General features: G+C 38.6%; 8 protein-coding genes across 19 annotated transcripts; 5 read left to right on the top strand and 3 right to left on the bottom strand.

Annotated features, from left to right (window-relative positions):
- The first annotated feature begins 23,979 nt into the window (after nucleotides 1-23,979).
- On the top strand, nucleotides 23,980-30,981 carry ttll9 (tubulin tyrosine ligase-like family, member 9). Its single transcript, XM_084098918.1, has 14 exons — nucleotides 23,980-24,079; nucleotides 24,248-24,297; nucleotides 25,032-25,124; nucleotides 25,202-25,313; nucleotides 25,433-25,618; nucleotides 25,698-25,766; nucleotides 26,461-26,551; nucleotides 26,858-26,898; nucleotides 29,030-29,117; nucleotides 29,230-29,288; nucleotides 29,370-29,566; nucleotides 29,677-29,790; nucleotides 29,891-30,012; nucleotides 30,780-30,981. The coding sequence occupies exons 1-14, from the start codon at nucleotides 24,065-24,067 to the stop codon at nucleotides 30,848-30,850; spliced, it is 1,308 nt and encodes a 435-aa protein (XP_083955044.1). The 5' UTR covers nucleotides 23,980-24,064; the 3' UTR covers nucleotides 30,851-30,981.
- A 140-nt stretch (nucleotides 30,982-31,121) lies between these two features.
- fam217ba (family with sequence similarity 217 member Ba) lies at nucleotides 31,122-37,721 on the bottom strand. 2 transcript variants are annotated; one of them, XR_014604128.1, is made up of 6 exons: nucleotides 37,336-37,721; nucleotides 37,006-37,198; nucleotides 36,812-36,917; nucleotides 36,657-36,721; nucleotides 33,104-34,733; nucleotides 31,122-32,205 (listed from the first exon to the last, which is right to left on the bottom strand). XR_014604128.1 is itself a non-coding variant. In XM_084098917.1 (5 exons), the coding sequence occupies exons 2-5, from the start codon at nucleotides 37,110-37,112 to the stop codon at nucleotides 33,383-33,385; spliced, it is 1,629 nt and encodes a 542-aa protein (XP_083955043.1). In that variant the 5' UTR covers nucleotides 37,113-37,198; nucleotides 37,336-37,721; the 3' UTR covers nucleotides 32,892-33,382. The 2 variants fall into 2 exon arrangements, 1 of the variants encoding a protein (XP_083955043.1); XM_084098917.1 differs by lacking the exon at nucleotides 31,122-32,205 and having other exon boundaries at nucleotides 32,892-34,733.
- A 707-nt stretch (nucleotides 37,722-38,428) lies between these two features.
- On the top strand, nucleotides 38,429-40,326 carry ppp1r3da (protein phosphatase 1, regulatory subunit 3Da). Its single transcript, XM_084099649.1, has 2 exons — nucleotides 38,429-38,598; nucleotides 38,873-40,326. The coding sequence occupies exon 2, from the start codon at nucleotides 38,928-38,930 to the stop codon at nucleotides 39,831-39,833; it is 906 nt and encodes a 301-aa protein (XP_083955775.1). The 5' UTR covers nucleotides 38,429-38,598; nucleotides 38,873-38,927; the 3' UTR covers nucleotides 39,834-40,326.
- A 3,762-nt stretch (nucleotides 40,327-44,088) lies between these two features.
- sycp2 (synaptonemal complex protein 2) lies at nucleotides 44,089-67,896 on the top strand (the record flags this gene model as incomplete). Its single annotated transcript, XM_084098645.1, has 40 exons — nucleotides 44,089-44,193; nucleotides 45,034-45,058; nucleotides 45,160-45,245; nucleotides 45,447-45,541; nucleotides 45,719-45,753; nucleotides 45,890-46,032; nucleotides 46,121-46,173; nucleotides 46,264-46,309; nucleotides 46,399-46,503; nucleotides 47,190-47,250; nucleotides 47,402-47,550; nucleotides 48,027-48,098; nucleotides 48,212-48,340; nucleotides 51,139-51,217; nucleotides 54,133-54,284; nucleotides 54,697-54,771; nucleotides 54,904-54,970; nucleotides 56,351-56,640; nucleotides 57,180-57,292; nucleotides 57,378-57,414; nucleotides 57,535-57,596; nucleotides 57,693-57,735; nucleotides 57,837-57,874; nucleotides 58,051-58,108; nucleotides 58,207-58,369; nucleotides 59,184-59,254; nucleotides 59,747-59,920; nucleotides 60,060-60,381; nucleotides 60,590-60,807; nucleotides 62,588-62,821; nucleotides 62,914-62,968; nucleotides 63,063-63,242; nucleotides 65,430-65,567; nucleotides 65,973-66,118; nucleotides 66,230-66,324; nucleotides 66,425-66,524; nucleotides 66,621-66,679; nucleotides 66,948-67,026; nucleotides 67,175-67,231; nucleotides 67,319-67,896. The coding sequence occupies 40 exons, from the start codon at nucleotides 44,089-44,091 to the stop codon at nucleotides 67,388-67,390; spliced, it is 4,281 nt and encodes a 1,426-aa protein (XP_083954771.1). The 3' UTR covers nucleotides 67,391-67,896.
- A 5,380-nt stretch (nucleotides 67,897-73,276) lies between these two features.
- phactr3a (phosphatase and actin regulator 3a) lies at nucleotides 73,277-112,052 on the bottom strand. Its single transcript, XM_084099888.1, has 12 exons — nucleotides 111,799-112,052; nucleotides 91,543-91,704; nucleotides 87,902-88,057; nucleotides 87,312-87,524; nucleotides 86,948-87,164; nucleotides 86,688-86,830; nucleotides 85,760-85,913; nucleotides 79,989-80,044; nucleotides 78,954-79,015; nucleotides 77,855-77,995; nucleotides 74,134-74,210; nucleotides 73,277-73,823 (listed from the first exon to the last, which is right to left on the bottom strand). Exons 1-12 carry the CDS (start codon nucleotides 111,902-111,904, stop codon nucleotides 73,808-73,810), a joined length of 1,503 nt encoding a protein of 500 aa, XP_083956014.1. The 5' UTR covers nucleotides 111,905-112,052; the 3' UTR covers nucleotides 73,277-73,807.
- Nucleotides 112,053-117,199: 5,147 nt separating this feature from the next.
- Nucleotides 117,200-127,551, top strand: LOC311073298 (GPI transamidase component PIG-T-like). Its single transcript, XM_084098916.1, has 12 exons — nucleotides 117,200-117,630; nucleotides 119,773-119,950; nucleotides 120,099-120,226; nucleotides 120,646-120,746; nucleotides 120,834-120,920; nucleotides 121,036-121,123; nucleotides 121,954-122,051; nucleotides 122,176-122,332; nucleotides 122,559-122,759; nucleotides 126,162-126,327; nucleotides 126,482-126,565; nucleotides 126,653-127,551. Exons 1-12 carry the CDS (start codon nucleotides 117,252-117,254, stop codon nucleotides 126,903-126,905), a joined length of 1,920 nt encoding a protein of 639 aa, XP_083955042.1. The 5' UTR covers nucleotides 117,200-117,251; the 3' UTR covers nucleotides 126,906-127,551.
- Nucleotides 127,552-128,167: 616 nt separating this feature from the next.
- LOC311073255 (uncharacterized protein) lies at nucleotides 128,168-254,270 on the bottom strand. 11 transcript variants are annotated; one of them, XM_084098813.1, is made up of 18 exons: nucleotides 254,054-254,270; nucleotides 252,792-252,941; nucleotides 249,888-250,040; nucleotides 247,590-247,742; nucleotides 246,910-247,062; nucleotides 245,956-246,108; nucleotides 239,773-239,925; nucleotides 237,502-237,654; nucleotides 236,822-236,974; nucleotides 235,864-236,016; nucleotides 231,700-231,849; nucleotides 140,174-140,323; nucleotides 139,515-139,670; nucleotides 133,913-134,065; nucleotides 132,083-132,235; nucleotides 131,057-131,206; nucleotides 129,304-129,453; nucleotides 128,168-128,727 (listed from the first exon to the last, which is right to left on the bottom strand). In XM_084098813.1, the coding sequence occupies exons 1-18, from the start codon at nucleotides 254,142-254,144 to the stop codon at nucleotides 128,723-128,725; spliced, it is 2,532 nt and encodes an 843-aa protein (XP_083954939.1). In that variant the 5' UTR covers nucleotides 254,145-254,270; the 3' UTR covers nucleotides 128,168-128,722. The 11 variants fall into 11 exon arrangements, with proteins under 11 accessions (XP_083954939.1, XP_083954940.1, XP_083954946.1 ...); XM_084098814.1 differs by having other exon boundaries at nucleotides 129,310-129,453; XM_084098810.1 differs by having other exon boundaries at nucleotides 128,588-128,722.
- Nucleotides 220,570-228,867, top strand: LOC311073715 (GPI transamidase component PIG-T-like; the record flags this gene model as incomplete). Its single annotated transcript, XM_084099655.1, has 4 exons — nucleotides 220,570-220,657; nucleotides 227,471-227,636; nucleotides 227,790-227,873; nucleotides 227,953-228,867. 4 exons carry the CDS (start codon nucleotides 220,570-220,572, stop codon nucleotides 228,203-228,205), a joined length of 591 nt encoding a protein of 196 aa, XP_083955781.1. The 3' UTR covers nucleotides 228,206-228,867.
- Nucleotides 254,271-270,062: the final 15,792 nt, after the last annotated feature.

Genomic DNA, 270,062 nt, shown 5'->3' with positions numbered 1-270,062 from the left:
AAGGGATAGGTTTAGGACAAAATTTTCGGACAGATATATTGTCATTTTGAGCATGTCTTGGCAAAATCATGGTGACCTTATCTGACCATTATCAAGTTCAGTAGGAGTAGGCTACTCTCTAACACTTGTGGTGTACCCCAGGGATCCATTTTGGGACCACTACTATTCACACTGTATATGCTACCCCTGGGATCGTATCACTGTTATGTCTGAATAATCATGCAAGATCTGCAGCAGATAAGTTTAATGCATTCTAGTTAAAGGCCCAAGTATCTTCTCTCTATGTGTGTACTGACAGAGAAGCAGGCGATCTTGTAACTGAGCTTATGTAGTGCATCAGAGCAATTGAGTTTAAATTCTATTTAAGGTATTATGATCAGACACAGGAGTATTCAAACATCAGATCAGTGCATAGTGTGTTTAAGAGTGTTTGATGAACTGTATTACTCTGTTTAATGGATGTTTTAAAATGAAATTCAAATTGAGTTGAGAAAATGCAATGACAGTTTCTCCTTAAAATAATTTTTTAATGGATTATAAACCAAAAGCAAATTTAGTAAGTCCGCAAGACACTAGTCTGTGAGCCATCTGGGAATGAAGGCTTCCAACATAATGAACTAATCAGGTCTCAATAATGTCTGCCAATTCCTTGAATCTCACCATGCCTGAGTGCTCTCCAATGTTTTTGATGCAATTTGAATTCTACATTGAAGTATTTATTTTTAATGAATTGAATCAGAACTTGGTGAGTGTCCCCCAAATGCCCACTTGATTTAGTCTCAAAATGGTGAGAAAAGTACTGTAATTTCCCAAATTCACTCAACCTGAATTCTCACAGATTCTTAGAGGCTGTAGTAAAACACATTATGGATTCCAGCGATTTGCAAACAAAAGGCATCTAGTTCTTCAAATGGACACCCAACAACTCAGAAAATGACCATATTAGTTTCAAAGCTTTTTCAATACAATAAGCCACTCTGTGGGAACGTCTTTTGAAATGGTGCTTTAAAAACACAGATTCACTGTATTCTTTTCTGATTTGGAATAAGGATTCACATGTTTCCCTCCAAGTCTGTTCTCAAATGATAAGATCTGTAGAATTATTTTTGATGAAAATATACAGTATGTTCATTGGAGATTAAAATGTTATTTTTTCCTCCAAACTAAATTATATTTTACAGTCTCTCTACTCTAAAACTTCAGCTTCTGTAAACTATTACATTTCAAATTGAGGAGGCTGCAGATTTTCATATAATAAAAATGCCTGCCCATTTTAAACACATTAAAATGAGCTTTATTTTGCCCACTAGCCATTTGTTTTCAGTAATATATATTTTTTATATCAACCATTCATCTAAAGTTTTTGTCCAAGTGGAATGTTAGTTTGCAGAAGGGGTTCTTTTATAGCCTGTTTTTATGGTTAGGTCATGAAAGTGATTAAACTGGAGATTTTCTGTAGCTGGGTCTGGGCAAAGCTTCACATGGGTGTTGTTTTACTTGGCTGTACAATCACACTGTGTTTGCTTTGTGCATATATGTTTGAATACTGATGTTACATATATTTTTGTTTCATGCCCTTAGTGGCTTTTGAGGTAGAGCTTCTTAAATACTCAAACCCCCAGGTATTGCATGCATTAATGCCCTCAGGAGTTGGGCTCCCAAAATGTTTTTCATCATAATAACTGAAAGTGCTTATGAAAACCTTGTTTGTTGTTATATAAGCACCTTTGGAAATGATATCCACAAAGGATAATAATATGTATTTGATTTATTTGAATTAATGCGCAGTCAGTCTAGGGTCAATTCAAAGTATTTCTGATTTTAAATTACTTCGCAATGATTGCAAAATTACAGCAACTGATATGAAAGCCCTTATTTCCCTCTGTCCACAAAAATGAGAGATTCTTGCGAGTAAATTGTTTCTTTTCTTTTTTTTCCCCTAAATAACTGGTGTGGAATTCCTTTTTCTCCACTGAAGCTAACCAGGGTGTTGGATGGGAAAACTTCCTGATGTTTGTGGGTTTGATTCAGGGTGAGTGATAGGCATGTCCCATGCCCAAACATGGCTTCTGCCAAGACCCTCATGAAATTCAGATAAGTAAATATGTCATTTTACATTAAAATATTAATTTATCAGTTAGGAATAGAACAAGATACAGAAAAAAAACAACACCGTTGTATAACTCTGGGTACTGAATGAATTATATTCGGATCACTTGTCATTTTGTTGTTGTGCTTCTGTTTCTTGTATTCCCTTTGAGTTTAGTCCTTGATTACTCCCTAGTTAGTTGCCATGGTTACTGATTAGTTTCACATGTGTCTCATCTACTTTCCTTTGTTACTCCTTGCCAGTTCTTGTTTGTCTTTGTGTGGTATGCAATCTCCCAAGTTTCTGTTATTTAGGGTCCATTGACACAACACTGTCTTCAACTAAAAACAGGAACATTTTTATGCGTTTTGGCTGTGCGTTTACACGACAACAGCGTTTTGGGGGCCTGAAAATTAAAACTTTTGAAAACAGGATTCAAAACCATACTGTTATTGTATTTTAACATACATTTTTTGTAACATTATTGTAACATACATTTTTGAAAAGGCGCATACTTACGAGTTCAGTCTACAGGCACATAGTGTTTCTTTACAAAGTGACATCGCCAACTACTGGCCCAGCTTGCATAATACAGCGTTTTTAGTCGCTTGCGCAGATTCGTGTGAACGTAGATCATTTTGACAACATTGCAGAAGGAAAAAAATCAGTTTAGTGTAAACGTACCCTAAATTTGCGTTTAGCCTTTATCATTTTTTTTTAATTCCCCTAAAGAAAACGCGTAAAAAATTTGGCATGAGCCCACTTAACATCACATAATAAGGGCAACTAACTGCTATTTCAACTTCTAACCTCACATTTGGAATTTCACATATTTGATCAGTTATGGCCCCTAGGTTTCAAACAAGCTCAGACAGCAACATAGTGTCGGCCCAGATGGCCCACATCTGGTACAGGTGGATTCCACACGCACCAGATGTGGGCCGGATCTGGGCCGACACTATGTTGCTGTCTGGGAGGTTTTTAGGTAACACTTTACAATAAGGTCTAATTTGTAAACATTAGACCATGCATTATATCATAAACTAACAATGATAAGATATATATTTTTATATTATTCTGCATTTATCAATCTTTGTTAATGTTAGTGAACAAAAATGTTGTTCATGTTCAAAGTGCAATGTTAACAGATACAACCTTTGATCTAAAAAATGTAGGCCGATTAGTAAATATTGAGCTTATCATTACCTTAAGATTAAAATAGTGTATATTGTAACTAATGTAGTTAACTCATGTTAACAAATTAAACCTTATTGTAAAGTGTTACTGGTTTTTCAATACTCATGAAGTTTATTTACTTAATAATTTTAAGGCAATGGGTTTCCTCACTTTTTTAAGTCAACTGAGACTTTTTACAGTGTACATACAGTATTGTCAAACTACATCAGCATATTGTAAAGAAAATGTCATTCTTGCAGAGTTTCTGTTTACTAAAACATCCCAAAACCTTTAAAAATGCCTCATAGTGCCACATTATAACTAATATGACTAAAAGGTGAATGTCACTGTGCACAGATGATTATTGCAGTATTCAGAATGCACCTATTTTGTATTTGAGGTGTTAAAAGTTAGGGTTGTTAGATATGCCACAATTTACTATAGCTATTGTAGTTTTGTAAACTTGAGGCACACCAGAAACCACATGCTTGGTTTTCAAAGGAGGCCAAACTTAATGTCTTCCAGCTCAAAAGGTAAAATAATAAATAATGGACTACATCAACATGAGCGAATTCCTCAACGGTGGGAAAGATTAGCTGCTAAAATTCCTGAAGTGGAATGGACACAAAGTGCAAATAACGTCCTATCATAGGCTATCTATACACAAAATAAGGGACTATAAAGGGACCTATACGAAGTGCGCTACTTTTAATATCATGCTGACATGAGCTGTCATGTTTCAGAGCATTAGTCGCTCCTCTGAAACTATACACGTGTGTGTGTGTGTGAGCGCGCGTGCGCTCACCGGTGGGTGGTGTCAGCACGAGCTATAAATCTAGGTAAGCAACATTTGATCATTCTGAACATTTAAAAAAAAAATCACATTTCCCTTAACACCAGAGATTTTTCAGAGATGATGAAGATGATGCTCAGAATTGCTCTCTGCACTGAAATGGACTTGTTTTGGAAGACATTTTTCATTTAGAAACTCGGATAACCGCGCCGGACAACTTTTTCACCACTAATAAGGACGCTGGGAAAATGGCAAAACTGTTTCCTGATGCTCTTTTGTTAATTTTGAGTTTGTTAAACATTTTCACCGTGGGTAAGTGCTATTCTGAACCGCTGTTCTCTGTCTGAGTTTTACATGAGTATGCCTAAATTTATAGCCTAAGCGACGTTAATTTTTTTTTTAATTTTTTTTTACGGGTTTTAGTTTTAACCTTCATATTTTTGTCCTCATCACTGGCTGTTATAGTGAGTTAGTTGGTGAATCTCAGGAAATCTGCAAAGAACCTGTCAATATCACAAGACCAATATTTAAATTTAAATAAAATGAAACCAAAGTAACCAAATTAAAGTTTATTTTATGTCTTTTTGCATTGCGATATTATTTTTATTTAAATTATGCACACTTTCTTTAAAAATTCTAACAAAAACCGTTCCTCAATAATGTAGGCTAATGCAATAATAATAATAATAGGCCTAGTAGCATACTAATATGGAAAACATGGTTACATTTTACAACAATGTTACATTTATTAACATTAGTTAAGTATATTAGTTAAAGTAAACAATGAAAAATGCTTCTAAAACATTTATTAATCGCAGTTAATGTTAATTTCAACATTTACTAATACATTATTAAAATCAAAAGTTGTACTGTAATGGACATGAACAATGAACAACTGTATTTTTATTAACTAACGGAAGAATACTGTAACAAATGTATTGCTCATTGTTAGTTGATGTTAGTTATTGCATTAACCGATGCTATTTTTTGCACCATGGTAGTATTTGTTGTTATGCTTTAAATGTATGGTTATTTAAATAACAATTTTAGGTTACACTTTATTTTAAGGTGACATAGTTACATTGTACTAACTCAAATAAGTACTAAGTAACATATATATACTACATGTTACTATAGAGTTACGGTTAGGGTTTGGTTTAGGGTTAGTTACTTTTAATTATGCATATTTAAAACTAACTAACCCTAAACCAAACCCTAACCGTAACTCACTGTACATATAGTAGCGTGCAACTACGGCAATCTAATGAGAAACGCTTAGTGAGAAAAATGGGAATTACAAAAAAGTCACAAAATGAATCATAGTCCTAAATTAGGCTAATTGTGTTATAATATAATGTGTTATAATACACACACACACACACACACATACGTGTGTGTGTGTGTGTGTGTGTGTGTGTGTGTGTGTGTGTGTGTGTCTATGTGTGTGCCATTATTGCTCTGTAACAGTAATAATGATGCAATATTGTTCAAATTAAAGGTGCATCATTGTCCCGGACAGGAGACCTGCACTCATTTCAAGACTTGTCTGATGATCCGAACAATATGTTACATCAGCAGACCGAAGCAGAGCTCATTTCAGCTTCACACACCCGCACAAGATCCAAGCGCTGCACTTGCTACTCCTTTAAGGACAGGGAATGTGTTTATTACTGTCACTTGGGCATCATCTGGATCAACACCCCACAGTGAGTACATTTACAGTATTGTCAATAAAAGCACTGACATAATACAGATGATCTTTTGCCATTGATGATTGAAATGTCTATAAGTGCCACAAAAAAGTGTATTTCACCAAATCTTATACAATATATTCATTAATATTTTGATAATCAATTGCACAATTATTTTTTACTTTAGCTCATTAGTCTATTTCAAACAAACCAATGAATGCTGTACAGTGTATGCAAACATGTGTTAGCAGCATATTAGGTTACAATGTACACACACACACACACACAAAAAAAAATCTGAACATTCTGCAGAAACACACATTCACTCCTCTGAATGTAGTATTATTGGGTAGGTCTCAACAAAATCAACACCTGGGAATAATACATTTTAATGCCTGAGATCAAGTCAAGGATTCTCAGTCATGCTGAAGAATCCATTTTGCCAGTCTTTTGCTCAGGCCTGTAGCTTGATGAATGATCAACCCAGTGATCTTTATGTTCAGGAGCACTGCTGGATATGGTTGTTCTTTCTTTTTGGACCAATCTCCAATAGAGTCAAAGAACAATGAGTATTGTAATTCAGCTTGGATTATTAAGGGGTTTGAGGATAAGAACATGCATACAGTACAACCCCTGAAATTATTTATTTCATTAAGCTGCTAAAATGTACTGTAGGTTTTACTTTTTAAAAACTATAAAAAGCCCTATTTTCTTTACTAATTATATTTACTAAATAGGTCTATATTATATTATTTTATATTATATACAATTCAACCATGACTTAAATTAATTTTAGTATTTTGATATATATTTAGTTGAACCTGTCTGACAAGACTGGAGGAGTGTCATTTACTTATTAATGTTTACACTTTGAAATATACATAGAGGTCTAAACTAAATTTCTAGTTTTCTGCAATACTTACCGCATGCGCATTTTGATGTGACTGTTTCCATGGTGACGGCTACTGTCCATGGTGCTGATGTCCATGGTGCTCAAAAATTAAAGTTTGAATAACATTACTTTTTGACAGCAAGCACAAACCAGTATATTTGATTCAAAATAAACCCTGTTTCTGTGCCTTCTTGGCTCTATAGTGGCGAGAATACCAAAATAGCTAAAAGGATTAAAAAAGGAGTCATGCACTTCACTTAATGCTCTCTATTTCATATTATTTCAGATGGCAAATACATGATTAAACCATATGGTTAATATAGATATAAATTTCATGCATTCAATGGTGTGCTAGTGCACAACACATATAACAGCTTCTAGTCAAGAATGAGTTATCGCTACAGTTTTTAGCCAAATACAAGCGGGATCGCCACAGGACGTTTAGTAGAGTGATTCAGACTAATGTTGAACTATTCAAGGCCCATCACTCACCATGAATATTGACAGGCAGTCCTTCAGGAATCTGCTCGGACCCCTGGCTCCAGACTGAAACCAAATGGTCAACATGAGAACAAACACTTTCTGATGTGAGATGAGAAGCATGCATTCAGAAAAAGAGTACTAAAGAGAGTGGCTGGAGATCAGAGAGAACCTCATATAAAGTGCATGGACGCTTTCCCAGATGAGGCTGCAGAAAGATTTTTGGCCGTTGTTCCAACTCATCATCTCCATCACTATAGGCAGTCTCTTAAGGTTTATCTCCAACAATGTGATTCCAGCTTTGTTTTGAGTGCAACAGGTTTCTCTAGTGCTTGTACAAAAATAAAAACATAGCATACAAAGTATCGGAAGGTATTTTTCTACTGTGTGACTTTCTTGCTTCAGTGAACATTAAAGAAGAAGATCGTTTTGTGGTTGTTGGTTTTTTTCACACAACGGAAGTCAGTCAAAACTTTTTGGTTACCGAAATACTTCAAAATATCATCTTTTGTGCTCTGTAGAAAGAGAGTCATACAGGTTTGAAAGGGCATGAGGGTGAGTAAATGATGACAGGACTGCATTTGGTGAACGGTCCCTTTAAAATACTGCAAAATACCCTGCAAACACTGCAGATCACTGATTGGTCAGAGAGAATCGTCACTACCAGCGCCATTGGATTTGAGACACGAGAACCAAACCCGCTAGATTTAAAGTCCCCTGTAGTCAATAATTGTATCCTTAATAACTCATATTTGATCACCCAAATTATATATTTAAAAAAATGTTCCTTGAAAAAACGATTCTTTATGCCTTAAAATAGCTTGAATGTAACTACACCCTTGCCTCATTTAGTATACACGGTTCTATGAATATGCAAATGAGCCCCGCCTCCACTCACTCACTCCAGCTCAGAGATCCAATCGTCGACGCTCACACGTTGACGTGATTGGTTACAAGGTAGTTTGTGAAGCTAGAAACCCAAGCGATTTCAAACCAAATTTCTTTGGTTCACTGCAGTTTTAAGAAGAAAATACTCAGCAATGGTGTTGACTTATGTAAATATTGGCGCAATTACAGATGCTATATCTGGACAGTGTTCATCTGTGTGTTATGCCAGGGTGGATGAACAAGCCCAATTTGTTCCATGTGCGGTGGGATTTATATTTTAATAATCTGTTTGGCGTGATTTTTTATGTTCTGTCTCGACTTTTATGGCTTTGTTCTCTGTAGCATTTATACACTATCAAAACTACATTTCATCTCGATTTACCAGCCCGCCTGTTGCCTCAATGTCATACCTCTTCAGCTTCAGTCCAACTGTGTGAGACTATTCTAAATATTTGTTGTCAATATGTGTCACTCATTTTTTATTGAAGAAAGAAAAAAGTTTTTATTTTGTGTTAAAGCAACAAAAAAAAAAAAAAAAAAAACTGAAGGGAAATTAAAGCCTGAACAGAAAGGTCATGTACACACTGGAAAGCATTAGGAACAGCAACCACATTTAAATGCGCTAAAGAATCCCCTAATTCATTCCAGAGTCACTCTTAAAGTTGTCATTGTTGGCATAGTGATTTCCTAAGCAACGTTTATTTCGATAGGCCAATAGACATTCTACTGACTATAAGTAACTTTGCAATTACATGTCAACTAACATGAACCCATAACACCTAACCCTGACCTAACTGGCTGTCTACTAATACTGTAATGAGAGTTGGTTGACATGTTGCAAAGTTACTTGTAGTAGAATGTCTAAAGTGGACCATCGAAATAAAGAGGAACCCAGCGTTTGACATCTAGTGGCAGTAGACAAGAAATATGGATAGCGACACTTTAAAACATTTTTATTGGCTATTAGCTATATTTGACCAATTATTGATCATTATTCTTTCATTTTGTCATTTCAGAACCAAATCACTGTAAAAAAAAATATGATCAATAAGTCATGAAAACGTGTTTTTTTTTTTTACATTAACTCATCAAAATAATTTAAGCAATTTCAACTTTTTAATGTCACATGAGATTCAACTCAATGTTTTTTGTCAGTTTAATATAATTTAAGTTGAAATGACTTGTACAGCCTATTTGATTATACTTAAAGGGATAATTCACCCATTAGCATTAAGCTTTGTATCAGTAGAAACCTGGTAGTATTTTCGAATGGCCGTGCTTCCCTCCCTCATGTCCCCCTGAGACGAGAGATTTCTGTATTGTGTGTCTGGAAAAAAACCTCAGATGATTTTTTTTTTTTGCGTCATCAGAGGCTTTTTTGGCCAGAGGCGAGAGACTACAGCCAGTAGGAGGAGCTCGTTCCGCATGTTTTCAACCCGCCCATAGGGGGATCTCACGATAAAATGGCGTCTTTTCAGTTTCGAGTCAACTAGTAGCCTAGTTGTATCATTTCTTCCGACACTGCCCTCTGTAACCGGTAGGCGTGGCTTGGGAGTGGCCTCGTAGAGCACTGTAAAAAGTGAACAGTTGGATCAACTTAAAAAAATTACTTCAATTGGTAACACCTAAAGAATTTAAGTTTTCTCAACTTAAATTTAAGTTTTCTCAACTTAAATTTAAGTTTTCTCAACTTAAATTATCACGTTTTACTTGATAATTTAAGTTGAGAAAACTTAATTTCTTTAGGTGTTACCAATTGAAGTAATTTTTTTAAGTTGATCCAACTGTTCACTTTTTACAGTGAGCAGCGAAGCAAGTGCATTCTGGGAGTTGTTGTCTTTCATCCACATGAGCCAAAAATACATTCTCTGGCTTTTCTCAGTCTAGAAGGCACCAACTTCTAAAATAATTTCACATTTCTACTACATAAATGACCCAATTTAAATATAATTTCATCTTTCCAGCAGTGAAATATCCCTTTAAAAATGTAACTTAGGAACTTAAGTTTTTAAGTTGAAATAGGTGGAAATTATTAATTGTGTGCAAAGAAACACTAACTGTTGTTAATGTGTAATTGTTTGATGAAAACATTTGATTATAGGAAATGAAATGATATAATATATAGTAAAATGTAAAAAAAAAAAAATAGTTTGTGTCTGTTCTGTTCTGGTGTCTGCAGGCGCACAGTACCGTATGGCATGTCAAGTTACCGCAGCCCTCAGCGATTGAGACGCTCCAGTGGGACAGTAGCGGTGGTGCTTCATCGCTGCACATGTGCTGACCACAATGATGCCCAGTGCTACAACTTCTGTGATGCAAGGTACACACAACTAATAATAACAGTAATATTGTCAAATATTAAAATAACTGTTTTATACTGCATTACATTTTAAAACGTAATTTATTTCTGTGATGCAAAGCTACATTTTCAGCATCATTACTTCAGTCTTCAGTGTCACATGATCCTTCAGAAATTATTCTAATGTGATCATTTGCTGCTCAAAAAACATTTATTATTATTGTTATCAATCTTGTGCTGTTTAAACCTTTTGTGGGAAAACGTGATACACTAATATTCTTAAGTTTGGGGTATGTAAGATTAACATAATAATAATAATACTTTTATTCTATCTAGGACACATTCAAATGATTAAAAAAGTGACAGTAACTTATGACATTCATAAAAAAAAAAGCATTCTAAACGTCTGATGTCAGACAGATAAATACAATGGCAATGACGACTCACATTTACACATCAACGATGCTTTACATAAAGTATTTCTTTTTTATCTCAGTAGAAAAAAAATTCTAATTCATAATCATTCAATTAAATAAATTGCATAAAAAAACTGAAAAATAAATAAATTGATAAATTCTCAGATTCTAAAGAAAATCATAGCTGATTCAGAATTTCTGATTCCATTATTATTCCGTGTTTGATACTTTATGGTTCTGTTTTGAATTACAAAGAACACAGAATGTACCAGACAGACGATTGCGAGGACGTAGACCTGGGTGAAACCACTGGCTTCTCGTCCCATCGCGAGCCTCTGAGATCAGGACTACTGATCAGCATCAAACCGGGCACCTAACTTGGTACAGGTTTTGGATTTTTACAGATGTGGAGCAAAACGTACCATGCATTCCTCTACGTGTTATGTTTCCTGGAACACCCTTTACTCATCTGGTCCACGGTAACAAGTGAATTCTTTAGAAAACTCTTAGCAGATTTCGGAAGCATGTCTGTGTGGCACCCGCATGTTTTTTCTTCACATTATGTCCACTTGTTTCAGTGTTTCACACTGACTTTACATCTACGTTTAATGCAAATATTCAGTGGACATCCTTTGGGAATTTGGGAGCCTTGCAGAGTATTGGAAGTAGACCTGTAACCTGACACTCTACATTATCTCCGTTTTGGGGGCATATGTTCAGAGAGCACACAGAGGGATTACTGTGTGAAGATGGAGATGAAGTGGATCTTTTTTTTTTTTTTTCGTGTTCTGAGGCTCCCTCACTTTCCCCGATAGCGGAAAATGAAACGCTTAACATTGTTATTGTGGATGAACTCAACTCTCAAGTCTCCTGAGAGAAAGATTAACTGCCACAATTTTTAACCTCTAGATAATATCCTTTACATTTTTGCTCATTTAAGCTAAATGTATCCCGTCTCCACAACAACTTATGACATTTTATATTCCTCAGATGTCTTTAAGATCAAATACTGAAAGCTGAATATTATACTAAATGGTCTAATAATCAAATACTATACCGAATACTATACTAAACTATGACCTGAGAGTTTAATTTATTTATGTTTAGGTACATAAACGCTTTATTCGCCAAATCATTTAACCCTCTGCTATTGTTCATTTAGGAGTCACACTTGTGTTGTGATGTGACCGAACATCTGAAATGCAACATGTTTTTGTTCTTTTGTATTTTGAGAGAATGTTATGTTACTAATTAATATTTATGCAATAATTATGATCATTTTATGATCATTCAACATATAGTTATTTTTAGAAATTAAAACTTCCTTTTATTAGGTTTTGGATTTGAATATGTATTTAGACATTTTCAAAGACTACTTTTTGTCAAGATTTTGATCCTTTTTGTTTGAAATGTTGTGTCAGTTTTTCCATTAATTTTACTACAGTCTCTTTTGCACTCTTGATATGTTTGAGTGTCACCCCTTCACTGCTGAATATGGTTTTTTTTCTGCATTGTGGCTGTTTTATAGATTGTACCCTCAAAATTTTTTCATATTTTTCTTTCATTTCCTATGGGGGTCACATACCAACATATTTTTTCATATTTTTCTTTCAATTTTGTGGTCACATAGCAACTGCCGCAAGAGTCACTGAGTTTCGTCCCATTCCGATAAAGTAGCGATTTAAAAAAAAATCGAAACATTTTATTTTTCAACAACAGAGGGTTAAGGATACTTGCGTTCAACACCTGTTAATGGCTTATTAGCAATAATAATTTGTATATAGTTTCACTACTTCATTTGCATTGGTAATATTTGTATTTGTTAAAGCTTTTAATTATTAAATTGTCATTTTAGACAATTATATATTATATTATATTAATGACAAGCTTGATTTATTATGAATCACTAGGGGTGTAACAATATATCGTGTGACTATATATCGCAATACAAAAATGCAGCAATATGTATCGTGGATAGTGACAATATGTATTGTGTATAGTTCACCCAAAATAAAAATTCAAGTTTACAGAGTTTTAGTGTCAGTACTACACTAAACTACTATATATAATTTTGAATACAATGTATAATAATGCAACGGGGGAATATTTGTGTAAAAAGTGGCCTACATTATTTTAAATATATCTAGTCAGTGTCAGAGTGCAAGCATATTCGTCTAAAATAATTATGTATTTTCAGCTTCAGAATCACAAATATTTTTATTCTGGTGTCACTATTGTCCTGTGCATTGGGTTACCAGGACCAAGTCCAAGCCTATTCATTTACACCCACAATGTAAAATCAAATTTAGAATTTTAATCAACAGTAATTTTTTGTTAACCTTTTATCTTATGTCTTGGAGTATCGCAATAATATCGTATCGTGATATGTATCGAATCGTGACATGAGGGTATCGTTACACCCCTATGAATCACTGAACTTTAAAACTTGCCTTTAAACAGTTCTGTATCATCCAAAGATTGTCCTTAACCACTGTTTCACTTTCCAACCAACTGCAGGATTCCTGTAACAGTAGGATTGGTATATTGGCAACTTATTGGAAAAGCAGTTGTAAAACGATGAGTAAACCATCATTTTGTGTTTTACCAATGCTTGAAACATTATTTTAAATAAACCTTTGCTTCTTTTAGCTACTTTGTTACAAAACCTGTTGTAAAAAAACATATCAATAATTTTACAGTACATTATATTTATAAACTATGGAAGCATATTTCTGCCACTGAATAAAAAATAGAAAAGGTAATTGTGACTTTTTATCTCACAATTCTGACTTGTGAGATATTATCTTGCAATTGTGAGGAAAAAATCTGAATTATAAAAAGTCGCAAATTACGTTTTTTAATTGTGAATTTATACCCCACAATTCTGACTTTTTAATCTCGCAATTCCAAGTTTATATTTCACAATTCTGAAAAAAAAAGTCCAAACTGCGAGATATAAACTCAGATCTGCGAGATTAAAAAGTCTCAATTACCTTTTTTTAATTTTTTTATTGCGTGGCAGAAACAAGCTTCCTTAATAAATTGTACTGCGATAGTGTTTGCTGAATGTATATGAAAATATTATGTAGATATAAATGTTCTAAAATACAAGCAAGATACAGTATTTTCACACGATTTCACATTATTTTTTTTAAGTTAACAGGTTGTGTATAGTATTTGATCATTCATTCTATAAAATGTATATGCCATTTTTAATTTAAAATTGTATTTATTTGCAGTCTGTTTCAGCACTGGCTTGTGCATCAGATTTCTTTTTAAATATTAACTGGTAATTTCACCTGCCCCTTTTCAGTGTTTTTTCTGTGCCAGTTTGTAAAGACTTATGTACATAGTTTAGACAATTGGGCTTTCTGATATAAAACTTTCTCAGTATGTCCAGCATGTCCCTCTGCTCCTCTTGAAACTGGGGTTTTGGTTTAGTGGAAATTATGTGCTTTGCATTATTCATACATTTCTTAAACATCTTATCAGAGACCCACAGTGTGTCAGTTATGGAGACGCACTGTATTTTACAACATGCTACCCAAACCGAAATGTTTCAACAACTGTAATTGTTAGAGATGTTAGATGAAATATACTTTTGCCTGAGAAATTGTAATTGTAGCAAAGAATGTGCTAATGGTTTTCTGTATTTCAATGACATTCCATCCATGAACAAAAACATCTGATTTTCCAAGATGTGACATCTTGCATAACATTTCATCTTTGTCTTTGAATATTACACAGTTATTTGAGGCCAGCTACGAAAGTGCTGTGGCTTTAATAAGTTAAAGGGATATTCTGGATTAAATCAAAATTCTGACAGCCTCTATGATAGGGCTGTAAAATACATTAATCACGATCATGTTTACATAATATGTGTGTGTATATTTATATATTATATATATTTATGTGTGTATACAGTATATATATGTATAAACATAGAAAATAGCAACAAAATATCTGAGTTACTTTTTCAAATAAGTAACGCAAGTTCCTATGTTTTCCCATGTATTGACTGACTGCTCTCAAGTTGATTTCTTTGATGAATATGAAGTTTAAAAGAAAACATTTTTGCATCCTTGCTGAATACAAATATGATTTTTTTTTTTTTTTAAATAAAAAATTCCAAACCTTTAAAGGTTGTGTTTAAACATTTCCTATACTTAGAAGCCTCCAGAAGAAAGCCAGTGCTATTATTTTGTAATATGTCTTGCAACTGTATATGTTTTGAAATAGATTAATCTGTAAATCTGGTCTATATCACAATAACACACCTGTTATATGGTTTAGTTTCTGAAAAACTGGATCAAAAGATATCATAACTGAGAAAACATTTCAAACCTGTAGTCTTTTGCTCAATTAACATATAATGGCTATGATAATGTTTCACTATAGGGACGATATTGTATTGATTATTTCAACAGAGCTCAATCACAGTCCTTTTTCAGGTGCCTGTACTTAACACAGTCCCAGCATGCCTCTTGTTTTCATCCATGCTCCGGTGCACAAGTGGAGCGTTTTAAAAAACAAGGGCAAGATAATTGCTTTTAGGCATAAAGGGAATTTTTGATCCTCTTGTGGCAATCTTTCACAGACAATTAAGCATGTTGTCTTGATGAGCGACAGCCTCTGCGGCAGGAGCTATCAAGTTCATTCTAGAAGCAGCTGACAGGAGCAATTTTCTCTCTCAAAAGTCTGGTCCTCAGATGCATGATGCAAGCTTTTGAATGATATATAATCTTTGTTTAATGGGACATTCTTAGACAACTAAATACAATAATGGGGAGATGTATTAGAAGGAGAGATTATAGATCCATGATCTATACACTGCTGTGTTAATGGTGTAAACAGTAAGTGTTTACTGTGAGAGTGCTGTTGACTGAGAAATTCTAGTGTGATGTGACAAATTACTGCTCATTGAACTTCAGTATGTGATGTATTTCTGTGTGAAATAGTGTGTTTATCCATACATGCTACAATGGAGCTAAGTGATTGGAGCTAGATTCATTTATGAAATATTATGAAAACAACTTTTCTTTGTAATGCTGTGTGCTGATGAATTGTTCAAAATGATCATGTTTTAAGCAGGGTTGTGCGCCATTCAGAATTGATTTGAGAATTTCTCAAAATGAATCGAGGTAGCAAACAAGATAGAAAACGGCACTTCAAATGTGAATTAAAATTTATTTCAAAATGATATGAAAGAAGCTAAATTTTAATTAGAAAAGCAAAGTTTGTCAGGGGTAAGACAGACTTTAAACATCGGCTTGAACAAAGAGATAATTATATTTTGGGTTTTTGTGCTCTGTATGATTTTTTGTGTGTTTTTGTTTTTGTCTCTTATTCTCACCAAGGCTGCATTTATTTGATCAAAAATACAGTAATATTGTAAAATTTTGTTAGAAAATGTATATAGCCTATTTAAATATATTTTAAGTTGATTTTTCAGCGTAATTACTCCAGTCTTGTGTCACATGCAGTGTTGTGGGTAACACATTAGGCTACAAGTAACGCAAGTTATGTATCAAATTACTTTTTTCAATAGCTAGTACTTTAGTAGGCTATTCCTCAAAATGAATAAAAACCGTGAAATGCAAACTCGGAACATTACCCAAACCTGCAATAATGAAATGTTACATAACACAAATATCCTTTATGTATTTAATCTAACTTTATTAGCCAATGTCTTTGCTGCTGACCTTTGATGATCCGATCCAATTTTTTAATGCTGAAGAGCATAGACGTAATAAATACATAGACGCCATATTGGCCGCTGGATCGTACGTCAACGGCGCCGCCATATTGCGGAGGGCAACTTTCTCATAACTCATGACGGGATTTGAGAAAAATGCCTGCTTCATGTGCTGCTTGGGGCTGTATTAATAATAATCACCGCACAAAAAACAAGTCTCGGGGAATTACCTTTCACAATCAAGACTGAACATTTGTTTCTGGTTGTATTTGGTCATTATAATTAGTAATAGTAGCCTAACGTTAGTTGTCAGTTAGACTAAAATAGCTAGCGATGTCGCTTGTTAACTTAGCTGTGAAAGTTGAAACATGAGTTGACATGATTTATATTATAGTTTTAGCTTATACATTATATTTTAGATTATAAAGTAAATTTCCTGAAATCTAAATATTCATCTAAAAACATTCATTTTCTTAAAACCAACTTTTATGACAAGTATTCGTTTCGGGTAGGTAGGCCTACTAGTCATTATTTAATTTACTATTTTTTATTATTGTCTATATTATTCTGCAATTGACATTGTATTTGCTGTTATTGTTATTATAACAATACCACTTGCGATTATCAATCTATAGTTATGCTGTTAAATTATTGTACTATTCACTAGTCACTATTTAACTTATTTTTTTATTGTCTATATAGGCTACTGTAATTGATATTTCATATTCTATTGCTATTATTATACATGCTTTTATCAATATATTATTATTATTATTATTATTATATTACTTATGATATTATACAATTATCCTATTCATTACTATTTTATTTGCTGTATACTGTTTATTTTATTGACTATACACTTATTTACTATTACTTATCTTATATTTACTATTTGCATTGCACTGTAGTTGTACCATATCACATGTATTATCTGTCACAATAACGAGTCCCAAGATCCAAGTGCAAGTGAAAGACAGTTTATTGAGACAGCAAGGACAGAGAAAGAATACTCAGGAAGTCAGACAAGATCCATATAAGGCTGAAGAAACTCTAACGTTAGACAGACGATGCCACAAACGTGGATACTCAGATGAAGATGCGGGAATCAAACTCAGCGTGGAATCACAGACCGGGATGCTGGTTGATGTCAACTCTAGACCGGTAATCCAACACAGTGTGGAAACTCAGATGAGAATGCAGGAATCAATCTCAGCAAGGAAACTCTGACGAGGTAACTGGCAACGAGAACAAGACATGAAAAACGAACCGACAACACAGTTCACACGCCAGCTAGATAAAGGCAGCTGACTAGCAACATCTGTGAATTCTGATGTGATCAGCTGTTGTTACTAGGCAACGCACCACATACCCAAACACACCAGACATAGGCACAAAATGAACACACGGATCCATGAATCGTGATCCATCACTTATCTTTGTTATTGCTAAAATCGGGTCAAAAACAGAAAATGCTTTTTCCACAATAAGAAACTTTATTTCATTTAATGTGAAGATTAAATTATATCTCAGTATGGGGTCTTCACAATATTCTTATCCAAGAATAAAAAGCCAAATACATGACAAGCCTGAGCTTTGACTTTATTAAATTTTTTTTTTTAATAATTATAACTATCGAGATTTTAAATAACTAGAGATGGAACTTTTTGTACACCACGTACAAACCACTGAAATCGGTTGATAAATGTAAACGTTATTTTTGTTTTTATCCAGATAAACCGCTCACCCATTTACTTGCATTTGTTTACAGCGCAGTCTTGCCCTCAGCAATATGGCGGACGCGTTGATGTATCGCAGCCATCGCAGCAACGTTCCAAAATAATTATGCTGAAGAGTATTATTCTTCTGCAATCCAGAATGGCAGCACAGCTAAATGGTTTGTTTGAGATGCGCTCTCTACTGTACAGGCGTGAAAATGCATTTATTTGTGCATTTGCACTTTTGGTGTGAAAAGGCCTTTACATTTGCCAAAAACAGAACTTTAGTTGTTGTTGTTATTAAAAAACAAACCAAGCCCCACCCAGGTGAGAAAAAGTAACACAAAAGTAACGTAACATTACTTTCCAGTAACTTAGTATTGTAACTCATTACTTTTAAAAGTAACTTTCCCCAGTACTGCATGATCCTTCAGAAATCACTCTTAATATGCTGATTTTGTGCGCAAGAAACATTCTTTATTATTATCAATTGAAAACAGTTGTTCTGCTTAATCATTTTGTATAGACCTTGATACAATTTTTTTTCATGAATAGAAAGTTCAGAAGAACAGCGTTTATTTGAAAAATAATTTTTCGTAACATTATAAATTTTACTGTCACTTTAGATCAATTGAATGTATCCTTGAGTAAAAGTGTTAATTTCTTTAAAATAAAAATCTTGCTGACCCCAAACTTTTAAAGGCACACTGTGGAAAAATTGTGTTTTTGTCAAACAGCTCCCCTAGAGTCGCTGTGGAATACTGGCACTGTCGTAAAAAAATGACATACTACAAGCAAGCGCAACAACATACAACATAGAATGCAAACAAGTTTACAAATAAGAGATTTATTTACTGGCCACTTCATGCATTTTCTCAGATCGGATTTCTGATTTATCAAAACTATTCCATTTACACCTGGTCACATAAATGTGTGTTTTTGCGAAACGGATTTAAATCCGATCTTCAATTCCTGCCCTATATGCAGATTTAATGGAGTGCACGTCACCGAAAACAACAGATATGAGCTGCATTTTATTGATCATCAGCTAAAATTTCAAAATCAAAGACCGCAATAAGAGAGAGCGGCAACAGCCCTGGTAAGATCATTTCTTTACTTTTAATGATGATGATTGTGTGTTAAGCGTCTGCGACTTACTTTCACTTTGATTTGCGATGGTTTGCACGTTGGCTTGATGAATATGCTCAGTTGCTCATCTGCGGCGATGCGTGTTCCAGTAGCGTCGTCATATCTGGCTGTAACATTACATATAGACTATAACACGCTCTCACACGTTTATTTATTTATTTTTTTAACATTTTTGGGAGGAGTACAATTTACATATGTGGTTTCAACAACCAGATGCATTTACACTTGTCCAGTTTCGTCTGGAATGCGTCTCAGACCTCCTCCTGAAGTGGTTTGAGCGATCGGATTCAAATCCGTCTTAAATGCGTTTCGGAGGACATTTACACCAGGGCTGCGTTCAGCCCCGACAAAACGTTGCACAACGTTTTTTAAACAGAAACTGTGATGCGTTGAACACACTGTTCTGATGACGCAAGAGTTGCAACTATGGCAGCTGAGAAGGCCATTCTTTGTGTTCTTTGTGAAGAATTTTCGGAGCCTGATGAAGTCGGTATAAATATGTGTTTAATACTACAAAATATGCCCGATGTTACAGTTACTGCACTTGCCGCCCAGAACAAAAGAGAACATCCCAATCGAGTGAAGGGATTTGTGGAAACTGAAATGGAAGCACACATCTTACCTAATTCAGACTAAAACACATCTATTTAGCCTCACATACTGACTTTATTTGTAGTTCATACTGTTTTAATACCCTGTATTTTCTTTCTCATTTTTAGGAAAAGCACTTAATTACCATTGTTTATTTCTATACCAAATGTCATACACTTGCAATGAAGCTAAAAATATAAACAACTACATCATTATGTTGATATCCTATATTTTTACAATAAAACTTATGACAAACATGTCTTCTTATATCCTCAGTTGTTGCGTATACCGAGCTGCATCGAACACATTTGTAAATTACTTTCCTTGAACCCATTGTGCGAGTTCACTTTAATACCGTGTGCTTTATATACATGTTGCTGCTGATTGTACTGCAGTTCTGACACACCCACCAAACAAGAGAAAACGTATCTCAAACGTTTCCAGGAAACATGACGTTCAACCCGGAAACCGTACTTGAACGTGAACTTGAACGTGCCCCTGGTCTTTTCACGATCAGATAGCTATCCGATCTGAGAAAACGCATGAAGTGGCCAAGTGTAAACAGTCCCCATGACAAAAACATAAGCACGAAAGCCGAAAACAAACGCTGGTTGTCCTCTCACGTCCAAATTTTAGGAAGTGGTGGGGGAAGTGACGTATGCCGTAAAGCAGTCGAATTTTTTAGTTCTTTTTGTGCGCGGGTTACTACCCGAACCCCGAAGTTACGTAGTGCCAGTAAAAGTGATACAGACCCCGTCAGGCTACGGCAGACGCGTCATTCAACCTATTGTAAGTCGATGTACCATCACAAGGGTCTTGGAAATATATTATGAAGGTTGAGAAGCTCCATAGTGTTCCTTTAAACGGTAGTAAACAGAGTTCAATTCAAATTCAAACTCATGAATCGAAAGTGAGCCAGTTGTTCAATTATTGAATTTGCCCAATAACCCTGTATTAAGAAAAATATCTGTTTAGAATTTTTTTGGTCAGATGTTTTCCCATTTTGGGAAACACTCTGACTTAATCCGCAGTCAAGTCATGTTTGCTTGTGATGTCTTTCTGTGCCAAATGCGTCCATTGACTGATTGCCAAATTAATCTTTTATAGGTCAACAGTGCGTTATTCAAAAAAATAAAAAAAATAATAATCAAACAATGACTAGTTTGTATACTATAATATAAAAGTTCAAGTTGTACTTTCATGCTCATAAGACCCGTTGAAAGGTTCTGCTTATCAGTTCTTTTTGATTATTAGTTGGCAAGTGTTTGGACGGCTGTCTCAAGGAGAGAGGCTGGCTCCAAACCTGAAGATGTCCATTCCAACCGCTAAGGCAGAGAGTCAAACTGCATTATGTTTGGTTAGAGGGTTTTGACCACACATACCAGAGTCTGGAGCCATGTCTTAGCATTTTGATAACACTTTAGTAATGGAAAAATCTGTCACAGCTCTTCATAGGAGCATTTAGAGGTTGAATCAATATTCCTAAGCTATAAATTGTTCCTTACCGAGCTCTTGAGGACATGCAGGTTGTTTTCCCCCACATTTTCCCTGACCAGAGCACCAGAACCACAACCTCAAACCTGGACAGGACAGCATAAGAAGTTCATCCCTACTGGGATCTTTCCCTATTTGGGGCTGAGCTGTCAGGATAAAGACTGCACGCCATATCCTGGCTGTAACGATACTGTCCCACTCAGAGGCAATTACCCTCCACGCCAACATTCCACTTAGAATCCAACCATGCTTAGAGAAGCTCTGGGCTGAGGACTCTGGACCAGCGCCACAGAACACGGAGGTTTTTCACCACACTTTGTGTTTGCTTCTCACATCTCCCAAGGAGAGATGAAGGATAAAAACGTTCTAGCCCAGGCAGTCGGCATGGCTGGATTCATAGGTAATCCTTTCTCTATGTGTAAAGGGTTCTGCTGATCCATGGATGAAGTGCATTTCATCCCCTGAGATTTACTTTGCTTTGAAGAGATGGCAGATTGGTTTTTATAGATAATTGTCCATTTGGAGAAGGAGTGTTTTGATGCCAGAATTTATGAACTGAGAGGTCGAATCACACAGCTGCGGAACATTATCATTCTACCACGGTCAACATGTCCTGTCTTGGTCAACTCACTTAACAACCACTTGCACACTCACATAAAGTCAGTGCCCACCAAAGTCAAGCGTCGTTTGACCAAAAACTCCAAAACCAAACACAAATAATGGGCCTAGGATGTTATGCAGAGGGTCAGGGCCCTCTAGGTGGCCTCAGTAAACTTCCAAGTGGCTGAAAGAAGGCTTAAAATTATTTAAAGTTAAACATTTTAATATAAGTAAGTAAGTAAGTAAAACAATATCTAACAATTAAACACAGAATAGGATTTATATTGAACATTATATTAACAAACATGAAAACATGTCTCATCGCATCCGCTAGTCAGACAAAAGTGCTAGGGCTAATGCCCGGTATGACTTTGGGCTGTCCCAGACGAAAGATGACCAATCGTGGTGATTTCTGTGGTCGTGGCTCCTAAACAGTGGTCCTACAGTGAGAGACGGCCGTTCAGTCTTGCGACCAAAGATAGCCTACGATAATTTTCTGACAGTGTCAGAAATTTAGCATGATCATCTCACAGTGTGTCTAATGGTGATTAACGCAACATTAAGCTAAAACTTAAAACTACTTACTTCAAGCTCCATTTGCAAAATTTGCCATGCCAAGTTGGCCTCTTTTCCCTAGTCTATATTCTCCTCTTTTTTCAGTGCACATTAAAACCACAACTGCCAAAGTGCGATTCATCTTGCTCTATTTGTTTATAACAAGCGCATGCTGCTAATGACGTTTTATTCAGATACTAACTTGCATTGTAGCTTACAATACAATGGTGTCATCATCGTACAGGTACATGTCGTACCAAAGTTTATTAGATCCATGTCGTACAGTGATTTGTAAAGATCTTATAGGATTGCCGAAATCACACAGTCTGCAGGCAACAGCAGTATGAATGGATGGCAACATCTATTGACTTTTAAGGTAATCAGTTAACCTGGCTAGTTCTTTATCAAACAATGGCGTTTTATTTAATCATATCCGAATGTTAAATTCAGATTAAATGAAAATAAAAAACGTTTAAATATCAATCTGCATGTGCTGTACATCGGTTAAGACCATCTTTAATAATTTATTTGATAGTGAGTAAAACAGCTTTATATTTAACGAAGCACATGAAAAATCATCTAACTGCTGCTTTTATTCTGCTCAACATGTTATTATTTGTGTCAGATATTAAGCAAAAAAATAAATAAAATATGCTGGTTGAAAAGAAAGAGTTGTCAGATTACGTTTGTTTAGACACATTTCTAAGCTTCATGCTTCTGTGCACGTGAAGATTGTGTTTCCTTGTGGATAATTTTATTAAAATGATGCTGCCCCCTAGTGTACATTCATGATGTTTACACCAAGGCGCAAACATTTCCAGCATCATAAAATGAATTTCTAACTTCATTAATTTGTCTCATTGAACTCATTTAGCCTATCTTGCTTATTCCAAAAGCAAATTCAAGATCTGTAATATTTGTGAGATTTGTATAGGGACATATCAGAGGGGTTGTTCCATTTATAATGTATGCGTCATTGGCGGCTATGCAGTCCGCCATATTGGAACGATCAAAGCCTGCAACATCATAATATATTTATTTTATATGTCTATGGTTTGCAACCGTAGTTAGACGCATAGTCGATTGCAGATAATGTATGAATATCTGCAGTCGACTTCAGCAGATGATTTTGCTAAACTAACACAATACAACAAGATGAAGGCTAACAACATTACAAGTTACAATAGTAAATGTAAAAACATGTAATATTGAGTTGATACAAATAAAAACAAAAACCAACACATTCTCACATGTAAAAGGTTAAACCATTTCTTCGGGAATTTAAATCTGTCTTTGATTTCACAACCAGAAGCTGCACAACGTTGTGGCATCATTGATGCTTATCATTGAGTAACGATAAGCAAACCGTTCCAAGATGGCGGACGCGCCGACATGTCTTGAGTGATTCCCCCTCAGAACGTCACTGCGGAATACTGCGAGGCGATTGGTCCGCGGTGGTTCCTATGACAACACATGGACTACAGTTCTAGTCTCACGCTTGCTTACGTTCCGCTGTTAAGCGATGGTTAGTTTCTGACATGTCCAAGAATAAGGTAAGCCGGTGACGTTTGAAACAAAAATATATACTGAATCACGTGAAATTGTGTGCTATACAAGAACCATTTCTGCACACTTTCTTTAAAATTAGCTCTGCATTACAAAACTGACGCTCCTCCAGCTCTAATAAGGTTTGCTGTAAAATAAAAACTTACTTTAAACAGCAGACAGCTGGACATAAAGGTGCCTACAGTTCCCAGAGGAAAAAGGAAGGGTAAGTCTGTTAGCTTTTGCTTTCTAATACAATGTCATTCATTAATTTAAGTGTCTAGATAGGCATACTTTACACTACCGCTCTACAGTTTGAGTTCAGTGCGATTTTATTTTCTTAAAGAAAATGATAGTGGCAGCAAATACATTTATAATGTTACAAAAGTTTTACATTGCAAACAAATGCCGTTCAAAGAATCCTAAAAATGTATCACGGTTTCAACAAAAATATGAATCAGCACAGAAACCAGAACTGATTTCAACATTGGCAATAATAAGAAATATTTATTGTGCATCAAATCAGCATATTAGACTGATTTCTGCACGTGACACTGAAGACTGGAGTAATGATGCTGAAAATTCAGCTTTGCATTAAAGGGATAGTTCACCCAAAAATTAAAAATTTGTCATCATTTTGGGTGACCTATCCCTGTAATAAATTACATTTTAAAACATATTCAAACAGATAACATTTATTTTAAATTGTAATAAAATTTGACAATATTACTGTATTTTGGACTAAATAAATGCAATCTTGATGAGCATAAGAGGCTTTTTTTCAAAAACATTAAAAAATTCTTACTTAGCCTAATCTTTTAGTGGAGATGCTTGTGCAAACTGCATTTAAAAAAAAAGTGTTTAATATTTTCTCTGAAGTTCAAACTGTTGTCTGTGTGTAGGTATGTACATGTGTATGAATAAAAGGTAGTTGAATAATCCATTGTGGTTCATTTTCAGGGAGGTAAGGAGTTGTATACGGTACAGATGTGGCCTGACCAACACCATTCAGGATGTCCTAAACCAGAGACCAGGCTGGGTAGAGGTGAAAGAGTAAGTGCTGAGCTTTTACTGTGTGTGTTTTCGTACAGTATCATCTTTGCATCATGCATTCATGTCTCCCCATACAGAGAAGGCGATTGGGACTTTAACTGGTGTGATGTTGGATGGCTGAGAGAAAACTTCGATCACTCGTACATGGAGGAACACGTGCGGATATGTCACTTTCGCAACCACTACGAGGTCAGTATTATGAAATTACGTTGTGTAATACATGTACTGACCTGCAGAATATTGTGTATATTACAATCGAATGAAGGTGAACAGAAAATAATCATGATTTCTTTATATTTTTTCTTTAGCTGACTCGTAAGAACCTGATGGTAAAAAACCTGAAGAGGTATAGAAAAAATTTAGAACGGGAGGCTGGGCGTTTAGAGGCAGCCAAATGTGACTTTTTCCCACGGACGTTTGAGCTGCCCAGTGAGTATCACATATTTGTGGAAGAGTTTAAGAGAAGCCCAGGGAGCACCTGGATCATGAAGCCTGTGAGTGTTTGTAGCAGTACGATACTACCAAACTGATCATCAACAGGTCATCCATTGTTACAATAACTTCCCATCACAGGTGGCACGATCACAAGGGAAAGGGATTTTTCTCTTTCGGAAACTCAAAGATATCATAGATTGGAGGAAGGTAATACAAATTTGACAGCACCGAATCTTAAAGTCGGCATGAAACGGAAGTTGAGATTGTCATTTTTTCCTTGTTGTGACGTATATCCGAGTGAAACGGCTTCTGAAATTAGAAAAAAATGTAGGGCGGGGCTTGATTTCGTCCTTCGGGAATTGATTGGATCGTTGGACGTTGGGCGTTGCAAACAAAATGGAGGCAGATTTGAATGCCAGTTTACATTCAGTTGTGGAGGATTTCTCTCCACCGGACTCCCCCACCGTTGCCCGGCGACGAGAACGAGGATGAGCAGCAAAATTTTCAGGCAGGAATCAGCCCATATTTATATGAGCCTCCCGCGAAACGAGACAAACACCGATAGCCGCACCCTCATCGGCTCTGGCCGCACCCTCATCGGCTCTGGCCGCACCCTTTCGCCATGGAACGTGACCGAAAGAGAAGAGAGGTCGTTTCGAGGGGGGAGGGAAGGGTAATGTATTTGATTAAAGATTATAAGGGTACATGAATTTTAAAAAAATAATGAAGTGCACAGATAAATCATTTATAATAAACACTACAATGTTACATATAAAAAGAAGATTTGTCAAATTTGATTTCATGCCGACTTTAAATCTTACATTTTCCCAAACATGTAAATTCTTTCATTAGTGTCATCCCAAACCTCTATGTTGTGTAACGGTGCTGCTGTTGGTTTTAGGATGGGACCCGCTCTGAAGAACAGAGAGATGAGGCTCAAGTTGAGAGCTATGTCTCTCAGCGCTACATTGAGAATCCCTACCTCATAGCTGGTACATCTAATACATTTTTAAGGCCAATTCACACTGCACCGACAGATGCAGACAGATGACACTTTTGTCGGATCAGTCTGTTACCCCTGTTGTCCTCTGTCAGAGCTTGTTTTCACCGATTGATCGTTGAATCCATGCTTATTGAGTCATGGAATGTCGTACTGTCATCTGGTGACTGTCCGCATATGTCGGCATCTGTCAGTGCAGTGTGAATTGGCCTTTTGCTTCAGTACTTTAATGTCTTTATTTGATTTATTTGAACCTTTATTATTATAATTGCTGAACGTATTTTACCTCTACCACCAGGCAGAAAATTTGACTTGAGAGTCTATGTGCTCGTAACATCAGTAAGTGAGCGTTTTTTTTATTGCAATTTTTATTTCATAAATATGCACAGTGCTAATTTTTTGTTGATAAAGTACTTTCTTCTGCTGCAGTGAGAAACATGTTTAAAAAATTCGTTATTTTTGCAATTGCACATGAAATTTAAGGGATAGTTCACCGAAAAATTTAAATTCTGTCATCATTTACTCACCCTCAAGTTGTTCCAAACCTGTATGAATTTCTTTCTTCTGTTGAACACAAAAGAAGATATTTTGAAGAATGTCTGTAACCACACAGTTGATGGACCCCATTGACTTCCATTGTATTTCTTCCCCCATACTATGGAAGTCAATGGGGCCCATTAACTGTTTGGTTAACCATATTCTTAAAAATATCTTATATTTTATGCTAAAAGAAATTCATACAGGTTTGGAACAACTTGAGGGTGAGTAAATGAAGACTATCCTTTTAAGGTGCATTCACACAATGTTGAAATTACCGCAATTATGAGATTCCGACTTGTAAAAAGCTGAGTTTCTACACCAAATTTATTTTTACACCAAATTTTTTTTTTCAGCGTACCTGATGTCCCATTAAAAATCTAGGCTATAAGTTTGCAAATGCATAATTAATGCATTATTATAACATAAATTGTTACTTATTGTATTGTGATTTTTGATTGTTATTTACTTAAATTACACAGATTCATTTTGGGCATTCCAGTGTTGCCATATAAACTACACTCACCTAAAGGATTATTAGGAACACCATACTAATACTGTGTTTGACCCCCTTTCGCCTTCAGAACTGCCTTAATTCTACGTGGCATTGATTCAACAAGGTGGTGAAAGCATTCTTTAGAAATGTTGGCCCATATTGATAGGATAGCATCTTGCAGTTGATGGAGATTTGTGGGATGCACATCCAGGGCACGAAACTCCCGTTCCACCACATCCCAAAGATGCTCTATTGGGTTGAGATCTGGTGACTGTGGGGGCCATTTTAGTACAGTGAACTCATTGTCATGTTCAAGAAACCAATTTGAAATGATTCGAGCTTTGTGACATGGTGCATTATCCTGCTGGAAGTAGCCATCAGAGGATGGGTACATGGTGGTCATAAAGGGATGGACATGGTCAGAAACAATGCTCAGGTAGGCCGTGGCATTTAAACGATGCCCAATTGGCACTAAGGGGCCTAAAGTGTGCCAAGAAAACATCCCCCACACCATTACACCACCACCACCAGCCTGCACAGTGGTAACAAGGCATGATGGATCCATGTTCTCATTCTGTTTACGCCAAATTCTGACTCTACCATCTGAATGTCTCAACAGAAATCGACACTCATCAGACCAGGCAACATTTTTCCAGTCTTCAACTGTCCAATTTTGGTGAGCTCGTGCAAATTGTAGCCTCTTTTTCCTATTTGTAGTGGAGATGAGTGGTACCCGGTGGGGTCTTCTGCTGTTGTAGCCCATCCGCCTCAAGGTTATGCGTGTTGTGGCTTCACAAATGCTTTGCTGCATACCTCGGTTGTAACGAGTGGTTATTTCAGTCAAAGTTGCTCTTCTATCAGCTTGAATCAGCCGGCCCATTCTCCTCTGACCTCTAGCATCAACAAGGCATTTTCGCCCACAGGACTGCCGCATACTGGATGTTTTTCCCTTTTCACACCATTCTTTGTAAACCGTAGAAATGGTTGTGCGTGAAAATCCCAGTAACTGAGCAGATTGTGAAATACTCAGACCGGCCCGTCTGGCACCAACAACCATGCCACGCTCAAAATTGCTTAAATCACCTTTCTTTCCCATTCTGACATTCAGTTTGGAGTTCAGGAGATTGTCTTGACCAGGACCACACCCCTAAATGCATTGAAGCAACTGCCATGTGATTGGTTGATTAGATAATTGCATTAATGAGAAATTGAACAGGTGTTCCTAATAATCCTTAAGGTGAGTGTAAATAACTATAAGGATGTGAACAGCTCCAAGTACGATGTCCTGGTTGTCATATAGTTATTACGTAATTAATTACGACATAGCTGGACTTTTTTTTGTTGTTGTTGACTTTACATCACTGTTGACACACAAATGAATGTTGCATTTTTAAAACAAGACAGGCAATATAATGAATGTAATTTTGTTTTTGGCAGTATATTCCATTGAAGGCCTGGCTGTATCGTGATGGGTTTGCTCGATTTTCCAACACCAGGTTCTCTCTCAACAGCATAGATGATCAGTGTATCCTTTGCTACATATTTCTGAACTACACTCTACTTTTATTTTACGCCCCATCATACATAAACAGACGTGGAATTCGCTTGTTTATCACCTTTAACCTTGATGTACACAGACGTTCATCTCACCAATGTTGCAGTGCAAAAAACTGCTCCTGATTATGATCCTGAGAAGGTATGTTGAAAGTACACTATTATGTTCATTAAAATATACTTTATTAAAAAGCAGTAATTGCTGACTTTTACTCTCTCCTAGGGTTGTAAGTGGCAGATGCAACAGCTGCGCTGTTATCTGACTGCTAAGCATGGTTTCGAGACAGTGCAGACTCTGTTTAAAGAAATTGACAACATATTTATTCGCAGCTTGCTTAGTGTTCAGAAGACCATCATCAATGACAAACACTGTTTTGAGTTGTACGGATATGACATACTACTGGACCAGGATTTAAAGCCGTGAGAATGCTTTATTTTGGACTTCATGTTGCTTATCAGAACTGTATGAATGTAAGAATACCTTGCATTGCTAAAAACAAAAAAAATGACAGCAGTTTGCCATCATGCAGGTGGCTGATTGAAGTGAACGCTTCACCCTCCCTCACAGCCAGCAGTCAGGAGGACTATGAGCTAAAATACAGACTGCTGGAGGACACCTTGCACATTGTAGACATGGAGGGCCGGTACGATTTGACATTTTACAAACTGACATAAAATTACATGGAAGAGAGTGGAGGATTGTCTATGTTGACATTGTTGTCCAAAACATTCTATTATGCTTAGTCTGACAGGCAAGGAGAAGAGGGTTGGCGGATTTGACCTAATGTGGAACGATGGACCTGTCTACACCGATGTCGGTCTAGAGGCCATGGGTTGTTCTTGCCTCGTGGCAAATACACACCTTGGTTAGTGTCTTTTACTGCCTAATTGGAGATCTTGGCCTATAGTGCACTCAATGAGCCTGTTTCTGTCCATAGTTGAGCTTTTTAGACACACTCTTAGGCATTTGTGAATTACATCCAGTTCAACAAGAAGTATATTCATTAACAATGCATGCATGATACTTTCTAAAAATAGGGTATCAAATAGCGCTTTAAAGTCTCCAATAAGTGGTTGGTCAAAGCATTAGTTGCACCAAAAATGAAATTCTGTCATCATTGTCTCACCTTCAGGTTGTTCCAAAACTGTATGACTGTAGTCTTCTGTGGAACATATTTTGTATATACAATGGAAGTCGATGATCACCAAAACTGTTTGGTTACCATCATATGTTCTTTTGTGTTCAGGTTTGTAATGACATGACGGGAAATAAATGCAGACATTTTTTATTTTTTTATTAACTATCCCTTTAATGTTAAAAACATTCAGGAGCTCAGGAATTCTATTAATTGAGCTTTATTTTACCAAAATCTGGTACCGTCTACAAAATATTAATGTTGTTTAAAAAGATGTCATTGGTAACAGGGTTGCAAATAACATATTACTACTACTCTTCATGCTATATGCTGTTAAACATCTACGTTTTCTCTCTTATGAACATGGGATTTGCATCTTTATTGTTTAAACAAATAATGAAACACCTACTTGTGGAAAGCATCACATCACATACAGCATTTACTATAAGTACTCCTGCAATAAGTACAAATGCTTTTTGCTCATTTTGTTTTTACAGGCTGTGTGAATGATCGCCAGAAACAGCTTCAACAGCTTCTAAAGCCTTTCCCAGGACAGAAGAGAGCATGATATGCAGATTACATCTAATCAGTGTGACAAATTATGCATGACATCCCACAAATACCTACAATGCTTATAATATTCATCTAAGGATTCAGATGAGTGTAAATATGAGCATTTAAATACCCAGAAGAGATGGCAAAGCCACTGAACATTTTCATTTATTTGCTGAAAATTACAATGTCTGTCATTGTTTACCGTTTTAATACCGAGTTTAATGAAATTTCAATGATGGTATCAATCTCTGCATTCAAATAAATACTGTAGACAGAGGCTCTGATGATGTAATGAAAATGGTTTATTTTGTATCTCTAAAAATAGCTGCATTCAACTCTACCAACAAGTCTCAGCAAAATAAAAGCACAATCTGACAATGTTGTGTATGTGTTTTTTTTTTTTTTTTGCCTGATAAGGGAACTTTACAGTACATGACATCCAAAATGAAATGGTGCTACATACAGTACATCAAGTATGGAAATGTGGTACTACGTACTGTACGGCCTCAACCTGTACCAACTTTCAAGTCATATGCATTACACATATAAAACTACAAAACCTCTACCATCATTGTTCCTTAAAAAAATAAACAAAACATGCTATATTTAGAGAACATGAAGTTCAATGTGATCACCTGAAAAGTTCTCAAGAAGTAAACAAACATAGATAACCTTGACCCTATTATCTTAATAGTTCCGTCTCCATCAACACAAACCGCACCACAAAACCACCATCATCAATCCTAACATCACAATTCAACTACATCTAACTCACTGAAAGGCTAATATCTTCCAAAACATTCAAAGATAAATAATGCATTACACAAAACATTCTTATTTAACTAAAAATTCAAACCATTATAATAAACATACATTTAATAAATAACAAGAAAAGAAGTCCTTGTAAATAGCACTTTACAAAAATACAGTCGTTACAAAACATTCATTATTCATCTCAAAAATATACATTCTTTGACCAGTAGTGCTCACTACACAAAATGCCACACACTGACATTCTTAGTCGTACCTCCCTCAAATAAGAGATATGTACTGTACATGCACACTGGATTTAACTACGTTAATTTCATTTTATAGAGGATTTGTGCGTACAGTAAGCAAAGATAACCTGCTTTTATGTACTTAAGCAGATAAAATAAATATATCTTGAAGGAATGCACATTGAAATATACTAAAATGATGAAAAGGCATGATTTCTAAAGAGAAGGATACATTTTTAAGGGTGCGGTCACATTTACTGGCCAAACGGGTTCAAGTTATCAATGACCAAGAGAAAGCTCCTTAATTTGAAAGTTATGTTGAGTGCGTGAACACAATGGCCAATCAGAGGTGTTTAAAGGATTAGTTCACCTCAAAATGGAAAATTTCCTGACAATTTACTCACCCCAATGCCATCCAAGATGTTCATGTCTTTCTTTCTTCAGTGGAAAAGAAAATTTTTTGAGGAAAACATTTCAGGCTTTTTCTCCACACAATGGAATTCAATGGCAACCAAGATGTTGAAGTCAAAATCAATGCAGTTTCAAAGGGCTTTGAAGTGCTTCAAAGGGCTCTGCACGATCACAGCTGAGGAATAGGGTCTTATCTAGGAAAACAATCGGTCATTTTCTAAAAAAAAATATAAAAATGTATATACTTTTTAACCACAATTGTTCGTCTTGTGCTGGTCTGCGACGCGCCACGCATTACGTCATCAAGTTGGAAAGGTCACGAAAAAAATAAATAATAATAATAATATATTAAAACAAAGATGTCGGACAATTTTGAAGTTGGAGGAGAAAATGAGATGGAATTTTTCGCACTTCCCTACTTTTTTGAGTGCACAGACAAATAACTTAGATAGATGACGTGAAGCGTGACCTTTCCAACGTGATGACGTAATGCGTGGCGCGTCGCAGACCAGCACTAGACGAACAATTGTGGTTAAAAAGTATATACATTTTTATTTTATTTTTAGAAAATGACCGATTGTTTCGCTAGATAAGACCCTATTCCTCAGCTGTGATTGTGCAGAGCCCTTTGAAGCATTTCAAAGCCCTTTGAAACTGCATTGATTTGGACTTCAACATCTTGGTTGCAATTGAAGTCCATTGTGTGGAGAAAAATCCTGAAATGTTTTCCTCAAAAAAATTAATTTCTTTTCCACTGAAGAAAGAAAGACATGAACATCTTGGATGGCATTGGGGTGAGTAAATTGTCAGGAAATTTTCATTTTGAGGTAAACTAATCCTTTAAGAATTCGTTCAACAGCGCTCAAAATGCTAGAGGGAAATGCCGGTATAGTCAAATTTTTTAAATTTCAGTACCGACTTGGTACCGAAGTCGGTACTTTTGACAACACTACTGTCAATAGACAATGGACCTTTTTCCTACCAAATTTTGCTAATCTGACCGCACCTTTATCCTTTCTACGTATAACTACTTTTAACTGCAGTGATATTACAATTGTTTAATTAGCTCTTCTTTACAATATGCGAAATGGAAATGTTTTTGAGGCAACTTAAAATAGGCGTGAAAGGAGCACTAACTATTTGGCGTACTGAGAATTTTTCACTTTGCCATTAGTCTTGGTAGCTGATGGCACTTTTGCATCGCAGTTGTCGGCGACCATTCTTTTAGTGCCAGATCTTAATCGTGCTTCACCTGTTCTTGGACAATCCTTAACCATTTTTTTCCCTGGACCACCACCTTCCCGCTTTATAGCGGCAGGAACTCGCCTATCAACCCCTTCACTTTTCGCTCCAGGTGAAACTTTCTGTTTCTCTGCCTCATTTGACCTCACAGTCTTTCCTTTCTTGACCAAAGAATGGGATTTGACATTCGAGTTAAGTTCATGAGATGCCCTGCGCACGTTACCCATGGCCTGCAGGTGGTTCTGCTGAGCCTTTGGTGCTTGAGGACTGACCGGGTGTTGGTTTTTCGATGTGGTGCGGTTTTCGGAGGTGGAGGCCCGGCTTTCACTGCTGCTTCTCTTTTGGGAGTTGGCTGGAGGAGCTTTGCGCTCTAAAAGGGGACTGAGGCGGGAATGGCGCTGGTAGGCATACGATGAGCAAGTGCCGTTGCAGAGTGGGTAACGGATATGGCAGTGAGGGCAAACTACGCGAGAAAGCTGGGTGGATGATGGGCTGCTCATTGAAGAAAAGAAGCCCCGCTGACCCTGCCGAAAGCTTTGCGGAGAGCTGAGGCGTGTCGGAGGAGCAGTGTGAGGCCTGGTCCGGTTGCTGTTTGCTAGGACACTGGTGGCCTGAGCTTTTGGTCGGATGATGGGCACGACGTGCTGCCCACTCTCAGCCTGAATGGTTTGTATCTGGTGCCACTCCAGCTGGAGGAGGCGCTCCAGATACTTCTCTAGCTGCCCTACGGGTTTTGGCCGGGGAGCCCTCTTACCCTCCGTGTTGAGGAAGATGGCGAGCTGCCTCAGGCTCCAGGTATTGAATGGAGGTGGCAGGAAGTCTGGGTAGCTGTAGCTGACATCATCGTCCTCCAACGACCTGGGTCCAGGGATGTGGGGATGCAGGTCCATGGAGGTGATCACCTCTGCACGGAGGTTAAGCTGAGGAGGAGTGCAGGGAGAAGGCAGCACTGGGAGCCTCTCGGAGTCAGACAGGTCACTGGCGCTGTCCGTGTCGTCCTCCTGGTGCTCCAAAAGGCGGAGTGACTCCAGATCAGGGACGTGATCCTTCAGGGTGAAATGCTGCAGCACTGGCTGAGGAGCCAAGGGAAGCGAGAGAGCACGACGGCTCTTCTCCAAGGCCACGTGGCTCAGTTCCATCTCTCTACAGCACTGAGGCTCCAGCTGAATTTTCTGCCTCTCCTGTCCACGCTCGGGACATGACAGTTTGGGACGTGAAGGCCTCATGTCTGATTCTCCCTGTGTGCTACAGAAATAGTTAAAGTGAGATATTTTATTAATTTATTAGGGCTGGGTTGACAATATTCATTTTTCTACGTCAATGAAATGAAAATGATTCTTAAATCCCAAGAATGATCTTTTAGTATGTACTGTTTTCCGATGATGCATGAATCAAATTTCATTATCTGCAGTGTGCCTCCCAAACAATAAGCTTGGTGATTTGTTATTTTTGATATTCCAATCCTATCAATTCATAAAAATAAAAATAAATACTGTTTATGTACTCAAGTGGCACGTGAACTTATCATCAGAGGTGGAGGTAACGCATTACAAGAAACATGAGTTACGTAATCAGATTACTTTTTTTCATGTAACTAGTGAAGTAATGCATTTCTTTTAAATTAACAACAAAATATCGTTTTTAGTTACTTTTTCAAAATAGTTACTCAAGTAAGTAATTCAAGTTATATTGTTTTCCCATTTATTGACTGACAGCTCTCCTGTCCGTATGTTGAGAGAAATCGGGAGTAAGTGTAAACATGATGGTTATTGATTGTAGTTCTAGACTAAATGTGAGCAGGCATTTACTCATCTCCTTTGCACAAAAAGATTCAGTATTCCACAAAATGAATAAAAACAGTCAAATGCAAACTCAGAATATTACGCAAACCTGCAATAACTATTTTAAATGATGTACTTTATGTATTTAATCTCACTGTATTTTAAACAATGTCTTTGCTGCTGACCTTCATTTGTAAAACAAACAAGCAAACCCAGGTTAGAAAAAGTAACGCGAAAAGAAACGCAAAGCATTACTTTCCATAAAAAGTAACTAAGTAACGGAATTAGTTACTTTTTTAGGGAGTAACACAATATTGTAATGCATTACCTTTAAAAGTAATTTAGCTTATCATCGCTTCCTCTTTACTGCTTGTTATAACACCAAATAAAAATGAATGAACATTAGAAAGTATGTTGAAAGAAAAGGTACAACTTTCAGTAAAATCTCTCAATGAGTGTTTCAACTGCCAAAAGACGTTAAAAACAGCTTGTAAACAATATATCACATAACTTTACGTTTACCTCAGGAAAGCCATTATTTGTTGTTAATATTGGTTATATTTCAGTAGAAACATCATTTAAAGGTGCAGTGTGTGATTTTTAGCGGCATCTAGTGGTGAGGTTACGAATTGCAACCAACAGAAGTTGCGGTGGCCGACAGGAAAAGATGTTGTCGTCTGAGACAGCAGAGTAAGCAATGAGGTTTCTTTACAAACATAAATTAAGAAATTATGTTTACTTAATTATTCAGTAAAACGATATGTTATTGCGAATATTATTGTTTCTTGTTCATCTTTGTGTCAGTGTTTTATTCACTAACTTTAGCTAGCTTCTTTGTAAGAAGAACAACAGTGACGAAACGCGCTATGTAGTAGTTTGTCCGTTTAGGGCTATAGAAGAAACATGTCGCCGCAAAATGGCTATTTCAGTGTCGCGGTGTATGTAGATAGAAAGGGCTCGTTTTGAGGCAATAAAAACATAACGGTTCATATGTAAAGGTCTTTATACAACACTGAAAACATAGTTATGTATATGATATTCCATTTCTGTCAACAGATCCTCCAAAATATTACACAATGCACCTTTAAGGGTGCGTGTTTGTAAACAACTCAGTTTTTACCAGTGTGTTGCTTATTATACCTAAAAATAAAATAGCAATTTAATTTAATAGTTTTGACTCTGTTGTTAATTTGAACCTTTAATATTATAGTAATGTACCGAACTGATTTGTGAATTCTGTGTCAATACCCAGCCCTAATATTTATCGCACAGCACTTGATCCTGATCAGTTAATCAGAGCATTCTGCAGTGAAATATCCATTTGTTTTATTTTAATACTATTCATTGTTATCTATATAATAAATTCCATATGCTAAGTAAAACTCACCCACGCAACTTGCAAGTGCTGCCAGTTGGACTCTTAGCTTTCTTTGGTTTAATGCCATTTTGGACCTGTGGAAGATCATGAAAACATATTCAGAATGCTGCAAACAGAAATAAATACGTTTGATAAATCTTAATGTTGCATAATATGTAACTTACAATTTCGGCTTTTGGCAGAGGATCCTTCTCCTGGCCTGGATGCAAGGACACTGTTTTTTTGAGAGGTTTCTTATTCTGGTTGACGTATCCTCCTCTCTTATTATTGCTGCAAATAAAGCACATATTCTTAGTGAAATATATATTTATTTATTTATTTATGTTTGATTTTAATAAATTGCTCTAATCAAACTTACCTGGCAACAATCCCAGTGTTTTCTGCATTTTTCATTCTAACCTTCTCCTTGTCTGGCACCTTCTTCAGTGTCGCAGACGCAGTTCGTTCCTGCAGGATGGGACCCATCGCATCAACACTATGAAGTGAACAGTCGCAGTTTCCAAGCTCTCAGCTGTGCCCCAAAATGTCCCATTTGTGAGCGCATACACGCACTGTGCGACAGAAGAGCATCATTGCAGATATGAAGCGAAATAACAGCGTCACAGCTTATATTTTCCAGTTTGCCAAGAATTAGATCAATCCATTAAACTGGGTCGAACAAACTAATTTTTAACAGGGCAATAATCACCTTTGCATCTTGTTTATGAAATTCTCATCATCTTTCATTGAGCGAAACGCGTTGAAATCGCCGTTACTGTGCATCACTACAGCTCGATCAGACTTGTTTACCTGCTGCTTTGTATGTTCAAGCATCGTTGTCGTCGTGATCCTACGACTGGCATGATGGGAAATGAAGTTTATAACTGAAATACGAGGAGCGGGATAATTTCACCGCTGCCTGTTACGGTTACTCATAAAACACGGCAAAAAAACAAAATACGCGTAGGTGCATGTATCAAGGGGCATGCTATTGTGGTTGTGTAAATTCGCAAGAATCACCGTTTTATTAAAATGACCAGCAGTGTTGCCAGATCAACGGTAAACATCCTGGTCTGAGAAAAAAAAAGAAAAGAAAAAAAACTACTCGCAAAAAATAATAAAAAAAGTAGCCCTGTTTATTTCTGACTGGGTCTAAATACATCAAAACCATAACTCATTTCCATTTTTTATGGAATATTGTGGTATTTATCATTCCGTCTTTAATGGACCCTTGTGATGACGTGTTTAACGTCATCAGCTTCATAAATCCTGCAAAGTTTTTCATAATTTCATTTCATTTTTTAAATTTATGTACATTTTAACACTATATTTATTATTATATTACCTTTGCTTCAAATTACAAAAAAAATAAAAAAATAAAAAAATAAAATAGTTAATGCTGCTGTGAGGGTGTTTCTAATACAGCTTTTATTTTATTTTATTTTATTACTCTTTTTTAAAGTTATGAAAAAACTATTGTGGAGTTTTTCTTTTGTTATTTGAGCAAATGAGAACACACAAATATATATTTAATGTAGTCTCTCATTCACCGCGTTTACCTAGCCTATTTATGTCTTCTAAATATACATTTGTCATTGTTTTGGAGCACACTAGCTTATAGATAACAGTAAGACTAACATATTCATACTAAAAGCCAAAAAGCTTCAATTTTGATTCATGGGGACTTAAAAAAGCCAAAAGCAGGTTATAATCGGCGGACATGGCAACCCACAGCATTTCCCGAGTACAGCTGACGCAGTTGCCACGCCCCCTGCATTTGACGTCACACCCCTACCAGCTTTGCGCAGTTTGCATGAAATGCATCATCGTATGTGAGTGAAATCACGTAGTATACTTCACCTTTGCACAAAGTTTGTGTAAAGCTCCTCCACATTATGAACGCTTGGTTTATCAAAATAGCGTCGGAGTATCTTCAGATGCGTCGTAAACCCAAACACGTCGGATTTTACTGGTGAGATAATGAAAACACGAATTTGAACTTCTTCTTTTTATGAATTTTTATACAGAGCCAAAGCAAGTCATTGACTATATACGTTTGCACTGACACTGTACCATTTTAAAAAATATTAAATGTATATTGGATAAAAGTGAGCTGAGATTAAAGCAACTATAGTAAGCAAGCCTGCATGTTTTCACAGCTGCACAGTATTATGCCAGACGTGCTTCTTTGAACTTCCTCGAATATTTAATAAGTATTTATAACCTAGAATATTTCTCATTTTCAGGTCTCTCTAAGTTATCTGTGCAAGGTGCACTGGAAGGGAACTATTTCTAATAAACATGGCCTGGTCTTTGGGATGTCGCCATAAAGACACACCCCTCGAAGAGATGAATGCTGACCTATTTTCTACCACTGTATCAGGTTGCTCAAAACAAAGTTCAACACCGATTTCCCAGGGCATGTCCCACTCAAAAACAGACAGTGGAAGGAGGCCAGTTAAAATTCGTCCACCTAGCCCGAGAACGACTCCAAGGCAAACTGTAGGCCGCAGCCTATCATGTGAACCCCCAACCAAATCCATCATCCAGAGGCGGACTCAGTCCCTTCCATCTCCATCAGAGAGAAGGAAGCTTAGTCGCAGAGCCAGCGTCCGATTTGTGGACTCCTTGGGTTTGGACCTGGAAAATGTCAAGGTTTTCAAAAGCGGCGAGGACCCATTTGTCCCAGAGCATGTTCTCTTCCGACTGTTAATGAATTCTGAGCTGACCTCGAGTAAGAGGATGGAGATATCCCTACCATATTTGAAACCCATGTTCTCTGTCCAGCCAGGCGAATGCTCAAACTTCACGGAGCGTCTGTGTTCTCAGCAAGTATGTCTAGAGCGGGTTTTGTGCTATGAGCCGGGCATTATAGGGATCGTTCAAGTTGTGAATTTGGCGTTTGAGAAGGAAGTGAGTGTTCGCTATTCCTTTACAAACTGGAAGAGTTGCTCAGAAACCAAGGCTTACTGGGTTGCAAGCAAATCTGTTTCAAATGGGCCCTGCTGTGACACGTTTCGATTTCATCTTCCCGTTCCTCCATTCATCCTTCACCCTGGGGCTGTGCTGGAGTTTGCGGTCTGTTATAAAGTAATGGGGACTCAGTTTTGGGATAACAATGGTGGGCAGAATTACAAATTAACCTGTCAGAGTTACAACCTGCCTGTGCCAAAGGAATGTGAAGACAGCATGATACACTTTATCTGAGGACACTGAAAGTTAGATGGAACTTTTTTTAGAGCACTGTTTTCACTTTTTCATTCTACTTGCAACCACCAGCATTTTCACCATGTGATATACATAGCTGAGCTTCTGGAGGTCTTGCCATAGCACTTTTCCTTTGAGAATAATATTTTGAAATATGAGATTTTTAACTAACTGGACTGTAACACTGAGAGTATTACTGTATGATGACTTTATTAATGCAATATAGATGCAAAAAGTGCCTTTACTATATATATTTTTTTACATTTCAGATTTGCATTTGTTTGTGTAAGGATTTTATTGTCACTATGTGGTACATTTTCATAGTAGCCTACTTGTGTATATTGTAAACACAGATGTTGATGGAATAAATTATAAGGATGTGTTCAGTGGAGATGGGGAATACCACTTGTTTTAAAGAAATGGTTAAAAAATATTCAGTGATTCTCTTATCACGTTGTCCTTTAACATCCAATAAAGCCATATTTAGACACAATATTGTGCTTTTAAGTGTGTTTTTTTAAATTATTATTGTAACTTCAGTTTGTTGCTGCCACCAACATTCAGTTCATAAAAACAAACTAATTTACAATAATTGACATTTGGGTCATTGACAAATAAAGCTTAAAAAAGGTGGGTTTTTTTTTAACAATCTTTTAAAAACTGATGTAATGCATATTTTTGAGTCATGAAAAATGTGTTAAACAAGTTTCAGTTGTTAACATTTCAAAATGTTCAAATTAATTTATGTGATGTTTTATTTTAGGCGATACAACCAAATGAAATAGTTGTTTGTATATACTGTAGTTGTACCACCTGACATTGAAAGTGTGCCAACCTACACACATACTTGAAATTAGCAGTTTTACCAGAATTTGAGAGAGATCTACAAACCTTTTTACTCCGCCACAAGATCAGTAGAGCTCCTCTGGATAATGCATTATCATCTTTACTGTTATTACCTTGTCAATTTATAATAAAAGAGCCATGTTTGCAGTTGTGCCACCCTGATATTTGAAAATATATAAATTGATGGACAAAAGTTTTTCAATGATCTCAACAGCTTTAAAACTACTGATATTTATTTTAAAAAAAGGTTTATAAAAAAAGGTTTCAAACCTAAAATGTGCTAAATACCATAGTATTTAGTTTATTTATTTTTTTATTATTAAGACACCATTTTAAATAGTTTAGTCGGTTCGTTTGTTCAATTCAAACTAAATAGGTTATATGGTTAGGTTTTTAAAATTAATTTACTTTAATGAAAAATCGAGAAACATCGATTCATTGAAAAGATCCGACTCTAAAGAACAACTTTTTTTTTACTTTTTTTTTTTTTACCAGCGTCTGTTTATGTGGCCGCGCGTGCTCGTCATTTTACTTTCCCGCGTTATCAAAACACAACGGCTTCATACAACCGACAAACACGAAAGATATCTTTCTTTTACAAACGATTTTGAGTGACAATTGAGCATTTTCGTCTCGAACGATCAGCGTTAACTTCACATTATTTGTTAATAGTTGTGAAAGTTCCTCCTGAAGTCCGTTGAAGCGTCAGTCATAATCTGAGGTAACGTTAACGTAACTCTGAACACTTCGCCATCAGGCTAAACTAGCTACGATTTACTCCATCAAATAATTAGACAAATATTATCGCCTACAGCAATAATCTTTACTGTTATGTGTGTTATTTTGCTGTTTTTGCCACAGTCATTCGCTGCCTATGCTGTAGATGAGTCATTAACTGACTAAAAGTCCGCTAACAACATAATTTGATTAAAATATCATCCTAAACTAAACAAAGCCAAAGCACGTAGTTTAGTGACTTTTGTAGTTAATGTAATTTCGAGAATTAGAAAGACTGACATTTAGAAGACAGATGAGTTCTCATCTTTCCTGGAATTGTATTTTCTTTGAAATGTGTGCGTCTGAGATCATATTTAATATCTTCAACATTTAAAACAGGTCATCGTCTGCGCATCATGGCACCTTTGCAGGACCATCAGGTGAGAAACAAACCCAAAAGAGCTGTTTAACGTTACTTCACGCTTTTATTTCTTGGAAAATGGATGTAACCTCTCACCTCTGTAATGCCTTTGTCTCCTGTAATTATACGTGATGATTTTTATTCATTTTTTTGCACAATACCACAAAGTTCACCTTATAATTTATTACTTAGGTGGAGAAAATGGTGGATGAGGCTTTCAAACACAATAATTTTCAGGCCCTAGAAAAATTTCTGCACAATGAAAGCAAGGAGGAAACCTCTTTGAAATGTTCCAGACAATTCATGACCAAGCTGGATAAGCTGTTCAACAGGGTAAGTTATGTGTTAAATATTTTATTTGCATTGCAATTTTTTATTTTATTTTTAAATATTGATTCTTCTGATATATTTCCACTATCATTAATATATAGACAAGAGAAATGTTAAGCAAATAAATTAAGATTTGATATACCTTTATCAGCACCGAGGTAGAGAATTAATGCACTGTACAGAGTCAGATGGCAAAAGCTTGGACAGTTTTTGATTTCACTTTCACTTTAAGGGAATAATTGATTGTGGTTTGAGACTCCTTCACCAGCATAACTCTTGTGCAATGTTTGCAAATTGCATGTGTGATATCCATGGGCTTGCCTTTGGGTGAAATATTTCAATGTGAAGTGACATTTTTCTTCATCACCAACCTAGCCCGCTAGTCTTGCAAAATGATCAAATCAAATCAAATCAAGTATATTTGTATAGCGCTTTTCACAATACAGATTGTATCAAAGCAGCTTCACAGTATTAAATTAAAATAAAATAATACAACAAGGTTTGTTTCTAGTGGAATTTATTGATTGATAAAATAAAATAAAATATCCCCCAAAATATCCCCAACTGAGCAAGCCAAAGGCAACAGTGGCAAGGAACCGAAAAAACTCCATCAAGTGACCTAATGGAGAAAAAAAACCTTGGGAGAACCCAGGCTCAGTCGGGGCCAGTTCTCCTCTGGCATTTATGAACTAGAGGCCGGATTGTAGTTTGAACTGTAAGATTAAAAATATTATATGAATGCCTGGCCGAAAAGATGCGTCTTTAATCTAGTTTTAAACTGGGAGAGCGAGTCCGAGCAACGAACAGTATCAGGAAGACTATTCCAGAGTTTCGGAGCCAAATGTGAAAATGCTCTCCCTCCTTTGGTGGATCTGGATATCCTAGGTATGACCAAAAGCCTCGAATTTATTGATCTTAAAGAGCGCGATGGATTATAGGGCGATAGAAGATCCGTTAAATAGACTGGAGCTAAGCCGTTTAGGGCTTTATAAGTCAGTAGCAATACCTTGTAATTAATACGGAACTTTATAGGTAGTGATGATAAAATCGGTGTTATATGATCATATTTACTTGATCTAGTAAGAACTCTAGCGGCTGCATTTTGGACTAACTGTAGCTTGTTTATTGAGGATGCAGGACAACCAGCTAATAAAGCATTACAGTAATCTAGTCTCGAGGTCATGAATGCATGAACTAACTTTTCTGCATCAGAAACTGATAGCATATTACGTAGCTTAGCAATGTTTCTAAGGTGGAAAAAGGCTGTTTTTGTAACATATGAAATATGATTTTCAAAAGACAGGTTACAATCGAGTATAACACCCAGGTCTTTTACTGTAGAGGATAAAGTAACAGGACATCCTACGATACCAAGGTACAAGAATGATGGAAAAAGATTCCAATTTCTCACACTAATAAAACGAAGTAAACAATTAAATAAATTATTAAATAAATAAGTAAGCCCTCGTCCCCCGTACTCACTAAAGCCTTTAAGTACACATTCTTGTACCTTGGTCTTTTTGTCAGATTTTCAAAAACTTTTTTGCTTGAAATAAAAATTTGTAATTTGATTCATACCTGATACCTGATTTGTTTCATCGCTTATAATATACCCTTTAACAAAGACTTTTTTCAGAATCCCTATGGGAAAAATACTTCCGGAACCAACGCCACTGAAAAAGTGGCCGGGCACTAATGCACTGTATTGTGTCTTCTTGCAGGAAATAGATCTTGGAAATGTGGACCATGCTTGTCTGGTTCTTACCGTTTTACACAAATATGGCGAGATGCTGGTGTTTCCAGGAGGTGGTGGAATATCTGTCATCGTCGCCCAGGGATTTGTTAAAAAGATAAGTGTATAATCAATGTTTCTGTTCTCTCTGTATGTCTATTTTGGTGAAAGAGAATAATATATTCATGGCTTAAAATGTATATGTTTACATGGTCCAGTGGTTCGAGAAGGCCAGAAAGCTGTGGGTGGAGGCAGGGTCATCAAGAAATGAGACATTGATAAAGCTGGCTGAGGACTTCTTTGATGCACTGATGGTTTGTAACGGCACATTTTTGGGATAAAAGGAAATGCATTTAAATAGTTACGTTTACATGCACCCAAATATTCTGTTAGTAATCAGATTGATGGCTTAATTGGATAGAAAAGCCTTCATGCGAACACCTCAGTCGTTCTGATTGAGCTTAATCAGATTCGAAAATACCTTGCACACATGTGCAGTGCCATAATGCACTTAAATTATTGTTTATTTAGGCTATATCTTACGAACTGGTCAGTGGAGGAGACTGAATGTTAACTAAATATTTAGTAAAAAAGCTCTTCTGACAAATGTCAGCTTTCTTTTTAGAGATGTCATTAAGGCGAATTATAATCATGGACGATATTGTCATTGTAACTTTTTTCCAGTTCTAAATGCCGCAACTGGGCGCTGCGCATGTGCTGAAATTTTGTTCAAAATGCATTTACTGTAATGCATATATAAACAAATATGTGAATCGGATTGCACCATATAGGGTTTGTACTGTATAAACAGGACTTTGAATTTGAAATCAAGTAAACATACCTACTGAAAGCAATCACAAATGTCAATTTCTCTTGCTGCAATATGACTTAGCAAATGTAATTGCTAGGAAAAGAGTACAAGAACAAAAGAGTGCAAAAGAAACACATTTAATTAAGTCTTTCACTCGCATCCCATTCGACTACATGGAGAGGGCGGGGTTTATCATCTATTTTGAAGCCAATCACCAGGGAGCAATCAGAATGTTTTGACTTCACTTATTAGGATGTGTGTGGCACAATTTGTACACACACACAGACACATATACTGTAATACATTAGTCTGATCTGTGAATTTTTTTATTTCACCTCTGTAGGTTGTTCATGAAAGTTGTAAAGAAGGTGAGTGTTTTGTTCCAGATTTTCAGTATTTTGGAGAGAAAAAAAGACAGAAACAGAGTAGGTTGTACAGTGCATTCATTTAAATCTGTGTATTTCCTCAGGTACATGTGAAGTTACAGAAGCGCTGCTTAGTCACATTGGCAAACTGGCCTCCGATGCCCAAATAAACATCATGATCCAGAAGGAGGTAAGAGATTCAATACAGCTTAGCTTCAGTCACCACTAATGAGCATGAAAGTAATCGTTTCGACCAAATGACAAAAACTCAATTCAACACCTCCAGACATGACATGTCACTTGAGCTGTGTTTACCCAGATTTTTCCAGAAATAGAAGACTGAATTACAGGAGGGAATGTATGAAGGATTATTATTTACTCTTAATGACAGGCAGCAAGGAAACTCAATGCTATTCTGGCAAAGATTCCCATGGAGCTGAAAAAGAAGAAGAAGATCTTGTCATCTCAAGATGCCTCGTGTATGATGTATGTTGGATGATGATGCATTATCACTCTCCTGTTTCTTGAAGGATTCTTGAGTACTTAACCATACATATAAAAGTTCCCATTTTGCTCCTGTGGACACATTTATTCAGGAAAGTACCTGTAGGGGTACAACTATGCTTGTATTTTAAATCTTTAGTCTGTTCTGTTTTTAATCAGAAATGACGTGGCCAGTCGAATCCTAAGAGGTGGAGGTTAGTGCAAAAATCCATTGTAGTGAATACTTGGGCAGATTAGTTTAGAAAGTGCGATTATAGAATTATAATTAAACACAAATTCAAAAGCACTCATACTATGACTGATTTTAGCTACATTTCTGCTGCTGTTTAGATTATGACCTGCAGGTGTCTTTAATGGAGGCCCTCTGCAGAATGACTTCACCAGCTCAGAGGAATGAACTAGCTGACTCCTGGTTTACCATGAATTTTGTCTCCTCTGCATTCAAGAAGATGAAGGATTCTGAGTTTGAGACTGTAAATATGGCCTGACATTAACAGATTTTTTTTTTTTTTGGTTGCATAGAATTTTGTAGTATGTTTTTTGTATGTGTCTTTGTGACAGGACTGCAGGAAGTTTCTAAATATGGTGAATGGCATGCAAGGAGATGGGAGAAGGTACTTACTTAATGTCTTTTGACAGCTTTCTCTTCACAGCTTTCTCTTTTTTACAGATTGTATAACATGTCTTGGTTTATCTTCTCACAGTGTGTACTCCTACCCTTGCCTGCAGGCATTTTTAGACAAACATGAGGTTAGTTTTCATATTTAGTATGGGACAAAGCCATTAGAAATGAGTATGGAAATACATACATGTAAATATCTGTATTATAATGTTTACAGCTTCTCATGCCAGAGGATGGGAATCTTGAAGCGTTCTGGATTGACTTTAACCTTGGAAGTCAAAGCATCTCTTTTTACTTCTGTGTGACTGATAAGGATGCCCAGGTAATGACTCTATAGTCTCTCAATCTTACATTTGACCTTGGAAAATAATTATAGTATGTAGGTGCAGTAAGCGATTTATTTCTGAGAAATTCTGTTGATAAATCAACCCAAACAAACACACCGCTCCCTACATTGCTTCGCCCCCAAATGCATGAACACGCAATGCAGGAGTGGATGTCTCTTTATTTGTGGTGCAACGGATCAGACAAAACTCAGGGTTTCAATTTTAGAATAAGAACAAATACATTAATTACATGCATAGATAAATACAATATAATAAAGTAAGCTCTAACAGTAGCCTTCAGGTACAGAAATGTTATAATTAGGCTGAATGTAAAATAACACTGTAGTGTTCACTGCATAAATTAAATATGGATTAATCTTTGTTAAAGCTGTGTTTTGTTGTTTGATTAGCATTAGTGACACAGACAGCAGCAATTATTTATAGGCTGTTGTAACTTTAAGACCTATCACTTAAGACATAACCGACTGTGTTTATGAGAATACTTTCCAAGATGTGTATTTTGTGTGTCAGTTCAAGTGCAAAGAGGTGCGAAAAAGGAATCAATTCATTGTTCGTGCACTGTCTGAAATGCGCCTCTGTGTGCTTAAATTTAATCTTTAACAGTTGTTGTTTTTTTGGAAGAATAAGTGTGTGAACATTAGATGTATCTCCCTCCTGTCAGGATGGCCAGTGGAGCACTCTGTGTATTGCTGAAAATGAGGTCCACAGTTACACAGTAGAAGGTAGTACAATCAACATTGTCTCTTTAAAAAGATCTTCTGCAAATGATCTCGAGACCCACAAAAACAATAGTTCTGGATCCATATCAATCTTTCTAAGTATTTGTTCTAAGCTGTATATGAACGACACATCTGTCTATATTTGACTTCACAGAAGAGAGCGGCAGAAAGGCTCTCCGTCTGGTTCTGACTGAGCCTGTCAACATCGACAGCTTGGAGGGCTCCAGAGTCTGCATCAAATTCAGCTCTTCTCTAGACATCCTGCGAGCCACTGAGAATGTTTATGGTCAGGCTAAAAACAGGGTGAGGGATGTGGCTGACATTACTTTAAAAGATCACTGATGGACCTGCCTGTACATGAAAGGACAACTTTTAAGATATAAATGTCAAGAATCAGATCTAATCAGAATATTTATTTTATTTAGTGTATTCAGTGCAAACCCCAATCTAACAATATCAATGAGATAATCTTCAGTTAATCTTATACACAGTGTTGTTTTTTAAAGCTTTACAGCAGAATGATTAGTCCAAAACTAAATTAATGGATTGACATGTTGATTGATTGATTAATGCATTGATTAAATTCGTGTTTTTATGTGGTTATTAGGATCGCATCATTTACTTGATAAGCCTTTGAGCAGGAGAAGCTGTACAGCCTTAACATCTGATTAAATCTGCTAAGGGGAATGGAACGCTTGTATTAAATGTGTAATGACTTCTTTAATGCAAATGTCACACAGCATATCAACATTCATGTGTCCCCTTTTGCTTTTTGTCAGATGTCTGTAAGAAAGACCTCTATTGCGAAAACACCTGTTCACATCAATCTAAGTTCACAGGAAAGTTCACAGGTGAGTAAATATTAAAAGATAATTTTAAACATCTTCTTCCTAAGGTCAGTTGTGACATTGCTTTTATCTTTTTAACAAGAATTTAACTCTGACGGTCTGTGTTAAACTAACAGGTTTTTGTTCCGGAAAGTCAAGTGTCCCCCTCTCTGCGTGTAGAGGGAAGTGTATCATCAGTGAGGCATGGCATTCCCTGCCAGTTTCTAGCACATCAAACACCAGATACAAACAATATCCCCCAACAGGTAAGACAAGATGCTCACAAAATAAACATTTGAATTGTCCATTTTAGGATGCCTGTAGAGCTTTTATTGAGCATAATGATGTTTTGTGAGAGCTTTGAATTGAATTAGTTTTCTGGATTCCATTTTAATGGTTTAATTAAATTTTAAAAGTCAATTATTTAAGAATCAATTCTATCATTTTCCCCCCCAGAAATTCTGTGTTGTGCATTAAAAATTTTCTGGCAATCAAATAAGGCATAAAACATTAAACTTTTTTTCTCAAGCAAAGTGCATAAAAATTAAAATTAAAACATGGAAGAAAAATTGTAATTAAAATTCTACTGTAAAACACAGGGCTCAACGCTAAGGATTTTTTCTACTGGCCCGGTCAGGGCAGTGGCTAAAATGGCCCCATAACAAAACATTAATAAAGTAAAAGAAAAGAAAATGGCCTATAAAAATAAGCATAGTTTTGTTTTCGTTATTTTTGATACATATAACCATAATAAATAAGGTTATGACACCAAAAGCTACTAGTTTAAACAGTAAGTAATAAAATATAAAAATTAAAAAATAATATCAAATTACAAATACAAAAACAAATACAACAGAACAAACATATAAATAAAATAAACTGTGCTTTTCAGGTTTTTCATGTAGGTTAAAACAGGAGATTTTCAGGTACAGAAATTGTAATCTAATGTATAACTATGTAACTATAGATCAACCTTTATTAAAGTTAATCAGCAAAATGCAGTTAAAGATGCATAAACAATGTTTTGAAATGTTGAAAAAGTAAACAGTAGGAATTTAAGCAATGGATCGCAATGACAGTTCAGACACTGAGGAAATTGTAGCCTAAATGTTTACTCGTATGACGGACCTCAGCCATAAAATGATGAGCCTGCTAGGTGGCCAAGAGAGCAGGGACAGGCCAGGATTAGACAAAACAACGGTCAGAGGAGACACATTGAGTTGTGGTGCGAGGAGAACAGGGCAGGTGTCTTGGTGAGAGACCAGTGTTAGCTTATAGATACAGTTTTTCCGCTACGTTCATTCTGCCGTGGTGGTCCGCCACACCAAAAATCATCCCGCCACGGCTGCAGCTTCTCAGTGAGGTCCGATATTGTGCATACTATTGTGTTATTGTTAAGCCCCACTAAAGGCATAAAAAGTAATTCGATAGCATAATGTGAGGTAAAAATGAATATTTAAGTCGTTAAGTTCAAGTTAAAAACTCATCTCTCCTCAGTCATTTTCCATTCAGCATTCAAACAGCGCGTCTCGTTCGGTTACAACAGTAACACGATGACACTCTCTCATAGATCAATGTTCCCATTATTATACTTTATTTGTAGATAAAGGTCTATGCAGGGGTTTTCCTGTATTGAATTTTTTTTGGTGGCCGCCAAAGCGAATTCTTGTCCCGCCAAAGTCTTATTTGATCGGTGAGTGATGTAGCATTGAATGACTGCTGCGCTTGACAGGGCGCATATAAGAACGAGCAGAGAGAGAGAGCCCCGGCTGAGCGCGCACACCCAGACTTCAAAAACCACGAGCGCTGTCTTGCTCCCTCGCGCATATTAATCAAAATCAATTGCCACGATAGTAAAAGGTCGGAAGACCTAAGTTTGCTTACTGTTGCCTTATCTTCTCTGAAAAGCGTTCCGCACATTCAGCTGACATAAAAAAAAACTTTCATTAAACAAAAAAAACCTATCCAGGGATTTCTGTGTTGACACAAATCTTGTGCGATGTCCTAAACTGCCGAGATAATCACACAATGCGTGCCGTAGGCTACACGTCCACTAATGACACGTCCGATTCGCGAACTAATGACTCCTTTGAACTGATTCACTTTAATGAATGATTAAAACAACTGATCTGTCCAACACTGAACTCACGAGACGTCTGAATCGGTGTATAACATCGGTAACACTTTACAATAATCTTCCATTTTTTAAACTCGTTAACTACTGTACATTAGATAACATTTACTATTAATAAACTGCACTTCTACAGCTACTACTACTACTAATAGCCTACATAATTGAAATCAAAAGTTGTATTTGTTAACGTAGTTAATGCACTGTGAAGTAACATGAACAAACAATGAACAGCTGTATTTTTATTAACTAAGATTAATAAATACAATAACAAATGAATTGCTCATGGTTAGTTCATGTCAGTTATTAGCCTAATACATTAACTAATGTTAACAAATCAAACTTTTCTTTGTTTTTTAACAACAAACCTCAGGCCAAACCTGAGTTGCAACGTCACTACATGCATTCACTATATGTATGCTGAGATTTCCGGCCCAAGAACGGATTGTAATCTTGCCGTGCCGTACCAGGCTCAAGTGGAAATATAACTCAAACCGTTCCTTACCATTCTTATAACCATTCAGCTTGACGGTGGAGAAGTGGCTTAATTAGCTTCATCAGGGGTTAATTATAGTCATGTTTGTTTATGAGCAACAACGGTTACATCACTTGCCCACTGCGGAACCGCCACCAACCGTCGATTTGATTTTTTTTTAAATATAAAATCATTTAGTTCAGTTAGAGAACAAACACTATTAAACTGAACGTGTCTGCTTAATAAATCATGAGCTGAACAAGAATCACAGATTCACACATTTGAAGTTAGAAGTTTGTATTTTTTCCCTTGAAGCTTTTAACAGCTGAAATATGGTTGCATTGACTCACCTCTGTTAATGTTGCTGTCGTTACGGCTCTGTGTGCACGTTAATGGAATCATAGTGGTCAGAGGTCTCTTGTTCTCCAGAGCTAAGAGCACAAATCTCTTTTTCTCAGATGGCAATGCCTCTACAGATGAAGGCATCCACGGAGCGTCCACAGGGAAGCTGTTCCTCCAGTTGTGTGCTTTCTATAGGTAGGTCACTAAGCAGTTTATGACTTTATCTGTAAGAAAATCTATTCCCGGCTTCTTGGATTTCCAGAGTAAAAGTGTGAGTACTCTAAGCTCTGTTTTACACCTTTTACCATGTTTAAAGGAATGCTTTCGGTTGAAAACAGGGCCTAAACTTTTTGCCACAGCTGCCGATGGCCTGTGACTTCAGAAAATTTCCCTGCGAATAAATATTTTTGACCAGCCATGAAACTGTTTTTGCCAATACAGTAATAACACCACAAATTTAGATACCTATTCCAGTTCCGATACCACAGCTAAAACTACTAGCTAACTACTAACTAATATAAAACATTACTAAAATGTCAGTAATAAAATAAAAATTAAAAATTAAATTTCAAGCAATAGCACACATACAGTGAGGAAAATAAGTATTTGAACACCCTGCTATTTTGCAAGTTCTCCCACTTGGAAATCATGGAGGGGTCTGAAATTGTCATCGTAGGTGCATGTCCACTGTGAGAGACATAATCTAAAAAAAAAATCCAGAAATCACAATATATGATTTTTTAACTATTTATTTGTATGATACAGCTGCAAATAAGTATTTGAACACCTGTCTATCAGCTAGAATTCTGACCCTCAAAGACCTGTTAGTCTGCCTTTAAAATGTCCACCTCCACTCCATTTATTATCCTAAATTAGATGCACCTGTTTGAGGTTGTTAGCTGCATAAAGACACCTGTCCACCCCATACAATCAGTAAGAATCCAACTACTAACATGGCCAAGACCAAAGAGCTGTCCAAAGACACTAGAGACAAAATTGTACACCTCCACAAGGCTGGAAAGGGCTACGGGGAAATTGCCAAGCAGCTTGGTGAAAAAAGGTCCACTGTTGGAGCAATCATTAGAAAATGGAAGAAGCTAAACATGACTGTCAATCTCCCTCGGACTGGGGCTCCATGCAAGATCTCACCTCGTGGGGTCTCAATGATCCTAAGAAAGGTGAGAAATCAGCCCAGAACTACACGGGAGGAGCTGGTCAATGACCTGAAAAGAGCTGGGACCACCGTTTCCAAGGTTACTGTTGGTAATACACTAAGACGTCATGGTTTGAAATCATGCATGGCACGGAAGGTTCCCCTGCTTAAACCAGCACATGTCAAGGCCTGTCTTAAGTTTGCCAATGACCATTTGGATGATCCAGAGGAGTCATGGGAGAAAGTCATGTGGTCAGATGAGACCAAAATAGAACTTTTTGGTCATAATTCCACTAAACGTGTTTGGAGGAAGAAGAATGATGAGTACCATCCCAAGAACACCATCCCTACTGTGAAGCATGGGGGTGGTAGCATCATGCTTTGGGGGTGTTTTTCTGCACATGGGACAGGGCGACTGCACTGTATTAAGGAGAGGATGACCGGGGCCATGTATTGCGAGATTTTGGGGAACAACCTCCTTCCCTCAGTTAGAGCATTGAAGATGGGTCGAGGCTGGGTCTTCCAACATGACAATGACCCGAAGCACACAGCCAGGATAACCAAGGAGTGGCTCTGTAAGAAGCATATCAAGGTTCTGGCGTGGCCTAGCCAGTCTCCAGACCTAAACCCAATAGAGAATCTTTGGAGGGAGCTCAAAGTCTGTGTTTCTCAGCGACAGCCCAGAAACCTGACTGATCTAGAGAAGATCTGTATGGAGTGGGCCAAAATCCCTCCTGCAGTGTGTGCAAACCTGGTGAAAAACTACAGGAAACGTTTGACCTCTGTAATTGCAAACAAAGGCTACTGTACCAAATATTAACATTGATTTTCTCAGGTGTTCAAATACTTATTTGCAGCTGTATCATACAAATAAATAGCTAAAAAATCATACATTGTGATTTCTGGATTTTTTTTTATAGATTATGTCTCTCACAGTGGACATGCACCTACGATGACAATTTCAGACCCCTCCATGATTTCTAAGTGGGAGAACTTGCAAAATAGCAGAGTGTTCAAATACTTATTTTCCTCACTGTAAATACAGTAGAACAAAAATACAAATGAAATGAACAGTGCTTTTCAGGTAAGTCTAACAGTAGTTTTCAGGTATAGACCACAAATAAAGTAATCAAATGTAAAATAACACTGCATAGTATTTACTGGATAAATTAAATATAGATTAATCCTAAATAAAGTTACAAAAGTTGTTCAGCCAAGAGCATTAAGGGATTTGTCTTTGTCCTTTGTTGTTTGATTAACGTTAAAAACACATGCAGCAGCAGGAATATTAGGCTGCTGTCATTTTAAGACCAGATGCATGGATCCAATTTCTGATACTGTACCTAATACTGATACATTGTCATGATGCATTGTCTTTCTCGACTGTTTATGCTCACTTAAGCCATAACAGATATTTGCCGAGACTGGCTTTTTTTTAACACAATTTTGTGTGAATTTGTGTTCACAACTCAATTCAGTTGTGCGCTGTTTCAGACACTGCTTTCTAGGCGTACGCTTCGGATGTTTGCGCACAGAAAACTTCCCACAATGCACACGAGTAATGAATCGAGTTCTCTTTTGAGTATTATTGCACTTGACTATTTAAATTGGCAAGGCTCAAACTTTCGTGACGATGCAGCACTGGCCCATCAACTGTCCCGAGCATCATTCACGTTTGTTCACGTTCATGTTCTCACAACATTGTATTGTTAGGATTCATAAAAATGTTACCGGCCATCTGGTGATTGACACCGTTTCATATACTCGCCATATATTACGCGCATTTTGTTAATTTTAGGCCCTGGTTGAAAACAAGTAAAGCTCTGGAGTGTTGTCGATTACCACACACAATAAAGATCATCTCTTACTGATGATGAAATTACTGTAACACATAGCCACCTTTAGATTTTTATGTAATTTTTTACGTTTTGCAACTGGCTTGGTCCCTTTTTTCTAGTGACGAAGCCAATGGTGAAACCAGCTCTTCAGATGATGAGCTCTTCAGAGAGGAAAAAGGAAATTGAGCTTAGAGACCTCATGATGTCCAAAACATCTCTTTTTTATCACTGTGAGAACAACCAGAAGAAGGCCCATGTAATTCAAGCACAGGTATAACCTTTATAGACAGTTTCAGATACTTCAAATGTTCTCCAACCCTGCTGATAAATCCAGCATTGATGGTCACCAGCATAAGGTATGTTTTGCATCCTGGGACCAGCATGGGTTGATGGCTTGCTGGTCCCCAGAGTGGGAAGCAGGAGTGCTGGTGGACCAGCTACACCAGCTCAGTTGGGCTTGAGATCCACCAGCTAGACCAGCACTATACCAGCTCTAACTAGCATAAACCAGCCTTGACAACATGAAGTTCATGCTGGTTTATGCTGGATTTTTCAGCAGGGCAGTTTATACTAATGCAGACTAACAAATGGAGAATAGAGTTTATGAAACACAGTTAAACTAACGAAGCCATATACTGTACATGTTTTGGTAATATCAGTGAATCTTGTGTGTGTCTTATTAGTCAACCCCTGCTGCCCAGAATGAGGACCAACAGAAAATCCAGAGCGTTAAGGCTAAAGGAAAAAAGTACCGCAAGGTGCTCTGAATTTTATTTGTTTGTTTTTTTAGTAATAGTACTTCATATGTTATTTTATTAATTGTTCATTTTGTGCTTTCTGTTTTTTACTCCTTTTTTTCCTCTAACCCTATAAAAACATGTTTTCTGCAGAATATTCCTGTAGACAAAGTAGTAGAGATGGTGCAAGCTGACAAAGAATGTGAAGAGAACACTTTTGGTATTTAATGAACTAAGCTTACTAAGGAAATGCCAGTGCTATTATTAACATATTTGAATGTTTTTAACCTTATTTTATTTATTTTTGTGAAAGATAACAGCATAGTCCCAGACTCCCAACCTGTGAGAAAGGGTAGCTCATTGTGAGTGTATTTCTATTGGCATTTCGGTTACAGTTTGTCAACTGTTTAACTGGGTAATAGACTAACAGTACGTTCATTCGAGAGGACTCTATCTAATGTATGTCAATCTGTTACTTATAACAATTCAGTTCACCGGGTCTCTGGAGCTTGAACTCCAGCAAAATGAGAATCTCTGTATCTGGATCACTGCTGGCATGGCAAAAAGATAGCTCTAAAAACTGCTCTGTATCAGGTGAGTGAACAGATAGAAGAGAGTGTTAAGGTGATTATTTTGTAAAGTATGTTGTATCAGCAAATACATTAAACTACATTACATGGTACTCTTGAATACTTTTTTTTTTTTTTTTTTTTTTTTTTTTTTTTTTATTGGAATATGCAAGATGTACATAAATTGGGATCACAAACAGGGAAAACAAATAAACAAACAAACAAGCAAAACAAAGCCAATACAGTCAGGAACTGACAGGTGCGTGCGTTTGTGTGTGTGCGTGCATGTGTGCATGTAAAGGTAACTGGGTGGACGTGTCACAGTACATACTTTGAAAAACAAGAGATAGAGAGAGAAAAAAAAACAAAAAAAAACGATATATATATATATTAAAATAAACATACATAAACATGTATAAGTCAGTATATGAAAACAAATAACAGATATTAATAAAACAAATATAAAGAAATCAATCAGTGGTAAGGAGTGACTACTAAAAATACTATAACGTCTACTACTACAACTACTACTTCAACTACCACAACTACTACTACAGTCTCTACTTCTACAATAACTGCTACAACTACAACCACAACTACTACTACAATCTCTACTACCACATTAACTGCAACTACTACTTCAACAACCACAACTACTACTAGTCTCTACTTCTACAGTAACTGCTACAACTACAACCACAATTATTACTACAGTACTCTTGAATACTAATTTTTTTATTATTATGACCTCTTTACTATAATTGACAGTTTGAACCACTTTCCAACATAACTGTGCTAGTTTCATGTCTCGTTATCACTAAGTGGTCTCCTTCTCGTAATAAAATATAATAATTTACAGTCATTTTTACTCCTCCATTGCTTATGTTGTCTAATGTTTTGTCTTATGAGCCAGTTCTTTTGGTCCTGAATCAGTTAAAAAGAAAACACTTGGAAACACTTTTCTTGATATGTTGTCTTTATATGAATCAGGTGGCTTTGTGTAACCTTGCATTCTGTGTAATCATCTCCAGATGGTAGTTCTCATCCCCCACCTCAGCGTCTGTCCCCGGCACAGTGTGCACCGAAAACCCTGACCCATAATCAGCTGCAAACCCAGCTCACTCAGAGATTGGAGGAAGTGCTGAAGGAGCAGCAGGGTACAGATGGCTGTGCAGCCCAGAGAGGCTCCTCACTGGAGCCCAGAACTGCAGGTCAAGAGAAAGAGAAAGTGGAGAAATCAGTGAGGTCCATGCCTGCTAGACCTACACAACAGAGAAGGAAGAGTGGCAAAGTTCAGGGCGATGCATCAGACCATGAGAATGTGAGATGCTTTTAGTTCAAATAGATGTCTTTATGTTCTAAAATTATTATTAGTGTATGCTAAGGCAAGCATTACCATTAAGCATTACTATTACTTGGAGTTGATTTGTTTTAGGCACACTGAGATGTGAAACTTGCAGCATGTGGGTGATGCAGGTTTGAATCAGGCCTTGTGGAAAAAGAAGTGCACTTAAATGCATTGAATGTGCACTTGTAGTGTAATTCAAATCTTATATATAAACGTAAATATTAACCTATTAAACGTATATATATTTTTACTTGCTACTTGCAGATTATATATATATATATATATATATATATATATATTTTAGGGGTTGCACGACTACTGATTTCTGCTTGTCGATTTCTTATCAAAACAATTCTCGAGTTACTCGACTACTCGTGGTTCATGCTACTGTAAATGAAAAGACATGAAATAGTTCTTATCAATAAATGTTTATCAATTCATAGCCTAATGCAACAAAGAAAACAGGAAGGTTTATTATATTGAACTTAGCCTTTGTTGTTGATGTTCTGAAGGTGGCACGTGCAACAGACGGTATGGTGAAGATGATTTCCAGTCATTATAAGAGAAGTGCCAAAGCAGCATCCCCTGACTCTGGCGCCCAGTTTAACATTGCATCTACAGACAGGTGACACAGACGGTCGGACCTTTCACTCACGCTTCACCTTTTCCTCTGTTCTCACGTGCAATCACAGTGTTACCTTCACTTTCAGATATCTGTTCAATAAGACTAGCCATCCATCCTCCACTGTAAGTCATTTAGAAAAGAACATATTACATATTTGTAATGCAAGTTAATAGATTCAGTTGTATAAATATGATGCTGTCTAATCAATGTACCTTTTTTCTTTCCCACTCATCATGTTACAGGAGAAAACTGCGGCCAAGAGTTCAAGTTTGCTCAAATCCAAGAGGCCAACCCAGAAGCTTGAGTACTGCATTTTACTGACTTCACTCCTTTAAAATAGGGACAGTTCGTTCGAAAATGGCTGTTATAAATAAATTAATTTATTGTTTGGTCTCTTCAGGGATATTTATGCATTTACAGAGAACACGCCAAAAATCAGTGTGGTAAGGACACCCATAGCTAAACAAAATAAATATCATTAAATATATAGTATTTAAAAATAATGATAATAATTGTCATTAGTTATTAATTTTGTCCTCTTCAGAGAAAGAAATCCTCTGATTCATCCCGAGTGGAAAGCAGGTAATTCTGTTCATTTATAATTTAAAAAAAAATAGCCCCCTCTAGTGTTCAGTAGTTATGTGGACAGTTAAATCTCTCCAAAGAAACCCTGCATATTTGTGGACATGTGACTGCTTATTATTATATTATGTATTTTATTGCATATTTACAAATTTTTTGTTCTTTTTTTCTTTTAGTGCACTAAGTAATTCTCCAGCTTTCTCCAAGTCTGCTAGGAAACCTCAGCTTCCAAAGGTTTCCCATTCCTTAAATTATTTGGGGATGACCACTTGATTTAATATATCCCTATCAAAAATCCACATTTAATACTTTTATGTTTGTTACACCCCTAGGTTGCTACGACAAATGTGAATAAAAACCTGTTCAGTGATACGGACACAGACAATATGACAGAGATTAGCTGGTTAAACTCTGCCAACAGGAAACCCAAACCCAAAGTGGCAGACTACAGCAGGCAGCCAGTTAAACCCACCTTTCCATCAGCTGACTCTGCATGTATGTTACACCCATCTCTATATTTTAGAGAAGAGATGTCTTATGCCGGGTACACACTGCATGTGTATGTGATGTAGCCCCAATTTTCCCTTGGTTACAGTTTTGTGGATATCACAGACAAATGCCCGAAATCTGTGGCAAATCGGTGCTCGTTCATGTAAGTGACTCGATCTCGTAGTGTGTATGATCAAAGATACGATCTGATAGAAGCGTCGATGCCCGTAAAGCATGCTTAAAATCTGGACCTGTCTGTGACTGAGAGTCATGCAATGTGAAATATGTCTTGACAGGAAATGACTTAGCTAATGAGAGAGAATGATACAGGGCAAGGGAAGGTTCAGGGGGAGGAGTCATAGACCTGCAACAGAACATAAACAAGCAAGGCTTCTGCAAGCAGCCATTCTCTCATTCATATATATATATATTTTTTTTTTTCGCTGCAAATCACAAGCTTCTTGCATACATCATTTTAACAAGAAGAACTCCTGTCTCGCGTGTGAATTTACGTTATTTCCTGTATCTATTCCTGTATCTATGTGTTTGCTTGTGAAATGTAGTTTGTAGACTAGACAGAGTTGTCTGCGATTCTTCCTATTGAAATGTTGTGTAATGTGTGACCCCCTGACGCTGATCCTTCCTGTAATGTGCACACAGCAGCAACTAAATGGTACCTCAGACAGTCATGTAGTGTAAGAACAGCAATCCCGGCATCTATTTAATTAAGGACTACATGCACTTTATGGATAACTACTTCCCCTCCCTCTTTTACATCCTCCTGCACCAGATAATCTCTTACACTTTCATTTTATTTCAGTTAAATCGCCATTTACACCTTTGCCTTCGCCAAAGCCAAAGCCAGTGAAAGAACAAATCAAGCCAAAGCGGGTAAGAACAAGGCCAATAATTTCACAACTGATGTCTTAAAGGAGCCATATTGTAGTTCTTTATTTTTCACTTTTGTAATATTTGCACCAAAAAAAGGGGGAAAAGTCTGTGACTCTTACTATTTTACGGATAAGATGACCTCTGTTATGATTGGTTAACCTTTCTGCATGTGAAATAAGTAAGAATGCCCTTGTCAAATTGCTACATAGGTGGTGTTTATTGGTAAATATGGGTGATTTTGTGCTCATAGATGTAATGTCATAAGCAGGACTCATTTCTGAATTAAGCATTTTTGCAGCTTAGTTTAGTCTGAATATCAGTGTGGGTCTGCTTAGAAAATTACCTTTTATTTCAGAAGAGCAGTCCTATTTTCAATTATATTTCCCTCCCTGTACATAAGTTTGTTACACTTTTATGAATGAGTAGTATTATGTGTTTTTAAACTCGTTGATTGTAATCATTCCCTTTTCTTTTGGATTGGGTGAATAACAGAAGAGGCAGAAGAAAGTGGCCGAACAGGAGGATAAACGGCAGCCAAGCATCAAAAATAAGAAAGCCACAGGACGACCTCAAAGAGCTGCAGCCTTGACCAAAACCTACAGAGAGCCATCTGACTCAGACGACCTGTCCAGCCTGTCAGAGAGCGAAAAAGCACCACCCCCTAAGGCATGTGATTTTTCTCTATTAGCAAAGTTAGTTCAAGCGGATCTTCATTAGTGTTAATGCCTTCATTGAAGACTTTTAGAGTCTAGATAGACTAATGATAACAGTCCTAATGAAATTTGTCTGGTTCTTCTCCAAATAGAAAAAGGCAGTTGTCCGACCAACAGCGTTTCAGCAGACTGTCCCAGCTCAAGCCACAGGACGAGAACAAATGAGAGAGAAAACATCTGTAGAAGTAGCCAGACGACCAAGTGAGACGAATGTGCTGAAAAAGGCAGAAAAGGCCGTTGTGAAGATTCAGCAAGATCAGAGGAATGATAAAGGCAAGAAGATGTCCAGTCCAGAGCATCTCACGGTGAAGAAGACCTCATCTGCTCAGGGGTCCGCCAGAAGACAGAAAGAATCTTGGGCTGCAAGATTGTCTTCCACATTTGCCACGCCTCCCTCCATTGAGAGGATGAGATGTAAGAATTAAAATGATTTAAATGAGTTTGTATAATTGTATGGCTATTAATCAAAATGTTAATTTGTCAACTTTACAAGTCAGGGGCATAAATCATTTAGTTAATTACCGATGCTGAATGACACTAAATTGAATAAATGGACATCCTAGTACAAAGACAACAATCTTTTGTAACCACTGTGTAACTTACATTTTATTTTTCTCTATAGCAGGCGAAAAAATAACCAACTTGAGATCCAATACTACACCTCTCCGTTCTCTGTCTATCTCTCCAATCGAAGCTGACTCTTCTCCACTAGAGCCTCTCAGTCCTCTCAAAGAAACCCAGGCCCCCTCTCGCTGTAAAACACTAGGGAAAAAAGGTGCTGTGAAACCTCCTGTTTCCACAGCCTCCAGAGGCTGTAAGAAGAATCGACCTGCTGCTCAGGTAAACAGGAAGCAACCGTAGGGCAGGTTTCCAAATCACATTCATAGATAGATCAAGTACTAATGGGCTGCATTAAAGCTCTTAAGTCTCATTTCATTGGAAGTTCTGATCATACAGTTGTCCCAAAAAGTATTTGGACCACAATAAGAAAAAAAAAAGTGCTGAATAAAAGATTTAATATTTCTTCTTGCAATTACTTTTAACTGGTTCCAAATGACAATAAATTTATAATGTTACAAAATATTTCTATATAAAAAAAATATGAAAGGTTCCATAAAAATATTAAAACTGCTTTCAACAAAATGATATACACATAGATAATGCAACATATTATATATAATTGATAATAATAAGAAAGTTTCTTGAGCAGCAAATCAGCAAATTAAAATTATTTTTTGATGGATCATGTGACACTGAAGCAGTGCTCAACACTAATCATTTTTTGTCTGCTGACCATATTGGTATTTCCTAGTATTCCCTCACATTCTATTGAATACATAGGAAATCTTCTGATTTTAATAAGAAAACATTACCTAACGAGTCAGCATCTGAAGTCTCCCTGTACATTCTTACAATGTAAATGTCCTAAACATTAAATGGTTATTTGTTTAAAGTTGGGAATTTGCCCTGCTAATTAAAAGTTAAGTTAATGTTCATTACAGTAGCGAATATCAGAACAGCTGATGGATGAGACACCTCAGCATTTATATATTTTTTTTAAATGTCAGAATGACAATGATATTCGTACAGTATCTGTAATTGATTCAACAGTGTTTTCATAACAGCATGTATTTCAAAGAAGTAAAGATAACGACTTAAACGTTGGTTAAATTAATAATCAGCTCAACAAATATACAAATAACGTATCATGCAAACGGTCATGCTAGTAAAAAGCCGTAGAATTTGAGCTGACCTGTAGCTTTATAATGATTTCCAAGAGTCTGAAGTGGATGTTGGTCATCAAAAAGACATCAGGAAATAATATTTACTCTTCACAACTTCAGAGAAATGACGCTGACTGCGTATGGAGTTAAAAACATGAAGCTTTATTTCCAAGCATTTATACTGTCACTGAGCAAGATGATGCATGGTAAAACTTTTTAATAGTATAGACTAGTGCAATTTAGTAATAGGGGATTGTGTGTATTGTAATATTTCATGTAAATTTGAATTAATTTCTGCTAATAATCCCATATATGTTCATGCTTAATATTTCCTGCATAATTATGTACATAAATCTATTTTGTGCAGCAGTGTGCTGTATGCACACCTATCTTAACGATTTCTATATCTATATCATTTCTTTAAAATGAATGCCACATAGTTTGATCATTTATAATGTAATACAATGAATCACACATCTATATATTGTCCTTGTTATTAAAGACTCTAAAATGGTTAGTACAGTAGTCAACATTTGAAGTGGATCAAAAAAATTAATCAAAGTTGTCCTAAGACAAGAACGGGTATTGTTCAAAATTCATGTATAACTTTGATGAAAGGTTTTGATCCACTTCAAATGTTGACTATTGTATGTTAATGTAATGCGGTTGTTTTCAATCCTGCTCCTGGGGACCCACCGCTTTGCATATTTTGTATGTCTCTCTTATCTGACACACTCAGCTCAGTTCATGGATCTCTCTCCTAACGAGCTGATGATCTGAATCAGGTGTGTTCAATAAGGGAGACATAGAAAAGGTGCAGAGTGGTGGGTCTCTACTAGGATCAGGATTGAAAGCCACTGATGTAATGCAAGTTCACCTCTGTCCCACTCCTGCAGGTTGAGCTGAGTCCGGTCCACTCATCACTGACTTCAACTCAGCCCCTCTTCATCAGAGAGAAATGCACCCTGTCCTCCCCAATCATCTCTCCTGACCTCCAGGAGGAGCACAGGGCTGACATGAACAGAACTAGCCCAGCATCTTTTGGAAGGAGGTCTGTCATTTCTGTGACAATGAGCCAATCTTCTCGCCTATCTGTGAGCAACATTGCCATCATGTGCACTGAGCTAGAGGTACAGGTTTAACAGCTTATTTCTAAGCACAATTACACTTTGGATAGTAGTACATTTCCGTAACACACACTTCATTCTTGTACGATTTATAGAAAACACCAGCAAGCAAGCAAGGAAGTAAGGCTGAGAGACCAGAATTTAAGTCAGGTGAATAGATTTTTAATTAAGTTGTGGTTTTATGTCATTTATTAGTATACAAATAAAAGCATCTTATGTATTCTTTGTGTCAATTGCCAATCAGGTCCGTCCTCAGCCATCCACAAGCATCTCATCCGGTGCCAGTCTGCTGATTTTTCAGAGGGAGATGAGGACAGTGAGGAGGACAAAGAGAATAAGGCACCTTCTCCCTCTCAGATAGCACTGAAAATGAAGCCCAGAAAGCTGTTCGTGCCTACTGATAAACACTGGACTCCTAGTAAGGGTAATTATCACCTTTTAAAAAGGATTATGTGTCGTCCTAACTAGGCATTATGTGACAAGATTCCAGCCTTGAGTATTTTCTTCCCTTATGAAAATACCAGCCATTCAAACCATATTTGATGTTTAACACTAGAACTACCGGAATTCCATAACTACTAGAACGACCATAGCGGTCATTCTGACCGTTCATACTTTGACGTTCATATGGCCGTACTGAACGTAATTTTCGTCATGTCATATCTATTGTACGTTAACCTTCTCTTTTCCAATGAAGCTTATAATTCCTGTCGTCATAGCCCTTAAAACAAGCACAAAAGAAAGATTCCCCCGACAGGTGCTGCCTCTATTTGAGGAACGTTTTGCGTCAAAATATTTTTTTTCACTGGACTCACCACGTGAATAGACATGCACAAAAGTTAGGAAACGTCAAAGCTTCATACTGTTTAGTACAGCCCTGTTTGTAAATAAGTTCAATAATCAATACAAAATCTAAAAATAAATGGATCTACAATGATAGGTAATAATAAACAGGACACAGAATTTTAATTCAAATGAATGTGAAAATGTATACAAACAGGCTAAGAAAAAAAATGAACATTAGCTAAACAAGAAAACGAACTGCTTTAGAACGATTAGTTTCAGTGAACAAAAAATATTAACGAACAAAATCAGGTTAACTGCCCATTTGAACGGCGCAAACACCCCGCATCATTGACGCTTACGCACATTCCACACAGATAAACTCCGCCTTTCGTGTGCAGTACACTTTGTGACATCTGGCACATGTCTCCTTGGTTTTATTTTGTTTGCAGTTCCTCCAGTTGTATGGCTTTTTATTCCATGTGGTTGGAGCGAAGTTCGCTCGCCAGTCGTGTGATGAAGTCCCTCCGCGAAACTTGCAATGTAGCGGACTTATGATATTTATAATGCGTGCGGTCAAAATGACCGTTATGGTAATTCTAGGTAGAAATAGTCAGAACTGTTGTGTGTTTTGTGATTTTAATAAAATAACAGTGTCAGAATAAAATATGCACATATTTAGGAAAAGTCAGAGTCCTACAGCCACATTTATTTTATTTTAACAAAGTTATTACACTGTAAAATTTAAAAACGGTCAAAATGACCGTCTTGGGAGTTATAGTGTTAAAGGTGCAATAGGTGATTACATCTCTAATAAGCGGTCTAAATGTATTTTTATAAATATCCGCTATGGAAGGCGTAGGGCCATTAAATGTTCATTCAATCATTGTATCCGGTCCGAATGAAATGATACCATGTATTCCCGTGTGTCAACGTGTGTTTGCATACCACTGCGAAGCCTGTTTGTGCAGACATCATACGTCATCAGCACGTTTCACGTATGCTGTGCAGACAGAGCGAGAATGGCATGCAAACAGACAAGTGGAAAGTATCTACATTTCAGTACATTTCTGTATCTGACAGTACAGTTCTATGTACCGATGACTTTGCCCTATGCAGATAATTCAGTGAGATTCGACTGTGTTAATGCTATGTCCTGAAATCGCATATGAATAAAGCTGAAATACAGTGCAATCTTTCCTTATGTCAACAGGTCAATTGACCTGTCATTTCACAATCACTTATGCATGCAAGCAATCGTTTCTGTTTCTCCGCTCATTGTACTGTAAAGTTTTCTCACTGGTGAATGACACATGTTGTAATCCAATAACGTTGTCACTGGTCGTCTCGCTTCTGGTCTGTGCGCGTTCATGTGTTTTGGAGGAGGCGTGGCTTTGAATGGCGATTTGCAGGAAGGATGGGGATCGTATGACTTCAATGTTAGCATTTCCCAGATCATCTATTGCACCTTTAATATACAGCCATGTAAAGCGAGATTTTGGACCAATGAGATTTAACTGTAGGCAGAGCTACCCAGTATGACACGGCGAGGATAGAAACTAAGCAACCCTTGTTGAAGATGGGGTTTATTGTTTTGATATATGTGATGTAGTCTCTAATACAACACACAGCACATTACTGAATATTTAGGTTTTGCCGTCAGTTTAACTGAATGTGCTTCTCATTAACTTTCCCAGACACATATATATATCCCAATCCTGACTCATCAGGCACTGTTACCGGTGATTCTGCTGGGAAAATTTCCTGATTAAGAAACTAGCCCAGATTTGTTTGATTCAGTGAATGACTTTGTGTTTCTGTGCCTCAGGCCCCAATATTAAACAGCTGGTGAAGGATCAGAGCAGCTCAGAGGAAGAGGATGAGGACATAGTTGCAGACAATGGAAGAAGAAAGAAAAGTTACCAGAGAGGCCTGAATAAAAGGGCCAATGAAACAACAATCTCAAGTAATGAGGAGAGAGAGAGAGAGAGAGAGAAAGAGCTCACCAAGGCTGCATTTATTTGATCAAAAATACAGTAAAAACGCAATATTACTAAAGTTTTTACAAATTAAAATAACTGTTTTCTATTGTAATATAGAGGAAACTGATACATTTTTCAGGATTCTTTGATGAATAGAAAGTTCAAAAGCAGCATTTATTTGAAAGACATTGTGTTACATTATAAATGTCTTTACTGTCACTTTTGATCAATTTAATGCATCCTTGCTAAATAAAAGTATACATTTCTTCAAAACAAACAAAAAAATCTCATAAATAACTGAATGGTTCAGAAGCTCAGCTGTACTGCTTTTGAATGTGCTGAAGTGTGACTAATGTGTGTGTGTGTGTGTGTGTGTGTTTTTCCTGCAGCTGAGGAAGTGGAGACACTGTCATCTTGTACGAGGTCCAGTTGCAGGCATGCCAGTGTGGAGGCAGACATTGACCTGACCCAGCCTGATCAGGAGGTGGGCTTTATCTGCCATCAGTTCAGCTCAGAGATTAAGAGTAAACTCAAGGTGGTATTCATCTCACTTTTCTCACTAAACAACCATTTGAGGATTCAAACCCGCTGCATTCAACGAGTGTTTATTCGCCTTTTCCACTAACTTCTCTTGTGTGCTTCTCAGAATCGCTGCAGGACAATGGATCTTTACACCAGACAGTCTTTAAAGACCTTACAGCAACACATGTCCTCTGTCAGTGTCCAAGTACACCAGTACAGGTCAGACATGACCCTCGACTTAAAAGAGGTCAGAGTTTCTGCCTTCTAGCAGATTTGATATTTACCTCTTCTGCTTTCTTTGTCTGTCCTCCTTATATAGTTCTCAGAGGCTGGAGAAAGTGAAACAGGTCCTGTTGGGTGAAATAGAAGACCTGGAGCAAGACGACATGGCTTTGAGGAGCATGGAGGAGGAACTGACCGTGAGTGTGCTGACTTGCCAAGTGCCTTGTAATAAGAATAAGAATAAAAATGAACTTGTATGTAAATGGCCTCTGACTTAATCAAACTATTTGTAGACTTACTGGCAAAAGCAGACCTTGGCCTTCCATACATACCAAGAGAAAGGAACCAAGAGGTGAGAATATAACAGATGAATGCCATCGATTTCCTAACTGTCATGTAAGTGTAATCACAATACCGGTTTATGACTACGCAACAATCTGTGGGTCGTTCTGGGTTGTAGCAACAAACAGGATTTCCCAGCCATTCATAGCTAAAATTGTGCAAGATTTATGTAATGCTGCTTATTTGTTCACTCTGTAGTGTTATAATGGTAAGAATCTTGTGATTTCATTAGAGCTTTGAAAAAGGGCTGCTAAAAAGACTAGATTTTGTTGTTTCAGACTACAGAAGTTAAAAAGCACGGTTCAGACTGATGCGCATGATTGTCTAGAGTATGAGGATCAAATCTTCTCTTTGGAGGTGAGGATCTGAATCTGGGGGGTCCAGAATGGTTTGATAATTGTAGTTATTGGGTTATAACAACTATATGTACAGTTCAAATCCATTTTAAGCATTGATTGTCTAGATTAAGACATTTTTTTTTTAAATGAGGTTGCTTCTGTCACAGGTGTCTTTGATGAAGAAAAACATGAAGTCAGTTCAGGAGCGTTTCTTCAAAGAAATGGTGAGAAAGAGCCCAAGGGCAGATATTTAATACTTAAATTCACATAAATTTCTTCAGGACTGAATTACATTTTTCTTGTCTTTGTAGCAAGATGAAGATTTGACAAGTGTGCGAAGAGGACTGCAGTCCTTGTTCTTCCCAGATCCATCCAGGTTCTGACCGGAGTAAAAAAAAACACCCCTTTGAAAACTATTTTATTGAAGCCATTCTTAAAATATGTTTGTATGCTTTGATGTTATTAATGTTATGTTCTTTTAAATTAATACTACTCAAAAGGTTAATTTTTTTATTTTGAATATTATACTTTATGCGATTTATTCTGGTCTCCTTGAAAAAAATGTGTTGGTTGTGTATGGTTTTGTGCGCATATTTACTTGTGATTTTTAATGTGAATAATGAATAGTTATGAAAAGTGTCTCTAAAACAAAGTAAATGATATAGGTGATGTAAGAACTAATGTATTTATTTGTAACATTCCACCTCATAAAAATCACCTTTAGATTTATGTGCGCAGAAATTAAAAAGTGGATTCTGGATTCTTAAACCATCTTAAGTCAAGATAACTTTTCTTTTTTGCATTCACTAGCAATGGACTAAATAAGCAAACCTCATAAAGCCTGTGCCACGTGCAGTTCAATTTATGGGAGAATAAATATGGTTGAAAAATAAAGCCTGAAAACTGTACTGATCTTCTTTTTTTTCATGCAGTTGAGGGCACTGTGTGACTTAAGCATTTTTTTATTTTATTTTTTATTAGTGTCCTCCATAAATGCTACAGTCAAAATATATGGGAATTAGAAATGAGGCAACTCGCACCATTTGCTTCTAGTTTCACGGCTTACATTTCTTGCAGTATCTATTTATGATATGTATGCAGAGACTTGGGACAGTAATACTTTTTTGGAACACTCACCGACCACTTTATTAGGTACACCTGTCAAGCTGCATGTCAACGCAAATATCTAATCAGCCAATCACAGGGCAACAACTCAATTAATTTAGGTGCCACTCCTGTCAGATTAGAACAGGAAATGTCTCGGTTACGTACAGTGAGGAAAATAAGTATTTGAACACCCTGCTATTTTGCAAGTTCTCCCACTTGGAAATCATGGAGGGGTCTGAAATTGTCATCGTAGGTGCATGTCCACTGTGAGAGACATAATCTAAAAAAAAAAATCCAGAAATCACAATATATGATTTTTTAACTATTTATTTGTATGATACAGCTGCAAATAAGTATTTGAACACCTGTCTATAAGCTAGAATTCTGACCCTCAAAGACCTGTTAGTCTGCCTTTAAAATGTCCACCTCCACTCCATTTATTATCCTAAATTAGATGCACCTGTTTGAGGTCGTTAGCTGCATAAAGACACCTGTCCACCCCATACAATCAGTAAGAATCCAACTACTAACATGGCCAAGACCAAAGAGCTGTCCAAAGACACTAGAGACAAAATTGTACACCTCCACAAGGCTGGAAAGGGCTACGGGGAAATTGCCAAGCAGCTTGGTGAAAAAAGGTCCACTGTTGGAGCAAACATTAGAAAATGGAAGAAGCTAAACATGACTGTCAATCTCCCTCGGACTGGGGCTCCATGCAAGATCTCACCTCGTGGGGTCTCAATGATCCTAAGAAAGGTGAGAAATCAGCCCAGAACTACACGGGAGGAGCTGGTCAATGACCTGAAAAGAGCTGGGACCACCGTTTCCAAGGTTACTGTTGGTAATACACTAAGACGTCATGGTTTGAAATCATGCATGGCACGGAAGGTTCCCCTGCTTAAACCAGTACATGTCAAGGCCCGTATTAAGTTTGCCAATGACCATTTGGATGATCCAGAGGAGTCATGGGAGAAAGTCATGTGGTCAGATGAGACCAAAATAGAACTTTTTGGTCATAATTCCACTAAACGTGTTTGGAGGAAGAAGAATGATGAGTACCATCCCAAGAACACCATCCCTACTGTGAAGCATGGGGGTGGTAGCATCATGCTTTGGGGGTGTTTTTCTGCACATGGGACAGGGCGACTGCACTGTATTAAGGAGAGGATGACCGGGGCCATGTATTGCGAGATTTTGGGGAACAACCTCCTTCCCTCAGTTAGAGCATTGAAGATGGGTCGAGGCTGGGTCTTCCAACATGACAATGACCCGAAGCACACAGCCAGGATAACCAAGGAGTGGCTCTGTAAGAAGCATATCAAGGTTCTGGCGTGGCCTAGCCAGTCTCCAGACCTAAACCCAATAGAGAATCTTTGGAGGGAGCTCAAACTCTGTGTTTCTCAGCGACAGCCCAGAAACCTGACTGATCTAGAGAAGATCTGTGTGGAGGAGTGGGCCAAAATCCCTCCTGCAGTGTGTGCAAACCTGGTGAAAAACTACAGGAAACGTTTGACCTCTGTAATTGCAAACAAAGGCTACTGTACCAAATATTAACATTGATTTTCTCAGGTGTTCAAATACTTATTTGCAGCTGTATCATACAAATAAATAGTTAAAAAATCATACATTGTGATTTCTGGATTTTCTTTTTTAGATTATGTCTCTCACAGTGGACATGCACCTACGATGACAATTTCAGACCCCTCCATGATTTCTAAGTGGGAGAACTTGCAAAATAGCAGGGTGTTCAAATACTTATTTTCCTCACTGTATGTAACCCTCGTTCCCTGAGTAGGGAACAGAGACGTAACGTCGTGACGACGAATGGGGTTTCGCTTAGAAAGCCTCTCAACTTCAAGTATACAAAACGAGCCAATGGCAAGAAAATGCCATGGGTCTGCGGAAATTGCATAGCATAACTCCACCCCACCTCGTGGGTATATAAGGAAGTACGCTGGCAACATGCAGTTACATTTTCTCGCTGAGGAGCCGAGACTGAACTCAGGCGTTCCAGCGGTACAGCAGAAGTGGCAGGGAGACGTAACGTCTGGGGGGCAAGGTGGCTTGCCAAGGGAAAGACACATGCTCAGAGAGGCTTACAGTGGAAATACACATGTGGGGGTCGCCCAAGGGGGGAACCATGCACATGGAGGGACCTAGCCAACGTGAAAGCGTTGAATAACTCTGCCGTTGACGTTAACAGTGCTGGAGGAACTCGGAAGCTCACCTGCATGTCCATTGCACATGGCACCCCAGCCCGTGGTGGAGGCATCTGTTGAGATAACAACATGCCTGGAAACTCGTTTTAAGGGCACTCCGGCCTGTAGAAAGCTAAGGTTCGTCCACGAACGGAAGCGGGGAAGACCGTGCAAACAGAAGGTTGGGAAGCTCTAGCCAAGCTCCCAAGAACTATACCAGCAGGGTCACGCGAACCACAGCCTCAATGGGGCAGCGAGGCGGACTGACCGGCACGGACGTGGGAGGCATAGCGTCCCCGGTGTGGGGGCACGGTCATTTGCCGCGTCCTGACAGAGGAGGCCAGGGAAGGACCAGAGTTCAACGGGGGCCTGCTCTGGCAGGGGTCTGGCGACAGAGGGGGACGAGAGTGGCGAGGCAGAGCGTCGCACACTGCCATCGACGGCCTTCCTCTTCCGGGGGAAGGAGTAGTCCTGCTACCAGCTCCTGAGAAGAACTGAGCCCTAACTCCAAGCTGCCTGTCTCAAGAGTGCTGCTTAGCCTGGCGTTTGGCCGGCTAAGGGGCGGAGACGGGCGGTGCCACCCTCTTGCAACCTCCTCCTGCTCGGGGCCGGTGAAGGCTCGAGGGGAGGAGACGCAGGGAGGCGGCCTCGGCGGGAAGCAGACTAAGGAAACCGCACATACGGATGACCATCGGTGTAGAAGGGCCTCAGTCTGCTTCTGGGGGGGGGTCGAAGACTTGGGCGCAATCCTCAACCACATCGCCAAAGAGCCCAGCCTGGGACATGGGGCAGCTGAGAAAAAGAGTTCTCAGACCCCCTCACATCAAGCTGGCTGAGCCCATTCCTGGACCATCACCTTGCCCAGGGATCACGCAGGAACCGATGTCGCCCGAAGAGCGAGGTCAGTACAGTGCACGGCGGATCGACCAGCCCAGACATGGGAGGCATAGCGTCCCTGCGTGCGGGCGTGGTTGAGTTTCTCTCAGACAGTTAGATGCCTCAAAGGCGACACGCAGCACGTGCCGCACCCAGGAACCAATCATCAAGCCCACAGCGCTCGGGGGGAGGGCAGCGCCACTCCAGCGGATGCTTTCAGCTGACCGGGAAAGCATGGCCGTCAGATCTGGATCTGACTCGGCTAACGCTGGCACTCCCGAGGGAGGCAATGCAGTCGAAATCCTCATTTCCAGAGGAATCAAGCCCGCCTTGTGATGCTGTGAGTGACATGACATCATCCGCAGGAGCCCCGAATGAAAACACTGGGTCCCCGAGAGGAACCAGGCACACACAGAAGCTCCACGGTTGCGATGTGGAGGGGGGCGTGGCCCAAGGAATGACTCGTCGGTTATTGTGCCACACCGTAACCCTCAGATCACCCTGGCCACCAGCCAAAGTATCCCCTCTCGAGGAAGAGATAGATTGGGGTGTGGCAGAGGGGACTCTACCCACACGGAGATCATTGAGTCTCGATCTAAACATTGCGATGGTCATGTTCCCGCAATGAAAACATGATTCATCCACGAGCGCTGTCAAGCGTGATTAAGCCCAACATGCCAAACAGCGCTCGTGACCGTTAGGCAGATGAATCACGCGCCCACATCCAGAAAACACACAGGCGAACCATCTTGAAAAAGATGTGCCACGTGCAGCTCTTTTAGAGAGAGAAAAAAGCTCAGCAGAGTGCTGAAGCGCCCAGGGAGAAGCACACACACTGTCGGCAGATCACTCCACAGATAAGCAGCAGGCAATGTGATCTCGCTGGAACGCGCCGTTGCACCAACAACACACTGGAGAGCCGCTCGTCTCGTAGAGTGAAGATAATTCAGAATGGCTTGTGGGAGTGAAGAAAACTCTTGGCTCCGAAGCGAAAACATAACTGCATGTTGCCAGCATACTTCCTTATATACCCACGAGGTGGGGCGGAGTTACGCTATGCAAATTCCGCAGACCAATGGCATTTTCTTGCCATTGGCTCATTTTATATACTCGAAGGTGAGAGGCTGAACCCCATTCGTCGTCACGACGTAACTCATAGTGACCACGAAAGGGAACTGAGGCTACAATTCACATGGGCTCACGAAAAACGGACAATAGAAGATTGGATAAATGTTGCCTGGTCTGATGAGTCTCGATTTCTGCTGCGATATTCAGACAGTAGGGTCAGAATTTGGTGTAAACAACATGAAAGCATGGATCCATCTTGGTTGTATCAACGGTTCAGACTGCTGGTGGGGTAATGGTGTGAGGGATATTTTCTTGGCACACTTTGGGCACTTTTGTACCAACTGAGCATTGTTTAAACATCACAGCCTACCTGAGAATTGTTGCTGTCCATGTCCATCACTTTATGACCACAGTGTACCATCTGATGGCTACTTCCAGCAGGGTAACACACCATGTCACAATCATCTCAAACTTGTTTCTTGAACATGAGTTCACTAAACTCAATCTCATTCCAATAGAGCAGCTTTGGGATGTGGTGGAACAGAAGATTCACATCATGAATGTACAGCCGTCAAATTTACAGTACTGTAACTGATCCAAAATCTGAGGAATGTTTCCAGCACCTTTTTGAATCTGTTCCATGTAAAATAAAAGCAGTTCAGGAACGCAAAAGGGGGTCCAACCCGGTACTAACAAAGTGTACCTTAAGTGGCCGGTGATGCATTAAACTGATCAAAAGTGACAAAGACATTTATCATTTTAAAACGGATTTCCATTTCAAATTGCTATTTTCTGAAGGATCATGTGACACTGAAGACTGTAATGGTGCTGAAAATTAAGCTTTGATCACAGGAATAAATTACTGTTTAACATATTTAAATAGAAAACAGAATAGAAAAATAGAAGTTATTTTATATTGTAAAAATATTTCACAATATTACTGTTTTACTGTATTTTTGATGAGCATAAGAGTCAATCCCAAACTTTATAATCAGACTTAAAAACAACGCAGAAGTATTTCCAAAATTGTATTTTGAAGACAAGTAGTGCTTACAAAGTTTTTTTTTTTTTTTTTTTCAAGTGATGACATGAACAACCCTGTTCAAACTGACTTTTGTACAGTAAATATGAAATTAATTTATAGCAGGCTTATTAACCCTCAAGTTTATTTTTCTTCTTTTTTTCTTCTTTTTACTTATTTTTCAAGTGAGGCTGGTTACATGTACACAAACATTTACCCAGAACTGATTCATCTTTCCTTAGCAATCATTGAAATGTAGTCCAGTTTTAAAAACATCAAACAGTCTTCTGCCGCTCCACTCCGTCAGCCTCAGGTTAAATGTCTCCGCAGATGTTCTTCAGGTTTGTCCCTGTGGCCGTCCGTGAAGGAGACGCAGCCTCCAGCACTAACCACCCCCAAACACCACTCGGCCCAGGCCGCTGGAAGAATAAGGGAATCCCATGGACGAAGCCACAGCTCTGGAAGAGGCACCTCCAGGATTTAACATGAACGCCACTTTCAGCATTTTCTTCACAGAAGAAAACCCCCTCTTAGGGCCTGTGAAATCTGAGACAAATCAACAAAGTTGCCTTTCACAAACACGACCATATGATTGGACAGGACTTGATTATAGTGTTGCATCAATCAGTTATTTTTAGTAAGATCAAACATAAGTGCTCTAATGGCCACTAATGTCATCATTATGTAGAGAGCAACCTTTTATCCAAAACCACTCATATCAAGGTGACACAGTCATCATTTCATATCTACGTGTCCCAGTCATTTTTGGACCAGGCCGTTTATCTTCGGCACTGGATTTTGTCTGTCTAAAAATAGCGTGGGCACATCTGTGAGAGGATTACACACACATACTGACCTTGTTAGATGCTTGCTTGAAGCATGGACCTCCATTTCAGTGCTTTTGAACTCGTTCAACTCTTTGCGGATGGCCGCCTGTGGAATCGCAAATAAAAGCAAAGACTTTAGTCAAAGATGGCCGCCGAGTGAAATGTTGCCTTAAAGGGACTTTGATAAAAAGCCACTTAAGTTGGGTGACCAGACGTCCCAGTTACCCCGGGACAGTCCCGTGTTTCAGTGTCCTCCAGTGACTTTTTATGAAAAAATCATGTTTTGTCCAGTATTTCTTCTTTCCTAAATTGTCTTTTCTAGGTGATCATAAAAGTGAGTAGCAGGCTTCTGTCACGTGAGAATAGCCTAATCAAAGGTAGCCAATTTCGTCATAGTAACAAAATTACCATTCAATCACAATTCGTTATTGATTAACTTGCAGTTAGTGAAGGCGGGATATTAGAGAACGTGGAGGAGATCAAGTCAGACGAGTGCCTGTCCATCCCGTATTCCACCATGAGAAATCTGATCACCCTACACTTAAAATTAAATTAATCCATAATTTATTCACCCCCAAGCCATCCTAGGTGTATATGACTTTCTTATTTCAGCCAAACACAATCTGAGTTATATAAAAAAATATATATATCCAGGCTCCTCCAAGCTTTATAATGGAAGTGAATAGTAACTTCGATTTTGAAGCCCAAAAAAGCGCATCCATCCATCATAAAAGTTAATCCATACGACTCCAGGGGGTTAATAAAGGACTTCTGAAGCGTTTTTGTAAGAAAAATATAAATATTTATAACTTTATAAACTATAATCACTGGCTTCCGGTAAAGGCTGTAAGCGAGTCTAGTACCGACGGAAGAGTGACCTCTGACCCGACGTATATCCATATTTAAAACTTCATTAGCTATAATAACTAGCTTTTGCGGCAGAAGAGTGACCCCTAACCTGACACATGACGTAATGACGAACACAGAAGCGCAGAGGATAGAGCAAAACAAAACACCAGTTACTTATTAGAAGTCTAAAGCGAGAATTTTTACAGAGAAATGTAGGAGGAGCTTGAGTTTGTGACTAAGCCCTGTTTGTTTGAACCGCGAGAGGCGTCTACTCTCACCTAAGCTTACGCTACTCCTACATCACATGTGTCAAACTCAAGGCCCGCGGGCCAATTCCGGCCCGCCACATTATTTTATATGGCCCGCGAGAGCATATGTGCTCAATGTTCCGCAAGCAACCTCCGCGTGTGTGTGTGTTTGTGTTGCGAGCTCTGCTCACGCTCACTGGAAAGGCAAAGTCCGCTAAAAAAAACGTGCCGACATGAAATTTCTCTGGACTTGTTTCTTTTTGCAATAGCACTACTGTGCTGTAACATGGTGTGTATAGCCGTGCTGGGCAACACTGGTAAAATTAAACGAATCACGATCCTCTCGTTCACTGGTCCTCTCCCTGCTCTGCTCATGCTCTGATAAAAATAGCTTTGTAGGAGGACTATACTTTATTTTGACAATTGGTCAAAAAATAAATCTGTTGAATCTGATTCTGCTGCATAGAACTGATTGAAGAATAATATATTGATATTTTATATTATTTTAATATAGGTACCAGTATTAGCCTTTTCACCATTTGTATCACTCCGCTTGTCTGTGTTTGCGCCACTTGCATCATTAAGCCAGTAGGTGGCGACAAGTGACTGTCTTTATGAGTGAACAATTGAACTTTAAACTGATTAGTGCCAAAAACATTGATTAACTCAGGAAAGAAACAAAGTTGCTGAAACCAATCTTTAATGCTAATATAAATTGCTCATTTGCCTCTGGACACAAAAAGATTGCACTGGTTTTTGATTGAAATGTAACATCTATGCAAAATAATCCTTGAAAGATTTCTCATTTAAGGCCATTCCTGTTTGGAATATGTGATTGTGTATTGTCAACAATAAGCAGAAACATTCTGCATTTCCATTTTGTAGTGTGGATCATTCATTTCAACATTTATCCTCATTCTCATTTTTAAGAATCTGTTATCTTGACAAATAATTTATGCTACTGCCCACTGACATGCTTTTAAAGCTATTGTTATTCAAATGTTTTGGCCTTTAAACACCTTAAAATGCACATATGTAGGTCCGAGAAATCCAAATTTTATCGGGGGAGCATGTCCCCGAACCCCCCTAACTACCTCACATTTGAATACGCATGACTGTGTGGTAATGTGTGCTGGTGTGGCTACAGTGCCAAGGCTGAATTTTTGAGCCAGTTTGCCCCTGCATATATACAATAACATTATTCTCTGTATCAAATCATTATTACCCAGCCCCTGATGTTTCGGGCTCATCCCCTGATGTTTTTAAAACCTAGAAACACCCCTGCAAATGCATATACAATATTTGTAACTTAAATAAGTAGTAATCAAATAAAGAGACAATATGTTAACATTTTAAAAGTCTTACAGTTACAACCGGCCCTTTGAGGGCAGCCATAATGCTGAAGTGGCCCTCAGTGAAAATGAGTTTGACACCCCTGTCCTACATCATGCATCGGGTCAGAGGTCACTCTTACGCCGGAACTAGACTCGCGTACAGCTGCTACCAGAAGCCAGTAAATATAGTTAATAAAGTTATAAATATGGATATTTTCTGTACAAAATCGCATCACTTCGCTTCAGAAGGCATTAATTTACCCACTGTAGTCTTATGGATTACTTTTATGATGGATGGATGCACTTTCTTGGGCTTCAAAAACTAAGTTACCATTCACTCCCATTATAAAGCTTGGAAAAGCCAGGATATTTAGGTGAACTAACCCTTTGAGGTGTGTTCACACTTTCGGTTCTCTTGTTTCTTTTGGTCCGGACCTAAAAGAATATGATACATTGAGTCCTGGTTCGCTAAGCGTTCACAAAATTGCTTTTTTTGTATATAGGAAACTATATATATATATAGTTTCACAAAATATACAATATATATATTTTGCGACCGAACTTGCCAAACATCCAAAGAAAGCTGTGTGCTTGGCTAAATGTGCCTTTATTTGTGTCCATATAATGGTATTTTTACCTGTTGAGAACTCATAAAGAGCTTATAAAATGTGTAAAGGAGTCAAAACAGCGGCATAAATTCCTCCATTTCACACACAAACGACAGACAAAGATCTGCTGCAAGGAGCTGTGCCGAGCTGTAATGGGCAACGTAGCTCCTATGAAGAGAAGAACTAGGTATGCCTAAGAGCATTCTGTCATTTATAGGGTTGCATATTGTGATTGCATCCTGTTTTTGGTTTGTTTAGATGTCTTTGGTCCATATCGCATACATATTTCAGTCAAACTGCACTAGAGTTTGTTAGAAAACAGACAAGGACCAACTAAAATGGTGGGTCTCGGTCCGCTTGTTTGGTGCGCACCAAGGTATGGATGACAGCGTTCACACTTGTTCAAATGAACCGCACTAACAGAGCAATCGCACCAGAGTTCGTTTTAATCAAACCAAACCTGTGTGAACACACCCTTAAATGCATCCTCAAGTAAAAAGTGCACGGATTCATGTTGACAAGCTGCTTCAGTTATGAAGTAAGAAGACTACTGACACAAATTAGATTGCCTTTTATTCGCTTAACAAAAAACCTTGAGAGAATCACTAATAATAATAATAATAAGAATTTCCCTCTGTGCTGTCTTATTGAATTTAAGACGAACTGAAGATCACTGTAAAGATCTGCTGACATCAGATGTTGGTCACGTACCTTGTCAGCAGCGGACAGTCTCGTCCAGGGTTTGTCAGCTCTCCTGTCATAATCCTGGGCTTTGGCCACCTCCACGTAATCACTGAAGCGGATGAGAATCTTTCTTTCTCTTAGTTCATCAACTGTTGGCCTCTGGTTGAGCTGTGAGAAAAAGAGTGCTGTTATTTGGGCTGCACACAAGTTATGAGATACACGCTGCAAGCAACACTTTCTGCAGGAAACAAAACAAACACAGACATTTCGACACGGAACGCACATTTCAGAGTAGAATAACTGGCTCAGTGTTTCTCAGAGAAACAAGTATTTGAACTTAGTATGCTCTGAGATTTAAGAAACATGCTGTGATATTTTATGCTTTAATATAGTCAAAAAAATACAGCACCTTTAATCAAATGTAAATAATGAGTAATTAATTGCACACTGGGGGAAAAAAGCCATAAAATGAAATTATTTCAAAATATAATTATTAGTAGTATTATTGTTGTTTTATTTTTGTTGTTGTTATCATTGCTAAATTTTAATAATAACAACAAATGTGTAATTTAAAAAAAAGCCAAAAAAATGATTCCAATATATAAGAATAAATGTTTAATTCATTCAATTTAATTCTTTAGATGTTTATATTACTCTATATATATTACGCCGTCATTTTGAGGTAAATTTATGATTTTTTTTTTACCATAAAATAATACAGGTAAGCAATATATACATACACATTTAAACGCATGCTGTTAACCATCTCAATAACAGGTCCTGCTCTCATGTCAACTCTTTTCTTTTTCTTTTCTTCTCATCATCTCTATGGTCTGAATGCTTGTATAGGAGTTCTCTCAATCTGATACACGTGATGGAACTAACTCTGAAAATTATTACACAAAATTGCTTTACCCTTTTGAAAACCACTGCTTGTCCTTGAATGGTGCATCTTTATTCAGCATTAGAAAATGTTGAATAAACATTATTTGCTGTATAATGTCTTATTACAAGTAGAAATATCAGGAGCGGAATAATTTTACAGACCAGCAGCTTCCTTACATTCAGTGACCATGAGAAAAATAGAGCATGCTGTAAGTGAAATGAAACTGAACAGAGTGTTTACCTTTCTGTTGAGTCTCTGTTTGATCTCTCTTCTTTCTTCTTGCTCCGTCTGATCGTTCCTCTCTGAAAGAGCAAAAGCGAGACTCAATGAGGGCGATCTAATCAAGTGCACAGTCACAGGGGTCGCTTCACATGCCTGCTTTAGCAAGCCTTGTTTTTCTCTGGTGCGTCTTATCTGACAGACAGATTACAGTCATCTATTTGATATAATACTCCGTAGTGATTTTGTGTGCAGAACAAAGCAATCAATCACAATCACATTACTTTATGCCGAAGTCAAAAAGCATGTCAACATTTTCACCATAACAGCCCCCAAAAACATTTAATTTAATTAACATGCTGATTAAAAAATGTCTTATCGGACTGTATTACTTTTCACTTAGCAATTTACTTAATATTTAAACTATATTTGTAATTACCATTTAAATCTGCCAAATTTTCAAATTGTTTGTCATTTTAGGAAAATGGTATGGGGTTTATAATCAAAATATGACTTTCTGTTACAAAGCAGGGCATTGATTTCATACATGTCCACTGTAGAGACACCAGGACAAACAGCATGTTTATCGGGCATTTTTGGAAGACACAACAAATAGGGAAAGAAATTATATATCAATATTCCTATGAAATAATAGATATTATTTAGAAAAAAAATGTTGCCAATGATTACACTATTACACTTCTTTTTTCATTAGATATTGCCCCAAGAACACATTAATATGCAAATTAGATACAGTCTAAAGATACATTGTATTGAATGAGACTACCCATTAATGGCCATTTTACCCACATTTTGCATAAATTAAAATGGTATATCAGTTTATTCCATTATATATTATATAACATAGTTTGGTTAAAAAAAATCCTGAAACCTAAACATTTATTGGTAAATAAATAAAAAAGTGTTATTATTAATGTGCAATATCATAAACAATATTATTAGTACTTTTCCAATCAACAATTGTTGATACATAATGCATTTATATTTATATTCACATTCCATTTTTGTTGATTATCGTGTAACGTTAATACTCACGTTTTAAAATATTTCTGCTCTCCAGCTCTTCAACGGCCGGCCGTTGACTGAGTCTCCTGCGGAAAAAGAGCAGAATGTTGTTTTGAACCATTACTGTCCCGAGCTGAAGCTGAAGCCGAAGCCGCTCAGTGAGAGATGAGGGAGGGAGATTCTGAAGGGACGCTCAAAGTCTCTCCGTCCTTTGTGTTCAGCCTGACAGTTAGTACTCCTCATCTGGATGCTCAAACACCGGGCTTTTGAGCCCTTTTGATAAATAAACACCAATTATCAAGATGCGGTGCCGACGAGACTTAAATGAGTGAGAAAGTGCAGTCTGTGTGTGTAACGGTCCGAGAGAGAAAGAACTCGTGCTCCTTGTTGTGGTTTGTGTGCGGGCGCGCGCTCTTTTGAACAGGCTGGCGCGTGCCGAGTGCCGAGCTCCACGCGCGCTCTTTGTCGTGCGCTCCGTCTCTCCACGCGCCTTTGTAGTAGTATTAGGTTAAGTGATCATTTGATAATCGATCATTCGAATGTTATATGCTGGCAAATAGCAAGTAAAAATCATAGACAAAAGCAACTAGATCATGCAGTATGTCCCCGTGTATTTCGTAATATATTAGGCTACTATATATATTATTATTATTATTATTTTAATCCAGAAATCATAGTGTGAGTTTTACTCGATCACATTTCACAATTACATAGGAGGACATTTTAAATAGTTGTACATAATTTCACTACTGGTTCGAGTTGATTTTGCCACGTGATGCGCATTAAATTCTGACATGAAAAATGACGATTTAATATTCCCGTTTCTTTATTTTCTCCTTTCTCTAAATAAAATGTTTAATTGGGTAGGATATTATTTTAATGTGTGGTCAATTTACACTTTCCCCCCTGTGTCCCCAGTCTTACAAGTTGTATTAAGTAACAAGTTATAAAAAGTAACAATGAGTTGTAAATCCGGTTTACACTTTATTTTAAGGTGTCATTGTTACAGTGTAATTATATATTTGAGTAATGTACTTACTATAGGGTTAGATTAGGATTTTGGTTTAGGGTTAGTTGCATGCAATTATGCATCATTTACTGTTAATGTACATGTAACATGTAACAAGGACACTGTAAAATAATGTCTTACCTAAATCAGTATAATATCATCAATCTTTCAAATCATATTTCTACAAGTCTGCTATACTCTTTTAAAGAAATATTTCCTTAAATTGCAAAACATTATTAAACGTAACAGAGTCGAAAATGCTGTACAACAGGACCAACTCAACTTTGTTATGATTTGTATAAGACGTAAGTGTGGAATAAAACGGCATGTTGTCTCATGGAAAACACTATTAATATAAAATACTTTTCAAGATCTGCGGCGAGATCTGATTAATAAGACATTTTACAGCATTGGACTGCATTCCAGCCATTGTAACACTGCTGTCACTCACATAAGCTGAGTAAGACGGGATTCCAGCAGATGTAGCGGCGTTAATATTTCATGAACTGAAATGGAGACCAACTCCCAAAGCTCCCTTAGAAGCTGCCTGGATATTATTGACCTGTATCACGAGTTGCCTAGCAACAGTAGCTTCCCCGTGAACACGGAAACAAAGAAATCTGCCTGTGCAACACTGGAGGCTTGTTGGTTTCCATTATACACAGGTCATTCATCAGACCGGTTTAATTAACAGATGGACGGCGATGTGCTTTATCCTAGCATATTTCCATCAGATAGGAGAGGCTGCTGTGAGTAGTACAGTAGACTACCGCCGTGTTTGGTATTCACTACAGTGAGGTGGAGATGGAGGAGGGGAACACACACTACCATCCATTATTCACCAGTCTGAGCTCTAAAAATAGCTCCAGCCGTGTCTTTCTTCGGTGGCGGAGTAAAGCAAGGCAAGCCAAAGATAGGAAGGTCATGACATGCTGCTGCGGCAAAGTGTCACTGTGCGTTTCACTCAGACTTCAGCCTGTCCTGCAGGTGCATTGACCGTCACACTTCACTCTGGCCTAGTTATACTCAGTTATGCTGACTATCACTGTCACACGTAAACATGACTTTAAAATTGACCCTATTTACTACCTTAATATAGTGTACATGTTCCTCGTCTTATGGGAACGATTGATCAGTGCATGTTAATCAAAAAATCCAATAAAAGCTTTCATCATAAAGTAATAACATGCTCCACCTCTGAAACGACTTTCCTGACCTGGCCTGACCTGATCCTTCTCATTTTTCCTCCTTCCATTCTGGCGTATGCTTTTCAAAATACAGTCAATTCCAAAATGCCTCAAAATAAAGTCATGCACTGTAGTATTTATAAAAAGAGTACTTGTTACAGAATTAAAAGAATATTCCGAAGAGCAAACTGAATGTAATGTTTTTGGGAAATTAAACATTTACACTTTATTTAAAGGTGAGTGTGACATAGTTGTACTTACTCAAATAAGTACTGAGCGATATTAACCTGTACTTACTATTGAATTACAGTTAGGATTAGTTACTTCTAATTATGCATCATTTACTGTTATTACTATAGTAAGTACATGTAGTAACGTGTAACTACGTCACCTTAAAATAAAATGTTAACCATTAAACTTGCATTAAATGCAATTAGCAAACTAATTAATTGTGGTTTTTTTGACAATTAAAGTACATCTTTATATGTAATTTCATAATTACTTCTAAAATATATTTTAATGTCAGTTCAAACTTGGGTAACCCTGTATTTTACAATAGCTACATGTAGTAATAACAGTAAATTATGCATAATTACAAGCAACTAACCCTAAACCTTTATCCTAACCCTAACCCTATAAGTACATGTAGTTCATTAATATTACTCAGTACTTAATTGTATAATTACTCTATAACAGGGACACCTTAAAATAAAGGGTTACACTTTATTTTAAGGTGTAATTGTTACTGTGTAATTATACTGAGTAATATTAAGCAACTACTTGTACTTATAGGGTTAGGGTTAGGATAAAGGTTTAGGGTTAGTTGCTTGTAATTATACATCATTTACTGTTATTACTATGGTAAGTACATGTAACATATGTAACAAGGACACTGTAAAAAAGTGTTACCAAATAAAGTGTAACCAAAACTTGTGTCATGTAGGCTATTTAAATATGGTTACACATTTATTATGACAAAGTTGCATTTTAAACAATTTAACTTTTAAATGTAATGATGATTAACATGCATGCTTTAGTAATCAGCATAGCAAAATAATTGTGCTTAAAAGAACAACAAAAGATTTAACAATCACAATCATTTCAAATTTAAAAGTAAAACTTATAATTTGACTTTGCAAAGTGCACTTTTTAAAAGTGTATTAAAACAGTCATGAAAGTGAACTCTCTAAGTACACTTATGTGGCTTTTTATTTCATTAATATATTATCTGCTAGTACAGATTTTTTTAAATATACTTTTAAGATTTGAAGTGCACATTCAATACAATTAAGTCCACTTCTTTTTCACAAGGGACATCCCCAAAATAAAATGGGTTTCAAACATCATTTCATGTTGAGCAATCAATCCAGATTCAATATCACTATACTGTATGAATTATGTGTTATGTAAAATCATCAACATAATTATTGAAATTAAACAAGAAGGCATTTTAAGATGAAGTCTTCCCACTCTAAAATGTAACAACTGACAAAGAGTACAAGACACAGTAAACCCTATGATTAGAAGATCTAAATGTCCCTTGCCATCAGGGAAAGTATCTGATAAGCAGCTAAAACGTCCAGTTTTACACATGTGGCTCCAAAATCCTCAAAAGCACAATTATTATTTTTTGGTTTATTAAGTCCCTGTGTAAAATTAATTTACTGTTTGTTAAGCATCCAGTTCTATTTTATATGTAGAAGTCATTTCATTCAGTGTAAATGTCCATCATATGCATGGATCTGTAGACTGTGTTGCTGAACCTGAAGTTAATCTAGTGTAAACACCTGCATCTGCACAGTGCCTGCTTTCCACTCACATCCTTATCTGAATCACATCTTTGTTACAAATCACTCATGGTTCTCGCATTACATAACTTAGGATGGTCTGTATGCAAAAGATGTATGCATCTTTTGCATACAGACGACAACATTGTCAAAAAGAGCCCCGTTCACACGGATCCGCGAAAACGACTTAAAACGCTGTATTCTGCTGCGAGGCCAGTAGTTGGCGATAGACTGAACTAGTAATATGCATGGCGTCACTGTTTTCACAAATTCACGTTTTTTTTTTTAATGTTTACATGGATATATTAAGAGTATCATTTTCAAAAACGTGCACTTTGAAATATGTTTTCAAAAGTTTGCGTTTTCAGGCACCCAAAACGTAGCCTGGTAATACCAAACTCTGCTACTTCGCTTTGCTTCGTAGAAAGAGTCTGGCATGGCATAATTGAAAAGCGTTTTCTTTCTCGCGGGGGGGCGCTTGTCTGAAGTTTAAAATCATTGGTTACCCGTAAGCCAATCACATAACGTTTGGTTATGGCGTGTGTTATGCGCATGCTCAGCCGCATCTAACTTCCACTGTAAACACATGTATGATGCGAAAACAAAACCATCGAGCGAAATACCGGAGTGAACATGGCTGTGAACGACTTTTGCAGATTATGTGAAGTAAATCTACGCATCCACGGTACAATCAGTGTCTACGTCACGGCTCTCAGTCCGCCCTCTGTTCGTTGATTGGCCGGCTGTTTTCAGGCCGGAGGAAAACGGAAAGCTATTACGCTGTCTCAGACTGAGTACAGAAGCGAAATGAAATTGAGCGGAAGTACGAAGTCTGACGTAGTCAGGCTAGCCAAAACGCTGTTCTTGATTAAATGAACGGCCAAAACGCATCAAAGGTTTTCCGTTTTTAGTTGAGAACGCTGCCGTGTAAATGGCCCCTGAGATTTAAAATACCATATTTAAAATGTAAAAATTCATTAAACAAAACAAAAACACAAAGCAAAGCCGCAAAAACATAAAACAAAACAAACACAAAACAAAACAAACACAAAACAAAACAAACATAGCAAAGCAAATCACAACACAAGCACAACAAAGAAATGCAAAACAAACCACAAAACAGAACATAAACAACACATCAAAGCAAAACATAACACATCAAAGCAAAACACAACACAGCAAAAAAAAAAAAAAAATCATTTTAGCAGCCTGAAGTTTCATTAATCCAGCAATGCATGCACCATATACCGAATTGAACTTCTGAACTCAAAGGCAGGTGTTCATACGTATATAATAAAATGTTATCTAATGAAAACTGTAGTGGATTTATTCTCTCAGATTAACTCCAATCCTCAACTGACTGTAATCCCAGTCTCTGCTAAATACTTTACATCAGATTACAATCATTGTACGATAACACTATACCTCTGCACAAAATCTGTTTTCATAATCTGTTCCATGAGTTCACTTGTCCATATAATCCTTAAGTGATATCTAAACAGATTTGCTGTCTTTAATGGAGAAGTTTGAGCATACAACTCAATTCAAGCGCTAAGCTTCCCCCTGGACTTAGTAATTAATGGATATAAATTAGTAGCTAAATGAATATTAGAATAAAGGTTGCCAGTGTATGCAGGTGATAACAGCAAAAAAAAAGCAAAAAAAATTTGCTTTTTAAATTTGTAAAGCAAAAAAAATGTATTAAGCAGTCTCCAAGTCCCTGAAGATGACATTCTCAAGTTTTTCCAAAAATGTCCTGAAGAGGGCAGTGTAATAGTTTATATACTTGCATATACAGTACAGACATTTGTGACTTACTTGGCAAGTTTCATTTCGATCTGTTGACGGATCTCCTGTCTCTCCTGGTCACTCCGCGTAGGAAAAATGTTCCTGTCTTCCAGCTCCTGTTTGCTGGGACGATTCCGAAGCTTCACGGCCAGCAGCTCCTTCCTCATCCTCCTTGGCAATGTGCCTGCACACATTTGCCATAGAATTCATTACTTAATGACATAACAATCTAAAGTGCTCCATATTTCCAGACAGAAATTACTCTTGCCACTTGTATTATGAAAAAACACATTGATCCAATGACTATATCATGGGAAACATTCTGCACAAATTCTACCTGATCTTCTAGTTATAATAAATCATTGCAGTATCTCATGATTATGTGCAAAGGAATTACAGCATTGCATTAAAGAGGATCTAGTACACTTCTTTACATTTTCAACAAAGTCATTCCAAAGGGAGATATTCTCTATATAAGTAAACACTGTTTCTTGAACTCCCTGAAACGCTTCGATTGTAGTCTTCAGTTTTAATCCGGGAATAAACACGTCACAATATTCCTCATATAAATAATTCCTGCACAAGGCATAAGCAAAAAAAAATAGGATGCGAGGCATGGTTGAGTTGAGTTAGTAGTGTTGAAACTCGAGGTTATGGTAAGGGGCGTGACATTTCCAAAACACGCTTGAAGCGGCTGACAAATCACAACACACTGATCCAGCCAACCAATCAGAGCACACTGCACTTTTCAGAAGGAGGGGCTTCATAGAGACATGAACTAAACAGAGCGTTACTGACAGACTGCGAAGTGAGGTGCTGCAACAATGTCAAATATGTGTGAAAATAATGTTTTTTAACATTCAATCACGAGAAACTATTCTAGTAGAGCCCAAAAACAAAACAAGGCTCAGTAAAAGGGCATAATATAGCCTCTTTAATAGTTGTGCAGTACACCCACCAGAAATGACAGACTCGTTCCAGTCGTCCATGTCGTAGATAATTCCTGAAGCGTCAGTGAAGCAGTTGTCTTGTCGAACGTTTTCCTTGTTTTCCTCTGCTTCCTTTCTGTTCTCACCATCTCCACTTGGCTCTCGCTCAATGCTAAAATAGAAAAAGGAAAGAAACACTTTAACAATAATTTTACAGAAAAATACTTAATTAAAATAATTCATTCTGAAATCAAGCAAATAAAATTAAAGATGGGTTTAACATCCTCACCTTTCCTGTCTGAGCTTTGATGCCAGTGCTCGGTGCAGTTCTTCTATTATACAGCTAGGGGGCAGCGGCGGATGTATGCTACCTATATGCGGCGACCCCACAGAATTAGTAAAATGCCCTCTTAAAACCACAGGACTGGGGCCATCAGAGACTCTAGACAGTTCTTTTTGGAGAAAAGAGTTTGAATGAGGCACTGATGCGACGACTTTACCCGGGTCTGTGGAAACAAAAAATACATTCATATATATATATATATATATATATATATATATATATATATATATATATATATATATATATATATATATATACACACCACAATATCAAATTTGATCTGATTTTCATTAGCGAAAAATGAACACACCTTCCTCCGTGCTTAGCTGAGAAACGAGATTGCCGTGACTGCTTGGAGGAGACTGCTCCTGCGGTTCGTCTTCCTCATCTTCCTCTCCGTCGTCTTCATCTTCCTCAACATCTTCATTCTCATTTTCAGAGGGAACCGCCTCCTCGTCCTCCTCCTCTTCCTCATTTGAATTTGGCTCTTCCATTGTCCCGTTGTCCTGTACAGAATCTACCACTAATAGGAAACACAAAATCATAGCTTAGACAATTAGGAATGCAATTCAAGGCTGTGGTTCATTGGTCATATTTGTGTATTGTGTATTTGTCAAGGATTCTTTTAAAGTGCGTCACTATAAATATGATGCAGTGAAGAGTGTCATAATTCGCAAAAAATGATGACGGATTCCAAAAGGGTTTCCCAGCCACTCCCCCTATCCTTCATTGGTCAGTCAAACAGATAGCCCCGCCCCAAACTCCTGCTATTGGTCGAGCAAGAGTGGTACAGTACTTCTATTTTGGACAATGAATTATATATATATATATATATATATATATATATATATATATATATATATATATATATATATAAATATACATATGAAGAGCACTCACTGGTAGGGAGATTGTCTTGCTCTGAGCTGAGGTACTCCATGCTACTGATGCTGAGAATGGGCCCCTGAGAGCCAGGCAGCCGGATCTCAGCATCGGAGATGCCCCGGATGGGAGAGCCGGGGTCTGGAGAATGAAGTCCACAGGCCAAGGCCACATCTGCACACAGAGGAACACAGCATTAGATTGTTCAACTCACAAACACTCATCAACATAAGTTATAACATACTGTACATACACATATCGCTATACTGCATATTATGCATTTGTATATTTGTATTGTCTTGTCGCTGTCATTCTGTCTGTGCTGTGGAAGCTTCTGACACCAAGACAAATTCCTCATATGTGTGAACATACTTGGCAATAAAGCTCATTCTGATTCTGATATACGTACGCACGACCAGTTTCATTCACACATGCTCACGTAGCTCCATCTGTGCCATTTTCTGGCTGACATGATATTGGTAGGTGTTCGTGACTTTAACTTTGAGACTTGGTCATCATTCGTGGATGTTCTCTATGGGGGTGATATAAAGCGTCATGGCCATTCAAACCGAGGGGCACATCCCATCAACCTCAGAGTTGGTGGGATGAGCCACTTTACAGTCTACACTCCAAAAATGGCCTTAATTGGATTGCAGTTTTAATGTAAACAAACTAATAAACTTTATGTGATGCATACAAGTCAGTCATACATAAATGAAAAATAAACGGGGTAGATTTATGTAATAGTACTAATAAACAATGTTTTAAATACACAACAACCATGTTTATATATTTATCATCAATAAATACAATTTCTTTCAATCTCATACATTTTGCTTGTTCCATTACTAGCCATATTTTAACACTTTTCACTTTTTAACTGAAAACAATGAACAAATTTATGCTGATTCCAAGCAATTTTAATACATCTTGATTAAAAATGTTGAATAATACAATAAAATGTATGTAAATTGTTAATAATAAACTATGCCATGGTTTTTTGGAGAGCAGATGTATGACTTACAAATATGCATTTGTATCAATTTTAATAGTTTACGTTAAAACTGTGAAATCTGAATGGATGGAAAATGTATATGCAAATACATACATGTACATCTTTAGGCTTCTCAAATTAAGGCCTACATATTTTTTGAGTGTCATTGTAATTTTACTTTAAATAAAATGGTCAGTCCAATAACACACTGCAAACATCTGTCAATTTCCCTCCCCCAGTGGAACAAAATATTAAAGCTACCTTATTACATACAACAAAAAACGCATGCTGATCACTTCATTTGTGATTTGGATTTGGTGGATATGAACCTGGGTCTGCATAAACGCTAAGATGTTTACTATTCGACTCTCACATCTTTTAAGGGTACTTTCATGTGGTTCCACACCTGTTTGACTTTCTTGCTTCTTTGGAACATAAGAAAATATATATTTAAAACATTTTTTTTCCAAACAATGAGAGTAAATGGGGTCTAGAAGAACAGGATTGACTTTGGATTGCACTAACTAATTTTCCTACTCATTCCCAATCTTAACTCCATCAGAAGACTAGCAATCCTCCCTCATTCCCTGCATGCATCCACTATCATTTGTTTATCACTTCCTCTGCTAAACTTGATTGGATTTTGAAAGTAGAAATTGGATGATGATTTTGTCTCATTATGTAACTAAACTGTTTCTTCAACTGTTTGCTATTAGTTCACTCATTTCCCGCTTGATTAAAATATCTCTTGCCTCTGGTACTTTTCCATTAAAACTAAAAACTGCTGCTGACACCCTAATTCTCAGGAAACTTTTTCTAGGTCCTTCTGTGTTAAATAATTACAGACCTATCACAAACCACTGCTGAACAGAGCTGTTTCCCCTCAATTAGAGTCGCAAGTTTTTTTTATAATCTATACAAGCCTTTCAAAGCAGACTAATGTCCTTTACATAGCAGAGACATCTCTCCACAGGGCCATAAATGACCTATTCCTTTCTGCTGAATCAGGGGTGTTTAATATTCAACTCCTTCTGGACCTCAAGTCTTTAGGTCTTTGGATTCTGTATCTTAGATGTTGGCATCACTGAAAATGGAAACTCTCCTCTGGTTCAGTTCTTCAATGACAAACAGCAGTTTGTTTTTCTTCTGAAACACAAATCCTCCATCAGTCCTGTTATCTGAGGTGTCCCCCAGGGGTCTGTTCTTGGTCCTCTTTCTCTCAGCCCAAGCTAAGTTAATATCTCTATAAAAATTAATAAAGTACTAGTTAGGGATGCATTGATTTTAAAATTCTGGACGATATAAGCTAATAATTATTTTCATGCTATGGTCGATATTAAAATTCAATACTTTTTTGTCTAAAAAAAAAGACAATTTAAACTAAGACATTTTAAACTCTACAAGTGAATTTAGGCAACACGGAATTATAATGTACAGTATGGAAAATTCATATTCATTTTAAGATTTGCTAAAGATTACATTCAACAGTGTTATTAAAGGACAATTCCAGTGAAAAATGAACCTAGGGGTAATTAACACATGGTTACCGAGTCGATCGTTCCCTGTGATGCGTTTTCATGAAAATCGAATGTATAGAGTTTTATCTTTAAAAACAGATTAGCTCATAGCAGTAGTATATGGGGCACAGAGTAAGTAAAAGTAAATTGCTAGTTAATACCACTAACAAGGCTCAAACTAACACGGTAACATAATGAGGGTCCTTACATACAAACCGAAGCATTGAGAACTTTGTAAGTGTACAGACAGTTTAATAAGAAGATACTTTATAAAGACAGTACATTACGCGTTTACAGACAGGCGTCATCTTGGAAAACAGTCTCGACTAATCGAGTCACGAACGCCGCGCTACGTTAGATTTCACTATGCGTAATTCCTATCGACCAGCTCACTTAGCACGGCGTTCGTGACTCGATTAGTCGAGACTGTTTTCCAAGATGGCTCCTGCATGTAAACGCGTAATGTACTGTCTTTATAAAGTATCTTCTTATTAAACTGTCTGTACACTTACAAAGTTCTCAATGCTTCGGTTTGCATGTAGGGACCCTCATTATGCTACTGTGTTAGTGTGAGGCTATTTTGAGCCTTGTTAGTGGTATTAACTAGCGATTTACTTTTACTTACTCTGTGCCCCATATACTAGTGTTATAAGCTAATCTGTTTTTAAAGATAAAACTCTTTACATTCGATTTTCATGAAAACGCATCGCAGGGAACGATCGACTCGGTAACCATGTGTTAATTACCCCTAGGTTCATTTTTCACTGGATTTGTCCTTTAAATTAGCATTATCAAAGATTAAAATCATCTTATCACTCATAACCATCCATATATTTATCGTTCACAGCCCCCTAATTTTGTTAGCTTTGTTTTCCACTTCTATCACACTATTTTGTGTCATTTTTGTCATTTGAATTGATCACTGAAAAATGTCTTGCAATATTCTTCCCATTCATAAATCTTTGTTATCAATTGCCTCAGTTGTGCATTGTAAATAAAACATTAATTTCATTACATTTTTTTACATAAAAGGTACTTTTAAATCACTTTTACAAAATATCCATCTGTATTATCAATTTCATACAATATTATGTTTTCAGTAATATAAGACAGACAAATAAAAGGGCAACAAAGCCCGGTTGTCTCACCTGTAGAGCTCTGCTTCAGCTTCTCGTTTTTCTTTTTCCTCCATTTCCACGGCCGGAAAATGCGCCCCAGTGTGGCCAGCTTGCTGTGGCGTCGGATGGGAGGGGTGTGGACTCCACTCACCAAACAGCTGGAGCGCAGCACATTCTGCTGCTCCATCACATCTGTAACACACACGGGACAGACAGGAACCATCAGCACTGAGCAGTGACATCCAAGGGTACAACTGATGATGCTGATTTTGAACATTTATAGTTATTTATATTAAGATTTAATATATATGTATATAATTACGAGTTATATAAAATGAATGAGAAGTATTCGGCACCCTTTAAAAAACGTTTTGGACACCCCTGACGAAAGTCAGATGAACTTCAAAGACCACACTGAATCAAATTTGTGGTTTTAGATGTTTTAGAAGCGCTTTAAATACTTTAGATTTAATTTAATTTTACTTTATGTTGTTTGTTGTCGCAAGACCGACTGTGGATTTCAGATTTTTACAGATTTTCGACTAATTTTAGAAGCACTTTAAATACCTTAATATTTTACAAAAATGTAATTTAATTAAAATTATTTCTATTTTATTTTGACACTACAGCTGTTTGTCATTGCAGGATTGACTCTGAATTGTTGATTTTCCTACTGATTTCCAACTCATTTTAGAAGCACTTTAAATACTTTAATATTTAAGTAAATTGTTATTTTATTTAAATTTTATTTTGCATCTGTGTTTTTTTATTTTTTTTAACTACTGTTGATTGTCGTTGCAAGACCGACTCTGGACTTCTGATTTTTTACTGATTTTCTATTTAAATACACTTTAAATACCTTAATATATATATATTTTTATTATTATTTAATTTTATTTATTTTAATTTTATTTTGACACTACTGCTGTTTGTCATTGCAGGATTGACTCTGGATTGTTGATTTCCCTACTGATTTCCAACCCATTTCAGAAGCACTTTAAATACTTTAGTGTTTAAGTAAATTTAGGAAAAAAAATATTTTAATTTTATTTTGCATCTATTCTCTAATAACGTAGGGTCATTATTTTAGTCAATTTTATTTTATTTCATTTTTTATTTACTGTCTTTCTCTTTTGGGAAAATGAACATGATAACATCATTTCCCAACACAAAAAAGAAGGTAATTACAAAGCATGTGCCTCTTAGAACTTTTCATTTATTTTTCTATAGGATTTTTCTATTTTAGTTTTGAGCTAAAGCAGATGTTAATCACATGCATATACATCAATTGTATATTTGACCGCACAAAGCCTCTACAAAACCCACATCAGCATCATATCCTTCAGCAGGCTAGACCTAATCCTTTTAAATATTCACACGCAGGAAAAGCGCCATTCATAGAGCAAATGAGTCAACGCTCTGCCAAACACTCAGTTACCGAAATAGTGTAGTGTGGGCAGGGGCAGCGAGCGGGTGCCGTCACAAACCCAGAGGCGCTGCGCCGCGCACCACATGCACGGAGGTCCTCCGAACCATTGACCATAAAAGAAAAGAACCGGGTCAATCGACTGAGCGTCACTGCTCAAGTAACCAGCGCTACACGGAATCCAGGTCAAGCCTGAAAACTGTGCGGCGAGGCGAGTCAGCAAAGCCAGGGTCAGCAAAGCCTAGCTGTTACTATGGTTACTGCTCCTCCAGATGCAGAGCAAAAGGCTGAATCCGAGCGCCGTATGAGGGGCCGCCACTGTCTTAGGAAAGGGAGGATGGGGGAAACGGAGAGAGGAGGGGGAATGGGGGTCTGTTGCTATACGGAAGCGCTTGCTGAAGACCTCAAGCAGCCAATCAGGGCCCGGCCTTTCATAACATATAATATCAAGCACACTACCCCTTTCTTCAGTGCAGGCCAGAGAGGTGCGTTACAAGGGGTTGGTGTTGCACTGGACAGTCTGTTGCTAATCGAAAACAGAATAAAAATGTAAATGTGTTCAATATTAGCTAATATTAATGGTGGGCGCAGTAACTGTTACACAATGCGTGTTATTAAGAAGCGCGGTTGTAAAAGCGAGAGACTGTTTTCAAAGGAGTATGAAAGGAAATAGAATCCAGTACATCTGACAATGATTGAATGAATATCAGCGCAGTTATTCATGAAGTAAGCGACAGAAGAGCAAAGCACAGCGTTTTGTGAACAGAGAGGCAATCAGAACATAGGCCTGCATGCTGGATGTGTGCCACGGATGCCCACGTTACCAATATCTCAAAACCCCTGCCAAACTGATATAAGACTCACGGTGACCCAATGGACATAGATCTCATGCATATAGTCTCTATTAATACAATAGTCATTATAATACAATACAGGACAAAATTACAGAACAGAAAACTCTCACTTTTATAGTAGCAATCATGATACAATACTGTAAAAAAAATTAAGGGGCATTATGGGTAGATCACTAAGCGGAGGTTGGTTATACATCAGCCTATAACAACATTAGGAAAAAAATATGATATAATTATAAAGCTTGACAGATCATTATTAACATCATTTTAAATAGTGACAGAATTGTCATGATACTATATATTCATATACATTCATATTTAAACAGGGGATTGGATGAACTAATCATTTAGTTGCTAGTTTTAATACAATAATCAATCTAACACAATTCAAGGCAACATTACCAAATAGTACACACTGACTTGTACTGTAGTAGCATTTTATTAATATTTTATGGTTGAAACACTTCTAGTTCCAGGCCCTACTGTTTGTAGATGGTAAATAAATAAATAAAATGGAGATCATGTTAAGTAATCCTGCCTGGTTTGATTTAGGCTGCTTAAGAAGTTTCAGTTTGTTTTATCAAAGGCGTTTATCTCTGTCACGGCTCATTGAAAACACTTTAAACGTGGTTTTAAAGAGGAGGGTATCTGTGCGATTAACAGACCCAGACAACAAAGAGACTGAGAGACACTACAAACCCCTTTTTAACATTGCAGATTGGCAAATACTGCTTATAGCTCTGTCAGCAAATCTGCACTCCTTTATTCTGCGGCCCCCTTCACACCTGATATTAATATGTGCGTTGAATCTGAATGATCTTGTTTGATTCTTGTTCATCAAAATGCTTCTTCATACACAATCAGATTGGGTTTTTTTTTTTATAACTTAAATTAAATTATTGTCATAAGCAATGAGAAATGAGAGACAGCGGTATATTGTGAATATAGTCATAGTGTACCATTAGATGCAGTATTGGAACTGATGTATTCACCAATCAGAAGCCAGGATCAGAAAAAATGTGCTATAATGAGCATTATATGTTATACAAATGTGACCCTGGATCACAAAACCAATCACAAGTCGCACGGGTATATTTGTGGCAATAGCCAACAATACATTGTATGAGTCAAAATAATCGATTTTCCTTTTATGCCAAAAATCATTAGGATATTAAGTACAGATCATGTTCCACAAAGATATTTTGTAAATTTCCTACCGTAAATATATAAAACATTTATTTTTGTGAGTGAATGCAGCACAATTGCGAAAATAAATGGACAACTTTAAAGCCAATTTTCTCAATGTTTTGATTTTTTTGCACCCTCAGATTCCAGATTTCAGATTTCTAAATGGTTGTATCTCGGCCAAATATTGTCCTATCCTAACAAAACATACATCAATGGAAAGCTTTCATATCTCACTTTCAAAAAATTGACCCATGTGGTTTTGTGGTCCAGGGTCACAAATGTTAGATTATATAAGTCATTGTTACCTTCAATTTGAACTGTATTTTGTTTTAAATATAGCAATATGCTGTATATCAGTGCCATTCTGGATTAAATATATATAATATAAGAGAAAAATGTTTGTGTGTGTCAGTTCCAATATATGTATACGGCTTTCTTTCTTCAGATAAACACAAATGAAGATTTTTAGGAAAATAATCCATGTAATGCCAATGAATGGTGACGCTTGGTTGACGCTCGAAAAATCACACACAACGATTCGACTCCAGTGGATGAATCGCGGCCTTCTGAAGCGAAACGATAGTGTGTGTAAGAAAAACACTAACATTTTTACCTTTTTTAACTGTAAATCATTGCTTCCTGTCTATTGTCACACAAAGCGTTTGACGTAAATGCGTTGTGAAGTTGCGCACGAGAAGTGGCTCTGTTGTTCCGTGCTACTTTTAAAACAAAGTGTTCAAAATCGCCCCCTATAGGCTACCCTCATTCACTATTCCCTACATTAGTCCATTAATACAGTCCACTTGAAGGCGTGAATGTATGAAATGAAAAAATATTAGTATTAGTAAAATAGTATTTTTCTTACACCTATCATTTCTCTTCAGAAGACACCAATTCATCCACTGAGGTCGTATCAAGCCTCATCCGAGTGGCACCCATTCACTGGCATTACTACCCCTTTTCCACCAGAATGGTTCATGTTCTGGAGCCAAATCCTGTTCTCGGCTATGAGGCAGTGCGGCACTTCTGTTTTGCGGTCCATAATACCTAATTTATGGCTGTTTTCAAATCCATACATATCGACTCGTACATTTTTCCAGCTCAGGCAAAACACTCAGGTGATGCTTTTATTTAATAAAGCTCTTTGGCATTGGGAGGTGCTTTAAGTAAACGTATGTAAATGTAATGGAGTTGCGTACAGTCTGTCCTCTGAGGCTTGTTTTGGAGATGCTGACCACATAAACAGGCAGCAGGCAAAACCCATTTGCCTGCAGCAGATAGATACTAAGAGCTTGTTATTGTAATGTCACCCTAGAGATGAAAGTGGGAGATTGAGAATATTATTCAATTCATCAATGACTGCAGTCTAAAGATGCAATCATAGCAGACGCATGAACGTGGGCCTCATTGTAAGTGGTCGGGCCAGGGGGTCCGGCAACATGAGGTGCTAGTTGTGCTGTTTAGGGCTGTCCTGAGAACAGTATATACACTAGTTTTTTTTTTTTTTATAGCCAGTATAAACCGACACAAATTTCAATAGCATAAGCAGGCCCTAATCACAGACCTGAGATAATTAAGGCAATTTGGTCTCTGATCTGTATTCAGAGACACTTTCTATCCAGGACTGCAACAGAAACACACACACTACAGTTCAAAAGTTTGGGGGCGGTAAGATTTTTTTATGTTTTTGAAAGAAGTAAATTTTCTCACTAATTTGTTTTCTGCATTTAATTGATGAAAGAGTAATATTGTGAAATATCAAAGCTGAATTTTCAGCATCATTACTCCAGTCTTGAGTGTCACATGATCCTTCAGAAATCATTATAATATGCTGATTTGCAGCTCAAGAAACATTTCTCATTATTATCAATGTTAAAAAACAGTTACTATTTTTGCTTAATATTGTCACAATTATAGCAGTGGTAAGCCATTACATGATGCAGATAATCCAAATATATAATAATAATAATAATAATTCATTACATTTATATAGCGCTTTTTTCTCAGCAATCAAAACGCTTTACATAGAAGGGGGGAATCTCCTCAATATACACAACAGAATCTTTAATATACACAGATAATACACACAGGAGATCACTAGGAGAAAACAAACGCTAACCACACTACCAACAAAGGCGAGAACCGACAAGCAAAACTGAAAACACAAGGCTATATATACAAGGGCAAACTCGCAAAATCTGCAGCACATGTGTTGTCAAACTAATGAAGATGTTTCCTTAATTTGCTGGTGTTTTTCCATAAAATTATAATCCATAAAACGATCCCATGATGGAAACTCCTAAAAGGTTCTGTATGCTGTATGAAGTGCCTGACAGAACCATTTGAGGTTCTGTTAAGAACCTTTTCTTCAGGCACATATTAGTTTATACAATCAGTATGACAATACTATCAATTTTCAGAAATTAATCATAAAAGCAGGTAGTTTAGTGTGAGAAATGAACGGTTAATGTCGTACAACGAAATAAACCCCGTAGTTCACCCCCTGGCTCAACAACTGTGCAGCCATCTGGTAGAAGACAAGTGCCCGCGGTGTAGCCTCCTTAAGATGCTAAAAGTGGAACAGACTAAATAACAAGTCTCTGATGAGGCTTAAAGGGACTTGAGACAGCTCGAAGCTTTGGCCAGTGTTACTTAGAAGAAGCAACAGTAGCTTTTGACATCGAACAGACCTCTGCTGTGCATTCTCTGACATCTAGGGCTAGAAATCGACTTAGAATACCAAGCTGTGATGATTCAGTCTCTGTGTTAAGAGACGTCAGAGCAAGGAAAAAACACTGAGCGGTAAAGAAAATCTGAACATATCAAGCAATGCATGCTGGATATGAGACCATGGACATTGTCCTCTGAGCAGGAATCAGTTGTGTGACCTTTCAGTTATTCTTTTCGGTCTGTAATATAACGCTGAAGGTGTTAAATTGGGTCAATAACTATTCCAAGAAATCTAAAAAATTCAAGGCCTTATGGACAAATGCTCAAAGATGGCAGGCAAGGGAAAAGTCACAATCTCACTTTTAAAGCCTCCAAAGTTAAAGAGATAGTTGATGCATTTGACATTGACATTTGACATTTATGCATTTGGCAGACGCTTTTATCCAAAGCGACTTGCATTGCATTTCAAGGTACACATTTACATTCTTATCAGTTCTTCAGATAGTTGAAGCAAAAATTAATATTCACTAGAAATCTATTTGTGTCTAGTACTTGTACAGTAAGGCATAATAATTAATATAAATATGTACCCATTCAATGTTCTTTTATTTATTTTTACCACAATGCTTTAGGAAGTCAATAGCAAATACATTTTCTTGGTCATGATGATTTATATGTCACAGTTATAGGTCAACTTCAGGCCACTTGTCTCAGCATGGCTTATAGCACTGAATTTTTGATGGAAGTCTTACTTGGAAACTCCATAAGCTTCATGCACCTTAGGCAGCAAACCTTCAGACAACCTCAGACAGGTTAATATTTTGAGAATTTCCATTTATATTCATAATCCATTTAAATTCATATAATGACCTTTGGCACGGACTTTCATGATCAGCTCATCAAGAAAATCTTTCATCTTTTCTCAAGGAAATAATCTTCATCTTTTCTCAAGGAAATAATCTTTCACAACTAATGTTGTAAACTATACAGGGAACCCTGTCAGCCGGTACAACTGATTTCTATACAATTGCACATAAGGTCGTTTTTATAATAACATTATTATAATTTTTTAATGTTACTGAAGTAAAAATATAATGAATATGTAATATACTGTCTATATATATATATATATATATATATATATATATATATATATATATATATATATATATATATACAGTGTATATATGTTAACTATACACTATACAGCCAACTATACAGTTTATGGATATTAAATGGCTTTTCTGAGGTAACGTGACATTGTTTACAAGCTGTATCCGTGGTTGAAACACTGATTGAGCGATTACATCAGACATATTTCAAAACGGTTTCTTTTGACATGATACATGATACAACTCACATGTTCAATTAGTTCACGTGCTCCTAGAACTGAAGTGCTACAGTGAACTGTCACTCCAAAATGGTATATATTGTTTAAATTTCGTGATTTTGAAAGCTGAGACTTTGTTTCATATCAAAAAAGCAACCTGCTCTGTCTTGTCTGTCAGCGCATTGTCCGTGTCCTCTTTGCTCAGTGATTTTTCACTGCGTGAGAAAATAGACATGAGAGCGCAAGAACAGCGTCAACTGCTTGACTCTCATGCTACATGTCATATATATGCTGAAAATGTTTGCATACGTCAAGCTAATCACAGAATGACACATTGATAACCGCATCACAGATGCGTCTTGAAGGCCACTTCTGACTGATGTGGGCGTGTAATGGTTCAGAATAGAAATATACCCTAATGTTCGCATTGGCAAATGTATATATTTGCTCTTTAAAGATCCTCATTGACTCTCTGGTGAGTCACTTGAAGTCATTTTCATCCTTCTGTCTCATCATTGTTGTTTTTTCCCACCTCCCCTGTTTCCCCTTCACTCACTCCCACTCAGTCTCTCTCTTTTTCTCTCCTTCCCCTGACTCCATCCTATATCGCCTTTAAGCGGCATTACAGTCGTGGTTTCACTTACCGTTCACTCTCTGAAATTCATTGAATCGCAAACAGCACAATAAACTCAGGTTTAGCTGAGCTACGCCATCCATCCAAGGCAGCTCCGCTCAAGCTTATGAATGAGAAATGAGCTTCTGAAATATTTTAGATGGTTCAGGTATGCAGAGTGAGGCCTGCTCTTTCCAACAGCATTGCATTCGATATTAACTACATTTCCTCTCTCAGCCGCTCAGAAGAGCCAAGATACTCAGATCTGTTGACTGTGCATTACAGCGATTAAAATTTGAACCCTTATTCACTCTAATGGCCTCCCACAGGAAAGAAAAATCTCTTTTCATCCAAAAGTTGGGGGTCAGTAAGATTCTTTAATGTTTTTGAAAGAAGTCACTTATGTTCACCAAGGCTTCATTTATTTGATACAGTAAAAGTGTGAACAAAGTAGAATCTTTGCATCATTACTCCAGTCTTCAGTGTCACATGATCCTTCAGAAATCATTATAAGATGCTCAGGAAATTTTTTCAGGATTATTTGGTCAAAAGAACAGGATTTATTTGGAATAAAAAATGTATGACATTTTAATGTTTTTACTGTCAATTTTGATCAATTTAATGCATCATTGCTGAAGAAAAGTATCTTACAGATCCCAAACTTTAGTGTCTCAATTTGAACTTAAACATTTATTAGATATACCAATTAATCTGAGCTATGCCATTCACATTAATTTTATATTTCAATATTCTTACTTTACATCAACAATTGACTCACTTGTGTGTGTTTTTTCTATAAATTTAGGACAAACATTTGAGACACAATTGCTACTTAAAATTTCCTGAGCTATGATAGTTACTTTTTTAATTTAGTCATTTTTATAGTAGCTTAATATATGTGACCCTGGACGACAAAACCAGTCACAAGTCGCACGGGTGTACTTGTGGCAGTCGATTTTTCTTTTATGTTAAAAATCATTAGGATATTAAGAAAAAGATCATGTTCCATGAAGATATTTTGTACATTACCTACTGTAAATATATAAAACATTTATTTTTGTGAGTGAATGCAGCACAATGGCGAACATAAATGGACAACTTTAAAGCAGAACTTGGTAACTTTTTTTACTTAATAAAACTATCTAGAAATCATTTTGGATGGTTAAACAACCTGTTCTGGTGATATTGGTGACTTTCCCCGCTCCCCCCAGCGTTCCCAGGCGGAAAACCAACCTTGCAACTTGGGGACTATGGGACTACCGTCCCGGTGTGGTGAAGTATCCGGTAACTCTATAGTGACGGGTCCGGGCTGAGGACCCAATTAGTATGCCAGTAGTATGCCTGATCTAAATCTGTTCTCGCGATACGTTAAGGCAGTATCAGTGCAGTAATATCAGGTAAAGCTCATAGCACGATCTTCGGATAACGTTAGCTGTATGCTATGCTACTATCTAAGCTAACTAAAAAACACACTACAACGAGAAATGTTTAATTTCACAATCTATAGCTTCGGTTAAATACTAGTATATGAAACGTATAATTTAAAATACATTAAATATATTAATGACTCGTTATAACGTAGTACAAACGTCTTTTATAATAAAGTGATTTTGTATGATTTGTAACCAGGCACTAAAGCGATTACCCATAAAACGTGCTTTGAACCAATCGGATTGCTTGGGTCCTCAGCCCGGACCCATCACTATAGAGTGACCGGATACTTCACCACACTGGCAAAATAGAAATTGGAAGTCTCGTGAGAAGCGAGAACGAGCACGAAACACGAATTGCTTTACGGCAATTCGACATAAACACACACGCATGTATGATGTATTACCAGATTACCCACCTCGGTAGACATAGCTCCACACGATACAGTTGGCTTGCTGCGATCAAAACAAACGCACATGAGCAGCGGTAGAGAGGGGGAGGAGGTGAGTTTTTCGCAAGTGAGTTTTTTACGACCGTGTTGAGAAATATACGCCCCCCCCCCCACAGCTGTAAGGGGAGCTCGTGGGGAAAACATGCGACAACAAAAGGGAAAATCAACGAAGAAGTGACTAGAGTTCTCTAGAGTTGCCGAGTTCTGCTTTAAAGGCAATTTTCTCAATGTTTCGATTTTTTTGCACCCTCAGATTCCAGATTTTCAAATAGTTGTATCTCGGCCAAATATTCCTATCCTAACAAACCATACATCAATGGAAAGCTTATTTATTCAGCTTTCAGATGATGTATACATCTTAATTTCCCAAAATGTACCCATGTGACTGGTTTTGTGGTCCAGGGTCACATAGTAATTTATATTATTATTAATATGCATGTTTATATTGCTGGGGTCTCTGCCTGGTTCCACCATCCTGGAAAAAGTTTATACCCATGAGAGGGAATCAGTGAAGCTCATTTCTGAGTGCTGCAGTAATACAACCGTATGACTGAGACGTCTCTGTTTTGTAAGAAATCAAACAGTTCTACTTTCCTCGCTTTCACTGTCACTGTCACACACACAACCTCAAAAATATTCAACTTTTTGCTTCAGATATATACACAACTAAAAAGACAGACAGACTGTCATACGCCTTATCGGCTCTGTGTTGTATCCCTGGGGAGGTCGCTGAGCTTGTTGTTGTGTTCGGTTTTCTCGCATGAGGAGAGCTGGAAGCCGCTGAACTGCGCTTGACAAGGTCAGGTCTTGTCTCCTCTTGTACACTATGCTGTGCATATACCTTAGTCTGCATTGAGGAAAGACAATCTCAAGCTGAAATGACACCTAAGGATTTTTAAAGGCAGAAGCCACTGCATGAGGGAATTATAGCAACAATGTTGTTGTTAATTATTAGCATCTTTGCGAAGGCAAGAACCACTATTACTGTTGTTCATACTTAGGGTTAGGGATTTGAAAACACCTTTAACCTAAGTATTGAACTTCAGCACATAACTGTCTCACACATTTGAGCTACTGACACCTCATTGTGTGGTTTGTTGTGGAGAGTGTGATATTACTTTTCACATACTTACATTAAAGTAAGCGTGAGACTTGGAGGCACCCAAGTCACATATAAAGGTACCAAAATATCATAAAGAGGTGGGCTTTTTAGCTGCCAGCAAGCCACAACTCAGAACACCTAGCAACAACCAGGCAACCAATGACTTAGTGACTATTGTAGTGCATGATAAAAACAACAAAATGTGAACATGGTTGTCTCATTTTTGTCAAATTTATCCAGGATTTTGTGATTTTGCAATGGCAGCATTTAACTCTTTCCCCGCCAAAAAAAAAAAAAAAAGTTGCCAGTCAGCGCCAGCATTTTTGATCATTTTTAGACATAATTTCATGGCTCCCAGAATATTTTGTTGTATGGATATCTGAGCCTGCAACAAATCAAACGAAAAAACATAGCCTCTGCTTTTAAACAACAAAATTGTATTCTAGCTTCATGCCTTCTTTTTTTATCAACACATGAATATGAGTAAAGGCCATTCACCCAGAACACGTTTTTGCTTTGAAAAACGCAAGACGCAGACAGTGGAATGGGGGGAAAAACCGCAAGGTCAAAAAGCGTGTTTTTTTAAAGTTTAATTTATTTTAACGTGAGCGCTGTTTTTTTTAGAATGCCGCGTCGTGCACGAGACTCTGCAAAAGACAAGCGCAAACACGTCCAAAAGTGCAAAAAAGCAGCCTTTTGAACAAAAAGCTGAGAAAATCGCTTTTTTGTCAAATCGGATTCAGAACAATGATCAAAACATAGATTGGTCATTTTGGTGACCTCCAAAGCTGGGTAGACATTTCATTCAGTAACGTTAGGCAGTTTTGATTTATATGCCGTTTAATGTTTGATGATTGTGTTATTTTAGATATGCATAAGCAATTCTTATATCGCTTGTTTCTGCTTCTTCTTCGGCTGTGTTTCCATCTGGAGATTCTGTACTCTTTCCTGTCACTAACACCAATTATATAAGAATCAAGATTACTGCTGGTTTTCACCACAAAAACGCTACAAATATCGCTGCAATTCTTGAGAAAAGATGCAACAAATTCAGTTATTTTAGGCCACAAAAATGAGAAGGAGAAAAAAAGGTCTTGCAAAATCCTGGTGGAAAGAAAACAAACATAACATTTATAATAACCATTAGATTTATTTCTGTGGTGATCTACAGATGCTTAGCCTGTTACTTCGCTTTGCTTCGTAGACAGAGTCTGGCATGGCATAATTGAAAAGCGTTTTCTTTCTCGCGGGGGGCGCTTGTCTGAAGTTTAAAATCATTGGTTACCCGTAAGCCAATCACATAACGTTTGGTTATGACGTGTGTTATGAGCCGGCTCAGCCGCATCGAACTTCCACTGTAAACACATGTATGATGCGAAAACAAAACCATTGAGCGAAATACCGGAGTGAACATGGCTGTGAACGACTTTTGCAGATTATGTGAAGTAAATCTACGCATCCACGGTACAATCAGTGTCTACGTCACGGCTCTCAGCCCGCCCTCTGTTCGTTGATTGGCCGGCTGTTTTGAGGCCGGAGGAAAACGGGGAAAACGGTCGCTATCTCATACTGAGTACAGAAGCGAACTGAAATTGAGCGGAAGTACGAAGTCTGACGTAGTCAGGCTAACAGATGCTGCCTATATGAAGAATTTAGTGCACTGCATGTCAAGATAGAATATCACACAATTCATACACATTTCTTGGTGGATACTGAATAAGCAACAAAAAATAAAACATAAAAAAACATACAAGCAGTTATGACCAAGATCTGGCAGCTAGGCTAATGTCTGAGCTTGTGCTTTCCTTCTACGTTTCATCTACTCTTAAAAGTTCTTACTCTTAAAAGACAACTGCTCATATCAGCGATGACAGCGGCACAAATGAAAGTAGCTTTTTTAGTGAAACACTGACACTGCCTTTCAAGCCTCTGAAACAAACACAGGAGAATTCCACCAGAACACAATCACAGTCAGTCTAAAACAATAACGTTTTATGCAAAACCTCCCAAAGAAGTAAAAGATGCAAGAAAAGAGATATCAAGGACTTTCTGGGCCAGACCTTTTCATCAGACACTGTGTTTTGCAATAAACACACCCAGGTGAAGAAGTGTTTGCACCAGCCTGCACAAGAGAAGCTGATGATGAGTCATAGCCCACCTCAGAAAGCGGCCTCATGCTCTGTACAAGGAACTGCAAAATATGGTTACATAGCTCAGTAAGAGTGAGAGACTGAGATTATAAAAGTGAGTATAGCTATTAGTCACCATGAAATCATTTTTCTATGGAATATTGCAATATTTATTATAAATGATTTATCCATGCACACCATCATTTTTTTTTTTTATTTCACGTGCCCTTGACTTTAATCAAAATAGCTTCCTTTCTCTTCTCTTCTGTGATGACGTGTTTCTAGGCGTGAGGGCGGGACAACCTGTCACTCGCATGATATCGACCAATTGCAAACCACAACCATTCAATCAATTCCCAACGGACAAAATCAAGAGAAGACGCTTCATTTAGATATACGTCCCAATAGGGAAGAAAAGATCATCACAACATCCGTTCCATATTGACTTTAAAACGATGTCCTTAAGAAGATAGTGGAATGAAATATTCAGTGCATGCTGGTTTGTGTGCTGGAGATCATCTAAGAAATTAAGACTTATATATGTAATATATAAAGTATTGAATAAAGTATTTCCCTGACGCTCTGTCTTGCACACCCCAAAATGTTCATTTTATCTCAATTAGGCTTTCACCAAAATGGTTCATTTTCATCCCATTTTCAAGGGCAAGAAGTTCACGCAAGCTGAGAAGACACTTTTAATGTGTAAATAGGTGTGAAGTGATGTGGTGCATCGTATCTAAATTTAAGACTCTTTTAATGAACTTGATGATAATCTTATGGGACAAATCAGATCTCAGTCATGATTATATATGTCTCCCTGCGCTGTCTTTCTGTTCAACCCTTGAAGCATTCTTTGACATATCAAGCAGAGTTTAAAAGGTTAACGCACCTCTGAGAGCTGTGGGCAAGAGAACCACAAGCTGAGCTAGTTGTGTAGACAAATTAGTCCTTTGATGCAAAAGTGGTCAGACCTTGAAAGTAAAATCAGGGTGTTACAATCAAACCATGAGTGATATCCATAATTCTAAGACATATGTCATGGTATGTCATTATGTGCGTCAACATAAATTCATATATATAAATAAATATATAATTAATATGATATAATATAATAATCAGCAAAGATTAAATTGATCAAAAGTGTCAGAAAAGACATTTTTAATGGTAAATATTATTTCTATTTCAAATAAATGTTGTTCTTTTTAACTTTTTATTCATCAAATAAAAACATGTATTCAGCTGTTTTCAATACTGATGATAATAAGAACGATATTATTCATCATAGTAGAACGATTTCTGAAGAATCATGTGACTGGAGTAATGATGCAGAAAATTCAGCTTTGATCACAGGATTATATTTGTAAAGAAGTAAATTATTGAATTAGTAATATATTCATAATATATATATATATATATGTACAGTATACTTTAATTTAAGTAGGTGCTTTCGCACTAGGTAGTTATAGGAACTCAGTTCTAGGAACTAGTCACCAGGGCGGTCTGCAGAGAACTAAATTTTCCCCTAGGGCCATTTTCACGGTTGCATTCGCACCACCAGTAGAAACCCTGAAGTGACGTAAACCGGTCGATAGTGACGTCATTTAACCGCGGCATTCAATAACGTCAATAGATGGAGGATGGAGGGTTCGGTGATCGGTTGAGAAGTGCCTGAACTTCAGCGTCGGTCCATCTATCGCTGTTTTCCATGTTCATGGAGTTACTTTGTGGATAATATGTAAACTGCGTGTTTACATGGTTTTAAAAATGGCAGATGCCAATGTTTTTGTATGGCATGTGTTCGGCCAATCAACGTACACTTAGTCACTGGTAGTTCCTATTGTGCTGGGTCATACTCTAACTCTACTTTGAAGTAGATGCTAATTTAGGGTGTTTCACACTTCTAGTTCGGTTTGTTTGGTATGGACTAAAAGAAAAAAACATTTAGTCCTTGTCCACTTAGCGTTCACATTGGCATTTTAACACCGAACCTTAAAATACTGAACCTAAAGGCATATGTTCAAAACCCTATTGGTTGGCTTTTCTTACGTATATTTTGAGACAGAACTTACCAAACATCCAAAACAATGCTATGTGCTGCGCTCGCTGTATGTGCGTAGCCTACATATGATGGTATTTCGACCAGATGAGAACTCGTGAAGAGCTTATAAAATGTGTAAAGGAGTCAAAACAGCGGCAGGAATCCCTCCGTCACACACAAAGATCTGCTGGTTCTGATGCCTGTACAGAACTGTGATAGGACATATCGTGACTTTGATGAGAAGTGGAAAAACAGCATCTTGTGACAAAGTGTCCCGTTTTTGGTTCGTTTACATGTCTTTGGTCCGAACCGCACCAGAGTTGTTTGGGAAGTGGACAGAGACCCATCTTTTAAGGGGTCTCGGTCTGCTTGTTTGTTGAACACTAAGGTTCGGATGGCAGTGCTCACACTTGTTCAAATGAACCGCACTAAAGCAACCGCACCAGAGTTCGTCTTAATCCAACCAAACCTGCCAAGTGTGAACACACCCTTATTCCCCCAAAAGGCGTCCCTATAACTGAAATCATTTAAGGTTCCTGCGGAGCAAACACGCCTAGGTGTGAACCTACAGAGCCTTTTTGTGAAATGGAAAGTTTCATTGGATGTTAAAGATTCTTCATGGAACCATCAATGGCAGTAAAGAAGCTTTTTTTTTTAAGAGTGTGGAATGATGAAACGCCATGACAGATTTTCTTATGAAGAAGGAAAGTGCTAAAACAGCATCATCACAAACCGAAGTGTTAACAGGCATCCGTGAGCGGTGTGAACATCTACATTGTTAAATCGTGATGCAGCAGTCTTCGTGATGTGCACATGAAAGAATGGTCACATATCGTTCAGACATTTAATTAATGAATGTTTAGCTCAGGAACAGAATGATGCATCACCCACAGTACCAACCACCGGAGCTACTCGATGAGTACCAGAAAAGCGCTAGTAAAGCATGCCAGACTCACTCGATTACTCCCTCTCTCTCTATTTCAATCTCGCTCTCTTACAGCTCGCATATCTTTCTTAGCACCATCAGTCTTCCCTGTGCTCCTGTAATACAGACATTTTAATGCAAACATAATTCATTAAATGCATTATTTTTAAGATAAACATTAAAGTGTCACTCAAAGCAACCCTTTGTCTATATAACTGCTGAGCATCTGAGCAACATTAATCTAGAAGTGCATCTCCTCTGTATTTAAAGGCCTAAAAATACCTGCACTCGACAGTGAACAGTCTCTTGTAAAAATGCACTGCTCCCACACTGGCAGAGTGGAAGTACCTGCATATGTAATGTTACATCAGATTTTTTCATCACTAAAAAGAGTACGGTTAACTTTACTCTTGGTCTTATTGATTGGTAGCACAGCCATGATGAAACAGTGGTCCATACAGAATAATCCAATAAACCTAAAGGTGACACTGTGGGGGATTCAAAGAAGTTATCTTCCTCACAATAGATTTTAAGCTCAGATTGAAAAAGATCAACTGCCATTTTCTCTTAATCTTTCCCAAGACAAAACAGGATTGATTGGTCATTGTGCATTATTTCCAGTCCAAAAAAGACACTTGACATCATGAATGCCTGACATTTCATATGTGTGTGTGTGTGTATATATATATATATAAATACATACTACATTAATACTTTTGTAATTCTTATTCTCAGTGGTGATTATCACAACAGTTTTACAGTAAAAATGTATATATAAATTTGTGATTAGCTCTATAATCTGTACACAAATTCGTAAAGGCCTCAGTCTCCTTTAAAATTCATTGGAATCGTAATCTCAGAGAGTAAGTAATAACTTTAAACGCATTAAAACGTGTTATTGTGGATGTGGCATTAGATTAACATCATGCACAGAAATGATTTACTGTAAGTCAAGTCAAGTCACCTTCATTTACATAGCGCTTTTAACAATATAGATTAGATTGTTTCAAAGCAGCTTTACAGTGATAATAGGAAATCAAAGTAACAGATTGTTGTGGCTTTACAGCAGCTCTAGAAAAAAGTTATTGTCCAGCTAAAAAGACATTAAATCATTCAACTATTAAAGACACAATCACAATCATAAAAATGATTGGTTGGTTAAACTTAAAAAGTAAGTAGCCTAATCTGGTTGCCTTAATAGTTTTAGTTCATAAAAAGGGCTGTCGCGATAACCGCAATATTGTAGTACCATGCTACTGACAAACCAATCATAGAGAACTGCAAGTAACCGCGATATGCGCGCGTTTTCTTTTTTCATAAGGCTACAGGCTACCCTTCTTGTTTTGAACTTCGTGCATGTGTATTGAAAGTTAAATAAGTTAATAATGATACAAGATGAACAAGACTGTTTATCATGGTGATTTGTACAGAGGCTTCGTGGATTTGCACTTAAGCCTAAAAAGTGAATGAGAGATCGACTGAGCGCGTGCGATTACCTGCGTCTGTCTTTGAGGTCAAGTCATATATATTCGTGAAAAGGTTGCGGTGTCCAAGGAAAGCGAAATATTTGTCGTATGACCCTTTTAAAGTTTAAGGATTTACCATGAATGGTGTCAGCGTCGGTCAGCATTCCACAGCGTGAGGAAGCCACGGGGGAAAAAAATCAGCGAGTCACACATTGAATCAATGTCATTGGTCTCTATTAAGTGGAGCATCAGCTTCAGCGTTACCCATGCGATGCATTGCTGGTCAGCTGAGCCTTGAAAAGTGGAGCTCAAAGTGAAAAATAATGAACACCTTGTTTCATTACATCTATCTTTTAATGAATCAGCATTTTTGAAAGTGTTCGTTGAATAAACCAACCCGATCTCACGGGAAAACGTACAAATTCTACGAGGTGGCTAATTCGTACGAATTCAAACGACCTCACTCGTACGAATTAGTGCGATTTTTGCAAAATCGTACATGTTTTACGAATTGCCCAATTCGTATGAATTCATACGAATGACCGAATCACCAAACGCCGCAAACAAACAGCAGCCGCCTTTTACAGTTCCTCCTGAACGAAAACAACGAGCTTATGATTTGAGACATGAGGTAGTTTAACGCCGTCTCTCGTGGGATCTTTTAAAGCTAGCTTGCTATTGCTAGCCTCTCTGAAATTACCTACCCTACCTTTAATACAAAACACGAGATTAGTTTATTCAACAGAAACTCAAAAATTATGTTTTCTGAACAACATGACAACAAATCATGGAAATATTTTTTTTCAGTGCAGTGACAGACAGCACTCGGTCAACGCACTCATTTAAACTGCTTATCAGAGTGAATGACAGAGACAGAGAAACATCATACAATTATTCCGTTCTACTAAATAATGACCCGGCAGTTGATTGTGACACATTTATTAGCCTTAGGGGCTGTTTACAACACCGTTTTCAATTAAAAACTGAAAACTTTATATGCATTTTGGCTGTTCATTTACACAACAACGTCATTTAGGTGGCCTGAAAACGCAAAGAGTTTCAAAGTGGAATTTTTTGAAAACGATACTCGTATCGTCTCAAACTACAAAGAGCGAAGTTGTGAAAGCAGTGACATCATGCACATGCGTATTACGTGTTCAGTCTACAGGCGTATAGTGTTTATTTACAAAGTGACATCACTAACTGCTGGCCTAGCATCAATAATACAGCGTTTCTACTCGTTTTCGCAGATCCTTGTGAACGGGGGTCGTTTTTACAACGTTGTCGTCTGCATGCGAAAAAAGGCAATGGAAAAACCTTTCCGTTTTACTTTTTAGTACATCATTGTCATGTAAACGTATTAGAGTGAAGAAATTGTGGCTTTTGGTGTCAATTTGAATTATAGAAGTAGCAAATTGATAGAATCATGTGATGTTATTATTATTGTTTTATTAGAAAACAAAAAAGGCATGGTTTAAAATAGGGCAGATTAAACATTGCTAATCTAGACAATTACAGTAATATGATCTGGTTAGTTAAAATTATTTGAAATAAAATCAATATTCAGGGGTTTAGGTAGAACTTACTGAATATATTGGCCTACCCTAATATAAAAAAATAAAATAGAATTTTAATCTAACCCTAATTGGGGGCTGAACACTCCCAATATCGAAATCCTAGAATTGTCCCTGCTATAGAGATAAATATATTAAATAATATATTAAATATTCAGCAGAATTAAAGCAAAAACAACAATTACTGCTTACAGTTGCATACATACATTTTTATATTATTATGTTGTACATCACAGTAATGAGAATCATAAAAAATAATGTCAATGCACAAAAACTTCGGGCTTAATTTTACTTAGTTTCTATTTCTAGTTTCTTAATATAGTACAGTCTTGTATTTCTTTCCTCTGAATTTAGGGTGTAATATGACCCAGACATTCACCCATTCAATGATGACAATGAATAGACACAAGCTATTTCAGACCACACTAAAATACTCCAAATCATAGACTCTATGGGATGTACAGCATCAAGAAACCTCACGGCTGGGACTACATCAGTTTCTTCTGGAGACACCATTGACCTGCTCTGTTGAATGCATGAATGCGCAGTCTCAGTGCGGAACCAAGGTATCAGACACTGTTGGCAATGTTGCCAAAGCAGCAAAAAAATGCATCTCATTTCATCAGGTCTTCCATAGCAAACCTGTATTAAATGCAAACAGAGATTGCACACGGAAGGATGTGCACGAGACAAAAGACAACGCGGATCCTCCCACAATGAAAAAAAAAAGGATCTAAATCTTTTTGTCTGCTCATTTTGAATTGTAGCATAAGCCACAGTTGGGTACATAATCTCTACACTGTCTGCTATGCTGTTTTGTCTCTCTTTCTCTCAACGTCTCGTTATAGCAACTATAACACAGGTCCGTGGGGAAATATTACTATGGTACCCAGATGCATTTCAACGGGATACAGACAAGAGCATCACATGCGGCGTAATTTGATTGATCTCAATCGTGCAGCAAACAACATTCAAATGAAAGTGGGGGCTATTAGCGCAGATTATGGAACCACTTTCACCTCCATCGCGCGTGGAAATGAAAAGCGCTTATTCTAATGGCATCTCCAGACAATAAATGCATCATCTTACCTGCGCTGTGCGAGAGATCAATGCCAGACTCGCTGAGGATGTTCGGGTCACTTTGAGATCTGCCTCTGTGCAGAAGACATTTGTCTATTCCGTCCGATGAAGCCATGAGGAGCTAGAAATAAAATATTGAAATCCCTTTCTGGGGCAGTCAAACCCGAAGGTGAGGCGAATGTGTCTCGGTCTAAGAGCATCCAGCAGCAGGCATGCTGTATTGGAACCCTTTACAGTCACTGTGTGTGTGTGCATGAGGGAGGGAGACCGAGTGTGTCTGTCATAAGGGCTGGGGTATTTGTGTGTGTGCACGCGCGCGCGCAGATGCCACCTTTATCCACTCCACAATGACCCACTGACAAGCGAGCATCCGTTCTGAATCACAGGATGCTAGCGCATGACGTTTTTACAGTGCTTTCATAAATGAATTCATTCATTTGGGCTTGTTATAAACAGTAGACCTTAGTAGCCTAGTGTTTCGTTCGGAACGAATCGGTGTTTTTGGACGGAACGACTCTTTTAATGTCCCCTTGAAATCAAAATTGATAGGCTAATTCTTGTTTTTGTTTTTTAAGGAACATTGCATTATTTTAAATGATTTATCCGTGCACATTATTATTATTATTTTAATGCATGTGTCTTTAACTTACCCCCCTATCATGCAGTGACATCTCTTCTCTGATGAAGAAGGCGGGACAACCTGTCACTCACAGCAAACCACGATCAAATCAATTCCCACAGGACAAAACCAAAATCCCAACCTACATTTTTTCTTGTTCGAAAAGTATCACTCGTATACATGCACTAAAAGACTACTGCAAAGTCTATTTCATGACGACTTTAAAACACACAATAGTATAAGAAAATGGTTGTGATGTGAAAGGATATCAAAGGGATAGTTCACCCAAAAATGAAAATTCTGTCAATACTCACCCTCATGTCGTTCTAAACCCGTATCTTCGGAACACAAATTAAGATCTTTTTGATAGACTTATCAAATCATTCTACGTTGTATGAACTGATTGGTTGGCCGTCACTAAGTTTACGTAGACAACTTCATATGCATATTTTTCTATACAAGGCCATGTTAGGTAAACTGCCGGCATATTTATGTAATCTTCTTAAAGGAACACTTCGACTTTTTGGGACTTTAGCTTATTCACCGTATCCCCCAGAATTAGATAAGTCCATACATACCTTTTTCATCTCCGTGTGTGCCGTAACTCTGTCTGACGCACCCACCGCTAGCCTAGCTTAGCACAAAGACTGGATGTAAATGGCTACAGCTAGCATACTAATCCCAATAAGTGACAAAATAACGCCAACATTTTCCTATTTACATGTTGTGATTTGTATAGTCACAGTGTATACAAATAACAAGGTCATATGAGACACATCCATTTTTTAAACGTTTAAATACTGGGAACTATTTTCTCAGAAGGCGAAGCACTGCTACTTGGGCGGAGTGATTAGCGCAGCACCCGAGAAGCGCCGTGGTGAGGAGCAGAGAGTTCGCTCAGAGTTGGAGTAATAGAGTCAGCAATTACTAGCTAGTAAATGCAAAGTTCACAATCATGGGTGTTCGCTGTATTGTAAAGAGCTGCGACAATAAACAGGGGAGACCAGGTAATACCATGATGTTTCATAGAATCCCAACCAAAAACGCTGACCTGATGAATCAGTGGCTACTTGCTCTGGATATAGATCCAAACACACATGTAGACATCATCAAGGACTATCGCGTTTGCTCAGAACATTTCACTTTTCATTTTTGAGAAACAGTGACCTTGTTTGTGAAATAGTAGGCTACTCCCGTTCTGATTCTCCCCTCGAACTCAGTCTGTTCGGCATCTTGTCTATCAGCTTCCAAAGTTTGTAACTCCTCGTCTGTGTATTCTGGCTCAAAACGATATGGTTCTGGATCTTGGTTTGATACCAAATAAAAATCCTCTGACAATTCCTCCAAGTCAGCCATGATCACGAATCACGTTCGCTACTAGCTTTAGTCACGTTGGTTTTGTTGACGGAACGACGCTTCTCGGGTGCTGCGCTAATCACTCCGCCCAAGTAGCAGTGCTTCGCCTTCTGAGAAAATAGTTCCCAGTTTTTAAACGTTTAAAAAATGGCTGTGTCTCATATGACCTTGTTATTTGTACACACTGTGACTATACAAATCACAACATGTAAATAGGAAAATGTTGGCGTTATTTTGTCACTTATTGGGATTAGTATGCTAGCTGTAGCCATTTACCTCCAGTCTTTGTGCTAAGCTAGGCTAGCGGTGGGTGCGTCAGACAGAGTTACGGCACGCACGGAGATGAAAAGGGTATGTATGGACTTATCTAACTCTGGGGGATACGGTGAATAAGCTAAAGTCCCCAAAAGTCGAAGTGTTCCTTTAAGAAGAATTCCAGCAGTTTTCATCTCCGTTCCTCCAGGTGGCTCTCTTACCAGGTTCCAAGGGTTTTTACTGAGCTGGGGAAGAAAGCGTTCTCTTACTTTGTGCTATGGTCTTGGAATAATTTGCAAAACTTGCTACATCTAAATGATTTAGTCCCATTAAATGAATTTAAGATCATGTTAAAATGCCATATAATTCAAAAATGTAACTGCCATATGTGACCTGTTCCTTTTTATGTGATGCTTGTTTGGTTGTTTTGACTATGTTGTATTTGTATTTAAATTGTAACTGGTGTGCCGTCTTGGCCAGGTCTCCCTCGGAAAAGAGATTCTGTCCCAAGGGACTTCCTGGTTAAATAAAGGTTAAATAAAAAAAAAAAAAATAGACAGCTTATAGACAGCTTATACGCTTAACAGATTGAATTTAGGCTTTATTCACATAAACATTCATCAACTCGCACATCAGTTGTGGTAAGCGGAAGCTCAAGCATGTTTGAGCTTAAAAACCAATGAGGTTCATTCTCGTGTTACGCAGCACGTTTGAGCTTCTGCAAGAACCAATGAGGTTCATTCTCGTGTTACGCAGCACGTTTGAGCTTCTGCAAGAACCAATGAGGTTCATTCTCGTGTTACGCAGCACGTTTGAGCTTCTGCAAGAACCAATGAGGATCATTCTCGTGTTACGCAGCACGTTTGAGCTTCTGCAAGAACCAATGAGGTTCATTCTCGTGTTACGCAGCACGTTTGAGCTTCTGCAAGAACCAATGAGGTTCATTCTCGTGTTACGCAGCACGTTTGAGCTTCTGCAAGAACCAATGAGGATCATTCTCGTGTTAAGCAGCACGTTTGAGCTTCTGCAAGAACCAATGAGGTTCATTCTCGTGTTACGCAGCACGTTTGAGCTTCTGCAAGAACCAATGAGGATCATTCTCGTGTTACGCAGCACGTTTGAGCTTCTGCAAGAACCAATGAGGTTCATTCTCGTGTTACGCAGCACGTTTGAGCTTCTGCAAGAACCAATGAGGTTCATTCTCGTGTTACGCAGCACGTTTGAGCTTCTGCAAGAACCAATGAGGATCATTCTCGTGTTAAGCAGCACGTTTGAGCTTCTGCAAGAACCAATGAGGTCCATTCTCGTGTTACGCAGCACGTTTGAGCTTCAGCAAGAACCAATGAGGTCCATTCTCATATTACTCAGCACGTTTGTGCTTCTGCAAGAACCAATGAGGATCATTTGAGCTTCTGCAAGAACCAATGAGGTCCATTCTCGTGTTACGCAGCACGTTTGAGCTTCTGCAAGAACCAATGAGGTCCATTCTCGTGTTACTCAGCACGTTTGAGCTTCTGCAAGAACCAATGAGGTCCATTCTCATGTTACTCAGCACGTTTGTGCTTCTGCAAGAACCAATGAGGTTCATTCTCGTGTTACGCAGCACGTTTGAGCTTCTGCAAGAACCAATGAGGTTCATTCTCATGCGTCATGCAGGTTCGGGTGAGCTTCTGCTTATGTTCGCCGATCAATGTTTATAGAATAAATGGAAAATTCAATCTGTCCTATGATCATATAAAGCGATATTGTCTCTTCAGAAAATTTGGACTAAATCGCTCAATGAATCAGTTTTATGATCTCTTTATAAACTTTTTGAAGTGTGAAAGTGTCTGTTGTAGCGTAGCTGAAAGCTCTCAGATTTCATCAAAAAGATCTTCATTTGTGTTTCGAAGATAAGCGAAAGTCTTACGGGTTAGAGTGAGTAATTAATGACATCATTTTTATTTTTGGGTGAACTAACCCTTTAATAATGCTGCATTCACGGCATGTCGCAATTACCATAGACTCGATATGACAAAACATTATGGAGCTGTTCACATCCTCAGACTGGGAATTATGATATGTGACACCATCAACGCCTAAATGAATCCTTGTGGTACAAGGAGCTCTCCGAAAATTCCCATCTTACAAGCTGTAATTACGAGCTCTGGAGGACGTGAACGCTTTTTACAAGTTGAAATCTTGAAATTACGGTAATTTCAATGTGGCGTGAACGCACCTTAACCCCTTCACTGAGTGTTTTGAGGCTAAGCGACATTTGGATTGGATTGGATTTTGTTCATAATCTTATTGAGTGAAACTGGACTGAATCTTATTCATGAACAAATTAAATGATCTTAGTCATTTTCTCATTTAACGGTAAGCGTGCAGTTTACGCTTAAAACTACCCTCTTATATACTGTAGGCTACCATCAATAATACCCTCTTGTGAGTCATTTAAATATAATTCTCCACGCTTACTCTTAAATTAGTAGCCTACATGTCTAAGGTTTTACTTGTCTTGTAAAAGGCGGTCTTGTAAAAGTGGCTAAATGGAACTACAGAGTCTGTCATGGGACATTGAACATCATCAGCCGAACAATGTTAACTCATCTCCTCACTAGCCTGCTTCCACATTATTATTCAGAACATCAAATAAATGATTTATAGTAACACAATATGACACTCAATTGTCACAAGGTACTGGTGCAGTAAGGGCCACTGAACGAATCTGAATGAGTATTTTAAACCAAAGGAAATCAAAGTTTCTGGATCTTGAGCATCCAAGAGCGACACCGCAGGCAGAGACGTGTAGTTACATTGAAATTAACTAATGTACTTGATGTAATCATAGCAACGTTATTCAAATAATTATTCATCATTACTTGCGATATTATTAATAGCTAGGCTATATTATTCATAACATCAGAACCCCCTGTAATATAATTAAAGTTCAACAGTAGTAGTAATTAATAAGCTTATAGTGGGTTTCTGAATAGCAATAAAGTTAATCTAGCATTTCTTCCTTCACATAAATACTGATATTTAGAATAATACTGATATTTATTTACAATTAATTATAATCTTGTGCACTGTTGCGTGGAATTGACCATAACAGAAGAATCTCTTCTCCTGTTGGTCAAATTCTAGATTCCTCTCTCCCATTGGTCAAATTTCAACATACCCTTCGCTGATTGGTCAATTCTGTCAACCACATCCAGGAAGTGTTGCCGCGAGAGAAACCGTAGCAAAAATGGCAGCGCACAGGTGCGGTTTGTCTCTAATAATCATTTTGATTGTTTCTAGTTTAGCTCACCCCAGTAGCTGTGACACGCTTGAAAAATCAGACGACAATACAGGAGAAAAACAGAGCGTATCAGACGCTCTGCGAGAAGTGAATGCCGATGAAAGCATCGCTGGAGAGAAAATTAATGAAAGGCAATGGCAGTCGACTGATGTTGAGCTGGACAGAAGCGATAGCACGAAAGACAGCGAATCTTTTAGACTAGCACCTGCGAAAGATCAGTTTGAGGAGGAGCTGGTCATCCGGCCCCTGCACTCCGGGGACATTTATGCCAGCTTCCAGTTCCGCACACTATGGGATACTGACTTCCTGCAAGAGGGACAGAAAGGTGAGTTATCATCGCTGTAGAAGAGACCCATTACCTAAAGAATTTGTCTTTGTGCATCACAAAGCATGCTAGCATATTACACACACACGGGCAAATACACACACATGGAATATATAAATACATTTTTAAAAAAGAAAAGAAAATGGATTTAGAAAAATTAAGTCAAATCTAGTTCTACATTCAAACCAGGAACAAGGAACCAGGACAAATCTTATTTTCTTGGAATAATATGGAATATTACAGTATACATGATTTATCTCTGCACATCACTAATGTTCATGTAAAATATCAAAATTGAAACTACTGCGGAAAAAAAGACACCTACATCTTGGATGCCCTTGAGGTAAGCTAAAACATACCAAAATTTTATTGCTCTTGCATCGACTTCTCTGATGACGTGTTCACTGGCAGCAGGTGTTTGACACCACAACAGATACTCAAATTACAGACTCTGAGGTGTGCTTTTTGTACAACATAAACAAAAATGAGACCTGTCAGTGTGTAATGTGACAGCATAGGAAAAAAGCAAGTCCCACCCTACATTTTTTCTTGTTCAAGAAGCCGTTTCACTCAGATGTACATCACAATAGGGAAAAAACTTCAGTTTCATGAAGACTTTAAATTAAATATCCCAAAAGCCTCTTTTTGTAGTAGTCTTTGTAGTCGATCCCCCTTCCTGATAGATCCAGTCACTGTTTCTAAACCAATCATTTGTAAGTGGAAGTGTTAGAATTGTTCAGATGCATATTGTACTGGCATGGGATAATCTTCTGATGAAAAAAAGCGTTAGAGCCACACCTACCTATTACATCATCAAGGACCAATGGTAGATTAAAGGTGTTTACCATTCAGAGCTAACTTTTCCAGAAAATTTGTTTTGTTTCATACTCTTTAAATGAATGTTGTTTTGGCTTGATTTTGTTCAAAATTTTGTCACACCAACTCGTTCTCCTTTTGTTTCAGTTGTATCTGAATCGTGATCACATATGTGACCCTGGACCACAAAACCAGTCATATGGGCCATTTTTTGAAATTGAGATTTATACACCATGTGGAAGCTGAATAAATAAGCTTTCCATTGATGTATGGTTTGTTAGGATAGGACAATATTTGGCCGAGATACAACTATTTGAAAATCCGGAATATGAGGGTGCGAGAAAATCGCCTTTAAAGTTGTCCATTTATGTTCGCGATTGTGCTGCATTCACTCACAAAAATAAATGTTTTAGATATTTACAGTAGGAAATGTACTAATTATCTTCATGGAACATGATCTTTACTTGATATCCTAATGATTTTTGGCATAAAAGAAAAATCAATAATTTTGACCCATACAATGTATTGTTGGCTATTGCCACAAATATACCCGTGCGACTTATGACTGGTTTTGTGATCCAGGGTCACATATGCGTCTTAAACTTTGAAATTTACCCAGAGGTATATTGTCCTTCAAATGCTACTTTGTACAACTGCATTCAAACGGACACAAATTTCTTTGCTCTTACTGTTACTCTTCCACATTTTGAAATAATCGTAAAGTCATCAAAACTATAAACTAGCACCAATGGAGGGATTGGAATTAAGTAGAGACCCCAAAATGTTAAACAAATCAAAATGATCTCATTAAATGTTAAAGCAACACCCACAACTCTGCACACTTGGAGCTTCTCTCCACCATTTTCATAAGGTGCATTGTGGGATGCCTTTTAAGCAACACTGCATGCACAGTGATATGAACATTAATGATGGTGTCTGTTTTATCATATCAATTCGAGCCTTTGAGTTCTCATCCTTTGGAAGTTCATGCAAAGTGGATGTGCTTTCGCAACTACAGTGTTTTAGGGTCAAAGTAGACGTTGTTCGCGGGCAGCCAATGAAGACCATAGGCTGATATTATGCAAATTTGTTTCAAACCTACGTAGGTTCGTGCAGGAAGTAAGACTGCAGTTACTGACGACTGACAATTTCAGGCCGTCCTGATCGTTATTTTAGGAGACAATAACTCAATTTATCGTGCACTTTGATCTTTGCAGATCTTTTACATTTCACATCACCCATTATATGAATATAAGGTAATATCTGAAAAAGCATAATAGGGGCTCTTTAACATTTGATTTCATGATTTGTCTTTTTTGCCTACAGTTTCTCACTACCGGCTGTTCCCCAAATCCCTCGGCCAAGTGCTGTCCAAGTTTTCGGTGCGAGAGCTGCACATCTCCTTCACGCAGGGCTTCTGGAGGACCATGCAGTGGGGGCAGCCCTTCATCCCCTCTCCACCTGGAGCAGAGCTGTGGGTCTGGTTCCATCACACAGTCAGCGAGTGAGTAGTTACATGTGCTTTAATCATTTTAAAAGAATCCCTGATTCATAAGCATATTATATTTATTCTGCAATTTGAACAGAATAGAATGTAACCCCAAAATGGATTAACAGTCCACTGTTAACACTGACTTTTGTTGAATTCCCAGTGTGGATGGAAACTGGAAGGAGCTTACCAACGTCCTCTCTGGAATCTTCTGTGCGTCTCTGAACTTCATTGACCTGACCAACACAGTACAGCCCAGTGCTTCTTTTAAACCGCTGGGTCTGGGGAATGGTACGGCCCTTTGAGTTCATTATAGAGTGAGCGTGTTCACACTGACAGCAGTTTGCAGCGATGAAGCAACTGGAGGTCATTCATTCTGACGTGCACTTGTTTGGCATGAAATCATTTTTAAATGCATGTTATTGATCTTATTATGTGGAGATCTGCCTCCATCGAATCAACAACAGGTGGACAGATCCAAGTCCCTGCCCTAATTTTTTCCCAATAATTCATTTTTACTTTGTACGTCACAGTACGGAAGAAAATATGTTACTTTGCGACTTTAATTGTTGAACTTTTAGGTTTCAGTCAATGTCACATCAGCAGGAGATTTATCTTTATTTAAATTCACCCTGAAAGCTCACACTATATTTTTAAAGCAACAAATTAACGTTTATGTACTTGATTTTGATATTTTTCTCTCTAAACAGCTACAGATCACCGTTTTCTACGATATGCCACATTACCACGTGAAATCGTGTGCACTGAGAATCTGACACCCTGGAAGAAACTTCTCCCTTGTGGTTCTAAGGTTCAGATCATCACCTGTGATTTTAATAATTGGTCATTTAAAAGAAGGCATCAAATGCATTGATTTATGCCTTTTTCTTCTCTGCAGGCAGGTCTGGCTGTTCTTATGAAGTCAGAGAAGCTGTTTCACAGCAGTTTCCACTCTCAAGCTGTTCACATCAGACCTGTCTGTCAGGTAAGGGTCTTTTCAAAGCTCTCTTTAAAAATACAGAAATTATGTTCTGGCACAGACTGTACATTGTCTGGAAAATTCCTTGCATCCTGATGACCCTCAAGACATTCTCTTTTAGGATGAACATTGCACAAATAAAGCATGGGAGCTGAGACAGACTCTCAATGTTGTGTTTGATCTCTTCACTTCAGGCCAAGGCAAAAAGGGTGAGTAATAAATTAATGTTCGATGTTAGAATAAAATCTCCTTTCCAATTTTAGTGCGGCCACTATACGTAAGCCATTCGTTGGGTGTTTAAGCAGAAGTGTGTAAAAAGACTGTCTCTCTGCCGCTTTTGAAATATTGCTCGGTATGAGAAACCTGTTTGAAAAAGACTACATGTGCACCAATAATGTGACTATTTATTTCCATTAATCAGAGTAAGGAAGGAGTTAATTGCAGTAAGATGTTTACGTCACAAGCAAAACCTTTCACTCCTGTTTACATACGATTTTCATTATTCTGATTATTCTTTAAGAAATGTGATTGTTTTTGCCGCCATTATTCACATACCTCAATGCACAGCACATACAGTAGATGTGTTACTGGCCAAACTCTTCCAGCGCACATGGATTTGTTTGTTGATTCTTTGCTAAAATGTCTCCAATTCAATGTTTTTGACCATCAATGTACTGCATTATATTCATGTTGTCAACATGAACTTGGCACTTTTGGTCATTGTGGAATAAATGCGATTTAAGTATTATATGTCTGAATATTGCGATTCAAATCGGCAGATGTCATGTTTTACAATGATTATGGTTGCAACTATTATAAACTTAATTGCATCAATTTGATTTAAGTGTTGTGTTTACATGAGTTTCACAGGTTTAATTGCAATATTGCCTAAATCTCATGAATAAAAAATAAGAGGAAATCTAAATATAAGTGTCTAGACTCTAGACTCATACATTATTTTTGCAATTACACACCTGAAGCAAATACTATGCATAGTCCGTCTGCATATTCATTACTATGCACTATCATCTTTCGACAGAGTGGTCCCTGTTTAAGATGTTTTCTCGAACACTGACAGAGGCATGTCCTCTTGCTGCTTCTAGTAAAGTCTATGTGGACATCACAGACAACCCTGAGGTGAAACAAAGACCATGAATACTTTTGATCTGCTTTGTGATGATTTGTAATTTGATCATTTTACACTGTAGTTTTCTGCTGTTTTCAGTCAGTTTGTTTGAGCGTTATGCTGTTTGTCCAACAGGGGGAGCTGTTTGAGTTGAGCCCTGCCACTCCTCTGCTCAGCCAATCTGTAGTGCTGGGGGATCGCAGGACATATTCAGTATATGACCTGACCAGAGCTGAGACGTTTGGCCAGTTACGGTCACTCAATCTCCTACTGCGCTGGAAAGGGGACAGCGGTATGAATGAGTTTAATTGATGGTGTTGTTCTTATGGACTTTATCCTGATTGCCCTATGATATACATTGTAAAACTATGATGGTTTCAGCATTATTATTGTATAAAAATATAAAAGGTAAAAATAACTGGAACTATTTACGTTATTGTTACACGGTAACAATCTAATGTACTTTGGAACATACTCATTTTTAAAAATAATTCTTTAAATCTCTGGCTGTGTTTTAGGTGATATGCTGCGTCCTCTGCTTCATGCAGAGCGGTACGTGGCTGGTTTTGGGCTGCAGACAGGGGAAATTCACACAGTCATCTATAATAACCACCCATATCGGGCTTTTCCTGTACTGCTGATGGATTCAGTGCCCTGGTATCTGCAGCTGTACATTCACACCCTGACAGTCACCAGCAAGTCCCGTGATAACAAACCCAGTGAGTTTATTCTACAATTATCTTGGATTGCAAACTTTATGTATGGTTTGTATAAATTTATTGCTAGTTTTAGGGCAGTTCTTCAATTATGGGCACTTGAATCATCTTTAAATGTACTATAATATAAATTTAGAGAGCATTTATTTATATATATATATATATATAAATAAATGCTCTCTAAATTAGAGAGCATTTATTTATATATATATATATATATATATATATATATATATATATATATATATATATATATAAATGCTCTCTAAATTTATATTATAGTACATTTAAAGATAATTATATATAATTTCACGGTATTTCTGTCTTTACTGTGTTTTTGATATATAAATGCATAGATAAAAATTTTTTTTCCAAAAACATACAGTATATTGGCATATATACTTATAAACTTATATATACTTCTTGTATTCTTACATTTATAAATGTATTGTAGTGGGGAAGTTAAAACATCTCGTGACTGTAACCCTGTTCCCTGAAAAAGCGGGAACGAGATGCTGCACTTATTAGTTAACGCATTAGCGAGTTAGCGCTATGGGAAAACATCTTTGTTTGACCGGTTGTGAAGTATGTGTGGCAAACACGGCAAGAACTTTAAATAACCTCTGACGTCAATGAAATGCTCGCTCGTGAGGTATGAATAGACGTAAAACGGGTGCGCTTTCAGGTCACTTTGTCTGAAGAGACTGCTTCTTCAGGGAACAGGATTACAGTCAAGTAACCCGAGATGTTTCCTATCAAAAGCTACTCTCAATGCTGCGCAGAGTAAGCGCTATGGGAACGAGAATACCAACGCTACCACACTGGAAGTGTCTGGACCCCTCAAGGTTGTGTAGTGAGTGCGCACAAACATAAGACATGAGCTTGGGTTGTCGCCTCAAGGGCATGTGAGCCCGTAGTAACATGAGCATCCACACTATAAAATCTGAAAAATGTGTGCGGAGAGGACCAGCCTGCCGCATCACATACTTGTTGCAAGGGGGCGCCTCTTACCAAAGGCCTGGAGGATGCAACCATAGTTCGAATTACAAAGGGACAGAAATATCAGTTTTGGGGGGGTCAGATAATTTTTCTGATATTGTGAAAAAATATAATTACAGTTACAATACAAGTCAACTCCTATTTTCACTGTAGGAACATTTTAATGTAAAGCGATTTCAGACACCCCTATTGTGGACTGTACCATTTTTAACCACCGTGGCTAGAAGCAACGGAGATAGAGAACGACTTCAACTTCTCAAGCAAGTGTCAACGCTGAATGACAAAACGCTAGTTTCATAAAGTATCATTCTTTTCAACATTCCTTATTTGTATATTCAAAAATATTTAAAATAATCTAATTTAATACAGTTATAATTTTTCAATGTAAATTATTTAATTTTATTGGTAACAGCCTAGTGTCTAATTATTTTAATTGAATATATTTATCAAATTTAAGAATTTGAAATGAAAGATGGAGCATACATTTAATAAAATTAGGGGAAAATGCCCTTTATAAAGGTACAAAAAATTATTCTGAGTGTTTTCAAACAGTGATGTAATGAAACATTGACAATTTAAGCTTGAAGAGAGTAAAGCCTATGTTTAGGCTATTAAGGAAAAGTAATTTTGCCAAAAGAAGAACTTTTATTTTAAATAAATGTTCATTTTAAATCAGCCTACTTCAGTGTGATATGTTACCATATTATCATGCTTAACACTGAGAATTTGAATAATTATAATGTGATGATCAGATGCAGATATCTAAATCAAAGAATATGGGTCGTTTGCGGGTGGATTATTTATTTGTAATAGTGGATTTGAGTGACTCAAAGTGCAGATTAATGAATTTATCTTTAAAATGTACAAAATTTTCTTCCGGGGGGGCATGCCCCCGGACCCCCCTAGAGGTACCAAGCTCCACCAACAAAAAAATGTGGGAAACACATTAGGCTATATGATGATCTACAAAAAAATACAAATTTAATTATCTTATTATTAAAATACATTATTATGATTTTACCACCTCCGCCTCATTTTGAGCCAGGGAAAACCCTGAAATAGGCAATAGGCTTCTTGTAAAGGTATTACTTTTTCTAGTAATTAGAATGGTATTTCAGTGCACTTAACTTCTAACTTTTGGGAGTTGATCAAAACAGTTCTCTTTTGGATATATAATAACAATGAGATATTCTGTAGCCTACTGATTATCAGTTTGTCGCATGTTTAGACCTTGTATGTGTGTTGCACAACACAAGTTGCACTTGGCGATCACGGTGGGGATTGATATGGTAGTGGACCATGATGGTCATAGAAGAAGGGAAGGGGCAGATCCCCCTCAATTATGGTGGGGTAATTCGCACTCTGGATGCAACCCCCCTGGTGGAATAAGCCCTGACTCCTAAAGGCAAAGCTTGACCATGCACCTCGTAGGCTAGAGCAGTGGTTCCCAAACTGGGGTATGTGAGGTGACAGAAGGGGGTACGCGTACAAAATGCTGAGGTTTGCCGTTCATTTAATTCGACCCTACCTTAAAACAATATCAAAACCGAGCATGTATTTCTAACTGGCAAAATGCTGTAAATACTTGACATCCAATCAAATGTCCTCATCTTTTGCAGTGAAAACTGCATATGACAGATTGCGGGCAGAGTTTTTCTGCCTTAGCGAATCGCGTTACATTACTGTCATTCTCGACAATGCACCTTTGTAAAAGTGAAACAAGTATAAACAAGTAAAAACTTGTTGACGGACCATGGCCAGGACTACCGGGAGCAGAGCGAAGAGGTTCTCTTCTACTTCGTAAAATCTTTCCCAAATCTGTTTGACTATCTCGGGGTGGCATTTGACTATCCCTGTGTGTCACAGCCTGACAGAAAGACTGCTCCCACATTCAAATGCCCAGGAATGTAAATCGCCCTGAGGGACAGGAGCTTGTCCTGATTCCAAAGCAGAACCTTTTTAAACAGTGCGAATGCAGTCCGCCTTGGAGATTTATGTAGGTGACTACTGAAGTGTTGTCCACCCGCACTAGGACATGGTAGCCCCTTAACTGTTGGAGGAAGTACATCAGGGTCAGAAATACAGCCATCAATTCAAGGCAATTGATGTGACAATTGAGATGATGACCTTTCCAGATTCACAACAAAGATGTTTTCCCAAAGCGCAACTCGGCGCATCGAGAGTAGCTTTTGATAGGGATCGTCTGAGTAGGGAAATGTAGTTTCAACATTCTTAAAAATGAGGAAGTAAAAAAAATTTAAAGGCACAATAATAAAGTTTAAAGCTATTAGAAACTATCATTTTTTTTCTTTTTTCTTTTTTTAAATCATCCTTAGTGGACAGAAAAGGTCTGGTTCATGCTCAGGAACATAAAGAGTTTATAGACCTTTGTTCCTTGTCCTTTAGGTTACATTCACTACCAGCCCGCTAAAGACCGCCATCGTCCTCATCTACTGGAGATGCTGATCCAGTTACCGCCTCACTCGATGACAGAGGTCACGGTACAGTTTGAAAGGGCCCTGCTCAAATGGACTGAGTACACCCCTGATCCCAACCACGGCTTCTACGTTGGGTAAGACTCTTGCTTATCAAGCATTTTGAAAGATACATTTCTTTTTGTAATTCATATATATATGCTAAAATGTCATTATTGTTGTAAGAGTTTGTTACTCATCTTGTCTGCCACTCCCTATATCTGACTGATGTTCCATAAATGTTATTTGCAGATCCTCTGTGGTCAGCGCCCTTGTGCCAAGTATGGTTGCAATGAACACCAACTTCACACAAGACCAACCGTTGTTTAGCAGTTTGTAAGTAAACTGGCCTTGGTGTTAATAGTAAACAAGTGTGCCTTATTTGTTTTGGTTCTTTGTAACATTTTCACCTCTGACTTCCAGTGTCCCAGTCAAAGAAGAATCAAGCTACTTTGTTCGAGTGTACACCGAACCCCTGCTGGTAAATCTACCCACGCCTGACTTCAGCATGCCCTACAACGTCATCTGCCTCACCTGCACGGTGGTCGCGGTGGGGTACGGCTCCTTTTACAACTTGCTGACCCGCACGTTCCAGGTGGATGAACCGAGTCCACCGCTGGCCAAACGATTGGCCAACCTCGTTCGTCGCATAAGGGGAGTGCCACTGCTGACCTAACTGCCGAGAGCAGGTCTGATGCCTGAAATGTCCATATTAGGCAGCTGAGAGAATCATGACTCTAAAACGGCATCTGCTGGAGTTTAAAGATGCTTTTCAAGGACTCGATGCCAAGTGACTGTTCTGAACTTTTGGTGAACAAATGAGCTTCCAAGACAGATGGATTAGCCACCTTTTTATGTTTTGTTTTGTGAGTCACAAACAAAGATTAGCCACTGTTTTTTTTTTGTCCAGTCACATAAGCAAAGACTTTTTTTCTGCAGTGTTTTTAGAGAACCATAGTTTGAACGTGAACGTTTCTCACAGGAACTGCATGGTTCGAGCATCTGGGATAAATATACATGGAAGAGCGTGATGTTAAGTCGTCTCAGTTTACGCCACCTCTTTGAGAGCGTAACCAAGTGTAACAGAAACAGACACTACAATCCAACTACTGAAAATTGATGTCTAAGAATGTGTCAAGTATTTTCCACTTTCTGTAATGCACTGATATTCAAATATGTGTTGTTTTGCCTTTATTTTTGTGCATTTGCCTGTGGGCTGACCACATAATGACTTCCAGACTGTGTGTTATTGAATTCAAATTCTGAAGCAGCTCTTTAACATTGGTTAACTTTCCCATAATAAATTAACTGGAAACCCATAACGTGTTGAGAACGTTTTTTGTTCATGCCATAAGGGATTTTGAGGAAGAATGCATGTGTATGTATATGGCATGGTAGTTTGTTATACACATATGCAGGTAATGTAGTTAAACAGATTTGTAGTAACTCACTGGTTCCACTGATCAAATCTAACTATCCAAGTAGTACCATCATCCGCTTAGCTATTTTTGCCTGGCTCTACAGACACAAGTATGTCAGTGTACACAGTGTCCTAACTAGGCACAATGCAAAACATTTCCAGCAGGAAGCAATTTGTCTCTCCAGAATGAATGTGAAACTGCTGTGCAACATGATACAGTCCAAGCCAGAAGAGACTGATGTTCAAAGTATGGTTATGAATTGGATTTTGGACAAGAGGGATTTGTAGCTGCCAGAGCTACACAAAATCAATAATATATAGGCCTATACGTATAGTGGTAGAAATTCCCCTAAGCACCTGACTAAATTTAACCTGGCGTCTACTTCTAGACACCTACAAATTTGTACTCTACTAGACATCTCTCCACTTGTTACACTTCTGCACTATCACTTGGGAATGAAAATAAGATCTCTAGTGTCTAGCCTGCGTCGGCAGTGATCAGACAGACTCCAAACAATGCCTTTGAATATGCTTTAATCATGGCCGGAAGGACCTCATATCAATCACAGAGAATCCCTCCGGCAAAAAGAATACAACAGTTAATATAGGATAGGTACATGACAAAGGTAACATGACTCATTACACCATCTTTCTCTAATATGATTAGTTGTACATATGTGCAATTCAGAAACACACCCGGCAAAGCAATTTTTTTTTGGATTACTTCAGCTTGTTACTTAGGTCATGGGGTTATTATATTTAGTTAGCCGTCTAGCCATGTCCATATGTTTCCGTTATTTCAACACACTAATGTGTTGGTACATTTTGTTCTCAAAAGCATACAAATGATAAGCTTGCAAGGAAAAAAATGAAGCACTGAATTGATTTAAGTAAAAGAATTCAAAAAGAAGTATGTTTTATGCAAAATCATTCTCACAACCCTTTCCGGTGGTTAAATCAGAAGTTTCACTGCATGCATGATCACAGGTGTTGAGCAGCATTTATGTCCGGCAGGGCACTGACCATCATGGGAACAGTATTCGGCACACACTGGATTCCCTGCAGTTAGGCACCTATACTGTATGGATAGAGATTCAGATTTAGTCTGGCAATTTAGTGGCATTAAAGGGATAGTTCACCCAAAAATGGAAATTCTGTCATCATTTACTCACCCTCAAGTTGTTCCAAACCTGTATGAGTTTCTTTGTTCTGCTGAACACAAAGGAAGATATTTGGAAGAATGTTTGTAATCAACAGATCTCGGTCCCCATTGACTTCCATAGTATATTTTTTTTCCTACTATGGAAGTCAATGGGGACCGAGATCTGTTGATTACAAACATTCTTCCAAATATCTTCCTTTGTGTTTAGAAGAACAAATAAACTCATACAGGTTTGGAACAACTTGAGGGTGAGTAAATGATGACAGAATTTTCATTTTTGGGTGAACTATCCCTTTAAGCATCAGATGTACAGCACAAAACACTCAAGGCATGAATAGCTAGTTTTACTTACAGAGTGAATTACGTTCTATGTATTATTCATCATCTTTATTAATTTTGTAAAGCCACCCTGTGCCTGAAACAGTGCTATAGGCTGAATTCAGGTACATTTGACAGACAATATAACATAAATAAACTAATAACTGAATATACCTGTACCTGGAGCCAAACAATGAAGTCCACATCCACTGTTGCAGCATTTCAGATTGGTGGCACAGTCACTGTCATTGGCACACGACACAAAACGTATCTGGGCACACTGTCCTGGTTTATATTTTTTGATTGGACACACTCCTGGCTTTACTGTTAGACAGACACATGACAGAGAAGCCATATCACTGAATGCTGAATTATTTTTTTCACTGTAAAAAAAGTTGTGCCTATATGTTGTTGGAATAAGTTTTACAAGAAGGAACTATTTCAGTCTTTCTACTTTAAAATGTCGTTTTATTCGTCGTGGGTTTTAGTTATTTTGCTGTTGTTGCTATAAGGACCTTTGAAATAACTGAAATTATTTGGCAAAGTGATTTAGACATGTACGTAATGCGGTCAAGACCTGCCTGGAACTACTTTAGCCCTGAAAATAATTACACACCTTAGAATCTTCGTCATCCAATCAGATTCAATCATTCAACAGCCCCGTAATATAATATAATATAATATAATATAATATAATATAATATAATATAATATAATATAATATAATTAGTGTTGTCAAAGTTAACTCGTTAACGCATGCACAGAAAGCTGCTTCAAACAGCGCTTGAATGACAAAAAAACATACAAAATTATGTCAAAATGGCCGTTTTGTAAAGTACCCTCATAAACACGGTCTTAAATGAGTTCAGTGAAGTCTTAAATGAACGTAAAGAGTTGTGATGCATCATGTGCGTCAGGTCTTAAAGTGACATCAGCCTAACAAACCTGCTGCTGTGATGCCTGAAATTAATGTTAATTAAAGAACTAAAGAGAGAAAATCTTTCACTGTTCTTGACTGAATAACTTTTGTAACTTTATTAAAGGTGGGGTATGTGATTTGCAAAACGGCCGGCAGATTTTGAAAATACACAACTCAAATGGTCCTACCTTCTTTCCTTTGACTCCACCCATTCAAAGAACATGGACATGGATGGGGGGAGGGGGGTATGGTACGACCGTTTGATTGACGCACTTACTGTCCAATGATTCTAGGTGGTCTTGGAAATGATTGGCTGGAGTTTTCCGAGTCCTGCACGTTCCACAGATGATTAAATTGCTTCATTTTCATTTCAGTGCTTCTAACTCAGTGGCTGTAAGTGGGTTAGGAATAGGATTTCAAGTGATTTTGAAAAAATGGCCAAAAAAGAGAATCACATACACCACCTTTAATGATTGATCTATTTACTATATAATTTATGTTACAATAACCTTTTGTGCAGTCTACCAGGACAAGTAAAAATTTAAACTGGTCTGACTGGGCCAATATAAAAAAATTGAGCTCTGCTATATTGAAGTAAATGTGAGATTCATTATAATGGGTTTATGTGAAGATTGTTTTAAGTTCACTTAACTTAAAAGTTGTTATAATTTTTAAAGCCTAATAAATGTTAAATTTGATAGATTTCAATTATAGATTTCAATGCTGAATGCCTATAATTAATGGCTAAAATTAATGTTTGTTTTTTTTTAAATAAAAAGATGTCATTAAACAAAAGTTTAAAATATGGCTACTGTCTTTATGTTGTTTCTACATTAATTTGGAGATTCAATGTGAAATTATTACAATATAAAAATATATAAAGATATATATATATATATATATATCGATTGACAGCGCTATATAATATTATATAATATAATATAATATAATATACTATAATATAATATAATATACTATAATGTAATGTAATGTAATGTAATGTAATACCTGTAACTGGAGCCGTACACTTATGTCCACCGCATGCAGTGCTGCAGCATTTCTCCTTTTTGGGACACTCACTGTCACCGGCACACAAATCGTCATCCTTCCTCTTACACCTTATTTCTTCATTTCTTATTGGACACACTCCTGGCTTTGCTGTTATACAGACACATGACAGAGAAGCCATATCACTGAATGTTGAATGAATTTTTTACTGTAGAAAAAAATAGGTAACACTTTATAATAACGTTCAGTTGTAAGTCATTTATAAGTGGTTAGTTAATGATGCACTAATCATTTACAAAACATTCATAAATGATTAGCAAGTGATATACTAACATTTTATGTATGTTTTGTAAATTCTGTTACAAGTCATCTACAAGTGATTAGTAAATGATTAACTAATTATTTACAAAACATGACTATGCATTCATAAATGTTTAATAAATTGTTACATTTTTTGTATGTTTTGCTCACATCAAGTGCACAGTGGTTAAAGACTCCATGTGTTTCAGAGAAGACAGCTGTCTATACCCTCACCAGTCAGCACTTACACTGCAGTTCAGTGAAGTCTTAAATGAACATAAGGAGTTGTGATGCATCATGTGCGTCAGGTCTTAAAGTGACAGCAGCCTAACAAACCTGCTGCTGTGATGTCATTAATGTTAATTAAAGAACTAAAGAGAAAGAGAAAATCTTTCACAGCTCTTGACTGAATAACTTTTGCAACTTTAATAAGGATTGATCTATTTACTATATCATTTATGTTACAATAACCTTTTGTGCAGTCTACCAGGGCAAGTAAAAATCTGAGCTGTCTTTATGTTGTTTCTACATTTATTTGGAGATTAAATGTGAAATTATTACAATATAAAAATATAATAAATATATAATATATAAAATATATAAAGTTATATATAAATATATAAAGATATATAAAAGATATATATATATATACATTTATTGATTGACAGCACTATATATTATAATATAATACAATACAATACAATATAATGTAATGTAATGTAATACCTGTAACTGGAGCCATACACTGATGTCCACCACATGTAGTTCTGCAGCATTTCTCCTTTTTGGGACACTCACTGTCATCGGCACACAACTCTTTACCCATCTGGGCACACTTTGCTAATTCAGATTTTGAGTTTGGACACACTCCTGGCTTTGCTGTTATACAGACACATGACAGAGAAACCATATCACTGAATGCTGAATGAATTTTTCACTGGGGTTTTTGGTTCTTTTGATGTTGTAGGCTGTAAGGACCTTTGAAATAACTAAAATCATTTGGCAAAGTGTTATGGACATAATGTGGTCAAGATCTGTCTGGAATTACTCTAGCCGTGCGTTTCCCTGAAAATAACTGCACACCTTAGAATCTTTGTGAACCAATCAGATTCAAGCATTCAACAGCCCCATAGTATAATAATATAATATAATATAATTAAATTAGTGTTGTCAAAGTTAACGCGTTAACGCATGCGATTAATTTTAGTCCAGTTTAAGGCATTAAAATATTTAACACAATGAATGCAGCATTTGTATTTTCTGTCATCCTTTGGTTGCGTTACATTATATGATCACGCTGGTATTCATTCAATGCTTTTTAACCATTCAAGCGCGATAAGACAAACGAGAACGCGCTGCCCATGAATGTCCTGTCTATGTGACACACAACGCACAGAAAGATGCGCACCAGAATCGAGTTCTTTCACGCTTGAACGAACAGCATCACACATTTGTGGCAAAATGTCAGTTTTTTCCAGTATCCTCATAAGAGCAATCTTTAATGAGTTAAATAAAGTCTTAAATGAACGTAAAAAAAATTGTGAGAAAATGAGACGCGTGTGAGATCTGCATCATATTCGGCAGCGGCTGATGCTGTGTGTCATTAAAGTTAATCAAAGAACAAAGGTAACAGAGAAAATTACTCTCTGCTCTCCACTAAAGAACTTTTGTAGCTTTAATAAGGATTCATCTGTTTAATTTATAATTTATGCAGTGCCGACTGTTTGATAACTTTATTCAATTTCTGTATATTTCTTACCTGTTAGAAAGGAAAATATGATATTTGTTGTTGTACTTTATTGTTCAGCCTTAGCTTATATTTATTATGGGTTTATGTGAGGATTGTTTTAAGTTCACTTAAATTAAAAGTTGTTATATATGTTAAGCCTAATTAATGTTTAAAAAGAATTATAGCTTTTGATACATTGTAATGTTGAATGGTTATAATTAATATTTAAAATTGGAGGAGACATAATCTAGAACTCAGTAGCAGAATTAGTATCAGTGATACTGGCCTTCATTCATAAAAATATGCCATTAAACAAGTATTTGAAATATAGTGTCTTTATACTGTCACCTTTTTCGCCTTTGTGGCCTTTTCACCTTTGTTGCCATTAACTTTGCTTGCTTAGTTGGGGACATTAAATGTAAAAATTTAATTTAATTTAATATTCAACAATAATATTGATCTGCCTGCATTGACACTATTATACAAGAACTAAAAATGAAACATCACTGGACTTTATTTAAGCTGGAGTGTGACAACATTTTCTTCCGGAAAATTTTTTTGTTGCATTATTTTCCTGTTATCTCTGTAAAGCTGCTTTGAAACAGTCTGTATTGTAAAAAGTGCTATATAAATAAGTGCTTTGAAATTATTACAATATGAAATATATTAAAAACTTGTTTTTAATTGCGATTAATCGTGATTAATCACAGAAAGAATGTGTGATTAATCTAGTTAATTTGTTTAATTGACAGCACTAAATATAATATAATATAATATAATATAATATAATATAATATAATATAATATAATATAATATAATATAATACCTGTAACTGGAGCCATACACTGATGTCCACCACATGCAGTTCTGCAGCATTTCTCCTTTTTGGGACACTCACTGTCATCGGCACACAACTCTTCATCCTTCTGGGCACACCTTACTAATTCAGATTTTGTGTTTGGACACACTCCTGGCTTTACTGTTATACAGACACATGACAGAGAAGCCATATCACTGAATGCTGAATGAATTTTTCACTGTAAAAAAAATATATTTTGGAAGTTGTACCTATATGTTATTGGAATATGTTTTACTAGAAAGAACTATTTCAGTATTTCTACTTTAAAATTTGATGTTTTATTCGTCATGGGTTTTGGTTCTTTTGCTGTTGTTGCTGTAAGGACTTTTAAAGGGGGGGTACAATGGTGTTTCATGTATTCAGAGTTGTTTACAGTGTTAAAGAGATGGATTCTCATGCTAAACATGGCCAAAGTTTAAAAAAATATATTTTGGACGAATAACGGAGAATTTCTGTGCCGAAAATCTTACTTCCGGGTTGGTACAAGTTTCGGCTGTTTTTTTTCGATCGTGGATCTAATGACGTAGACGAGAGTGGAACTCCTTATATGAGCATTTCTCTCGGAAAAGCGCGCCCGCGCGCACACGTCGACCAGAGGAGAGCGAGACCGCGCACATCAATGCGCTTCAACAGGAAATCATCGCCAGCGCTGCATAGGATTTGTTCAATGTCTCCAAAGTGTGTTTTTGGATGTGAGGGAAAGCTTACCGTGTTCAGCTTCTCAAAGAACCCAGCGTTAGGAACAGTGGATGCAGATTGTTTTTCCGGGGCAGCAACGGAGTGTAGCAAGTGCGGTTGTGTGTGGTCATTTCAGTGACGAATGTTTTATTAACAAGGCCCAGGTCGACGCTGGATTTGCACATCGTTTGCTATTAAAACGTGGAGCGGTCCCAGTGATAAAAGACCCCATTCATGTAAGTACAACTGGATCAGATTTCTGTCTTTTGCTGGAAATCAGCACATAAGTGAATGTTGACTCTATAGCTCCGCCCACGGCACGCCTCCAGGAGCTCGGCTTTTTCCGGAGAGAATCGGAAAGCTGTATTTTTCTTTTATAAATATGATAAAACTAAAGACTTTTTGGAGATATGAAGGATGCACTACTACTCTATATAGGTACTCAAGATTAACATGAGATTAGGTGAAACTGTGTATGTTATGTACCCTTTAAAATAACTGAAATTATTTGGTGAAATGATATGGACATGTACATAATGTGGTCAAGACCTGCCTGGAACTACTTGAAATTTGATAGATTTCAATTATACTGTAATGCTGAATGCCTATAATTAATGGCTAAAATGAATTACTTTTTTAAATAAAAAGATGCCATTAAACAAATGTTTAATATAATAATATAATTAGGGCTGTCAAAATTAACGCATGCGATTAATATTTTCAGTTCAATGCGTTAAAAATATTTAATGCAATTAACGCAGCATCCATTTTTCCCCCATCATTCTTTGGCTTGCGTTACAATATATGATCAAGCTCTTATTCAAGCAAATGCTTTTAAAACATTTCAGCACGATAAGACACAGAAGAGAACGCAGTGCGGTACTGGCAGGACTTAAAGGGATACTTCACCTCTGGAAAGATGAATGTGTATTTAAAATAGGTCATTTATGTAGAAGAAATGTGAAGACATTTTTGAATTTGGAGCTTTCTAGACTGAGAAAAGCCAGAAAATGTATTTTTGGCTTATGTGGATGAAAGACAACAACTCCCAGAATGCACTTGCTTCGCTGCCCTAGGAGGCCACTCCCAAGCCACGCCTACCGGTTAGAGAGCGCAGTTGAAAACAACAAGAAGGTTAGTGAGTCTCCGTGACGAGTTTGCCCTGGATTTCGAGATCGCCCAAAATGTCCGGGATTCGGCTTTTGCGTTCTACAGTCGCCATTCATCATGTTTACTGTGGCGAGCAGGACGAGGCTGACGGCCGCGGGAGAACGGCGCGAGGCCGGTGGCGTCATTACTGAGACGCGCCGGTCTCGCATCTCTCACGGAGGAGCGGGAATTTTCTTAGCAATGGTAAAACGCACATCAACCGATCACTTGTTTAGCGTTCATGTAAACACTACATTCAGATTCACCGATCGGAATGAATTCAGCTAGATTGAAACAAAAGGTGTGCATGTAAACAATGAATGGCGACCGCAGAACGCAAAAGCCGAATCCCGGACATTTTGAACGATCTCGCCCGCAGGACAAGTCCAGGAAAAGGAGGATGGTAACCAACCCCTACTACTCAGCTTTCTCCTACTACTCAGCTTTCTACACATTTCAAGAGCCTGATAGCTTAGCTTCCAGGCTGACACTGTGTACATTCTGTGAGTGAGATCCCACCCTCTATGGGCGGGCTGAAAACTTGCGGAACAGCTCCTTCTACTGGCTGTAGTCTTTAGCCTCTGGCCAGAAAATCCTCCGATGACGCAAAATGACGATTTTTGCGTCATCGGAGGATTTTTTCCAGACAAAAAATACATAAATCTCTCCTCTCAGGGGGATATGAGGGTGGAAAGCATGGTAATTCGAAAATACTACAGGTTTTCTACTAATACAAAGCTTAATGCTAAATCCTGAAGTATCCCTTTAAAGTGACAGCAGCCTAACAAACCTGCTGCTTAATGTCTGTCATTAACGTTAGTTAAAAGAGAGAGACAATCTTTCACTGTTCTTGACTGAATAACTTTTGTAGCTTTAATAAGGATGAATCTATATTTAATTAATAATTTATGCAGTTAAGACAGTGAAGTGTTTGATAACTTTATTCAATTTCTGTATAACCTACCTGAAAATCTTAAAGCACTGTTTAACAGTTTACATGGGTCAAAAACAATGAAAACAATAACTTTTTGTGCAGTTTAGCAGGGCAAGTAAAAAATTCAACTGTTCCCACTGGGCCAATATAAGAAATTGAGCTCTGATATATTGAAGGGCTGGTAAATGTGACATTCATTATAATGGGTTTATGTGAAGATTGTTTTAAGTTCATATAAATTAAAAGTTGTTATATTTTTAAAGCATAATAAATGTTGATAGATTTCAGTTATACTGTAATGCTGATGCCTATAATTAATGGTTAAAATTAATGTTTTTTTTTATAAAAAGATGTCATTAAACAAAAGTTTATAATATGGCTACTGTATGTTGTTTCTACACTAATTTGGAGATTAAATGTGAAATTATTACAATATAAAAATATATAAAGAGATATATATATATATATATATATATATATATATATATATATATAAAGAGATAGAGATATATATATATATATATATATAAAAGATTCTCCTTTTTGGGACACTCACTGTCATCGGCACACAACTCTTCATCCTTCACCTTACACCTTACTACTTCATAGTTTGTGTTTGGACACACTCCTGGCTTTGCTGTTATACAGACACATGACAGAGAAGCCATAGTACTGAATGCTGAATGTCTTTTTCACTGGGGTTTTTGGTTCTTTTGCTGTTGTTGCTGTAAGGACCTTTGAAATAACTGAAATCATTTGGCAAAGTGTTATGGACATAATGTGGTCAAGATCTGCCTGGAACTACTTTAGTTCTACGTCAGAACGTATAGGCTTATTATTGGCCAGCATCACACATGACCAGCGTCAGCCAATAATAAGACTAAGTTCTGACGTAGAAGCCAGAAGCACTGGGCTGTTTACACTACGTCAACAGCGTAGGAGAATGACGTGGAAGAGAAGAGATTATTGAATAATGTCGTAATGGTGGGGTTTTTACACACAAAAAGTATTCTTGTCGCTTCATAACATTAAGGTTGAAGTACTGTAGTCACATGGACTATTTTAACGATGTCTTTACTACCTTTCTGGGCCTTGAAAGTTGCAATGACATTGCAGTCTATGGAGGGACAGAAAGCTCTCAGATTTCATCAATAATATCTTCATTTGTGCTCCGAAGATGAACGAAAGTCTTACGGAGTTAAGAACAACATGAGGGTGAGTAATTACTGACAGAATAAAAAATTTTGGGGGAACTATCCCTTTAAGATGCTGTCAGCATATTCATTTCTAATGTACATGTGTGTCAGAGACATTGCTTTTTCATCGTTTAGGCTAATGAATGTTGCCACTTTTTTTGCACTTCTATATACCAAGTTTGGTCTCCAAAGTGTTATTGATTAAAGGGAGTAATTGTTATGTAAGTGTTATTGATTAAAGGGAGTAATTGTTATGTATTGAATTGTTAAAGCTGTTTGTTGAGAATGTGTTAGAGTCAAGGTATGGTCTCAAATATATTTATTTTTATTCAGATTTTATATACATTTATTAATGCGTTATTAAAATCAAAGGTTGTATTTGTTAACATTAGTTAATGCACTGTAAACTAACATGAACAATGAATAGCTGTATTTTTATTAACTAACATTAACAAAGATTAATAAATACTGTAACAAATGTATTGCTCATTGTTAGTTCATGTTAGTTAATACACTAACTAATGTTAACTAATGAACCTTATTATAAAGTGTTTTCAAAAAAATTTAAAAACCTAAAGTGACTATTTACATAAATTGTATACCCCAATGCAAACTTGTGTGGACCACCCCTGTGTCAGTTGTTAAGAAAACAAATACAATAAATTTACCTTTGAACTGTATCATTGCCTTAAATTCATTTGTCCAGTTGTAAATGTTATCTTTGTAAAATTGTGAAAATATTCTCAATGATTTATAATAGATGATTGGTAGCACTTAAGTTATTGGAGTAAAGCTTACTTGCTCTTTTTAAGGCAATCGGTTTGCATGGTTTTAACAAGTAAACTGGATTGCTTTTGAAGTAAAGTAAATTCAGTAATTCCAAGTTTGTATGCAGAAAACATCAGAGTTAACACAACTAGCATAAATGAGTACATCTAAAGTAAATTATCAAGTATACTATACAAATTAGTTTTAAGTTACTGGAACTCTCTTGTAAGTGTACACTACTAGACATGCACTTGTTAGTACTACATACTATTCCTATTTCACTTTACTCGGTTTTTTCAAGGCAATCGGTTTGCATGCTTTTTTAAAGTAAGGTTTACTGAAAATCTTAAAGCACTGTTTAACAGTTTACATGGGTCAAAAACAATGAAAACAATAACTTTTTGTGCAGTTTAGCAGGGCAAGTAAAAATGTAAACTGGTCTGACTGGGCCAATATAAAAAATTGTGCTCTGCTATATTGAAGGGCTGGTAAATGTGACATTCATTATAATGGGTTTGTGTGAAGATTGTTTTAAGTTCACTTAAATTAAAAGTTAAAATTGATAGATTTAAATTATACTGTAATGCTGAATGCCTATAATTAATGGCTAAATTTATTATTATTATTTTTTTAAAGATACCATTAAACAAAAGATTAAAATATGGCTACTGTCTTTATGTTTTTTTCTACATTAATTTGGAGATTAAATGTGAAATTATTACAATATAAAAATATATAAAGATATATAAATATATATTTATCGATTGACAGCACTATATAATATAATATAATATAATATAATATAATATAATATAATATAATATAATATAATATAATATAATACCTGCTGTAACTGGAGCCATACAGTCAAGTCCACCACACATAGTGCTGCAGCATTTCTGATTGTCGGGACACTCACTGTCACCGGCACACAACTCTTCACCCTTCATTATACACATTATTGTTCCATCGTTTGTGATTGGACACACTCCTGGCTTCGCTGTTAAACAGATACAAGACAAAAAACAAACAAAAATTATATATATAATATATATACAGACAGTAAATGTGACATTACAATGAGTTTGTGACGATATCATTTAAGTGAATTTAAAACAAAGTTAACATAATATTGATAGAAAAATGTATTGCTTTTTATTCTACTGTGATGATGAATGCCTATAATTAATAATTAATGGCTAAAATTAAGAAAAAAACATTTTCATAGAGACATCAGGATCAGTATTGGTATCAGTAATGCCTTTCATAAAATGCCATTAAACAAATATTTGAAATATCAGCCACTGTCTGTGTTGTTTCTAAATTAATAATACAAATATAAAAATATAAAAAAACTTGAATGTTAGGTGTGATTCATTGCGCTTACAGACATTTTTTCTTTTTTTGCTTGACAGCATATATTATAATATAATATATTATACCTTTAATTACAGAAAACGTGCAATTTAGTTACTTTTTTATTGACCACATATAATACCATACCTATAACTGGAGCCATACACTGAAGTCCACATCCATTGTTGCAGCATTTCTCATTGGTGGCACAGTCACTGTCATCGGCACACGACACGAAACGTATCCGGGCACACTTTGCTGCTTCATACTTTGTGTTTGGACACACTCCTGGCTTTACTGTTATACAGACACATGACAGAGAAGCCAAATCACTGAATGCTGAATGTCTTTTTCACTGGGGTTTTTGGTTATTTTGCAGTTGTAGGCTGTAAGGACCTTTGAAAAAACTGAAATCATTTGGCAAAGTGTTATGGACATAATGTGGTCAAGATCTGTCTGGAACTACTCTAGCCGTGCGTTTCCCTGAAAACGCATTCAACTGGAAGAAGGGGCCCAAAATTCTTTCTTGCATGCCCCCCTTTAAACTCTTAATGGCGCCCCCTGCCCGTAGTAGGACAGACTCCTGGCTTTGCTGTTATACAGACACATGACAGATAAGCCATATCACTGAATGCTGAATGAATTTTACACCATAGAAAAAAAGATTTTTGGAAGTTGTAGATCTGCCTGGAACTACTCTAGCCGTGCGTTTCCCTGAAAATAACTGCACACCTTAGAATCTTTGTCAACCAATCAGATTCAAGCATTCAACTGCCCCATAGTATAATAATATAATATAATATAATATAATATAATATAATTAGGACTGTCAAAATTAACGCATGCGATTAATATTTTCAGTTCAATGCGTTAAAAATATTTAATGCAATTAACGCAGCATCCATTTTTCCCCCATCATTCTTTGGCTTGCGTTACAATATATGATCAAGCTCTTATTCAAGCAAATGCTTTTCAGCACGGTAAGACACAGAAGAGAACGCAGTGCGGTACTGGCAGTACTTAAAGTGACAGCAGCCTAACAAACCTGCTGCTTAATGTCTGTCATTAACGTTAGTTAAAGAACAAAAGAGAGAAAATCTTTCACTGTTCTTGACTGAATAACTTTGTAGCTTTAATAAGGATGAATCTATATTTAATTAATCATTTATGCAGTTAAGACAGTGAAGTGTTTGATAACTTTATTCAATTTCTGTATTACCTACCTGAAAATCTTAAAGCACTGTTTAACATTTTACATGGGTCAAAAACAATGAAAACAATAACTTTTTGTGCAGTTTAGCAGGGCAAGTAAAAAATTCAACTGTTCCCACTGGGCCAATATAAGAAATTGAGCTCTGATATATTGAAGGGCTGGTAAATGTGACATTCATTATAATGGGTTTATGTGAAGATTGTTTTAAGTTCATATAAATTAAAAGTTGTTATATTTTTAAAGCATAATAAATGTTGATAGATTTCAGTTATACTGTAATGCTGATGCCTATAATTAATGGTTAAAATTAATGTTTTTTTTTTATAAAAAGATGTCATTAAACAAAAGTTTATAATATGGCTACTGTATGTTGTTTCTACACTAATTTGGAGATTAAATGTGAAATTATTACTATATATATATATATATATATATATATATATATATATATATATTTATATATATATTTATTGATTGACAGCACTATATAATATAATATAATATAATATAATATAATATAATATAATATAATACCTGTAACTGGAGCCGTACACTGATGTCCACCACATGCAGTTCTGCAGCATTTCTCCTTTTTGGGACACTCACTGTCATCGGCACACAACTCTTCACCCTTCTGGGCACACCTTACTAATTCAGATTTTGTGTTTGGACACACTCCTGGCTTTACTGTTATACAGACACATGACAGAGAAGCCATATCACTGAATGCTGAATGAATTTTTCACTGTAAAAAAATATATATTTTGGAAGTTGTACCTATATGTTATTGGAATATGTTTTACTAGAAAGAACTATTTCAGTATTTCTACTTTAAAATTTGATGTTTTATTCGTCGTGGGTTTTGGTTCTTTTGCTGTTGTTGCTGTAAGGACTTTTAAAGGGGTCATATAATGGTACATGCACTTTTACAAGTTGATTGTACTGAAATGTGTGTTGGCAGTGCCTGTACACAACCATCATAAAATGATAGAAATCCATCAAGTGTTTTTTTTTAAATCTTTTTATATGTTTCCCCTCATCTCAAATCAAGCTGTTCGAATTTTTGACGTCACAAAATCGACGCCCCTCCCACGATTGTTGATTGACAGTTAGCGTTTCATCACAGCCCCGCCCTCGCTCATGAGCAAGCTGTCAATCATAGCCCGTCATTGTTGTGATAGCTGGAGCACTGCAGAATGGCGTCTAAGCGATTGTGGTGTTCTGTTCTTGGGTGCAATAAGAAACACTGCAGTCATGTTGATGTTCCTAAAACCGAACTGCTGAAGACGCAGTGGCTGAGTTTGTTTTCGAATGGAATATTCCCCACGATCAACGTCAATGCTTTCATGTGCGTGAATCATTTCACCAGACTGCTTTACAAACGAGGGTCAGTATAAAGCTGTTTTTGCTAAGAAGCTGCTCCTGTATTGTCTGTACCAACTATTCGTGTTCCTGCTGAACCTACAGAAGAACTGAAGTGAGTGTAACGTTTTTTTAACCTTTAGGCCTATATTAATCTTTGCAAATCACTTGCTGGCACGCTTCACGATGAATGCAGCTATTTTTACACTCAGGGTACACTACGGCATGTTTTCTATGTATGATGTTCTCAATATAATTCATAATCCCACGCTATTGTGTTACAAACGGTGTACGCACAGAACAGAGGGGCGGGGTGAGCAAAGCTCATTATCATTTAAAGACACATGCACTGAAACGGCGTGCTGAAAACAGAGCTGTTTTTGACCAGGGAAAATGAGTATTTTCTTACAATTCTAATGAGAATTTTTAATTTAGACCCTAAAGAATCATATTAGCTTGTACAAAAATGGCATTATATGACCCCTTTAAAATAACTGAAATTATTTGGTGAAATGATATGAACATGTACATAATGTGGTCAAGACCTGCCTGGAACTACTTTAAATTTGATAGATTTCAATTATACTGTAATGCTGAATGCCTATAATTAATGGCTAAAATTAATGGCTTTTTTTTTATAAAAAGATGCCATTAAACAAATGTTTAAAATATTGGCTACTGTCTTTATGTTGTTTCTACATTATTTGGAGATTAAATGTGAAATTACAATATATAAAAGTACTTGAATGTCAGGTGCAATTAATTAGTTAATATTTTTTATCGATTGACCGCACAAAATATAATATAAAAATACCTGTAACTGGAGCCATACACATGTTAATTCCACATCCATTGCTGCAGCATTTCAGATCGTTGGAACAGTCACTGTCATTGGCACACGACCTGGGACGTATCTGGGCACACTTTGCTGCTTCATATTTTGTGCTTGGACACACTCCTGGCTTTACTGTTATACAGACACATGACAGAGAAGCAAATCACTGAATGCTGAATGTCTTTTTCACTGTAGAAAAAAATATTTTTGTATCTATATGTTATTGGAATACGTTTTACTAGAAAGAACGGTTTCAGTGTTTCTACTTTAAAATTTGATGTTTTATTCGTCGTGGGTTTTGGTTATTTTGCTGTTGTTGCTGTAAGGACCTTTGAAATAACTGAAATTATTTGGCGAAGTGATATGGACATGTACTAGCCTGGCAAGCCAGACCTACATCAAGATGTTAGGTCTGGAAACTCACCATAGACACACTGTAACAACTACGAGAACAAACCAAACACAATTGAAGCTTTTAGGTGATTTTGTTCATACATAATCCCACAAAGAGTCTTCACATCCCAGACTCAAATCACAAACCAGAGCCATAACTCACCCAGGCTCCAGAGAGTCTGTGACCAACGACTTTTATTGGTCAACTTTGATAGTTTTGCAAGATGGACCGGTTGAGATGTGGTACTGCTGACCCCTGCGGCTAACAGACCCCATCTTGGTCCCATGAGAGATGAACAAAACCTCTTTTCAGCAGGAACTTTCCATGACCTCCGATTGGAATGTCTAAACTTTACACACCAAAAAGACTGTACCTATCAAAATCCATAAAACTCATTCAAGAACAATTTTCAATGGACTTATAAACCTCATACATAATTCTATGTGTTTCTACAATACATGTGTCCATTTAATATGCTTTAATCCCATATAATTCATTTAATTGTTATAACTGTTAGATGTTTGAACGAGAGTGTGTTGTGTTTCATATCAATATGATTGTATGCTCATGATTCAAAAGATGGCTTGATTGAAATCTGTGTAAAATGTTCGTATTCTTATAGTAGTAATAATGTCTAAACTGTAGCCTCTGTTCTCTCTGCTAGTAAGGAGATCCCAGATAACGCATGATTTATGACTTTGCAAACAAAGCCAGTGTCTAATTGGTCCGATCTCTTCAGGAGGGGGGGACAAACTTTGAGTTTAAAAATCTTAGACAGAAAAAGCTCTCTCTGTGCTCTCGCTCTCTGGGTTCACCCTCAAGAAACGCTCTGCTATCACTCTCAAGAGAGATGGTCAGAAAAAGATGAAGATCTAACTCAGACTAGCAACCATGTAGAGCGAAAAGAGCAAAAGAACCCAAATTAAGATCAGAAGAACGGGTTCAACAGCTTTATTCAAGCCATCTTACTACTCTCGTCTAAATCTTCTTTTCTTTTCTAAGTTTTCCTTTATTTTCCGTTGTGAGTCTCGGTTTTAAGTTAAGCTTTGCTGCAAAGTTTCGTTCCACGATTCACGGCTGCAACGCATGCTTTCAACTTCAAAGACGCATCAACCATCCGCAACCGCCAGCCACCACGTGACTGGTTCTCGCCCCATCTATCCAGGCACGAGGAGACCATAACCAACGAACGAACCCCTTTGACGCTGACCAAAGGAATTCCCAAAAGGAACGCAAAAGCAAAGACGCAAGTACCTCCAGACTAAAACTGAACTGGTGTTTTGATAGATGTAATAACCTGTCTAAGAAACGATAGAAGTTAAATTAATGATTGATGGTTCGTTCAGGTCATGTCTTACAAGTGCATATAGGAATTCGGAATTTCCTTCCTCTTACCCTTAAACTCATTCTTCCCAAACTCATTCTTCTTTTTTGTACTTCTTTCTGTCTTTATTTCTTTCTTTCTTTCTGTAACTTCTTTATGAATGTGTGTGTATGCGTGTGCGTGGGTTTGTGTTAGATATTTTAGATAATTAGCTTTGTGTGTTAGTATATAATCAATAAAGTATTGTTCGTATTTTAAAGAAAGATATTGCTTGTGTGTGTGCTTATCAAATTTATTGTCTTAAACTTCGATCTAAGTTACCGATGCTGTTACCCGTGATTTTCTTAATTTATTGTTAGCTGGAGATTAATTCTTTCTTGGCCAGGAAGATATTATATTTCCTAGAGTTAATACTTGTTTATGCTTTCTGTTCATTGGATGAACTGATAAAATGATCATACTATTGATTCTGCTACAGTAAATTCTGAAAATAATTAAAGATAATTAAAATATTAATTATTGATCATAATCCGTTATGAATAATAATTAAATATTCATAATCAATTATAACCAGTTATTATTGATTATTAATATTTCATATAGAGCTAATTTGCTACAACACTCAATCCGAGGGGCGGGATAAACGGCTGTCTTTCAAATTCCCTCTGCACGCAATAGGACAGCGCTTCAACCAACCAGAGCGTTTTCCCAACAGCGGAGCTAGTTGATAGATTCAACTTTTGCCATATCTGGCTGGCAAAACGACGAACACATCTTCCTTTTTTTAAGAATGACTTAAAGCCACACCGTGTAACTTTTCAACCTTCATAATATATTTCCAAGACCCTTGTGATGGTACATCGACTTACAATAGGTTGAATGACACGTCTGCCAGAGCCTGACGGGGTCTGTATCGCTTTTACTGGCACTATGTAACTTCGGGGTTCGGGTAGTAACCAGAGCACAAAAAGAACTACAAAATTCGACTGCTTTATGGCATACGTCACTTCCCCCACCACTTCCTCAAATTCGGACGTGAGCGTTTATATACTGTCTATGGACGTGAGATGCCAACCAGCGTTTGTTTTCGGCTTTCGTGCGTATGTTTTTGTCATGGGGGCTGTTGTGTTTAGACCTGGCCACTTCATGCGTTTTCTCATGAAAAGACCAGGTTTAAATGCCCTCCGAAACGCATTCAAGACGGATTTGAATCCGATCGCTCAAACCACTTCAGGAGGAGGTCTGAGACGCACTCCAGACGAAACTGGACAAGTGTAAATGCATCTGGTTGTTGAAACCACATATGCAAATTGTACTCCTCCCAAAAATGCTAAAAAATAAATAATAAAAAATAAACGTGTGAGAGCGTGTTATAGTCTATATAGCCAGATATGACGACGCGCTGGAACACGCATCACCGCAGATGAAGCTGAGCATCAATTCATCAAGCCAACGTGCAAACTATCGCAAATCAAAGTGAAAGTAAGACGCTTATCACACAATCATCATCATTAAAAGTAAAGAAACGAAATGATCTTACCAGGGCTGTTGCCGCTCTCTCTTATTGCGGTCTTTGATTTTGAAATTTTAGCTGATGATCAATAAAATGCAGCTCATATCTGTTGCTTTCGGTGACGTGCACTCCATTAAATCTGCATATAGCGCGAGAATTGAAGATCGGATTTAAATCCGTTTCGCAAAAACACATTTATGTGACCAGGTGTAAATAGAATCGTTTTGATAAATCTGATAGCTATCCGATCTGAGAAAACGCATGAAGTGGCCAGTAAATAAATCTCTTATTTGTAAACTTGTTTGCATTCTATGTTGTTGCGCTTGCTTGTAGTATGTCATTTTTTTACATGCTGTTCATTCATCCATTGCTGATAATTAGACCAGTCCAATAATTTCCACATATGTCTAGCTAGCTTTCGATTATCAGAGCTGTTAACAGACTTGCTAACAAACACTCGTTTCTCTTACGTGTTTTTTGCATTATGTTTTATTGCCTAGCTTGCCTCACGAACTAGTTTGCCAGCTGAACTCAGGTGTTGTGAGGTGTATTTATCACGTAGTCCTGAGGGATATCAGACGACGCTGTTGACGTTGATTCCTGCGATTATCATGAGAACAGTTTTCAATATCTCACATAATTATCAGGACATAAATAAGCCTAACGTAGAGGTTGTAAATAAACAAGCACAATTTGCAAACTATTATGATAAATTGCAATAATCATGTCTTCGGAGTCTATGTGTGCCTGTTCCATGCCCTACGCAGGTACCGGTGTACAGGGTGGAGGGTGGGGGGGTGGAGGAGTATTTACGACAGTGCAAGTATTCCACAGCGACTCTAGGGGTCGCTGTTTGACAAAAACACAAATTCTCCACAGTGTGCCTTTAAGTGCCGTTCTTTGCTCTTTTCTCAAAGAAAAACTTAACTCCAAGTCCTCAGAGTCGCGGCCAAAGCCGATTCGAAAGACTGTTCTCCAGCAGCCGCCGTCATTCTTTGTTTTCAAGTGGCAGCCGTCGCAACTCTGTCGTCATCATGTTAAGCCCGCCCCGCCTACTCTATACGCGACATGATTGGCCTGACCCAATTTAGGTTTTTGCAGCTCGAAAGCATTTCTCATTCTTGGCACAGTCACTGTCATCGGCACACGACACGAAATGTATCCGGGGACACTCTTCTGCTTCATACTTTGTGCTTGGACACACTCCTGGCTTTACTGTTATACAGACACATGACAAGAGAAGCCAAATCACTGAATGCAGTCTTTTTCAGTGTAAAAAGTTAAATAGTTGTACATATATATTATTAGAATACGTTTTACAAGAAAGAGCAGTTTCAGAAGTATTTCAGTCTTTCTACTTTAAAATGTCATGTTTTATTCATCATGGTATTTGGTTATTTTGCTGTTGTTGCTGTAAGGACCTTTGAAATAACTGAAATCATTTGGCGGAGTGATATGGACATGTACTTAATGTGGTCAAGATCTGCCTGGAACTACATATAATATAATATAATATAATATAATATAATAATTCCACTAGAGAAGAGCATCATTAGGGAAGACCAGGTTATAATAGTTTGTTTAAGCATCTGTAAATCAGTGGTTTTGCAATATGAGTCAAGCTTATTTACATATTTAGCCTATCTGCTTCAAATCCATACTTCAAATCAAAGTAGTTTAGAAATCTACTTTATTCCTAAACTGTGTCAATTAATGTCAGATAAAAAAGTGTGAAACAAGAGTTGTAACCAATTTTGTATCAGTCAAAATTCATTTTAAGCATTTTAATCAACAACAACAACAAAAACTAAACTTTTTTTCTTCTTCTTTTTTTTAGGAGGATTGATCAAAATCTGATTGATGGCAAACAAATCTGGTAACGTTTTTTTTAACCATATTAATATTCTTGTTTTACTGTAAAAAAGAATATCTGTGTTTTCCTTGTACAGTGGAAAATGTAGGCTATATAAAGAGTAATATAGATATAAAAAGTAATAGATAAAACACAACTTGCGTATATAAAAATATAGGCTAGGCTATATTTAGCCTACATAGCCTACCTTTAAAGGAATTATTTAAACTGATGTACAAAGTTCATCTTTAACTGGACGTCTGTACTCTGTATGTTTGAGAATTGTAATGTGCTGAGATGCCATATTTTGTAAGGCACTTGTTTAATGCATATATTCGGGCTGCGTATGAAGTTACATGGATGTTCTCACCTCCTGTGATGTTTCGTCCTGGAGCAGCTTCTGTTGAGCTCCAGCATCCAGACAGACACAATAACACGGCGCAGTACACTCGAGCTGTCATCCTTTCGACCTGCGATCACACAATGAACTCTGCTGGAAAATCATTCTTATATCAGGACGAAAAAGTATTTGAGTTAGCGCTCAACCAATGGCGTGAGTTTGAGGTGTTGTCTATTTCGTCTCCCTGCCAGAATCTGACTCCCCTTAGCGTGCACGCGCATGACGTTCATCGACTGTGGTTTTCCACACCTGTAATTCCTGTCTGGATTAAGTGTTTGTTAGTACTCTTTATTAATACATGATTGTTTTTCCCTGCTTTGTTTTGTGATTTTGGTTCTTGTGTTACTGTTACTTTCTGTTCCCACTGTGTGTGTGTGTGTGTGTGTGTGTGTGTGTGTGTGTGTAAATTAATAAATAGCCTAATATATGAATATAAATTAATAAATAATGATTCCTTAATCAACAGCTATATCCATAGTTTACCTGCCAAAAAACCAAACAAACAAACAAAAACAAACAAACAAACAAACAAACAAACAAACATAACCTGTTTATTAGATATGGCTGGAAAAAAAAAAAACCTCCCAACACCTGTATACTTTTATGGAGATAACTAGGTGCATCAGGTCTCTTCTCTCAACTGCATATCTTTCTCTTAAGGACAACTGCAAATGGTAGCCTAGTGAGTGTTCAAAAAGGAAGAAAAAAAAAAACGAAGCAAAGTATGAAAACCTTTGTTTCTTTTACAAATTAACAACATAAATAATAACCATATACTGTATGGAGTGACACACATAAAATCATTTTTAACCCCAGCACCTGCCGAAATCATACTCCCACTCCCAATGCCAGCTTTGCAAGGTCAAACACATAAAACTAATTCTGATGGCACCTTTCTCCATGGAGGATCACTGCAGATAAGCACTCTAGCTTCAGTAGTCACATTCAAATCCAGAATCAAAACACATCTGTTTAGCTGTGCATTTACTGAATGAGCACTGTGTCCGACTGATTGCACTTTATCTGCTATATGTATCCTTTTTTTATTCTTTGAATTCTTTATTCTTTTATTTAATAATTTTTATTCTCTGCTTTTATTGTTCTTATGCATCTGTTAACAAAATATATCTGTGAATTCCGTTTCTATGTAAAGAATTTTTAATTGTGTATAAAATGTGCTATATAAATAAATTGCCTTGCCTTGTGATTTGTTCCTAAAAACATCAAGGCCTTAATGATTCCACCTGTAAAAGTGTACTTGTTGTGAGAAGCAGTGGAGTGAGTGCCTTGTTTTTCTTTGTAGGCCAAAAGGCTGTTACTTTTTCTCCTGTTTTGGTTAGTTAAGGAGATAGGGTATGTTATTGTATGTTTTGTTTCTTTTATTTTATGATTCATAAGGAAGTTAGTTTTTTTGTGGGAGAGTTAGTTTCTGTTTGTTTATTGTTTTGGCATTAGCTCACCCCTGAAGATTTTTGCTTCAAATCTTTTCTTTGTTTGTTTGTTTGATTCTTTCTTTTCAAGAGATTGTTTTGTAAAAAATTGAAGTACAATTTGTTGCTCTGAAGGCAAACAAAAGAGCAAGAAAAGACAATAAACAAGTCTAACTAAAAAGTATTGTTTTGTTTTTTATGTTGCATCCCTGACCTAGACCAGGGATCGTAACACCACAAACAAAGTGTGTGCCATTAAAACAGTGTTTCAATTTCTCATTGTTATACAGCTTTGTCACATCTGGAAAATTCACACATCTGGCTTAGAATTGCTTACTACATTCTTCACTTCAATGCACTAGGAATAATTCCCTTCAGATTTTACATTAAGGTCAAACTGATAGCTAAAATCAGTACTGAATGAATGAATGATGAATGAAGGGCATTTATATAAGGCTTTCATATGTACTGGACACCCAAAGCTCTTTACAATCATATCAGGGGATCGCTCCTCAACCCCCACCAGTGTGCAGCATCCACTTGACAAATGGCTGACAAATAGACTGTTGTATGCAGTCAAATTGCCATGAACTATAAATGAGAATAATTTCTGTAGTGACATACACTGCTCGTGAACAGCAGTTTATTGTCCCAGGAATAATCAATATATCTGTAAGGACTTTAATATTGTCAGTGGCTCAAATTAGTGCATTTGGCACCAGTTTCACCCTGTAATTTAGTAGAATTTCTAAAAGTCATTGTGAAAATCTATTCTTTACCACATCATATTGCCTGGTTTTTTACCTTTTCCCTTTAACAATTTTTCCATTTGTCATCTCAACATTAAATCACAGAACACCCTAAACAAGTTGTCTGGCAGGTTTATCATTTCGATACTAGAATTGTCAGATTGGGTGCATCATTCAGATTGCACAAATCATTCAATGCGTTTCCGAAAAGCATTGTTAGCCAACTATGGTCACAAGTTCCTTCGTTTTCATCATAGTTTAACGAGTCTGTGTTTGTCAAACCGTAGCTCTAACTAATAGACTTCACACTGAATTTACTGAACCGGTTGGTGCCAAAAGGGCGTAACTGCACTTACGCCCTTTTGGCATTGAGAAATGTATTGGGGGTAAAGCCTGTGGATAGCACATGAGTCAAAATGGCTTACAAAACATGTAAGCCAGGTAGGTCAAGCATCAGAAGAAAACCGTTTTTAACTGCTGATGATGTAATATTAAAGGATTAGTTCACTCAAAAATGATTTTGTCATTAATTACTCACCCTCATGAGTCATGTCAACCAGTAAGACCTTTCAAGGCCCAGAAAGTAGTAAAGACATTGTTAAAATATGATATGTGACTACAGTGGTTCAACCAAAAAACCTGCCTTTATTCAACAGTTTTGAACATGTCACACATGGTCTGAAACCAAAACCAAAGATGCAGAGGGAGAAACAGTTTGTTTGCAGAAAATCAAGTGGCTGCCCTACACAAAAGAGGATCCAAAAGGTGGAAAACAGGAGTACAGAGATTATCGTGGAATAGAACCTAAAAAGTTATACAGATGTCCACCTGGGATAATTGCCGTGATAAAGAAAGACTTACTTATACTGTGCACAAATGGCAGTTTCCTGCAGTCTTATGTGGACTTCTGCCGGCCTTTACAATTCAGGGCAGGCTGCTATCTCATTTACAAATCCATCTGAAACATTCTTTATGACACAGATTGTCTTTATGTTGTCATGTCCTCAATATTCAGTAACCTATTTCATATGCTCTGAGCCTATGTACTTTCAGTTGGTAATGGCATTCAATGAACTAATTTGATGTAAGGACTTTTTATGTGATATTTAATTTTATGTCAACAGATTGTCATTTCTTTTAAACTCATTAATTTAATGCTTTGTTCATATTGTCATCAGATGTTTTAATATGCGAAATAGAATGAAACATTGGTGCCAAAAAGGCACATGTAACTTAAAATAAATAAATAATAATAATTAGAATTTTTTTTAGTCATCCATGTATGTAGATATTTTTAATATAAAAGATTGAAATCAGTACATGAAATCAGATCAAACTATAGTAATTCTATTTTTGGCTCTCCAAGTTGGTGAAATGTCACTTACGCCCTTCTGGTTCTTGTTTTCAGAGTGCAATTAAATCTTTCAACAATGCCTGATAATTGTAATTGTCTTGCACACTGAAAATGCCATTGAATCTCCAAAAGTCTGCAGACTTCCTGACATGCCTGAATATTAAAGTGTGTTCCCAGATCAGAAACAATCAGGGGCATGGAATTTATTAGGGATGCTAGGGATGTGTCCCTACCAATATCCAGTGACCACTTATTTTTCCCTAGCAATAATTTTGATAAAACCTTTGAATATATTTATATATAACCCATATTGTCCAATTGTGTCTTATGGTTTTTATGTATCACTCAATGTAGCGCTCACTGTCCAGTTGTGCAGGCTCCTTTCCTTGCTTATGCAGTTCAGATGCAATGTTTTGGAAGTGAATTCAGCATGTTAGTCAAAGCCAGTCAAAAAAGCCAAATCTAAAAGCCACTGCACATCCTCAAGTTGTTTGTAGGCTAATCTGTATTTTTTGTAGATAGGAGAAACTCCTTTATCTCAGGCAGCAGCTCACGAAATCTTTCCAAAAATTTGCCACTGCTTAACCATCTGACATCTGTATGCAGCAGGAGATCCGTATGGTTGCAGTCAGCTTCCTCCAAATAAGCACGAAACAGCCGTCTCTGAAGTGAACATGTATGTATTGAGCAGACGGTTCTCATGAACACATCCATGATCTCTTGTTCAGCATTTTTGCACATAGAGCTTGTTGGTGAATTATACAATGATAATTAAGGAAGTCGGGAAAAGCATCCTCCTCCTTGCACTTGGCAATTAATCCGTTCGAACGGCCGACCATCGCAGGTGCTCGGTCAGTTGTGATTACACCAGTTTAGACAGTGATAGCTGTGTTATGTTGACAGTCCTTAAATGACTGAAAAATGTCCTCACCCCGAGTGTGTTCTTTCATAGGCAAAAGTGTTTGCATTTCCTCTCTCGCTGTCATGTCTTTAAACACCATCCTGATGAAAACGCACAATTGTGCTGTATCACTAATGTCTGTGAACTCATCTGCAGAGAGTTTATAAAATATATAATATTTTATTTGTATATGTTAAAAAGACATTATAGTTCGACAGTGTCACCAAAGAGTATAGAAGCCCAAGAGGCGAAACTCAATAGAACGCTCCATAGCAACAGCTGCCCCCATGACGTGACGGCGCGGCCGCCATTATGTACTGAAAACTGAAGGAAAACGCCGAAAAATAATGGGAGTCTCCAGTGCATTTGTGTATGAGACGTTTTTTTGTATTTTTTTCTTTTTGTGAGAGAAGAGGTATTGATTTTGCCATTGACTGGCGCTAACGATTTCAGCAGCTTTCAGTCCATAATGGCGGACGCGCCTCCGCAGCGCCATCTACAGACTGTTACCCATAAAGCCTGGAACACACCAAGCCGACGGTCGGCCGTCGGGCAGTTTCCGTGCGTCGGCCGACTAAATCTTCTCAGTGTGTTCCGCACCGTCGGCTGAAATTGGTCCTCGTCGGCTTTGTAACGGCCGATTCGACATGTTGAATCGGCGTCGGGCCGTCGGTGAAAGAGGGAACTCTGATTGGCTGTTCAGATTAGTGAAGGAGGCAGTGCACGAGAATAATACCAAAACAGCGAGCAAAGACAAAACGGTACAGACAGAAGGCTGTTCTAATGATATGTCATCTTACCTGAGTGTTCCTTGGCGCATATTTCAATATTAACACGAGAGGAGTGGAATAAAGAAAGTGTTTAGCAGGATTGATATTCAAAACGGTAAGCACACACTGCTTTATTTACGGTTTGTGTATCTGCATCCGGCAGCGTCGGTTTCCCTTTTTGAATGACGAATATAGATATTCATCTGATTTGTATATCTGCAGAAATAGACGGTTATCTCATTTACACGCAGGCGCAGAACGCGCTTTCTAGCTAACAGTCGGCTAGTTCTCTCGGTGTGTTCAAGTGCACTTTTTACCCCGACGCGAGGTGACAACACAGTCGGCTTTCATCAGCGCTAGTTCGTCGGCGTCGGCTTGGTGTGTTCCAGGCTTAACACAACAGAGTTTCGCCTCTTGGGCTTCTATACTCTTTGGTGTCACCTTGTCTGTTCCGCTTTTATTTTGAAAAGCGCCGTTCTCTTCGGATGTTTTTTATGACGCTAATCTTCCTGTTACCAGAGAATGTCCGTAGACGGGCATTACTCTCTCTTCACAATGTTGTCGTCGGAAGAACGGTAAAAACTTGTAACCACTTAAATTATTTATCGTGTTCATCCATTTGAATCTTGTAAAGAAAGAGTTTACATTGTGATTTCAGTTATTTTTGTATAGAGCTCGGGCGTAGACGTTATGGAATGATGCATTGTGGGTAACGGCGGCCATTTTAGAGGCAACGCAGAAGCGTTCGGAATAAAGTAATAGCGTAGCCGACCGGTCTCCACCGGCACCGAGAAAGAAAGAGAAAAAGTTATGGGCCGTGACAAAAAAAGTTGGCTATACCGTATACTTACAAACTTAATAATGAAGCCAAACAACGCTACTTAAAAAACAAATTAGATTATAGGCGAATCGATCCCTATGAATAAAGTCTGGAGTAGGCTAATACCAAGCCTCAGTTTCCCTGATATTTTCCTACCTGGTCTGTGGAGTGAGCGCTTACACCTCCGATCCAGAGCCGGATTTACAATTTCCTGTGCCCTCGGCAACAACATTCACACACACATTTTAATTGTTTAATAAACAAATGGGGGTTTTTTTGTCACAGTCGGCTGCAAAGATGAGGTTGACGATGCTGATTGGCGATCTTCGCTGTAAGTTAAGTGAACGCGCCAGAGAGAAATGCAAATTGCATACGGATTAACTTACATAAGCAGAGAGCTGTCTGTTTTCTTTCGTTTTGAATTGTTTGTTTAAAAGTAACGTTAGACACTTTTAGAAAAGTAGAAACTTGTCACTGGAGGCTCACTTGCAGTTCACAAATGGATGAGTGCAAGATCTGCAGATCTACAAAGTAAACGCGGAGAAAACAATCGTTCGCACCGTGAACCAAGCATCAGTGGTGACACACACACACTTGTCAGATTCTGTGAGCTACGAAGCTTGTCTATGTGGGTTTGTTACACTTCAGGAGTTATTTATTATACGTGCAATAATCCACTGTTTTCGTCCGGTTGACGACCAGCGGCGACCCAAGCCATATAGGGAAAACTAATATGATTTATGAGGCGTTTGCCCTGTCGATCATGAGACCGATTACAGCAGTTCACAATACAGCAATACTGAACCATTTTCCAAAAAATAAACTAAATTAATGACCAAATGATCAACGTTACCTACTGCCTACTATACGCTACTATACAGTACATCTACTTCCGTACCGTGATTCCCACAATGCATTGCGGCGTGACGCAACGATCCCGAGCTCTATTGCTTGTACATGTTATTTTTTAAGAGCTCCGAACTGTGATGGTGTGAGCTAGAGAGCATGGTAGCTGATGGCAGAAACTCTTTGAATTAGTGCCCTTGGAGAAGCGGAATGAGGTATGAAGGAAAATGTGTGGAGTTTGTATTATCAAAAAGAGATTTTGTTTAAGGAAAAGAGAATGTCAATACTTAATTTGTTTTTGGGTTTATTGCACATGTCATCAATATAAAAACATATTCTTTCTGTGAACAAAATATATATTGTATTTCATTTAAAGGAAGCATGTGATATTTCATTTGTCATAAAGGCTTAAAAACATTTCATTTCATATTTCATATTGGTCATCTGTTGAAATGATTTGTATTGTGTGTAAACATGATTCATATGTGAACATAATTTATGTACAAATTATTTGTGAAGCTACATAGAAGCATTTTGTATTTCTTGTTTCTTCTGTAGTTTTCACGGTGTGCATGGTGCTCGTTGAGAGGAAGAAATAAAATGACACCCGTTTGAAACTCTCTGCGTCTTGATGAATATATCCAAGGGGCCGCTACACCGTTTTCTATAGTTTACTTTCTCAGTTGCTGTGTCAAGTCTTCAGCCATCATTTCACAACGACGTGTAACTGTATTTCTCGAAAGCTGGACACTGTGGACAGCTTTGATAGTGGACACAATCTCAGATTTGTTTTTAAAATCCCGAAACAATGATTCTGCTGCCTCGACAAACGCGTCTTTCGTCATTTGTCCATCTTGGAATAATTTTTTATGTTTGACGATGGTGTGACTCGGAATATCTCCGTGGCTGCCTTTGCTTTTAGGCCTGGGCGAGTAAAAAGTGACTGTTGACCAGTTAATTGAGATTTCAGTTCTTTCACATTTGTTCTTCTAATCTTGCTTCTTGCAGGAAAAACATAGTTTTTATGAAGTGTCAGAAAATGTCTCTCAATGTTTCCTTTCTTTGGAATAGCAATTCTTGTTTGGCAGATCAGACAAATGCATTTAGAAAAGGACATGGGACACAGAAAAAAAGTCTTGGCATTTTGCTTGGTACCACATTCATTTTCAAATGGTTGTAATTTATTTTAGATCTATATTTTGCGAATGAATGTCATTTGTGTACGCTACCAATTCTGAATACTGCTAGCTTTTCATGCTTTGTTCCCCGAAGCTCTTGGAGTTGGAAAGCGCGAAGCAGGCTAGTTGTCATGGCAACTGAAAAACTAAAATCTCACCTGGTCAAAATGTATTCGTCAAGTGCAAGTCAGATAGAAGGAAGGACATTGTTATATTTATTTTTATAAAAATGTAACAAAATCATATTTTCTAATTATGTGTGATCTACAAGCATTGTCTTTGCGATCGACTGGTAGATCACAATCGACTTATTGGGCACCCCTGATCTATAGCAATGTCTGGCAGCGTCATATGCAGCACTTGCAGGCTGTCCTGAGTTCACTGAGAGGGGCTGGACTAACGGCCAACCCGAAAAAGTGTGCGGTTGGGCGTGTGTTGAAGTCGGGTATCTGGGCTTCCACTTGGGTCACGGACAGGTGCGTCCCCAAATTGATAAGACGGCAGCAGTTGCAACCTGTCTGAGACCCAAGACCAAAAAGGAAGTGAGGCTGTTCCTAGGGCTGGCGGGATATTATAGAAGGTTTGTACCTAAATACTCAGACCTGCACCAGCAGCTGACTGACCTCACTAAAAAGGAAGCACCAGATCTGGTCCAGTGGACGAAGCAGTGCCAGCAGGCTTTCATCCAGATAAAGGCAGCTCTGTGTGGCGGACCTCTTTTACATTCTCCTGACTTTTCTCTCCTCTTTTTGTTGCAGACCGACGCATCTGGAGATAGAGGGTGAGGAGTGGCCGGTGCTGTACATCAGTCATAAGCTCTCGAAGATAGAAAAAGAGTGTTTGGCAATTAGATGGGCCATTCTCACCCTCCGCTATTATCTCCTGGGACGGGAATTTACTCTCTGTTCGGACCACGCACCCCTTCAATGGCTCCACCACATGAAGGATACCAACGTGCGGATCACCCGTTGGTATCTGGCACTGACAAACACCTGATTCTTTTTATAGTAACTGGCGTGGAGAGACCGGATATAAGCCGCTGTGGAGAGAGAGAGAGAAGGACTGAGGACTTGTGCGACAAAAGAGTGTCTGTGAAACCTGGTGGAAAGAGTGGCAGAGCCCGTCTGTGAACTACTATCTGTGCTGTAGCGAGTCTACGGTGGATGCGTTGTGTGCGTGACTTTTGTTTGTTGTTATTAAGTTATACAAATAAATCGTACGAGTCCCAGTCACGCTGACCCTGTCTTCTTCCTTCCAACCTTTGAACCTTATCACATCGCCAAACATTAGGCTACATGTTTTTACTCCAATCTCATTTCATAACGTCATAATGAAGAGAAACATTTGAAATAACATATGATAATCCATATATTTTTCTCTAGTGTAGTGTACTAAAGTGTTCCTTTTTAATGATTTATTATTATAGGGTGCCTGAAATTCTGTATAAGTTAAATGTTTTATTATTGTTATTCTTATTTTATGCAGCCCTACAAGTATATGCCTACAAGGCTCAACAAACCTGGTGTTCATTATATAGGCTATATATATAATATATATATATATATTAGGGCTGTTGGAAAGAATTCCGAAATTCGAATATAATTATAATATTAAAAAAATCAATACTATTCGAATGCTGAAGTTACTATTCGAAATTGCTTTTTTATGTACATAAAAAAAAAAAAAAAAAAATGATATGCAATCTTGCCTTTCTCGCCGCCTTGGCTAACACACATGTGAAAAATTCATGCTTTTATGTTTCGTCTGATGAACAATAAAGTGTTTGAATCGTAACACAATTGTGCACGTTATCCATATACAATGAATTTTAAATCGCAATTTTAACCAGAAAAATCAAAAATTATCCCCAAAATCACACAACCCCATAGTTTCACTTGAAATCAGCATGTTCACAGTTGTTTTGTTGTTGTTTTTACTGGGATCAGGTGCTATTGATGAGTCCTGCTGACTTAAACATACATATGAGTCTCTGTACATGAACATGGTCAAGTGAAAAAGCAAACACCTTGGAAATGACAGGTATGTTGAATGACGGGTATGTTTCAGGAATGGCACAAATGTGTGTGACTGTTCAAGTCTCTGTCTTAGATCAGTGTGTTCAATAATGCTTTTTTGTCCTTTGTTATGTACCTTTGTTGTGTTGTAAATAAATCCAAACAATCAAAAAGCCATTAATTTTTAAATCTCTCCTCATTCTTTGTTCAAGTTCCCTCGCAGACCCACCTGATGGGGCCATAAGGGAAGGGTCTTTGTCTTCCCAGATGTGAAACACCTCAATATTCATGATGACTCACGCCCTCCTTGCATACAGCTTTCTTACACAAAACATGTCTTACAAATTTTAAATCAATATATTGTTTTATCTGAATGAGTGGGCAGGATGATTTTCACGTTTTGAAGCAAATATTCTAGGCTAGGAGATAAAATTTTAGATTAAAATCGTACAACGTTTTGTGAAGAAATAATCAGTATGGGTTTTATGACCTTAGTTCAGTGACAATTTTTGTTTTATTTTTTCACAAAAGACACACAAACAATTTTTTCTCAAAACTACAAACTTTTACATACATGCTGCTCACATATTATTGTAGCAGAGTTTGTGCTGAATACAGTGTAATCAAACTTAAGCCATGGAAATATTACAAGTAACAGAAATAAGCACAAATGTCAGAGCATGTCAGAACACCTCCAGGGGGGTTAGCAATTTATGTCAAAGAACATTTTGAGACAACATTGCTACTTTCAACTTCAATAGCTAAGTAGTATGAATTATTAGCCCTAAATCTTTCTGTGTCTTAAGAACCTGCAGCTCACCAGGTTGTTATAGACCTCTGTCGGCAACTAGTTGTGTTTTACATTCTGTAATGAATTCATTGGCTTTTTTTAATTATAAGGAACTTACTTGGTGATTTTCTTGTGATTTCTCTGATGCTTTGTGATAATCTTAATCTTTTTAAACATAACATAAAACGACAGTTTTATGTTAATTATTAATAAGCACCCACCCGTTAACTTAAAAAAATAGAGTTAATCCGTAAATATTAATGCCAAGATAATCTGTGGTTTTCAACCGCCTTATGTGATCTCATTCAAGAGCGGGATGCCGCATGGGCTAAGGCTAGACAAACAAATCTAAATTCTGACAGGCTGCATTTTAGGCAGCTTCAAAATAAATGCACTGTGGTGATCAGATAGGCTAAATCAGATTATTTTTTTGATAAAACTACAAAAAATTCAACAAACTTGAAGGTTTTGGAGGAATATCAAGTTCTTAACTGGTAATACAACTACCATAGACCTTCATTCCTGTATAATGAAAGATTCTATTAGCAAATATTTAATAGTTTTAATAGTAATTCTATCGCATCAAGGTCTTTATTTCAAACAAATAATTCTATAAATTCAAACTTATTCAAACAAATTTCTCGAAGCAGAACGTAATCTATGGCCAAGAGAGTGTGCTTTGGAACAAATTATTTGCTCTGACATCTGTTCTGCTTTAAAAGGTGAATAAATCACCAGGTCCGGACTATATTGCTCCATTGTTTTTAAAATTAGCAGCTGATCTTATTTCTCCCTCACTGATGTATTTGTTTAACCTTTCTTTATTAACAAACAAAATTCCATGGATCTGGAAGTCAGCATTTGTAGTTCCTCTGTCAAAAGGGGGTGATCCTTCTTTAATTATAGACCTAAACTTTGTATTCTCTCGAAACTTTAGGAAAAATTAGTAAGTGAGCAAATGACATGGTATTTAAATAGTCATAATATTTTGTCTATTAACCAATCCGGATTCCGTAAAGGGTGCAGTATGTCTACAGCCATTTTAAAAGTCTTGAACAACATATGGAGTCCTAAATAAATAAAGGTTGTTTTATAGTATTTTATAGTCTACAGAATCCAGAGTGACACGCCCGGGATGGCTTCCCGTGCCTGAAGTCTTTTGGACGGTAGTTTGGTAGGCAAAGTACTGACGACCGCTGTGTTGCGAAGAGGAAAAATGCTCTTTATAGACAGTGGGTGCGCTATCACAGTAGTAGTTTGCTTGGGTGCGTACAATGTGTGTGGAACGGGCCCAGCGTTTACAGTTTGAACAGGGTTGGCAGGTAAACGCAAGACTTCTTAGAGGTGGTCTGGCCTCGGCGGGACTTAGCCCTCTCCTCTTCTCTCCAGACAGATCTGAATGGCTTCTGCGGCTCAGGGTCCAACGTTATCTTGGGACAGGGGCCCTGGTGCTTGGGAAAAGGGTAGCGTTTTCGGAGCTCAGGCTCTGGTTTGGACTGAGGCTGAACGGGTGACAGGGCAAGCCTAAACGTGTGTGTGTGTGTGTCTGTGTACACTTCTTTGTGAGGGGCACTTATAGTGAAAGATTGTGACAACCAGCTATTTAATGTGTGCTTACTAGTTAAAAGGGCTTATAAATATGCCAAATGTTTCTATTTAACTTTAGTGTTTTGCACAGTTTTCTGTAAAGGTTATATTTAGGGGTGGGGCTTGGTCTGTTGAAGTGAGAGGCCTGTTTGATCAAGTTTGAATCTGCTTTTAGTCATCCCATTCTCAGCTGAGGCTGAAAGGAGTTTCAGTACTCTTAGGAGACTGAAAAAATGGCTCAGAACAACAATGACACAAGTGAGACTTAACAATATTGCTGTGTGCCATGTCCAGGACAAACTAGACAATATTTACGTGAAAATAAAACTTGACTATGTTATCAAACAGCTAATAATGAGTTGCTAATGTTACAAAAACCATGTTCCCATTCGCCATCTCAGTCAGGCAGCTGTCTTCTAACAATCATCAGAAATGTTTTGTACTGTACAACGTCAGTGGAGAAAGGCATATAGTTCATCATAACATTGTAATATACATCATACACCCACTATATTGCTAAATCTACCAGATTTTTCATATAAACAAAAAATATACCTAGATAACCTGGAATCTCTCGAGACTCCCCTGCTAGTTCGCTGTTAATGATATGCTAAAGAGATTTTTTTCACTGGAGTTTTAAGGAGAAAATACTCCGCAACGGTGTTGACTTAAGAATCTGCACATGGTTTGTCTTAAAGAACTTTAAAAACACCACATAGACAACAAAACAACATTAAAAACGTGATTTTCACCACAGGGGTGACATTCATTATTCTATTAATTTCCTGAATCCTCAGCTTCCGGGGATCTCCCCACTAATTTCGAAATCAAACTATACACCCTTGGAAACAATAGTGTGTGACATTTCCTTCTGGGAATGATGTCTCAATTCAGTTTTTATGCAAGGACAGCACTGCCTTTCTTGGTGGTAAAAACTTTGACCCACATTAGGAGCTTATCAACTATGATTAAAGCATACTGATAACCCTTGCATTATAGAAAGAGGCATAAAATTCCATTGCAATTCACAAAACCACCCTGAGGGTACAGGGTTTTCCCAAATGAACGGAATCGGTTGGCATATTAAGTTTTGATATCACGCATGTGTTAAATTCTGCATTTCTCTAAAAATCCTTCGCCCATATTATTTAAACATGAACATTTAAAAACGCCTAAGTGTCCGACACGCACTGTATATCTATGTGACTAGATAAGGAAGCAAGGTTTGGAGTGTATTATCCATCTGATCATTTAGATCAAATCCAAATCCACAGATTTTGCACTTTGGTTTTATCTGTGAACTGTGAGTGAGGTGATTCAACGTGCAAATGACATGCCTGAGCAGTGAAGATAGTTAGTAATGGACTAAAATTCAGTTTAGGTGGAACACTGGGGCACGCCAACTGAAATTTTAGAGATCCGCCTGAAGAATTGGCATTAGTCATGTGTACTTAGACTGGAGAGGCTAATAATGGAATTTCCACATAGAGTAACAGAGTGTTGCTAGAATAATCTAAATAGGGTGAGCCTCAATCTCTGATAATTGCAATATTATTCTAACTAAGTGTACATGGGAAACCATGGCATGTTTATATAAGCTACCACTGAAGGAAGTTAAGTTGGTCAGCTTATTGGTAAGGGTCATGACTTCTGGATAGATATAGTCTTACCTTAATTAAGTGTGTACAGATTTAAATAGAATACTTTTAGAAATAAGCAAGCATGGAGCGGCACCTTATGGTATTAGTCAATTGCCTCTGTCTAATTTACCAAGACTGATGAGTTTGAGGTTGTGAGATCTTATACGAAAGATAAACAGTGTAGAAAGTGAAATTAGAATTTAGAACGTCAAATTGTTCTTTTAGTCTTAAAAACCGGCACTATCTCTGTACTGTTTTGACCATCTTAGTTCACATGTAGACAAGATTTAATAATCTTTCCCAATAAATGTTTATAATATATCCCAATAAATTCCAAATGTTTTTCCAATTATAGTATCGTGGACCACTCGAAAGTGTCACATATCCTGCTGCTCTATAGACAATAATGCAACAATGCACAAAGTGTATATATCAAATGGTTTATTTTTAGCATTACAAAGACACACTTTGCAAAGCCAAATAGACACTCAAATAAAACTCCATAGTTATAGTTTATTCTGATCTCCCTGTTCTTAAGTTAACACAGATGTCACAAAACCAATACAAAATATTTGGTTGATATGCCTATAGCAATTGGTAACTTTTTCAATTCCTCAATAACTATTCCAGCCCCAGGCCAATTATCAAGCCAATGTCACGTTCGGGTTGAGGAAGAAGACAATGGTAAGCAAAGTACAAAAATAACAAAGGTTTATTTAGAAGATGTAACTCCAAACAAACATGAAACAGTGTGCTGTTGCACAAACAATAACCGACAATGATGAGTTAAGACCAGGAACTTAAATACACAGAGATAATGACAGGACAACAGGTGACGGTGATGAGGGCTTTGAGCTGGGTGGGACCAGCGGCGAAGAGGGCTTTGAGCTGGGCGGGACCAGCGATGAAGAGGGCTCTGAGCTGAACGGGTCCAGAGGCGAAGGCTCTGTGCTGGACGGGACCAGCGGTGAAGGCTCTGTGCTGGACGGGACCAGCGGTGAAGGCTCTGTGCTGGACGGGACCAGCGGTGAAGGCTCTAGCTCGGCGGGCATGACGCTCACAGTCTCAGAGGCGGCGGGCACGACGCATACTGCCTTGGTCTCGGCAGCTCTGACGTGAAGTGCGGGCTCGGCTGGACTGGCGTGAAGTGCAGGCTCGGCTGGACTATGGATGAGGATGTGGATATGGATGAGGCGTGGCGAAGATGGCTGGAGACGGTGGCGTTCCGGACCGGGACGCAACACTCACCAGACACCGGAACACAGTCTCTCTCCAACTCAGTCCGGTGGTGTCTGGGAGGTTGAGATGTTGATGGAGAGTGACCCCGACCCGGAACAGCACGCTGGGGGTTTCATCCTCCAAAGTGCTTTCGAGGGCGAGTTCCACAAACTTCCTGGAGAAACTTGATAAATTGTGGTTCTCCTGAGCCACAAGGATGAATTTGAGGCGTTCATCCATTACCTTGGTCGGTTATTCTGTCACGTTCGGGTTGAGGAAGAAGACAATGGTAAGCGAAGTACAAAAATAACAAAGGTTTATTCACAAGCGGTAACTCCAAACAAACATTAAACAGTGTGCTGTTGCACAAACAATAAACGACAATGATGAGTTAAGACCAGGAACTTAAATACACAGAGATAATGACAGGACAACAGGTGATGATGATGATGATGATGATGGTGATGAGGAGCAGGTGATGATGATGAGGGTGATGAGGAGCAGGTGCAGGTGATGAAGACAGAGGATTCTGGGAAGTGTAGTGAAGACAGGACGATGACAGACGGTGAATGTGACAGACGGTGAATGTGACAGCCAACAGCTATTACTACAAACATTTGTTTTGAGATTACTGACAAGAATTTCTCTTAAAAGACCAGTTTCTCATATCATTGAGACTTCTATAAAATAACCAGACCGAATCAATCTCTCAGAGCCTGAGACAAGATGATTATTTCCTTGTTTAGGTTTCCTTCTGTCTCTATTCCCACACTCACACACACCACTGTGTTTTTGAGGATCATGTTGGATCATGATCAAGATGATGAGGATCAAATATAAACTTGTTCAATTTACCCGATGCGATTACATAGATGAAGGTATATAGCCCGTAACATAAACTACTCGCACATAGACGAGAACCGACAATGATCTGAATGAGACAGGTAGTATAAATAAACAGGGAACTTTAAAAACAAACAGCTGAAAGTAATCAGTAACCAATGAGACTAACTAGGAGGTAATTAAGACTAAACTATAGCATATTAAACAAACACACAGAAAAATTGGATGCCGACTGCCATACAAAAAAAAAAAAAAGAAGAAAGAAAAACACAGGAATGAAATAAACACAAAACACAACATAACCCTGACATTTTTTCAAGCCGAGTGACCATTTTAAAGGAGAACTCCGGTCAATTTTAACATTGAGCTCATTTTTTTGTACATTTGGAGTGCTGTCAATACAGAGAACAATGACATAAATCGGTGTTGCCTACACCATGTTATCCTCTTTTTAAAATTTGCACCCTGTTGACTTCAATAGGGCAAGTCTTAAACCTGATTTTAGCCTCTTAACATCGCTCATACCTGTATTTACATCCTGTTTTCGGTCGAAGTCCATAGTAATCGATTGTCGAGCTCACGCGCATAGGTTTAGTACCTATGATCACGCGCGTGAAGTCGACAATCGATTACTATGGACTTCGACCGAAAACAGGATGTAAATACAGGTATGAGCGCTGGCTGAATAAACATAATTTTTATTAATATCTTTCACATCTACTGCAGTCAGATTGACCCGCGTTCACTCCGAAGGAATCACTCACATTGGCTGGGCACTTGTAATGACACTTGAGTTCATACTTAGACATTTTATTTGTAAAGTTGTTGAGATCTCTTCTAATCTTTAGAGGAGACAAATGTGGGAGCTCCAGTGTCTCTAGCTAAGAAGAAAAATATGAGCACAGTAAGTGATGTTGCTGAGCTATCTTCTAATCTTTAGAGGAGACAAGTCATCCAATGTTTTTAGCTAAAGAGAAAAATATGACCACAGTGTGTGATGTTCTTGAGATCTCTTCTAAACGTTAGAGGAGACAAATATGAGACTAATCTCTAGCTAAAGAGAAAAATCTGAGCACAGAGTGGGATGTTGTTGAGATCTCTTCTAAAACATTAAAATAAACTGTTGTGAGAGTGTTGGTAACGCTTTAGATTACAGCCCGGAAAATACTGCGTAATTAAGACAAATTTACAGTGTAACTTTGGGTAATTATAGTGTACCTATAAAGTACTTACATGTAAGTATAAGGGAACAATATGTAAAGTTTGGGGAATAAAGGGGTAACAACCAGGAGAATTAAAAATATATATTTATACTGTAAGTAATATAGAACTAAGTCAAGTCACATTTAATTATATAGTGCTTTTTACAATACAGATTGTTTCAAAGCAGCTTTAAAGAGATAACAGGAAAATAATGCAACAAAGTTTGTTTCCAGAAGAAAATAGCGTCACAGTCCAGCGTTCAGTGATGTTTCATTTTTGTTTTAAAAAAGTTATTAATTTAGTTCATTTATATATATATATATATATATATATATATATATATATATATATATATATATATATACACTCACCTAAAGGATTATTAGGAACACCATACTAATACTGTGTTTGACCCCCTTTCGCCTTCAGAACTGCCTTAATTCTACGTGGCATTGATTCAACAAGGTGCTAAAAGCATTCTTTAGAAATGTTGGCCCATATTGATAGGATAGCATCTTGCAGTTGATGGAGATTTGTGGGATGCACATCCAGGGCACGAAGCTCCCGTTCCACCACATCCCAAAAATGCACTATTGGGTTGAGATCTGGTGACTGTGGGGGCCATTTAAGTACAGTGAACTCATTGTCATGTTCAAGAAACCAATTTGAAATGATTCGAGCTTTGTGACATGGTGCATTATCCTGCTGGAAGTAGCCATCAGAGGATGGGTACATGGTGGTCATAAAGGGATGGACATGGTCAGAAACAATGCTCAGGTAGGCCGTGGCATTTAAACGATGCCCAAATGGCACTAAGGGGCCTAAAGTGTGCCAAGAAAACATCCCCCACACCATTACACCACCACCACCAGCCTGCACAGTGGTGGATGGATCCATGTTCTCATTCTGTTTACGCCAAATTCTGACTCTACCATCTGAATGTCTCAACAGAAATCGAGACTCATCAGACCAGGCAACATTTTTCCAGTCTTCAACTGTCCAATTTTGGTGAGCTTGTGCAAATTGTAGCCTCTTTTTCCTATTTGTAGTGGAGATGAGTGGTACCCGGTGGGGTCTTCTGCTGTTGTAGCCCATCCGCCTCAAGGTTGTGTGTGTTGTGGCTTCACAAATGCTTTGCTGCATACCTCGGTTGTAACGAGTGGTTATTTCAGTCAAAGTTGCTCTTCTATCAGCTTGAATCAGTCGGCCCATTCTCCTCTGACCTCTAGCATCAACAAGGCATTTTCGCCCACAGGACTGCCGCATATTGGATGTTTTTCCCTTTTCACACCATTCTTTGTAAACCCTAGAAATGGTTGTGCGTGAAAATCCCAGTAACTGAGCAGATTGTGAAATACTCAGACCGGCCCGTCTGGCACCAACAACCATGCCACACTCAAAATTGCTTAAATCACCTTTCTTTCCCATTCTGACATTCAGTTTGGAGTTCAGGAGATTGTCTTGACAAGGACCACACCCCTAAATGCATTGAAGCAACTGCCATGTGATTGGTTGATTAGATAATTGCATTAATGAGAAATTGAACAGGTGTTCCTAATAATCCTTTAGGTGAGTGTATATATATATCATATATATATCTATATCTATATAGCCGCTCTGGAGTAAACCGTGGTGTCATCGTCCAGCTCAGTTCAGTTCTTGTATAATCTTGTCAATGCAGGCAGATCAATATTATTGTTGAATTTTAAATTAAATGTTAAATGTAATGTCCCCAAGCCAAGCCAATGGCAACAAAGGTGGAAAAAGATGACAGTGGCAAAGAACCAAAACTCCATCAGGTGGCAGAATGGAGAAAAAAAACGTCGGGGGGCCAGTTCTCCTCTGGCCAATGAACGAACAGTGTATGATTATGATTCAGACAGCATTATAGGTCAGAAGTCAGATTGGTTTGGAACAATCAGAATATTATCCAGTTCCATCTCGGTGAAGATCGGAGTCACGCTGGCATGGGACGAGTTTGTCGAGGATCAGTGCTGATGGCTGTCGTGTTGATGAGGCCTTCACAGGGGAGAATCTAGTTGACACAATCTCTGCTGACACTTCAGGGATGAGTTGTGGTCGTGTCTAGGCGCAGGTCCTCCATCTGGTCTGGATACGGCCCGGATCCGGCTGATTACATCATGCGTTGTGGTCGTGTCTAAGAGCAGGTCCACCATCTAATCTGGATATGGCCTGGATCCAGCTGATAATAGTGAACCTCGGAATAAGCAGAAAGACTAACATTAGCGTAGATGCCATTCTTATGATGTAACGGGTACATCAGGTGTTATAGGAAGTGTTCCCGGTTCCGGCTGACCTAATTTATGCAGCCTAATAATCATTTCACTGATCTGAATAATAGGAATGTATAATTTTGTGTGTATGCCAATGTGTATGCCAGGTTAAAAAGAAGTGTTTTTAGTCTAGATTTGAACTGACAGATTGTGTCTGCTTCTTGGACAATGTTAGGAAGACTGCTCCAGAGTTTTGGTGCTAAATAGGAAAGGGATCTACCGCCAGCAGTCGATTTTGATATTCTAGGTATTATCAACTGGCCAGAGTTTTGAGATCGCAATAGACATGTAGGACTATAATGCATTAAGAGCTCGCTCAAGTACTGGGGAGCTAAACCATTTAGTACTTTGTAAGTAATCAGCAATATTTTAAAATGTATGCGATGTTGAATAGGTCAATGCAGTGTTGACAGAACCGGGCTAATATTGTCATACTTCCTGGTTCTAGTAAGAACTCTAGCTGCTGCGTTTTAGACCAGCTGTAGTTCCATAACCACCCATAAGAGCATTACAATAATCTAGCCTTAAGGTCATGAACGCATTAACTAACTGTTCCGCATTTTTCATTGAAAGCATATGTAGTAGATATATTTTTAAGATGGAAGAATGTGGTTTTACACATGCTAGAAATGTGGCTTTCAAATGAAAGATTGGTATCAAAGAGCACACCCAGGTTCCTAACCGACTATGAAGACTTGACAGAGCAGCCATCAATTGTTAGACAGTATTCTAGGTTAGTATGTGCAGAGGTTTTTGGTCCAATCATTAGAAACTCTGTTTATTCAGAATTAAGTAAGATTTGAGATCGGCCTGTAATTGACTAATTCTCTAGGATCAAGTTGCGTTTTTTTAATAAGAGGTTTAATAATAGCCAGCATAAAAGTTTTCAGTACATATCCTAGTGACAAAGATGAGTTAATGATTTTAAGAAGAGGATCTATGACCTCTGGAAGCATTTCTTTCAGTAGCTTAGTCAGTATAGGGTCTAACACACGTTGTCGATTTAGATGATTTAACGAGTTTAGACAGTTGTTCCTCTCCTATTGCAACAAATGAATGGAATTTTTCTTCAGGGAGACTACAATGCTCTCCCTGATGCGATACTGTAGTAGACGGTTGCATAGTTATAATTTTCTCTCTAATATTATCAATCTTGTAAGTAAATAAGTTCATAAAGTCATTACTGCTATGCTCTTTGGAAAGTTCAGAAGTAGAAGCTTTATTTCTTGTTAATTTAGCCACTGTGTCAAATAAATACCTAGGGTTGTGTCTGTTTTATTCTAAGAGAGTCGAAAAATAAGCAGATCTAGCAGTTTTTAAGGCTTTTCTGTACGCAATCATGTGCTCTCTCCACGAAATTCGAAAAACGTCTAGTTTTGTTTTCTTCCAGTTGCGCTCCATTTTTCTGGCTGTTCTCTTAAGGGCGTTGGACTATTTTCTTTAATCTTCGTTAAGCGCAAAGAAGCAACTGTGTCTAAAGTGCTGGAAAAGAGAGAGTAAAAAGTTTCTGTCGCAATATCGAGTTCTTCTAAGCTATCTGGGATGCTGAGGAGATGAAACTGATCAGGAATATTATTAATAAAGCAATCTTTAGTGGCAGAAGTGATAGTTCTAACATATTTGTAACACAGAGTCGGCTTTGCAACTTTGGCTAAATGGAGTATACACAAAACTAGATAATGATCTGAGATGTCATCTCTCTGCTGCAGAATTTCAACGGCATTAACATTGATTCTATGAGACAATATTAGTCTAACTCCAATAGAGTTCAGAATGTCTCTAAATGCCAATCCCAATGCATCTTTTTCGTATTTTAAATATATGTATATTAAAATCACCAACTTTAGACTTTATCTGCAGCCAGTACTAACTCTGATAAAAAATCAGCAAATTCTAACCCTAACCCTTACCTAAGTCTTTTTGGTACCTTGGTGGCCTGTATACAATAGCTAGCACAAATGTCAAGCGCAATGTATCATTTATACTAGATAGAGTTACATTAAGCACCAACACTTCAAAAGAATTATATTTGAAAATAGACTTCTCAGTAATTCTGAAGATATTACTATAGATTACAGCAGAGGAGTGGACCAACATTCCACAGGCCACAATCAACAACCTGATCAACTCTATGCAAAGAAGATGTGTTGTCTGGAATGTGTCGTACTTTGAATACTTAATTATACTTTTAAGTAAATCTCGATCAAAAGATTGAGTACAAGTACGGGCCAAATATACTTGGACTTTTCTCTCAGTATAAGTCTAGTACACTTAAGTGTAATTTTAAGTATATTTCTGAGAAGTACATAAAATATATTTTTGAGAAGTACATAAAATGTAGACTGAAAATATACTTTTCTTTTTAGTTTAAAAGAAGTATACTAATAGAACACTTGAATAAACTTCTTTTTTGAATGAATGTGTTGAAATGAATGATTGAGTGAAAGAGAGTATTGAGTAGGCTAATAATGCGTGTCAAGTAATTAAAAGTGTTGAGAAATCACCTAAGAGGCGTGTGGTGCAAGTAATTAAGAGTATTGAGAAATCATCAAAGAGGCGTGTGGCGCAAGTAATTAAGAGTTCTGAGAAATCATCCAAGAGGCGTGTGGCGCAACCCAGCTAACAGGGAACATTCCCATAACTTTCACTAACGTTATGTTAAAGTTATGTAAATGTTAGTAAAAACCTTTCCTGAAATAATGTTTCTGGAACAATCTTATAATGTTTATAATACATTCTTGTAATATTGAGAGAAAACGTTTTTAGAACAAAGTTTTTAGAACGTCCTTGTGATGTTATTTGTTCTTGACTGATTTTCTCATTATGTTGAGTGAAAACGTTCTTATAACGTTCATTGAACATCCTTGTGATGTTATTTGTACTTGACTGATGTTCTCATAATGTTGAGAGAAAACGTTCTTATAACAACGTTCATGGAACATCCTTGTGATGTTTTTTTTGTACTTGACTGGTGTTCTCATAATGTTGAGTGAAAACATTCTTATAACAACTTGGAACGTCCTTGTGATGTTATTTGTACTTGACGGAGTTGTTCTCATGATGTTGAGAGAAAAAGTTATATGAACAACATTTCCAGATAACTAAAATATGTTCTAAGAATGTTTTGCTAACATTCCCATTAAGTTATTGTTAGAATTTCTTGTATGATAGTCTCAGCATCCAGTATATATCAGAGAACAATTTCTTATGTAGGAAGGTACTGGCAACATCTGTTCTTCTTTATGTGGACCTCTATGTTTGAATCGAGGAAGGGTCTTCCATTCTCTATTCTAAAGCAGTATAAAGGCCCTTCTGGATCCAAACGTATATGTGGTGATTTAGCCAGAAACTGAGCATATATGGATTTGTTATTCAATGTATCGTATTCCTATATGATGTAAGGTATACACTATCTTATTGGTAAACTCTGTGATACTCCCCTCATATTCTTGTTATATCTTCTGAGACAAAGATGCTTATAAATTGGAGAGATACTTGTCTCCCTTACAGCTGAGTCCTTGTTCATTCAAATGTTAATTGCTAGGACTGGAATGAGGCACATGGAACCTTAATTCTAACAGTTGGGGGCTCGTTCTGGGATATCTCCAGATGGTAAAAACTAAGTTGATTCTTACTGTCTGCTGAGAAATTGATAATTCAAAATTTGTACCGCGATTTTTGCCATATTTGGTAGATGATAGATATTTTGGTAGATAATAGATGATTTGGAGCTGAGCTTCTTTTTTTTTTCTCTTAAAGCCAATTTCAGTGGGAAATCTTCAGTCCTTCTCGGCATTTGAATGAATAATACATTATTTCATTATTTTTTTCTTTACATTTTGAGAATTACTTTCTCTTTCTTTCTCTTTCTCTCTCTTTTGGCCAATATACCAAAACGTTTAATATAAAGCTGCAGACTTTTCTTTGCATTCTATTTGGCCATTCTGAAATTTGTTCATTTTGCATTAAACTAGAGAACTTTTTGTGAGTTTATCATGGGAGACATGATTAGTCAACCGTTAATAGATGAAACCCCGAAGGATTTCAAGATCAGAAATAATCTAAAAAGTAAAAAAAAAAAAAAAAGTTTTTCGCAGAACCATACTTAGATCCGTTGCCTCTTGACGGCCTGTTTAAAGATAAAGATATGCGTAAGGCAAAAGATGTGGTCTTTGGGAACTGGGGAGATCCAAATTGGAATTTTGATTCTTTCCTATAAGACTTGGAAAAAAATGTAAGTCTTATTGGGACCGCGACCCAGAAAAAGACAAGGGGAAAAATCGTTCTCCGTCTCAGACAGTGCAGCCTAATGTTACAGCATCTCTCCCTCCCCCTCGCTATGAGTGCGTTTCAACTCCTGCTGAAGTCTCAAAGCCCATACCTAGATTGTACCCAGATCTGTCGATCGTGACCGCATTGCCGCTTGTAGAAATTCCAGATAGACATAAAATTAATCCTCTCAGTGTTTCGGAGGCAATGGCAATTTTTTAAAGAGATACCAGATCCAGCGAGATCACCGCATCACTTTGTGTCTGTATTGAAATGGTTAACAGCGTACAGCCAACTGACTGGGCGAGATTACCATTTAATTTTGACTAAAACATTGCCTGCTGAAATCATAGAGGAGGAATTAATTAAAGAAGTTGACTTTTTAGACCCGGTTAACGATGCACCGCCCGCCCTTAGAGTTATGTTAAAGGATTCTGAGCCTGTTGATCTGTCAAAACCTTTATGTGGATTTAGGGTGACAGACTTTGATGATGATGATGATGATGATGATTGGATATGGGCTAGCTCAGGTAAACTCAACGTTTTTTTCAAACAACTAACTGCATTTTTATTGAAGCTGTCTTCTGCATTTCACATGCTGCTAATACCAAATAGAGAACCGGTGAAAGCCCTGTTGCAAAAAAGATTTAAACATGCATGGATTGAAGAATCGATGATTCCTGTTGATGAAAATTTTTACGCTGCTTGTGAACACGTTTTTAAATAACATGCACAATGAAACCGCACAATTGATCCATATAACTACGTCAAGCATTAGTAACATTTCAGTTGATGAATTGGGTGAGCTTTCTTCCGCTGGAGCCTTTGATGCCTCCAGAGGTAAAGTTTCTGCAATGCTTCAAGTTAATGCTGCCGTCCAAAATCACCCGCCACTGTCAGGAAGTGTATAAGACAATGTTATTATTGTGGTAAGCAGGGGCATATTGAGCGTTTGTGCAGAACGCTCTTCTGCGCTCACTTTTCTTCTTCACTTTTCACTGATTTCAATGAGTTATCCAAATGAGTCGACTGTTTGGCCATTTATTGAGTTAAATGTTGATCGTAAACCATTTGTTTTTGTAATCGACAGCGGTGCCTCAATCTCATCGCTGTCTTCTCATGTTGATGAGGGCTCTATTACAGGGTAGAAGATCAACTCTGTTTGGATAAACGGTGTCCCTGTAAGATGTGAAATGACACCAACTTTACCAGTTATTTCCAGTGATGTCCCATCGTTGTTTTAAATGCATGATTTTGCAATAATACCGGGTTCTCTATTCTGCCTTTTAGGTAGAGATTTGATGCATAAATTGGGTGTTAAACTTGCTTTTGACGTTGACTCTCTGCAACTCTCAAGTTTCCAGCAGCCAATTCCCTCACGATTGACACAGGAAATGCTCTCTTTGAGGATGTGCCCACAGCTGAGCTCAGACGGGAATGGCTGATGTCAACCCCAAGTTGTGGGCGGCCCATAAGGATGATGCAGGAATCATAGATGTCCAGCCCTATTTTGCCAGTCTGACAACAGATAGTCCTGTGTTTCAAAAGCAGTATCTACTCTCAAAGGAAAAAGAGGAGGGAATTCGACCCCTCATTGATCAATTATTGGCTCAAAGCATTCTGGTTTGCACTCATTCACCATATAACACACCAATTAAGAAATCAAATGGTTTGTAGCGACAATGCCGGACATGCGGTCACATGCTGTTCCAATTAGTAAATCCTTGTCTCCAAACACATCCTTCGTTGTCTTTTCAGACAACGGGTCTGTGCATGGTGCCGTTAAGTCTACCATGAACAGTCAAAATTGCAATCTGTTGTTCCCCAGAGGAACATTTTAGTCACAAAAGGAACCCTGTTCTGCACAAACCATTCTAAAACCCCCATGTCAGCATGGACTCCCTGTGACTTTACAACCTCATGACCCACACACACACACACACCCCCACACACACAAAACCTCCCTTGAGTACCATTTCATGTAGAAATATGGCTCTTGAGTGTATACCTTCCGATATGTATGTGTGTGATTAGCTTTGCTTTATAATAGAAGTGTGGTTTGCTAGAGTATAAGTTTGAATTCTAAATGTTCACTGAAAGAAGTTCCTCAATAGTGTCTTGTGGTAACCCTACCTCAGACCATAAAACTTTACGTTCGTAAGACATTCCAGAACACACACTCTGGACTTTGAAACAGATATTCCCCCCCACATAACAAGCCACTGAAGGTGGATATGTATTCCTATGTTTCTCAAAGTGTCGTCGTTTGCCATAACGGAAACACTGACAATTTTATGGTGTGTTTAATCAAGCTTTATTTGTGTGTAATGATGCATATGAACGTAATGTTATGTGTGTCCAATATCTACCTGTAATTCTTGATATCTGTCGGACCGTCCTGTTTTAATTCAACCAGTCCCGCACATAGTATTACCGTAAGATGTATTATTCTGTATGTATAATCTTAAGAGGAAATATTAATTATTTCGCTTAGAAGACATATGATACAAGGGGGCGTGTTTTTCTTCACACAAAGAAGACATCTTCCCGCTACAGATCAGAAGTTTTGATTCGCTCTGTCACAAAACAGGGCGTAAAACAGATGTCTGTTAAAAGGACGAGACCCCCACTTCTCTCGCTCTCTTCTTTCTTCGACCCCGCTGATTCCACTTCCTCTCTTCTCCGGTCGCTCTCATCCCGGACCTCATCCACGTGTAGCGCAGCTCCATGGCAACCAGCTGAACAGGCCTCGCCGTGGCCTCTGGGACACAAACCCCCGCGCCATGTAAAAGCCTGCTGCCTTAGAAACCAAGATTTCTGGCCTCTTCCGCACGGAAGACGAACTTTCTCGGTAATGTTACATCCAGTGAGCCTTTAAACTTCGCGGCACCTGAAGACGCAACAGAAACAGGATCGACACCACCCTCTTGTCCTGCCTCAGCCTCGCGCCGAACAGAGAACAAACGTGCAAGTGACGGTAACCTTATCTGATAAAACTGCTTTCCAGGTTGTCTCGTGAATTTAGGTTTTCTGTATGTAATTATTATTTTCCCCTTCTCTGCCTTTCTTTCTTTCTTTCTTTCTTTCATTTCATGTTATCCTGATCACGTATTTTCTTGTTTGGTTAAATGTGTGTTTGTTTTATTGTTTTGTATTTTTACGTACGTTTGTATTTGTAGCTCATATAATCTTTAGTTTTACAATTATTAAAATCCATATATCCTTTTAACTGTCTCTGTGTTTGAGAAACCACTTGTATAGGTCAATGAAACTTTCAAAGATCCTTTTATAAGCTACAAAGCTCGATATTGTAGACTACTTGAGTAGTTTTAATTAATAAACTCAGAAAGTTCGATGTCCTTGGCCAGAACATAAAACTTTCTTGAAGTGTGTGAATACCTCTTCTTAACTGTAATGATTTTACATTTGTTTCGCTGGACGAATTAAATGTTGGTCAGACCAGTTACAGAACAAGGTAATCTCGAAAATTGATAAAATAAATGTACATGCGACTTATGAATTATGACCATGAGTCATAAATATTAATATCTCAAAATTCCCCATATTCTTGAGCTAATTCATATTTACCCAAAGTCGTATTCGTTACAGGTTCTTGGTGTTTGACGCAGGACCTGACAAAAATTTGATAAATTATTTGATAAAACCACTTTCTCCTATTCTACCAGATGTACAAACTATAATTAATTATATCCCTATCCCTTGGTTCACATAAACCAAGAAAAAAAATTCTTAATACATTAAAAAAACAGATTGATTGAATAAAATGTCCCTTTAACGTTCACATTAACCAAGAAAACAACGTTCTTAATACATTAAAAAAACTGGACGTTTTCAAAGTTTAAAAAAACATTCAGAAATAACGTTTTCATAACCTAATGGGAATGTTAGATGTTAGTACATTCTAAGAACATATTTTTGTTAGCTGGGAAGTAATTAACAGTATTGAGAAATCATCCAAGAGGTGTGTATTGCAAGTAATTAAGAGTATTGAGAAATCATCCAAGAGGTGTGTGTTGCTCAAGAGGGGTTAGTTGAAGCGTGCAAAATCCTGTGGATACCACCCTCTTGTGCTGACACCAGCATTGCTGAGGAAACCGGCAGGGGCTTTGTGCTGGTGTGCGGTGACCTCTGAGCTGGTTTGGGACAGCGGCCCCACGATTTTGATGGTCTCCACTGTTCTCGAAATGGCACCAAGGGAGATGTTAGTGGACTCGTGCACGGTACAGATGTACGCAAAAGTCAGTGTCTGAAGCAGCTGTGGACACTTTTCTTTAGACCTTTGCGGCAGTGCTCTGACCATGTTGCCCAAGATTCTATCAAACCGTTCAACATGGCCATTGCCCACATAGTGAGGCTCTCTTGCCTCTGTTGACATAAAATAGGACCCTGGACAGACAAGGATCGTTCTATTGTCTGTGTCGAAGTTCATCTAATGAGAAGACTGGTAACGGGCATTGCAGGAGGCGACAGATGCTGGGTGTCTTGTGCGATCCAGGAGATTGCTCTCGATTCAACTCTTGCTTCACAGTCACTGTGACCCTCTAACACTGCAGACATTTCAGCACCGGACAGTGGACAACGACTTGGTGTTACACAAGGAGGACCTTCAGTGCTCTGGATACCAGCACTGAGCCTAGGGTTGGGAACCGAAAACCGGTTTTTATCCAGAACCGGTAGTGTTTTTTGAAAAATACCGGAACCGTGCGAAATTCCTACGTTTCGGTTCCAAAAACGGTTCTGGGCCGATTTGTGGGCGAAGTGCTGGGAGCTTATCCTTTAATAGCGACGTCTCACACTCAACTCATGAATATTAAAATAGTAATGAAAGCACTCGCGCTACTCATATACGTTTTGAGAGAGAGAGAGACGATCTCGATTCAAACACACACGATCTTATTCCTAAATGACAAAACTTCACACTGGAACATTCAAATCTGTTTGCGCTGTCGCTGAGAGAGCAGTTGTCAATGTCAATATGAAACAGCTTTACTTTCACAATCTTTTCAACAACACAGTATCGGTATTTCGGTGTTACAAATATTCAAATGATCACAGAAGTACTGAAATAAAAGTTTATAGCTCGAGTATAAACACTGATGTCTACGGTAGCAACCAAAACAGAGTAAATCACCTTTTGAAAGTCGCTTCAAATAACGAAAATTCGCTTCAGAATTTACTAAATGTATATAATGAGCGAGTACATCATGAATGCCTTTTTTCAAACCGTGTTTTTGTCTTATCCTGAATCACTACGGTAAGCCTGTAATAAGCGTTTATACTCGGACTACTTTACACCGGCCCCGCTGCGGAGTAGCACAGTGCCTGAGTGACTCACCCGCGTCATAGAAATAAACATAGAGAAGTAGCTCCGGCTACAATGTTCTTTCACAAGACGCATGCAGTTCTGTTTATTTAACTGCTAGAGCGCTGAATCATCCAGTAATGAAGTGAAGTCTTTATGAATCAATCATTCAAATCGAAATATTATGTTTCACCTGTCTGGATCTTACATGTGTGTTCAAGCATATTCTACCCCTTCTGAGAGGGTATTCTCCACTGCTGGAGATACAATAAGCTATAGGAGAGGTCCCAAATTATCCTAGAGAATGCAGAAATATTTATTTTCCTTCAGAAAAATTAATTATTTTTGCAAAAATTGCTAAATAATATTAGCCTGGCTAACGTCAGACCTCTTTCTCTTTGAGACGTGGTCTGGGAACCACATGTGCATTTTCTCGTATTTGAGGCGTGGTTTACGAATGCCCAGAGCCGTTTATTGGACGCTACAAATGTCTATCAAATGTGCCTGCACGTAGCTCATAGCCAATCGTTTCAATTATACCAGATGACGTATGCAGAGCGACAGATATTCAACGAAGAAGAAGACGATGGGTCAGAGATTTATGTGTACACCAGAGTCCTGCACGGGTCCGATTTTGTAAATCCGCACCCGCAGTGCTTAAAACCGCACCCGACCCGTTTTCCCACAGCAGCACTAATTAAAATCTACACCCGACCCGCATCCGAAATAAAATCAGTTTAGACTATCACATTATAGACACAAAAATGTTTATTGCCAGGTCATACAGAAGTTATTACACGACAATTAACACAAGGACAACTTCAGCCGAAGCTGTCAAAAGGCCGGTACATGAAGAACATGGCTAACGTTACCACAAAACTGAGTAGCCTTAACATTTTACCAGTCGAACAGACGCGACTACAACACTATATGCCACGCAATTTCATCTAGCCTAAGTTACATCTGACCATTTTGGGTTCAAACACGCCCTGCACACCACACATACTTAACAGTGTTAAATATGAAAAATACCGTTCGATAGAACTGCTTTCTTACCACAGTTTCTGCGTGCTACATTTGCGGCTATCCAACACGAAAATGTTTGCAGCAAAGCCTTTCATAATATTTTCTTCAGATAACTCCAAATTTCTCACACACACTGGACTTGATTTTTGATGACGTATTGTCGACAACTTTACAATCTCCACTAGCAATTCTTTTCTTCAACTCCTCAGCATCTATCTCGATGACTGCAAGCAGATCGCGCGCGGTTATGAAGAATTTTTAAAAATGAAAGTAGCCTAGGTAACGTTATAGATCCTGGGAGGGCGTGGCGCGTGGGCACAAATAAACTGATGTGGATTTTAAATTATTTTATCAACTTGAAATACAGGCATATTTTTGTAGATGTGTTCCTAAAAATATGCATATATTTTTACGTCTGTCATGTTGGATCCATAGATATAAACAAACTGCTTCGGTGTGTCGCATAGATGTCGTCATCGTCTTGCTGCTCCCTCCCCGTTCTGTGATTGGTTCCCTAGCTGAGGCGAAAATCTGATCCATGGTATCCAGGCTGCCTAGCAGCGTGAATAAAATCGCTGCGCTCAAGGCAGCATGGGGAAACCCAGGCTAAAATAATATGTTGAATTTGTTGACATTACCAGTCTGTTAAACTCATTTGACAAGTATAAGAAATAAACACAAAAAGGATTGTGCATTTTCCCCTTACTACTATTTTTTATTAGTTGTTTTAATAATTTGTAATGAATGGGAACCGGAACCGGAACCGGAATCGTTTGGTGGAACCGGAATCGGAACCGGAACCGGAAAATGTCTTACGATTCCCAACCCTAACTGAGCCACTTTGTCTTTCTCAAACTGCTCCACTTCCTCAAGAAATGCCCCATAAGTCTCATTCAGCAACCTCTGACTGATCCAGTTTTGGACAAAGGGTTGACGACTTAAAGCATGGGCCAATGGTGGAAGGCCCTACTGTGCTCCTCCTTCCAGTCACCAGGACTCAACTTCCTGAAAAGTATCCCAAGACTGTAGCCCAAGACTGGTTGCCCACTGAAGCTAAGCAGGGTTGAGCCTGGTCAGTGCCTGGATGGGAGACCTCCTGGGAAAACTAGGTTGCTACTGGAAGAGGTGTTAGTGAGGCCAGCAGGGGGTGCTCACCATGTGGTTTGTGTGGGACCTAACACCCCAGTATAGTGATGGAGACACAATACTGTCAAAAAGCACCGTCCTTCGGATGAGAAGTTAAACCGAGGTCCTGACTCTCTGTGGTCATAAAAAATACTGTCCTTCGAAAGAGTAGGGGTGTAACCCCAGCATCCTGGCCAAATTTGCCCATTGGCCTATGTCCATCATGACCGCCTAATCATCCCCATAATATATACTGAATGGCTCATCCGTCACATCATCCAGGTTACACATCCAGGTCCTCGACTGCCAAAACAGGAGATACATCGACTATTTTAGCATTACTATTTTAGCTGGATGGATTGATCACCTTAACCGGCACCAATCTGTCACCAGATAATGTGGCTATAACATGCCTGACAAGAACACCTTTCTGATGAGTTTGTGCCTTAGACGGCTCAACTAACATAGTACCACCCACAGAAATAGTGGAACTTGTCAGGAGTCTGCCCCACACAAGGTGCTCTTGCTGAGGCAAAAGTGTGACAGCTTGAGTGAGCTTAACAGTACCGACAACGGCTGGGATACTACCACCTTCCCATCTGTTATGACCAGACAGCATCCTCAAGAACTGCTGAATCTCTGGTTCTCCTGTAGAATTTGGCTGATTCATGACACGCAAATAACTTTGGGACTGCTTAAGTTGACTGAGAAGGCACTCTATCATGTTAGTGCCAACAATTGACTGTTTTTTTTTGCCCTGGTATGACAGTAGGCACAATAACCGAATGTCCGTACACATACATCTTTCGCTGGTGAATGCACTTGGGCTTGACCCGATCACCACCACAACAGACAAGCAAGACATCAGTATGGGGCTGAACAGGCTCCATGCATCCAACAACTTGCGCTCAGTTTCCTCATTAATAGTAGCCTACATGCCATAGAACAAGTGTCTAACAGGCCTTGGCAAGTGACTGTATTATTCACCAACACATCAGTTTCAGTGTCAGCTTTTTTCCAGCATCGCAAAGTTCTGGAACAAGATGATACTTCCACTTGACTCAACCTGACAATGGCAGCTATGGATGACCACTGGATCGTCTTCCCTGTTGAAAGGCTGACTTTTAACACTCACATTTGCCCCTCTCCCCAATGTGAGTGGTCTAGTTTCCCTGATCGTCACCAGTCTGGGCCACAGCTTGGCCAGCGACCTTGTGACACTCCCTGCATTGATGCCCAATCTCTAGGCAAGCGAGGCCTCTTTTTATCTCATATTGCTGCGTGTATTTGTCACAATCCCTGTATTGTCTTGTGTTTTGTAGGACTTTTATGTTGAAGTATATTCTTAGTTCCACATTGTTTCTATGTTCACTTCCTGTGTTTGGTTCCTGTTTTGTCTTGTACCTTGTTTGTCACCATAGTTACCCTTATTAGTTACCATGACATCAAACACCAATACCTTTTCTTTGCATTGCTCCTAACTGAGATTTTACATGGACTTTTTGCCAGTCCAGGGAAAGTTTGCTTTTGCCAGGGAAAGTAGATGGAGTTTTGAATCAGAGTAGAAGAGAAAAAAAGTCATTAATAGAAGCAAAAAAGTAGACACCCTGTTCAAAAGGGACATGTGTATGCATTAATAGCAGAATGAAAAGAAGAAAACTCCTCCCAAATACCAAAAACATTCAGAATAATTGGCTTTGCAGATTATTTTGACATCTTTCAAACTGTCACTGTTGAGATACAGTTAGAAGAAATGCAACCGTTGATAAAATAAAAGCATTGACTGCTTGATGCGTTTCTCACCCCTATAGCAAGAGCAAGTGTGAGAGTATCAGTGAGGAAAAAAAGGTTGGGGATGCCACGCACCTCTTCCTTAAAAGTGAGGCAGGGCTGCAAGAAGAGTAAGAGTGGAAAAAAGGTGGCCGCTGCTAGAGAGTGTGTGAGAGTGAAGCAGAGAGAAAGGAAGACAGAGAGAAGTTCCCAGTCACAATGTATTGCTCCTTATAGTCACCACTTAAAACCTGTCTGATAGAAGTTGTGAAAACGTGCATGTATGCTGAAAGGAGATTTCTTTGCTAAAAGAAGAAGAGTTGAAACAGAAGAGCGAAGAGTATTCGCTATAGGACATGAATAGAAAGATGCCGGCCAATACCCACTGCTGATTAGGTCGCTCATGTCAGGTGTCCAATGTGCCAGACATAATTTGCACAGCAAGTTTGGCAAGTGCAAATCATACCGACCTAAAATCAAAAAGTAGAACATTATAACACACAAAGGGACAAGAATAAATAAAAATATAAACCATAATTCATACCATTTATGCAAACCAAAATGATTGCTCTGCCAGCTGATTCTGTGACGTTTGAAGGGTCGCAAGTACATAACTGGACAGGTCTCACTGTAGGCAATAAACATACTGAAAAGAGAAGTTAAATAATTAGTGAGAAAGCATTAAAAGAACTTTAACGATCAATCAAAATAAAATTTCCGAAATTAGCTAAATTATAGTAAATATTACATGTTACATAATTATGCTACTTTTCAAAAGTTTGGGGTTGGTAAGATGTTGAAAGGAGTCTAATCTGCTTACCAAGGCTGCATTTATTTGATAAAAAATACAGTAAATCTTTGTTAAAACAAATATTGTGAAATATTATTGCAATTTAAAACAGGCGATCTGGTTTCTATTTGAATATGTTAAAATGTAATTTATTCCTGTGATCAAAGCTGAATTTTCACCATCATAATTAGGACAGCATTTACATGAAATATATATATTTGTGTAACAATGTAAAAGCCTTTACTGTCACGTTTAATCAATTTAATGCATACTTTCTGAATAAAATAAATTCATGCTAAATAAATAAAATTACTGGTTTAAAAAAAACACCCTAGGATCAACATTTTTTTATGTGTGGATAGATCCTAGAATAGATACAACACCAGTATCGATATTTCAGGATAGAAATCTGCGCATATATCATCATCATCATCATCATCATCAACAAGCAGCGGGGTTTATCTAAAGTTACTTCCCATCGACCATAACAACTTTTTATAAACGTAATATAACCTAATATGCAGTCACTGCAGCTTTCCGTGATCAACTAATTAATTAGCCAATTAATATCAATTTCCATTAAAGTTATTGACAACGGTAACGTTAACAGCACCATAGATTAAAAAGCTCCACAGTCCACACACACACAAATATAACGTTAGGCTACAGCAACGTTAGATTTTCTTAAATTACAGAACCATAATAAAAAATATGGCTTTGACCTGAACGACGCGGGAATTTTGGAGAATGCAATATATCGCTTCTCTATTTGGTCCGTGGGGAGTTGTTGGCATTGAGGAAATTATCGCCCCCTACTGATACTCAACCTTCATTCATGCGTGTCATTTTCACGCCTTGAGGAGGCAAAGCGTGACATTGACACGCATCCGCTAGTGGACCAGCGTGTGTATTACACGCTTTAGCGTGATACCGGGTTGCATGAGGAGGAGGGAGGATCTAGCTAGCCTCCGTTTTGTTTGATAATAATTCAAACAACAAGTGGTTATGCCAACTGAGATCGCTTATAGCACCTTTAACATTTCATATTGGGGGTATCCAAGAAATTTCTTATATTTAAACTTTTTTTTTTTTTTTTATGCATTAGTTACTTTCCCTGGTAATTAGTTACTTTTGTAATGATGTAATTTAGTTACTAACACACTTTTTGTGAGAAGTAACTAGTAACTATAACTAATTACTTTTTTAAAGTAACTTACTCAACACTATGGGTGGCTTTACAAAATTAAAGGAGCTGTATGTAGTTTTCAGCGGCCTCTAGCGGTGATGTTTCAGATTGCAACCAATAAGTTGACAAGCGCGTGCTCTTGCACGTACTCGAATTTATGAGCGAGCACTGTGGGTACCGGCCAGACTGAGACGCGTCACGCAACACACAGGAGAAAGCATCCCACTGGAAACTCAGGTAAACTACCACTGCAACGTTACAATAATAGGCTACTTTTATCAGCTTGATGTTGAACTAATGCTCCATGCTCGTACCATGATAATTATGGAACCCTATCAACCGTGCCGAATTTTGCCACTGCAAGCACCACTTCACATTTTCTTCAGGAAATGTACATTCTAGGTTTGTAGATAAGGTTTCTCCATGATTCAAATGCCCTGTCGATGTTGATCCGTGTTTTTTCACCCGAAGTTCATCCGATTCACGTCTGGCCTTACGAGCTTCAGCAGATTTTTTTAAATTTTATTTTTTATTGTTTTTTATCAATATGTGGAGTTTGTGTTGGAGTCTGTGTTGTGCTGGGAGCAGGTCGTTTATTAGTGTTATCAGAGTCATGTCATGTCATAAGTTGCATAAGTCATAAGTCCATGTCATAAGTTGCAGTGTCGTCGCTGTTGAGTGCAAAGTCAGTAGGCTAGACCATAGACATAATAAATACATAGACGCCCTATTGGCCGCTTTGGAACGTTGCTGCGATACGTCAACGCGTCCGCCATTTTGTGGAGGGCAAGACTGCGCTGTAATCAAATGCAAGTAAACAGGTGAGCTGCGGTTTTTCTGTATAAAAACCAAAAAAAAATTACATTTATCAACCGATTTCGGTGGTTTGTATGTGGTGTACAAAAAAGTTCCATCTGTAGTTATTTAAAATCTCGATAGTTAGACTTATAAAATATTTTTTTTTTAATAAGGAATGGCCAAAGCTCAGGCTTGTCATGTATTTGGCTTTTCATTCTTGGATAAGAATTGTGAACACCCCCATACTGAGATATAATTTAATTTTCACATTAAATTAAATAAAGTTTTCTTATTGTGGGAAAAGCATATTCTGTCATTGACCCGATTTTAGCAATAACAAAGATAACTGATGGATCCTTTATGGTAATACATTATGATATGGTACAACTAAGTTACAGTGCAATGCAAATAGTAAATATAAGATAAAGTGAGAGGTAGGCTAATAGTAAATAGTTTAGTCAATAAAATAAACAAACAGTATAGGCTACAGCAAATAAAATAGTAATGAAAAGTATAATTATATAATATCATAAGTACTAATATAATAATAATATATTGATAATAGCATATAGTTTATGTATAATACTATAATAATAGCAATAGAATATGAAATATCAATTACAGAATATAGACAATAAAAAATAATAAGTTAAATAGTTACTATGAATAGTAAAATAATTTAACAGCATAACTATAATAGATTGATAATCGCAAGTGGTATATTATTATAATAACAATAATAAATCATGTAAATTTATACATTTTAAAATATTATTACATAGGCTATATAAAATAAAATGACGCAACCCTGTCTCTTTTTGTTAAATTTCAAAAGGTATAAGGTATAAGAAGGTATAAGAAGCTATACAAGTCAAGAAATAAAGTAAACGATTCAGTCAAACATACAGCAGGCTACACCGTTAAAGTTAAATAGCCTAAATATATAAAGTTATGAAACTTCACTTTGCCCTCAGCCAAAACAATCTGCCAAGGAACAAATTATAGATTAATGAGACCAAAGATCGCCCGTTAGATAAACACAAGACGAATTATTCTCACTAGACTAAAGACATCAGATCCAGCGGCGAACATCAGAACGTCAGAAGCACTAGCCGAGGTAAGGCTGTTCTCGGCGGGGTACATGAGCGCTGAGCGCCCGGTGATCGCTGGATCTCACAACTCCGAAACCGTCAGATAACATTTTTAAAAAGGCGCTATCTTTATAAATAAACCACAGATTTGAGCTTTAAACAACTACATTGTCGACTGAAAAACTCTTAAAACTACATTTCGTGACACAATAACAGTAGTATTTTTAAATTTCGCGGCCTTTCTCCTCTGAAAATAAAAATAGTAAATGAAATGCAACCAGAAACAAATTTTCAGTTTTGCTTGTGAAAGGTAATTCCCTGAGACCTGTTTTCAATTGTGTGGCGATTTGTAAAGCCCCAAGCGGCACAAGAAATAGGCATTTTTCTCAATTCTCATTATGAGAGGTATGGGAAAGTTGCCCTCCGCAGTATGGCGGCGCCGTTGACGTACGATCCAGCGGCCAATAGGGCGTCTATGTATTTATTATGTCTATGGGCTAGACGAGGCGAGAGGCTCGGGAGCGCGCATGCAGGTGACATCACTGGATTTTGCGGTAAATCCGACCCGGCACCTTCACATAAAAATAAGAATACTTGCTTTCAGAGGTAATAGCAAAACACGCAAAGTGGATCATTTTAATGTGAGATTACAACCCTTTCACACACAGGCAATAAAAAAAGGATTTGTTTTAGTAGAAAAGCTACATACAGCACCTTTAATAAAGATGATAAATAATACTCAATGCAATTCACTCAGTAAGTAAAACTAGCTATTCATGTCCTCAGTGTTTTGTGCTGTACATCTGATGCTTAATCCCACTAAATGGCCAGACTAAATCTGAATCTCTATCCATACAGCCTAGGTGCCTAACTGAAGGGAATCCAGTGTGTGCCGAATACTGTTCCCATGATGGACAGTGCCCTGCCGGACAGAAATGCTGCTCAACACCTGTGATCATGTATGCAGTGCTGATCATATTAGAGAAATTATGTAATGAGTCATGTTACCTCTGTCATGTATTCTTTTTGCCGGTGATATTCTCTGTGATTGATATGAGATCCTCCTGGCAGTGATTAAAGCTTATTCAAAGGCATCATTTGGAGTCTGTCTGTCAGTCAGGTTAGACACTAGAGATCTTACTATTATTCCCAAGTGATAGTGCTGAAGTGGAGCACTTGAGAAGATCTTATTTATTCCTAAGTGATGGTGCTGAAGTGGAGCACTCGAGAAGATCTTATTTATTCCTAAGTGATGGTGCTGAAGTGGAACTCCAGAGACCTGTGGAGAGACGTCTAATAGAGTACAAAATTGTAGGTGTCTAGGAGACACCAGGTTAAATTAAAGGGCATCTATTATGCAAAATCCACTTTTATATTGTGTTTTGGACATAAATGTGTGTTGACAGCGTGTGAACCCAATCACTCTACAGTGATAAAAATCCACCCACTCCTTTTTGACATCATACTGCTCAGGCCCCGCCCACTGCTGCTAATTGACAGTCCTGTATTACCATAGTTTCCGCCCTCAGGGAGTTGTACACTCTCTGCCATTTTCTCAGCGCTCGAGCAGCTGTTGTGACAATTTCTCGTAAGTGTAAGAAATATAAGCTGACTACGCCACCTCTTAAGGCAGTCAGAGCCCTATACAGATCACAATACTTGATTATAGGCAACAAATATAGTTCATAAAAAAAAAATTGTTACAACACGGACCATCAAATGTTTAAACATGTCAACAATAGAATCCACAGAAGTAGGAAATGGCTCTCCTCAAGACTGAAAGAGGGTCGGGCCTGCTCTTATGGACCTCCTACCACCTTTAAGACACAGAAGAAAACCCACAGCATAGCCTTCACCGCAAATAAGAAGGAACCTTCAGAATCACCATTTCAGTGCCAACCTTCTAGTACACACCACACAGCAGTGCCACACCACCCAAATCACCTACGCTGAGGGAGGTTTAATGTCGATGCAGGCCTGGCCCTGTACAAAGTCACTGAGCACTGTAACGCACAAAAAGAGGAGAGCAGTACCACAGAAACAAAAAGCAAATGACAAACAATATTTAATATAATCACATTAATCATCAATATCAAATAAAAGAAAAACAATAAACCACAATAATAAAACATAAATATAGCCTACAAGAAACAGTGGCAGGTCAGCCCCTTTATCATGCACGTAAGTACACATCAATACAGCCCGCAATATAAAACAAATAAAAAAAACATCTGCAGCACAGTTACCCAATCTCAGCTCTCAATCCTCAAACATGATAGATAAAAAGTACTATAAAACAAGAGCACAGATATTAGCAACAAATAGATTTTCGTGTATTAATTGCATCAAACTCATAAGCGATCGGCCTCAATAAAGTGTATACTGCATTTACCGTTATTCAGCATTCCAACACGGCCGTCAGCCCATTAATGGGGGGCCGAAAAGCCACCGCAGCAATAAATGTTTGTCTGTCCCGCTTCCCGGACAGAGAATAAAAAAACCTCTTAAATAGTCAGGAAAAGATCACAAAGATGGAATTGTGCTATCAAGGCACAGTCATTCAACACAAACAAAACCACACTGCTAACAACGTGATGTTACATGCTTCAGACCTTCCCCTCTTTCATATTTCTTGATTAAGCATTGATTAATATGAATATGATGATTTTGTTCAAAAATATTAAATGATTTCAGGAAGGGGCATGCCAAAATAACAAACATAACAGGAAAACAAATTTAAATTCAGATTGGCTTGATTTCAGGCGACTGCACAATCAATGCACAGTTGCAGTCAGAAAAGCTAAAGCTGAAGCATTTCCTTTTACAAACTCAAAATGTTGCACTGAATGTTGATACCAACAATAAATGGAAACAATATAAGAGGGAGAGGAGGAAGAGAATGAGTAAGAGGTGGTGAACAAGGAGGGAGAGGATGAGGATGAGAAAGAGCAAGGTGTGGAGAATGTTGTCAAGGCTGGATCTGGCTTTAGGGTTTTTCCCTTTGCCTGCAGAGATGACATTATCTGTGATGTGGACAAAGTACTCCGGCCGGATCAAACATGAAGACATGATGCTGAAGCAGAATCAAACTCTCTCACTGACCGTGATTTTCACAACTGCACAAGTTCACAACTCTTCTGAGTGACTGTAACATGCTTTTCATTTAGAGTTTTTCACTGTGACCTGTTTGGCTTTTGCAGTTGGGTCTTTTCACAGTATGTGTTGAATATACAGACATTAAATACATTATGTAATGGCTTTCCAAAACCGTTGCCGTTGATAATAGGAGTAAGGTGAATAAATTGTATACTGTATTCACTGCAAGTATTGTATTGTACTGAATAATGTGTAGGAGCCATTTGTTGTATGGTAAAGTTTTTGTTGTCCACTGTGTGGCGCTGTGACTGTGTACAATTAGAGCACCTGAGCAACAAGTGTGTGTGTTGGTAATTGGGAATCACACAGTTTTTGACCACAGTAGCTCACAAGGTAGATTTTAATCTTATGCTGTCTGCAAGGTATGGCTGTGTGTGTACATGTGAACAAGGAAAGGCCACAAGAAGTTTTGAGATCATGTTTAATGGAGCACAAGTAATAAAGAAAGACATTTGTTTGTTATACATCCGTCTGCATGGACTCTGTCGTGTTCTAAACTTGCTTACTACTGTACGTTGTCGTTACAATACTTTTTTATGTAATTGCAAAATTGGTTTACTTTGTTACAATTTACCTACTTTTTTTCTGTAACTGCATGCTTTGGATTCTGTGTTCTCCATTTTTTGATGTAGTGTCTAAGTAATGATCTGTAGCCTAGTGTTTATGATATTGACTTGCTGTGTGCATGATCTGAAAGCATTGTTTGAATCTGAGCACAGATAAAATGTTTTTTGAGCCAATTGTTTGATTTTGCCAGAAGAGTCAGATGTTCTCTGAAAGTAGATTGAAAATTTGGTTTTGTGTTTAAGGTTTTGAGAAAATGAGGGATGGTTTCAAGAAATGTGTTTTACCAATTGAATTTTTTTAAATAATAAACTTGGAAAAGAACAAGGAATAACACAGCTAAAACCTAATTCAAATGAGGACGAACAGAGAATGGGTGAGAATACAGGACATATAAGCACATGGCAAACAAAGAAAACTAATGTGATGAATAACAAGACACACCTGAAACAAGGAACCAATTAGAAACCATGGAGACAAACGGAGGAAACGAGGATGACTGAACTAATGAAACTAGAACACTAAAGGTTTGTTCGACTTCATGCAGCTCTGCGCAGACCGATCTGCGGCTGACTTGAAGCAGTGCATGTCGTTTGGAAATTTTGTCCGACTTGATAAAAATAATAAATTTGTTACATTTATATAGCGCTTTTTCTGGGTACTCAAAGCGCTTTACATGGAAGGAGGGAATCTCCTCAACCACCACCAATGTGCAGCATCCACCTGGATGATGCGACGGCAGCCATATTGCGCCAGAACGCCCACCACACACCAGCTTACTGGTGGAGAGGAGACAGTGATGAAGCCAATCAGTATATGGGGATGATTAGGAGGCCATGATGAACAGAGGCCATGGGGCAAATTTGGCCAGGATGCCGGGGTTACACCCCTACTCTTTTTCGAAGGACATCCTGGAACTTTTAATGACCACAGAGAGTCAGGACCTCGGTTTAACGTCTCATCCGAAGGATGGTGCTTTTTGACAGTATAGTGTCCCCATCACTATACTGGGGCGTTAGGACCCACACAGACCACAGGGTGAGCGCCCCCTGCTGGCCTCACTAACACCTCTTCCAGCAGCAATCAGGTTCTCTCAGGAGGTCTCCCATCTAGGTACTAACCAGGCTCAGCCCTGCTTAGCTTCAGTGGGCAACCAGTCTTGGGCTACAGGGTGATATGGCTGCTGGCTAGGAAATAAGATACAGCGAAATATAATACAGCGCAGACGCCACGTGACTGTGATGTATGCTATAAAAGTACCGCGAGAGACTGCCGTGCAACATGATACAGTCCTAGCCAATCAGAAGAGTTTGATGTTCAATCTATGATTATGAATTGGATTTTAGACAACTTGTAGCTGCCAAGGCTATTTAAAATCAATTATATATAAACTGTATACAGTGGTATAAATTCCCCTACACACCTGACTTAAAGGGCACCTATTATGCTACATTTTACAAGATGTAAAATGAGTCTCTGATGTCCCCAGAGTATGTATGAAGTTTTAGCTCAAAATACCCCACAGATAATATTTTACAGCATGTTAAGCATGTAGGCTACCACTTTTTGGGGGTGAGCAAAAACACACCTTTTTTGTGTGTGTCCCTTTAAATACAAATGAGCTGCTGCTCCCGGCTCCCTTTCAAGAAGAGGGCGGAGCTTCAAGAGTTCATGCTCCGGTAGTAATAAAACTGTACTTTTCGAACAGGAGTTGGACAATGATGCTTACAGAGCCAGAGAATATATGCTGCATGGAGATGGAACAGGTATAATTTAGTTTAATAATGGTTATAACTTGTATTGTCACCTTGCTTTTATCTACTTCAAGCCTGTTGTAGCGGACCGCGTCCGAATGATGGCCAAAACTTTACTAATCAGTTTATTGTACATCACACAAAAGATGAAGCGTCCATTTTCACTCCAGAAAAATCACCGTAAGAGCTGAATACAAAGTACAAGTTCTAAGATGTGCGCATTAAAGTCTTATCCATAAACTCTCTCTCTCTTGTATTATCAACAGACACAGAGAATTACACAAAAGTAATTGATGCTAGCCATTTCCACAGTCACACACCTATAGCTAGCTGTCACACATCTCATGTCTTGTACAGTATGCTTACAGTATAAAATTTCTTTCAAATGTGGTGGGTTGTGTTATGTAGCCTTGTCGTAAACATTTACGATAGAAAGGCTCAACAACCAACAAAACCAGGTAGGCCAAGTTCATAAATTCATAGGGTGTGTCAGGTTATGATTAGCAAACTTAGACAATTTCATTCAGAGACCTGATAAATGTTATAACTTAGCCTACTAGTCAACTGTTAGCTAACGTTTTACATAATGTTATTTAAACACACAAACAGATCCAATTCTGAAATTTTGAATTGAGTCAACAGGAATTCACAAACAATACAAAATCTACATTAATTGCTGAGTTCTGCATAACTTTACATGCCAAGAATTGCATGCACCTCCAAGTACTGTTTAAAAAAAAAAAAACAGCAATATAATATTTGTGGGGTTCATTAATGGTGATAATAATTGGGCAGAACAGATGTTTTAGGCTACCTGCAGATATTTGCATTTTTCTCAGCATAAATGACTGTTACCTCCCGTGAGGTGCACACAGAACTGTTTGTATACAAGAAACCAGTATATTGATGCCCTTTGATACCTATATCAAGTTAACCTGGTGTCTGCTTCTAGACATTTACAGATTTATACTCTACTAGACGTCTGTCCACAGGTCTCTAGATATCTTATTTTCATTCCCAAGTGATGGGCTAGACACTAGAGATCCACTTCAGCACTGAGACACAGCAGTGATCAGAAAGACTCCAAATGATACCTTTGAATAAGCTTTAATCACTGCCAGGAGGACCTCATCAATCACAGAGAATCACACCGGCAAAAAGAATACATCAATTTATACAGGATAGGTACATGGCAAAGGTAACATGACTCATTATATAATTTCTCTAATATGATTAGAACTGAATATATGATAACAGGTGTTGAGCAGCATTTCTGTCCGGCAGGGCACTGACCATCATGGGAACAATATTCGGCACACACTGGATTCCCTTCAGTAGGGCAAAACTTCTGCAAGGATAGAGATTCAGAATGAGTAAATAAACATATTCAAAGCAATTAGATGTAGCTGAACACCTACAAAAGTGGTTACCATTTCAATTTCATTACCATACAAAAGTGAAAACTTAGGAAAATTGTTGTACTGTAATGCAAACATTGACCATGTAACATAAGCATGCTTACTGCATTACTGTCATTCTTGTTTTGTAAAGATAAAGAAAATTGTATAATGCTACCTGATGTTTTGTGTGTTTTTTTGTTTTAGGAGTGTGTTTGTGTGAAACCTCTGCTAGTGTTGAGGAAGAATAAGCTGATTTGATATATGAATTAAGTGTTTTGGTAGTTTAAGTGCATTTTGAATGTGAAATTAACTGCTAGGAGAAAGTGTGAAGAGTTTTGTAAGAGTAAAATAAAACTGTAAATCACAGTATTTAGTTTTTATTGTGAGTATTGAGAGTACTTTAACCCATGCAGAAAAGTTTAAAATAAAACACAGAGCCTGACCGATTTGGAATTTAGACAGGCATACACGTTTTCTGTGCGTACATTTATTTTCTGGAATCACACTTAAACATTTGAGAAATGATCTTAGATCAAATGTAGGACGGTTGGTTTGCAACATTTAAAGCAGCAGATCTTAAAGTGACAGCAGCCTAATAAACCAGTTGCTGTAATGTCGGTCATTAATGTTAAAATCACAGAACAAAGGTAACAAAGTTGTAGCTTTAATACGACTTAATCTACATTTAATTTATAATTTATGTAGTTAAGACTATAAAGTGTTTAATAACCATTCAATTTCCGTATATTTACTACTTCAGGAGCAGTATTAGTATCTGTGATCCTGGCCTTCATAAAAAGATGCCATTACAACAAATATTTTAAATGTACTCTTTAATATATCTTTAATTTGTTTCTACATTAATTTGGAAAGTAACTAAAATTACTACAATAAAACATCAGAAATGTTTAATATTTTTGCAATCACGATAAAAATTAGTTTATTTTTTACAATTACAGCACTAATACATATTTAGCCATTTCTCTGGTAACCTCTATACACAAAGAAGCCTGTGTTTATAAAAAGTGTAAAAAAGCTCAAAAGTATTCTTCACCATATTTTGCCAACAAACAAGCTAGCTAGTTGCAATATGTTACTTATCTAATTTTTAAACATGCAACTAAAGCTAGCGAATACAAATGTACTAAATCTCAGTGGGACATGTTTTATTCAAATAAAATCAATTCAGGTACAAGTAGCCTACAGCTTACAATTCACTCTTCTGAATTTATTCTGTACCACTTCTGAACAATTTGAAACTTTTTATGCTTCCATCTGAGGCCGTTTCGCCCGATGCCTAATCGTACGAGACCTGACTTTGTTTTTCCTGTGACCTGAAGCGAGATGCAGTTTCGGTCAGTAGCTGAAGCCTTTTAGTCTGAGGCATGATGCATGTCAAATGACTGAGGTCTGAGGATGAAGCCGTGCTAATATAATATAATATAATATAATATAATATAATATAATATAATATAATATAATATAATATAATATAATATAATATAATATAATAATAACCTTAAACTGGAGCCATACAGTCAAGTCCACATCCGTTGCTGCAGCATTTCTCATTGTTGGAACAGTCGCTGTCATCAACACATGACATGAAATGCATCAGGGGACACATTCCTGGTTTAGATTTTCTGCTTGGACACACTCCTGGCTTTGCTGTTATACAGAAATGATAGAGAGAAAAAAAAAATGAATGCCTTTAACGTTTTTTGCTGTTGTTGCTGTAAGGACCTGTGATATAACTGAAATGATATGGACAATGGACATGAACAAAATGCGGTCAAGACCTGCCTGGAACTACTTTAGCCGTGCGTGTCCCTGAATATAATTACACACCTTAGAATCTTTGTCAACAGATCAGATTCAAGCATACTACATCCCCATAGTGAACTTGAAATAAGTGAATACATTAAAAAAAAAAAACTGGAAGGGGCCCAAAATTCTCTTGCATACCCCTTAAAACTCTTAACAGTACCCCTGAACATAACATAACATAACATAACATAACATAACATAACATAAACACCTGTAATTGGAGCTATACACCCTTGTCCAGCACAAGTGCTGCAGCATTTCTTATTGTCGGCACAGTCACTGTCATCGTCACACGTCTCGGAAAGCATCAGGGGACACATCATTGGTATACGTTTTGGACACACTCCTGGCTTTGCTGTTAAACAGACATGACAGAAAAAAAAAGGCCTGATATATTGAAGGGCAAATAAATGTGACTTGGGGATGCACCGATACCACTTTTTCCAGAACGAGTCTGATTCCTGCATTTTCACTGGATTTGTAATTTTTAAATGTATTGGGTAGAGAAACCAAAGGAATATAAATCATACGAGTTGCCTTTATTTGTTCATCAAATATTTCCTTCAGTTATTTATGCTTAAAAGGGATAGTTCACAGAAAAATGAAAATTGATTTACTCACCCAAGTCATCCTATGCATCTATGACATTCTTCTTTCAGACGAATACGCAGTCTATTTGCGCAACTTGTGACGTCGGAAGTAGCGTAATGCATCATGGTGTGGCGTAAATATCAGCAATATGTCCCATCACTCGCATAAGTTGTGCTTTAGACTCAAACGGAATCTGTATGTTTGTTTGGCCGCAAGCTAGTTATTTTACTTCAATAAATATATAATATCCATTCTTTAAACGCATCGCTTCAGAGGGCCTTTATTAACCCCCCTGGAGCCGTGTGGAGCACTTACGATGATAGATGCACTTTGATGGACTTCAAAACTGAAACAACCATTCACTGCCATTATAAAGCTTGGAAGAGCCAGGACATTAATAGAACTCCGATTGTATTCGTCGGAAAGAAGAATGTCATATACTGTATGTCTTAAGGGCAAGTAAATCATGGGCTAATTTTCATTTTTGGGTAAACTATCCTTTTAATTAAGCCTGCTAAAATGCATTTTTGTGAAGATTGTTTTAAGTTCACTTAAATAAGTTTTAAAGCCTAATAAACATAATATAACATAATATAACATAAAAATACCTGTAACTGGAGCCATACACTGAAGTCCACATCCATTGCTGCAGCATTTCTCATTGTTGGCACAGTCACTGTCATTGGCACACGACACGAAACGTATCCGGGGACACATTCAGGGACGTGCACAGACATTTTGAGGGGCAGGGGCTCAAGTGAAATAAAGGGCACTTCTCATAATTACGTTTTTTTTTTTTTTTTTATAAACAAAAAAGTATATATATTAACGCAACTCTGACTTCCTTTTTAAAAAATTAATATAAAAAGTTAATTCATTTTATCTTCCTCAAACTCACGCAATTGTTTCATTTTCAAAAGATGTCTACAAAATAATCAGTTCTCACAGAAACCATGGTCTCCTTAGTATTCACTAGGTTTATAGAGCAGCAAAGGAAACCATTCCACAATGTGCATGTTTTGAAAACATTTTCTATGCTACTAGTTTCAAGTATACAGTATATGAAGAGTTCAGATGCAAAAGCCTCTAAGTGCCATCTGAAATTTTCTTCTAAAATGAGCTTCTTTTTTTTTCAAGCTCGTATATTTAAGTTCAGTAATTTAACTTAAATGACAATTAATAGGTACTTTTCATTGCCAGTAATGTGAAATAAGTGAACATAAACATACAAGCTTGATAAAAATTATCATTATAGAAGGAAATTTCAGATGGCACTTAGAGGCTTTTTCATCTGAACTCTTCATATTTAGAATAACCTAAATAACTGCATCAAGCAGAGGGGCGTGTTTTACTAATAATTTGTTTATTTTTGCACAAGGCACTACATCGTTAATTTATTTTGGTGTTATCAGAATACATAACACTTTAAAATTAAACTTACCAAAATAATTGAGTAAAAATTAAATAAAAGCCAATGTCATGTATGTATTTGTGGTTGTATGGAATACTATTTTATAAAGGTTTAGAGGAAATAAAAAAAGTAAAATTACTCATAAATAAAAAGTTAATTTATAAATATTGTTATTTTTAATGTTTAATGTTAACTTATTTCTACTCAGTTTTATTTATTAATGTAGGCTACCAGATGCAGTTACTCAGATTTACTACATTTTTTAGAGTGTATCCTCCATCTGTTTGCATCTGTAGATTTCTTCTAAATTCACCAATTTAGATTTCTAAATTTCAGGGGGAAAGACTCTTGATGTAAGTCATTAACTGGGGACGTTCTGTATGCAAATTAGGCGTCAACTAGTTAAAATGCACACATTTGCATCTAATTGACAGGGCAATGCAGGTAAATAGGATAAACAAAATAACTAAAGCATATCACCTGATTTCTTACGCATCTAATCCAATGCCTCCGTTGCTAATTCCAAAACGTCATTTTAGAGTTAGTAACGGAGGTTTGAGCCACTGATAGCAGACTAATGCTGGGGACACACGACTAGCTGACACATTCTCAGACTGTTTTCATCGCAGTATATTTTAAACACCGACTTTGATTCACAGACTGAACGCGCTGAACAAGCGTTTGGGCATGATCAGTCATCAAATTACATTCATAACCGGCCTTAAAGTGAGTCCTCGGCTCGGCTTTATGCAGTTATTAGAGAGAGATGTTGCAATAATGAGACAGAAAAGCATGTGCGTCAATAGCCTATTATTATTTATTTATTAATTCAATTCGTTTTAATTAATTCGTTCATTCTTTTTTTTTTCTATTATTGACAGATGATAGTAGACTAGCCAAATAAATGGGGGAAAAAAGCCTTTTAACAAGTAAGGCCTATCAATAATTATTTATTTGTTATATTATCTGCAATAAAAATCCGTGCTGCAGGACTATCCATTTATTTACCCTATATTCAGTTTAATTTTCTATTGATTATAGATAGAAATATAGGCTTTATTTATTAAAATTAAAGAGCAACTTGCAGGTAAAAAAAAAATCTAAATGAATATATAACCGTGTATGAAAATACCATATGAAAAGATAATGCAGGATTTAAAATGTTTTAAAACGACATAATGACACCAATTTAGTAGATAAAGTGAGCGTTTCTTTGACTGCTCGTACAAACCGCTTTTTTTTTCAACATCGCGTCATTTTACGTCACACGAGGGAGACGTGTGCTGTGCTCTGCCGCAGCTCAGTGCAGAGTGGGTTGGTATTCAGTAAGAGCGGTCGTGAGACAGTGTGTTTTCAGTAGTTTTTGTATTTCAATTTATCATCGTCATGGTAAATTTATGTGTTTGTGGAGCTTGCAAAAACTCCAGCCTGTCAGGACATCGAGTCCACCGGTTTCCTAACAGGAAAAAGGACGGTGCTATCTTTCGTGCCTGGGTGCGGGTTGTGCAGGTGAAGAGACGGGATTTCTCTTCCGCGTCGGCTTCGGAAAACGCGGTCGTGTGTAGCGTTCACTTCAGATCGGAGGATTATCGTCCCGGCGATATGAAGGAGTTCAACATGGGATACCGAAGTAAGAACCGGGTGAGACTCAGAGCTGGTGCGGTTCCTTCAGTGCACGCATCTTCGGGTTCTCCCGCTGGATGTAGGCGCGAGCACAACATCAACTGGCAAACGCAATGTAAGCGGAACGAAACTGAGCTAACAGTTACTCGTTATTGTGTTTGTGTGGACCGTTTATCAGTTTGGACCAGTGCAGCGCGAGCCTGATCAAGCAACACTGCGAGATCCAGTAAATAAAGAATTCGCCACTGAAGTAATAACATCGCTGCGAGATCTAGTGAGAAATATTCACATTTCTCCGTTATTAACGGATCAAACAGCGCTGACGTGGAAACCTGGAATAAACATTGTGCAATGAATGAACGAACTATCCAGTGTCCACAGATCAGCAACATTCACCATGGCTTTACTGTAGTAACACTAACTGCAACCATGGAAGTTTGGCATTTTCCACTAAGGCCCAGTATGCATCCACCTCCCTGCAACACTGACTTTCCTCAGCTGTAAACATTGCCTCGCATTTCCCACACAAGCACCTATGGAACAAAAAATGTATCAGGAATAAATATCTCTCTGTCTCTCCATGAGAAACTGCTAAGTTATATCACGTAAGGTTAGTCTGGGCGGATATTAATGAGCATGACAAACGCCTGATCAAAGCTTAGTTTCTGTTATTGTAAGTTCCAATATGTTCTGTCTAACATTAATCCTGGCCTGTCCCTGCTCTCTTGGCAGCCTAGCAGGCTCATAATTGTATGGCTGTGGTCCGTAAACAATTTCCTCAGCGTCCGAAATGTCATTGCAATCCATATTTCCCTGTTGTTTGAATCGACCGCTCTCCCTCGTGCTACGTCACGACTCTCGCCCGTCACGCCCATTTTCAGATGCGGAAGTAAAATTTTCTCACAAAAACGACTCCAGAAGCCACTGTAGCATATTTATAAGTTTTTTTTAAAGAAAATCTAGTTCCTACATTATTTTTCTATACATTGACTTGTTGGGTCTTCTAACCTGCAAGTTGCTCTTTAAACTGCATGTTTCCATTGATTGTGAAGCTAGACATTGAAAATTGCAGATCAAGCGCATGGGGCTAAATGTTTTTTCTTGTTATGAATTGTATCCTATTTTCCGTTATTACAGTTAACTACGCGAAGTGATATGGAACTGTAATGTGGTCAAGACCTGCCTGGAACTACTTTAGCTGTGCATTTCCCTGAAAATAATGCACACCTTAGAACGTTCGTCAACCAATCAGATTCAAGCATTCAACGGCCCTGTAGTATAAGCTTATTTTATTAACTTATTTTATTACATGGCTTGGTTGAATTCCAATGTAGAATGCGGTGTGTTATTACAGACCGTTGCCATGAAAAACAGAGCGTTGCTATGGACTCACAGGATTCTAACCGTAGAGACGGAGCGTACTATTTTCTTTAGCGGAAGCAATCGGGTTTAACAGTCGAGGGAGAGGGAGCGCTTCAGAACTCCTGACCTGATATTTAGATATACTATTCTTCAATACATATATTTGTTTGACAGGGAAGCTGTGCGCAAACAGAAATATATATTATTTTTCAAAAAAAAAAAAAAAAAAGCACCCCAGAAAAAAGGGCACTTTCTCTCCAGGAATAAAAAGGGCAGGTGCTCAAGCCCCCTTTTATGTCTACGTGTGCACGTGCCTGGACACATTGCTGCTTCATATTTTCTTCTTGGACACACTCCTGGCTTTACTGTTATACAGACACATGACAGAAGCCAAATCACTGAATGCTGAATGTCTTTTACTGAGTTTTAACTTTTTTGGTTATTTTGCTATTTGAAAAAAATGCCTTTGAAATCATTTGGACATGTAAAGGACATGTAATGTGGTGAAGACCTGTCTGGAACTACTTTAGCCTGTTTTCCCCTAAAAATAATTGCATACCTTAGAATCTTCATCAACCAATCAGATTCAAGCATTTAACAGCCCTGTAGTCAGGGGTGCGTTTATAGTGGGGGTGTTGGGCTGGTCTGGGGGTGCAGAGTATATCAGGCATTTGGGCCCAGGACGCTAGGGGGGCCCAAATCACTTTGGTTTATTTTATTACTTTTTTTTTTATTTGTTTTCTTACATACACGAATATGTTAAATAATAATGCAGTAAAATAAATGTGAATTATAGAAAGCAAGTAGTGAATGTGAGAAATATTTAATTTATAATTTATGCAGTAAAGACTGTAAAGTGTTTGATAACTATTAAATTTCTGTATATTTTTCGACCCGTTAGACAGGTAGGAATGCGACAGGTAAAGGTTTATAAAGTGTAAATTATTATAATGGGTTAATGTGAAGATTTTTTAAGTTCACTTAAGTACATTTTTTTTTAAAAGCACAATAAATGTTTAAATTTATAGCCTTCAATTATACTGTGTTGAATGTCTCAATATTTAATAATACAACTTAAACTAAAATCAATTTCAGAGACAGTTCCAGTGTTAATATCAGTGATCCTGGCCTTCATTCATAATAAGATGCCATTACAACAAATAATTAAAATATACCGTCTTTAATTTGTTTCTTTATCGATTTGGAGAGCAGCTATGAAATTACTACAATATAAAAAGATTAACTGATGTTTTTAAAATCGCGATTACAGAAGTAATTAGCTGTATTTAACTAAAACTTTAAAAAAAAGTTTATATTTAAAAGTAGCCTATATTTAATAAACGTTTACTAAAACCAAGATTAAAACCTTATATTTAAAAGTATATATTTAATAAAAATATTTAACTAAAACCAAGATTAAAACCTTACATTTAAATTAGTTAACATAATATCATTGAGAAAAAAAAAAAAAAAGTTTATTAAACATAAAAAAAAAAAAAAAAAAAAAAAGCAGGTCTGGGAGGACCCAAAATCCTCTTGCATTTCCCTTTAAAACTCCATAATATAATATAATATAATATAATATAATATAATATAATATAATATAATATAACCTGCTGTAACTGGAGTCATACAGTCAAGTCCATTACACATAGTGCTGCAGCATTTCTGATTGTCGGGACACTCACTGTCATCGGCACACAACTCTTCACCCTTCACTAAACACATTATTGTTCCATCGTTTGTGATTGGACACACTCCTGGCTTCGCTGTTAAACAGACAAGACCAAAAAAAAAAAAAGTTAGCTCTGATATATTGAAGGGGAGGTAAATGTGACATTACAATGAGTTTTTGTGAAGATTGTTTTTAAAGGGTAACTAACAAAAAGACCCTAGGTTGCATTTTGGCGAATCTACAATTTAAAAGCATAATTAGAATGGAAATGCCACTTAAGTTTGACCGTATTTTCGTTTTCGGTCAAATTGCCTTTTGAATGGGAGTGCTTGTATAGCATCAAAAATCGCTATTTAAAAAAAAAAAAACTAAGAAGGCTCAACACAACATGAAACTCAAAGTCTCACCAGGGGCTCTACACATGAACTCGAGCATTGAGAACATTGTGTACAGTTTACTAAAAAGAAAGATTTTGAACAACTCACTGTATCGGTGTCCGCCGGCATTTTGGCAGTCAAAAATAGTCGATCTCCGAATGCAACGTAACAGGGAGGAGAGGACAGATGGAAAGCGCCTAAAGCTAGTTACATATAAATTCACAGATAATTTGCAGTTTTGTCATTAGTGAAAATCAATATTGACCTGGTATTTGAAAAAGGATGCTCATGCTCATATGAGAAGCAATACTAAAATTCAGAGCCAATTCATTCACATTCGGAGATCGACTATAAGACCCTATAGGTTGCATTTTGGCGAGAGTTATCCTTTAAGTTAATTTAAATTATAAGTAATATTTTTTAAAGCCTAATAAAACATAATATATTAATAGAAAAATGTATCGCTTTTAATTATACTGTAATGAGGAATGAAAATAAAATACTGGATGTGCTCAGAGACAGACTGATCAAAATAACACTGGCAGAGATGAACATTACAGTATTTTTAAATGTATTGTCATATCTGTGTCCTCTTATATCAGATTTCTTAAATTTAATAAAATTCAATCAGAATACAAAGACACTGTGTGGCAATTACCTGTATTAACAATAAAATGAAGTCAGTATTAATAAAATCCATCTTTGGGTTTACACACAGTTTAATGCAGCTCAGTGGATTTGCATAGCAACTTGTAATTGCATAAATTATGTAAAGAGATTAAAGTTTTAAATGTAACCTTTAAAGTAGAAATATTAAATGATTGAAATAGGACCTAAATGAAAAGAAACTGTCTACTTTTGACCTATGAAACTAAAACTGCCAGTAGGTGGCGGCAAGTCAGTCTTAATGAGCGAGTGGAATCCTTTATTCAACAGATTAGTGAAAAAATGCCAATTCGTTTTACTAAACAAATGACTGCATTTACTGTATTTCTTCCCCACTATATTGTGATGGCAGTGAGACGGGAGAGAGCGCTTAACTCTTCAGACTGCCTAATTTAGTGGAATTAACAAATTACCATTCTCTGTAAAGAAATTAAAATTTATCAAGATCTTTCTAAATGTGCGCTCTTGGGAAAAAAAAAAAAAAAAAAAAATGAGCCAGTTTATAAGTTAAAATAGCTCTCTATGTTGTATAGTTGTTATATAGTTAAACCGGGAAAATTTGAAAAATGAGGGAAAACTTTTTTTTACTTTGTGCTATTTAATAGCTTAATTGCAGAAGGAATGAACGAATTCTTAAACCGGTTTAATCTGCAACATGGCATTAACCTCCTACCCGATGGCAACATCAGTTCAGGGTGTGCGTTGTATCACACAGAATTTGATATGCCTCTCTCAGCATAGACTTTTGCACAAGGTGTGACGATAAAAAGGTTATATTCTGCCCATGATCTTCATGACTGTTTGAAGACGTCCAAGCTTGGATTTCAACTGTACTGTCAAACTACCATAGCAATGGTGTAATCCATGTCTAATCACATTCTACAGTACAGCTTGATAAAACATCATAATCTTACTACTGACACCATAAAGTCTGAGCCTTCTCAAAATACAATCTTTGTTGAAAACGAGTGCACAACTGCACAAATTGTCAACATGAACATGCCATGCAAGAGAACAGTCAATATAAACACCAAGATATTTATACGAGAACACCTGTGTGATTGGGAGGTTATGAATATGCAGGGCAATGGTCTCCAATTGACTCTGGATCGAATATCATCTCAGTTTTCTTTAAAGGTGCCATCTGTCAAAAAAAATAAATTCATACTCCACATTCCATACCAGATGGGGGCAGTATACCTCCAGAAAGTGAGTTGGTCTACTCTGACATCTTCAAGCTACTCCCTTTCACACCACACATCAATTTTCTCACGCACAGAAAAATCGCGAAGCAAAGAGGACACGGATACCGACAGACTAGACAGAGCAGGTTAGTTATGATATAAAAAAATCTCAGCTCTCAGATTATGTCAATTTTATCACGCAATTCAAACAATAAATACCGTTTTGGCGCTTGTAAATGTTACACGACAGATCCCTAGTGCACGTGAACCGATCATCTCTACTAGTAAAAAACACGAACACTGTTGAAAGATACAGTAGGCTACAACTTACCAAAATGTATTCCTCATACATAATATCGACCAATCAGTGTTTTTTATCAGCGTGAAGAGGTCAATAACACAGTTGGAGAACAATTATGTCAGATTTACCTCAGGAAAGCCATTTAATAAACATAATATAGGTCACGTAGTTGGCAAGAAAAAAAGAGCTATAGAGATTGTGCTATATACTATTACAATACTATATGTACGTTATACGTTTATCGAACAGCCTTCGATACATTTCTATGTTATAACTTCCCGAAAAAACTACACAAACATAAAAAACAAACTTCTAACGAAATACTAACAGCATATACTTACCAATCCAAAATAAATGTTGCAAGTTCGGAGTCGAACCTCATTTCTTTCATGTCCATTAGTTGTCTCCAGCGATGGAAAGCAGTGCCAATGTTTACTCTGGTTCTGTTCCTTTTTTTATCAGATTTTATTTGAATGTAGTAGTACGTGGGCTGTAGGCTACTTTCCACACGATTGACATCAGGTTCAAGTACGCCCACAAGCCGTGCGAGTTATTCGTGTATTGCATGTTTGACTGGTGGTCATGTTGCCCGCATACCGCCTCCCATGGCCGAAACTGGTATTACGACACCTGTCGGGCCGTGGCTAGTAATGCTAATGCTAATTCAGGTTGATATCTCTGCAGCACTATAACTTGTCATTTTTTTAATGACATCATCGCCCTTATTTCTTCTCATTCTTTTGATGCGTGTAGTTTATTTTTTGGATATTTTTACCTCAATTATGACACATGGCACCTTTAAAGGGGTGATGAACTGAGAAAAGCTTTTGACATAAGAGGTCATCATACTATAAAGGTGAAATAAACATCAAAGATGCTTTGCCACAAGCTGCTTCTGCCACTGTAGGAACTACACTAACTATGGTGATACAGATCTTCTTCCAAGATGGTATTCCTTGGAGCATCCACATTGTTGGAACCCTTCCGCATCATCAGCAGGGATCTCAGGGTCTCAGCTGTTTCGCCCCTTAACCTGAACACCTCGCCTGAGTGGGGCCATGAAGACTGCCTAGCCTTCACCTGCAGAAGGATTCCAACTGTGGGCTCTCTTCAGCCACAGCCATCTTGAGCTGGACTCGGCTGCTGCAGCTATGTCCCTGGTGGCTTTCTTCAGCTGTTTCAGCTCCAGGCCCATCTTCTGGAGGAAGTAGCGCACCGATTTTGCTGGGAACCCGCGGCACCCGACTTCAATGGGGTAGCTGGTTGCATGCCACCCCTTTAAAGTGGCTTCGTCGACCAGGTCTTGGTACTTGACTTTTTTCAATTGGTGTGACGTGGCTAGCCTCTCTTCCCAGGGCACCGTGAGTTCAGCAATTATGATGGATTTCGTGCTCCTGGATAGCAGGACCATGTCTGGTCGGAGGGATGTCGCTGCCACGTCCTGAGGGAAGACAAGCTTCTTCTTCAGGTCCACTCTCACCTCCCAATCAGAGGCTCGCTGCAAGGTAGAGGGTGGGTTCTTGGCCCCCATGCCGGTCTTATGAGCCTTGTCTCCTTCCCTCACAAAGGTTGTGGACTGGGGCAGGTAGGCCTGCTTGTTGTTGGCTTTGACTCGCTGCTGTTCCACCCATTTGGCAATTTCCGTGAGGACCTTGTCGTGCCTCCATCTGTAGCGGCCTTCTGCCAATGCCCTTGGACAACTGGCCAGAATGTGGTTTAGTGTACAGAATGCTGCTCCACATTGGTTGCAAGATGGGTCTTCCTCTTTGCCCCAGATCTTTATATTTCTTGGTGTTGGCAGCAGGTCAGTCACTGAGCACAGGAGAAAGCTTAGCTTCCCCTGGTCGGTCTGCCACAGTTCCTTCCAAGACAATGGTCGCTCCTGTGCCTGGTCCCACTGCGTCCATCAACCCTGAGAAGCAAGTCCAATCGCTTTCACCTGACGTTCCACCTCTGCTGCCTCTCGGACTCTTTGCACCACAAGGCCTCTTCTAGCTCTGGTATCAGCCCTGCTCCACCTCTTATCACTATAGTGTCCGAGGCCCAGGCGTCCCTGGCATACCACGCCTACGATTTCTTGGTGTTTCCAGTAGGATTCTGCTTCCATTACGGCTTGCTGGGGTTTCCACTTTCTGCTGCATTTGATGGTCTTGCTTGCATGTCTTACTTTCCCATCTTTAGACGAGAGCAGTGTACTGACTGCCCTTGCTTTGGTGGCTTTAAACTCCTTAACCACCGATGAGACTGGCAAGGGAAGCTTGGAGGTCTTGCTGTACAGGTTGACTGCGCTGAATGATGGGGGGACTCCCAACCATTTCCGCAAGTACTTGCTGCACAGTCTTTCCATTCCTTCCACCTGGGACATGGGAAAGTCGTAGAGTAGGAAGGGCCATTTTAGCCGGGGTATGATGCCATACTGGAAGCACCAGACTTTAAACCTCCCGAGCAGCTGGCTGTGCTCGACTGCCTTGAGCCAGGTGTTCAGCTGGGCCTTGGTATAAGTGAGATTGCCGCTGTCCTTTAGAGAGCTGTCGTACTGCTTACCAAGGCATCGGATCCTTTGATCTTGGATTGTTGGGATCTCAGAGCCTTGGATGTTGAAGATATTTCCTGTTAGCTTCCCCTTCAATATACTGAGACTCCTTGACTTTTCTGGTTTGAACTGCAGGCGTGACCATGTTGCCATTTTTTCCAGTGCGCTCAGGATCCACTGTGTCCCCTGAATAGATGGAGTCATCACAGTCACATCGTCCATGAAAGCTCGACAAGCGGGGTGTCTCGTGCCGTCGACTGCTTGCGGGCCTCTGCACTGCATTTCTCCTGCCTTTAGCAACAGATTCATAGCCGCTATGAACAGGGCCACGGAAATCGTGCATCCTGCCATGATGCCCTTCTCGAGCCTTTGCCATTTGGTGGTGACGCTACCTACGGTGAACCTCATCTGCAGCGCATCCATATGTGCCATTTCAAGCTCAATTACCTCTGAAGGAACTTCAGCGAGAGTCCAAAGCCCGGGTTCCAGCTTCTTCTTCCACAGTGTCCGTAGGAGCTTTGAGAGCCTTTTCAGCAGCAGTGGGCAGCATTTATAGATTTTGTAGGTGGTTCCTGATGGTCCTGGGGCTGATCCCGCCCGTGCTTTTTTAACCACTGCTCTCACTTCATCCATGGTGAAGTCTGCCATGTTAAAAGAGGTGTGTGGTGTAAGAATCGGCAGTTGGAAAGGGCATTCATCCAAAGGAATACTTCTAGAGGAGTCTCCATGTGCAGCCGCCACACTGTCTTCTATTTCCTCCTTTGCACATGACAGGGTCCCACCCTTCGGCTTTCCTAGTAGGTCCGCTGTGAATTGGAAAGAATATCCTGCAAGTTTCAGAACTGAAAACGTCCCTGTTAGTCAAATAAAAGCTGACAAAGCGAACGACAGGTTTTTCAAAGTGGGGATCACCACCTCCGCAGAAGATCAACGCCTACTTCAACACTGCCTGTTTAACCCCGCCCACCGATTCACACTTTACATGAAACTCATATGTAAAACTGTTATCCAATCATAGCAGTGGGCGTTTACTTCCAAGTCTTCAATGTGGCACATCATACAACAATAAAAATAAATAAATAATTTAAATAAATTCACAATTATGTGGTGGGCATCACACCACTCCACAAACTGGTTCATTTCAGAGTGGCAAGACGAGATGTCTTGATCTTTATACAAGCTAAAAATAGCAGTATCAGCACTGAAATTCACAATGCAATTGTTAATGTTTTTGCTCACACAACCATTGTGTACACACACACTTAAGGGAATCCTGTACTGATATAATGAGAATCAGATATCATCTTATTAACCTTTTACCACCTGCTGGGTTCTGTCTGTTAAAAAAAGTAAGTACCATTTTATAATAAAAGGATTTAAATCCACCCGTTTCAATTTGTCCAGTAATAGCCTAAATATAGTTGGAAAGTGTTAAAAGCTTGAACACAGTGCGCGATACACTCTGCTGCTCTCGCTGCACTTCCACTAGGTGGGACATAGGCCGCACAAACAACAACGCTACCAAACTCCATTGGAGTCAGTAGATAAAATTAGTCATGGCAATTTCAAAACACTGCTTCATGAAGCGTCAAGCTTTTGTTCCGAATCAATGGTTAGGAGCACATTTCAACCTGCCAGAGTCTCAGGATTTCAGTAAACGAGGCTTCATTACGTAATATAACATTCATAACGGTTTTGAAATTTCAATGGTTCACCGCTGGTGGTGATGATCTGTCAACCCATGAATCATGAGTCAATGAGAAGAACCAATGAACAAGTGTCTATGGGTTATACAGTCTATGGCTTTACCAGATATCTGATCAGTTTTAGTTATTTGTAGACGTTTTAATTAGACATTAGTATAATTAAAATGAATAATGGTAGCTAATAGTCTCTTATTGGCCCGTTTAGCTGAGCCATTCATAGAACAAACAAAACAAACCCTGACCCTGAATTGATAAAAGAACATATGGACACTTGATAACCTTATTAAATGATTAGATAATTGCATTTGAAAGATTTTACTTTCAATAAAAAAATAAATATAATGCAATAGATTTTTAAGAGGTGTTTTTATGCATGTTTGGCCCAGGTTTTTGTTGCATTTACACTTATGACCACTAGGGGTCCCCCGTGGAGACGGGTGTCGGATTGTTTCGAAGTCGACACAATACAGCACATTTGAGTTTCAGTGTTCCACGAAGCCTCGATCTGCCCACCATTAGATACAATGGTCTCAATTTCAAACAAAACTTTAACATCGGGGCAGCAGATTGTGTCTGTGTAGCTACGGTTTACACCAGTCATTACTCACATATAGTGGTGCACGATATATCTGCCGCCAATATAATATCAAAATTGGGCTGATGTGAACAGGCCGATAATTAGAGTTGGGGTACTCGAACTCGGACTCGGACTCGAGTCCAATTTTGAATGAACTCGGACTTGTCACGCACTCGGATGAATTTGTACTCGGACTTGACACGGACTCGGACATTTTAGACTCGGAAAATTTGCCGAGTACAGGACGAGTCCGGGCACTGGAGGACACAATATTATTCAAAAACGAAACGAAACGAAATTGCTTACATTGTGTTGTGTCAGTGTTGAGCATTGTAGCCAATCACAGATATGTATATTAAGCGCATGAACACAGTGGCCAATCAGAGGCGTTTTGAGTCACCATGCGGAGAAGTCGCTCAAAACGTAGAATCAGCGCGAGCTTTATCCTTTCGCAAATCTCCTCATAAACAACAAAGTCTTGACGCGATATAAATAAGAGATTCGCTGTGCAGTGCGGACAACTTCAGAGTTTATGACGAGAGTTTCAGTGAGAGTGCAGAACGCGGTAAGTAAGTGATGGCTTAAAGTGAGCGCTATTGACAATCTAAATAATATATTTTTTCATGCTTGTAGAGGACCAGTGGTTACGTTCACACTGTAAATTAAAAAGAGTGATAACTGCATTTAAATGTGGGAGAGAATCCGCAGAATTTTAGTCCTGTGAGTCATGAAATTGCGATGATTGACACAGTAACCATAGCAACATGAGAACGTGATAACCAAAGCAACATTTTGGCGTCTAATAATGTTATGATTTTTGTTACATTGATTTAGCCTACACTTTAGTCATAAGTTTACATACACCTTGCAGAATCTCCAAAATGTAATATTTATTTATTTTTTAATGAGGATGATCATAAAAACATTGTTTCTATTTATTACTGCCCTGAAAAATATTTTTCACATAATGGATGTTTAATAGCCTAGTCCACAAGAAAAAATACAAACACAAAATACAATACAAATTACATAGGCTTGATTTTAATATTGTGTTTAATTACCTGAATGATCCACAAGTTTTTTTTGTTTGTTTTTTTTTTAAAATGGTTGTTCATGAGGAAAAATCCTCCAACTCCTGCACATTCTTTGCTTTTCCAGCATCTTCTGCATATTTGACTCCTTACTAGCAGTGACTATAATTGTGAGATCCATCTTGTCACACTGAAGACAACTGATGGACTCATACACAACTATTACAAACCCTGCAAACATTTAGTGATGCTCAAGAAGGAAGCAACCATTAGGAGCCAGGGGGTGTACATTTTTGAACTGGATCATTGGTGTAAATTGCTCTTATTTTATTTAAAAATTCATTAATTAATTTAGTCCTGCCATTTAGAGGCTAAATAAGATATTAGCATGTAAAACAAAATAAGATAATCAAAATAAATAAAAATTAAAAAATCAACGTCATCTTGCTCAAAAGTTTACTCCTGGCTCTTAATGCATCGTGTTATATTCTTGAGCATTACCTTGCAGAATCTGAAAGATGTACGATAGGTAAACGTATGACTGTAACTATACATTGGAATCATTTTGTAAGGTTTAACATATTAATTTAAGAGCTCAGTGTTGAGACCTTTCACTGGAATTTGATTGACATGCGATCTGACCAATCATAATGCAGATACCTGCCATTTTTGTCCGACAAACAAACCAAACCAGATAGTAGATTAGTCATTGGACTTGAACTTGAAAAATGCTGTGTATTGAATTCTTTTTGCAGTTCTGATGTTCATTCATGTTTAATTCGTGCTATAACTAGAAGATATTATCAGTTCATGTGTTGCTTGAGTTGAGGCCTATATTAAAGCACCACAAAACGGTGTGTATTGTTTTAATTTCATAAAAATTACAAAATTTGAAAGCTGAGACTTTATTTCATACCAGAAGTATCCTTGTCTTGTCTGTTGGCGCATTGTCAGTGTCCTCTTTGCTCCGCAATATATATTTCACTGTGTGAGAGCATGTGGAGTGAGAGTGGAATGGCTTGTCGGACGTAGCGACAGTTCGAGGGGTGGGACTTTGTGAAAGGTCAATTTAAAACTATTTAAATCTTTGTGGACTCGGCCGGACTCGACTCGGACTCGGATGTTAAGGACTCGGACTCAAGTGCGACTCGGCCCTCTTTGGACTCGGACTTGGACTCGGACTCGATTGTTAAGGACTTGGACTCGACTCGGACTCGACCATGGTGGACTCGGACCCAACACTACCGATAATCATTCCTGTGTATTTGATGTGTGAAGTTGAAGATGAAGTTGACGTTGCAGACTCACGATCTTCGCAGTAGTGAATGCACCTGAGAGAAATGCACATTTCATACAGATGACATAAGCAGAGAACAGTCTGTTTTTATTATAATCAAATAAAGAGCTATTTTCCAAAACACTTTTTTTTTACTTTTGTAATTTATTTTCAGAAATGACTGATATTGGGCACCTTTACCTGTGTGCAAAATGTCATCAGATTTTCAGAAGAAAAAACAATTATATAAAAATACATTTTTTATAAAGGATACAAGTGTGTCCTGAATTCACACTATGAATAAGGATGAAAAGGCAATGAAAAGGCCATGTCAATGTCTGAGAGTTTTGTGTAACATAATGACCCACATGGGGTAAATAATCAGGCGCAAGGCGGTAGTGCAGCTTCAATCAACAGTCACATTTTTTATTCAGATAATTCAACATTAAAAAAGGTGTAACAGATCTTCAATGCAAATACCCACAAAGAAAAATAAATGAAAAGAAACAAAACAAATGATATGAAAAAAAACAACAACCCACAGATAGCCACGGGTTACTATGTCGTGAAGACAGAGTGGCATTCAAAATGCTCTCACCACAACAACGCTCACAGCAAAATCACACTTGCAAACCTACAAAAAAGAAAGAAACAAATAAAGTGACCAAACCACCACACGATCCCAGCCACCTCACCACCGCCATCCACACAGTGAGGGTAACCCGGAAGCCATCGTTGGTTTAAAAAGAAAGAAAAACAAATTAATTAACAGTGGGTAATGCAAGTAGAACAAACCCGTCAGCACCATGAAACCATTACTATACTTGTATGGCCTAGGTTTTCCCTATGCAATTATGGTCCAGCATCCAACAAACAAATAAACCAAAGAAAATGAAATCTAAAGTAAACGGTAACCGTGCATCCCTGTAAGGGGAAACACAGTTAATTACAACAAAGAATTATTTACAACATATATAAAAAAAAAAACACAGCAATAAAATATTCAAGATAAATGCTGCACATAATAGAAAAACATTCAAAAGTTCCCTTCGAATTAAACAATACCTCTAACATCCGTTATTTTGATGGACACTCAGGCAACAATCAGTCAGGCAATAATCCGGCCAAAACACTAAAAACAAAAGAAAATAAAATCATTAAAACATAATCCTAAAAACAATTTCATAAAATTATAAAACTACTACCTCCTTAACGGTGTGTATCATATATTCAGCTCTCAATAACGCTGCGCCAGTATTTAACATAACTGCTCGTCCGCTACTCTTCTTCTGAAGTGATAAATCTGCCGCGACATTATTCACACATGACTCACAATCAATGCAACAAAGAGGAAGTGAGAGAGCAAACCAATCTTTCTACCTGCCATCAGTTTAAATTTTAGATGTGCCGCGACATCCATTCATCCACGAATCAGTCAAAGACAGGAAGCGAGAGAGCGAACAAACCTCACTACTTCCTTATATAGCGCTAGGGCTGATGGGACTTGTAGTGCCTGACCTAGCGAAGTCTGTGACGGGAGAGAGGATCCAGGGGGGTAATTGAGCGCTCGATTTCCGTACCACCCCCGGGAGCCGCCATTGGCTAACAAGCCTTCACCTGCTGTTAGCATCCCATTGACTCCCATTCATTTTGGCGTCACTTTGACAGTGAATAACTTTACATCTGAGGCGTTTAAAGACTCCATTTGTCCATGGTTTATTTCTAAAGAAACATGACAATGTATAAAAGGCTCCATTACCTTGTATCTTACGTTATGGCCCCGTAGAAGCAGTTTTTGTAAAAGTAGGCTAATGATTGCGTTATAACCACGCGACTCTCTGGAAATTACCGTAGAGACAGGAAAAGCTCACAGTCAATCGGGGGGACGTGGAGGCATAAAGTCCGATAAAGTCAAGGGAGAAGCCCATAGAGAGTCATGACATTGCTCCTGCTCCTAGCTCATGGACAGCTCCTACTCACGCTTTCCGTCTCTGCAAGATTCGGAAGGGAATGGTTCAGATTTCGTTTGGCAAAGCTACTAGAAAACTTACAACTGTCAGGCAGGCTGCTCACGTCACATCCACGTCGTCAAGCTCAGTTTGAGTCTGCGCAGTACGCTCGGCAATCAGGAAATGAGGGCTTTGAAACCTATGGGGTCGCTGTGTCCAGTTTATATACTGTCTATGAGAGGATCGGGAGACAGGTGCGGCGTAAGTGGGTCAAGTGCAAATGACAAACACCTGTTTCTTGTTTCAGTGATTGGCGTGGAGAGATCGCACATAAGGGATGGGGAAACCTCATTCATGGAGAGAGACACGCGGAGATCTGTGGGCTGATAGTGATAGTGATAGTGCGAGTGCGAGAAGCGCGAGGACGCGATCGCTGATTACATTGGACTTTGCTCTTTGCTGCTACAGCTGTGTGTGCGACTTTTTGTTGTTGTTTTTTTCCATTTATAAATAAACACGCCCACAGCTCCGCAAGCCGACCCTGTCCTCTTCCTTCCTTGAATTAGAATTTTGTTACAGCCAGTGTTGCCAACTATTTTCAAAGGAAAGTAGCTAACGCCTCCCCTAAAAGTCGCTAAATGTCGCTAGATGACGTCATACGTCAATTTGCATATTCATGGCGTCATCGCGGCTTACTTGCGTTCTGCCTGCCTAATGTTTTTTTCTCGTTAAAATAATGTTCACATACTGTGTTTTTATAGAACATACTATACTATAATATAACATAATATAATATAGCCGAATGTCCAATAAAGCTGTTCTCATTTACTATATTTTTTTGTCAGACAATAGAACGAGTAGCTGTTGAATGACTATTTTTTTATATGTGTAAAATTATCTGAAGAGAGAGTTCGGGAATTGGGTGAACTAAAGCATTGTGATAGTGAGTATTACAAGTGATAAGCACAAGTAATAAAATAAAATGGTCAAACTAAATTCTTTAAATATAAAACAAAAAATAAGTGATAAGTCCATCCGTGGAAACAACATTGCTCATTCACGTCTGTTCCGTGCTGCTGCTGCTCCTCTCTCAGCCATTCACTGAACAGAAGACGCATAAGAGAGGTGTGTGACGGCAAGGAGAACGCAAACCTCGCGCTCGCAGGACTGTGCTGGCAACATTTGGAGGTTACTGATGTTTGTCCAAAAAGTAGCTAGATTTGTCGCTAGTCGCTTTTTTGAAAAAATGTCGCTAAAGGGGTCGGAAAAGTCGCTAAAAATAGCGACAAAGGCGCTAAGTTGGCAACACTGGTTACAGCGTCCTCCAGCTGAGCGGTCGGCATCGCGCGTTCATGTGTTTTGGGAGCGTGGCTTTGGAAGGAGCCCAGAAGGGAAGGGGTGGGAGTGAATGGAATAAGTAGCAGTTTATTGCAGTCCTGCGAGGACTACAGACACTCGATTTTTATACTCTCTTTTTTCAGAGTACTTACATTTTAATTATGTATTGGTATATAAAGACAGTTTAAACAAATTTGGGAATTTTGTTTTTCTGAAAAAACCTATCTACCCTGCCTTTAAGTGAATCCCAACAAAATCCCAGTGCATAAACTTTCAATTATGTCCATAGTTCACGTCAACACACGCTGAACACTTGCTACGTGTACGTGCTACGTGTAGGCTAGAATAAAGTTGGGCTGCAGCTACAGTGGATATTTTAATTGTTAGCGTGCTTTTCATCCATTCAATGGTGAAACGAAACTCTTCTTATCACTCAAGGTCCAGGAAGATATTTTTCCACCTCCACATAGGCTGTTTTTTTTTACTAGGGTGACAATACATCAAGACTTTAGAGTAAAAGCAAGCTGCAGCCGATCGATACTGTATAGACTACTGACCTGGCCTGGAAGTGTACGTGCATAGCCCGAAGGACGCTAGCTTAATTTCTACTATGTCGCCAAATATATGGATTGAGCCAAACTGGACTGTTTGGCAAGACGACTGCTGTTCTTTGCAATTCCTATTACGACCATATAACTACATTCTGCCTGATACTAGCTGTCACTTTTGAGAAAAATATCATTTGAATGGTATCAAATATCAATGTATTTGAATATATTTGAATATCTACAGGTCAAAAAACGATCAGTCAAAAAATGCGTCATGAAGAGGAAAAAAACATATATACTGTAAGTCGCACTGGACTATAAGTCGCATTTATTTAGAAATCTATTTCACAAAAAAAAAACAATGTTACGACGGGACAGTTCTCCTTTACGGACGTGAGCGCTCTGAAAGCAGCACTAAAAAACTGCTTTAAAACTTTCACAGAGACCTCAAACAGAAAGCACAAAGCCTGTCTTTAAATTTAATTTAGTTTTGTATTAATTGTATCTTAATTTTAATCAATGTTTCATCAACCAATTGCCTGGATTTAATAAATATATATATATAAGAATATAATATAGTAGAAAATATTTAATCACGACACAGAGGCGACGGCGCGTGAACCTGGAGCTTGTCTCATAAATGAACCGAAACTCAGCGTAGGCCTGTAAGTCTGTACTTGCCTCACAGACCTGGGACATATATAGAAAGCTTGAAATGTGTGCTTTTAAACAGAACAATTCAAAACGAAAGAAAATTTGTTTTCTATACAGAGATATCGACATCGGTAAATATCGGTTATCGGTATCGGCCACAATTTTCACATCGGTGCATCACTATGTTTGACTATCTCGGGGTGGCATTTCCATTCCCTGTGTGTCACAGCCTGACAGAAAGACTGCTCCCACATTCAAATGCCCAGGAATGTAAATCGCCCTGAGGGACAGGAACTTGTCCTGATTCCAAAGCAGAACCTTTTCAAACAGTGCAAATGCAGTCCGCCTTGGAGATTTATGTAGGTGACTACTGAAGTGTTGTCCACCTGCACTAGGACATGGTAGCCCCTTAACTGTTGGAGGAAGTACTTCAGGGTCAGAAATACAGCCATCAATTCAAGGCAATTGATGTGACCATCGAGATGATGACCTTTCCAGATTCACAACAAAGATGTTTTCCCTAAGCGCAACTCGGCGCATCGAGAGTAGCTTTGGATAGGGATCATCTGAGTAGGGAAATGTAGTTTCAACATTCTTTAAAATGAGGAAATAAAAAACATTTAAAGGCACAATAATAAAGTTTAAAGCTATTAGAAACTATCCTTTTTTTCTTTCTTTTTTTTCTTTTCTTTTTTTAAATCATCCTTAGTGGACAGAAAAGGTCTGGTTCATGCTCAGGAGCATAACGAGTTTATAGACCTTTGTTCCCTTTCGTGGTCACTCCGAGTTACGTCGGTGACGACGAATGGGGTTTCGCTTAGAAAGCCTATCACCTTCGAGTATACAAAACGAGCCAATGGCAATGAAATGCCATGGGTCTGCGGAATTTGCATAGTGTAACTCCGCCCCACCTCGAGGGTATATAAGGAAGTACACCGGCAACATGCAGATATGTTTTCGCTTCGGAGCTGAGAGCATTCTTCACTCCACAAAAGCCAAAGCCTGAGTTTACTCTTTCTCTACCTTTCCCTTCGAGACGAGCGACTCTCCGGTGTTGGTGTGACGGTGATTTCCAGCGAGTGCACATTACCCTGCTGATCTGTGCACTGATCTGCCAGTTAGTGTGTTTCTCCCTGGTCGCTTCAGCATCCGCAGAGTTTTCCTCTCACAAAAAGAGCTTGCACGCGGCATGTCTTTTTAAAGATGCCTCGCCCGTGCACTTCTGGTTGCTGTCGCAATGTTTCCAATTCTGATGGGCACAATCGCTGCTTTGTGTGTTTGGGCATTGATCTCGCAGCGCTTGTGGATGACTCATGTTCTCACTACGGGAACATGACCATCTCAACGCTACGGTCGAGACTCAATGAGCTCATTCGAGCGAGAGTCCCCTCATCCACACCCCTATCTACGGTCTCCCCGAGAGGCTGTACTTCGGTTGGTGGCCAGGGTGACCTGAGGGTGACGGTGTGGAACAAAACACCGTCGATTCGTCCGCGGTCCACACCCCCCTCTCCAGCGTTGATACCCGAGAGCGTTCAGACTGAGACCGCTGGTCCCTCTACGGAGGCCCCGCGTGTCTCTTTCAGTGCTCCAGAAGAGGATGCAATGTCGATCGCTGCATCACAAGGTGGGCAGGAGTCATTGGGAAGTGAAGATTTGGCTGTGCTGCCACCTTCGGGTGTTCCAGCATTGCCCGAGTCAGATCCCGAGATGATGGCCATGCTTTCCCGGGCAGCCGCGGCCATTGGGCTCGAGTGGTCCCCACCACCCAACCCTGTGTGCTCGCGGCTGGACGATTGGTTTTTGGGTGCGGCCGCTGACCGCCGTCGACGTCCAACCCCAATACCTTTCTTCCCGGATGTGCATAAGGAGGTCACGCGGTCCTGGAAGACACCATTGTCTTCCCGTGATCGTTCGTCGACCTCCTCCGCCTTTCCTCCCCTCGATGAGGCCACTGCCCATGGGTACACTGGGGTTCCCCCGGTGGAACGCTCTGTCGCGATGCAGCTGTGTCCGGTGAGTGCTTCCTCTCGTGGTGACCCTAAGCACCCATCCAAAGCCTGTAGATTTTCGTCTACCCTGGTGGCGAAATCTTACAGAGCGGCGGGACAGGCAGCCGCCTCTTTGCATGCCATGGCCATCCTGCAGGTCTACCAGGCCCAGGTGCTCAGGGACATGCACGAGGGCAGGACTGACCCAGGGCTCTTTGATGAGCTGCGTGCCGCCACTGACCTCGCTCTCCAAGCGACGAAGGTGACCGCACACTCCCTGGGCCAGGTGATGTCCACAGCTGTGGTCCAGGAGAGACATCTCTGGCTGAACCTGGCTGATATGCGGGAGGCCGAACAGACTCGTCTGCTCGACACACCCATATCCCAGGCCGGCCTCTTCGGCGGTGCGGTCGAGGACTTTGCCCAACAGTTCTCGACCGCTCAGAAGCAGACTGAGGCTATAAAGCATATTCTGCCCCGACGGCCCGCTGCTGCCTCCACCCAGCCATCGGCACAGAATCCTCAGCCTGCTCGCCGCCGAGGGCGCCCTCCTGTGGCTCCCGCCCCTCCCGCACAGCCCCAGCAGCAGCCTCCACCCGGGCCGTGTGGTGGAGGAAGCCGCAGGAAGGCGCCACAGCCCTCTCTGGCCCCGCGCCCCGCTAAACGCCAGGCTAAGCAGCGCCCCTGAGATGGGCTGCTCAGGGTTGGCAACCAGTTTTTCACAGGAGATGGTAGCAGGGCCACTCCTTCCCCCAGTGGAGGGCCGGGGGAGAATCTTTTGTTCTCCACTCCCCGCTGCTCGTCCAATGACGAGCAGTACCCTAATGTGGTCAAAGAAAGGACTGGTTCCCCCAACCCTGAGCACACAGAGTTCTCGGACCATAGTGCGCGCCGCCCACGGGTCCAGCCACTATCGTCCCCCTCTGTCACAGAGTTCTCGGATGACAGCATGCGCCGCCCACGGGCCACGCTCCTCTCATCCCCCTCTGTCGCCAGACCCCTGCCAGAGCACGCCCCCGTGGGACGCTGGTCCTCTCCTGGTCTCCTCTGGCAGGACGCGGCCACCCTCGCCTGGGCCGGTCATTCCGCCTTGCTGCACCACCGACGGTACGTCTGTGGTTCGAATGACCCCGCTGGCGCAGTTTCTGGGAGCCTGGCTAGAGCTTCCCAGACTGTCCCGCTGGGTCGCGAGAACCATCAGGCTCGGCTACGCGATTCAATTCGCGCGGTCTCCTCCCCGCTTCAGGGGAGTCTGCTTCACTATGGTCGGTGGCAATGCCCCTGTCATGAGAGCGGAGGTCGCCACCCTACTGGCGAAGGGTGCGATCGAGACTGTCCCTCTAGCCGAAATGAAGTCCGGCTTCTACAGCCCCTATTTCATTGTTCCGAAGAAATCCGGTGGGTTACGGCCAATCCTCGACCTGCGCGTCTTGAACTGCTCCCTTCACAGGCTGCCGTTCAAGATGCTCACGGCCAAACGCATCCTCCAGTGCGTGCGGCCACAGGATTGGTTTGCAGCGACCGTTTCTTCGGCTTGCTTTCGAGGGGCGGGCATACCAGTATGCGGTTCTCCCATTCGGGCTAGCCCTGTCTCCTCGCATCTTCATGAAAGCCGTCGAGGCAGCCCTTGTTCCCCTCCGGGAACACGGGGTTCACATCCTGAACTATCTCGATGACTGGCTGATCCTAGCTCACTCTCGAGACCAGATTTGCGAACACAGGGACCTAGTGCTCCGGCACCTAGCTCGTCTGGGCCTTCGGGTCAACTGGGAGAAGAGAAAACTCTGCCTCGTGCAGAGGATCGCTTTTCTCGGTATGGAGATCGACTCGGTCGCCATGTGCGCGCAGCTTACGAGCGAGCGCGCGCGCGCAGTAACTGCTGACTTGTCTTTGCCAGTTCGAGGGCAAGAGTGCGGTTCCACTGAAACTATTTCAGAGGCTCCTGGGGCATATGGCATCCGCAGCCGCAGTAACGCTGCTCGGATTGCTTCATATGAGACCACTTCAGCTTTGGCTTCGCGATCGAGTCCCGAGGTGGGCATGGCAACACGGCACGCTCCGAGTCCCAGTGACTCCGGCCTGCCGTCAGACCTTCACCCCGTGGACGAACCTCAGTTTTCTACGGGCCGGAGTGCCCTTAGAACAAGTTTCCCGGCATGTTGTTGTATCAACAGATGCCTCCACCACGGGCTAGGGCGCCATGTGCCATGGGCATAGGCGGAATAGGCAAATGCTAGGGGCGCCACTTATCCATAGGGGCGCCAAAATGAGTGAACGAGTGATTTTCTTTTTTTTTTTACTAATAGTATTTTAAAACCATAAATTCGAAATACTACCAAATAAAGCAAAACAAACTCCACAAAAACTTAACTAAGTCCCCCGACTACAATCCAGCACATCAATCTTCCCCCGCCCATCGAGTGCTTAAGCACAGTGCGTCAGAAACAGAGCGCGCACGATCAGTTGTTGGTAATTTGTTGTGTAGCGTCGCCTCTCGCTGCATCCAATGTAGACAGCATTGCTTTTGTTTGAGGGCGCTTAACACACTAAAGCACCCCTGTAGAAACGGGCCTGGCAGCTCGCGGCAGGTCTAGACACAGTGAAAGTTACCTGATTGTGACGGATGGCCGAATTTACATGACACATTATAAATTAGCTATATAGTCTGCAATAGATACAGTGTCAAAAAGAAGAGAAGAGGATAAGAGGGGATAAAGACAGAGGTAAAGTGATGTAATAAATGAGGAGTTTATCTAATTGCATAGTAGTAAGATACTATAATTTAATGGCAGTTATTTTTACTTTAAACTTTATGCTAGCTGTTGTTCTCCAGAGGCCGCAGGCAGTGGCTGCGTCCGAAACCGCATACTTCCCTACTATTTAGTATGGGAAAAAGAGTAGGCGAGCGAAAGAGTATGTACGAATCCAAAAGAGTAGGCGAGAATTACCTGGGTGAAGTACTAATTATCGCGAGATTCGGACTTAAGTGCATTCGAATATGCCTACTTTCCTACTATATAGTAGGCGAAAACAGTACGTGAAGGAAGCAGTACGTTCGAAACATCAGTATTCATAAAAGAGTAGGCGAGAAGTTCCCAGATGGCTTACTGCTTCCGGCCAGATTTTCGAGTGCTCAATCGATGGATACTTTTCTATCCCAGGAGGCCACACGAGAGGATACATCATTATCAAACATCGCAGAGATCGGCGACGCGGGTGCTTTCAAATGTGAGTAAACACGGTTCCTTGTGTTAAAATTGCATTGATCTACTGTAAACTGCTGAATTGTTGAAGGTGTAAAGACGTTGTACAGTATAGTATAGTTGTGATTTTGCTGTAAAATCACGTTTTATTATGTATAACGTTAGCTAACAGGGGAGCTCCAGTAAGGACACGCAAGTTAACGTGGATTTACATAAACCATATACATCTTAAAGACGCTTATTTTAAATGTCTATTTACATCTGACAGGAAAATCTTCAGTAAGTATTGCAGAAGAGCACATCACAACATGAAATAGACATCTGAGTGATGAATGTGTGCTATTATGTAGAACAAATCTATAAAGTAATAAACATAAGTTATCTATTTTATTTGTCCATTACTGTTGATAAATTGAGGAACATTTATGTTGGATAAAAAGTTAAAACAACCTCAACATGTAAATGTAGTGTTGAGCTCATAAATCTCAGAGGTAACGTGAATCTTGTCTGGATGTTACAGGGACAGATGAACAGATGTGTGTTTATCCGGTGCAGAGTGGCTCATGAAGGCTTTGAGTGAGTATACTACAGAAATGAATAACAACTATTTAAATCTTAAGTTGTAGTTTATTTTAATTATTGTAATTTCAAACATTACAGCACTTTTCTGATTCTTGATTTCTGTGCATTTGCCGCACAGCTTTTGTGGTGTAGCAGGACCTGCAAGGAAAGATGATGGCGGCATTTGTGAAAAGCGTTTTTGTCTTCTAAATAATACTGAAATCAAATGACATTGTGCTGTTAAAATGACTGCTTTTGTGTTATGTTTGTGCATTTTTGTAGGATCTGAAATGTCAGCAGGCTGGTGTGAGCACTGAGGATGAGGAGCCCAGAGCTGAATCCTGGAGATGGTGCCATGGATGAGTCCCTCCATCACTCCACCTGCCCTTATTGCCTCAGATTGTGAAGCACAACACATCACGCAACAATCTCAGGCATGAAGGCACGGCTCACCTCGGGCGGTCAGCTGATTCATCAGAATAAAGCCGTAGAATGGGAACCGCTGTGTTGAGATGGCAGAAGGATGTGGGGTTCAGCACCTGTAGCCTACATGCATGATTGTAGTTTGAATAAAGCTTTGTTTCATGTGTTGACTTGCATTTGTTTATTGTGTGATGGTGACTTTCATTCATTCTTTTACTAATTTATTAATATTTCTCATTGTTGTCAGTAAATAAAATATAATTATTTAATTAATGCTTTATTTAATTGTTTGAATGAAAATGTAGTTCACTATATACACATCTAGAGTGTATTCAATCATGCATAGCTATGTCATATGACATACATTACAATTTGTTTTATTGAATTATATCATTTTCAGTAAAAAGTAATATAATTAAGTATTGGTCAGCATTTATCATTGTTATTATTGTATGTTTTGGGGTGGGATAGCAATGCAATTCATTCTGGGGTAATATTAATTTTTAATATTAATGATACTTAAATTTTTCGAGTATAAAATCAACAGTTTTCTCCAAAGCCAAATCTTCACACAGCTGCCCTTTGTGCAGACATTACAAACATAATATGAGATTTTTTACACAGGAAAAAACCTACAAGGTTGAATATCTTAATATATATTTTCTTAAATAATTCATTATAATACATTTAAAAAATACTTTTTTTGTTATTTATAGGCCTAGGCCTGAGGGATGAAACGAGAGTTAAATTCAACAAGAAAAAGAGGAAAACATAAAGCAGTTAGCCACTTTTGCTTGTGGATGAAAATGTTTGGATATAAAATAAAGAAATTAACAACATATTCAAGAGATGACAATTTGGGGATTTCGTAATAAAAATAGGCTAAATAATATCGTTAAGGATAAAACGGTGGGTCACATTAGTAGGGTTAAATATAAGAACTTAAATCAACCCTAAATGTAATCACAAAATAAATGGGCAGCAGTTTCTTCAAAAAGACCACAAAATGAGCAAGTTTAATCAATATCAAGATATTTACAGATAGATATTTAAACGTGTCGTTCAAATCTTTTAAAGGTCCCGTATTATGCCCCTTTTCACAAGATGTAAAATAAGTCTCTGATATCCCCAGAGTGTGTATGTGAAGTTTCAGCTCAAAATACCCAACAGTTCATTTTTTACAGCATGTTTAAATTGTCATTTTTTGGGGCACAGAAAAACGCGCTGTTTTAGTGTGTGCCCTTTAAATGCAAATAAGCTGCTGCTGGACGACCCAGGGGGCGGAGCTTCATGAGCTCGCGCTCAGTCTGTCAGGACAATTTCATCTCACGGAATGATGATAATATCAGAAACTCTCAGTAACGGTGTTTATTTCGAGTCGGACAATAATGCCTACAGAGTCAGAGTGCTGTATAGAGATGAAACGGGTATAGTTTAGTAGTTTAATTACGGTTATTATAACGTATTTGTCATCTGCTTGTATGTATCCATTATTTATTTATTAATTTATCAGTCTGCTGTCTGAATGATGATCAAACATATACTGATGAGTTTAATAAAGTTTATTGTACATCACACAAAAGATGAAGCGTCAGTTTTACTTCAGAAAATCACCGTAAGAGCTGAGTAAACAGTTATAAGAAGTGCACAAGTACATAAACGAATTTCGGTAAAGTTGAGGGAGCATTCCTGTGGGCGGAGGTTAGTCAAAAAATGGTTCTAGTGACGTCATTAAAGAAGGAAGTAGAGGGATGTAGTGTAGGGACGGGCCGTTCGATGTAGGCGACTTCTGTTAAATAAAATATCTCGCTTGGCATTGAACTTTGAGCTTTATAATTTTACAGATATTATTTATGCTCTAACAGCAACATTGCACACTAACTAAAGTTTGAAACATGGGATCACGAAGAACGGGACCTTTAAGTTGTTGCGCGTGTGATAACACATTGTAGGTCACATGATAACGTCAACATGGCAGATGTCCGGTTCACATCATAGACAGTATATAAACTGGACACAGCGACCCCATTGGATTCAACGGAGACAAGTGAAGTCAATTAGAAGCACTCACTTCCTGGGGGTCGAGCGTACTGCGCAGACTCAAACTGAGCTTGACGACGTAGATGTGACGTGAGCAACCCCTCTGTCTTCTAGTAGCTGTGCCAAGAGAAATCTGAATCATTCCCTTACGAATCTTGCAGAGACGGAGAGTGTGAGTAGGAGGTGTCCATGAGCTAGGAGCAGGAGCAACTTTTGCTAAGTTTTCTGAGTAATTATTTTGTCATTTTTCCTCCACGTCCCCCCGATTGCCCGCGAGCTTCTCCTCCTGTCCATACGGTAATTTCTCTACTGTGCGACAGAGAGTCGTGTGGTTATGACGCAATCGTTAGCCTATTTTTACAAAAACTGCTTCTACGAGGCCATAACGTAAGATACAAGGTAATGGAGGCTTTTATACATTTTCGTGTTTCTTTAGAAATAAATAATGGACAAATGGAGTCTTTAAACACCTCAGATGTAAAGTTATTCGCTGTCAAAGTGACGCCAAAATGAATGGGAGTCAATGGGATGCTAACAGCAGGTGGGGGTCTGCTAATCAATGACGGCGCCCGGGGAAGCTTCAATATTTTATGAAACCCTGCGCCCCTGGTTCGCATTCATACTCAACGAGATCTGGCTATAAAGTACCTACTCTTTTAGCGCTCGTTAAGTAAGTACTTATTGAAATTAAGTACCTACTCATTGAGTATGCGGTTTCAGACGCAGCCAGTGTGATTTTGTAACAATCATTTCAGTTTTTTAGACGCATTTATGCCTACTATCACTTTTTTAATTAATGTTTTACTCTTTGTGCAGGTTTGGGTGGGATATATGGCTTTTTTTTTCTTTTTTGCCAAAATTAGTAATGATATTTATATACAGGTTTAATAAAATAGCAATGTTTTATGTAAAATTCACATTAAAGAAGACATTTCTCAGTTTCATTCATGGTGAAAACATGAAACGTGCCATAGTTTAGTGGAAGATTGCTACCATCACCTGGAAAACAAACACTTTTGCTAGTGCTCAATGAATAGTTTGTGCATGAATGACATTTGGACGATGACATCACTGTTTTATCCAGAGTGCTATATATAAATGAACTAAATTAATAACTTATTTACAACAAAATTAAACCATCACTGAACTTACTTAAGCTGGACTATGACACTATTTTCTTCTAGATCTGCTGTACAGGAGAAGCAAACTTTTTTGCGTTATTTTCCTGTTATCACTGTAAAGCTGCCTTGAAATAATCTGTATTATAAAAAGCGCTATATAAATAAAGGTGACTTGACTTTAATGCTAGATGTAATGCTCTTGCTATTTGTGTTTAGGCTGTAATGTGTATATATATATATATATATATATATATATATATATATATATATATATATATGCTAAATAATCATGAACACAATGACAGGGTGAAATGGGTTGTGATGCATGGGGCACCAGGTAAAATCTTGCCTAGGGCAGCAAATTGGTCAGGGCCAGCCCTGCCCCAGCGCCTTTGGCATGTCAATTGCCTTGAGTTGCTGGCTGTACGTCTCGCCCTGCACCGCTTCCGTGCGTTGCTCAGGGGTCAGCACTTACTAGTCCGATCAGACAATACCGCGACAGTAGCATACATCAACCATCAAGGTGGTCTACGTTCCCGCCGTATGTCGCAACTTGCTCGCCACCTCCTCATATGGAGTCAGAAGCATCTGAGGTCGCTTGGAGCCATTTATATCCCGGGAGACCTGAACCTTGCGGCCGACGAGCTGTCTCGGCTTCGGCCTCTCCCTGGAGAATGGAGACTCCATCCCCAGACGGTTCAGCTGATTTGGGATCAGTTCGGGGACGCACAGGTAGATCTGTTTGCCTCCCACGACTCGTCCCATTGCGACCTGTTTTATTCCCTGACCGAGGGCACGCTCGGCACGGATGCACTGGCGCACAGCTGGCCGTGGGGCCTACGCAAGTATGCGTTTCCCCCAGTGAGCCTTCTTGCGCAGACCTTGCGCAAGATCAGGGAGGACAAGGAGCAGGTCATTTTGGTTGCCCCGTATTGGCACAACCAGACCTGGTTCCCAGAACTAGTACTCCTCGCGACAGCACCTCCCTGGCCAATTCCCCTGAAGAAGGACCTGCTTTCTCAGGGACGGGGCACCCTATGGCACCCTCAGGTGAGGGTGGTTTGAGGCAGGTTTGAGTACCCTACCACCAGCGGTGGTGGCTACCATCACTTCCACTAGAGCATCGTCCACTAGACATGCCTACACGTTGAAGTGGAACCTCTTCGTCAACTGGTGTTCTTCTAAACTTCAAGAACCCACGAAATGCCCGATCAGTGTCGTGCTTTCCTTCCTGCAAGAAGGGTTGGAGCGAAGGCTGTCTCCCTCCACCCTCAAAGTGTATGTTGCTGCCATTGCCGCACATCACGACGCAGTTGATGGTAAGTCTCTAGGAAAGCACGACCTGATCATCAGGTTCCTGAGGGGAGCGAGGAGACTGAATCCTCCTCATCCTCCCTTGTACCCTCTTGGGACCTCTCAGTGGTTTTAACTGCCCTGCAGAGTGCTCCCTTTGAGTCTCTGCAATCAGTGGAGCTTAAGTTCCTGTCAATTAAGACAGCGCTCCTGGTTGCATTGGCCTCCATCAAGAGGGTAGGGGACCTGCAGGCATTTTCGGTTGACGAAGCGTGCCTGGAATTCGGCCCGGCTAACTCTCACGTGATCCTGAGACTCCGGCCTGGATATGTGCCCAAGGTTCCCACAAGCGCTGCCCTTGGAGGAGGCAAACCCAACCTTGGCACTGCTCTGTCCAGTACGCGCCCTCCGTGCTTACGTAGACAGAACACAGTGTTTCAGGACCTCAGACCATCTCTTTTTCTGTTATGGTGGGAAGCTGAAGGGAAAGGCTCTCTCCAAGCAAAGGTTGTCTCACTGGATAGTGGACGCCATTGCTTTGGCATACCAGCAGCAAGGTCGACCATGCCCCCTTGGTGTGACGGCCCACTCCACTTGGAGTGTGGCATCCTCTCGGGCTCTAGCGCATGGCGCCTCGCTAACAGACATCTGCAGAGCTGCAGGCTGGGCGACACCTAACACATTCGCGAGATGCTATAATCTCCGAGTGGAACCAGTTTCTTCTCATGTACTCGCTTCAACTAGCCGGTACTAGATTCTGCTCAGGTGTCTTCGCTTGCTCGCCATTCCTCTCCACGGACGGGATACGTGCGATATTTTCCTCAGGTGAGCCTAATAAGCCCTGAGTCTCCTCCAGCACTGTCGACGTTAACGCCAGAGTTATGCCACCGGCAGCTTTCGCGCTTGGCGAAGCCCCCCCCTTCGGGCTGGGCTTTAGGTTACATTCATTATTGCATATTTGCACTGAGATATGCTTCCCAGTGTACCTTGGTATTCCTGTGTTAAGTAGGACTCCTTCGTCCATGCTAGTCTCACGACAGGGAGCTCAGACTTACGCAGGGCACTGGAAGACAGCCGAGGTGGCGTGATTAGACTGGGGACCCCATTCGTCGTCACCGACGTAACTCGGAGTAACCACGAAAGGGAACGTCTCGGTTACGTAAGTAACCCTCGTTCCCTGAGTAGGGAACAGAGACGTTACGTCTCCCTGCCACTTCCGCTGTACCGCTGGGATCGCCTGAGTTCAGTCTCGACTCCTCAGCGAAGAAACATATCTGCATGTTGCCGGCGTACTTCCTTATATAAGCGAAACCCCATTCGTCGTCACCGACATAACGTCTCCGTTCCCTACTCAGGGAACGAGGGTTACATACGTAACCGAGACGTTCCTTGTCCTTTAGGTTACATTCATTACCAGCCCGCTAAAGACCGCCATCGTCCTCATCTACTGGAGATGCTGATCCAGTTACCGCCTCACTCGATGACAGAGGTCACGGTACAGTTTGAAAGGGCCCTGCTCAAATGGACTGAGTACACCCCTGATCCCAACCACGGCTTCTACGTTGGGTAAGACTCTTGCTTATCAAGTATTTTGAAAGATACATTTATTTTTGTAATTCAAATATATATACTAAAATGTCATTATTGTTGTAAGAGTTTGTTACTCATCTTGTCTGCCACTCCCTATATATGACTGATGTGCCATAAATGTTATTGCAGGTCCTCTGTGGTCAGCGCCCTTGTGCCAAGTATGGTTGCAATGAACACCAACTTCACACAAGACCAACCGTTGTTTAGCAGTTTGTAAGTAAACTGGCCTTGGTGTTAATAGTAAACAAGTGTGCCTTATTTGTTTTGGTTCTTTTTCACGTCTGACTTCCAGTGTCCCAGTCAAAGAAGAATCAAGCTACTTTGTTCGAGTGTACACCGAACCCCTGCTGGTAAATCTACCCACGCCTGACTTCAGCATGCCCTACAACGTCATCTGCCTCACCTGCACGGTGGTCACGGTGGGGTACGGCTCCTTTTACAACTTGCTGACCCGCACGTTCCAGGTGGATGAACCGAGTCCACCGCTGGCCAAACGATTGGCCAACCTCGTTCGTCGCATAAGGGGAGTGCCACTGCTGACCTAACTGCCGAGAGCAGGTCTGATGCCTGAAATGTCCATATTAGGCAGCTGAGAGAATCATGACTCTAAAACGGCATCTGCTGGAGTTTAAAGATGCTTTTCAAGGACTCGATGCCAAGTGACTGTTCTGAACTTTTGTTGAACAAATGAGCTTCCAAGACAGATGGATTAGCCACCTTTTTATGTTTTGTTTTGTGAGTCACAAACAAAGATTAGACACTGTTTTTTTGTCCAGTCACATAAGCAAAGACTTTTTTTCTGCAGTGTTTTTAGAAAACCATAGTTTGAACGTGAACGTTTCTCACAGGAACTGCATGGTTCGAGCATCTGGGATAAATGTACATGGAAGAGCGTGATGTTAAGTCATCTCAGTTTACGCCAGCTCTTTCAGAGCGTAACCAAGTGTAACAGAAACAGACACTACAATCCAACTACTGAAAATTGATGTCTAAGAATGTGTCAAGTATTTTCCACTTTCTGTAATGCACTGATATTCAAATATGTGTTGTTTTGAAGGACTGGACTGTTTTTTAGTGTTTTGCCTTTATTTTTGTGCATTTGCCTGTGGGCTGACCACATAATGACTTCCAGACTGTGTGTTATTGAATTCAAATTCTGAAGCAGCTCTTTAACACTGGTTAACTTTCCCATAATAAATTAACTGGAAACCCATAACGTGTTGAGAACGTTTTTTGTTCATGCCATAAGGGATTTTGAGGAAGAATGCATGTGTATCGTATATGGCATGGTAGTTTGTTATACACATATGCAGGTAATGTAGTTAAACAGATTTGTAGTAACTCACTGGTTCCACTGATCAAATCAAACTATCCAAGTAGTACATCCGCTTACCTATTTTTGCCTGGCCCTACAGACACAAGTATGTCAGTGTACACAGTGTCCTAACTAGGCACAATACAAAACATTTCCAGCAGGAAGCAATTTGTCTCTCCAGAATGAATGTGAAACTGCTGTGCAACATGATACAGTCCAAGCCAGAAGAGACTGATGTTCAAAGTATGGTTATGAATTGGATTTTGGACAAGAGGGATTTGTAGCTGCCAGAGCTACACAAAATCAATAATATATAGGCCTATACGTATAGTGGTAGAAATTCCCCTACGCACCTGACTTAAGTCAACCTGGCGTCTACTTCTAGACACCTACAAATTTGTACTCTACTAGACGTCTCTCCACTTGTTCCACTTCAGCACTATCACTTGGGTATGAAAATAAGATCTCTAGTGTCTATCCTGTGTCGGCAGTGATCAGACAGACTCCAAACAATGCCTTTGAATATGCTTTATTCACGGCCGGGAGGACATATCAATCACAGAGAATCCCTCCGGCAAAAAGAATACAACAATTAATATAGGATAGGTACATGACAAAGGTAACATGACTCATTACACCATCTTTTTCTAATATGATTAGTTCTACATATGTACAATTCAGAAACACACCCGGCAAAGCAATTTTTTTTTTTTTTATTACTTCAGCTTGTTACTTAGGTCATGGGGTTATTATATTTAGTTAGCCGTCTAGCCATTTCCATATACTTCCGTTATTTCAACGCAAAAGCATACAAATGATAAACTTGCAAGAAAAAAAATGAAGCACTGAATCGATTTAAGGAAAATAATTCAAAAGAAGTATGTGTTATGCAAAATCATTTTCACAACTCTTTCCGGTGGTTAAATCAGCAGTTTCACTGCATACATGATCACAGGTGTTGAGCAGCATTTCTGTCCAGCAGGGCACTGACCATCATGGGAACAGTATTCGGCACACACTGGATTCCCTTCAGTTAGGCACCTAGACTGTATGGATAGAGATTCAGATTTAGTCTGGCCATTTAGTGGAATTAAGCATCAGATGTACAGCACAAAACACTCAAGGCATGAATAGCTAGTTTTACTTACAGAGTGAATTACGTTCTATGTATTATTCATCATCTTTATTAATTTTGTAAAGCCACCCTGTGCCTGAAACAGTGCTATAGGCTGAATTCAGGTACATTTGACAGACAATATAACATAAATAAACTAATAACTGAATATACCTGTACCTGGAGCCAAACAATGAAGTCCACATCCACTGTTGCAGCATTTCAGATTGGTGGCACAGTCACTGTCATTGGCACACGACACAAAACGTATCTGGGCACACTGTCCTGGTTTATATTTTTTGATTGGACACACTCCTGGCTTTACTGTTATACAGACACATGACACAATATCACTGAATGCTGAATGATTTTTTTCACTGTAAAAAAAAGTTGTGCCTATATGTTGTTGGAATAAGTTTTACAAGAAATAACTATTTCAGTCTTTCTACTTTAAAATGTCATGTTTTATTCGTCGTGGGTTTTAGTTCTTTTGCTGTTGTTGCTGTAAGGACCTTTGAAATAACTGAAATTATTTGGCAAAGTGATTTAGACATGTACGTAATGCGGTCAAGACCTGCCTGGAACTACTTTAGCCCTGAAAATAATTACACACCTTAGAATCTTCGTCAACCAATCAGATTCAATCATTCAACAGCCCCGTAATATATAATATAATATAATATAATATAATATAATATAATATAATATAATATAATATAATATAATATAATATAATATAATTAGTGTTGTCAAAGTTAACGTGTTAACGCATACACAGAAAGCTGCTTCAAACAGCGCTTGAATGACAAAAAAACATACAAAATTATGTCAAAATGGCCGTTTTGTAAAGTACCCTCGCAAACACAGTCTTAAATGAGTTCAGTGAAGTCTTAAATGAACATAAAGAGTTGTGATGCATCATGTGCGTCAGGTCTTAAAAGTGACAGCAGCCTAACAAACCTGCTGCTGTGATGCCTGTCATTAATGTTAATTAAAGAACTAAAGAGAAAGAGAAAATCTTTCACTGCTCTTGACTGAATAACTTTTGTAACTTTAATAAGGATTGATCTATTTACTATATCATTTATGTTACAATAACCTTTTGTGCAGTCTACCAGGGCAAGTAAAAATTTTGACTGGGCCAATATAAAAAATTGAGCTCTGATATATTGAAGGGCTGGTAAATGTGACATTCATTATAATGGGTTTATGTGAAGATTGTTTTAAGTTCACTTAACTTAAAAGTTGTTATAATTTTAAAGCATAATAAATGTTAAATTTGATAGATTTCAATTATAGATTTCAATGCTGAATGCCTATAATTAATGGCTAAAATTAATGTTGTTGTTTTTTTTTAATAAAAAGATGTCATTAAACAAAAGTTTAAAATATGGCTACTGTCTTTATGTTGTTTCTACATTAATTTGGAGATTAAATGTGAAATTATTACAGTATAAAAATATATAAAGATATATATATATATATATATATATATATATATATATATATATATATATATATATATATATCGATTGACAGCGCTATATAATATAATATAATATAATATAATATAATATAATATAATATAATATAATATAATATAATAATACCTGTAACTGGAGCCATACACTGATGTCCACCGCATGCAGTGCTGCAGCATTTCTCCTTTTTGGGACACTCACTGTCATTGGCACACAAATCGTCATCCTTCCTGATACACCTTATTTCTTCATTTCTTATTGGACACACTCCTGGCTTTACTGTTATACAGACACATGACAGAGAAACCATATCACTGAATGCTGAATGAATTTTTCACTGTAGAAAAAAAATTGGTAACACTTTATAATAACGTTCAGTTGTAAGTCATTTATAAGTGGTTAGTTAATGATGAACTAATTATTTACAAAACATGACTATGCGTTCATAAATGATTAATAATTGATATGTTCATTATTTTATGCATGTTTTGTAGATTCTGTTACAAGTCATTTACATTTGATTAGTTAATGATTAACTAATCATTTACAAAACATGATCATGCGTTTCATAAATGTTTAATACATTTTTACATTTTTTGTATGTTTTGCGCACATCAGGTGCACAGTGGTTAAAGACTCCATGTGTTTCAGAGAAGACAGCTGTCTATACCCTCACCAGTTAGCACACACTACAGTGTCCAACACCTGTTATAACGCATGAATAAATCATTTACAACACTTTCTGCATCCCCTAATCTAAAGTGTAAACTATTCATCACTTGTAAATGTGTTACACATCATTCGCAGATACGATTCGTTGATCTTATGCCTTATTGGTTCTTGAAGTGGTAATCTACGAATGATGTGTAACACATTTACAAGTGATGAATAGTTTACACTTTAGATTAGGGGATGCAGAAAGTGTTGTAAATGATTTATTCATGCGTTTACACATCATTGTGTTGAACATTGTTACTTAACTGTTACAAATGATCTGTACGTGTATACAAGGCATTTACAACACTTTCTGCACCCTCTAATTGCTACATACATACAAAAAAAGAACATAATTTATTAAACATTTATGAAACGCATATTCATGTTTTGTAAATGATTAGTTAATCATTAACTAATCAAATGCATTTGCACAGCATCACTAAACTGATGCTGTGTGTCATTAAAGTTAATCAAAGAACAAAGGTAACAGAGAAAATTACTCTCTGCTCTCGACTAAAGAACTTTTGTAGCTTTAATAAGGATTCATCTATATATAATTTATAATTTATGCAGTGCCGACTGTTTGATAACTTTATTCAATTTCTGTTTCTTACCTGTTAGACAGGAAAATATGATATTTGTTGTTGTACTTTATTGTTCAGCCTTATCTTATATTTATTATGGGTTTATGTGAGGATTGTTTTAAGTTCACTTAAATTAAAAGTTGTTATATTTGTTAAGCCTAATAAATGTTTAAAGAGAATTATAACTTTTGATACATTGTAATGTTGAATGGTTATAATTAATATTAAAAATTGGAGGAGACATCATCTAGAAATCAGTAGCAGAATTAGTATCAGTGATACTGGCCTTCATTCATAAAAATATGCCATTAAACAAGTATTTAAAATATAGTGTCTTTATAGACCTTATGCGCCAGAGAAACGAGGGCGCCACCATCTTTAGAATATTGTCTTTGAACTTCCGTTTTTGCAGTCGCTCTGTATATTTCTATGGCATTGCTGTCCAGGAGTAATTAGCTTTTGAAGTGGATTTACTTAATATAAAGTTAACGAAAGTTAACGAAAGTTATCATGAGGACTGTAATGTTTAAACCAGATGTCTTAACAAATGTCAGTGGACTGGGAAGATTTTAAAACAAGCCGTTCATTCATAAATACGCAAGATCGCTGTGAAAATACAGACCGGAAGTCAAAAGACAACGAGCGCAGCGCTGAAAAGGGGCGGGGCTACATAAGGTCTATACTGTCGCCTTTGTCGCCTTTTCACCTTTGTTGCCATTGGCTTGGCTTGCTTAGTTGGGGACATTAAATTAAAAAATTTAATTTAATATTCAACAATAATATTGATCTGCCTGCACTGACACTATTATACAAGAACTGAACTGAGCTGGACGATGACATCACGGTTTACTCCAGAGCAACTATATATATATATATATATAAATGAACTAAATTAATAACTTTTTTAAAACAAAAATGAAACATCACTGGACTTTATTTAAGACTGTGACAATATTTTCTTCCGGAAACAATTTTTTTGTGCATTATTTTCCTGTTATCTCTGTAAAGCTGATTTGAAACAATCTCTATTGTAAAAAGCGCTATATAAATAAATGTGACTTGACTTTATGTTGCTTCTACATTAATTTGGATATTAACTTTGAAATTATTACATTATAAAATATATTAAAAACTTGTTTTTAATTGTGATTAATCGTGATTAATCACAGAAAGAATGTGTGATTAATTAGTTAATTTTTTTAATTGATTGACAGCACTAAATATAATATAATATAATATAATATAATATAATATAATATAATATAATATAATATAATATAATATAATTATGGGCTGTCAAAAGATTAATCGCGATTAATCGCATCCAAAATAAAAGTTTGTGTTTACATTATATGTGTAACGGTCACCAGCTGGAGTGCCCTTGAGAGCCACCAGAGGGCACTCCACACCGGACTATCATTCACTCACAGACTACATTTCCCATCCTGCATCTACCTGGACTGATTACTTCATACACCTGCACTGCACTGATTACACACACACCTGCACCTCATTCACACACACATAAAAGCCACTTCCACACTCCACTTCTCTGCGAAGTATTGCATTGCCCCGGCATACAATTTCTGAGCGTTTATTCCTGTGTTTGCTGTTCTCGTTTACTGACCTTGGACTGTGTATCTCGACTCCTGATTGTTCTCTGCCTGCCTTTACCCGGATTGTTAATTGGACTTTGCCTTTTGCTGCCTGCCCTGACTTCTGCCTGTGACCCCGATCTGCTCTGTGTTCTCTCCGTTGTTCTGTCTGCTGTTGTTTTACCCTGCCTGTCTGACCACTCTAAATAAAGCTGCAAATGGATCCCTCCTCGTCCGCTGCATCATTACAATATGTGTGTGTACTGTGTATAATTATTTTGTATATATAAATATACACACATGCATGTATATATTTAAGAAATATTTACATACATATACTGTATATATTTATATATAATTTATATTATATATAAATATATATTTTTTATATATAAATAACACATTTTTCTTAAATATATACATGCATGTGTGTGTATTTATATATACAAATTTAAGTATACACAGTACACACACATATATTATTTAAACACAAACTTTTATTATGGATGCGATTAATCGCGATTAATCTTTTGACAGCCCTAAATATAATATAATATAATTAGGGTTGGCCAAATTAACTATGCTAACTATATTAACAATAACATTAATATTTTTATTTTAATGCAGCATCCATTTTTTTTTACCATCATCCTTTGGCTAGCTTTACAACATATGATCACACTCTTATTCATGCAAATGCTTTTAAACTATTCTACTATCACTACGTGATAAAACACAAAAGAGACATGGCATCTCCTGTCTGTGTGACACACACACAATCGTGTGCACAGAAAGCTGCTTCAAACAGCGCTTGAACGACAAAAAACACACAAAATTATGTCAAAATGGCCGTTTTGTAAAGTACCCTCGCAAACACAGTCTTAAATGAGTTCAGTGAAGTCTTAAATGAACATAAAGAGTTGTGATGCATCATGTGCGTCAGGTCTTAAAAGTGGCAGCAGCTTAACAAACCTGCTGCTGTGATGTCTGTCATTAATGTTAATTAAAGAACTAAAGAGAAAGAGAAAATCTTTCACTGCTCTTGACTGAATAACTTTAGTAACTTTAATAAGGATTGATCTATTTACTATATCATTTATGTTACAATAACCTTTTGTGCAGTCTACCAGGGCAAGTAAAAATTTGAGCTGTCTTTATGTTGTTTCTACATTAATTTGGAGATTAAATGTGAAATTATTACAATATAAAAATATATAAAGATATATATATATATATATATATATATATATATATATATATATATATATATATATATATATATATATATATTTATCGATTGACAGCACTATATAATATAATACAATACAATACAATATAATGTAATGTAATATAATGTAATGTAATGTAATGTAATGTAATGCAATATAATATAATACCTGTAACTGGAGCCATACACTGAAGTCCACTACACATAGTGCGGCAGCATTTCTCCTTTTTGGGACACTCACTGTCATCGGCACACAACTCTTTACCCTTCTGGGCACACTTTGCTAATTCAGATTTTGTGTTTGGACACACTCCTGGCTTTACTGTTATACAGACACATGACAGAGAAACCATATTACTGAATGCTGAATGAATTTTTCACTGTAGAAAAAAAAATCTGTAACACTTTATAATAACGTTCAGTTGTAAGTCATTTATAAGTGGTTAGTTAATGATGAATTAATCATTTACAAAAAAATTCATAAATGATTAGCAAGTGACATACTAACATTTTATGTATGTTTTGTAAATTCCGTTACAAGTCATTTACATTTGATTAGTTAATGATTAACTAATCATTTACAAAACATGATCATGCGTTTCATAAATGTTTAATACATTTTTAGTTTGTTTTGCGCACATCAGGTGCACAGTGGTTAAAGACTCCATGTGTTTGAGATATATATATATATATATATATATATATATATATATATATATAGATAAATGAACTAAATTAATAACTTTTTTAAAACAAAAATGAAACATCACTGGACTTTATTTAAGCTGGACTGTGACAATATTTTCTTCCGGAAACAAATTTTTTTTTGCATTATTTTCCTGTTATCTCTGTAAAGCTGCTTTGAAACAGTCTGTATTGTAAAAAGCGCTATATAAATAAATGTGACTTGACTTTATGTTGCTTCTACATTAATTTGGGTATTAACTTTGAAATTATTACATTATAAAATATATTAAAAACTTGTTTTTAATTGCGATTAATCGTGATTAATCACAGAAAGAATGTGTGATTAATCTAGTTAATTATTAATATAATATATATAATATAATATAATATAATATAATATAATATAATATAATATAATATAATATAATATAATATAATACCTGTAACTGGAGTCATACACTGATGTCCACTACATGTAGTGCGGCAGCATTTCTCCTTGTTGGGACACTCACTGTCATCGGCACACAACTCTTCATCCTTCTTCATACACCTTACTACTTCATAGTTTGTGTTTGGACACACTCCTGGCTTTACTGTTATACAGACACATGACAGAGCAGCCATATCACTGAATGCTTAATTAATTTTTCACTGTAGAAAAAAAATATTTTGGAAGTTGTATCTATATGTTATTGGAATACGTTGTACTAGAAATAACTATTTCAGTCTTTCTACTTTAAAATTTCATGTTTTATTCGTCATGGGTTTTGTTGCTTTTGCTGTTGTTGCTGTAAGGACTTTTAAAATAACTGAAATTATTTGGTGAAATGATATGGACATGTACATAATGTGGTCAAGACCTGCCTGGAACTAATTTAAATTTGATAGTTTTCAATTATACTGTAATGCTGAATGCCTATAATTAATGGCTAAAATGAATGGCTTTTTTAAATAAAAAGATGCCATTAAACAAATGTTTGGCTACTGTCTTTATGTTGTTTCTACATTATTTGGAGATTAAATGTGAAATTACAATTTATAAAAGTACTTGAATGTCAGGTGCAATTAATTAGTTAATATTTTTTATCGATTGACCGCACATAATATAATATAAAAATACCTGTAACTGGAGCCATACACATGTTAATTCCACATCCATTGCTGCAGCATTTCAGATCGTTGGAACAGTCACTGTCAGTGTCACACGACCTGGGACGTATCAGGGCACACTTTGCTGCCTCATATTTTGTGCTTGGACACACCCCTGGCTTTACTGTTATACAGACACATGACAGAGAAGCCAAATCACTGAATGCTGAATGTCTTTTTCACTGGGGTTTTTGGTTCTTTTGCTGTTGTTGCTGTAAGGACCTTTGAAATAACTGAAATCATTTGGCAAAGTGTTATGGACATAATGTGGTCAAGATCTGCCTGGAACTACTTTAGTCAGAACGTAGGCTTATTATTGGCCAGCATCACACATGACCAGCGTCAGCCAATAATAAGACTACGTTCTGACGTAGAACCCAGAAGCACTGGGCTGTTTACACTACGTCAACAGCGTAGGAGAATGACGTGGAAGAGAAGAGATTATTGAATAATGTCGAAATGGTGGGGTTTTTACACACAAAAAGTATTCTTGTCGCTTCATAACATTAAGGTTGAAGTACTGTAGTCACATGGACTATTTTAACGATGTCTTTACTACCTTTCTGGGCCTTGAAAGTTGCAATGACATTGCAGTCTATGGAGGGACAGAAAGCTCTCAGATTTCATCAATAATATCTTCATTTGTGTTCCGAAGATGAACGAAAGTCTTACGGAGTTTAGAACAACATGAGGGTGAGTAATTACTGAAAGAATTTAAATTTTTGGGTGAACTATCCCTTTAAGATGCTGTCAGCATATTCATTTCTAATGTACATGTGTGTCAGAGACATTGCTTTTTCATCGTTTAGGCTAATGAATGTAGCCACTTTTTTTGCACTTCTATATACCAAGTTTGGTCTCTGAAGTGTTATTGATTAAAGTGAGTAATTGTTATGTATTGAATTGTTAAAGCTGTTTGTTGAGAATGTGTTAGAGTCAGGGTATGGTCTCAAATATATTTATTTTTATTCAGATTTTATATACATTTATTAATACGTTATTAAAATCAAAGGTTGTATTTGGTAACATTAGTTAATGCACTGTAAACTAACATGAACAATGAATAGCTGTATTTTAACAAAGATTAATAAATACTGTAACAAATGTATTGCTCATTGTTAGTTCATGTTAGTTAATACACTAACTAATGTTAACTAATGAACCTTATTATAAAGTGTTTTCAAAAAAATGTAAAAACCTAAAGTGACTATTTACATAAATTGTATACCCCAATGCAAACTTGTGTGGACCACCCCTGTGTCAGTTGTTAAGAAAACAAATACAATAAATTTACCTTTGAACTGTATCATTGCCTTACATTTATTTGTCCAGTTGTAAATGTTATCTTTGTAAAATTGTGAAAGTATTCTCAATGATTTATAATAGATGATTGGTAGCACTTAAGTTATTGGAGTAAAGCTTACTTGCTCTTTTTAAGGCAATCGGTTTGCATGGTTTTAACAAGTAAACTGGATTGCTTTTGAAGTAAAGTAAACTCAGTAATTCCAAGTTGTATGCCGAAAACATCAGAGTTAACACAACTAGCATAAATGAGTACATCTAAAGTAAATGATCAAGTATACTATACAAATTAGTTTTAAGTTACTGGAACTCTCTTGTAAGTGTACACTTCTAGACATGCACTTGTTAGTACTACATACTATTCCTATTTCATTTTACTCTGTTTTTTCAAGGCAATTGGTTTGCATGCTTTTTTTAAGTAAGGTTTATTGAAAATCTTAAAGCACTGTTTAACAGTTTACATGGGTCAAAAACAATGAAAACAATAACTTTTGTGCAGTTTAGCAGGGCAAGTAAACATTTAAACTGGTCTGACTGGGCCAATATAAAAAATTGAGCTCTGCTATATTGAAGGGCTGGTAAATGTGACATTCATTATAATGGGTTTATGTGAAGATTGTTTTAAGTTCATATAAATTAAAAGTTGTTATATTTTTAAAGCCAAATAAATGTTGATATATTTCAATTATACTGTAATGCTGGATGCCTATAATTAATGGTTAAAATTAATGTTTTTTTTTTATATAAAAAGATGTCATTAAACAAAAGTTTAGATACTGTCTTTATGTTGTTTCTACATTATTTGGAGATTAAATGTGAAATTATTACAATATAAAAATATATAAAGATATATACTGTATATACATATTTATTGATTGACAGCACTATATAATATAATATAATATAATATAATATAATATAATATAATATAATATAATACCTGTAACTGGAGCCATACACTGACGTCCACCACATGTAGTGCGGCAGCATTTCTCCTTTTTGGGACACTCACTGTCATCGGCACACAACTCTTCATCCTTCTTGGCACACTTTACTAATTCAGATTTTGTGTTTGGACACACTCCTGGCTTTACTGTTATACAGACACATGACAGAGAAGCCATATCACTGAATGCTGAATTAATTTTTCACTGTAGAAAAAAAGAATTTTGGAAGTTGTAGATCTGCCTGGAACTACTTTAGCCGTGCGTTTCCCTGAAAATAACTGCACACCTTAGAATCTTTGTCAACCAATCAGATTCAAGCATTCAACTGCCCCATAGTAATATAATATAATATAATATAATATAATATAATATAATATAATATAATATAATATAATATAATATAATATAATATAATAATTAGTGTTGTCAGTTAACGCGTTAACACATGCAATTCAGTTTAGTCCAGTTTAAGGCTATATAATATTTAACACAATGAACGCAGCATTCGTATTTTCTGTCATCCTTTGGTTGCGTTACATTATATGATCACGCTCGTATTCATCCAATGCCTTTTAACCATTCAAGCACGATAAGACAAACGAGAACGCGCTGCCCGTGAATGTCCTGTCTATGTGACACACAACGCACAGGAAGACGCGCGCCAGTATCGAGCGCACAGACATCGCACCAGAATCGAGTTCTCTTTGACGCTTGAACGAACAGTAACACACATTTGTGCCAAAATGTCAGTTTTTTCCAGTATCCTCATAAGAGCAATCTTTAATGAGTTAAATAAAGTCTTAAATGAACGTAGAGTTGTGAGAAAATGAGACGCATGTGAGATCCGCATCATATTCGGCAGCGGCTGGTCTTAAAGTGACAGCAGCCACTGATGCTGTGTGTCATTAAAGTTAATCAAAGAACAAAGGTAACAGAGAAAATTACTCTCTGCTCTCGACTAAAGAACTTTTGTAGCTTTAATAAGGATTAATCTATATTTAATTTATAATTTATGCAGTGCCGACTGTTTGATAACTTTATTCAATTTCTGTATATTTCTTACCTGTTAGACAGGAAAATATGATATTTGTTGTTGTACTTTATTGTTCATCCTTAGCTTATATTTATTATGGGTTTATGTGAGGATTGTTTTAAGTTCACTTAAATTAAAAGTTGTTATATTTGTTAAGCCTAATAAATGTTTAAAGAGAATTATAGCTTTTGATACATTGTAATGTTGAATGGTTATGATTAATTATTAATTGATTATTTAAAATTGGAGGAGACATCATCTAGAAATCAGTAGCAGAATTAGTATCAGTGATACTGGCCTTCATTCATAAAAATATGCCAGATACAAAATACAAAACAAGTAAATATAGTGTCTTTATACTGTCACCTTTTTCGCCTTTGTCACCTTTTCACCTTTGTTGCCATTGGCTTGGCTTGCTTAGTTGGGGACATTAAATTAAACAATTTAATTTAATATTCAACAATAATATTGATCTGCCTGCATTGACACTATTATACAAGAACTGAACTGAGCTGGACGATGACATCACGGTTTACTCCAGAGCAACTATATATATATTATATAGATAGATAGATATATAGATAAATGAACTAAATTAATAACTTTTTTAAAACAAAAATGAAACATCACTGGACTTTATTTAAGCTGGACTGTGACAATATTTTCTTCCGGAAACAATTTTTTTGTGCATTATTTTCCTGTTATCTCTGTAAAGCTGATTTGAAACAATCTGTATTGTAAAAAGCGCTATATAAATAAATGTGACTTGACTTTATGTTGCTTCTACATTAATTTGGATATTAACTTTGAAATTATTACATTATAAAATATATTAAAAACTTGTTTTTAATTGTGATTAATCGTGATTAATCACAGAAAGAATGTGTGATTAATTAGTTAATTTTTTTAATTGATTGACAGCACTAAATATAATATAATATAATATAATATAATATAATATAATATAATATAATATAATATAATATAATATAATATAATATAATTAGGGCTGTCAAAAGATTAATCGTGATTAATCGCATCCAAAATAAAAGTTTGTGTTTACATTATATGTGTAACGGTCACCAGCTGGAGTGCCCTTGAGAGCCACCAGAGGGCACTCCACACCGGACTATCATTCACTCACAGACTACATTTCCCATCCTGCATCTACCTGGACTGATTACTTCATACACCTGCACTGCACTGATTACACACACACCTGCACCTCATTCACACACACATAAAAGCCACTTCCACACTCCACTTCTCTGCGAAGTATTGCATTGCCCCGGCGTACAATTTCTGAGCGTTTATTCCTGTGTTTGCTGTTCTCGTTTACTGACCTTGGACTGTGTATCTCGACTCCTGATTGTTCTCTGCCTGCCTTTACCCGGATTATTAATTGGACTTTGCCTTTTGCTGTCTGCCTGTGACCCCGATCTGCTCTGTGTTCTCTCCGTTGTTCTGTCTGCTGTTGTTTTACCCTGCCTGTCTGACCACTCTAAATAAAGCTGCAAATGGATCCCTCCTCGTCCGCTGCATCATTACAGAATACTTCGCCACATCAAGATCCAGCAGCGATGCAAACCATGGACCCAGTAATCCGTCTCTTCCGTCTCAGCCAAGGTGACCGCCCGATTGAGAACTATGTGGAGGAGTTTTGTGAGCTCTGCCATGGGGTGGACCTCAACGATGCGGTCTTAAAGGACATGTTCCGCTATGGGCTTGAGGACATGTTAGAGTACCTCATGCCTGACAACACCCCTCAATGGACTTTTATACAATATGTCGACCTCGCTCTTCGGATAAGCGGCTCGTCGTTTACTGTGGGCTTTGTGGATGAGGGGTCCCACAATCTCACAGCATCCCCTGAGCCTGCACTTCACGCCAGTCCTGCCGAGCCTGCACTTCACGCCAGTCCAGCCGAGCCTGCACTTCACGCCAGTCCAGCCGAGCCCGCACTTCACACCAGATCTGCTGAAGCCAAGGCAGTATGCGTCATGCCCGCCGCCCCTGAGACTGAGAGCATCATGCCCGCCGCGCCTGAGACAGCAAGCGACATGCCCGCCAAGCTAGAGTCTTCACCGCTGGTCCCGTCCAGCCCAAAGCCCTCTTCGTCGCTGGTCCTGCCCAGCTCAAAGCCCTCTTCGCCGCTGGTCCTGCCCAGCTCAGAGCCCTCTTCGCCGCTGGTTCCGTCCAGGTCAAAGCCCTCTTCATCGCTGGTCCTAACCAGCTCAGAGTCCTCTTCGCCGCTGGTCCTGCCCAGTTCAAAGCCCTCTTCGCCGCGGGTCCTGCCCAGTTCAAAGCCCTCTTCGCCGCTGGTCCTGCCCAGCTCAGAGCCCTCTTCGCCGCTGGTCCTGCCCAGCTCAGAGCCCTCTTTGCCGCTGGTTCCGTCCAGGTCAAAGCCCTCTTCATCGCTGGTCCTAACCAGCTCAGAGTCCTCTTCGCCGCTGGTCCTACCCAGCTCAAAGCCCTCGCTGCCGCTGGTCCCGTCAAGCTCAGAGCGCGCTGATCCTGATCCAGAGCCAGAGCTTCACGTCAGTCCTGCCGAGCCAGAGCCAGAGCTTCACGTCAGTCCTGCCGAGCCAGAGCCAGAGCTTCACGTCAGTCCTGCCGAGCCAGAGCCAGAGCTTCACGTCAGTCCTGCCGAGCCAGAGCCAGAGCCAGAGCTTCACGTCAGTCCTGCCGAGCCAGAGCTTCACGTCACGTCCGCCCGTCCAGAGTCTCGTCCCGCCGAGACTGAATCTGTTCCTGAGCCTGAATCTGATCCTGATCCTGATCCTGAGCCTGAATCTCTTCCTCTTTCTGCGCCTGTGTCTTCGGACAAGATGGCCGACTCCACGCCTGTGTCTTCGGACAAGATGGCCGAAACCACGCCTGTGTCTTCGGACAAGATGGCCACCGCCGAGCCAGTGTCTCAGGACAAGATGGTCTCCGCCGAGCCAGTGTCTCAGGACAAGATGGTCTCCGCCGAGCCAGTGTCTTCGGACAAGATGGCCGAAACCACGCCTGTGTCTTCGGACAAGATGGCCACCGCCGAGCCAGTGTCTCAGGACAAGATGGTCTCCGCCGAGCCAGTGTCTCAGGACAAGATGGTCTCCGCCGAGCCAGTGTCTTCGGACAAGATGGCCGCCGCTGAGCCGGTGTCTGTTCCTGTGCCATGGTCACCTCCCTGGCCGCCTGAAGGGTTGTCTCCTCCCTGGCCTCCCGAAGGATCGTCGCCTCCCAAGTGGTCGTCGCCTCCCTGGCCGCCTGCACAGCCTGCTCCGCCTGCTCCGCCCTGGCCGCCTGCACAGCCTGCTCCGCCCTGGCCGCCTGCACAGCCTGCTCCGCCCTGGCCGCCTGCACAGCCTGCTCCGCCCTGGCCGCCTGCACAGCCTGCTCCGCCCTGGCCTTCCGTATTACCGCAGTCTCAAGGTCCTCTTCCGCTCCACGGACCTGGCCCTCCATCCCGCCCCCGGATCCGCCTCCGGGCCACCTCCCACCTGGACAGTTTTGGAGCGTCTGGAAGCCGCTCTTTGGGGAGGGGCTATGTAACGGTCACCAGCTGGAGTGCCCTTGAGAGCCACCAGAGGGCACTCCACACCGGACTATCATTCACTCACAGACTACATTTCCCATCCTGCATCTACCTGGACTGATTACTTCATACACCTGCACTGCACTGATTACACACACACCTGCACCTCATTCACACACACATAAAAGCCACTTCCACACTCCACTTCTCTGCGAAGTATTGCATTGCCCCGGCATACAATTTCTGAGTGTTTATTCCTGTGTTTGCTGTTCTCGTTTACTGACCTTGGACTGTGTATCTCGACTCCTGATTGTTCTCTGCCTGCCTTTACCCGGATTGTTAATTGGACTTTGCCTTTTGCTGCCTGCCCTGACTTCTGCCTGTGACCCCGATCTGCTCTGTGTTCTCTCCGTTGTTCTGTCTGCTGTTGACCCTGCCTGTCTGACCACTCTAAATAAAGCTGCAAATGGATCCCTCCTCGTCCGCTGCATCATTACAATATGTGTGTGTACTGTGTATAATTATTTTGTATATATAAATATACACACATGCATGTATATATTTAAGAAATATTTACATACATATACTGTATATATTTATATATAATTTATATTATATATAAATATATATTTTTTATATATAAATAACACATTTTTCTTAAATATATACATGCATGTGTGTGTATTTATATATACAAATTTAAGTATACACAGTACACACACATATATTATTTAAACACAAACTTTTATTATGGATGCGATTAATCGCGATTAATCTTTTGACAGCCCTAAATATAATATAATATAATTAGGGTTGGCCAAATTAACTATGCTAACTATATTAACAATAACATTAATATTTTTATTTTAATGCAGCATCCATTTTTTTTTACCATCATCCTTTGGCTAGCTTTACAACATATGATCACACTCTTATTCATGCAAATGCTTTTAAACTATTCTACTATCACTACGTGATAAAACACAAAAGAGACATGGCATCTCCTGTCTGTGTGACACACACACAATCGTGTGCACAGAAAGCTGCTTCAAACAGCGCTTGAACGACAAAAAACACACAAAATTATGTCAAAATGGCCGTTTTGTAAAGTACCCTCGCAAACACAGTCTTAAATGAGTTCAGTGAAGTCTTAAATGAACATAAAGAGTTGTGATGCATCATGTGCGTCAGGTCTTAAAAGTGGCAGCAGCTTAACAAACCTGCTGCTGTGATGTCTGTCATTAATGTTAATTAAAGAACTAAAGAGAAAGAGAAAATCTTTCACTGCTCTTGACTGAATAACTTTAGTAACTTTAATAAGGATTGATCTATTTACTATATCATTTATGTTACAATAACCTTTTGTGCAGTCTACCAGGGCAAGTAAAAATTTGAGCTGTCTTTATGTTGTTTCTACATTAATTTGGAGATTAAATGTGAAATTATTACAATATAAAAATATATAAAGATATATATATATATATATATATATATATATATATATATATATCGATTGACAGCACTATATAATATAATACAATACAATACAATATAATGTAATGTAATATAATGTAATGTAATGTAATGTAATGTAATGTAATGTAATGCAATATAATATAATACCTGTAACTGGAGCCATACACTGAAGTCCACTACACATAGTGCGGCAGCATTTCTCCTTTTTGGGACACTCACTGTCATCGGCACACAACTCTTTACCCTTCTGGGCACACTTTGCTAATTCAGATTTTGTGTTTGGACACACTCCTGGCTTTACTGTTATACAGACACATGACAGAGAAACCATATCACTGAATGCTGAATGAATTTTTCACTGTAGAAAAAAAAATCTGTAACACTTTATAATAACGTTCAGTTGTAAGTCATTTATAAGTGGTTAGTTAATGATGAATTAATCATTTACAAAAAAATTCATAAATGATTAGCAAGTGACATACTAACATTTTATGTATGTTTTGTAAATTCCGTTACAAGTCATTTACATTTGATTAGTTAATGATTAACTAATCATTTACAAAACATGATCATGCGTTTCATAAATGTTTAATACATTTTTAGTTTGTTTTGCGCACATCAGGTGCACAGTGGTTAAAGACTCCATGTGTTTGAGATATATATATATATATATATATATATATATATAGATAAATGAACTAAATTAATAACTTTTTTAAAACAAAAATGAAACATCACTGGACTTTATTTAAGCTGGACTGTGACAATATTTTCTTCCGGAAACAAATTTTTTTTTGCATTATTTTCCTGTTATCTCTGTAAAGCTGCTTTGAAACAGTCTGTATTGTAAAAAGCGCTATATAAATAAATGTGACTTGACTTTATGTTGCTTCTACATTAATTTGGGTATTAACTTTGAAATTATTACATTATAAAATATATTAAAAACTTGTTTTTAATTGCGATTAATCGTGATTAATCACAGAAAGAATGTGTGATTAATCTAGTTAATTATTAATTTTATATAATATAATATAATATAATATAATATAATATAATATAATATAATATAATATAATATAATATAATATAATATAATACCTGTAACTGGAGTCATACACTGATGTCCACTACATGTAGTGCGGCAGCATTTCTCCTTGTTGGGACACTCACTGTCATCGGCACACAACTCTTCATCCTTCTTCATACACCTTACTACTTCATAGTTTGTGTTTGGACACACTCCTGGCTTTACTGTTATACAGACACATGACAGAGCAGCCATATCACTGAATGCTTAATTAATTTTTCACTGTAGAAAAAAAATATTTTGGAAGTTGTATCTATATGTTATTGGAATACGTTGTACTAGAAATAACTATTTCAGTCTTTCTACTTTAAAATTTCATGTTTTATTCGTCATGGGTTTTGTTGCTTTTGCTGTTGTTGCTGTAAGGACTTTTAAAATAACTGAAATTATTTGGTGAAATGATATGGACATGTACATAATGTGGTCAAGACCTGCCTGGAACTAATTTAAATTTGATAGTTTTCAATTATACTGTAATGCTGAATGCCTATAATTAATGGCTAAAATGAATGGCTTTTTTAAATAAAAAGATGCCATTAAACAAATGTTTGGCTACTGTCTTTATGTTGTTTCTACATTATTTGGAGATTAAATGTGAAATTACAATTTATAAAAGTACTTGAATGTCAGGTGCAATTAATTAGTTAATATTTTTTATCGATTGACCGCACATAATATAATATAAAAATACCTGTAACTGGAGCCATACACATGTTAATTCCACATCCATTGCTGCAGCATTTCAGATCGTTGGAACAGTCACTGTCAGTGTCACACGACCTGGGACGTATCAGGGCACACTTTGCTGCCTCATATTTTGTGCTTGGACACACCCCTGGCTTTACTGTTATACAGACACATGACAGAGAAGCCAAATCACTGAATGCTGAATGTCTTTTTCACTGGGGTTTTTGGTTCTTTTGCTGTTGTTGCTGTAAGGACCTTTGAAATAACTGAAATCATTTGGCAAAGTGTTATGGACATAATGTGGTCAAGATCTGCCTGGAACTACTTTAGTCAGAACGTAGGCTTATTATTGGCCAGCATCACACATGACCAGCGTCAGCCAATAATAAGACTACGTTCTGACGTAGAACCCAGAAGCACTGGGCTGTTTACACTACGTCAACAGCGTAGGAGAATGACGTGGAAGAGAAGAGATTATTGAATAATGTCGAAATGGTGGGGTTTTTACACACAAAAAGTATTCTTGTCGCTTCATAACATTAAGGTTGAAGTACTGTAGTCACATGGACTATTTTAACGATGTCTTTACTACCTTTCTGGGCCTTGAAAGTTGCAATGACATTGCAGTCTATGGAGGGACAGAAAGCTCTCAGATTTCATCAATAATATCTTCATTTGTGTTCCGAAGATGAACGAAAGTCTTACGGAGTTAAGAACAACATGAGGGTGAGTAATTACTGACAGAATAAAAAATTTTGGGGGAACTATCCCTTTAAGATGCTGTCAGCATATTCATTTCTAATGTACATGTGTGTCAGAGACATTGCTTTTTCATCGTTTAGGCTAATGAATGTAGCCACTTTTTTTGCACTTCTATATACCAAGTTTGGTCTCTGAAGTGTTATTGATTAAAGTGAGTAATTGTTATGTATTGAATTGTTAAAGCTGTTTGTTGAGAATGTGTTAGAGTCAGGGTATGGTCTCAAATATATTTATTTTTATTCAGATTTTATATACATTTATTAATACGTTATTAAAATCAAAGGTTGTATTTGGTAACATTAGTTAATGCACTGTAAACTAACATGAACAATGAATAGCTGTATTTTAACAAAGATTAATAAATACTGTAACAAATGTATTGCTCATTGTTAGTTCATGTTAGTTAATACACTAACTAATGTTAACTAATGAACCTTATTATAAAGTGTTTTCAAAAAAATGTAAAAACCTAAAGTGACTATTTACATAAATTGTATACCCCAATGCAAACTTGTGTGGACCACCCCTGTGTCAGTTGTTAAGAAAACAAATACAATAAATTTACCTTTGAACTGTATCATTGCCTTAAATTTATTTGTCCAGTTGTAAATGTTATCTTTGTAAAATTGTGAAAGTATTCTCAATGATTTATAATAGATGATTGGTAGCACTTAAGTTATTGGAGTAAAGCTTACTTGCTCTTTTTAAGGCAATCGGTTTGCATGGTTTTAACAAGTAAACTGGATTGCTTTTGAAGTAAAGTAAACTCAGTAATTCCAAGTTGTATGCAGAAAACATCAGAGTTAACACAACTAGCATAAATGAGTACATGAGTAAATAAATGAGTAAATGATCAAGTATACTATACAAATTAGTTTTAAGTTACTGGAACTCTCTTGTAAGTGTACACTTCTAGACATGCACTTGTTAGTACTACATACTATTCCTATTTCATTTTACTCTGTTTTTTCAAGGCAATTGGTTTGCATGCTTTTTTTAAGTAAGGTTTATTGAAAATCTTAAAGCACTGTTTAACAGTTTACATGGGTCAAAAACAATGAAAACAATAACTTTTTTATGCAGTTTAGCAGGGCAAGTAAACATTTAAACTGGTCTGACTGGGCCAATATAAAAAATTGAGCTCTGATATATTGAAGGGCTGGTAAATGTGACATTCATTATAATGGGTTTATGTGAAGATTGTTTTAAGTTCATATAAATTAAAAGTTGTTATATTTTTAAAGCCAAATAAATGTTGATATATTTCAATTATACTGTAATGCTGGATGCCTATAATTAATGGTTAAAATTAATGTTTTTTTTTTTATATAAAAAGATGTCATTAAACAAAAGTTTAGATACTGTCTTTATGTTGTTTCTACATTATTTGGAGATTAAATGTGAAATTATTACAATATAAAAATATATAAAGATATATACTGTATATACATATTTATTGATTGACAGCACTATATAATATCATATAATATAATATAATATAATATAATATAATATAATATAATATAATATAATATAATACCTGTAACTGGAGCCATACACTGACGTCCACCACATGTAGTGCGGCAGCATTTCTCCTTTTTGGGACACTCACTGTCATCGGCACACAACTCTTCATCCTTCTTGGCACACTTTACTAATTCAGATTTTGTGTTTGGACACACTCCTGGCTTTACTGTTATACAGACACATGACAGAGAAGCCATATCACTGAATGCTGAATTAATTTTTCACTGTAGAAAAAAAGAATTTTGGAAGTTGTAGATCTGCCTGGAACTACTTTAGCCGTGCGTTTCCCTGAAAATAACTGCACACCTTAGAATCTTTGTCAACCAATCAGATTCAAGCATTCAACTGCCCCATAGTAATATAATATAATATAATATAATATAATATAATATAATATAATATAATATAATATAATATAATATAATAATTAGTGTTGTCAGTTAACGCGTTAACACATGCAATTCAGTTTAGTCCAGTTTAAGGCTATATAATATTTAACACAATGAACGCAGCATTCGTATTTTCTGTCATCCTTTGGTTGCGTTACATTATATGATCACGCTCGTATTCATCCAATGCCTTTTAACCATTCAAGCACGATAAGACAAACGAGAACGCGCTGCCCGTGAATGTCCTGTCTATGTGACACACAACGCACAGGAAGACGCGCGCCAGTATCGAGCGCACAGACATCGCACCAGAATCGAGTTCTCTTTGACGCTTGTAACACACATTTGTGCCAAAATGTCAGTTTTTTCCAGTATCCTCATAAGAGCAATCTTTAATGAGTTAAATAAAGTCTTAAATGAACGTAGAGTTGTGAGAAAATGAGACGCGTGTGAGATCCGCATCATATTCGGCAGCGGCTGGTCTTAAAGTGACAGCAGCCACTGATGCTGTGTGTCATTAAAGTTAATCAAAGAACAAAGGTAACAGAGAAAATTACTCTCAACGCTCTCGTCAGGGACGTTGGGGATGGAGAAACCCACCCAAATTAACTTCGGTTAAAAAGGCGTATGATAATTTGGGTAAATGTGTAAGCTAGATGTATGCTTTTATAATAAATTGTCTATCTATCTATCTATCTATCTATCTATCTATCTATCTATCTATCTATCTATCTATCTATCTATCTATCTATCATAATAATGTATGATTTGCAAAAATGAAAACTGCTGCTTCTGTGTAGATGAGAGAATCAAAGTGTATGCGCGTTGTGCACACGCTACATTGATTATGGCCAAGCATGCGCCCTTAAAATAGTATATGAATAACATGCGCAACGCGCCACTGACTTTAAACTATTTTTTCCTGGTTAGTGGCGCAATTGTTTTCTAAACCTGCAAAATAGCATGAAGGAACGTTTGCGCCGGAACACGCCTCCTTTTTTGCGCTGAACCGCCCAGGGAGCGCAAGTTCATTCCCTAGTTTAGCGACGTGCTTCTGTGGAGGGAAAAGCGCGCTTTGCGCGGGTGCAAAATAGGAATGATACATGCGTCAGTGTACAAAGTCAATTGCGCTGGGTGCAAGATAGGGCCCATTGTGTCTTTATACTGTCACCTTTTTCGCCTTTGTCACCTTTTCACCTTTGTTGCCATTGGCTTGGCTTGCTTAGTTGGGGACATTAAATTAAACAATTTAATTTAATATTCAACAATAATATTGATCTGCCTGCATTGACACTATTATACAAGAACTGAACTGAGCTGGACGATGACATCACGGTTTACTCCAGAGCAACTATATATATATATATATATATATATATATATATATATATATATAGATAGATAAATGAACTAAATTAATAACTTTTTTAAAACAAAAATGAAACATCACTGGACTTTATTTAAGCTGGACTGTGATGATATTTTCTTCCGGAAACAATTTTTTTTTGCATTATTTTCCTGTTATCTCTGTAAAGCTGCTTTGAAACAGTCTGTATTGTAAAAATCGCTATATAAATAAATGTGACTTGACTTTATGTTGCTTCTACATTAATTTGGATATTAACATTGAAATTATTACATTATAAAATATATTAAAAACTTGTTTTTAATTGCGATTAATCGTAATTAATCACAGACAGAATGTGTGATTAATCTAGTTAATTTTTTTAATTGATTGAAAGCACTAAATATAATATAATATAATATAATTAGGGCTGTCAAAATTAACGCATTCGATTAATATTTTCAGTTCAATGCGTTAAAAATATTTAACGCAATTAACGCAGCATCCATTTTTCCCCCATCATTCTTTGGCTTGCGTTACAATACATGTTCACGCTCTGATTCATGCAAATGCTTTTAAAACATTTCAGCATGATAAGACACAAAAGAGAACACAGTGCGGTACTGGCAGTACTTAAAGTGACAGCAGCCTAACAAACCTGCTGCTTAATGTCTGTCATTAACATTAGTTAAAGAACAAAAGAGAGAAAATCTTTCACTGTTCTTGACTGAATAACTTTCGTAGCTTTAATAAGGATTAATCTATATTTAATTTATAATTTATGCAGTTAAGACAGTGTTTGATAACTTTATTCAATTTCTGTATATCCTATTAAACCTATACCTGAAAATCTTAAAGCACTGTTTAACAGTTTACATGGGTCAAAAACAATGAAAACAATAACTTTTTTATGCAGTTTAGCAGGGCAAGTAAACATTTAAACTGGTCTGACTGGGCCAATATAAAAAATTGAGCTCTGATATATTGAAGGGCTGGTAAATGTGACATTCATTATAATGGGTTTATGTGAAGATTGTTTTAAGTTCATATAAATTAAAAGTTTAAAGCCTAATAAAGGTTAAAATTAATATTTCAATTATACTGTAATGCTGAATCCTATAATTAATAGCTATAATTAATGGCTTTCATAAAAAGATGTATATAATAAAATATAATATAATACCTGTATTTGGAGCCATACACTGAAGTCCACATCCATTGCTGCAGCATTTCTCATTCTTGGCACAGTCACTGTCAGTGTCACACGACACGAAACGTATCCAAGCACACTCTTCTGCTTCATATTTTCTGCTTGGACACACTCCTGGATTTACTGTTATACAGACACATGACAGAGAAGCCAAATCACTGAATGCAGTCTTTTTCAGTGTAAAAAGTTAAATAGTTGTACATATATATTATTAGAATACGTTTTACAAGAAAGAGCAGTTTCAGCAGTATTTCAGTCTTTCTACTTTAAAATGTCATGTTTTATTCATCATGGTATTTGGTTATTTTGCTGTTGTTGCTGTAAGGACCTTTGAAATAACTGAAATCATTTGGCGGAGTGATATGGACATGTACTTAATGTGGTCAAGATCTGCCTGGAACTACTTTAGCTGTGCATTTCCCTGAAAATAACTACACACCTTAGAATCTTCATCAACCAATCAGATTCAAGCATTCAACAGCCACATAATATAATATAATATAATATAATATAATATAATATAATATAATATAATATAATATAATATAATATAATATAATATAATATAAGAGCATCATTAGGGGAGACCAGGTTATAATAGTTTGTTTCAGCATCTGTAAATCAGTGGTTTTGCAGAATGAGTCAAGCTTATTCACATATTTAGCCTATCTGCTTCAAATCCATACTTCAAATCAAAGTAGTTTAGAAATCTACTTTATTCCTAAACTGTGTCAATTAATGTCAGATAAAAAAGTGTGAAACAAGAGTTGTAACCAATTTTGTATCAGTCAAAATTCATTTTAAGCATTTTAATCAACAACAACAACAAAAACTAAACTTTTGCTCTTTTTTTTCTTTTCTTTTTTGTAGGAGGATTGATCAAAATCTGATTGATGGCAAACAAATCTGGTAACGTTTTAACCATATTAATATTAATATTCTTGTTTTACTGTAAAAAAGAATATCTGTGTTTTCCTTGTACAGTGGAAAATGTATATAAAGAGTAATAGATATAAAAATTAATAGATAAAAAACAACTTACGTATATACAAATATAGGCTATATATTTACATACCTTTAAAGGAATTATTTAAACTGATGTACAAAGTTCATATTTAACTGGACGTCTGTACTCTGTATGTTTGAGAATTGTAATGTGCTGAGATGCCATATTTTGTAAGGCACTTGTTTAATGCATATTCGGGCTGCGTATGAAGTTACATGGATGTTCTCACCTCCTGTGATGTTTCGTCCTGGAGCAGCTTCTGTTGAGCTCCAGCATCCAGACAGACACAATAACACGGCGCAGTACACTCGAGCTGTCATCCTTTCGACCTGCGATCACACAATGAATGAACTCTCCTGGAAAATCATTCTTATATCAGGACGAAAAAGTATTTGAGTTAGCACTCAACCAATGGCGTGAGTTTGAGGTGTTGTCTATTTCGTCTCCCTGCCAGAATCTGACTCCCCTTCGCGTGCACGCGCATGACGTTCATCGACTGTGGTTTTCCACACCTGTAATTCCTGTCTGGATTAAGTGTTTGTTATTACTCTTTATTAATACATGATCGTTTTTCCCTGCTTTGTTTTGTGATTTTGGTTCTTGTGTTACTATGTTACTTTCTGTTCCCACTGTGTGTGTGTGTGTGTGTGTGAGTGAGTAAATTAATAAATAATATATGAATATAAATTAATAAATAATTATTCCTTAATCAACAGCTATATCCATAGTTTACCTGCAAAAAAAACCAAACAAACATAACCTGTTTATTAGATATGGCTGAAAAAAAAAAAAAAAAAAAAAAACCCTCCCAACTCCTGTATATGGAGATAACTAGGTGCATCAGGTCTCTTCTCTCAACTGCATATCTTTCTCTTAAGGACAACTGCAAATGGTAGCCTAGTGAGTGTTCAAAAAGGAAGAAAAAAACTAAGCAAAGTATGAAAACCTTTGTTTCTTTTACAAATTAAAACATAAATAATAACCATATGCTGTAGTGACACACATAAAATCACTATCATTTTTAACCCAAGCACCTGCCGAAATCATACCCCCACTCCCAATGCCAGCTTTGCAAGGTCAAACACATAAAACTAATTCTGATGGCACCTTTCTCCATGGAGGATCACTGCAGATAAGCACTCTAGCTTCAGTAGTCACATTCAAATCCAGAATCAAAACACATCTGTTTAGCTGTGCATTTACTGAATGAGCACTGTGTACGTCCGACTGATTGCACTTTATCTGCTATATGTATCCTTTTTTTTATTCTTTTAATTCTTTTTATAACTGTTTTATTTAAACATTTTTATTCTCTGCTTTTATTGTTCTTATGCATCTGTTAACAAATATTCCGTTTCTATGTAAAGCATTTTTAATTGTGTATAAAATGTGCTATATAAATAAATTGCCTTGCCTTGCCTTGCCTTGCCTTGCCTTGCCTTGCCTTGCCTTGCCTTGCCCTGTCCTGCCTTGCCTTGCCCTGTCCTGCCTTGCCTACCTGTTCATGCAGAACTTTAGCTAAATTGTTCACTGCTCTCCCAGTGTTTTCTGGGATATGTGAACAACACTCAGTTGCAATCACTTTGCATGTTCCTTCCTGGGAGGCTATTATCTCAAGAGCCATTTAATTTTGTTAAACAACCTTCCTCATTACATACACTTCCTCTGAAATGTTAGCAATAGAACTAAGTGTAGTTCCCTTTCAGTCGCTCACATTCGACATAACGTCAACGTGACGACGTAATTGGGATCACTTCAGGGAGCCCTATCAACTTCAAGTGTCTACAGAACGAGCCAATGAACGTTGGCGTGCGTGATCGCGTCACGCGCCCCCGCCCCGCAGCGCGGGTATAAACAGGAAGTGGGCACACGCACACATTGTCTTTCACTTCGGAGCCGAGCTTCTATGAGACTTCTGTCTATGAGAATCAGCGCTTTTGAAGACTTCAAATGAAAATCTCTCTCTGCTTGCAGTGTTGGTGTGACGGCGCGATCAGCGGTGGCCGCATTGCAGCTCACAACTGCATTGCAGCTCACAACTGCTGTTTTCACAGCACTATTGTTTGTGTCTGTGTGTGTGTGTCGGTTCGGTGGCCGGTTCTCAGTGCGCCGCCCCGGTACCTTTCTTTCCGGAGGTGCATGAGGAGCTTTCTAGGACGTGGAAGGCACCGTATAGTGCCCGAAGCCGTTCTAGTGGCTCCTCCCCCCTCGCCACCCTCGACGGCGGGGCAGCTAAGGGGTATGTGGATATCCCCCCAGTGGAGCGGGCCGTCGCGATGCAACTGTGTCCGACGTCCGCTTCCTCTTGGCGGGGTAATCCACGCCTCCCGTCCAAGGCCTGTAGGTTTTTGTCCGGTCTAACGGCGAAGGCTTACAAGGCCTGTGGACAGGCTGCTTCCGCCCTCCATGCCATGGCGCTCTTGCAGGTCCACCAGGCCCAGGCGCTCATGGACATGAACGAGGGTGGTTCTGACCCAGAGCTCCTCCGGGAGCTCCGTGTGGCAACCGACCTCGCCCACCGGGCGACGAAGGAAACCGCACGTTCAGTCGGTCAGGCGATGTCCACCTTGGTGGTCCAGGAGCGCCACCTTTGGCTCAACCTGGCGGATATGAGGGACACCGATAAATATTGGTTCCTGGATGCCCCTCTTTCCCAGGTTGGGTTGTTCGGCGACGCGGTCGAGAGCTTTGCCCAACAGTTCTCGGCCGCACAGAAGCAGACGGAGGCCATCCGGCACATCCTGCCCCGGCGGACCGCTGCTGCTCCCACCCGTCCGCTGGCCGCAGACCCTCCGTCTACTCGTTGCCGAGGTCGGCCTTCTGCGGCGTCCTCCGCTCCCGCTAAGCCCCAGCAGCAGCAGCAACCATCCAGGCCTCAGCGTGGAGCAAGCCGAAGGAAGCCGACCCCGCCCGTCCAGGCCGCTGCCAAACCAGGAGGAGCGACGGTGCAAACGACCCTGAGACGTGCTGCCCAGAGGTGGATCAAGTTGCTCTTCAGGAGATGGCGAAGGCACCACTCCTTCCCCCGGTGGAGGGCCGGGCGGATAATCTTTTGTTTCCTTTTCTTTTTGTTCCGCCACTGACCCACGGGTCAGTGGTACCCACATTTTCAAAAAAAAGAGCAATTTCTGAAACCTCTGGGCCCCAAGAGTCGACGACGCCGCCATGCCTTGTCACTCCCGAGCCCCTCTTTCATCGCCAGCGAGCAGCAGTGGCTGTGTTCCGGACGTGCTGACGCCTCCGCACACTCACTCTGCCCTTCGACGGAAGCAGGTATGTGCTGCACCACACACTCAGACCCCACTTCGGGCCGCTGTGCTGTCCGAGTCGGGTCCCTGCATTCCGCCACGCTGCCCCACCCCGGGTACGTCTGTGGTGCCGTTGGTCCCGCTTGCTCGGTCTCTAGGAGCCTGGTTAACGCTTCCCAACCCGTCTCGCTGGCTCATCCGTACCATCAGACTCGGCTATGCGATTCAGTTCGCCCGGCGTCCCCCTGCTTTCAAGGGCATTCTGTTCACCCGTGTTCTGGCGGACAATGCCCCTGTGCTCAGGGCAGAGATCGCAGTCCTACTGGCGAAGGACGCGATCGAGCCGGTCCCTCCAGCCGATATGAAGACCGGCTTCTACAGCTCGTACTTCATTGTACCCAAGAAAGGTGGTGGGTTACGACCAATCTTGGACCTGCGCGTCCTGAACCGGTCCCTTCACAGGCTACCATTCAAGATGCTTACGCAGAAACACATTTTCAAATGCATTCGTCCCCAAGATTGGTTTGCAGCAATCGACCTGAAGGACGCGTACTTTCATGTCTCGATTCTCCCTCGACACAGACCGTTTCTTCGCTTTGCGTTCGAGGGACGGGCATATCAGTACAAGGTCTTACTCTTCGGGCTGGCCCTGTCGCCCCGTGTCTTCACGAAAGCCGCGGAGGCGGCCATTGCTCCCATGTGCGAGCGTGGTGTTCGCATCCTCAACTACCTCGACGACTGGCTTATTCTGGCCCAGTCGAGAGAGCAGTTGTGTGAACACAGGGACATGGTGCTCAGTCACCTCAGCCACCTAGGGCTTCGGGTCAACTGGGAAAAGAGCAAACTCACCCCCGGGCAGAGGATCTCTTTTCTCGGTATGGAGTTGGACTCGATCAACATGACAGCGCGCCTCACCGAGGCCCGTGTCCAGTCAGTGTTGAACTGCGTGAGTACGCTCAGACGCAGAACAGCGGCACCACTGAAACTTTTTCAGAGGCTCCTGGGGCATATGGCATCTGCAGCCGCGGTTACGCCGCTCGGATTGCTTCATATGAGGCCGCTCCAACACCGGCTCCACCATCGAGTCCCGAGATGGGTGTGGCAGAGCGGCTCATGCCGGGTCCAAGTGACTCCGCACTGTCGCCAAACTCTCAGCTTGTGGTCGGACCCTTCGTTCCTGCGGGCAGGTGTTCCCCTGGAACAAGTGTCCAGGCACTCTGTGGTCTCCACGGATGCCTCTACCACCGGCTGGGGGGCCACGTACAACGGGCATGCAGCTTCAGGTCTGTGGACGGGGCCTCAACTGCATTGGCACATCAACTGCCTCGAGTTGTTAGCAGTACGTCTTACACTGAGCCGTTTCAAAACGCTGCTACTAGGCAAGCACGTACTGGTCCGTACGGACAGCACTGCGACCGTTGCGTACATCAACTGCCAGGGTGGTCTACGCTCCCGCCGCATGTCACAACTCGCCCGCCATCTCCTCCTCTGGAGTCAGAAGCATCTGAGGTCGCTTCGTGCCGTTTACATTCCGGGCCTGCTCAACCGTGCAGCCGACGAGCTCTCACGACAGCAGGTGCTACCGGGAGAATGGCGACTCCATCCCCAGGTGGTCCAGCTGATTTTCAGGCGCTTCGGGACCGCACAGGTAGATCTGTTTGCCGCCCCGGACACGTCTCACTGCCAGTTGTTCTATTCCCTGACCGAGGGGACCCTCGGCACGGATGCTCTGGCACACAGCTGGCCCCGGGGCCTTCGCAAGTATGCGTTTCCCCCAGTGAGCCTTCTTGCACAGACCTTGTGCAAAGTCAGGGAGGACGAGGAGCAGGTCTTGTTAGTTGCGCCGTATTGGCCCAACCGGACCTGGTTCCCGGAACTAGTGCTCCTCGCGACAGCCCCTCCCTGGCCCATCCCTCTGAGAGAGGACCTGCTCTCTCAGAGACGGGGCACCCTATGGCACCCGCGTCCAGACCTCTGGAAACTCCATGTCTGGTCCCTGGACGGGACGCGGAGGTTCTAGGTGACCTACCCCCTGCGGTAGTTGACACCATCACTTCCGCTAGAGCCTCCTCTACCAGGCACCTCTATGCGTTGAAGTGGAACCTTTTCGTTGACTGGTGCTCCTCTCATGAGGAGAACCCCCGATCTTGCTCGATCAGAGCCGTGCTTTCCTTCCTGCAAGAAGGGCTGGAGCGAAGGCTGTCTCCCTCCACCCTTAAAGTGTATGTTGCCGCTATTGCCGCACATCACGATGCTGTTGATGGTAAGTCTTTGGGGAAGCATGACCTGATCGTCAGGTTCCTGAGGGGAGCAAGGAGACTGAATCCTCCTCGCCCACTCTCTATACCCTCTTGGGATTTGTCTCTGGTCCTTTCGGCACTTCAGAGTCCACCCTTTGAGCCTCTGCAATCAGCTGAGTTAAAAATCCTGTCCTGTAAGACAGTACTCCTGGTTGCATTGGCCTCTATCAAGAGGGTAGGGGACCTGCATGCATTTTCAGTCGACGAATCGTGCCTAGAATTCGGCCCGGATGACTCTCACGTGATCCTGAGACCCCGGCCCGGATACGTGCCCAAGGTTCCTACCACTCCCTTCCGGGACCAGGTAGTGAACCTGCAAGCGCTGCCTTCGGAGGAGGCAGACCCAGCCCTGGCTTTTCTCTGTCCCGTTCGCGCTCTGCGTCTGTACGTGGACAGAACGCAAAGCCTCAGGACCTCAGATCAGCTCTTCGTCTGTTACGGAGGCCAGCAGAAGGGGAAGGCTGGCAGAGGATGGCCCACTGGATAGTGGATGCCATCGCCTTGGCTTACGAAGCCCAAGGCGTGCCCTGCCCGCCCAGGTTGAAAGCCCACTCCACTAGGGGTGTCGCTTCTTCCTGGGCGCTGGCACACGGCGCCTCGCTGTCAGACATCTGTAGAGCTGCAGGCTGGGCGACACCTAACACGTTCACTAGGTTTTATAGCCTACGTGTTGAGCCGGTTTCTTCCTGTGTGCTCGCTTCATCTAGCCGGTAACACCGAAATTCCCGCTCTAGTGTCGGCTTGCTGCGCCACTCCCTTCCTAGGAATGGATATGTGCGCTTTTTTGCTCCAGTCGAGTTCCCCAATTGGCGAACCCTGTGAGTTCCTCCGCACCCCTTCGGCAGTCGGACGTTGCAGAGCGTCCGACGCCAGGCCTAGTGCTCGTATGCTTGTGTAACTTGTGCTAGGCTGGGTTCCATATGTGGTGATCCCTGCGGCGATCCCATATGTGTATTCTTCCACGACCAGCTCCCTGCGGTGAGCCCGTGTCTTCCCTCGGCAGAGTCTGCTCTGCCGTCACTGTCGGTGTGTCCGCAGCGTTCTTTTCCCTGGAAAGGTACGCTTTCCCAGTGTTATCCAAGAGTTCCGCTGTGTGGGGTATAATGGAACAGCAGTTGAACTCCCTCTACGCAGGTCTTCCGCCCCAGCAGTTGGGGGTCTGAGAGTCTTGCGTAGGGCGCTGGATGTGGCAGCAACTGTGGCGTTTTCCATGGGATCCCAATTACGTCGTCACGTCGACGTTACGTCGAACGTGAGCGACTGAAAAGGAACGTCTCGGTTACTGATGTAATCCTCATTCCCTGAAGGAGGGAACGGGAGACGTAACGTCCCGTCGCCACCGTTGCTGACCATCGCCGCATGGCTGTCACAAATCTCGACGACTCAGCGAAAAACAATGTGTGCGTGCGCCCGCTTCCTGTTTATACCCGCGCTGCGGGGCGGGGGCGCGTGACGCGATCACACACGCCAACGTTCATTGGCTCGTTCTGTAGACACTTGAAGTTGATAGGGCTCCCTGAAGTGATCCCAATTACGTCGTCACGTCGATGTTACGTCTCCCGTTCCCTCCTTCAGGGAACGAGGGTTACATCAGTAACCGAGACGTTTTTGCTATGGCCTCAAACGCCTCATGAAGTGCCTGTACTTCATTCTGTAAATTGATCACAAACAACTTGTTTTGTTACCACAAACAAAGTGTGTGCCATTAAAACAAGTGTTTCAATTTCTCATTGTTAGAACAGCTTTGTCACATCTGGAAAATTCACACATCTGGCTTAGAATTGCTTACTACATTCTTCCCTTCAATGCACTAGGAATAATTCCCTTCAGATTTCACATTAAGGTCAAACTGATAGCTAAAATCAGTACTGAATGAATGAATGAATGAATGGGGCATTTATATAGGGTTTTCATATGTACTACTGGACACCCAAAGTGCTTAACAATCATATCAGGGAATCGCTCCTCAACCCCCACCAGTGTGCAGAATCCACTTGACAAATGTACTGTTGTATGCAGTCAAATTGCCATGAACTATAATGTAAATGAGAATAATTTCTGTGGTGACATACACTGCTCGTGAACAGCAGTTTATTGTCCCAGGAATAATCAACATATCTGTAAGGATTTAATATTGTCAGTGGCTCAAATTAGTGCATTTTGCACCAGTTTCACCCTGTAATTTAGTACAACTGGAATTTCCAAAAGTCATTGTGAAAATCTATTCTTTACCACGTCATATTGCCTGTTTTTTTTACCCTTTCCCTGTAACAATTTTTCCATTTGTCATCTCAACATTAAATCACAGAACACCCTAAACAAGTTGTCTGGCAGGATTATCATTTCGATACTAGAATTGTCAGATTGGGTGCAGCATTCAGATTGCACAAATCATTCAATGCGTTTCCGAAAAGCATTGTTAGCCAACTATGGTCACAAGTTCCGTTGTTTTCATCATAGTTTAACGAGTCTGTGTTTGCCGAACCATAGCTCTAACTTAGCTCTAACTAATAGACTTCACAATGAATATACTGAGCCGGTTGGTACCAAAAGGGCGTAACTGCACTTAAACAAAAATTTTCAGCACTCACACACTTACACGCACGGACATGTCTATTCATGCACACACACACGCACCTCCTCCACCATTGTAATCTGTCCCCTGTATCATAATGTTTTGTCAAATACTGTCTTTATATGTTTCATGATGTTTGCAATCACAAGCTCTGTTTATAATTTCAATGATCTCAAATAGTCTTGTATACTGTACGTTTCATGTCTTTTACACTTAACTGGGTTTTGTAAGGTTTGTGTATGTTTGTTAATATTTGGAAAAATGTAAAAAAAAAAATTTTTAAATTAATTGTAGCAACAATGGTTCGTACATTAATATTAATATTAGCTCAAATGATCTATAGGGAATTTTAATAATTAATCATGAATATGATTAATATTTTGTATGTTACAGTTACATTAATTTATCGCAGCTGAACTAGATTGATATATGAACGATTACCATAACGGGTTATGGTTCGTCATTAATACATCAATTGTTCTTATTTCAGCTCGAAGTTATGGGATAACTTTAATGGAATTAATTTAGTTATCAAACAATCTGTTTGTCCAGCGAACAGATTGTACGTAAGATTAAATTCACTCTCAAGGAAAATTATCCTTCTTACAAACACGAGAAAGAGTATCTTTTCCAGGCCTTGAAAAGACACTCTCGGTGTCTGTAGACTAAAATTAGGTTACTTAAATCGTAGCCTACCAAGGTAAAGCATATAGCTAAGATCGAACATTTCAGGGACTAAGTAACATGGGCAATTAAAACAGAGTCAGTCAAGGACATATGGAATTTAATAATTAGACTAATACTACATCGAAACTACGAGTATACACAGAGTAAATACATATTTACAACAGAAACATACGGATGAAAACATTACAAGACCAAACGGATAACAGATGAGATAGGGAGAGGATGAAAGGGAGAAAGTGAAACTAAAGTTCAGGATGAGAGAGATCACCGAGATGCTCTCTCTCATCGCAAAAACACAGGTAACCTTTTGAGAGACAGCAAGGAATCAAATCACATTAAAAGTTCAATAAACTTATCTTGCAAAATGGTTCTCTTTGTTGCTGAAGAACGCAGAGTTCATGCGTGTGTCCTAAGACCATCGTGCGTGTGTTTCTTTAAGAAAGCCGGGCTCGCGCTCTTGTGTCTTCTGGTGAGCGCGGTAGCGGGGTTTTCGAAAGAGTCTTTCTCTCTGAGTTGAAGTTGTCTGCTGCGTTTGCTTCATGGAGTCCGAAGACGAAAATAAAGAAAAGACTTAAAGAAAATTGAAAACGCTCCCAAAGGGAGCCATAAGGTCTTCTCGCTGACGAGGCGGGTTCGTGAAAGTGCAGGAACAAAAACAAGACGAAAGGAAATACAGAACAGAACTGAACGGAACGCGGAGTGTAACCGCTTTTCTAGGGCGCAGGAATTTCACTCCTCCCTGGGGCTTGAGCCAATTGGAATGCGAAATTCCAGGCGGGAGAAAAGTTCTTTGTCTCACTATGAGTTTGATTTGCATGTTTTATGGCAGTCTTAGGATCATGCCATTTCTACGTTAAACAATTATAACTGCAGTAAAATGCATTTTATCATAATTTGGTATCCATATCTTTCCTACGGGTATATGGAGGTTTAATTCAAGACCAAATTTGGTATGTTTAAAAGCTACGGCCTAGAAGTACCTTCTTACTCTGTAAGATAAGTATTAAAAGTTCGATTAACAAACTGGGAATAAGACTAACCTAAAATGTGATGTGCATTTACAAGTGGGAATGAAAATTAGACTTTTTAAAAAGATCCACATGGCATATCTATGATTGCAACGGTGCACATCTGAAACATTATTCCTTTAAGGTTTACAAGAATACAACAACCCATCACAGAGAAGAACAATCGTGGAAAAGAGAAATTACATTCAGGTTTACATATTTCTTCAATGGTTATACATATAGAAAATGTAGGATTTAAGTAGGGTTAAAGATTAACACTGCTCCACTCCTAAAATCTTTGTTGCTGGACATTCCTTTAGGCAATAAAACAGCAAAGTGGGGGGAAGGCAATTGCCAGAGAATATTGTTGAACATTCTCTTACTAAAACACTATTGATTAAAGAATACATTTCAAAACCACACCTCTATTATAAAGCCAAACTAAATCACACATGCCTAATGTAATTGTGCATAAATTAAAGTATATTCTATCCTAATTTAAACACAAAGGGATGTTTGTGTGTGTGTGTGTGTGTGTAGAAAGTTTCAAGTTTCGTTATCTCTCTGTGGTCCAGAGAGGGGAAAGGGGGGTTCGGAATGTCTCTGAGGTGAAATTAGTGTCGTAAAAGTCAATTGGCCGACTAGCTGGAGCCAAAGCAACTGATTTACCTTCGGGGGTTCAGAGTGGGACAGCAAGAAGGAATGTGCGTTTATGTTCTGATTCAATGAGCCATGATTCATAGCCAATGTGGCTACATTCCCCCTTTTCGTCCGGTGAAGTCCGTGTGGACATCGTCGGACGACAATCATCACAATGGTCACATGGCAGGTGAATCATGACAGTCGTGTAGCAGGTGGATCATGACGGTAGGAAGGCAGGTGGTGCTTGGAGCTGAGGATTCAGCTCGATGAGGTTCGGCGTGGTCTCTGACTTGACACCACCTTTCTGGGGATTCCGTCTGAAACCTGCAAAGGTGCACAGCCCAATGTCGGCGGCGTTCCAGCCTCGGACCGCAGATGAAGTGTTCAGAACGGGCCGTCGAGCCGGTGCTCGGAGGGCTTTGTTGGCAGGAGCAATGTCCATGAGTTGGGACCCCCTTTTCTCACTACGGAGTTCCAGTCCTGGATTCAAGGTGACGTTGAAGTTTTTGGAGGATGGTAGTTTCAGTGCTGTCTGGTACTCTTTGCTGGGAAGCTGGTACCATGTCAGGCCATCAAGGTGTAGGATGACACCTTTCAGTACTTGAAGTCCCATTTTCTGGTTGAGCATGTTGACACGGCTGGTTGTGTCATGCTGGTCGTGAGTGACAGTGGCGGTGTGCACAGGTGTGTTAGCACGCCACCTTTCACCTGCAATCTCCGCTTGTGTGTTGGTGACTTTGCTGACCAGGGGGTGCAACCCGTAGATTTCTTCAGCGTTGTCTCTGAGTAAGGGTTTGCTAAGGCAGAGATAATGAATGTCTTTGGTCATTGTACACAGGTGCAGGTTTGGAGCTGAGTACAGTTGTGTGTCGCTGTCGTGGTAGGCCACCACGTCTGGAGGGCTTATCTTGATGTAGGTGTTGTTTTTCCAAAACCTGGCCTTGACAATGTCTGTAAGTCTGTGGACTTGGCTTGACTCGATGATAGGCAGATTTAGGAGAAAGCCCACTTCTCTCTGCTCGGGATAGACGTAGAGTGGGATGGCGCTACCCCGAGAGTAGGCCAGGTGTTTTTGTAGAAGGTCAGCTGGCGTGTTGATGGCGGAAGCCATCACAGTTAGCACTAGGCTTGAGGGTATCAGGTGCGGTAGGATTGCGCCTGTGGCTAGGCTGTCACTGGAAGAGTTAACCTCCCACAGCATGTCTGTCTTTAGCGCTGTAACCAGCTGAGTCTGGGCAAAGTCATTCTGGCAGATAGTAAACAGCAGTTTCATGGAGTTCATTGTCTGGTTTGCTGCATTGACACTGGACATACCAATGTTAGACAGAGTTCTGGCAGCAGCGACGGCTCCGAGCAAAGCTCCCAGGAACCGTTTGAAGTGGTGGTTGGTGCTTAGGAGTCCTGATTGTGTAACAGTCACTTTCTCAAGTTGGTTGAACATGTGTTCGACCTTGGCCTCGGCATGAGAGAGGGAGTCCTCTGTCCGTTGGGCACTTGTCAAGATGTATTGGGCTACGGAGCTGGGGTAGTGTGCTCTGTAGACCGGGCAGGCCTGGATGAGTCGAACATGCACTTGCTGGGGGCAGGTCTTGCCGTCGGTGATCTGGAGTCTCAGTTGTTCTCTCGGTGGCAGCTGTCCTCTGGTTGGCTGACAGTACAGCATGGCGAACCACAGCAGCAACCTGGTACAGACAACAGGGAGAGAGAGAGAGAAAGGGGAGGAAGAAGCCAGCAAGGCTTGTCTTTGATTGGACAGGGCAGTCTTTTTACTTCGTGGGCGGCGACTGGGTTTAGTTCGCCTTGGCCCATGTTTTGCCACATCTTGCTGTCGGCTTGTCGCTTGCTTCAGTGTCTCGTCAGTAGCTCTGGTGTTGCCGTATGCAGCACATGATGCGTTATAGACGAACATTAGCAGTTTACCCCCCTTTGTGCGCCGTGGCATTACAAGCTTTGGCATTGTGATGTCAATCGGTGCACAACTCAGAATGTTGTTCTGTTCACGCAGCATGTGCGTTGTGTCATGCAGTGGTCTGAGGCACTGGTTGTCAGTGAGGTCAGATGGCATGCAAGGGTGGTTGGAGGGGTTTGAGAGGTGGGCATTTAAAGTCTTTATGTAGATGTCAGAAGCCCGCATGTCCGTTATGGTTGTCTTTGCAAACAGCGGAGCCAGCGTAAGCGGCTCTGAGGTAGGTAGGTGAGCTCGTAAAGGTCTTATGCTGTGTGTAAGCTTCACTTTCTTTAGGGTGGGTGGGTGGGTGGGTTGAAAGTGACCACAGCTTGTTGTTTAGTGCGCCAGGCTTGGCGATGGCTTGAGTGAGGTCATGTCGCTGCAGGTGAGTCATGACCTTGAGGCAGCAGGTGTCAAAGTCTTTGGTGGGCTGTAAGGTGCAGGGTAGCACAGTTGAACCTTGACTTGGTGCTGAGTCTGTGTCTTCATGGCTGGCTGTGGGAGTTCCCGTGAACTCTGTGACCTGAAAGTCTGGCTCTGCGGAAGTTCCCGTGACCTTTGTGACGTGACCGTCTGGCTGTGACTGGAGGGAGTGAAGTTCTCGTACTTGAGCCCAGATCTTGAGCTGTTTCAAGTCCAGTAACGGTTCAAAGAGATCTAGAAGGTCTCTGCCGATGAGGAACGGAAAAGTGTCCATTTTTGAGATGAACACTGGATGGACTAGACTTAAAGGACCAATTGTCAGGTGAATGTGAGCTACCTGTTCGAGCCGGATGTCATGTTGACTGTATGACTGTACGTTCAGTTCACAAGTTTGAGGTGTAAGAGTTTGATCTCGTCTCTTAGCTTCAAATTGGAGTCTTTTGAAAAGTTGATTTGAGATCACTGTAATGTCTGATCCTGTGTCTATCAGGGCTTCCATGCTCACTTCCTTTTCCAACGTGATGTTCAGGTAGAGTTTTTGGGCCACCCCCTTTTTGATCAGGTTGCCCAAAAACATTGGCATCGGGACAGGTGTAACGGTCGTTGGGTGGTTAGGACCGGTCTCGTGTAGCTTGCTGTGGAGGCAGTTAGACACAACAGCGTTTCCTGGTACCTTTGTATTTTGGTACCTGGTGTGAGGAAGTGTGCCGTCTCGTTCAGGGTGTGCAGCTGTCAGTTGTGGAGCTTTGGTGATGCTGTCACCTTGTGATGTGACAGTTAGCTCTGTGGTCTGTGGATGATGAGCAGTGTTCGAGGTGCTTGGCTCAGTCAGATGGCGGTCAGACGGTTTGTTTTCAGTTCTTATGCTTAGGCATAAGATGTCTGGCTCGTCCTTCTTGTCTTTCTTGCGACGTGTCTGGTGAAGAAGCTCTTTCAGCACCCTTAGGATCTCTGCTGTCTCAGACGTGGCTGCACTGTGGTTATCTGATGTGAGCTCCGGCTTGAGCTTACCAGTGTCGTGTCGAGAGTGGTTCCACTCTCTGTCGGGGCTTGTTGTCCTGGACGGTGGGGATCGGCTCTTCTTGGGTCGCCGGCCGGCTTCCCAGAATCTTTCAGAGCGCTTGCTCTGGTGCTTTGGACGAGCACCACCGCGTTTGTGTTGCCCTCTGCTGGTTTGGAACGGTCGTGACTCTCTGTAAAAATGTCTGTGACTGTGGTGTTGTGGGGCACCCTCTAAAGTCAGTTCTGAACAGTGCTCAGAGACAGAATAGATTGTGGGGTTTTTCACAGTCTTTTCAGAAATAGTCTTTTGCTTGGTGTAAGCTTTATGGGCTAAGTCACGCAGCTGTTGGGTAGACATGGTCCGTGCATCGGCCAAAACCCCAATATGATGGGATAAGGTTGGATGGAGATTCCGCAGGAAAAGAGTTTTAAAGGTAACATCCTGTTCCATCCCTGGCTCATTCCGTGCTCCGAAGAAGGCTTGTCGGAGTCGGTTGTAGTAGATCTGGGGGTGTTCACGCCGACCTTGCTTGAGGTCTACAGCAACGATGAAACCTTGATCGGAGTCTGGATCAGAGAATTCACGGATCAAAGCTTGCCGTAATTGTTGGAAGTCCGTTTTGACAGCCTCAGTTTGACGGTCTAGGAAGCTACGAACATCACTGCTAGCCGTTATTCTTAACAGATACAAATTGTCCCAAGCTGTCACGTTGGCGACAGTTTGCAAGTGAAAGTCAATGTCTTTTAAATAAGCATGAATGTCACGACCTTCTGCAGAATCTGGATCGAACATAGGAATGTTTCGAGCTATCTTGTCAAGTTCTCGGGGGGTCGTGCCGTGGTTAGTGGCATGGGTTGTCTGAAGGGGTCCTCCCCCTTTTGCTGCTGACAGGTGTTCTTGAAAGCTGGCTGGTGATATCTTGAGCCGTGGGCTTACATCTCCCTTTTCAGCTCTGGTTTCTTGGCTGAAAGGGTTGGGGTGGCTGGCCGGGAGAAACTCTGTGATGTGTGTTTCTCCGTTCCAGCCACTCTGCAGTCTGTAAGAATGTCTCAGTTCTGCATGAACAGTGTCAAGTTCATCTTGGAGCTCGTCTCTCTGCAGAGTAAGCTCGCCGATTTTAGCTCGGGCCGTTTGCAAATGTTTCTCGCAGGCCCTGGCTTTTGCTTCTGCTTCTTTTAGTTCAGTCTCGGCTCTCTCTAGGAGAGCGTCACTTTGTTGGAGTTTTTCGTCGAGTTCTTTTCTGGTTTCTCTCTCCAACTGTTCTCTTTGGTCTGTGTCGAGGCGCAGATCTTGCAGGGCATTTCGAAGTCTTTCTACTTCTTTCTGTAGCTCTGGATCTGTGGCGTCCTCTTTCTCGCGCTGGTACTGGGTTTCGAGGAGGAGCTGATCAAGGCGACTTTGGGTTCGGGCCTGGTCCTTCCGGGCCTCCTCCACTTGAAGCTTAAGCGTTGTGGCTTGCTGCTCCAGGTCGATGTTGCGCCGTTCGCTGAGCCTCGCCTGGGCGACGACGTTGTGGGTGACGCTGCTGACAATCCGGGCCCCGTCTTTGTAGTTGTAGCTTCGGGTAGGATCGTGTGTTTTCAGTTCGTCTAGCTCGGTGTCCAGTTGCGTTTGGCTCAGATGCTGCAGGTCACTGGCGTCCTTGGCTAAGTACTCCCGACAGACCGCGGGACTGGATGCACGGGACATATTGGCTTCGCTGTAGGCGAGAGAAACACAGCACACACACAAGGAGACCAATGCAAGTTCGTTCTAAGGTTAATGAGCTATACTCATACGGGCTATGCCGTTTATTAGAATTTTGGGCTAACTGATGCACAGTTAGACAGTTAGCGGAGCCAATTGACTTGGGTCGAAGGACCCGAACTAAAGATTTGACAGGCAGTAGCCTCGCGGGTCACATGATGACACAGGCTGCTTGGTTTGTCGCCCTATTATGTAGTTTCCTTGGTGGCTCTCACAGGTCACTGTGGCTAGGTGAAAATGAAAGAAACAAATCACCAGAACAAAGGATAGAAAAGATCAAAGTGAAACAAAACACTTGAAATGAGATAAAACAATAGTAACACGGTATGTGTTAGGGAGAATAAAGAGGCCTAAGCTATTACCACTGCTAGGGTTTAGGATAGGGCCAAAAGGTGAGTGGGGCTATCGGGGTAGAAAACCTAGGAAGATGGTGTGGCTTAGAGAAGAGATGGGCCAACACTTAAAATATCCGGGAGATATCTAGTGTTCTGTGGCTTATAGTAAGTGGAATGGGTTTTACTAAATTTAGTTTACCTGCGGTGAATTGAGGTCATTCAGGTGGAAACCAGTGGCTCGGTCAACCTCTCCGACGGTTCTCCAACACTTGACCGCAGTGCTCTCGGGCAACCTCGTCTCTTGGTACCACGGTGTGCCCACTC

Source organism: Abramis brama (genome assembly GCF_963993115.1).
Source record: "Abramis brama genome assembly, chromosome: 22".
NCBI classification, from domain to species: Eukaryota; Metazoa; Chordata; class Actinopteri; order Cypriniformes; family Leuciscidae; genus Abramis; species Abramis brama.
Note: the sequence above shows the minus strand (reverse complement) of the source record. Positions and strands in the feature narration are given on the sequence as shown.

Bases quoted from the DNA above. Each gene is read 5' to 3' on its own strand.
- ppp1r3da (XM_084099649.1), top strand. From the start codon at position 38,928: ATGGCCTGGTCTTTGGGATGTCGCCATAAAGACACACCCCTCGAAGAG.
- phactr3a (XM_084099888.1), bottom strand. From the start codon at position 111,904: ATGGCTTCATCGGACGGAATAGACAAATGTCTTCTGCACAGAGGCAGA. The intron at 87,165-87,311 runs GTGTGTTCATTT...TTGTTTCCACAG, and splicing joins TCAGCTAAGCACGGAGGAAG to ACCCGGGTAAAGTCGTCGCA. The intron at 79,016-79,988 runs GTGAGTATTAAC...TTGCTCTTTCAG, and splicing joins GAGCAGAAATATTTTAAAAC to AGAGGAACGATCAGACGGAG.
- LOC311073255 (XM_084098810.1), bottom strand. From the start codon at position 254,144: ATGACAGCTCGAGTGTACTGCGCCGTGTTATTGTGTCTGTCTGGATGC. The intron at 134,066-139,514 runs GTATTATATTAT...TCTGTATAACAG, and splicing joins TATGGCTCCAGTTACAGCAG to TAAAGCCAGGAGTGTGTCCA. The intron at 131,207-132,082 runs GTATTACATTAC...TCTGTATAACAG, and splicing joins GTGTATGGCTCCAGTTACAG to CAAAGCCAGGAGTGTGTCCA.
- fam217ba (XM_084098917.1), bottom strand. From the start codon at position 37,112: ATGGGTCCCATCCTGCAGGAACGAACTGCGTCTGCGACACTGAAGAAG. The intron at 36,918-37,005 runs GTAAGTTTGATT...CTTTATTTGCAG, and splicing joins AACACTGGGATTGTTGCCAG to CAATAATAAGAGAGGAGGAT. The intron at 34,734-36,656 runs GTGAGTTTTACT...CTATTTCTGTAG, and splicing joins AGCACTTGCAAGTTGCGTGG to CACACAGGGAGAATCAGACA.
- ttll9 (XM_084098918.1), top strand. The intron at 26,552-26,857 runs GTACATCTAATA...CTCTACCACCAG, and splicing joins GAATCCCTACCTCATAGCTG to GCAGAAAATTTGACTTGAGA. The intron at 26,899-29,029 runs GTAAGTGAGCGT...TGTTTTTGGCAG, and splicing joins TCTATGTGCTCGTAACATCA to TATATTCCATTGAAGGCCTG.
- LOC311073298 (XM_084098916.1), top strand. From the start codon at position 117,252: ATGGCAGCGCACAGGTGCGGTTTGTCTCTAATAATCATTTTGATTGTT. The intron at 119,951-120,098 runs GTGAGTAGTTAC...TTGAATTCCCAG, and splicing joins TTCCATCACACAGTCAGCGA to TGTGGATGGAAACTGGAAGG. The intron at 121,124-121,953 runs GTGAGTAATAAA...ATCTTTCGACAG, and splicing joins TTCAGGCCAAGGCAAAAAGG to AGTGGTCCCTGTTTAAGATG.